Below are 288,031 nucleotides of genomic sequence, written 5' to 3'. Positions count from 1 at the left end.
ACCGGCGAACTCGATGGCCGGCATTCCTGTCGAGCGCAACAGTCGCTGAGGCCGACGGAAGTGAATCCTCCGGCGCGGCGCGGTGGCTGATGTAACATCGTGGAGACCCACTGACACGCATCGGTAATGCTTATCCTGCGAGATGCGGAGAAATGCCTCTTCAATTTACGCGCCGTGACACAAGAGTTAGAAATTGCATTTTCCGAATTCGTGGGACTACTACGAAAATAACGCGACTGAGAGAGAGAGTATCGCGCGTATGTAGAGAAAAATCTTCACTAACGTTTTATTAATTAGAAAAATTAAGGCGTCAGATCGATTCGTCAAGTACGTGAATATTCGCGGTGTCTTCGAGACGCCGAGAGAATATAAAAACAAGTATCTCTTAGTTATTCATTAATTCGATCTTTCCGCCTACCAAGCAATAATAATTTTAATAAGAAACTTTTCAAGAAAATTAACATTGATAAATCTCACAGATTTTTTTACGTCTTCGTCATACGGAGTGTAAATGATTTATGTACTTTCGCAGGTCAGTAATGAACAGTCGCGCGTTCCAAATGGACCCGATCTCCTGACGATATTTTAACAGTCAAAACAAATTTCGACACAGGATTAACCTCGACGAGGAACCGTTCTGCGTATATTGACAAAATTTGTCCTACGCACGAAGCGTTTAAATACCATGCACGTGCGGCGAAATGTGTTATTGGCCTCAAGCGCGCGTGTCGCGGACATCGTCATCATCATCGGCGACGTAACGTTGGGTTATTACGGATCGATAACGGGTTACCGGTTTCGTCGTCTTGTTATATTATACTTTCCCTGCGGTACGGGTTTCCCGCGCAGAGTCGCGCGTCGGCTTAAGTGTGTCACCGGGTCTACCGAGTGCAAATAAAACGCGATCACTTAAAGCACTATATTCTTGCGGAGTAGAGTAAACTGTCACATTGTATCGCGCTGTTATTTGCTAAGCATATGAGTTATGCAATGTGAACAAATCCTTCCTACGATATGGTAGACGTCTGGGGCAACACTTCCCGTACTTTGAGATACGCTTCAAAAAAAGCGATAAAATATAAGATTCATCCAAATAAGATTTCCATCATTTAACTTCCATTGTAATAGCTATTTATTTTCTCGCAAATTATTTATTGGTATTACAAGCGTATCATTTTTTATTTAATTATTTTAGCGCATTCAAAAAAACTATAAATGCATCTTGAAGAAAGCAATGACTCTATTGAGTGTTAAAGATACCGATAAATGTCAAGGCTCGGTTAAAAAGTATTGCTTTCCATGTATCTTTGCATTTTATTGATTTTTGTTCGTAATCACTGAAAACGTGAAAAGTGAAAAATTGGAAAGTGTGTCGACCACACTCTCCCTTTCATAGCCACTTCGCTCGCGCATCATCGAAGACGTCTTCGAAGAAGTGGACGCTTTCGATGTCGCTTAGACGTTGCGTAACATCTACCTACGAACCCGGTTCTAGTTCTCTTTCTCTCTCTCTCTCTCTCTCCTTCTCTTAATAGAAGAAGCAGCCGCGGGGAATTTCGGGTAAATGGGTCGTCGGAGCAGCTCGCGTCCGTTTCGCGGAAACCGGATACACTTCGACAGGCGACCGTTTAGATGCGGCGCGGCGGTTTGTAAGGAATGAAAAAATACGAGTCGGTCGTTTGCGACGTTTGCGTGATCGCGGCAGGGAGAAGGAAATCGCCGAAAAAGGAAGCTTGTTCGCGACGTTCGTTCGTCGTTGTCAGGCGGTATTACGGGGATGATGGGATCGCATTACGATGCGACTTTAGTACAATGTAACTATACATTTTGAGTTACATTTAAAAAAAAAAGCCTTTTTTATTCCAAGCGATCGCAAATATAGGTAACTCATGAATTAAATTTAAAAGAAGAAGTAAACATACATTTATTTTTTATTCAATTTTGAGCAAACTTTAATAAAACTCAAAAAGGTATTTATTGAAAAAAATTGTGGAAAAGAATATTTAATTTCAAATGTTTACTGATGGAAAAATCAGTATTCTTTTTTTCCTCCGCATTTTCAGCTTTTTTTCAAAATTTTCACGAACTTATTTTGAAATTGTTTTGCACATATAGGCGCAAGTACTTTCAATTCCATTCCGAGAAGTGTTAAAATAAAAATGTAAGGTTTCTTCGGGGATAGTAAGTCGACGATTCATTGAAGTGGAGAACTTTTAAGGGCCGGAAATGAGTACGTCGCTGTCACTTTCCAAATACTTTTTACTCTCGACTTGTGCGACTTCGTCTCTCTGCCGTGGGATCGGCGACGTTTCTTTCCATGGACATGGAAGATGCCATGGAAATGAATGGGGATATACAGTATTGTATAACTAGCTGTATGTGTGAGGATGCATGAATGAGTATGTGTATACATGCGGGCAGTCGCCGTATGAAAGAGAGACTGTCGAATCGAGAACAGTTTTGTCGTTTGTAGCGAAGAAGTTGGAAGAATATGATGATTAAATAGAATAGTTACATTTATAGGTGATACATATAATAATAATAAAAAATAATTAATAGTTGAAATGAATAAAGAATGAAAAGCTGTTATGGTTGCAAGTATTTCAAGTTCTCCTAAAAAATATAATCTAGCTGCTTACATCTTTATCTATTTTTTTGTAATTATTTTGCAAGCGGTAAACATGACAAAGACACAGTAAAATGTTTTTACCTTTCATTCGGAGTAAAGCATAGGCATAAGTATAATTAAGTTAGACGTCAAAGGTCGCGAAAAAAAAAAAAGACCATTCTAACGGCAGTTTCCAGGGAAATGAGCTTTTTTCCACGTAAAAAAGTCGCCTGTGCACGTGTTAACTCGCAGATATACGCTGACGCGAGGGGATTAGATGGTGCGACGGGGGGAAAGGACGAAACGGGGTGTCTGTGCTCTCCGTGGTGAAGGCAATCGTCGCGACTGGCTTGGCAGCGTTCACGATCCGTGACGCTCCGTGACTCCGGGATCTAGGCCGATTGTATAATGCGAACGTTTCACTAAAATCGTTAAATAACAGCCTACTTCGGCGATTTGCCTAAGCTCAGAGAGCAAGACTGGTCGACCATCGATCGCGACTGCGTTCCTCACGCTTAGTCATCGGTTATCGGGTCTCTGCTCTCCCCTCCTCTCCTCTCCTCTCCCCGATCGTCAGATAATCGATTTTCGCTTTCGGTACGTCCGTTTACGATCCTCTGGGCCTCGACCTCCGGCGATTCCTCGCGAGCGCAGCGCGAAAGGAGCGATCCGCGGCCTGCATTGCAGTCGATGTTTTTACAATAATCCTTATGAAATATCATACTCTGCGAGGATTCCATCGCAAAGTGAATTATTTAATTATTTTTTAGCAATATTTATTTATTAGGTTGAGAAAAATTTTAAAATAACATGTGAACTAGATTAAATTAATTAAGGATGTTATTATCGTCATATTATTATATAGTTCTGTATTCTATCAATTATCATGCTTTTTGATTAAAGTTATTTTAATTGCATATAATTTATTACTTCAGCGTTTACAGCCAAGAAGGGACTTGGTTTATATATTTTTTTCTTATCTTTACTTATCCATCTACACATTACATTTATTTATGACTAGACGCAACTCGCTATCCTTGTATTACACTTTATCCGACTTATTTAAGCCCCAAAGTTATTTTAATTAGTTTTCTATGAACAAATCGCATATTTCTTTCCGATATACTTCATGTTGAAGGACGACTTCCAGCGACTTTATTTTGACGTAAATGAGGTAAAAGTACATCCGTTACATTTCAGTATTATGACAGGGTGGTAAAGGGGTGACCTTTCAAGGCGATTGTTAATAAAAATCACGAATAATAATGAATTTTTTTAAAATTCAGAATGCATTATCCGATCGTGTACGGCTGAGTCACACATAGTTAACGCGATTTATGTCAGGATAACAGAAATGTAGAGTGCGATAAGATAATTAGCATAGTGTGCCCTTCGACGTCGCCTGAGTAAAATAATCTTACATCACACCATAAAATTGAAACTGTTAACGGTATTTGTGATTACTGACAATAAGTATCAACTAATAATTCTCAGACGTTAACTTAAATTATATTAATTTGTTAAAGATGAATGTATCATGAATAAAACAAATTGGTGACAGTTGTCTCGTTGAGATGTAACGTTCCATACATCTAAAAGATTTATTATCTTCGTCATTTTTTCAACGATTAATGTCTCTTGACCGCAAGAAGTCAAGGCTGTTGAGGGAAATCATTAGGTACATTCATTAAAAGCTTGGAAAAAAAATCGGTTTACAGTTTTTAAACATTTTTTATTTATCTCGATTCTCGAAAATCACGTCGTCTCCGAAATGACTGATTTGCCGAGCGATAGACGAAACGGTAAATCGTGCTCCACAGCGGCGCGGCGCGGCGGCACGTCGGCACGTTGAGCAATTCCGCAATCACGTTTATTGCCGAGCGTTCAAACGCGAGAGCCCGTGCGATCCCGGTCAATATTCATGTTAATCACGGCGAAGTGCACTCAATTAAACATTATCCCTCTCCGCGAAAGGCGGTGATTGGCGAGTGGATACGCGCCCGCGATCGTAAACCTGCAGTGGCTGCTTGAAATACCAATGCGTACAAATTAAAACGCGTGTTGTTTGCGGCTAAGCCTAATTACCATCCTCATATACATAGCGCGCTTGTTTTAATTATACCGCGTTTAGACTGCAATAAGGAGTAGTTAAAAACTTGTGTCTTTCGAAGAAAACACTTTATCGCTTCGTAGCGATAAAGCGAATCAACCGAGACTAGTGAGCACTTCTTTAATTTTTTATAAAAAATATAAAATATATAACTTATTGATATATCTTCATAATATTAGAAACCAAAGATTATTAAATATAATGCAAAAAAATTGTAAACGTGAATTATAACCAAAGTTTGTTTTACATAAGTAACTGAACTGACATCACATTAATCTCTTAAAGATTGCAATTATATTTAGCACTCTCTTGACATTCGATATGAATTATCTTTGTAATTTACTTCGGATTAAAATTATCTCCGTGAACGCGCGCGTCATATCCGTAAAGGTTTTGAACATCATTGACCTCTCGTGCGATGCAGATCGAACAGGAAAGTGTTAGATCGAGCGGTTAAACGATCGCTTCGTCGACGACATCGTTAATCATCTCGACGTCGTCCGATAATGACGCAGCGAGAGGAAACGACGGAGCAGAGAGATTGCGATTATACGCAGACATTTACAACGGTAGGAACACAGTAGTTAAGTATTACTCGGAAGTAAACCGCACCGCCTGGAAGTGAATCAGGATACCGTGGCCGTCTTCCTTTCGCGCGCGGATACTCCGCCGATTCGTAAACCGCAGGATGAATCAACGATAATCACCCACGCCCGACTTTCCTGGGGACGAAACGTGCAGACAGATTCTCGCAGGATGTGACGGGTGTCTCTATTTATAATCGTCGACCGTCACATATCCTCCCCGCGCGAAACCTTATAGAACTATTTCGTAGATCTCCCGAGTATCTTCTTGGAAATCTCTGTCATATCATTCAGCGACATTAGCTATTTTATATATTCTTTTGTCGGTGTTGACAACGCGGATAAACAAGCTATTAACTTTGCATGCGAGTCAATGACCTTTTAATTGACTTTATGAAATATTATCAGAGATGCGACTATAGATCGCAAATTAAAATCCGGAATAAGATGTAATATGTAGTTTATACGTTTCCAGTTTAATATTTTTCTGAAATCTAAGTTGCGCGTGGTTACGGGTTGAAATTTTACAACAAGCATAAGTGTCTCATATAAACTTTTAACATATCAAAATTTTTGACAATTTTTAATTTAGGAAAACATTTATATATTTTTTTTAAATTTGATTTTTATCACTCCATCTTTTATATTATCTACGTGCAAAATCAACAATTTATTGATGTAGGAATAAAGAGTTGCCAAAATCATATTAATTAATATATTTTATGTTATATTTCTCATTTGATACTAATTTGTTAATTGATACTAATTATATTTATTAATAAAGAAATTAATGAGATATAATTTAGGTAACTTTCAATTTAGGTAACTTTCTCCTAAAAAAGTCTCAGTTACCGGTATATTTTCGAAAGCTTTTATAGAAGAAATTCACACCAATTGCAACCGGTAAGGAAATATGTCAGATTAATATTTCCGGATAAGATATTGACGCGTCGGAACTATAACGACCGCACTTCCTCGATGTTGCATGAATTCCGCCAGGAAGTAGTTCACGCGACATTTTGCAACAGGATAAGTAAACGGAGAAGGGGAGAGAGAGGAATAGGATCCCTGTGTATTTCCGATTACTTTGGCTAGCAGTCGGAAAAAGGCAAGAAAAGAAAAACGAAATGCGCAAGTATAGGGAACGTTACGCAATGTGGCCGTCGAGAGTGCGGTCGTGCGGCCGCAATCGCTCCTAAACTCCTAAGCGCTTCGCTTGACGGCGCGGCGCGAGGTTCGAAAGTAAGTGCCCCCATCGAGACAATGCCTCACGAAAATGGGGCAGAGTAATTAAGCCGTTATATAACTGGAGTTCGTGAGCCGGCGGTGTGTCGCGGCGTGTGGTGCAGCACGACGTCGGTAAATAGGGTGCATGATGACTCGCCGCATCATTACTTCTTCCCGGGAAAGATGGCGAACGATAGACGATGCGCGTGCTGACGATCTTTCTCCTAAACGGATCGTCGCAGATAAATGCGATCACAATCTTCAGCCGGAGAAAGACAGTTTTTCTATGAATTTTTGGCAGTTAAAAATCTTAACATATAGTCTACATAAACGTTTACTGTTTAATTAATCTGACACTCTGAAATTTGGTATTATTTAATATTAAAAGGCAAAGCTGTTCGAAAACGCGTTAACAAAAAGAAGAATACGGAACAGCAGCTGGAATTAATTAATTGGTATATTAATGATTTAATACTTACATAATTTTGCTAACGGGAAAAATTGATCTTTATTGTAATAGATCATTATCAGATCATTATCAAAGTTATGTAAATATTTATTTATGTATTGATTTATCTCTTAAGCAAACTATAGCTTCTCGTTTGTCTTTTTTTTCTTGTTATAATTTTTATTTTAATGTATCTAAAAGTGATATATAAAGTAAGACGTAGTAAAGATATCTTAAAATAATGTTTTAAAAATGTCACAAATTAGGACATAAATTATCTTAAAAATGTCTTTTTGACAACTTTACAAGACATTAGTTCTTTGAAATATCTTTGATAAAAAAATAACAGTTATTTTATTTACTCGAAAGTAAATGGTAGATGCGTGCTGACTGATTATTCAGATTTAAGTTTGTATTTGGATAAACCTTGTTGATTTCTAAACGTAAACTGCGCCTCGGTGACATCATTCTTATCGTTTGTATAATACAAACGACCTTTGCTGTCGTGTATGCGTACATTTTGCACATTATTATTACAGCACCGTTAACGTAACCGGTTCCACGGCACGATTATGTTCGATTTATCCGGCATGCGGCTTCTGAAATATGTTCTCTCGTTTCTAGAGGAGATATCCGATGGATAGACAGTCGAGAGATCTGCACACACCGGATCTCGATATCTACAATCTCGCGAATCGCTCGATCGCGTTCTCCCTATCTCTCTTTTTCCCATTCTCACCAATGTTCAATGTCATACAATCGAACGAACATCGATATCTAGAGCAATAATTTCATAGAGTTTCATTACTCGCTTTAGGACGAAATGTCTTTGCTGCAATAATATGACTTAATTAATTAGAATCTAACTCGCAGGGATAATTAATTTGCACAATTATTTGGGCTTAGCGAATACACGGGTGGTACAATAAACGTTTGACGAAAGTTGAAGCAAGGTACAATCTAATTAAAAAATAGTAAGAAGATTAAGAATAAGAACTGGACTTATATACGTGTTCGATGTATAGCTAGAATAGCAAAAGCTCATTTTTTATTTATATTTCCAAAGAAAAAATAAAACTTGCAACAGATATTAATTGTGTTAATATTAATAAAAATGTAATAACAAAAATTAAATAAAATAATTTATAAAATTAATGAAACTGCTCGGTACATGTAGTTGCTTTATGAGCTCTTCTTCTCGCAAAATTATCAGTATGGATATGTTATATACGAGTTTTGATTTCTTTAGATTTTTTATTTTATTTTTCATTTTTTTGTATCAGTTATCAAGTTAATTTCTCAAAGATTTTTCAATCTCTGTTGTTTATGAAGCGCAGGAATGAGACATTTCATATTTGGCGGTGAAAATACATAACTAATCGCACGATTACCCTTTCCTCTTTCCCTACATTCTCGCGACGAAACAACGAATTCCTTTTGCTCTCGCGGGTCCGGCGCGGTAGCGCCCGACACATCCACCGCGATAGTCGCTCGAGCCAAACCAGCTGAGAAACCTATTACGCCACTGTCTGTTTACACTGGAAGTCGACTATACGCACGACCACGAAATGTTTTTCCACTTCGGCCGAGAATGCAAAGAGAGACTCGTTTGTACCCGCGGCGCAGTGGTCGGTCGGCCTTTGGGGAGAAATTGCCGAAGAAACCGCGGGTTGCGGTCGATCCTCGATGGTCTACGGTGTAATTGTGCGATTGAAGTTTTTACAGACAATTCTTACATTTGCGCAACTTTGTTATTTTTACAAATTTTTTTTCGATTTTTTCTAATCTTGTATTTAACGGTATGGATTTTGTTTAGTGAATGATGATTTAATAAATTAACGTGTTCCTTTGCCGATGCAACGATATTTTTGAATTGTTTTTGTAAAAATATTTAAAAATAATTTTTTTATCATTTCATAATAATCATAGAATTATTAAAAATTAATGGTTTAATTTTTCGTCGGACAATGTCAAACAGATTTATCGAACCTCTCATTAAGTCTTAATCACATAATCTTTCTCGACTGAATGAAATGGAATGATATTGAAATGAAGAAATGTTATCAAAATAACGACTAAGTAAGAGCGTGATTATGAGAAATGATTATGAGAAGCATTAGTAACGAAAGGTGTGATAGATGTTATAACATAGATTCGTAAATAAGAAAATAAGCAAAAGAATCGAGACATCATAAACATTAAATTGTGACACGAATATTAATGCCTCTAGTTTGCCATAATAGTTGCGTATTGCATCATTTCCTGCTTGAGCATTCTATCTACGAATATATTAATCTATCATATACAAATTTTTCTCTTCTTTCATTTTTTATTTTCACACAACAAACACATAATTCATTAAAAAGAATTGCCATATTTAATCATAAGTTTGAGGAATATTTATAGTAATCTACGCAACGGGACGAGATATTGCGTTTAGTGTTAAATACGGCGATTTCAATTTTAATCGACATTGACACTAATCCATAACATATTGCTGTATCTATGATATGCATAGTTACATACTTTAATTGAAATAAAACGTTGTACACAGCCGCGAAACGACGATTAGACGTGACACCTACATTAATCAAATAAAAGTGCAGCGTCGGACAATTGCATTTTGGGCCAAAGGCGATGGTAAACCGAGTCGCAAAATAAGAGTATCTTGACGTGGATATATAGGCGGGGTAGAATTTTGAGATGCGACGCAATCTCTAGGATGATAGGATACAGTCGTGAAGCGGGATCGTATCTCTGGTCGGTCGGTCGGTCGGTCGGTCGGTCGGATGGGCGCCGGAGGTGGCATCGTAGTAGTAATAGTAGTAGTAGTACCACGATGGATGGTGCGGCTGTTTGCGAGTCGCCGGTGCCTGCTCGACGGCGGTGCTTGTGCCACTTTCACTTGGTTACATAACCAAGGTACGTTCGTGCGCGCGAGCGAGCGAGGGGAACTGGGTAAATGGGAGAACCACACGATTCTGCGCCGCCTGCACCACCGCGCCGTGGTGGAGAGGACGTCTCGACGGAGTAATAGTATCATGATTTTAGTAGGGATGCTTAAATTTAACAGGGTATCGGTACTTTCACCCGTCCGTCGACGAAAATACCTCCGGTATTTTCGATACTCTCGACGGATTATTTCCGAAAGTAACACACCGGAGCTTATGTAGACGTCATTCGTTGTAAAGAGAAAACAAGTTTATTTCACGATAAATTAATTATAGAATCAATGAAACCAATTAATATATGTCTTAAGATTATATGTAGAAAGAGAATATTACAGTATTATATCATTTATACAAGATGACGGTTAATGTAAAATTATTAATCGATGATATTTTCTTCTGCGTTATCTTTGAAACATCTGAAGTATAATTAATGTAATGAAGAGATGTTATTTCAACGATGTTATTCAACGATGTTTGATGTTATTCAACACGATCTTAGTCCTAATCTGTATATTTAATTTTGATGCGATAATACCGTGGACTTAGAACGCCTCGGGAATTCGCAAAAGGCTCGCCGGCACGAGTCTGCGTTTCTTACGGCCTCGTCGTGCACCGGCTGCAAAGTCCATCGGTGGCCCACGGCTTTTCTGGGTAATGAATGCGTTGATATATTGGCAATGAGGCGTGAATGGAGGGAGCGGGGAGATTGTCGATTCGATTACGGAGAAATTTTCTTCGAGGTCGGTTTCCCTTTTGGCAGTCACGAAGTTCATTCGCGTGTTTATTTGTTGACTTAATCGCGATTTATCAGGAAGCTATATGTCCGATAGCTGATGAAGCTTTGAGTTATAAGTAATGAACGAATTATGAGCTGATTAATTTATCTCAGAAAATAATGAATTCTATTCAAGTTTATCGGGGTTTATCAAGGGTACAAGCAAGATCATGATAATGCAAACTTGAACGCTAATGATAATATTCAACATGTGAGTTCAAGCTTTAGTTTCCAATATAAAAACTGCGATATCGTTATAATGTAATGATACGGTGTGTATCAGATAGAGATCGCCACATATTTAGCGGTAAACATACGGTGTGATGCAGCCTACGTATAAAGAAGAGATAGGCCGCGAGAAGCGAATTGCATAACTGCTCGAAGAAAATATGGACTTTACTTATTCGAATGTGGACGTTAGAGCGAACGAATCACGTACATTATCCAGAGCTTGGAGAATTAAACCTACGATGAAATCGCGCGCAATTCCTTAGCGCAAATTATAATAAACAGCTATCTATTTTTTTTTTCGAATGCATACATGTGCGTCGCTGCAGCGTTCCCTTTATGGCAATTATGTTCCAGTCAAGATTTATAGTCGTCCTCTTGCGATCTGGCTCTAATGGTGTCTACGCGAGCAAGGTTTAAGAGTGCCTCCAATCACGATCATTAAAGATTTATGTCCTCTCTTTCCTTTCAACGGAGCCACTGAGCGCTAATAATAATGCACGATTACGCCGCAATTGCATTATTATTGCGTTCGTGCGCTTTTGCTGCGTCCGTGTGCGACGTATACATGTATCGATCGACTTTTGCATAAGTGAATTAACTTCGGAGAAAAGCGTCTCGGAGTCAACAAATCGGAGCATGCACACTGTCGGATGTTAGACAGCGTCATAATGCGAAGTAACTATATAATTGGCGATAATTTAAGCGCGGTCTTTCAGGTGAGAAGCGAACGTGCACTTAGTTGTGTTCTTCGCTCAAAGTTGAGTATTCAAATGCGTTGCGTGTTTAACTTCTTTCACTTCAAATCGTGTCGACAGCGTCTAAAAGTCATAAAATTATAATCACAGTTTTTATGAACAATTGTCAATTTTTTCTATATAAATAATATTCAGTAAATTCAGAGAATCAAAGAAAATTCAATAAATAACCATGAAATTACGAAGAATAATCTTCAGATTTTTACTTTTCTTTTTTGTTTACATTGGACTGCTGTAAAAAACGAAGATAATTATTATCAAATTTACGAAGGTATCGCATATAAATAAAGATAAGCAAATAAAAATTCCATAGGCTGTGGGATTTGAGTTTAATCCGCGCGTACTCTCGAGGGTTGCTTTCCTCCGGGTCACCATCTTTTCCGATGTGCGTAAAACATGCGCGGCGCGGAGCAACAGGTGGGAGCGTAGTCCGGCAAGGCGCGGGTCCACGCAGCGGAGGACGATTCGTCCTCCGCACTTTGGAAGGAAGCGCCTTCCACGAATGCGGCGCGCGAACAGCTGCGGCGCGGCGCGGTGCGGTGATCGCGCGGAGCGGATCCTTTCCAACAACCCCTCCAGAAAAGCGACAAGAGAGGCAGGCGAGGTGGATGCGATGACCCAAATACGGACCAGTGAAAGTGGCACACTGGTCAGGCATGGTCTGCGCCGCCACCGTCGTGTTCACCCACACACGCGTGTACACGCGTACGCGGGCGCCTTCCTCGCCACCGCTGTCGCCGCCGCCGCGCCGCCGCCGCCGCCGCCGCGCCGATACGTGCCTACGTGCGCGTACACGCGCGCGTGTTACGTGTGTGCATATGTTTTCGTACCTGCGTACCTTAGGCGAGTTAGTTCTCTCCCCGGCTGGCACCGCGCGGCGCGGCGCGGCGCGGAGCGGAGCGGAGCGACGTTGATGAGGTGAAGGCAAAGTAGGCGCGCAGCTACCGACTGATTACTAATTAGAAATTATGGAAATGCATTGCACGCTCGCTCACGCGTGCTCTTCCATTGGCTCGCCCGCCTTTCTTTCGTTTCCCTGTCGAGCACGACTCTTTACTTCGTGTTTTCATATCTTCCTCTTATTTTTCTTTCTTCTACCTTATCTTTTTCTTGTTCTTATCTTTTCCTCTTTGCCACTCTTCTTTTTTCTATATATTTTTTTTCCTTCTCTTTTTCTGTAAAATAATTTTTTCGTTACTTGCTTTCTTCTTGTTTTTCTTTTTTTTCCATCTCTTTTTTTAAATGTATGTATACTAAACTAACATACCATACCCACAATCCTTTGACTACGCCGACACTAATAAGCAATAAATGTTACAATGAACAATCTGTGAACTGTTCTGTCATATGTGTGCTAATGAAAAAAACATTCCTCCTTCTGCGTCACGTTTTTCCTCGTCACTCGGTCGCCGTGCGTGCTAGGTTTCTTCTAATTTCCAACGTTCGCAGCATACGCAGCTTCACTTTCGTGCGTGTAGCTTCAAGCAGCTTCGGATATCGGTGACGATTGACTTGTCGCAAGGGTTTCACTTGCTGAGGGTGACTTAATTGGAAATACTTGAATGGTATCCCTTGATCGACCCTCGAAATGCCTAGGTGATCGCGAGTAAATTTAGCGCGCGAGCGACAATTTCAGCTCGTCCAGGGTTTGTTGTCGTATGCTCAGTTCTTTTCGAGCTTCTAGCTGTACACAGATTGTTTTCTCTATCCCAGATGCAAGTATAAAAATACTTCCCGCAGAAGATTCACTCTCAATTTTCTATGATGATTTATATGAAGTGTGTTTATATAAAATATTTATGTAATTAGCAATATAGCTCATAAATCCATTCTTAATTTTTAATATTTTTCTTATATAATATTGCTAATACTAAGTTATAAAATATCATACGTAACTTCAACTTCTGGAGATCGTTCGTTTTATGAAAGCAAAATTCGGAGAACAGTTTCAACTTCTTCCTCATATTCCGCTTGTCAATTTTTATTTTTTTTCTTTTTCAGTAACACATTCGGTATCACATTTATTAAAACCAAAATTTCCTTATTTTACGATCTTGATTAGTCTTGAAAAACTAATATAAATATTATTAAATGCTCTTGAAAAATAATATTATTCCTTTTTACTTCTGTGTCCAAACTTTTTTCATAATTATTGACGATTTTTAAACACTTATTTTAAAATCACCAAAAGTTATTACAACGACCTTGATCGCATAATTCGGCGATCAAACGTCTTCTGGTGAAAGGAAAATAATTAACAGCAACGGTAACATTATCTCGGTTTTTGTTCTGCATATTCTATGAAAGTCCGCAAAATCTATGACTCACAATAGAGGAAGATCTAAAAGATCTCTAATAAGACTTGGCAAAACCACTTTGTAAGAATGCCAATTATAAGAGCCGTAATACGGGTGGCCAAGTCAAAGCATAAGATTTCTCGATTAATCGAGCCTTAATTTCAACTCTAATATCTCAATATTTCAATTAAGACAAAAATCTTTTTGAATTAATCAAAGAATCAGTTATTTAAGTTATAATCGACGAGTTAATTAGAATGAAAAGTTAGTAAATATTACTTTATGTATGTATTGTATTTTAACTTTTGTAATTCTACCAACAATTATGTCTTCTTTTTACATCCGCGTTTCAACAAGCTGATCATCAATCAAAGGCGGTTCTGAAGCATTGTCACCGTATCGTATAATGATCTCAAAGGCACGACCCACTTTGGTCACGCTGGTCCGTCTGATCATCGTCGATCCATCCGATTCGTCCATGATCGTGGACTCGTGATTCACGAAATCCGCGTTTGCCGGCAGCCGGAACTTGCGGGACGCTTTTGTGCCTCGCCGGGACGATCAAGGACGAGAAAGTGAATTATAGCTGGCTCATTTACTCTCTCGCGCACTCGCCGATCGGCCGATGAAAGGGCTAACGCGCGGCTCTCTCGTTGTGTGTTCGGCCTGTTTTAAAAACTAGTCATTCAGGCTCTGCACGACCGGCCATTGTCGTTTGGAGAGATCGTATCACGTCGTAATCGACGCTCACCACAAGAACGACGCAAAGATCGTTAGAAATTTTTTTATAAAGCTACCGACCTGTAAAATCTCATTCTATTCAGTTATTCACTTATACGTATCCAGGAATCATGATGGGAAATAATATTTTCAGCAATAATGAACTAAATCTAAGGGAAGAGCAGGATAATAATATGGAGAAATTGGTAAATTGAGACTGATTACTAATCAGTGATTAGCAAATGCTGGACGTTGTATAATTTTAGTATACGTATAATATATCTAATTTTTTTAATTTATAAAATTTAAAAATTTAACTTTAAAAATAAAAATTAACATTTTTTTAATTTAAAAATTTTTAATGCTAGGATTAAAAAATTCCAAATTTTAAGACTTTGTAATTTTAGAATTTAAATTTTAAATTTAGAAACTCTTAAATTATAGTTTAAAAAATTTTGTATGTTAAAAACTAGTCATTTCTAAAAAAGTTGGAAAATAAATTTAAAAATTACAAAATTAAATTTTTTGTATTTTAAGTTTCAAAAAAATTTAAAACTTTATATATAAAACATTTAAATTTTAATCATCTTTTAAAAACAAAATTTCCAAAACAAATTTTTATTATCTTTACGCTGTAACTTCTAATATATGTATAGCGCGCGTCTGTGGTGTTTCGATAATTCTTAAAATCTGCATGTCTTTAATAAATTATAATAATGTTGTATAGAATTATCTCTTCCCTATGTTAACATTATATCATGAGAAAATGTTATCTGAACTTAACAAATTTTGTTCGGCGGGAGTTTCTACCTAATTGAAATCAGTTCTGAATCCTGGTTATCTACGAGCACACGCGTAAGAAATAATGTATGAGCATGAATGATCTATGGGCGTATAATTACTCGGTGGTTTGGCTTACAGGTGAGGCATGTCTTCGTTGACAGAGCCGTAACAAAAAGGAATGATAGCCGTGTATATACGAGCCGGAACGAGGCTTCGGATCAAAGTCAGCGGCACCCTCGAATCTAGTTCTAGTACGACTATGAATAGACGACGAGGTCTTTTGGCCCAAGCGCGCGTGGCTCGTATCCCAATTAAACGACCATGCGATCACCTTACAATTAGCGCTTAGCGCAAATTATATTTTCCCGTCGATTCGTCATTCCGTTCTGAGACGAAAAGTTTAAAAAGATTAATTCGATTTATAGTAAACAATGGCAATGGAATTTATGGCAAACAAACATTTCAGAATTAAAATTTGGGATTAATAGTAAATTTTTATTACTAATAAATCTACATTGTATACAGAATAAGTTTCTAAATGATAAATTAATAATGCTACTTTATAAAAAAAATTGGAGATCGCATTTCTCGTTGAATGACATTGATTAATTGAAAGAATCGCGTCGTCAGCCCTATAGCATCATCATTCAGTTATCTTATTTTCTTACTTACTATTATCTTTATCTTATCGTTTTGTGTATTTCTCTGGAGCCAAAATAAACGATGCAGGTGAGAATTTGATATTTTTAATCGTGTAAATTATTGAAAAATTATTATCAAAGTGGAGGTCAATCGACTCAGTGAGTTTCGAGGAAATTTAATATCGATGTACGAGTCAATTTACACAACGCTATTTGATGTATGATTTCTCTGATCTCTGACAACTAATAATCTTCTAGCTATTAGTAGTAAAAGAAAATATTGAACCCCGTGTTACATAGTGTTCGATACCTATCTTTTTACAGTTTTTCGTGTTTTTATGCATTTTATAATTGGTTTGTAATATATTTGATATCTTTATGCTTCTGAGACATATATATATATGTATCTATATATGAATATGTAATTATTATGCATTAACAATAAATTATAAACAAAAGATCAGTCAAAATTAGCACTTTTTTTTTAAATTTATGTTGAAAAAAAAAATAGGTAATAAACATGTCTTTTGAAAATTTTTATATTAATGTATATATATGTACATATACATAAGATCATTGTTTTCAAATATGTACTCTTTGAAATTTTAAAATAGCAGATCTATACATATATAAGATCTATTTACTTCCATTTTCTGTCGCCAATTAATTTAAAACTAAAAAAATCGAAAAAATTGTTAATAGTATCGACAATATTAAAAGTTATTCTAAATCATCATTAGTCCTTTAAATGAAAAATTTGCATTATTGTGCATCATATAGATGAATAATATTTCATCGTTCAAAACTTTAAAACGAGAGGACTTAATAGTAAAGGTAGTCTTATGTAAAAGAATTCACTAATCTTTGGTGTATTTATTTATTTAGCTAACGCTGTATTTATATAAGATATAAATAAATACACCGAATATCTTATATTTGGTTTATATGTATTCATAAATACATAAAGAATGATATTTATAAATATACCGAAAATCAGTGAATTTTTCGAAAACTACCTTATCATGACATATATCGTGTCAGAGTGATAAAAAGAAGATAGGTACTGGCGCCACACATATATGTATGTACAATAGCATCGGGCTAAGTTATCTGAAATAAGGATAACAAAGTGAAAAAGACGATAATTATAAAATTAATTTATTGTCAGAGAAAGGGATAACGGTTAATAACCTTTAATCGGTTTTCTATCATATAATAATAATTTATATGCCAATTTTCCTAAATAATAATATCAGATATAAATCAAAACTCAAATATATGTAAATTCAATTATTCTTAAAATCACAAAAAATTTATCGGGAAAAAAATACATTGATATTCCGGCATTAAATATTAAGCTATATATTTATACGGCTTACGTATATATATATATATATATATATATATATATATATATATATATAGTTATCATTTTTTTTATAATCTTTAATATATTCAGGAAATTATCGCAACGTGCAATGTGATATAATCGCAATCGAGTTAATCAAAGCTAATATGAAAGGTTACACATTCGCAACAATGAAAATAAGAAGCAGTTATTACATATTTATTTTAAGAATAATAATTTAACATTTCTGAAAGAACAGTAAATGGTGATTAATGTTCGCACGTGATATAAGAATTCAGTTTATTAGGAGAGATAATTATGATATATTTCTCGACAGATTAATGCTTTGATACGTCTGGCTAGTTAGAATCTTAAACTTATGCATGTTATGCCTAGTTTCATTAAAATTATTTTTTATTTATTTTATCAGTTTTGTTCGAATCTTCAAACAAGTTGGTTACAATACCAAAATCTACACTACTATAAAGATTGTATTTACATCTGGCATGTCACTCTGCATCGCGGCGACACCAATATTTCTTCCAGTTTCCGCATGGAAACTGTGGGCATGTTCTCATTCAAACTTTCGTCTACGTCACCACCTATCTCCACATGTTCCTCAGATCCAAATCGGATCCCTACGGAGCGACGCGGCCGCCGGCCGGCATCAAGGGCTAAAAATTTTCTCGGCTTCTATTATTAGGGCGAGTGCCCTCAATACTGGCATCTATATTCGGCGCGCGTACAGGTGCACGTGTGTGCGTATACGTGCATCCATCGTCTGCGCCTACGTATAGGGCGTGTAGGGGCCCGTCAGAAGGAACGAACGGTCAACATGATGGCCTAGGCCACCATAGAGGATTATCACGGATCCTCTCGACCATCAGGAAAGCGAAACTGACGATCGGGCTGTCGTTATATTTAGAGAGAATCGAGTTTGTAGTCGTTTAACCGGAACGGAAATCCCTGCGGTTCCAATTGGTCTCTTGCAGTTTCTTCCCACATTTTGCGCGTCTGTTGCAACAAATGGAGGCTCTCTCTCTCTTTTCTTTTAAAGTACCAGCGGTACATTTGAGATTTCTCGGATAAAGTGGATAATTATGATTTTTCAACAATAAAATCAATCGTTATAGCTTTGCAATAATTTTCTGAATTGAATCAATGTAATATTATCTTAAGATGTTGTGGGAAATAGTTGTGTGTAAAATTGGTTCTGAAAGGCTATGAAAGGGAATCAACTCTCGATGATGTACTTCAGGAATTGAGTGGCATTTGTTTGCAACGGAAGTTTCGTTTCCAAGTCTGCGGTCAGTGCAGCTTCCTTCGCTCTTGTCTTCTCGTCTCGCTCTTCTCTCGACGTGCGTATTCTATGTCGTTTCTGGCTATTGTCGGGTTCTTTTGTCGCCGTTAACGATGGCAGTAAGTCGTCGTTTATAATCGAAAGTCCCCTGGATGAATAAAAACGAGTTATATTGAATGGTAATGATTACCTTGATATCGACCTTTCATAAAGGAACAAAATTATCACTTTTATTATATTTTATTTTTAGAAGCATGCTTGTGTTTTTTTCTTTTGACGTTTATTTTTGTACATTGTTCAATCTTTGTGCAGAACAATAAATAGAAATTTCAGAAAAGGTCTTGAAATGTCGTGCATGCAAGATTTTATGAAACATTTATGTAAATATATATCTTCTTTCTATTTTTATTCTAACTCTACGAAACGATTAAAGCGGATCATCCCGTGAGCCATCTTTTCATGATAAAAAAGAGTCGACATCGGTCGGAATCCCGTTCTCGATCTGCGGTCGATGTGTTTTCCTCTATGGCATCATTTCGATACATTATAGTTCGAGCATGCGTGCAATTACGCAGCGGCATTTTGTTTCCGGTGATGTTGTCATCGTGATTCTTACTTCGTAGAAGGGAAAAATATGATATATTCACATAGGGCTGTTAAAAATTTGTAATACTGACAATGGCCTCTCCTGCATTTTGTTCCTTTTTTCCAGGATTTAATCATGACTACAAATAACTACTTGTATATTAGGGACTGATTCTTTTTTAAATATCTCGAGAAACAAGTGGTCAACAAGTGGGAATACCGCAATTTCGATTTACGTCAGCAACTGCAACGCGATTGGCACTTTTATGCTTGTGCAGCACGAAACTTGCAATTAGCAGATACGACTTACGATCGTATTGCAGGGTGGGGTGAAATTACTCGCCACCGGATTCCCGTGCAGGCCGTGCAACGATATCTTCGAACTGGCGAACCGTATAATAAGGACACGACGATTAATTTAGAAGTGCGGTCAATTAATTTAGCATCGGGATAGGTCCAAGCGCTTCCTAATTATCGCTGTTGACGGATCGAAAACGTGACGTGACGTGACATGTATACCGGCGAATTGCATCTTGCAGACAGATACGTGCATCCATTGTTCGCATTAAGTGACGCATTACCCTACGGCCATACTCGCGTCCGATTCAAGACGCCGTTGCGTCTTTCGTTGTATTCTCTTCGTTACGGCAGCTTTCCTAGTGTTTCTGCTAATAACGTTCAATCAACTTTATTATTACGTTCATTAGTAACTTCGTGTTATTATCTTCATTATCGCAACTGCCTCAATCAATTTCTCCGACCGGTCACTTTTACTGCCACCTTTTATTGCCTAAATTCTCGAAGACGCTTACGAGACGTCGCACGTGTCACCGTTATATCTCCGTCGAAAGATATTCGTTCAAACGTTCGCTATGTTTACTTGCTTAGCTTTTCGAAGTTATACATTGCGATAACGAATGAATTATTGCAGAGAGTACTATACAAGATAAAAATTGAAGCTTGTGTCTTGAAAGAGTAGGGGTAACGATATATAACCATCAAGAAAGAAACGATTAAAAAAAAAATCAATAAGGAAGAAAGAATTTGCATATTATTCATATATAATTTATTATAAGGATAAATAATTATAATGATATATTGCAAAGTATACTGGGCATTTTTCCCGACGTGATACATTATGTAATCGCTCGTTGTCGATATAATCAGAGGTATAATTACACGTGTATCGGCATAGGTTTGCTGAAAATTCTCGGTACACTCGAAAACAGGAAAACGGATATTATCCAGGTATCGCAGGCATCCCTAATCGCGCTCGTTAGCGCGGCGCGGCGCGGCACGGATGGAATAGGACCGAATCCGTGGCGGCCGGCGATAGCCGGAGCATGGCGCGGCGCGGCGCGGTAGCGGTCCGGCCGGTCCGGCTTTCTCGAGAAGTGCACCTTGGCACACTTACCGGCGCAACCCCACGCCGCGCCGCGCCACGCCGTACACGGCTCCGCGGCGATTCACCTACTCGTTCCCGCTTGCGCGTTCCTCCTCGGAGCTACGTCTTCTCTCGTCTTCGCCGGGCTTTCCGCCCTGTCTCTCCTTTGTCTTCCGCGTCTCTTTTCTGATATCTCTTGTTTACGGAGCGCGCGGTAATCGGCGAACAACAACAGTTCCGTGTTCTGGTAGCGAAACTTATTATCATAGCAACGCAACGGTTGCGATAATTATACAAATTCTAAAGTTAAAAAATTGTTTTGTGTTTAATCTATTTTTAAATATACTTTTAAAATGGAAAATATTTAAATTTTAATAAATATTATTGAAAGACAAGCCGGTTACTATAGTATAGTAGCAGAGATTCATTAATTTGCTTTCATATTATTTCTTATAGGAAGATACATTATATTAATTTTTTGCGTTAATACTTTTTTTCAATATAACTTTTCAATTATTCAGAACGCCGCTGACGCAGAGAAAAATAATGCTATAAGATATACTCTCACACCACTTTTTTTTAAACATGGGGGCATTAATAATCTCACTTATGATGAATTATTCCCAAAACTCTTTAGTGTCGGGATTACTCCTAATAAATTATCTTCCTTCTTATTTTTCCTTATTCTTCCTCGATAACGGTGATGCCGACTTGGTGAATGGTGCACGGAGAAAATTTTATAGTAAATATTACTATGGTGTCGCACTAGCTGCGGACCATCGAGGAATTTTAAGTTAAATTACTATGTTTATGGTAAAAATTACGTTATTTAATCGTTTTTAAAACAATAATTATAGTATTTTAACTTGAAATTCCTCGATGGTCCGCAGCTAGTGCGACACCATAGTAATATTTACTATAAAATTTTCTCCGTGTGTAAATCGATCTTGGCTCTCGCTCCACGCAGATCCGTTCGCGCATACACTTTCATGACTCGCATGTGTACGTGCGCTAGGCTTGTATGTTACACGTACTCGCACATACAGAGAGACGCACACGGACACGCGCACGCACGCACGCACGCACGCACGCATGACCGTACACATACGCGTACATCGGCCGCTTCACTTTCACGCTCTACGCCTGATTCCAGCTCACTCTCGTCTTCTAACGTTCGACGAATACACGCGCGTTCGTTCGCGCGTGTACACGTGGCTTGCGTGTGTACGTGCCTATACGTGCACGCGATGGGCTCCGCACAAATTGACCTCACTCTCGCGCGTCGCTCGGCTGCTGCTGGCTCCGAGAATCGTTCGGTTACATAACGGCGGAGGCAGAAGTGCACGCTTCTCCTTCGCTCGCGCGAGCTTCTTACTTTTCCTGGCTTCGCCTCGCTTCGCTTAAACGCGACGCACCGTGCGCGCGCGGTGACGAATCTTCTCAACTTCAGAAATTTTACGTTCCTTTTTTTTGAAAAAGTGATATTTAAAAATCTATAAATGATGCTTGATGAATAGCTAACATAGGTACTATATATAGTTCATTCTTTACATTCTAGAATTAATTGTAACAAAATTTACAATGTTAAATAAAAATTTAGATGTATTCCGAACCTTTTCTTGCTATTAAAATCCGATATCAGAAAATAATCCATTTATAAACAAAGGGACATTATAAAAGCTTTGATTGAGCTTATTGTTAGAATGTTTTCATTTACGCGAATTAATCTCATATTTAAGAAGAAAATATTTATCTGTCATTTCGTCACTGTATCTCATCTTATACTTGGAAATGAAGAACTATATGCATAGCCATATTTATATTTGCGGTCCAGCAGCACTAAATCTTGTGTACTTAAAGTCGAAGGTAGTTTCATTATTATTCAGTTATCTCAGTTTCACGAAAATTAGTTAAATGGTATTTGCTTATGAATAATTAACCTCCTATTAGATTTACAAACAAATTTATATACATGTACTATGTTCCGAAAATTATAGTGAGAGTTTCGACGACATGAAAGTGAAATGTTATCATTACTATTCAGTTATTTCAATTTTATGAAAATTAATTAAATGGTGTATTTCTTCATGAATAATTAACCCTCCTATTAGATCTACAAACAAATTTATACATGTAATGTTCTGTAAATCGTAAGAGGTTCTATGATATAAAATAGAAATGTTATCCACACACACAATTAGAGACGCATAAGTTCTTCAAAAGTAAATTATTATACTATAAAATGTATAATATTATAAGACGTATATAAAATGGAAATTTCATCATATCATTAATGACATTTTAAGTATGTTCGTTATTCACATTTCGCAGAAGTGAGATATATCCATAATGAATATATCCGCTGCAATTGTGATAATTCCGCATGAGAAAGCAAAAGTGAAGGTGAAAGAGTATGAAAGAGGAAAGCCCCAATGACGTTTTAACGATTCCTTAATTACTCTCTTTGAACATACATAAATCTATTCGTATCGATGAGATTAATTCAACGAAACGTCATGCAAGTGGAACGTTGATTAATTCGATAATCCTGTACGTCCACTATAGAAATCCCCGCAAAGCCTATGTGATCAGTCAACAAAGGGACATGCGTACATCCTATCTTATCGCATTTCACTGGCTATAACATAGAGATACTGCGAAGTTTGCGAATAAAAATGATGAAAAACTGCGCGGGACCTGCAGAAATTCTGATGAACCGATCAAGTTTATCGTATTTTAGAGATGTCTGGCATACACGTATGTGTGTACGTAAACACGATTCTTTGAGATAAATTCTTTTCTTTCTTTACAACAGAGACGATTTATCAGATATGAATCAATAATATAGAAATTAACATACCTTTTCGCACACATTTATTTTTCATATTTTTTTCTTAAAGGTAAAAAGTTACTTTCTGCAACTCATCGACATAAATTACAATGCTGTTTCTTTTATTCAAACTGAGAGATCCCAGTATGATCATACCCAAATTCAATTATTGCGATCCGTGATTAATTGTAGCGTAAAATAAAGTGCGGTACGCGACATGCGCCGCTCAGTCTCTTTCTTCACATTATCTTTCTCTGGCTCGACATGGATCACTGAGTCACTCGTGTCGCGCAAAAAGAAACTGGTGCGAAAAAGCGTGATACACGCTGATGCGGATCGTCACGGTGCCCCGCGCCGCTCTTCGTCGGGCCCGACGAGAGAGTGAAAGAGAGAGGTATATGGGGCTCGCGGAGAGAGAGAGAGAGAGAACGAGAGCGAAAGAGAGGTCCGGTGCGGCGAGCTTAATCTAGTGAAAGTACAGTCAACGCGGTCGCGGCTATTTTATCAGAGTCCACTTCTTTTTTCTACGGTGTCGCATTGTACGCAATGGCACCGCGTTTTGGCCGCTTAGTTTGACTATTTCCATGATCCCGCGCGATCGGGGCCGGCTAGAGCGGTCGTGGTTTCACCGAGTTTCACCGTTCTGCCGTGGCGACTTTTGGGCCTCGAAGCTTATCATTATGCAACGATTGGCCAACGTATAAATGAATTAGGTAATCCCCGTTCAACGAAATCTCAATCGAATTGGATTGTGTTTTTATCATCTCGTGGATTCAACGATCGACTCACGGATTATTTTTTTTTTCTGGATCTGTGTTACATCCGTCAATCTGTCAGACATGTTCAGGATGCATCCATATGGTTTGAAGAATTTTGGGTAAATGCCAGATTCTTGAAACGATGAGATCTAACTTAATTACAGTTAGCATACAGTTAAATATTTAAGCAGGCAAGAATATTTTAATTAGAGACATTTTTTAATTTTTAATTTCTAACATAATCCATTTTTTATATTTTATTACAATTTTAATGCTTAATATTTTATTATTATATTGATTTATATTACAAATATTACAATAATTAATACGTATAGGTATATTTGGAATCGATATATATTATATAGTTGACAAATGAATCATCGTCACGAGTATTCTCTCTATCGATGAGTGTCGAGGAATTGTTTTCTACCTGGGGGACACCTAGCGAGGGGGTAATCGCTACCGATAAGCAAGACACCGCGCAACGAATTAATATCAAATAAATTTTGTCATTTTCATGATAGGACGCAGAGCTTTCGCTGAGAGAGAGAGGGGCTTCTCTTTGTTTTCTCTTAGTCACGCAGATCGCAAAGTCGGGAGTACTGCACATACGATAAGTACTCGGCTATCGTATAGGAATCACTGATAATCGTCTGAGCACCGCTTAAAAATAGCCTTGTGGCGCGGCGGCATTTATGTGCCGCCGGAGTTCATTCATGAGCTACCGCGTGACACGTGCGCGACAACGACGCACATATCTACGTACGTTCGCGCGAGCGATACAAGTCGTTCGATAAATAAAAGTAATTCTACATTTTGAACAGACACTCTGACATAACAAAAAGATTGGCCAGGTGCCCAAAAAAAGGAAATAAATTCTGAACTTGTCAAGAAATTAAAAAAAAATTTGTTAAATTCTTGGTTTATCCCAAATTTTTTTTTTTAGAAACGAACAAAGATACCGTGATAAAAATCGACAGCATTTCTATATTTATTGCAATATGTATGTTTGTTATATATTATAGAGTTATGAAAAAATACTCTAAAAATAAAAATTCGAATTTGTGGAAATTATAAGATATTTTAGGTTAAAATGAATTAAAAACATAATAATTAAAACGACTATAGTATATTTATACAAATATTTTAAGAGAGAAAAATACTTTCATTATGGCTGCATCATATCGTTGTGGACTTTGGTATATCTTCAGCTAATATAAAATCTCTTTCTTAGGTTTGAGATTAAATTTTCCATTATATGTGGTAGGATGAAGGAAGTGAATTCGTGGAAATACAATATTTACGTCGAATGTTGGGAAATTTCCCGATTATCTGAGAAAAAAAAATTTCTAACAGAAAACCACAGACTATGACACTATGATATCAGTAGCTTCGATTGTGTGTTAATTGAATAATAATCCGGTAATTCCGTAAATTAAGATAACCATTTAGCGCGATGCGACTTTTCAGGCATTTTAATATAATACGGGAGATACAACATCCATTCGAGTTCATCGATACGACACTCAAGCGAAATCAGACCAGTCGATATTTACTTTAAAAAATAAGGAGTCAGCAAATCTGTGTGTAGCACAATGCGACGTCAGCTTTCAATATTGTCGCGACTCATGTAAAATGCGTGTACGTGCGGCCGTTTAAACGAAAATGCGGTCGATAATCGCGCAACGTTCGATGCCGCTTTTCTGATTTGCAGCTCGTGGTCGCAGTTTCCGCCATTAGTCACAGGGACGATTTTGTGGTTAAGAATCTCCGCGAATACTGCATCATAATTGTTCGTTTCGTTACAACACGCGCGCGCGTCCCGTAGATTGCGCGAAACCTCTCCACTTATTAATACTTACGGTTTCGCGACAGGCGATCTATCGTTTTTCGCTATAACGTTTCGTATATCGCAGGTTTTTATTACAACAATATTACGGATTCATGCTCTGTATAAAATTAAAACTTAGCGGCACGTGCAGCATTATCAACCATTAATCTTTTTTTCTTCGGTATACATGCTAGAATTAAATCAATGTACAAATTGAATATTCACTATTGCGTAAATTTTTGTTAAATGCCGGCAAAATTGATATAATTACTGCAATATCCTCGCATATAATACTTATGTAATTTATCTTTGTAAAATAGTTTTGTGAAAAAATTTTATTCTGAAAAACTATATTATGGCAGCTTAAATTCAAAATTTAGTCATTATGCATTTTGTTTTTTTGACGTTAAATAGCAAAAAGTTGATGCTGTGTAGATTAGTAATGGTAATAACTTATAGGCGGGAAATAAGTTATATACACCTCGCGGGAGATCATTTATATCCCCAAAGATCGCGCATATTTATTCTTCGATTAAAGGACGAACGGTCGTCCCGCTTCCTATCATTGACTTTTCCCGTGAATAATCGCTGTCGTCGTTATCGCTGGCCGAAAGTGCAGTAAACTGTCGCGACGCGGTTTTCACGGAAAAGGAATGACTCGTACATCGGTGCTAATCTGCCGTCGGGACGGTTTTAAATGTGTTTGTTCAGCTATCGTTGCGTCGCGCGCAACAGGTGAACAACTACCGGCGCACCGTCGCTCTTGAGAAGTCAGTGTACTCCGCGACGAAAGGATACGATAAGGATAATCATTTTATAAAGATATAAATCGACGTATGCATTTTCCACATCCGCTCGTGCAGCGTGATATTCAGATGCGCCAGGTTCTCGCGTGCATGCATAAAGGATGACGGGGAAACTTAGCTCGAATTGCATCTCGCGATTGTCCCAATATCCTTTCTGCATGATAGTAACGTAGCTGTAAAATTTCTAATTAATTCTGCATAACAAGAATAAAAAAACCTTCTATTTTTTATTTAAGTACGTATCTGTGTGATTGTGTGTAAGAATAAAGCAAGAATTGCTTAAAATGGAAATTAATTATTTGTTAACAATCATGCTGACTTAATTACATCAAAATTTTTAATAATTTTAATGATTTATAATTTTGATATCAAAATGTTTATAATGCTTTGTGTACGTTCTACACTAAAGATCATTTTAAATAAGAACACTTGTCCCTCTATTAACTTGATAACACTCTTCGAGTTAATATGACACAGATATATGTGATGACAAGACACTTAAAAAAATGTTCGTTAAAATGAAGAAACAAGTAGGATGTGAAATATGATTATCACAACAGACAACTAACAGAAACAACTTCTCAAGTTCGTAAAACACATATTTTATCGGATGACACGAGTAGGAATCGAATGCTTCAATATGCTCAGTTACTATGAATCGATAGTCATCGTGGCCGCGACGCATTACCATCCGAATTACGATTAATGGCCAGATGCGACATCGATAGCGACATGAACCGCAATGGAATCAATTGCGAGTCGGTACGTTAACCATGTTTCGAATACATATTCGATATCTCCGACCATTATCTCCGCAGCAATCGTATTATATTTGCGTTTTCAATTATTCACGCACGTGTGTTTTTTTCTAATTATGCGCACACGTGTACGCGAAGTCGTCACGCCAGTGTTGAATGTGAACAAATCCTTTCCTAACGCTCTATCTCGCGAGGTAGTAGTGTGACTGATCAGACGCGCGACAATTATGCGAGATGTATCGCAGCTTAATTATACAAAATGCAATGAGACGGACATGTTGCGTATCGAAATCGAAGTCGTTGATTGAGACAACATTCGAAGTAACGCGAAGTCGCGGAACCATTCATAAATATATGGTAATTATCCGAATAACTCTATACCAGGCAATTATTTATTATCTCAACGTGACGCATGCTATGACACTGAAAACTGATATCAGTTAAATATATTATACGTTAAAATGGTATACGACCCATATATACAACGTCTTTTGTATTTAATCTACGAGTTTTTTTCAACAATGTATTCTCTATAAATATTTAGATTCGATTCTTTATAAACTCAAAAAGTCAGGACGTCAATAATTTGTAATTATATATATATATATATATATATATATATATATATATATATATATATATAAACTGTTGAATATATATAAAGAGGCTTTGTTTAACTAATTGTAAGATTTTGAACTCACGTGAATTCAAGCACATTTTGTTCTTCTAAATTCTTTATATTCTAGACTTAATTATCAAGATTTTTCGTATAATTATGGAAGATTTGTTGTTAAACTATTACGACAAATAATAATGTAGCTTTCTACAACATTTTTTCTATTGCTTCGAATAGATGTCTTTCGTACGAGACATGATATAGCCATTAGGATACACAACTCTGGTCTTATGGCAGTGATGTCATCGACAGATCCGCGATTTCGCGACGGCGAAAGATCTCGTCAAGTAATTATCGTTAGAGGCGATGGCTGAATTACGGACACGATAGAAGAGACACGTGGGCCAGTACGTGGGTCGTTCGACACCGCCGGTGTCGGTGCACGTTTGCTCCATCGCGCGATCAATTCGTACACGCTAGACTCTCGGACACGATATTATCAGCGAAAAGATTCGACCATCCGTGATAACGTACGATGTGATATCAAAAGTAAGGCGAAATTCCTACACACGTGTCTTATCATGCCTCGCGTCGAACTGTAACGATACATTTCTTTCTTAGATATCTCTTTATCGCGAGTTTATTCTGACATTCATTGAAACGTGTGTCAAGTGTATACGGTTATTTGTTTCAATTATATTTTCTAATTGCAATGTTATCGTATCGGGCCATCAACAACTATTTTCTATTAAATAGATTACGTTCAACACCGCGCTTTAGTTCTACCTGTAAAGCTGTATGTAAGCTAGAGGGATTAAGTCCTTTAAAATAATTTACTCATCTTCTAAGCAACTTTTTTCTTATTAGAAAGGAAACATGCAAGAAGGGTAGTATTCCCACATGGTCCCATTGGTCTTCTTTTCTTGAAGCACTATAAGTTGTGTAATGGAAAGTTTCTTTCAAAAAAAAGGAGAGAAAGAAAGAAAAAGAGAAAGAAGGATCTGATAGTTTTACGAAAGCAAAAATCAATAATTTAAACGTAGATTCTTGAAATATGGAAAGATGTTTTACATTAAATTTAAGATGATTCAAGGTCATTAGAATAAGAATCGAAGAGAAAAAGATGAATAATTCTCTGCATTACTTATGTATTTAATAAATATTCGCTCACTGAAAAACTCAGTGATTCACATAAATATAAATCAATCGTATAGAATTAAGCTGTTTTTCAGTGGTCGTGTCTGCTTTGGGCGCGACGACTTTTTAATCGATATCGCGCGCCGCGCCGATGCGCGCTCACAATCAGATGACGCGGCGGGCGGCAGAGAGCCATAATCGCAAAAGTCGTTATCGGTATACGCTGTCCGAGAAACGCGACAGGTGATCAACGTCGCTGTCCGGTCATCAACGACGTCGCGAGTCAACGACCTCGCTGCACCTACAGCTCTTAATTCGATGAGTCACTTTCGGCACATGCAGTTCCTTTCTTTATCAAGCTGACGCTATACACGGCCCGAGAAACGCGCTATCAACTTTCTGTATTGTGACACCTCGTATTTCCGCGCGCGTGTGCTTATCCGCGCCGAGGATCGACTTTAGATCCTTTAAAGCGTTAATATTTCTTATAGGGAGACTCTGGGTAACGATTTCTCTTAATTTTCTAATCCACGGAAATAGCAAAGAGGTTAAACGGTAAATCTCCCTTGATATAAAAAATAGTTAACATTAACATTAACATATCTTAAAATGAATAGGAGAGGTCGTAGAAGTTATTTGATATTTAATAAAAGAAAAACTTTTTTAATGGTGGTACGTTATAGGCTATTCAAGCTATGAATATGTTATAATAAGCAGGCAATATATATCTTTATTTTATCACTTGCATATATCTCAGTTTTATAAGACCTTGGGAACTTTTGAATACTTAGGATGAAAAAATGCTAGATATAGTTAATCGGAATCGTTAAAAAGAATTTGTTACATCATACCGTTGCTATTATATGTGTTCTTTTTATAGCATTATTATGTTATTTTATTTTCAATTTTATTATAGAACCAATTTGCGCGTGCTTCTTGGGTATCATCGCATATGATTAAGCTACGAATAAATTTCCGAACCGGATATTTGACTGTGCAGATCTAAGCTGTGATAGTTCCTCTTATTTCTAGTTCCAACTTTCCAGCACGTGCTAACAGGCACGTGTAACTCCTCGGCATATTAAACCCGGCTGCGAGATACAGCTGCGACTGTTGGGTGATATTGTATTTTTCAATCGTTCGTTTATTACGCTGGCTGAAATTGCCATGTGTCATGCCGGTTTTTCACAAAATCTAAAGAAACTTAAATAGCGCGAAGTTGAGCGGATTTCTAGTTATTTGTTGATCACTATCATGTCACATAAATGTGAATCTTCGAAGGGTGAAGATTTATCCTCTGAAAAAGGCGAAAGCACAAGTAAATCCGCGGAAGCCAGAGAATAGCAAAAACTGTAAGCCAAACAAGAAGCCGTGATGAAAATGAGCATAGCACCGGAAAAGCAATATGGCGCAAGAAAGACGATGTAAAAAAATCAGAGTGAGAAGGAGGTTCGATGAGAGAAAAGAACGTACGCAACGGAGAAAGAAAGATAGAGAATGAGAGAGAAAGGGAGAGGAGGAGGCCTCGAGTGAAAGGAAGAAGGAGAGAGTGCGAGAGAACGGTGCGCAATGTGAGCTATGTGCGTACACGTAATGCAGTTCGCGATGCAACATTGCGCGACCTTGCGGGCCATGCGCGTCCGCACGCGCGAATAACGGCCCAAGCAGGCCAGGCGTATATATGTGTACGTGCGTTGGACGCGTGTACAAAAGCGCGTATACGCGTGAGTTCAGCATGTCGCTTGTAGCCCAATAGGAATCCGTTGGAAATCACGCTCATGATGTATCCACGCGTATTCATGACTGCGTTTTATGTAATTAAATCTCGTCCCTGTAGTTAGTATCGTCCCGCGTTAATTCACTTGCATTGCAGCAGTTAGGATTCTTTAGTCTCCTCATAAATACCTGATACTTGTAAACAAAAAACAAAGGTTTGTTTAGGCTGTTGTAGGCTCTTTATGTAATAATATATCTCCAAAAAATGAACTCATAATTCGTCAAAGACATGTTTTTACAATTAATTAATTGGTATTTACTTATTTATTGACTTATTTAAGATATATTATATCGTAGAATTTAATGTTGCTATATATTTTTACATTAATCTAAGAAAAAAATAAAGGATTGTGAAAATGGATATTTTCTCACTTAGATATGTTAATGTATTTCAAATATACGAATTATTTACTAAAATAAATCAGAAGAAGCAGATAAATATTGCTAGTCAACGTACGATTAAATCTACGCAATTTCCGCGCGATGATTAATTCACTGCAGAATATCTCCGTCAATGAATATTCTGCCTATATTTGGTAAATCATGCAACCGAGGTGATTATTGCAGTTCAACTCACGCGATCAAAAATGTCAGTATGCTAATTTTCAAATTATTGAATTATATTATCAAAATCTGTCGAATTTGATACTTACTTTTTTTTCTTATAACTGTATAGTGATATATTATATTTATATTTTAATATTTTTATTATTTATTTTTTTATATTATTTTATTTTATGAAATTTGTTAAAAAAATGAATAAATCTTTTTCTCCGTTTCTCTCCTTACTTTTTGTGATTATTTGATATATTACGCATTTTTGCGTCGCTGTTTATTTTTTTCTTTTTTGTACGTCACATCTCTTATGCATCATATATGCGCACCATTGGTAATATTTTTGCAGCTACAGCTTAATGAGTAAGTCTTTGGCGATAGTGGTAATCTGTATGATATTCGGTACGTAGAGCGGGAGGTTAACAAGTGATAGGGCGTTTGTGTTCGTTTTCTCGAATTTTTATATGCAGGATACACGATACCGCCATATTGTCAACTTCTTCTAACAAGTAGAGATCGATATATTCAATTTTATTCTAATTTTTTTTATAGCAATGCTTTTTATTTGATTATATAAAGTATATAAAAATAATCAATAAAAAGGGAAAAAGTGTGTGATATTTTTATTAAATATTTGAATGTGCTAAAATTTATCATTTGTATTAAAAGCAGCTGAATTATGTTTATCCACACGTGTTACAAACATAACGTAACGATTAAATAAATGTTGGAAGTAGCTGCTTATATGATTTTTGTATGATAACAATATGTGTGCATAATTGCGAATCTTGTTTTTTTGATGCTAATCTTATTTGATAAATAGCAATTAGCTCTTTGATGCTTATTATTGCTGCCATCGATTTTATCACAATAATTCATTTTTTTACACTATGTATATTATTTTATTTTTATTTATAATTTTAAAAATAAATTTTACATATCGAAAATAAAAATTTAATATAACAATTGAAGGATCAATTACTTATATCTGTGCGATTTAAAGTGATCTGACTATTGAATATTTCTGTGTTACATCATTTCGATATTCGAGAACAAGAACGAGATTTTCTTTGATAACCTTCCGAACTTCAACTCATGCCGCCTTGTCCGGGGACGATAAATTTACGATCTACATGTACGTTTATGGAGATATCGCGATCCTGTTCTCGAGAACGAGAAAAATTATCGCGTATCTTTCGGACCTCGTATATCATATATCGAGCAGCGTAAATAATAAATAAAGGCCGAGAAGAGCGGTCGAAGAAGTTACCCGGAGTCTTAATTATTATAGCGATAAGCTCATGCATATTGATGATGATGAAGGAACACATTAGGCGCTTTTATCGTTCCTCGTATAATATTTTTCGTTTAAGAGTGAAGGGAATTTTTCAATTAGATGGAAATACTTCTTTCTGTATGTTAGTAAATATTTTAGAAATGTAATGTGTACTTGACAAACAACATAAACATAAAGGTATTATACTATTATAAATATGAAAAATATACGATAATTGCAAATAAAAATTGGATTTACATCAGAATCATGCGATGCATTATAACAATAAATTTTAACACATAGTTTTGATGGTTTTTTAAATAATTATTGCGATATTGTAGTAAAATAATATAAAAATATAATATTAAAAATAATTCAATTCAATTAATTTTTATCAATATATAAATATGTAGCTATCCTAAGTATATATCAAACCTATCAGAAATATATTTTCTTATTATGATATGATATAACCTAATGCTTATGCGTGAATTTTTTATACAAAATATTTTTTACATAGATATGAATGTTTATTGACGTCATAATAATGATGTCATCTTGAAAAAAGGAAATGATATCATACTTGCTTCTCGAATTTTTGTAAAAGAAATGTGTACGAAAAAAACGAATAAGAATAACGATTTATTGAAATAACCGATGCATTTATGTTAACAATTCAATTCGTGGGCGAAATGTAATTTATTTATTTATAGACAATCAAACTGCACATTAATCATTATATAAAAAAAAACTTGTTAATTAAGAAAACATTAATAGACTGTTGCATTTGTGATTTTATCGCGCTTAGTCACATTGTGACAGATAATGTTCATAACTTGTATAAATTCTCAGGCATTTCTGGGTTACCATTTTCGATACGTGTGCAAGTTTGTCGAGGTCGTGACAATATCGTGCTGCAAATTGGCAGCAATGCATTAAATAGAAGTGATCGTACGTGCGAGGAAATTGACTCTGTGGTATATACCCGCGCGGACGAAGTACAAAGTTGCAGTCTCGATCTAAGAAGTTTATGATTGAAGTTTAGATATCGTTTTCGGTTTTTTTTTCCGAGACAACGCGCAATATATAATTATCATCATGACGTCAATGACCATTTATGTCTACGAGATATACATTGCATGAAAAATTTACGCACAAGTGCGAGATCGACGTATCAAGTTATGACTGGAAAAATATATTTTTAATGTAGGATGGATTCATATTTTTACATCGATAAGAATTAATTAGAAGTTGTTTTCAATGTGTTATATAATATCGCAATGTGAAATTACAAAAATCCAGAAGTGTTTGATATATGTTTCTATTATCAATATGCATACCGTTATCTATTATTTATGCATACCACTATCTTATGTCGTTTGTCAGTTTACGCACCGGTTATATTTTTTTATCTGCCAATCAATATTTTCTAATACAAGATTTGGATATGCAGACATGCAGAGCATTGACTCAAATTATTTGATTCAAATAAGTAAATTTTATTAAGTAAATAAAATATCGCCTGAAAGCAGTTTGGGTCGTACGACGCATATGTGATCGCATCACTTATGATAAATGCGCGCACGCGAGTTCTTATCATCTTTATTCCTCTGTCGAGAGATATCTTTCTCATTCATCCCTATATTGACGTAGATCTCCGTCTTTTTCTCATGCGAACGAGTCTAATCCGGCGGCCACTGCGCAGTAATTAAAATTCATGCCACAGATTCGTGATAGGAAAAATCGTACGTCGACCCGTGATTTGCAGAGGAGTCCTTGATATGCTGTCATTTACAAACGTATCGTCAGCGCGGATAAAATTCTTGGAAAATTTTTTCGAATGATATTACGTATTATGCGTAGGATTAATACTGTCATTTACAAACGTATCATCAGCGCGGATAAAATTCTTGAAAAATTTTTTCGAATGATATTGCGCATTACGCGTAGAATTAACCGAATAAGATTTATAAACGAAGTTTAAAAGTTAAAAGTTATATATCTTTGTATACAAAATGAAAAAATTGACGAATTTACAAATGATTAAAACCGTTGAATCGCTTGAAATACTCGATGTGAAAAATTTATAGCATATAAAGATAATTTTTCAATAACTGATTGTTGATTATCGATTTTATGAGCTCGAGAAACGTAGCGGCAATTAATAAATAGATGTAAAGTGTATCGTGTTATGCTTAAGCGGTTTAATAGTGGTAAAAGGAATATATTGGTTGATCTAGCTAGGGAAATGAAAGCATATGAGTAAGGGTGACGGAAGGCCATCGAGCAATTTACTGCTTCGCGGCTCAAATAAATGTTTCAACGATCGTAAATTGCGGCACGTAGAAGCTAGAGGAAGAAAATACCAAATGAAAGTGTAAAAGTAAGACAATGATTGGCCAGTAGCAAAAAAAACCTACAATCAACGAATATCCTATCGTTACATATCATTGCGATGATTTTATTTAATCTGATCTGTGTAACTGTGGTTTTTATCTGATGTTTGTCGAAGAAAATATTTTGTGTTTATTAACTTTGTTACGTGTATTGTTAATCCAACTTTCATCTGTCACAGCTACTTATATGTTTTCTTTACATAAGATAAAATAACTTAAATTAATTTGGGAATATCTATATTTAAGTAAGAGTGAGTATTTAGTTTGAATAGGCGACAAAGACAATATTAAGTCTTTTTCAGTAGGATGAGTTTCGATTCTGTATCTATGCAGCTTTACTGAACTTATATATATGCGCAATGTCGAAAAGCTTTCGGATATCTTTTTACTCGCATAATTTGGAATTCTGTCAATGCTCTTATATTTTTTAACTCCAACTAAGAAAAAGAATGCAAAAAGGCAATTATTATATGAGGCAATTGAAAATGACATCGAGATATCGACATTTTATAATTTTGGCTATATATTTTATATCTTTATATATATATATATATATATATATATATATATATTATACTTATATTAAAATATTATTGAATTATAGTTTAGTATAATATTATAATAGTTTGATATTACTATCAAACTGTACTACAGTAACATTAGAATCAATACCGGAATTTTCAAATCTGTCAAATATCCGGAAGGTACTTTTATAGCTAATTATCAATACTTTTAAAAGATAGCAGATAGCATCAGGTCTTAACTATTCTTTGAAATTCGTGAAAGTGTCGATTAGTCTCAAACGCTCCAAGTAGAAAGGGCGTGTGGATCGTGACATGGTCGTGATCAGCGCGAGTGACCCTTATCTGGGAGTTAAATAAAGCTCCGAGCAGCCGCGAGAACGGGAAGAACCGTGTCGGAGCGATCGCGAAGGTTGCTCGTCCGTCCTACCAACGCTCGCGCGAAGCCGTCGCGCCGAGCCACGCTGCTCTCCTACGCGCCTCGCTCCCTCGTATCTAACGCTGACCCACTTCTCAAACCGCCGCGGAGAACCGCGGGGACCCGGGGAAAGGATGAGCCGAAACTATTCTTCGTTCTAGCGCGAGCAACCTCCTCGTCGCGCCGTTAACGATCGTGAAGCCGCACGAGTAGTAGATAAAAGAAGAGTTTACATCCCCGAAAAAGTTTACTCTTGTCTCGAGCTCTCTTGGAAACCCTATATACAGATTTAAATTTGAGCGGTCTTTATCATAAGCAGGATCTTGATACGAGGCTTCATTCTTAAGGACACTTCGGATTTATTATTAGAGAGATTATGTTAAATTGAAGTTTCGCTTAAAAAAAGGTCATTTCCAAAAGAATTTTGTAGATGAGAGAAACTTCAAAGAACTTTTCTGTACATTGTACGCGGGATTGCCATCTTGTCTTATGGAAGGGTCAGCTTTACTGCGTTTGCAACTCGTTTTAAAGGAGTAACAATACTCCTGTTTCAGCAAATTTCCGAAGTGACAATGACGGATCAGCGATTAAAATCGAGATTATTTGCTTTCGACGACCCTGTTAACGTTCCCTAACGAAAGCTTCGGACAATGTCCTTCTGCTCGTTATACTTTTATCTTTCGAGAACGATGATAGAACTGTTTGCCGATCAGACAAGACAAGACAAATAAAGCAGGACGAAATCGACGCCGGCTCGAGGTCGACGATGAATGTTTTTAAATCGTACTCGTTGCTTGAATACATTTAACCGCTGATCCTGGCAATTTTTGATTGTATTAAGAGATTTTAACGCACTTGTTATCACACACACAGTTAACGTGAATTACTTTCTTAGCAGAAATATTTGAAATCATTTAAGATTTAAAATCATTTTATAAACATTTATTTTAAGTTAATTTTATTTAAGGCGAAACGTCAGGAAAATTTTTGCTTGCTGAATTGAACTGAATTGGTTGATTTATTGATGTCGCTTTGTGTGAAATAAATTACTTCAATTTTGCAAAACGAGGAGAGCTTTCCTGAGGTAGACGCACGCCAGTGCAATGTGTCGTGACTTCATCTTGCCCGATTTACAAAACACCAGTTACCATCACGTACCTATTACTGTTCATGCGTGATAAAAGCGACAAAACACCTGACATTATTGGCACATGTGTCGGTGTGGCTCCTTCTTTGAGCTTGATGGTTACATTGTGTAACGTGCCTTTTCCTTTCCTGCCAACGATACGGAGTAATATTTAGCGTGATGTAATATAGGCAGAATTTTGTATGACACTCCCTTTGTGACTTCAACCTTTTTCAACCTGGCTATTTGTGACGTACGTGCTTTGACGTTCACGTTTAAAGAAAACTCACTCGAATCAGAACACTTAATGAATCGATGTTAATAAGAAAAAAAAATTATCTCTTATACTATCTCTCTAACATATACGCTTACGTGCGATGATTAGATTTCTTGTGCAACAGAAAACGTCGATTTCGTAGCCTTAAATCGATCGCTGAAAGCGCGATAATAAAGCGAAAAATATGATTATAGTAAACGTCACTGACGATATTATTTGCGAGAGAAAACCTCGCTGTTCGTCGGTATGATTTTTCATTGAAACCAATGCGCGACCGGAAGCTCTCATTGGAGAGTCGCTGTTGCTACAAGCGGCCGCTATGAGGCATGCATTAGCATTCCCCCGAGACTTCGACGGCGTAGAAGGCGTACGCACACGCGTGTGCGTATACACGCCTAGATACACATGTGCGAAGTACCTATGCTAGCACACGTGGATGAGAGTGGCGCGAACTGAATGTACGACGTCACTTGAACCTTGATCCCTTAGTACTGGTTTCATCGCATGCATAAAACTTGTACACGTGTAAAACTGGAGAATGCCGGTTCTTTTACGGTCCACCGAAAGTCGATTTCGTCTATCCAAATATCTTTTCCGTGAAATATCGTGAGTACCTAATTTTTTGTTGTCACTTTCGTGTTCGTGAAATTGAAATCTACAAGCAAGAGCAGTGTTTCAGGCCATAAATCTGAAATGTTCTAATTTGCAATACCACTTTATCATTAAATAGTCATAAGAATATATGACATATGTAGACTGGTAATTAATATACTGATGTATGATTCTGAAATTATACTATTTGACAACTAATTAGTGTTAAATGGAATTAATTACGTCTGTAAATAATATTTATATGAAAAATATGTATGAAAAATTTTTTATTATATCGTAAGATTATAGTTTTGAAGATATCAATTAGAATATCTGTAATGTGCACGCACGTATGTGTTGTGTTATTCCCGATGTATACAATTAATTTGAATATAACCATTCGGACTTTTTATTTTATTCGAAGAACAATACGCGGCTGAGTTTAAGCAGCATAGATACAATCGTATAAGTTCTTACGCTGTTGAGTATACAAATCGGTGAAACTGAGAGTAAAAGGTAACGAAGCCACGCCGTTTCTGCGGCTCTGAGAGAGGAAGACAGGGATGATCTAGGCCACTGAAAAAGGAAAGTGGCCGGCTACCGCGTCTGCCAGTGGGTAGAACTACTCCGGCGTTCATTATGCAATAATTATTATGATCGCGCCGCTGCCACCGTCGTCGTCGTCGTCGCCACTCGTCGTCGTCATTATCGCGAGTCAATTGTAGACCCGGCGCGTATCGCTACTATCGTAACCCGACCTATCCTTTTGATTATAAATAATTGCGCGTGGAGCTCGCGATCGCGCGAGCGAGCGAGCGAGCAGGCGCGTGATTAACGCCAATGCTGCAAATCTCGGCAACGGTAATAACAGACCGGCCTCTTTCGGATTTTCTTTCCTCCTCTACTTCCGCGCGACTCAATCTCAGTGTCCACACGAATCTACAATTATTCGCTGCGAATAGTTTATTGACGCTTAGGGACTCCGGAGCGAGAACGTGAACCATTGCGGGTGCAACTTCAGATATGACGTGCGATTTCTTTACCTTCGACTATTAATACTTTGTGTACGGCGAGCACACGAATCCACAACTTTCTTTATCAAATTACATTAATCCCAGATAATTTTAATTTATGGTTTTAAATATATTTAATACATATATATAATAAAAAAAAACATACTTATTGCTTTCGATTTCGACTTGAATTTCCAAGCAGCAATAAAAGTGCTAAGAACTCGAATCTAACTTGAAGGCTGATATTTATACAAAGAAATTAAAAAAAGAATAAATTGCTTTACTTTTCTCGGTTTTTCATTGCCATTATAATTTTTTACTTCAAAATTGTTTATTTTTTGTTATTCTTTATTAAGTAACAATCAGTACCGGTTCTCTTCTGTTTCACATCGATAAGAATTGATTGATACAAACGGAGTTTACTAAACTTGAAATTACGCAAAATTGTTATTGTATCATCTTTGGCATTGTTTCTGAAACGTTCAAATAATATCATTCAAATTTATAAACTGACAAATGTATTGATGAGAGATCACTTTAATACATATAATACATACATAATTCATACATACAAATTTTTATCGCAATATAATCATGTATGAATTATACGTAGTTCTATCCTAACGAGAAGCGCATGGAGTATATATGTAGGTATATAAATCTAGAACAATCGTAAGTTCGTAGAACTAATCAGTATCTCTTTAAACAATCGATATTGTTTACCCGCGTGATTTTGATATTATATGAAGAGAGAGAAGCATAATGCAATTCGATGTCCTCGCCGCGCGAATCGTCGAGTACAAGCTAATCGCATAAGACCGAGAAAATGGAACGACTGCTATTTGCTGACGAGTAGCAGGGCTAAGGAAAAAAAGTGGCACGGCCATTCTACAGGCTCGAACGTACAGGAACAAAGCGACGGGCCTCGTGCCATCGCCGTGACTTGACATAAACGCTCGAGGAAGATCTGGCAGGCTCCAAGGATGAGACTCTCTCGTCCTCGCATGTGGAATCCAGGAAGGAATAGGCCTACGTCGCTCGAGACGTTCATTAACGATTCTATTAAAATATATTTTACGTTCGTCCGCATACAGTCGGATATTATATGCAATCGTTTTTGTCGTTTCAGCCTCGTTCAGGAATCATTAACATGCTAGACATTTATATGTTTTTTTTCCATATATCTGTATTTTTTAAAAGCAGATGTGTTTTTTTATATATTAATATATATAATATATATGAAATATAATATATTAATATTGATAATCGTTTTTGTTATTTCATATATAAAAATTTACATTATTTATCATATTTTTAATTATAAAATTTTTTACAGAGATACTTTAATTAGCATCTTGTAAACGATAATTTGTTTGTATAATCGACAAAAATTCCATGTTTTTTTTTAGAACGGCACGAAGAAAATTGATAACCTTGTCATTCGTTGATCGACAGTTCGATGAACCATGAAAGAATATTTGACTGTCGCTCTTGAATAGAAAACTGTCGACTCGACGGGATTAAGCTTTTTTGATTTATAATCACATTGAATTGCGAAAGCAGGATATAAAGTAATTTTTTTTTTCAAATTTTCTACTAATGTTTCTCGTGCAAAATTTTTTTTTAAACGGACAATTACGAATATATAAAAAGAAGAAAATTGCAACTGTGCATTATCATAGGTGTTATTACGCAAACGTCCGTAATAATTTAAAAATAATGCGATCGGTTTATGCCCAGAACAGATTTCGCGAAAAGTACTATAGTTACTGTGTGAAATCGTACTCTTGGTATTTATTTTCCATAAGCCATGCGGCGCAGTGAATGCAATTTGCTCCTTGTCATTAGGTAAAGTGCCATGCGGTGCAAATGGCAACGTACGGCTAGTCTGTATGTAAAAAGTATAAAAATCTCCTTTTCGATTTCCTGTCCTGTTTGTATATTAAATTTGTATTCCGTGACTCACCGAAAGATAACGTTACGTACACAAAACATTTTTTCGTACATTTTTAAGTCATGCATAAGCTGGCGTATATGTATGTAGAGATGTATGAATCTTCAAATTCATTCAATTTCATCACTTGTCCAAAAAAAACCTTGAGAAGAAAAATCGCACTCGTCCTCGCGCGACGAACTTCACATTCCTTTTTTTTTTCGAAATGTAAAGTACCACAATGCGAGCGGAGGGAAAGGTGAAAGGATGAGAAACACACGAACACTCGAAAATGTGCGGTACAGCGCTTAATTGAAACAGCGTCAGCGACAGCGAGTCGATTACGCGAGTCGTGACTTTGCGAAAGTAAGAACGCGGCAGGCCGTTACGGTACAATTGCTTTAATTCTCTAATTAATTAAAGTGTTCGCGCGGCAGTGGCCGAGCCGCATATATTCATGCACGCATCCGGCATTGCCTCGGAACATTTGAATACAGTTGGGTACATCAAATTCTTATTTTATATCACAGAGATTTTAGCTTTTCTCTGATATTTCGGAATTATCTATTCAATTTAATCGTCATTAATTCACAATAGTTAGGCAATAAGTCGACTGATTTCCCCGAACTGTAGACGTTCTTTCTTCTTTTAATTGAATAATTAAGCTCTTTCAACACATTATATTTCACGGTATGCCGCGTTTTATATTATTATTCGAATTTTAATTCCCCCTAATTATAGATTCTGCTTTCTCTCAATGTATATTGAGGATACAAATCATCGCGAGTGATGAGGTAATTCTCCTTCTTTTAAGAAATTTTACAGATTTTTTCTACGTTTTAATGGAATCTATTTTAAGAAGATTGACAAAATTTGACGTACATCTCTTTCAAACATTTAGCGCTGCGATCCGTAGAACAAGATAGTTGGAGAATAATGAAGTGCGATCTCTCTCTCTCTCTCTCTCTCTTCCTCTCTCTGTCTTTCCCTTTCTATTCCTTTCGCTCTCTCACCTAGTGAAGCGTGTTACGCACGATCGGTATCGTCGCAAATTATGCATTTACGACGCGTATAGCTAAACGACATTGAACCGCGACCCGTGTCTTAGCGGCCCCACTTTTACTGACCCCATCTCATCAATGATTTCGCAGTATCCCGTAGCGAAAATACGTTGGTTCTCTTACGTGGTTCTTCTTCACACAGTTGCTAGTAATTTATATTGCAACGCGATTCGTGCGCGTACGTGCGTCTCGTAAGATACGCGCGAGATAATGATTACTTTTATAAATAACAACGTGATAATTCGATATAAGGTAGCCAAACGGTGAAAGTGTTTATGAAAGGCCAAAAGGTCGCATTTTCCGATCGACAAAAAAATTCAAATGATCGACGCGCGAGTGAACAGTCGTTCGATGCCGGTCACGCCAAAAAATTTACTTGTTTTTATTTGTGGCGAGAATGTTAAATAGATAGATGATAGGTTAGATACATAAAGAATTTAAATATTATCCGTATTTTTACCTGCTCGCGCGCGCGCGCAGAATATCAAATGTACACGCTTAAGAAATTTGTTTAGCATGCATGTGCTCGAGATGGTCGGTGCTGTAATTAACTCTCTGCACTCGTAAAGATCTTTACCACTTACACACGATATAGTTATTGGTTATAGTATAAAGATTAATTATGCGAAAGCGATTCTAACTTTGCGTGATTAAACTAACATAATAAATGAAGCTAAACGTTCGTTTTCACTTTCTATAGTTAAAACATCGCCGTCTGACGAACGCACGCCGTAATTCCTGCAACTGCAAAAGCAGCTATAAAATAATATTTTTTTAATAAGGAGATTCTCTTTCCGCATGTTTGGAGCATCTAAATGTATATTTAGATTATTCCGCAATATCGAATAGTCTACTAACTGCAACGACGTTACAAGATATCGTTGTAATCGTCGGGACGTTCGAATGACAAATGGATGCATATCCCAGCGTATTACGAAACGTGTGAGAAAAGCGCGTGCAAAGTAACACGGAATACACGGTGCGAGAGAAAGGTACTCGAAGAATGCCATTAGCATTTGGGATGACCGTGTGCGTGCAGACGCAGCACCGTACGAGTAGCGTCATACAATAATTGAACCATGACCCGCGCGAACGACCCTTCTCTCTCTCTCTCGCTTCCTATCCGCAGAGTACATCAGCTGATCGCGCGATTTAGTCTACTTCTGATTTAATCGTATCTATCAAAAGTTTTTACAGCTAATAGCTACATTGTACGGAGTATGGAAAATGTTATAGAAATTTTTCTAGAAGTGTAGTGGATATATGTCAAAATAGACCGTCAGTCTAATCGTTAGGAAGCTCTAAGAAAACAATGATAAACGGCTTAGTAAAGTTGACTTAATAGCTAAAATAACTTCGCCTTCGCCGCGAGGTGTCTATTCTTCGAATGTCCGTATATATCTCTCCAAAAACTGGCGCCCGACCGATGAAAGGAAAATGAAAATAGGTAATTACGAGCCCGTATTTCACGCACGGTGCGGTGACCGATAAAGTTTCCACACACGAGGCGACGAATACAGTATACGAATGCGTATATACTCGTTGCACCGTCAGCGCGGCTCGGCGTGGCTCGGCTCGGCTCGGCTCGGCGCGGCGCGATCGCGTGTGCATACGCGAAAGTTCTGTCGAAACGGCGCCTTAGTCATCGTCCCTTTCCGGAGGATATAGGTATATATTCGATAATACTAATCCGCGCTCTCTCGTGTAGCCGCGGCTTTTGCTTTCTTGCAGCGCAGTGACCTGATTCCTTGCGTGCAACAGTAAGAGCGTTTCCAGAGACAGGAGAAGGAGGAGGAGAAGGAGAAGGGAGATGGAAAGAGAGAGTGGCGCGGCTAGAGAGGAAGCGAGAGAGAGAGAGAGAGAAAGAGAGAGAGGCAGAGAAAAGACGAGAGAGAACGCTCGCGCGCCTCGTGACACGTAATACCCGTCACAGTAATAGTAGTACGATGTTATAGCACCGCTAATGTCATTCATTTGTGATTTAATGAGAGGAGTCGAGAGACCGCGATCGTCCGACTGCGAGAGGACGCCGACTGCGCACCGTCGACAGTCGTATCGAGGAATAGTGCACGGCGTATTTTAGGATTTTTCGATCGGTTTAAAAGAAATGCATGCTCTTCGATCGTAAAAGCGATTCGTCTTATTCGCGCAGCCAGCGCATTGAACAGTGGGCCAAAATTACAAAACCTAGCTGGACAAAAGTGGAAATTTTGTTAAAATAAATGTTCACAAACGTTCCAAAATAGAAAATAAATACAACGCCAGATTTAAAAAAGATGACGTCTTATAATTGCATACACGTCTAAGAAAAGTAAAATTCTATTATTTCTGATTTTTAATCGTATATTTAAATTTAATTCTTCTTCGCTTTAGAATACAACAAATCATAAGAGAAATTTTATTCCTTGAAGATATAACTTTTCTGTTTGTTTTGTTCTTTTCTTTTATTTTCAAAATTTAATTGAACGCTCGGCTCGTCTTGCTAGTTAATGAAAGAGTAAGTCGTCATCAATTGCAAGTCAAATCAAATCATGTAATCTTATAATTAAATATAAAAATTATTCCTGTCATGAATACAAAAGAAATACATTTATCATTTTTCTTTCCAGATCCAACAAAAATATGGGTCTTTTACAGTGATATAAGCATGTGATATTTTCTTGTAAATCATTTTCTAAATACCTGTGAAAAATAAAATAAAATGTTGTTATTTTAAAAATGTTATATGCATGAAACAGGCACTTCACGGCATCTATTTTTAAATAATAAGAATGGCCAACGAGAATAATGTGCTGTTAAGATTATGGTTGCATCTCGTATAGCAGATTTTTCATATAAGTATTTCTAAGTTTCATAATCTAAAAATTTAATAATTAAAAATCGGCAATGTTTGGCTTAGTACAGCGACGTTATCAACAAATTATTACAAGATTTGTTAATACAGCTAAAAGATATACCTTTCTCCATTTATTTCATTTAAAGTTTTACTGCGCTCCTCAATATCAACGGAATATTTCTTTGTTATTCCATTATTGTTACTGTGCTGTCAGAGCAATGATTTAATGTTTTGCGGAATGGTATTTAAGGTCTGTTCGGGCAATTGTTGTAATGCAACTTTACGCACGAATGTTTCTTAGAAAGCGAATTATTTACTGTCGCTCTTTTAAAAAACGAAATAATTTATTTCAAGAAATACTAATCTTAAAAAAAAAAGAAACACTTGTCCCGTTGGATTATCATTTTAGGTTACTATATGACGTAGAAAATGTCGTTATCTCGATTCTCCAGTTGGATATTCCCGATAGATAGATAAAAATTTTCCAGGTTCCCTCTCTCTCTCTCGAAAAAAAAAAAAAAAAAAAAAAAATTTTTTTAAACACATTTTGTTAACAATTCTGGCTAAACTAAGAATGAGTGTCATCATTAGTCCAATCACGACTAATATCTCCGCTTTATGTAGGTTATCTCGGTTATGTTAGTTACGCCCGGCTCTTAGAATTTAGGTTGGCCATATGGTGTACGGAATCGTCGCGTTTCTTTCTTGGCTTGGTTATTAATATCGCGCTGTCGTGCCCGCGCGGATCGCCCTGCCGATCGAACCGATCACTCGATATGCATATCGCTTTTTAAAATTATGCATCAGGTATATCCTTATCCGACGATCATCATGGGTCTGTTTTCTATTGCTGAACTAGCTCAGAGTTTATCTTTTTTACTCCACATTGGAAGGAAAATTCTGAATTAGAGTGCAGCAATAGAAAACAGATCCTATGTATATCTTTAAGGATAGCTTTTGAGATATTCCTTTGACGGACCTTTTCTTTCATAAAATATTTGGTGCAAGAATGAGAGGTTTATAAACTTCGCATTGAGAAGTAAAAAAGTGGTGATTGAGATAAAAATTTCCAAATTTTTTTTCACGAAAATAAATGTAACATTTTCTATTAGTCAGATTAATGACAAGTTATTATTAGTCTGGTCGTGAAAACACATGTAATTGAAAGGCGCATAACAAATTATGAATTTGTCGCATTTTTTCAATGAGTCCTTTCCATTTCCTGTTTTATGCTGACGCGTTCCCACGCGTGCGGATCGAAGTTTTACGGTGATGACACGCCGAATGATCGTACCCTCATCAATTCACAGAGAGCTGCACAAGTCACGCTAGATTTATGCGGCGTTAACTAGGCGCTGCGTGGCATAATCCACTCATGAGAACACTCTCGTTAACCTTTTTATACTGTTACAGCGCGATTTGCGTATCTTCGGAATGTTCTCGTACTGATTATCCAGATTGCGCAGCAGCTAGCTGTAATTGTAGTCTGCTTAATTATGTTTAATTAAGGACACTGGATTTTCTCATCTCTCGGCGTACCTATTTGATACACGCAGATCCGCTCAAACTAAATATAGTCTTAAAAAATATTTGTTGAAACAAATTTTACAATATAAATGAAACAGATATGCGTGAATATTCTACAAGAATTTTAATAAAATATTAAATTTAAAATTGTATTTTAGATTACTGGAAAGTTTATATAAATATTTATGCGAAAGTATATATGAGCATATTTTGTTACAAAAATATAGCCTTTTTATATATTTTTTTAAATATTTTTAGCGCACATATATACGCACTCCTGTTTCGAAAGAAGCTACCGAAAACACAATTTTATAATATAAAAAATTAGCTTCTTTATTACGTCGAGCATTATCTCCTAGATTGCCGCGAGTATGTATGCGTATCACAAGACTGGATTGTGACGCATTACGGGCGTAAGATTACGAACGCGGAAGTGGCCTTCATTGACTTTTAGGCAGCGCCCGTACCATTTTACCGTTGTCCCGAAGAGTAAACGACCGTATAAAGAAACTGGTGTGTGGCCTTTAGAGTGGCTGCGGCGGTCCATCGAGAACGAGTGGGTGATGCGCGTTTGGAAGCGGCCGCGACGAAAATAAATCCTCCGACTTCCTCGCGTAAATGCACATCGTGCGTGCACGCGTGCTGTCACGCGCGCGTGTCCGTTCGTGGGACGAGTTCGGCTGCACGTTCGAATTTCATACGCGCCGATCGACCGACCCGGTCCTCAGGTCTTCACTTCTCTTCTCGTGGGAAGTGAATGCGTCATTATTCACGCGTATGCATAATTCACTATAAATATATGCGCTTATGACGGACCATCGTTCTCGTCGTCCGGATGTTATGCCGCGTCGAATACGCGAACGTACCTATATCGTACACTTTTATCTTGAATTATTAAAAATTCTTCTTAATTTGGTATTTTATTTTTGAAATCGATGAAAAATAGCCTGAAATTATTCACAACAATATCCATGGAGCAGACATATTAAACATCGCCAAATGTCAGAATAATAAATTTTTAAATTCGCATTGATCTACATAAATTGAAGAGTTTTAAATTCGCTTTTGTTTTATTTTTTATGAATTTTATTTATTTTATTAATGTTTATTTTCCTAATACACGTGCCCTTCCTTTGTTTTTCTTTATAATACTTATATTTTAGAAAGTATTACACGTGTTTATTATAGAGAGAAACAACCAATAAATTAAAACGAAATCAAGTTTTCGAATTATAAATATCATTTCCGTGTGCTGGATTATTTATAAATGTTCGTAAATAAATCGTGTATAATCTAACAGGAACTAAAACGTAACATGAAAGCGGACAAAGGAGGAATTTTTATTGCCCCTCAAATTTAGGTTTGATTTCACCTGATTCGCAGCAGGTGAAAAAGAGAGTGAAAGAGAAAGAGAGAGAGAGACGCTTTCAGGCGCGTCCCTGATGCGTCGTACGCGTCTAATATAGCGATGCAGGCGTGGAATATAGGTCGCACGCTAGAACGCTCTTTTATATACTTGCCAGTCCGACACTCGAAGATCGTGGCGAGGATATACGCGTACCCACGCGCCGGTACATTATACAAGCACACGCATTACGCATCCCAAGTTCGACACGAGTCTTATCATGCCTGCCGAATTAAAATAACAGTTGAGTTATCGTCGAAATGCATCCATATATAGAAAATTTGACTTGAAGATGAGAATTCGACAAAGTATAGTTTCGTATCGGATTCCTGAATAAGTAAGTTGTAATAAATATAAGATTTTATATAAATTCAACTAGATATATACATATATATATAATTTCTTGTATCTCAATTTTTATTTTGCAATTGACGATAATTACGTAATTTTTTTTTGTAATTATATACAATACAATCCTTAATTTTTAATTAAAATTAAGATTACAATAATACATTAAAGAATTACCGAAAATACTTTAATTTAAAATCTATTTTTATATCTTGACGTTCAACTCTTAAGAGGAGATTTTTAACACATGTTTGAAGCTATGGTTGTTGCCCGGACAATACCGATCGGAATGTACGTTTTACGTGACAATATAACGTTATAAAAGATTGCCGGAGTCTATCGATCGATGACGATCGATTCGCGCAGGATACGAGGCGGTCTTTCTCGTCTCTCTCGCTGATTTTCATTCCCGCGGAGTTCCGCACGTACGACTACGAGCCGTTACGGCCGGCATAACAATGCATGACGTAACTCTGGGGTCGAATCCTCCTTACCTCCTCCGTGCAACGATGTTACAGGAAAGTGAAACTCTCGCAAACCAGGTCACACCCACATCGTGTTCGCCGGCGCTGAGTCGCGCCGATCGACGGCGGACCCTTTTTAACTCCGGGTTAGATGCTTTTCCATCTAACTCGTGAAATTATACAGCAATCGAAAAGGATGAAAAGAATTTTTTGTGCGCGAGCGTTAATTAATTCTTAATAAATACTTTTAATTAAAATCAGTCGGAAAAAATAAGATAAATGACATTCTTAATTCTCAACGTTTTATTATAACATAATGTTAACATCCCATTACAATTAAATTCTTTCCTATATTTTTCTCTATTATAGTACTTGTATAATTCACATATTTAAGCAGTTATTAACAATGTGTCATACACATTATTTTATTCGAATACGACAATCAAATAAGACATTATTTTGAAATCTTAATTTTACTTACACTAATATTTTATTTTAAAACGCTGCTGGACAGTAGGTATGTGTTTGAAAACAACAGACTAGAGGCGCCAGAAAGATCTATAAATTTAAACATTTACTATGCTTCGAGTTACAATTGTATATACATTTCTATGAAACTGCAGTCCACGAAATTTCACTTTCCGTGATTCAACTAATTTTTAATTCCTTGCTTGTCGTTTTTACAAAAATTTGACATTTTTAATATATAGAATAGTTAATATATCTCGATCTTTTGTATATATAGGTTCTATCTATTACAAGAGCACCATTTTTTCGAAAATTTGGTTAAATGCTGACTTCTTTTCTCTTTTTTTTTCTATTCTTGTTTTCTTTTCTTTGGTTTTATAATCTTTTAGGTATCATGCATGGTATAAATACATAAGGTGAAGTATTGCGCATAATGGCGGCTGAAACCGGTTGAAGGAGCTATAATCAAAAACCAATCAAATTTTTGCCATGCGGCCATCCACTGTGCATATCCATGGGAATACTTCATCTTATATATTTACACCATGGTAGTATCACGTAGGTTTATTTTAGATTGTCCTGTATATACGTGATGTCTTAATAGTTGATAATAAACGATGTTTGATTATCCGTGAATATTAATAGCTGAAGTTAATAGATCATATACATGCTGTCATAAATACCAGCAATTACGATGATGCGAGGCGATTAATTCGGTGACCGTTTCCGCTGCACACACACACGATTATCTCGCGAGTCTGGCTCGAGATGCGAAAACACCGGCTCAATGTCACCAGCTGTATTAGCGTCAAAGTTTCGCTAAGTTTCGGGGGATGCGCGAACGATTTTAGCGGATCAAGTGCGAGTTCGTGTTCGCGTTGCATACAACAGCTTCGCGACGCCGCGCCGCGTCGCTCGCGGAACGCATGTTCGCTCGCGCGTTTGTGTGCGTGCAAAAAGAGAGAATCGGGCGCGGGCGCGCGTGGGTGCGGGGCGGTCTTGGCAGAGTTGGCCCTAACCCATATAACGTCGCAGCCAGAATAGAGACCAGGCGGTCGAGCGAATAGGAGGATAGGAACGCAGGTAACTCTATAAACATGGCCGGGAAAACGGAGTATCGAGTTGCTGGCGGCGCGCCTTTAACGGGCCACTTTTTTCGTGCTCACCTTCGACGATGATAAGTAACGAATGGACGAAATATTCGTTTGGCTTTTTCTTTTTTTCACTTTTTTCTTTTTTTTTTTATTATTACAATGACTTTAAACTTTAAAGTGACCGATCCTAAGCTTAATTTTAAATACATTTTATACGGCTTTACAAATTGTTAATTTGTAAATATCTTAATAGTATCCGGTATCTTTATAAGAACGGTTAAAAAAAAAACTATCGCGAGTTTCAACGTCTATCTTAATTTAGCCGTGAGTTTACTAAGTATTTTATCACGAATGCTATTTTCTTTGTATCTTTATTTCCAATCGTAACGGAAATCTGTTCGCTATTTCCCTCAAAATGCGACATCTGTGAAAGATAAACTGAGATGACACCGGTACTTAATTTCTACGGACAGAAGCGAATGATAATGTTAGTGTAAATTAGCAACTGATGCTGCCTCTCTCATAATTCGAACTGGCGCTACGCCACCGAAGGTAGAACAAAAAGCCAGGATGATAATAGGAGTGCAGCTAAGAACATCCGGCACGAATAGAATCTTTCATATTACATTACTGCTTTACTATATATGTAAGTTTGTGTGGTGCAGAGATATGTCAAAGAATGTGATTAGAATTAATAGATTTATTCCAATTAATTATTACAATAATTACGTTTGCTATAATATATATTAAATAGATATATATATATATATATAAACGCTATCTGTAACAAAGTAAGGTGTAGGTAAAAAAATAAATACGATTTGTGCTAACAACTGTGATAAATTAGACAAAATTGTAACATGAAAAGGTGGCATTATAATGATCGCCTTGGAAAATATAGACGGAAGCTCATCTTGCTGCGTCAGCATGAGGAATTAAGCGAAGTCGATAATACTGATAAAGCGCTGATAATAAGTACTAGTGGCAGATATTATATCACACGCGCAAGGGAGTTAGTTTTGTTCTTGTCTTATATTTTGTTTAAGATGAAAGAAAGATTAGCAAACAAACAATCGTATACATAATATTGTACTATTCGATAAATAAAATTTAAATTAAATGGACTTCGATGCGTTAAAATATGAAACACAAAACGAATCTTTTTCTCTTTCTCTCAGGTAATTTGTCTTTTTTAAATTTTGACATTTCCTGGTTAATAAATTTTATCGGACACAAAGTTGTAATTCATTGGTTAGCAATGTCGAAATGCTCGCATAATCGACTGTCTCGGTGATATCAGAAGTTGTTGCTCAATTTGTATAGGCATGCTCGAAAAGTATAGACATACCGTGCAAGAATGCTGGCATAGCTTGCATCTAAAACTGGAATCGTCGGCGACACGTGCACGCAGACACCTCGGCGTCAAAACTTGGCGCATTATGTCAGAAATTTAACGCGGCAAACAAAACAGGCGCTACTATAGAAATCGTTGGACATCGGAAAATGTTGTAGGTAAAGCGTGTTTAATCCATTTGATACCGTTTCGAGACTGCGAGATAATCTATATTTATAAGTACACAATAGCATAAGATGATATGTATCTGCAATACGAGGAGTTTTCGAATTTAAATTATAATTTAAATCACACGCCTAAATCATGAGGCATACGCCACAGAAGCTGTCTATCTATCACGTTGTGCTCTGGAATGTATATTGATTTTGAACCAATCGGAGCCGTTAGCATGTAATATTCGGAGAAGTAACAAACACGAGTGAAGCAGAAGTTCATCCAAACGTAAAATAATGTAGAATTATTATAAAATTTTTACCAGTGGAGGACTAGAACCTTCGAAAATTTACAAAATCCTAAAAATATAGTATGGCAAAGAAACATTGTCGGACATAAGCATGCATACAATGTATAAACGGAGTATAAAGGTCTTTGAAGAAGAGCAAGAATGTCGAGAACAAATCATATTCCCAGCGGAGAATATTGATAACGAGAAAGAATGCTGACACCAAGTTGATACGCTTATTCACATATGCCCTAAATCGTGATGGTCGGCGCATTATTGTGCGGGATATTATTTTATAAATATCAGTATTGGTAAACAAATGTTCTAAAATCAACTGTATCAGATGATATGTGTATTTATCAGATTCCATGGATGTCAATATAAATAAATTGAAGTGGATTGTTGTTCCCTATTCAGCATTTTTAGACTTTTATCCCTTTGGACTTTAGACCCTTGACAGAATTTTTAAGAGGAAAAAAACTTTATCTAAAAAGTTATCGAATTTCTATTTGAGAATAGATGCATCTATTTTCTAGAAAGTCTATTAAAAGACTTTCTTACGGAAGCTATGGCGCCAATACATGGCAAAGAAATCGGATTAGATTGAAGAATGCCATAATCTATGTCGGTGACTACCTTTCGTTTTTTCTGTAATTTTCAAATTATAATTTAAATTTGAATACTTCTCGACCTTCTCGTGTCTTTAAACCCTAAATGTTTACATTTCGCAAATATTTCTCTTTAAAATGATAGACACTTACAAAATTAATGTTACGCAGGTTATTTCAATGATTGTGAAAAAATTATTACAAGATATTGAAAGACTTATCTATCTTATTAATCAAACATGTGTCTTTGACGGAAATATGCATGTTTGCGATATTAAAAAAGTAACTTACGACTGGTTCAGCACAAGTTTATAGAGGGGATTAGATTGCTCGGAATTGTCTAGGTACAGATATACATTTAGTATTCTTGCCGGATAAAGATAAAATTAATTCCACTAAATGCGTGCCTAATCCATAAAGAATGTTATTACGGAGCAGTGTTCACTTACAGTCGCGTTACACGATTACCTGCCATTCACCTGCCAGCGCATTCTCATAAATTTAAAAATTGTCCTAAAATTCTAGAAAATTAATTAATATTAGTTTATGTATTGATATCAAAGTTCTTCCAAATATAAGTTGATATTTCTTCTTAAATATCTCAAATCTGTGAAAATATTACGCTGTTATACTGATATACTTTGTTTATCGGCGATTTAACGTAGTAATGAATCATTTAAATGGTATTACACACTTGATAAGATCAAGTTGGCAAAATGCTTCTCGATCTCAGGATGATAGCTGTCTAGATTTTGAAAATTAACAGAGATATGATACGAGCTGACTGACCTCAGCAAAAAAGAACTGCCATTTTATTCGTAATTGAAATATCTTTATAAAAAATAATTTTAATTAAATTTATGTTGACTGTCAGGTAATGTGTGTCTTATGAAAAATATACTTCTCTTTGCGTTGCCATCTGCTGTTTTCGACGTTTAAGTCGTTTTAAAATCCTGTGCTACGTCTTCTTGGCAATATACGTTCTTTTGCATCAATGTCAATTCCAATTCTTCGGAAGTATTCCGTCTTGACATTTCATTTTTATTCTTCGCGTACTCGTGCAGTCTGCCCCGGGCAATGTTGTCGCGTGCATACATACAACACAATTCTCTGCATTGTATCACGTAGAAATGCGATAAATTGTCCACGATCATCAAACCAAGCCGCGAGTTCACGCGAGGCCGTGCACGATTAAGGCACAACAAATCCCGAGAGATTTATTCCCTAGAAATAATTCTCGATAGCAAAACTGAAAAGCGAGTATCGAGTTGCTTGATGGTGTATATGCATATATATTTAATATATCAATATATCTTATTGTAAGTTTTTATTGATTTACTTTTATGAAGTTTTACTTTTTCATTCATTACTGTCTCATTTTTATCTTTAATACGATGAAGTGGAAAATGCATATATTATATAAATATAAAACTGATACGATGCCCCGAACGTTTGTCCTATGTCTATACAATCAGTACTTGAAGCGTCATTTAAAAAGCAGCATTTTATTCCAACAAATTTAGAGGTTCTTCATTCAATTTCCGTATTAGTTTAATCATTAAATTAAATTACTTCTCAATTAATACAGACGAAGTATTATAAATATTAGACATCACCGATTTTGCATCGCGACGTGAAAAACTCGTTTCGTCAATTATGCCACGCGGGCGATGCGTTTCCTTATGCGTCTCGTGCGCATCGTTTGCGTGCGTACGATTCGAGATGCGGGCACGTGCGCCCGCGCGTATACATACACGCGTGGAACGCTGTATCCTGTTCCGCGGGGCTCGCTACAACGCGCGTCACGCTCGTCACAATGGTGCTAATCTATTTAATCTGACTAACAACAAACTTATCTCGTGACTCACTCGCCGCGATGGATTCGCGCGCCATTGCTCCGATCGCTTGCCATACGTCCACTCTGTGTGTACGTTAGGTGCGAATGCCGATGGATTTTTCCGGCAGATCAATGACTGGTTATACGGACTCGTGGAAATATCCCTTCGACGGGACTCGCTCTTTGCCTTGACCGCATACATGACGCCGTTAATCTCAGGTCAGAACGTTATCAGTGATAACGAGCGCGAGTTCGTTTCCTTATCTCGTGATACTTTTGAAGTTTAAATCTTATACTTTTTTTTATACCTGAACAAGTTGATTTTATAATGCGATTTTCCCCATTTTTGACATTAATTTATGACAAAATTTTTTCCCTAAGCGCAGCGTTATTTTAAGTAAATATCTTCTTCATTCTTGAATCTTACAATGTGTAAAAACGGACTGGCAAAAAATTTGAAGGTATATGGAAGTATAAAGTAATGATAGCGTGTATGTGTTTAAGGAATCCTTCAAAGACGAAACGTGACACTTAATGATCTACGATGGAGAATGAAATTGATGTTTACATTTGTGTATCGCACGATAAATAAATGTAATGTATTTGTACTTTGTAACATATAGCGTAGAGCACGATAAGTCGACAGTAACGGAAAAGTTCTGCATATAGTTCTTTAAATTCCGGGATTACATCGCGAGAACGTTATCAGTCGTGGAAAAGCAGCTTTATGCATCAAAGTCTTAAGTACGTCATATAAGGAATTAAATTCACGAGCGGGAGGAAGACACGGGGGGGGGGAAGTGCGGGGAGGCGAGGCGACGCGTAGAGATAAGGGAAGAAACAGAGGCAGGCGCGTTACGTATATACGTTTCATATCAAAATATATTTGTGCATAGACAAGAAGACAACCGTGACAGGTAATTTTATACCCTAACGTCATACGTCAGTCATACACCCAAGGCACATGTGCGTAACGTCTCTCTCGCATTCACACTAGTTGCATGCGGTCGTACGTTTTCCCTCGCAAATAATTAAATCGCTCGCAAGTAACGTGCGCGCATGCACGTTAACGATATGCGCGACCGCACGGTGCACACCGGCTGCTGACATGTTGTCGCTGGCATCGGATTTTTGCGTTACGAGCTGACATCGCGAAGATGAAACCTGCTTAATGCGACTGAGCGCTTGTATCGACCATTCACGTATGATTCCTCCGACTCTTCCGCTCGAATATCTCGGTTTCACTCTCGTCGCTAATAAAATAAAATATGCAATTACAACAATTCGTCTCTCCTGACGCATTCGCGCACGCGATGTCACATATACACGTGTACGCACGTTATACGGGCTTACACACGCACGCATGTATACAATCCGCTCGATTCCCCAGTCTTTCCGGCGGTTTCTCTCTCTCTCTCTCTCTCTCTCTCTCTCTCATGCTCTCTTTCTCTCTCCCTCTTTCTCTCCCTCTCTTTCTCTCTCTGATTCTCTTCTAACAAAATATATTAGCTTTTTATGTACATACATCTCAAATATAATAATAATAAAATTAATTAGAACTATAATACAAGAGCGTGGATAAAGTGCTCGGCTGTGTTGGCTTGGCCATGCTTCGTCGAATACAACGAGTACGGGCAGCGAATACGTATCGAGAGAAGATGGATGTCTCATTGATGCACGATTGTTGATGCGAGCCACGTTGATATAGATCACCGTGTTTCGATATGACTCTTTTTTTTAGGTACTTGGTAATTGGAGAGTGATAACCTAAGTTCATTAATTTAACATTATCTAAGAACCGAATCCTAAATACAGCGCCGTGTATACGTGTCTTTCGCGTTGGAGATGCGTTAGGTGTACGTGTGTCCGTGTATCGTTTACGTGTAGTACGAAACATAATATACAACTAAAGTGAGGATTCTCTCGCGTGAATCGCATCGAGATACGATTTGTTCGTAATGTTCGGGGCTTGCCTACGCGTCGCGATCTTTCGTGCTCACCGACGGGGACTCGACGGCCTCGAAATCGATGGATCACCCAGTCTTACTTATTTAGTCCATGAGTGCTAAGAGGGAAGAAGACATTATTAAGTAAGTAAGGAAGTAAGGTACCAAGAAGAAATAACGCAAATGACGAAAAAAAGATGAAAGAGAAAAATTGGACTGTCTTTTTCGCATCCTTCGTCGGATTCTCGACATTATCTCGGGAGATCGCGACACGATGGCTTGCTTGCGGATCACGCGATTGATTCCTCACGTCATTTATTGTTTTTATTTATCGACGTTCGCGTCCCTTTCGCGTTTTTTTTCAGCGTCCAAACGGCACTCTCCGGAGCAAAGGGCTGCTCGTGTACCGCGGGCAGTTGCACTTCTCTTTCAACGAAATGTGAAGTTCTTACGTGAACCACGCCGACGTTTCTCGGTCGTCGTAAGCTCGCGTAGAGTAGCTTGCTCTTCTCGCTCGCCCTCCTACGCGATTCGTCGACTCCCTCCTTCTTCCTCCCACGCTCGCGCCTTCACGGCGCTCTCGACGCAACGACGACGACGCACGCACGCATGCACGTGCGTTTGCCTTGCGCGCCGCTCCGAGCGGCGAGCCGAGTGAAATATAAAGGACGACGTAGAAGCCGAAAGGAGGAGGAAAATGAGAGATAGAAAAAGATGAGAATGAGCAAGCGAGAGGGAGACGGGGAGAACGAAAGACGGCTTCTCCTCGGAGATGTACATACGCGATGTTGCGGGGAGACGCGGGAGGAAGCGGAAGACGCGACTAACTTCGTCTCACAATCGGAGCGGCTTGATAGCCCAGGGACGCGAGTCAACGACAATGTCGTCGGAAGACGGTGTCATCTCGAATTGCGCGGCAATGTCTGTACTGCACTGCTGCTGCTGCTGCTGCTGCTGCTGCTACATGGGTCCACACGCGTGCTGCTGGAACTGGTCGAGATGCCTGGAGATCTCGCGGTGCAGTTGCTCAGGTACGACGCCGACGTTGATGCCGGTGTTGAAGAGCGACCTGAGCACGTTGAGCTCCTCGTTGAGGAGCTCGATCTTTTTCTTCAGTTGATCGTTGTCTTTCACCAGCAGCTTGACCTTCTCCTCGGTCTCGCGCGATCGCACCTTCGCCTTCTCGCGGCTCTTCCTCACGGCGATGTTATTCCTCTCCCGCCGTCGTCTGTACTCGTCGCTCGCCTTGTCGATGGCCTTGGTCTGCTTCCTGGCGACGTTCGCGGCGTTGTGATGCTGATGGGCCATTACCGGCCCCTTCATGGGGTTACCCCGTGGCGGTGGCTGATGGACCGGCGCGCCTGGATGACCGGCCGATATCGTGGACGGCGTCAAGGTGGTGAAGGTCTGGCCACCGTTAGCGAACGGGTTGTTCGTCACCGGGCTGTAACCGGCGGGCGGATACTGAGGGCAGTGGCGTCTGTAATCCGTCGGATCCAACGGTTCCTCCTTGATACTGGGCGACTCCGAACTCGAGCTGTTACTGTCGCTGCAACTGTTGCTGCTCTGATGGTAGGTCGCGCCGCTGTGCACCGGCTGCGGCATGTAGGCGAGTGTCGTGCGCGGATAGCCGCCCGTCCTGACGTGCTTCATGGCGCTATTGGTACCGAGCATGTCCAGCAAACCCTCGCCGAACTGGTTGTCATCGATCAGGTTTTGGAGATCCAGCGAAATCTCGGGGGCATTGAGATCGGTAAGCTCGCCGGCGACGGCGCAGTGCTCGGCGTATTGCTGATGCAAGCTCGCCTTGCTGCCGGAGACCTGCTTCACCACCGCGCTGTTCTGCTGCTGCTGATGATTGTGATTGTGGTTGATCTGCAGCGCGGAATTGTTATTGTTCGTCGCGGCGTTATTGTTGTTCTGATTGCTGGTGTTGTTGTTGAGCACCTGGGACTTCTTCAGATCAGCCGTACCCTGGGCCTGTGCCTGATGGGCCGCCGAATCGTACATGACTGGTGACGCCATCGCTCACGCGCACATCACAGATGGGAATCCTTTCGCGACTTCACCGCGACCACCTGTACCAATCCGCGTCCGTTTGTGCGTAGAAACCGTCAATCTGCGCGTTGTCGTTCTCGCCTCGCTCTGTGTGCTTCTATTACTAACTATCTCCCTCTCCTTCGGCCGTCGTAGCGCGTAACTACGTCGTCCAAGACGAGCCGGCAGGAGATGAGGAGAGAGTACTCTTCGGTATCTATCGCCGTCACACCGTCACCGTCATGGATAACAAACGGATCTCGTTTCCTCGAAGGCGCGCGTTGCGGTTTTTGACACTGTTCCAAATACTTACTCAATGGTCCCCCCGGATTATATATTCCGAGATCCCGAGGACGCGACGGTCACACGTTTTTCGTCCAGTGGACGTTATTTCAACTTTCGTCGTCCGCTTCGCGTCAACGCGGCTTACTCACGCCCACGCGCACAGTCGGTTACGTCTCCGTGCGATCTTGGCCCACTCGGAGTACACACGGAAGGAGACCGCTACGTGAAGCTCGGGAGTAAAGGGGAGAACTCGATGCGGCAGCAACAAACCCACTCGAGAGTTGGCGCGCGACTGAGCGCCTCGGCGGCATGTCGCAAGCTTTCAATGTGGCGCGCCTCATTGCGCTTGCGCCCGCGACGTCGCGCTTCCCTCCGCTCATTCCGCTCCGTGCTCTCGCCTCCTCTCGCGAGCGGTCCTCTCGCGGAGGGACCGACCGCGGAGCGTCCACCGCGCTCCTCCTCCCGCCGCGCCGCCGCACCGCCGCGGCGCTCGCTCACGAGTTAGCTGTAGCTCCCTCCCACTTCTCCGGTCCTCCGGTCCCCCGGCTCCTTGTCCTCCTCCGGGCCCCGTTTTCTCTCTCTTTCTCTCTTTCTCACTCTTTCTCACTCTCGCTTTTCCTGTCCGTTATCCGCGCACGCCTCTCTCTCTCTTTCTCTCGCTCCTCTCTGTTTTCCATCCTTTTCCCACATTTCCCTCTCCGTTTCCGACGCATTTCGGCCGTCTTTTTTTCCCCTTCAGTCCCGCGGTTCCCTCGAGCGGCGCGTCTTTTTTTCCTCTCTTTTCTTCGTTTTCTCGCCATCCCTCATGTCCTGACACACTGCGGGTCGGTCCCGTCACGGCTCCGTGCGGCGGAAAAAGTTTTCCGGCGCTTGATTCTCGCGGCGACGCGACGCCGCGCCGCGTGCGTACGATAGGCGGCCTTCCTTTTATTCGCGATGGGTGCGCGGATTTTCCCGCTCGAACAATTAGCTATCGTGGGTCATCAGCTCGTTCATCAGGTCATTTGGGATGTCAGTCGCTGTATGAATTGTCCGAACCGATAATAATCGAATTTAAATTAGACATTAAAATTCCGGATATACGAGACCATCATGTATATCTAATTGCCATTCATGAACTTCCGTTAACTTAAGTTAATATTTTATTTTTTATATTTACTTAATGCAGCCATGCATCACGCGTCGCGAAGTAACGACTTCGGCGTATATGTCACGTGGCGCCTATCACGACGCTCGGTATTTATTTTTGAGAGCACCCTGTTGGCCCACAGGAAAGTGTCATCGTTTACACGATATTGCGCAATCGGCAGTAATCAATTCAAAATCTTCTGCCGTTATACTTGCTCGCTTGTCGAGATTTTTTAGAGATTTTGAGAAATGATTTTCGTTATCGTTACAAGTAGCTTTAATTGCTTAAAATACATCTGAACGAGGTATGCAAATATCCGAGAATTATTGAATGGCAATGATAAAATAAGTTCCTAAAGGATTATATGATTGTGGACTGTTAATAAAGTTTTAATCAAGATTTATGATGAGACAATAACGTGCTCTTCATCATAAATCTTGATTAAAACTTTAACTAACAGTCCAGTGCTTCACTTCAAATTAGATCAGTAAACGATTATTTCGACCATATCTCTCCATTTTCCGGGATTTTATTATTTTAGATTAGAACAAGTTTTATTTCCTTATTTATGTTTTAACGTTCATTAGCTGCTTATCACTCTGCCCGACTCTGCCGTAGCTACAAAACGTTTATCCTCGTTTTCCTAGAACTTTCCATATTTATTTTTAATATTTATCCTCCTTCAGTTTTATTATTAGATCACTAACAGATCAGCATATAATCTGACGAATAATTTGTGCAGAAAGGAGTTCCGGTGGGATTTTCCGCGCGAGATGTGTCGCGATCGAACCCGACGAATAGTTTCGCGTCCTCACGAATAGACGAATCATTGTTGCGTCATGTTTTGATTGTTTATCAACGCAGATTTTTTTATCTTAACATCGTGCGCGCAGCGTAGTTAGGCGTGCGTTGATCTACGTCTACGAACCAGCGCACGCTGACGTATATTAATCGCTCGGATTGTGAACGACGAGTTTCTGCATATCAGTGACTCGCTTGCGTCGATAATCTTGGCGCTATCGAGGCATGGGGAAAAAAAATACCAGAAGCGATTTTTGCGCGCAATTGACACACCGAGATCGCATTAATTAACATCCTCTCGCGGAATCACTAATTAAGCGCTTTACGCGCTCTAATTCATGTTATATATATGTATCATTAAGCGTATTATGTAATGGTGGGTGATGAAACGGAAATAAGAAACCTGTAAACGATAAGTACGTTATCTTCTATCCCCCCTTCCTCTCTTTTCAATTTTTTACATATATTTTGTTCTGTGCCCAATTTCTCCTCTTTCTAAGTGAAAACAATCCTGGTTCTGTATATATCTCTTTTTTGACATAAGGCGTATCAAATTAATTTAATATAATTTAATTTCCGATAAATCATTAATAATTAATTATGAATATAGTACTTTTTGAAAAGTAATGTGCATCACATACTTTGTTACGTATTATATAATTCGTTAATTGTATCTTTCTTGCAAGCTATATAATCTGTTACTGCTAGCATTAAAATATTATAATTTATTCCAATTTATCATTTAAAAAATTTTTTTAAATTTATATAGGATCAAAGAGATCCTATAAAACCTACAAGTTTATAAATATTTTCTATAAATTTATAAATAGATGTTATCTTTTCGCATATCGGAAATTAATTAAATAATAAACGAATTTTAAGTATAATAATATAATAAAACAATATCGCTGTCAAATAAAAAAGCATGTATAAGAATCATTTTCTAAACGCTGGTTAAAGTCAACCAATTTTTTGCTCCTTTGCAGTTTTGCCTCCACAAAGGGAAAGAGAATCGACCAAGTCTCATTTAATTTTAAGATTCTTTTTCGTGAAATTGTAAGAAATCAGCACGAAACGCTTACCGATCGTTCGAAGTTTGTGAAGTCAGCTCGCAAGTCAATCGGCTCGCAAGCGCAACGCCATGCGCCCGCAAATAGGATCGGTCGTGCCATCTGTTAGCACGTCCACGAGGCAACTTCGGTCGGTATACCGCGTATACGCGGGGAGGGGGGGGGACCGACCGACCGCCGCCGGAAAGACTCGAGTCCAGTCGAATTTTCCTCGCCGTGATATTAGCCACAACAAAAAATTCGTGGTGGTCGCGCAAAAAGTTTTTGGCGCTACGTTATATATTTTTCGCTCCCGTTCCTCCTGTGCGGCGCAAAGGGTGCTGGTTCGTCAGCCACGTCGTCGTCTCGTCCAGGATTCGGCGGCCCGTCGACGGCGCGAAGTAAGGAGAGAGAGAGCAAAGCGCGTGCACGCCGTGTTGCGCGAGAGGATCGTCGTCGTCGTCCCTCGCGGCATCTCTCGCGCGTTCGATCCCGCCTGGCCCCCCCCGTGTTTTGCGGATCGTGTGTTGTGTGTGTCGGAGACACCCGTGTGCGCCTCTCTTGACGCGAGACCACCCGACGGACGCGTGCACGCGTTTGGCCATGTTGTGACGACGACGACGACGACGACGACGATCCGGAGTAAACCCGGTACATCCGTCACGGCGCACGGCCGTACGCGCTAATTCGCTCGTCGCCGAGACGATTACGCTCCGCTCCGCTCCGCTTCGCGGGCCGACTCCGCGTTACCGTTGCCTCGCTCTCTCCGTGGCATACTTCGAGGCTTAACCTACAAAGAGTCCCGACTCTCCGCCCGCGCGCTCCCGCGAACTTCGTCCTCTCGTCGAAACTCCGCGTTTATTGTGACGTAATTGGTGTAGGTTCTTTCGCGAGTGTCGCTGTATTTTTTATTTACCTCCGGTAACCCGCGATCTTTTCCTTGATCTTTTTGTTCTTGTTTTATTCTTATTTCATGTTTCCTGATTTCCACTGAATTTATTGCGCGAATGTACGTGAACGTAGGCAGCTTAGGCAGCACCGATTTGTTTTGCTGAGTTGACTGATGTCCCATTTGTAATGTTGCTTGCAGACTGCACAATCACGCAAGAGTTATAGGGCAATTCCAGCATTCACAATGGCGGGAGAGCAACAACAGTTTTTTCTCAAGTGGAATGACTTCCAGTCGAACATGGTGTCGTCGTTCAAACACCTGCGAGATGAGAAAAGCTTCACGGATGTGACATTGGCTTGCGATGGTCAGACTTGCAAAGCGCATAAAATGGTCCTGTCCGCCTGTAGTCCTTACTTCAAATCTTTATTAGAGGTAACCTATTAATAGTGATATTACCATTGCCCGATATTGCTAGTGATCGATAGACTTTGTCTAATTAAACTAATTATATTTTCCTTTTTGACAGGAAAATCCGTCCAAACATCCAATTATAATTCTAAAGGACGTTGCGTACAGCCATCTACAAGCCATTCTAGAATTCATGTATGCAGGTGAGGTAAACGTTTCGCAAGATCAGCTGCCAGCATTTCTCAAAACAGCAGACCGGCTTAAAGTTAAAGGACTGGCTGAAGCTCCCGGTGCCATTAAGAGAGAAGGTTAAAGATACGCACATAAATACGGTATGCTTTAAATTTTTGCTTCTTTAACTCTAGATGAATTTGACAAAATATTCCTTATATAGATATAATTTTCTTATTTCTAAATCTATTACTTTATTGCGACATTCACTTTATAAGTATGTTTGGTGATTTCATCTTTTAATAGGATTATATATATTAGATAAAAGAAAAAGAGATCATTCAATAAATGCAATATTTCTTTAGTAACATTATTGATTTCGGCGTTGCCGCATGAGAGTTCATTGGTCAGTTATTGATTGTGCAAAAATCTATTTATATTCTTGGAGCGAATAATACATATATGCATATGTAACTTTTGATTTACACGCTGCCACGTGCGCGTTGAACGTACATAATAAGAGCTAACAATTTCGATAAATACAATTCCACAATTTATCAACATATCATTTTTTATGCATAGTATAAGAATTGTTTACTTAAAAATGCAAATGGGGCAAAAATGTGAATTTTCCTTTACAGGCATTTGAAAAGTGTGTGGACTGAAAGAACAGTGTAATAATGTAAAGTGATTGAGTAAAACACATACCACACAACATAAACACACGACACAACATACATTATAAATATATAGAGACATATGTATAAAAAAAAAGTTGAAACACTGCGTGTGCACAACTCAGTGTCCTTCGGTTCATGACTTGGATCAACACGCGGTGACGATGTAAAATAATGCCTTTTTCTTATTCTCAGTTAATGTTAACGGTTGTATTGATAGTATGTACACATACATGCAAGTAGAGAAATGATGTTGATGTTTGTCTTGAACCCATTACGCCATATTGTGGCAACAATAACAACAACATTGATTATTTTTTTAAAACGAATCATCGCGAATAAGTGGGTCGCGATAGTTTACAATGCATGCTGACCGGGGCAGTCTTGGTGGATCAAGTTGGAAATGTTGACAACGTCTGTTACAACGCCCGTTTTTTTTTTTAAGCCGATCTACCTGACTCATAGCACTCCCCTATCGATTCTATTTAGTGGATCTATTCACGAAGTAGCGTTTATTTGTTGCGTGTCAGTTATGACGTAACTCATTTGTACATGTCAAAATATGAAAATCTCTTTTTCTACAAATATCTATGCTATTTTCATTATCAATTTTCGCAAGTTATATCAGGGATGTGATTATGGAGATTTCTCTTTAGGAAATCGATCCTACAGGGCATTAACGATCTTGTATCGTACTAAATTACGTGCAAAATGCTAAGTAAATGATAATGATAATTAACGAAAGTATTTCGTTGGACCTCAATCGAAAAGTTCGGCTTCTATCGTGGATAGATTTGCGAAACCCCCGGCAAATCATTTGAAGAATGTCAAATCAGGTTTACTGGAAGTAGTAACGTGCGCGTTTATACATCCTTCTCTTTTGTCAATTTTGCGATATTGGAATACTGCTCTTTTGCATTCATGTGAAATGTAAAAAAAAAAATAGAATGAAAAGGAAGGAAATACGAGATTAGGAAAGAAATTGTAATACCATAATCAATCCCGTACAAGTTACCTCTTCTAGTGATCATGATTTTTACTTAACCAAATACTGCCAGTATTTGTACCGGCGTATTCACAATATTACCGATATAGACCAAATTTATTTATGATAATAATATATTAAGGGTTGAATGTCTTAAATTGAGGGAAGGTTATTGTAATATAAGCGAAGTAAATTTTTGTAAAGTCGGAGCGCACAGTTCCTTTTCCCTCCCGAACAATCAGGACGCTCGGAAAAGTCTAGGAAGAAAGTCAGGAAACATTGTCGAGTCAGGGATACAAAAATTGATTTTACAAACGCCGTGTTTTTCCTCTATAATCAAGTATTTTACTATTATTATAGAGAGAATTCACTGTTTTATTACTTTTAAACTTTACTTTACTACAATACAAGTTTTCGTCAATTGCGTTCATCGTTAGATAAGTCCGCGCTCGTAATTCCTGACTTTGCTGTCTATTGTAATTACATATTAAGAAATTCTCCAGTGTTTCGTGAGTTTTTCCTTGTGAAATTAATCGTCCTTGTGCCTAATATGAATTTATTCCAATTTTCATTTGGATTATATACCGAATTAGCACGAGTGAACTTTTACGGACACTGAATGCCGACTTAGGATCGTATCGACATTACGTATCGATGAGTCATATACCGCAGAATGTTACGAACCCTAGAGCAATCGTTTCCTACCGATTTTGCTTCGGATGTTTCTGTGAATTACACGTGAGACCGACCTGATCGTACTTACGATTGTAAGAATGATCCACCAAAAAGAACTCGTCGTTCGTAAAAATGCTTTGAACTCCACGCGATAAAGTCCAGATCTTGTTATGGAACTTGACTTTGTATCAAAGTAAATGGCTTCCATACAAATTTCAACGATGCCTGATAAGTTCTGATAATTAACGGGACCATTCTCGTGCAAGCGGCATTAAAGCGAAATTTGTGATGTAATAGTTTGCATATATTTGGCATCTTTTCGGAATGAGGGTTCAATTGTTCAAGCTTTTTTCAACATAAGAAGGCTTCATCATCTTTCGCGATCATCCGATAGCAATATCGCGTAATAGGTACCCGATCTTCAGTCTCAGTATATAAAGCAGCGTTAAAAGCGTCGAAATGGATGGGTTTAGTTCCTACAATGATATGTTTACCGGGCATTTGGTGGCTGAATGTGAATAATAATACCATGTACATTTGCTATGCTGTAAATTTGGGATACAATTATTGTAGAATAGAAAATCTCATATAGAAGTGACCGTTCGCGCTAAATTCATGAAATCATTTACGTCATATATGTATCCTTTTTCGTTACTTTCTCGCTTTATCTCCGACTTCCATACATTGCACTTTTCGTATCGACTCCAAGTTCACGACTCCAAATCGATTAGTTTGCACAAGTTAGCCGGATGAATCTCTCTTCCCTCCCTCCCTTCCTTTCTCCGTTATCCCTGCCATTCTAGCTGAAATTCGAAACCCTCCTTATTAATGTTACTTTTGCTATTATATGACTCGATGATGATTATGATATGATGTTGAGATATAAAATAAATTGTGTAAATATGCCATTTTTTGGCATAACTGTCTTTATTGCTCCTTCTTACGTATCCATTCTTACGGATCTCTGTTCCTTGATCTTCCTTAAAACCATTCTAGTGTATTAACTGCTATTACAAACAAACATTGCATATAAAATATTTATCGCAAAATTATGTTCTTCATTGTACGTTATATGTAATTTGTTCCGCATAAAACTGCATAATACATTTGTAATCATATAAGCAGAGTGTGATATAAAGTATAAAAATACGTATATATGTGAATATATATATACATATATGTGATTAATTTATACTTAAAAAAGTTGAATATATACTAAAAAAGTTGAACATTCACATAAGATACTATATGAGGTAGTAGCGATCAGAGCTTGATTTGATCAGTTTTTTTATTTCCTGACTTGCTTCTTCATCATCCCAAACACGTTGAGTGGAAGTAACTTAATTAGTTACTACTTGATGTATCGTCCACCTTGTTTCTGCTTATTTTCCAGGGTAGGCATTTCGTTTTTGTTTACTTTTCAGATGGATCTATGAAAAAAAAAAAAATTAAAAATGTAATGTTAAAAACGATGGATTTAGTAACAATTAGTGTTCCATTCTTACATGGCGGTGTGAAATTAAAGACCGGGTATCTCGGTGCAAAGGGTTCGTTGGCACCATGCACGTAATTTGACTCGTCTTCGTCTTTGATGCTATCCGCTCTTTGCATACATTCTTCGTACGATGGTGGTGCTAGATGGAGATAATAATTTTTTAAAATTTATTCTTTAAAGAATTCTTACAACTGTAGGTCAAATTTCTATGATAAGTCTCACAAAAATTATATTTCAATTTTTTTTATTCTATAACAAAAATATTGAAAATATTTTCTCTTTGGCTCCGAGTTACTGTACTTCTAATTGACACAGTAAAATAAAATCGATATTCAATTACATGGTATACGATAAAGCCGATGTATACAAATATGTATTTTCAAGATTGAATATAAAATTTCGAAAGTAATTATTTACAAAATAACAAAAATACTCACGTATGTCCCACGGGTTAGTCGACGTGCTGGGTTGATTTGGAGAGATAAAACCTATTGTCGCAGGATAGGGCACGTTTGGTGGTGCGTAGTCTGGAGACGCGGGCATCGGCGGTGGTGGATCATAATCGGGTATTATAGGAGCTGTAGGCTGCACGGTTTGCATATAGGATGCAGATGTAATAGTAGATTGTAATGGAATTGTTCCGATTAAGATCGGGTAAACCTTGACGATGCTGCAATGCCTGTCGTAAGAATTGGACCGATTTCTTAAATCACTAACCAATATGATTTTCCATATATTGCGGAACATTTATTGCAAGTAATTACAAAATAATTTTTAAGAATTTTAAGAATTTTAATTGAAAAAGCGAAATATTAACTGATTATAACATATGTACAATTGCATGCATAAATTAAGCATTTTATTTTATTACTATTTGGGTATACATACGCTCCAGAGACGTGAATTGTAACGCGCAAGGAATATTTCTGATCTATTATACTGCAACATTCCAACTGGGATGGCGGTATCGGCGGAACCTGTAATCGTGAGGTAATGTCGGCTTGTTGGCCGAATGGTCCCACACTTTTCTCGGCTTTTACGACCGCCTTATCCGTCTTGGTCGTATTATACGGTGATTTCGCGTGGAATTCTAATGACTTCGTGAACAGAAATTAAAAAGTAAAAATTAAAATTATTATATCGATTGAAATTAATTTGTTACGCTATAGTTACGCGCTTATACCTACCCGTTCCAGTTTAACGCAGATCTTCGTCACATTGACACTGCTAGTATTATATAGGTTGACCATAGTCTCTATCGATTGTCCCGGGACGAACCCCGTCGTCGGTATTCTAATACGTACCTTCATCGAACCCAAGTTGAAACAACAGAAACAACAAAAACTCTCCATCACATCTTCATCTATGCCGACCTAATAAAAGACAAATTATTCGATTTTAATGACGTCGGGCGATATCTTCATTTTGGAGTTCGATGTTATTTTTTCGTAATAGAGAGGCAAAACAAAACATGGATCTTTGCGTAGCGATTTCACTTACACACTGATGACTGCGAGAGTTCAAATCGTAAGATGAGACCACGGTAAACGCAATTTTGCTCTCGTGATCGAATCTCCATGGTCTGTCGATGACGGCCTTCATCGTGTACCGGATGTGACCGTTCGTATGTTCGAAGCTGCATGGTATATTATATGGCAGTGAGAAATTAAAAGAATATCTATGAAACCCCGCTGGCATCTGTACCTCTCCATTGCCTGAAATGCCATGATATCTCGTTTATTTAATAAATCAAGAAGTTCCATCTAATCGATTTCAGCAACTAATAGTTGATCGAGCAATCATATTCAATTATTTTATTGTAATATTCTTTTACAGGTACTTTTTAAATTTTTAGGTAGCTAATCTATTTCTAATAGATTAATATTGTGAGTGTTACCTGCTGCACTTCCCAATAAGTAATAAGTCAGGTTAAAATACTGTTCGCTTGCTCGGAAATGATCAACGCGGGTGTGACTGCGTCCTTGGGAATCCTTGGTAGTCCTTCTTCTCTCCCAGCTAACATTAGCTTCTCCCTTTATTGACAATTTCAGTGCTGCGAACAGAGAAATATCGGTGTCCTTATTTTTATATATTTTTTATTAGTAGTAAAATGTGATATATTGAAAAGTAATGTAATCTATTTCTCTTTTTGTTTTTATTTATTTATCTTCTCACGATTATTATTGAAAGAAATAATATTTGATTATCTATTCTCTTTTTTACATTTAAAAGAAGCAAGATAATTAACAATAAAAATAAAATAGATTTAAATAACTCTAGACAATTTCCGAAAAATGATATATGATTTCGAAATCCTGGAACATATATATTCATATTCTTTTTAAAAGAAAATTTCGGCTGGAGTAAAAGAAAAGTTCTGCTAATTTTTTAAATACTAAATTAGTATACAGACAAGGTATACAGGAAAGGCTTGCGCATTAGTGACAATGCTTTACCTCATACGAAGTTCAATGTCGTTTCAAACGTATCAATAATACTCGCATGTGGTATGGACGCGTGTTGCATAACTAGTTACAGCTGATGCGTAAAAATAGTCGCGAAAAAAACAGTAGAGCTCGAAACGGCGTTTCGCATATTATTGCTCCAAAGTTACGTCGTTCTTTTTCGGCGATCCAACAGATCGCAGCCACGCGAAAATCGTCTTCCGATAAATTATTTTTAGGTTGTTTACAACTTTGGAAATGTATATTGCAAAATGCACGTTCAAGTAGGTATACTTAATTAAGGCATCTAAAAACGCGTAGGTGTGAGGATTAAATTTTATAAACTTGTTATATATATATAAATACTGATATATATACATACATATATTCACGAACGGTATAACAGAAAGTATTCTATATATGTATACTTTCTGTTACCGTTCGTGAATATATGTATGTATATATATCAGTATTTGTAACAGAAAGTATTTGAAAAATATTTTCCAGCATATACTCCAATATTATTATTCGTCACGTAATGTACGATGCGTTTTGATAATTATATGACTTCGTTCAAAAAGTGCACACGGGACTGAGATAACTTCAGTGAATCTTTGTTTGCTTACTATCAGGACGTCGTTCTCTGATAACACGAATCAATAATTGAGCTGTCTATCTAACTGACATTTCTTTCATTCGCATCGGTTTCATTCATTCAGTTTAGTTAATTTATTTTTATAAAGTGGTTGGACAGAAGAGAAATTTCATAATGTTGTCAATAATATTGAAGCACAGGTCAGAAAGCGTGAACATTCGATGTGTCACGTTTCGTCCATGTGGTCTCGGCGTTTGTTTCCGATTTCCGAGTGATGTCATACCGAGTTTGATAAAGACGTTTTTATGGCTGACGGGTCCTGCATAGGAATTTTACAGGGACAATTAGCACATTCGTGCGACCAACGAAAGAGAACATCATCTCCGATAGTTTATTTCTTTTGTTATAAAAATAAAAAATACCGGGGTGGCATATTTGTCGTCAAATCGGTAGCAAATATATCGACATAGAAACTATTTCTACGAATACACGTGATATTTAATTAACTACATCTTATTGCTATAACTGCATTGTAATTTAGAAATTTCTGCATTTGTCACTTTTCGTTACGATTAGTAATTTTCATTTATTGTCAGAATAATTTGATTCGTTTATTTCTATTCTTTTTGTTTACCAAATTGCAAGATTTCGAGCCTTTTAAATCTGTTGATGTCATGACACTAATTAATATTTGTCTTTATTACTTTATTTAATGATCTTCAATCGAACTCGTCGGTTTCTGCGGTTTTCTTCTATCCGGAATCAATATTCAGAAGAAGTAATTCGTTCATCACGAGCGATTTAAATTTCTCCGTGTGCTTGCGCCTTCTTTTCACGGCCCTGGTTTCTCGCACTGACACGCATTTTTACGCACGTGTACATACGCGCACATATACTTGGGGAACGCGCTTGCTGGCGCCCGACGTTCTTTCTTGTCGCGGCGTCGCTGGCATCTGGCATCATCGGCGCGGCGGCGCGATCGCTCGATACTGCGAGCTGCGAGCCGCGTCTGTCAGCACTGCCAGCGATGCCAGCCACGTGCCGGACGCTTATTTACCTCGGATTGTCTTCTCCCTGGCTAGGTCGACGATGACGTCGCCGGTGACGATATCGCCGGGCGCGTAAGTAGCGCCCGGCCGGTCGAACTCGATGCGAAAAGTCCTGAGCGACGGCATTCGTGGAATGTGATGAGAGCTCGGCTTTGTATCAAGCAGGATCGAGGTCGGGCGATCGACGCGATCCGAAGTGGGTAACACGACTGGATACAACCGGTCCGACGGGACGTCCGTCGACCGCGAATCCTCTCACGACTTTGGTATCGCGTGGTCTGACTCGCTAGACGCTAGGCCGACGACGCCAACAGGCGTCGAGAGTCGTGGGCGGTTGGTTCGTATCAGCACCCCACTGTGAACGTCATCGGGGTGCGTGCAATGTATCCCTTATGATAGTTCGGTGGTGGTGGGAGTCTTCTTCTCCCTGGGTCTTCGTCGTAAGGAGGAAATGTGCGGACGAGAGATTGATGACGTTATTAGAAATTAGAGGACAATCGTTCATCATTGGAATAATGAGGAGCACAAATAGTATATCGTGATATTATTTTAATGATCGAAGAAAGTAGCTCTCTGACGAGTGAAAGAATATTCTATGTATAAAAGAAAACATTGCCTCTACGAATTTGAAGAAAGGGTAATTTGTATTCGAATGATTGGACGAGAGATAAACAAGATGTATATTCTGAGTCTACTGTGAGAAATTTTGATAGACTTTAACCGCAATTTTTATATTTATTTAATATTGAAACACGCGATGAAATTTCTTCTAAACAGCTGAGTCATTTAATAGTTCACTCCACGCGTAAGAAATTAGTTTCTAAATTATTAAAAGCATGAGTCACATTATTCAGAGCGTAACTTTGCACATTACATTTGTGACGTCGCTAGATAAAAATATAATTCTTCGAAATGACGACGGGGGATTGCGAGAAACCAATTAGGTACTGTTGCATGATGTGTAACAATATACGTCATTGTTCTTTTTTTACATCATAGTTTTATCGTTATCGTTTTGTCATAATAATACGAGAAGATTATCAATCGTCGAAAACTGTCTAAATCAGATTGTCAATAAACTGTTATGACAACGGATAATTGAACCACAGGACTGAGACTAATTTAATGCATTACGCGCATTCGCGCCCGCTCCCATTGGGAGCGCATTGCTGCCGCGAGTGATGTATTTTTAATCCTTGTCGGACCGCCATGAGAACGCGCTACTTTCAAATGAGGTATTTTCGTCATCCGTCAGACCTACTAAATGGTCAATCGATGTTACGTGGGATTGCATCGCGTGTTGAACATTTCTATGCGAGTTTATTAAGCCACGATTGCGGACTGTGCCGCAATTGCTGTGCAATGGCTCTGCGATTGCTCGTTTTCGGCGATTGATTGTCAAATAAGGGTAAGTGATTAGCGCGATATATCGTCAGGTAATGAATTCTTCTATACGCGTAACGCGAATTACTCCAACACAAGATTAACGTGCATCAATAAATGTCTCGTTGAATTCGCATTGTATAAAGCATTCGCTATCTGGTGGCCTCTGACACAACTATTAAGTTTTCATACTCGTATGATACTATGCTGACGGTGCTAAGTTATACAGCGTAAAATCGATTTCTTCTTAGAACCGTACCACTTCTTATACGATATATACAGAAATATTGTACGTTCTCTACGAAAAATAAAAATTGAAAAATTATGAGAATTTTTTTCAGTCTGCAGTTTTTATTTTTCAGAATGTTTTTTTTCTTGATTACAAATCAACAAATCACGGTTTAAATTAGAAATAATTAAAAACGATAGTAATCATTTTTGATTCGATGTTGTCAACTTAGACGACTTTCCTATTTCTCAGGAGGATCTGCAAGTATTGATAATACATGCCGATAGAAATCATATAAGACTTAATTAGTATAATCATCTTACAATTAGTTACCTTACTTGAAATATTTGAAGACTGGATATTTAGGTGCAAAGGGTTCGTTAACACCATGCACGTATATAGAGTCCTTCGGATCTCTGATGCAAGACACTCTGTGCGACAAGGATTCTTCATATGATGGAGGAGCTATATATAAAAAAATCTAATCTGTATCTACCTTGACAAGTTCTTTGGTTTGGATCAAAGTCTCGTAATAATTTTCGCAAACGAAGAATTAGATTTTGAAATTTTAATAGTGGTGTGCGCGTAAGATAATTTTATGATTACGATTCAAATGTGTAAAGAAATATTTCTTAAATTATTCTAAAACAGAACAGTATTCTCAATAAAATAAAATATAGAAATGTTTTATGTTTACAAATTATTTAAAAAGGAAAAAACAAATATTACTATATGATAAAGATTGTTCGGTGGAATCTGTCAATTGAGTATTTTACGTACCATCAACAAAATCGTTCAGCGATGGTGTACTTGGAGAAGGTACAATATTAGATTCTGGAGTCACGTCTTCTCTCTTCGATGTAGATGGAAATACATCTGAAGAAGATGAAGCTGCAGGCGCCGATGGTATAAACCGCAGCGGTATTGTTCCAATTAAAATCGGATACTCTTTGACGATCTTACGATACCTTTATAGTGAAAAGAATTGATGCAAAGTCATCCTATTGTTACTGAATGATCATCAAGCGCGTAAAATATTATCGTATAAAGTTACAATATATTTAGTTTATTACTGAGCTTTGGAGAGATATGTACGTACATTTTTTTACTATGAAGGACGATACGGAGGATATATTTTAGATCAATTATATCGCAAAATTGCAGGTCCGAAGGTGGTATCGGTGGAATAAATAAACGTAATGCGATAGCGTGTTTATCGAATGGTGTTATTTTTTGCACAGTTGCCACAGTTGCTTTATCCTTCTTTTTCTTACCAAAGGGCGCATCCGCGCGGAACTCAAGGGACTTTATAAGAAGAAATTAAAATTTGATAATTATTGTAGGATAGAATAAAAATTATATTTTGGTCAATCTATTGATTCAGATATCTTCGGCGAAAATAAAGATTGGAGCGTAGGTTAAGCGTAAAGGAAAAGATTGACAGAGACGTTTATCTTTTAAAATGCTTCTTTTACGTTCAGCAGTTTCAATTTATGCTTCAAAGAAGTTTCATTTATGTTTCTGTCACTCTCCTCTTATATTCGATTTGCGCTCCGATCTTTATTTTCCAGAGTAATAGATATTATATATTTACATAAATTATTTACAAACCTACTTGCTGTAATTTAACGCAGATTTTCTGTAATTCGGTAATAGTGGCGTTATGTCTTAAATCGAGGATTGCCTCAATCCATTGTCCCGGTACGAATCCTGTCATCGGTAATTTAATATGCACATTTATCGAACCATCGCTGACGCAGCAGAGGCAAGAGAAAGATTGGTTTACTTCATCATCTACGCCGATCTAATATAAATAATGCATTATTAATTTTCAATACAATTGTTTGAATGAGACTATAAAATAGCTATTTTTTTGTATATTCTGGTTTCCGAATATGAAGGTAATAAAATCATAATATGAATTTAAAATATCGATTTTACTCACACATTGTTCACGACGAATGTTTAGGTCGTAAATTGTAATTACGGTGTATGCAGCTTTACATTCGTGATTGAATCGCCATGATCTAACAATGACCGCCTTTATCGTATATCTGATATGACCAACATGGTGTTCGAAGCTGCATGGTAAATCGCAGGGTAATTGGATACAAAAAGGATATCTACTCAATCCTGCAGGAATATGCAATTTTCCATCGTCTGAAATTAATAAAAACTGATATGTATAGCCTCTAAATATAATTTTATGTAACACGTGCATGGAAAGTGGCCCATTACGCACGCTACGCGTGCGTGATAGACCACTTTCCACGCACTTGCAACATAAAATAGGGTGTGTGCAAGCCGTGCGTAAAGATGAAAATTCCCGGGTGCGGTGACCGCACTCGCCTTCGGCTCGTGCATCAACTCCGCACCCGTGAATTTTCATCTTACAGCACTTGTTACACAAATAACTATATCCTTTCTACGTGGATTATAGCAAAATGTATCTATCTTAGCCATTTTACACTTAAATGAATATGCTTTAGGACTCTAATTTGTGTTACTCTAATTTCCATTAATTTATATATTTATAATAAATATATTTATTTGTATTGTTACACCTTATTCACGGCACATTTATATTACGCGAATTCACGATTGCGGTGCACCCACGAATAAGAAATATTTATTTTTAAAAGAAAGTAATCAAGCATTAGCGCAAGTATATAATATATCCTTATATTATATTATACTATAATAATATAATAACATATTTTAATGAACTTTTTGATTGTCGTAATATATGATTTTTTAATAGACGATACCTTCCGATTTTTCCAACAGTGAAATGGTCAATTTAAAATACTTTTCATTTGCCCTATAAGTAGTAGTGGTAGTTGTAGAATTTCCATTACTATCTGTCGAACTCGATTCCTCATCCCAACTGACGTTAGCCTCTCCCTTAGCCGATAATTTTAGTTCTGCAACAGCAAAGATTAATGATCATTTTAAAGTTTTACGTACTAAATGAAGAATTAAGAAAGCCATACTCTTTGTAATATAAAAAATATATGTATAATAGATACAGGTAGTTATAATACGTCAATTGGAATCATTTGAATATATGTAATTTGTTTGCAATTTATTTCCAATATGATGGACTTTATATAAATCTTGCTGTTAGTTCAAGCATATTCAAATATTTACGTTTAAACTATGTATTTTAAAAATGTAGACTGTGTAAAGGGTTTAAAAATGCATGGTAATAATGTTATTATTATTATTATTATGTCGTACATATAAACGATATCAGAAAAAGATATTTCACATTTTAAAAGTTATCACAAGAATGATCTCATCACTCTGGATGAGTTATTAAATCATTCTATTCCAAGACTGATATATTCTGCAAACATATTCATTACATTGTTATCACTGATAATCCGTGAGTTGATAATCTCTACATCCGTTCAGATAGCATAAGTCTTCAAATACAAATTGCGGTATTTCTAAAGTTTCGAATTTGGATTCATGTAAATTGTGTTACAATCGGCAAAAGCTGAAAGTGCCACACGTACACGGCACGCACTTAATTGTGTGCGGCTCCGAAGCCATTATTCCACATGTTACCGAGACTGGTTTCTAGCACGTACAGATATAATCTGTATAGATACTTGTTCTGGGAAGGACAGAACTCTTCAAAAGTTTTCAGCCTTTTAACTTAACCGCAAGTAGTCGGATGTTTTCGCGTTTACTTTTAGAGTATAAAATTTTGGATCATATTGTCGCGAGACAACTACCTTTTTTCTCGTATAAAAACATTTTATGTATAATTTATCTTGAAATTGGAGAAAAAAAGAAAAATAGAAAAGTACACCTGATGCAAAACGACTCTATTGTGATTTCATACATGGAGCATTGTTATTGGCATGTGTAAATTTTGCGATGACTTTATTCGATCGATATATCTTTAAAAAAATTAATTAAATGATTTACCTTCGGCAAGTTTTTCCTTTGCCAGATCGATAATAACGAAGCCGCTGACACATTCGCCGGGTATGTAAACAGCATCCGCGCGATCAAATTGAATGCGAAAAATGTTCAACGATGGCATTTTTCTGTCGCACTAATGCACTTGTCAGTCGGGATCTCATCACCCCGTCATCGAGTTGACGACGTTGACGTTACGCATGATGACTACACTTGACCGATGTACGAACTTAAAAACGTCAAGAGATTTCATATCGACGTTCCCCACCAGGAGAATAAAATTATATCTTTGATATAAAAATTATATCTTCAAGTTACATGATCAGTTGATATCATTTTCTCCAAAATATCACATTTCCGAATATCTCTTTTGATGTGACTACTTAATATAATTTTTATCAAACTCATTTTTAAATAAATGGAGCAGATATAAAAATAAGGAAACGCCAAATTTTATATGGAATCTAACGATTTATTATATCGTTTAGGAATCGAGTATCACAGAGATTGAAGCTCGATCATAGCTGAGATACGAGCTACAAGAAACTGCGCACCATAACCACGCATTGAATTATATAACATACTGGAATGAGCCTTTCCTATAGCAAGTTACAGATAGCTTACTGTCACAGGCTAAAACAGGATAGTTTGGTCATCGAAAATGTCTACTTTATGTAGCAAATTCTTTACATTCATATAGCAAAATTATGGAGAAGCATCATTCGCCAATTAGGAACAAAAATAAAAGTCTCTAAAATATATAAATATTCTTTTTTTTCCGTCATTTCAGTTTTATTATTCAGTGACTTTAGAATCCGTTCGTTTTCTGCCAACATGAAACGTAAAATAACTATATAGCTTTTCACTTTAGCAATTCGTCAGATGATTATTAATTTCAATAATAAGAAGACATAACATCATTTTGTTCATATTCATCCATACCTTTTTGCAAAAACTAATTACTTAAAAGAATCGAACTATTTTCATTGTATCGTTCGATTATTTAGCACAAATAAATATTTTAAAGACTTCACTATCGAGAGAAAGGGGAATATTTCAATTTGTTCAATTAATCATATGTAGTACGTTTTATGACTCTCTTTATGTAAGTATATTAAATAAACAATTGGAAAGCATTTGGTTGTCTTAATCGATACGAATGAGTAAATAATTTACGATTTGTAGATTCTTTTAAAATTGCATTTAAAATTATTAGTTCTTCAATTGCGATAAGCTCGAAACGGCTTGAGTAATACGGAAGTATCATGGTAAATATCAAACATGGAATATAGTATTATCGCTCTATATAATTCTGATATCATAATATTGTACGAGATAAGCTTTCTAAAAGATTTTGAGTTATAATGATTTTTAGTTACAAGTTTTATTTTATAAATATTTACAAACTATATAAGAAAGAAAATGTTTATTGCTTGAATGGTGAATATCTTTGCATGGTACTTTCATTGGATGTGTCTGCTATCTGGCGGTCTCTGACGCTACTAGCTTTTCATAAACTCGAATGATACTTGAATCAAATGAAGAAGACAATATGTTTCTAAGTAACATTAATAATTTTTTTAATTTTAACTTTACTTATTTAAGTTGTTTCACATAAATTATACTTTTCTTTTCAACAAATTAAAACAAAGCAACGTTGTTAGAATATTTTTCCTAATTTTTTTTTAATATATTAAATTTTTATATGTTATTTTCTAAATATATAAATTTAGCGAAATTTGCACAGTGAAGAAATTATAATATTTGTTTTATTTTCTTTCTTCTATTTTATGTGACTAATTATTTTATACATATAACAAATATAATAATAATATTAAATTTTTGTAAAGTCGGAGCGCACAGTTCCTTTTCCCTCCCGAACAATCAGGACGCTCGGAAAAGTCTAGGAAGAAAGTCAGGAAACATTGTCGAGTCAGAGATAAAACAATTGATTTTACAAACACCGTGTTTTTCCTCTATAATCAAGTATTTTACTATTATTATAGAGAATTCACTGTTTTATTACTTTTAAACTTTACTTTACTACAAAAATCGATTTCTTCTTAGAACCGTACCACTTCTCATACGATATATACAGAAATACGTTCTCTACGAAAAATAAAAATTGATAAATTATGAGAATTTTTTTCAGTTTTTGCAGTTTTTATTTTTCAGAATGTTTCTTTTTCTCGATTACAAATCAACGGTTTAAATAAGAAATAATTAAAAACGATAGTAATCATTTTTTATTCGATGTTTTCAGCTTAGACGACCTTCCATTCTCAGGAGGATCTGCAAGTAAAGTATTGATAAATACATGCCGATAGAAATTATATAAGACTTAATTAGTATAATTACCTTAGTCATCTTACTCGAAATATTTGAAGACTGGATATTTAGGTGCAAAGGGTTCGTTAACACCATGCACGTATATAGAGTCCTTCGGATCTCTGATGCAAGACACTCTGTGCGACAAGGATTCTTCATATGATGGAGGAACTATGTATAAAAGAATTTAATCTGTATCTACCTTGACAAGTTCTTAGGTTTGGATCAAAGTCGCGAAATAATTTTCGCGAACGAAGAATTAGATTTTGAAATTTTAATAGTGGTGTGCGCGTAAGATAATCTTATGATTACGATTCAAATGTGTAAAGAAATATTTCTTAAATTATTCTAAAACAGAACAGTTTATTCTCAATAAAATAAAATATAGAAATGTTTTATGTTTACAAATTATTTAAAAAGGAAAAAACAATATTACTATATGATATTACTATATTACTATATGATAAAGATTGTTCAGTGGAATCTGTCAATTGAGTATTTTACGTACCATCAACAAAATCGTTCAGCGATGGTGTACTTGGAGAAGGTACAATATTAGATTCTGGAGTCACGTCTTCTCTCTTCGATGTAGATGGAAATACATCTGAAGAAGATGAAGCTGCAGGCGCCGGTATAAACCGCAGCGGTATTGTTCCAATTAAAATCGGATACTCTTTGACGATCTTATAGTACCTTATAGTGAAAAAAATTGATATAAAGTCATCCTATTGTTACTGAATGATCATCAAGCGCGTAAAATATTATCGTATAAAATAAAGTTACAATATATTTAGTCTATTACTGAGCTTTGGAGATAAATGTACGTACCAGTTTTTACTATGAAGGACGATACGGAGGATATATTTTAGATCAATTATATCGCAGAATTGTAGGTCCGAAGGTGGTATCGGTGGAATAAATAAACGTAATGCGATAGTGTGTTTATCGAGGTGTTTATCGAATGGTGTTATTTTTTGCACAGTTGCCACAGTTACTTTATCCTTCTTTTTCTTATCAAAGGGCGCATCCGCGCGGAACGAGGCGCGGAACTCAAGGGACTTTATAAGAAGAAATTAAAATTTGATAATTATTGTAGGATAGAATAAAATTTATATTTTGGCCAATCTATTGATTGAGATATCTTTGGCGAAAATAAAGATTGGAGCGTAGGTTGAGCGTAAAGGAAAAGAATGACAGAGACGTTTTTCTTTTAAAATGCTTCTTTTACGTTCAGCAGTTTCAATTTATGCTTCAAAGAAGTTTCATTTATGTTTCTGTCACTCTCCTTTTATATTCGATTTGCGCTTCGATCTTTATTTTCCAGAGTAATATTATATATTTACATAAATTATTTACAAACCTACTTGCTGTAATTTAACGCAGATTTTCTGCAATTCGTTAATAGTGGCGTTATGTTTTAAATCGAGGATTGCCTCAATCCATTGTCCGGGGACGAATCCTGTCATCGGTAATTTAATATGCACATTTATCAAACCATCGCTGACGCAGCAGAGGCAGCAAGAGAAAGATTGGTTTACTTCATCGTCTATGCCGATCTAATATAAATAATCCATTATTAATTTTCAATACAATTGTTTGAATGAGACTATAAAATAGCTATTTTGTATATTCTGGTTTCCGAATATGAAGATAATAAAATCATAATATGAATTTAAAATATCGATTTTACTCACACATTGTTCACGACGAATGTTTAGGTCGTAAATTGTAATTACGGTGTATGCAGCTTTACATTCGTGATTGAATCGCCATGATCTAACAATGACCGCCTTTATCGTGTATCTGACATGACCAACATGGTGTTCAAAGCTGCATGGTAAATCGCAGGGTAATTGGATACAAAAAGGATATCTACTCAATCCTGCAGGAATATGCAGTTTTCCATCGTCTGAAATTAATAAAAGCTGATATGTATAGCCTCTAAATATAATTTATCTTTTCTACGTGGATTATAGCAAAATGTATCTATCTTAGCCATTTTACACTTAAATGAATATGCTTTAGGACTCTAATTTGTGTTACTCTAATTTCCATTAAAGAAATATTTATTTTTCAAAGAAAATAATCAAGCATTAGCGCAAGTATGTAATATATTCTTATATTATATTATACTATAATAATATAATAACATATTTTAATGAACTTTTTGATTGTCATGATATATGATTTTTTAATAGACGATACCTTCCGATTTTTCTAACAGTGAAATGGTCAATTCAAAATATTTTTCATTTGCCCTATAAGTCCAAGTGGTAGTTGTAGAATTTCCATTACAATCTGTCGAACTCGATTCCTCATCCCAACTGACGTTAGCCTCTCCCTTAGCCGATAATTTTAGTTCTGCAACAGCAAAGATTAATGATCATTTTAAAGTTTTACGTACTAAATGAAGAATTAAGAAAGCCATACTTTTTGTAATATAAAAAATATATGTATAATAGATACAAATAGTTATAATACGTCAATTGGAATCATTTGAATATATGTAATTTGTTTGCAATTTATTTCCAATATGATGGACTTTATATAAATCTTGCTGTTAGTTCAAGCATATTCATATATTTACGTTTAAACTATGTATTTTAAAAATGTAGACTGTAAAGGTTTCATGAAATTTTGATTATTTCCTATTATTATATAATTATAAATTATATAATTTAAAAAATGCATGGTAATAATGTTATTATTATTATTATTATTATGTCGTACATATAAACGATATCAGAAAAAGATATTTCACATTTTAAAAGTTATCACAAGAATGATCTCATCACTCTGGATGAGTAATTAAATCATCCTATTCCAAGATTGATATATTCTGCAAACATATTCATTACATTGTTATCACTGATAATCCGTGAGTTGATAATCTCTACATCCGTTCAGATAGCATAAGTCTTCAAATACAAATTGCGGTATTTCTAAAGTTTCGAATTTGGATTCATGTAAATTGTGTTACAATCGGCAAAAGCTGAAAATGCTACACGTACACGGCACGCACTTAATTGTGTGCGGCTCCGAAGCCATTCATTTCACATGTTACCGAGACTGGTTTCTGGCACGTATACAGATATAATCTGTATAGATACTTGTTCTGGGAAGGACAGAACTCTTCAAAAGTTTTCGCGTTTACTTAGAGTATAAAATTTTGGATCATATTGTCGCGAGACAACTACCTTTTTTTTCGTATAAAAACATTTTTATGTAAATTTATCTTGAAATTGGAGAAAAAAGAAAAATAGAAAAGTGCACCTGATGCAAAACAATTCTATTGTGATTTCGTGGAGCATGGATATTTGCAAATTTTGCGATGACTTTATTTGATCGATATATCTTTAAAAAAACTAATTAAATAATTTACCTTCGGCAAGTTTTTCCTTTGCCAGATCGATAATAACGAAGCCGCTGACACATTCGCCGGGTATGTAAACAGCATCCGCGCGATCAAATTCAATGCGAAAAATTTTCAACGACGGCATCTTTCTGTCGCACTAATGCACTTGTCAGTCTCATCACCCCGTCATCGAGTTGACGACGTTGACGTTACGCATGATGACTACACATGACCGATGTACGAACTTAAAAACGTCAAGAGATTTCATATCGACGTTCCCCACCAGGAGAATAAAATTATCTTTGATATAAAAATTATGTCTTCAAGTTACATGATCAGTTGATATCATTTTCTCCAAAATATCACATTTCCGAATATCTCTTTTGATGTGATTACTTAATATAATTTTTATCAAACTCATTTTTAAATAAATGGAGCAGATATAAAAATAAGGAAACGCCAAATTTTATATGGAATCTAACGGTTTATTATATCGTTTAGGAATCGAGTATCACAGAGATTGAAGCTCGATCATAGCCGAGATACGAGCTACAAGAATCTGCGCACCATAACCACGCATTGAAATATATAACATACTGGATTGAGCCTTTCCTATAGCAAGTTACAGATAGCTTACTGTCACAGGCTAAAACAGGATAGTTTGGTCATCGAAAATGTCTACTTTATGTAGCAAATTCTTTACATTCACATAGCAAAATTATGGAGAAGCATCATTCGCCAAATAGGAACAAAAATAAAAGTCTCTAAAATATATATAAATATTCTTTTTTTTTCCGTCATTTCAGTTTTATTATTCAGTGACTTTAGAATCCGTTCGTTTTCTGCCAACATGAAACGTAAAATAACTATATAGCTTTTCACTTTAGCAATTCGTCAGATGATTATTAATTTTGATAATAAGAAGACATAACATCATTTTGTTCATATGCATCCATACCTTTTTGCAAAAACTAATCACTCAAAAGAATCCAACTATTTTCATTGTATCGTTCGATTATTTAGCACAAATAAATATTTTAATGACATCACTACTTCACTATCGAGAGAAAGAGAAATATTTCAATTTGTTCAATTAAGCATACGTAGTACGTTTTATGACTCTCTTTATGTAAGTATATTAAATAAACAATTGGAAAGCATTTGGTTGTCTTAATCGATACGAATGAGTAAATAATTTACGATTTATAGATTCTTTTAAAATTGCATTTAAAATTACTAGTTCTTCAATTGCGATAAGCTCGAATGGGCTTGAGTAATACGGAAGTATCATGGTAAATATCAAACATGGAATATATAGTATTATCGCTCTATATATTTCTGATTATAATATTGTACGAGATAAGCTTTCTAAAAGATTTTGAGTTATAATGATTTTTAGTTACAAGTTTTATTTTATAAATATTTACAAACTATATAAGAAAGAAAATGTTTATTGCTCGAATGGTGAATATCTTTGCATGGTACTTTCATTGGATGTGTCTGCTATCTGGCGGTCTCTGACGCTACTAGCTTTTCATAAACTCGAATGATACTTGAATCAAATGAAAAAGACAATATATTTCTAAGTAACATTAATATATTTTTTAATTTTAACTCTACTTATTTAAGTGTTGTTTTACATAAATTATACTTTTCTTTTTAACAAATTAAAACAAAGCAACGTTGTTAGAATATTTTTTCTAATCTTTTTTTTAATTGATTAAATTTTTATATGTTATTTTCTAAATATATGAATTTAGCGAAATTTGCACAGTGAAGAAATTTGTGAAGAAAATATTTGTTTTATTTTCTTTTTTCTATTTTATGTGACTAATTATTTTATACATATAACAAATAATACTGTAGATACGATTTTGGTTTCTGCGAGATTTATTGTTCCGTCGAGAATATTTGACAAGTTAGACTTAAAATATTATTCTTTGCTACAATTAGAAGCTTTGTCGGAAACTGACGTATCTATAGATATACCAAATGATGTTAATCGTCGATGTGTCGAAGTTACAAACTGACGAGAAGGTCAAATCAAATTCCTCCACGCGAAGCCTCTAAAGTGCCTTACTGATTAAAGGGCGAGCTATACTCGGTAAACGGGTTTGGACCAACGTCAGAGGCAAATATTAGATTCCGCAACGTGTGCCTGCATATACCCAAACGTCTACCTGTTGGACACTGCTGTATCAGACTTGCAATGCCTCCGTAGGATCCTTCGACGTAAACACAAACGCAATTTCGTTTGATAGATTGTTTCGATGCTATCGACAGGGAATACTACGTATAGACGGGGAAAAGAGTTAGCTACGGACTCGAAGACTGGCATGGTATGTTTCAATTTTTCATTTCGATATTTAATCGCGTGTATAAGTAGCAAAATTTATTACCACGTAAAAAATTAGATAGGTACATAAATAATTACAAAGATATATAATGTGTAATTATTGACTTATTATATAACTTATAAATTAAAAATGCTACAGAAAACATTTCTAAAGTGTATATATTTGCTAAAATAGAAGAAAGATACGAGATAGCTTCGCGATCGTAATTTTAATAAAAGATATTATTACAAGTAAAATTGGTGATATATCTTGTACCATTCGTTATAATATTTCACTGTTATATAACGATAACTACTAATAAAAAATATGATATTTCGAACTCGCTAAGATTCGATGAAATTTATATTTCACGACGTATAATTCAATGCCCAGTGAATGCGATGAAAATTATAACGTCTGGCGAATGTGAACTATTGAAAGAGCACGTGCGGAGAGCGTAACAAAGCCCCCAGGATCGTAATGATGCGGGAGGGGTGGTCCGCGGGCGATGCGAAGCGGGCGCGAGGGTGGCTTCTACATTGCAACCCCTCAGTAGCACGCCGGCCATCGCCGAGGTGGCATCTCGAGGCATCGACGCTTCATTCTTCTCACGACGTCAAATTCGGTCGGATATACAACAAACGTTCCTACCTGTTAGGGATTCGAAGTTTTCCTCAATCACAGAGGAATGTCCATCTCGCCGCTAAAGTCGTTTCAGGCATCACGGCATCACCGTTCGACGACTCGGCGCAGCTAGACAACGCGTGACGGCACTCTTTGTGACAACGACGATCAACAGGTTAATCCCTAGTTGGCTAACTGGCGTAACGGCTTCGGCCAATAATCTCGTATACCCGTGCGTCGTATACTTGTTTACTTTATGTCGTCGACACACCGCGTGTTGTATCTCCTATCATTAATTCGAATAGACACGGTAGGCTGCGTCTAGATGAATATCGTTCGTGCTGTGCGACGTGTGGAAAATGGCTTTCGATGACTGAGCGATATTTCGTTGATCCACATTTTTTATCGCGATAGTATTTTCTGATAACTTCTCGCAGCAAGTGAGTAACTGCCATTTAATTGAAATGAAAAATGCTTTTAAACGTTTGTTTGACATATCGTTTTTCTCGATCGTTTTTTAGAAATGAGCTTATTATCTCATCACTGTTGAATTATTAATATTGTTTGATAAGTTTGTTTTGACTTCAGTAGCGCACAGTGAGAGAGGGAAAGAGGGTGAGCGTAATAATTGAAAGTGCTTTATGCTTTTTTCTATTTTATTTGGATCGATGTACGCGTTCCGCAAACACTCGATCGTGAACTTGACATAGGTGCGTTTTAACCCCGCGGTTATAGGTCACGCGCTATGTCACAGTGGCATCGTTCTTCATCGTTCCATTTTAATCAGCCATCGATTCAATATATAAGAGAAAGTGACTTTTCGTTTAATTAATTCTGTTCAAGTTAAATTGTAATTAACGTAAGAGAAGCTGAAATTTTTGGGACGTACAAATAGATTAAAATGAGAATTTTTCAAATAAGTATATATACTAAAGCTCTTCTTTGTTTTATTCTTTAATTTTGATTCTTGTAAAAAGCTACTGGTTATAGAACTTCATATATATGTTATACATGTACATATAAAACTTTTATTATGATAATTATACAATTTAATTAAACGCGCTTTTTTGACTAAAATTTAACGCAAGTTCTTAACGAAATCCTATTTTCATGCTTGACAGTCGGGAAGATTCGTATACAAAGCGATAATCGAAACCAAACAACCTTGTCCCGCAACAGCTTGTCATCAAAATCGAAACCGTCACAAGATCCGCTGAAATGAGAAGAGTGGCTGTAGTCGATTACAGGACGATTTACAGGCGTAGCCTCAAAACTAACGATTGTCGTTTCGGTGACGTGAGAATGACGGAGCTGCGGGGCATCTCCCGATAAACAGTCGGCACATTGAATCGAGATAACGCGATCCGGGAGGCAGGTAAATTCATCAGAGACCCAGTAGCGGAGATGGCAACCAACAGTCCCGGACAATCGATCCATCTCAAATCCCCGAGGAGTCCGCGGCAGCTGCCGGCGCTTCCTCGCCTCCAGCAGCAGGTGCCGATCGCCGAACAGCGGAGCCCGACTCAGGGTCAATCGCTGGCCAAGTCACCCGGTACGCCGCTGGTCTTCGAGTTCCCGCCCGAGTACTGCCCGGAGACACCCAACACGACCTTCGACTTCGACGAGTTTGGGCGCGCCGACGAGCACGAGCAGCAGCGCGGCTCCAGGAGTCCCAATTGCTACTCCCGCGCCACGCCGGGCCTACCGCGGAGTCCCAGGAGTCCCAAGACTCCCAACAGCGAGATACTGCACTCGCCCAGCCGCAAGTCGCCCATCTTACAGTTCTGCGATCCGCGCAAGACTTTGAGGCAGGCCGCGAGCTATCCGGCATCGAGGACCTCGTCATTGATGACCGATCGCAGTAGATCGGTCAACTCGTCATGCGGTTACCCGTCGTCCGACAGCGCGAGAAGCCCGCTTTTCGATCCCTCGCGAAGGAATTCCATTGGTCTGGTGACCCTGAACAGTCCTATGTCGCCCACGATTGTAACTCCGACGTCGCTCAACGCGACCAGTCCGCAAGCGAGTCGAAACTCGGAACTCAGTCAAGTAAGTGCCAGCAGAGAGATCGCGGGCTACGAGAGTGGTAGCCCGGGCATGACTCCTTCTCTGGAAAGTCACCCCGGTATGCAGGAAAAAACCGGCGAAGGAACCGGCGGCGATAGGTCGAGAAACGCAAAAACAGGTGGGCACATCAACAAGAGCCAAGGATGCCTGGACGAGATTGGCCGAGGTCACTGCGAGGGATCAAACGGCCGCTCGAAACACAGAAAGGGCGAAAAGAACATGTCCCGACGATCCACCAGCGATCTGACAGATATGGCTGATGCCGAGACTGAGATCACTCTGCTATCCAGCCCTAGAAGAAGAGGCTCGATGAAGGGCGGTCTCGGTGAGTATTTTCTCTTCTTCACGAACCACTTCTTTCTTCATTTACAACGGGATCTTCTATCTATATACTCCTCCATCTCCTAAGGCAATAAACGACGATCGATGTTTTCAAGAAACGTTTGTTTTTTTGACGAGGGTCGGTTGATTGAAAATGCTATTGTGTAGTCAAGCGTGTTAAATTAAACATACAAAATGTATTTCGAACTTCGTAATTCTGCAATAGTTTAATGCCTTTACATTAAAATTTCCAAGCTTGTTAATAACTCTCCATCGTTTTCCTCTTAACGATTAAAACTTCTTTGGCTATTATATTACTTCTATAATTTCAAAAATTGATTATTACTTTATTATAATTAAAGTTCCTTTCGTTATTAATTTTGTATTTTTAATTGTTAATATTTATATTTACAAGCGAATATTACAGCGTGTTATGATAATATAAAATATTTGAATAAACGCAATTTTTTTTAACATCAATATAAATTATTTTGCGATCGGATTCGTAATATCACGGCTGTAGAAGATATTTTCTGCACAAAATATCGCGGGCATTAAAGGTTTCTTCCGTTATAGCGAGCGATTTGGAATTTGGATGCGGGTCGATTTGGATGAAAATGAGAAATACGGTGACAGACCGTATGGCACGTGAATAACCCCGGGCACGTGCACACGCGCCGTTGATAATTGGCCTCCATGGAAACGAAATTTGGGATTTTGCCCCGGCGAAATTTGTGGCCTACGAGTCATTTGCTCTTTTAATCCGACCGAGTGCTCTTCTATCGATGAAAATCCATAACGCGCGTTAATATGGACATAATGACGGTTTTGTAATTTACGCGCTTAGCGCACCCGTAATTTACGTGCGCGCACACACATACGCGCGCAAGAGGCTCCGATAATTGCTTTTCGACATGAATCTGCGGCGCTGTCGGATCGTCATCATGCAAAGGCGACGAATGAAACTGGCCCACCCTCTTTGGCGTCATCCATTTCGACACTCTCTTTTCTCAGACCCTCTCTGAATTTTTCTGGTCCTTAGGTTACTCTCTGAGTATTTTTATCTTTTTCACCTGCTAAAGTTCCTTTTACTGCGTTTTTTTGCTTTTCTCTGCCTTTCTGGATCTTCCTATTCCCAGATGATGCCGGATAGAAGAAGCGGGATATACTCTTGAGACTTAATCCTCTGATCTCCTCTTCAATCATTGGTCATTCGACTTTCATTAGGAGGGTGGGAATATGATCGGGAGGCACTCGTGTGAAATTGTAAATAACAGTATATATACAGATTTACAGTCCCTTGCGTCATAACTGTAAATATTATTTAAATACCGATTGATTTATGTTCCTATATGTATCACTTTATTCATTTCGGTTATCAGAAAGAAAATTAGATTTGGGTTGGATTGATCGGGCTACGATGAAATTGTATACATTCTCGAGCTCGTTTAGAAACATAGTTATAAAGAGAATTAAAAGAGCTTTAATATGACGTATCACTCCATGCCTATTGCCATTTAAGATTTTTAAAAGGGTAGTTACCGTAATCAAGAGGATAAAGTAGCACGATTAAATTTATCATAATCATACATCTCTCTTAATAAAAATAAAACTGACGTGTTTCGGCATATTTTGCATGAATTAGTTGGTTACAAAAACTAAACAAAACGAGGTAAAAAGTTTTTGTTGAGGTTTACCATGTGTATATATATATATATATATATATATATATATATATATATGATATGTATATAGTATATCCATTTCTTCATGGCAACCAAAATGAAAAAAGAATATATATATTCACCCCTTACGATCAATTCATAAAGAAACGCTATTCTCATATTTTCCTCATCAAAAATTTATTCTCGCGAGCGTTTGCGAATTACGAGTCGTGAAAGTTTAACGGGCACAACACGATGATGAGTTTCTTCAAATGCCATCCGACAATATATCCGCGTATTCGTATTCGCGTACGCTGAGTTTCTATATATAGTTATATATATAGAGAGACGGTATAGCGCATCGCGGTGCAGTTTACCTTTGACTATCTCGCTTAAACATTGCGCGTTGCGCGTTTTCACTGGACTGAGATATCACGATGCTCTTGTGCGTGAGTGTGTTGCAGCTTATTTGGCGTCGAGACGCGGCTCCCGCGATAGCCAGTGCTCCAACGCGTCCAATGTTACCAATGAAGATGTGGGGCCATTGAATTTCAGCAACCATCCGAGGGGCCGGCAACGAAGAACTTCGAATTTTCTCGAGCTGCCAGGTGAGTACATTTACAATTATTATATTTATGGCTGCATCCCGATATTTACTATCAGCCAGCTGTCAGTACTGACAGTGAATATCGGAATGCAGCCTGCGTAGCTGCATAATTCAAAATTTGAAAAACAATTCATCCGAATTTCGAAAATTCAAAAGATAAAGCAACGATCATGATGAGTTATAAGTAATGCAGTCCAAAAGAGAAAGATTTGAACATGGTATTTATGATATTATAATTATATGGTACGGTAAATATTGAAGTATATGGAAGTTACGTTGCGTTACATAGTTATATACAGTATACATTATATTATATACCTCTTATAGGTAAATAACTTGACCTTTCTTACTCATTATTACAATTGCTACATTGAAATCTGTTTTTAACTTAACCTTTCCATTATGATATTAATTGAATATAATTATTTAACATTTAACATTATATAACAATAAATTTGCTTTGATCTATAATTTTTAAGAAAGCAAAAGAGAGAATGAGAAGGAGAGAGAAAGAGAAGGCATCGCTTTACGTACAAAATTTACTGTCAGACATAATATAGAAATTCTAGAGCTACGAGAAAGTTGTCTGCTAATTAGTTTTCTTACGTGGCAAAAAATTACATAAGACAATTTAAAAGGTAAAGGTTTACTTTGCAAAGAAACTTTGCTGTTATTTTCCTTAATTATGATAACAATATCTCTCTGTCTTGCGTAATCTTCTTCAGTATCTTTAATATCATGTTTTCTTCTTAGCAAAATTTAAGATGCTTTCTATTTTATAGTAAACAGAAAAAATCTCGAAAGCTCATATTTTTAATACAAGAAATACAATTCTTTATACGTATACATCTTTCTACTTATTATATATACACAGAAAACTTCCATGAATTTCTTTATGCGATTTATTTCATTTTTTTTTTGTTATATGGAAGCTATTTTCGCGATTTTCTACAGCTCGCGATAGTTTTTGGGAGTTACTTCATTTGGCATACTTTTTGCGTGTATATACGTATAAAGCGTTATCGGAAGTGCGCTGACGTCGATAGTTACGTTTGGCCTGGTTAAAACTTCGAATGTGCATAGTCGCTTGTCGGGGCAAGGTCGGCAACAGCGAGATAAAATGTTGTTCTGCGGGTTGTTATGCTGATGGAACAAAGTTTGTTTTGCGACAAACGTGTGCGTCAATAATAAGCCCGTGTAGAAAAATTGCAGAACTCCGAATACTAAGGGCATTGAGTACGAGTGCGACGATGTACGACCGTCGCTCAATGTAAATCCAATCAAGTTTGATGTTTAATGTTATTTTCAAAAATACAAAAGACAAATTCATTCGCACGGATAATTAATTGCAATATTTTAGTTTACGTATATACACGTATACAGCAGATTTAGAGTCCGTGGGAGCCTGTGCGCGCGGATTTCTAACTAGCTCAACCTTCATATTTAAAGCGACTAAATTGATTTCGTTCAATATGAGATTGACAATAGCTTTCATGTTTGAAATCCAAATACGTAGAGTAATCTGCAGCATCAATCATGGCTGGATATTTGTTTAGCACGTCGATTAACGACATTTCTGTTGGTACATTTACGCATAATTGCGACGTATAAACAGTTCGAAACATTTGCAGGCATAACTATAACATATATAAATGTAACTAATAAAATTATAATAATATTCATACATTAGGTCAATTTAATGTGTTATATTATTTTCAGTGCTTGGATAAATTTGTATTCCTTGGACATTATTACTTTTTACATTTTTAAGGATATTTTATATTATTAATACATTTTATTCGGATTTGATTGTCCATTTGAACATGATAGCTGTCGCGAGATAATAAAATCGTTTATAGCTGTTGATAAGCTGATTGGACACTTGGGTTGCTAAAAATGATGCTTTAATCTATTCGCGAGCGAATAGCTTGACGTATCGATTGGAATACATTACTTATTTTTCAATGACTGCATGCTAATAAATTTGCTGTCAATATTTTAGATTAAACGCACTAGTCAATTATATATATAAAAATAAACAATTTCGTAACTCGCCAGTGATGAATAACAATGTATTTCAATTTTTTCGACTTAACTGGCAAACGGGTTGAAACGTCGTGATTGTACGAAACCCGTTTGCCAGTTAAGTCGAAAAAATTGAAATACATTGTTATATATATTTTACAAAAATATCGTGTAGATATATTAAATTTTACACGGAAATGAATTTGATTTGAAATAAATTTTTAAACTTCTGACTTTTATTTTTATTTACGATAATAATACACGATGGATCTATATTCCTGAAATTTTATATTCCCGTTCACTTGTTTTCAATTGTGCGGATTCAAGGAGAGAGACAGAAAAAGAAAAAGAGAGCGCGCCATCACCCTTGACATACTACCCCTATTCGTCTGTATCATTTTGCATCCCGAATGGGGCGCAACGTAACAGTGCGACGTGACGGATAATTAATACGATATTTATTCTCGTTTACGCGTTTTATCGCTTTATTATTGTCCCCCGCGCGTTCATATCATAAAACTTAAAGTAATCTTTATGGTCGCTAATCCTTGATGCGCTTAATGAAGATACTAAAATTCTGAAGCTTCACGCTACATTTCGTAAATGTAAACATAGTGCATGTTATGCTCTCCGTTCCAACAGCGGCTAAGTAAAGCAATTACGTATTAATGAACGTGTGCACGTGAGACGTGTGAAACGTTGTGAGCCTACCGCATATGCGGCAGACTCACGTCATAATAAGTTGATATAAAGGGATTGTCTCGTAGCTGTCGTGGAATTAGTCTCCAAAGGTGGCCTACTTCCGAGGCTAATCCTCTTGGAGAATGGAGAGATTCATTTATGCGAATGGTCGGGCTTTTTCTCGCGAGGGCGAGTGCGACGGAAAAGCGCGCGTCGTGCGTTTCCACTCTTACAATTAGAAAACGACGACGGGACGCGTAATCTGAAAGTCTAAAGTTCATTTTCCGTGGCAAAAGTTGTGTACCCCGCGTTGCACTCGCCCCGTCCGCGATGCTTTAATTAATCGCTCACCGCATTCGAAGTTTAAGGCAGTAATATTGAGTTTAATATACGTGAGCGAAGTGCGAAATTAATTTCGCTTGGTTAAATCCCTCGTCGCAACTCCGTGAATTGTGACGTGTTACGAATAAATGTTCAAATCGCGCTAATATTACTTTCTTCGGATTGCACGCGATTAATCGTTTTAATTCGTCACTAAATAACGATTTATCTCACTATTTATCTACCTTGGTAGCTACCGGTGTCTTTTAATGTCCGCGTGCTCCTTCAATTAATATAAATCATTATCGCACTTATCAATTTAACAGTCGCGAGTGATTAAAAGTTTTTTAAATTGTTGAAAGTAATTTAATTTATTGAGTTTTATCCCCGGAGTTTTATACGCCTGCAGTTATCGCCGATGATCCTTTTCAACTAGATAATATATGCCATCCATCCTGGTGTAATTTGGAAACTGCATGAAATTGTCAGATTATCTAGGTATCCAAAACAGCTATATTAACTTGAAATTAATTACCTCCTTGCTGTCTTTGTTTAGCAAACATTTTGTTCCATGTTGTAACAATATTGTACTGTAAGTTATAATAGAATGAGACAAATTGGTGACATTAGTGACAAAATAATAAAAATAAAAATCTTCTTTCAATATTTATCGGGAAGATTACTCAGAATTTTCATTTATTTATAGTATCATTCTTGTTTTTAATAAAACATGCTTGTGAATCTTAAGGGAGACTTATTTGAGTACAAAGTTTGAAGATTTAATATTTAAAAGACATAAAGATTCAAAGAATCGGCTGTCTTGTGCGTATGACAGATTCTAATATTTTCTGAAATATTGAGATCTCCTATATAATATTATTCCGATAATTCGTGTAGACTTAGGAGATTTTTAAAATCAATTCAAGAACGTAAAAACTCCGCGCGTGAAACTTCCAAAAATCAGGGACACACGCATTCTTCAGGAAATAGGGCATTTTTCCATATTGCAAAAAATTCTTTCAACAACGAGGACAACGTATAATCAAATAAAATATCTTAAGAAGATTGGTCGTTCCTTCGTGAGAATCTTTGAGAGAATTTTTTTCTATCCTTTGTCGCTTAATTCCTTACCTTCGAGACCCGTTCTATTATTCAATGTTTTTCACGAACCCTCTTCTTCGGATTAAATTTCTACGAAACAAAAGTTTGGTAGCGTAAATATAATATGCGAAACCCTGACCGTTAAAATGTGATTAAATTGGTAAATTGTTATTGATTTTATCACTGATTTATTCGAAACTTTTAAAGATTTACCAGAACTGTTGCAGAAATTCAGTATATAATACAAAAACGTGTCTCAAAACGTTTTATTCCATTTATATTTCATATTTGATTTCTCTGCATGTAGTTTTTATCTTGTTTACATATTATAGGTATAAATATTAATAATGCGACATACACATATTTTAATCTCAATAACAGAGAATGTATAGCGTGATGTTTAATCTCAATTTTGCTAATTATATGATTAATTTATATTTGAGCACGCGTAACCTGTAGACTTCTTGTCATAGATATAATGTGTACAGTTCATTCCGGCAAAAAGTCTATAGTACTTTCAAACAAGCTAACTTTTAGTAATGCCGTTGATGTAATTAGATCCGCCAGCGGAGGCTCGGAACTTCTTGAGTGTTTCGTTGATTATAATTAAATTAATGGTTGAAGTGCTTCGATACATACAAATGTGGCATGCGATTTTCACAGATATAAAGTTGCTGAGCAAAATCTGCAAAGATAAGTATGGAAATTATATCACGGCGCAATTGTAAACATGAAGTCGTTGTTATGATGAAACTTCCTGAAATAAAAGTACCTACTTATATTTCGGCGAGCAGAACAGCGTATATGCTTGAAAATAAATATAACAGATCGCATATACAATGCATTTTGTTATAAACATAGTAATTTAAAATAAAAGCTGTTTAAGGAAATTAAGTTATTTGCTTGCAAAAGATATTCTTCCAAATCATTTTGATATATTTTTAAGTAATTTTTTGTTGTATTAAAAATCATAAAGTAAAATATATTCTTTATAAGTTGCAAAATTTGTAAATCTATTATTTGCATTGTTGTATAATTTTAAATTTTAAAAAATAATACGAGTTATCAGCTTTTTTAATACGAATTTTTTTGTCGTACAGATTAGTATGATTAGAGCAGTCTCTTAAATTTTTTAAATATTATGTCGGATGAATGTCGAGAATTCCAGGCATTATAGTTTGAGTTTCATGAGTGCGATATTATTAGAAGCTTGAACAGCTTGGATGGTAAACGAACCAAAATACCTCCTCAGAATAATTTTATCCAGTTGAAACGACGGGCATGAATTTAAATTAATCCGAAAATAATATGTTATGATCGAACATGCACACACGTAAGTTTTAAATAACAGAAACATTTAATTTAAAGAAAATAATATATATGTATTGCATTGTCCGGCTTAATCGCGTGATCTCGGCCCAATGTTTTAAGAAAGTAGATGCAAATTTCATACGAAACAACCATTGATTCAATATATCTGTTTTTTGGTTAACGAAAATATCGAAAATATCTTGACATGCTGCCAATAGCGCGAAATAAATCGAGCAAGCAGCCTCCGTTGTGAAAGTGCAAGCAGATTTTAAGTCGGTGGTTTTCCATGAGCAGGGTAACCCAGTTGCGCTTATTAATATTAATCGCTTTGTTCTTGTCACTTTTATACCGCGCAGAAAAAAGCATAAACGAGAATGCATAAGGTCGGGAGTAACAGAACGGATAACTTGCGTGGTCCGTAAAGATAACAAACGGTTCCGTAAATCATTCCGTTAAAAATCGCTAATGACCGACGTCGCTTGCGCCAGGTCGGTTCTTCCGGCTCGTGATACCATTCATTCGGAAAGCCGTACAAGTCGGAAACGAATCTACCAAGCTCGTTTTCGGTCATAAACGCGCGGCCGTTTAATTATACCTGTGAAGCTGGGCCGGCCGCCGATCGATTCTTCCTCGTGAGTATATTTACTTGACCCAGCGGTTGGTCTTGACAAAGGGATGAGATCTCGAGCCCTGAGAAATGCGTCTCGATTAGTTCATTCGGTTGTATAATTCAAAGAACTCTTTAAATTGGAATCGAATTTTTCGATGAAACGCTAATTGCCTCGAAGAAAAAAGTAATACGTGCTTCAGTTGCAAATGTAACTTGCGAAATATCTTTGATGAAAGCTTGGAGATTTTTGTGAATTAAACTTTAGATATGCGAGAGCAAAATTTTAGCCTCCGTGTAACATCGAGTGATCTTCAACTGACAAACTTTTTTTCAAACAGAATTTTAATTTGGAAGGCATTTTCAGAGATATCTAAAATATAGTACGTTGAAAAGTTACAAAAAAGTTATAATGCGAGATTTAATATTTCAAGTCGTAACTAGATTTTTTGTTAAAAATAAATTTACGTTCGGCTGAGGATAGCGAATATATGTCCATGGCGCTTTTGCGTACCTCGCAATTAATTTTGTATTCTCGCATATACGTATTGTTAGTAATACGTCGTACAATTTAATATGGACTTGTTAGCGATGTGTTCCGAAAACTGTCATATGTTTCATGTCCAAGAACTCAATAATTACGCGCTTTGTTAATTATGCATTTTGTTTATTTGGGGAAAGGTATCGATCGGTATATATAATTTGCAAAATTGTTTGTTTGTAGTCGGGATTTAGGGTAGCTCATTATAACAGATAACTGATTATGCATATAATCACACGTTACACATTTGTTACAACATTTGTTGATATTTGCGCGACGATTCATGGTCGAGTGTCGTCGCGACAATTTTTCTTGGGTTGAAGAAGCCACAGCAACAATTTTCTCCGTCGTTTAATCATCCGTTTAATCATCCGTCGACACTTTTGGATGACAAATTACGGTGAGTGGTCGCTCACTCCAGCTGACCCCCTTCGTCTTCGTTATTCAAGTGAAATAGCAGTCCTTGGAAGGAAATGGACTCGGGAAACGGCATCTCATTTGTATGTCTGTCTCTTCCGTTTCTTGACTTTCTCTCTATTCTCAGTATTACTCGTATTACTGCTGCCGTTTGCACGTTTACGTATTAATACTCTGTTGTGTCAGTCACGTATTATACAGAAAAACGAATTACGCGAAGAGCCTTCAAACGAATCATTGAATGATTTGCTAATAATTAATATCTTTTCGAGGAAAAGCTACCTTTCCCGCGTTTGGCCAGTAATTGTGCGATAACGACAGCACTCGAGTTGCATACTAAAATTATTGCTGTGCAATATACAGCTCGACGTTGAATTGATGTCGCTCGGTAATGGAATTGAATATTTAACTGGGCGATATTGGTTTAGCTATACCATCGGTTGTCGTTTATCTAGCCGTGTTATAGCGGCGTAATAACGTCGTACAAAAGTCGGCGCTGTCACGTGCACCGGCAAAGTGTTCGCCTTAGCTAAGTGATTACATTGCATTGCATTGACAAGCTCGTGGTGTGGAATAGAACGGAAAGGTACGTTTTCTGCTAAGTGCCGGATTTTACAACAGTTACATCTGCTACCGTCTGCTACACGCGACGCAGATTAGCTGTCAACGTGTATCAATTTATAGGTCAATCAGCGTTGATTGTAATTCTACCAGAAGCCGTTTGTCATGCAAGGACCAAACCTCGCTGTATATGCTTTTGATTATTCGCTAGTAATCACTCTTAAACATCGATAAAATTACCATTATCGGCATATCACGAACATCATTCGCGATTATTCTTCGTACAAGACGCGTATTCGTACAAGATGTGACAAAAACAAAGAGATTTATAGTTATATTATTAAAAATATCCATAAATATTAAATATAGACATGTATTAATTATTTTTTCTTTATGAGGAGTTCGATATACATATCATATCTTGAGCTTGAAATAATTTGAATTTGTCTCTGCGGTATTATTAAGTACTCTGAACGTAATTATTAATGTATCAAGCGTCATTACACTCATTACTAACAATAGTTCAACATATTTTCTCTTTTATATATACGTTTTATATTGTAAATAATATTGTTAAAAATTCTCTTAATTAATTTCTTTTTCTATTGTGTTACAGTGCCGAATCACATACGACCTCGTGTGCACAGTTTACCGGAAAAGGCGTACAATCCTCGGGAAAGCGATGACTTGTATAGACTCAGGACGTTCAGCATCACTCACAAGGGTGTCGTAAATCGAGGTGATTCCATCATTTCCAAACGCAGCAGAAGCAACACGTCCGTCAACAGTAGCAGGTGAGTCGCCAGACCGAGATTCATCAGGATGTCAATAAGCACGGAATAAATTAACATTAGCCTTTAAATTATACTTTACTCGTTTGCTCCCCTCACGCTGTGCGCTGCTCCCTCTAAGCTCCACACAGAGCTGGATATTTATGCAGCTCGAAATATGAGAACATATAACATGCGATAGACGACTGGATCCTACGGTAAGCCGTAGGAAGATATTGCCGGAAAATATATTAGTGTTTGAAATGTATCGTATACTATCTACATGAGTATGTGCTACGTTATTTCGTGAAAGTCTTATTAGAGATATGTTTATCGAAGATGCACGTAGATTTAGATCTGCGCTAGATAACTATGATTTATGTGTTGAAGATTTTTAGTTTAGTTTTAAAGAAATTTTTGAAAAAGTTAGACTTGATTAAAGATGATAATATCTCTTATATCTCATCTCTTAAAGATGATGATATCTTTTAACATGTTCTTTCACGACGCAGTTATTAATACTGTATCTATTTTGTAAGAATTATATAATCAGCTTATCAATATATCTCGCGTAGTTAAAAAAAAAAAAAAAAAATATATATATATATATATATATATATATATATATACAAGAATTTTTATAGACTTCTGAAGTTTTATTCTATATTTAACTAGATCTCTACTAACTATTATTGTCTCAAGATAAATTAGTTTACATAAGCTGGATTTAGACATAAATATTTTGATAATGTAGATAAACATTATCAAACATATATTGTTGAAAAAGTTTATACAAACTATTTTAACATTTTATAAAGATAATATTATTTTAGCATTTTTGATCGCGTTTTATATTTTACGATTACGGTATAATATCCCGGCGAATATTCTTGGCAAAAAATGGACATGTATATTTAAATTTGTCGCACACATGTTCCATTACTTTGGATGTAGGAAAGTCAAATATTGACATTAAAAACAGAGCACTTCTTCTCGTTTCCACGTCAATATTGATTTTGGAAGCTGGACGAAGCGAAGAATGTCTCGTATGCTTTTCTGAGCGTGGAAAAAGAAAAGAAATCAACGACAGGGAGAGGAAGATATGTTGATAAAGAGAAGCTTCAAAGCGTGGAGGGTATTGATGTGACATAATAATGATAAGACATAATAATCTCAAATACGTGATACCATCTTCGACAAAATATTTTATTCCAAATACTTTTTCCCGCATTTTCCGACTTCGTCTCTCTCACTCTCTTTTCCCTTCTCTTTGTTTGAATCTACCAATTTGGGGAAGCACGCAAGCGAAACGAAGTTGAAGGAAAATTCTTTGCGTTGAGGTATTGGGGGAGTTTAATTCTGCAAGATCTTGTTAGGCAGGCCTAATTTCTTCTTTTTTTTTTGCCAAAAGGAGGCGAATCAAAGTTTCCTCATGTCTTTTAATATTATAGTAACAGTATACAACCTACTTTACTTTTAGTTTACTTTAATCATTGCAACATTATTTTATTTTCGTAATTATATTGTAATTCTTTTATTTTTGAAACCGCAGAATGTTAATTATATCAATACTTATTAACGAAAAGTTTCTGTGTTAATATTAATTTATTACTCTGATATAAATTTTAAAAATAGTTTTATAATGAAGTATCAATTTACGCGTTTCCGCCATAAATCATATGCATCGCTATAAGAATTTTAACGAACTTAACTTGCGAAGTAGAATAAATAAACATATTGCTGCTTCTGCGATAAACTTTTTATTCGATTTAACTTCAATCACTCCACTTAAAGTGCGCATATCAATTTGCTTCTTATTTCCCGAGTATCATTACCGACGTTTCTCATAATAAATCTCCGGCACTCAAATTTTAATGTCTCCCCATTTAGTAAATGAAACGAAGCGAGCTGCGAGTTCAAGAGCGGACCGCTCTACCAAGTTACGCGAAAATTACACGTAAAGTCCAGTCTCCCGCTAGATTATTTTTATTTACGAATCGCATTGGCAACGGAATAACTCTCATAAATAAGCTGCAACTAAAAAGGTCGCAAACTCGCTTCTATGAATTGGGAAAACCTTTTTATGCGTGCCGGGCACTGTGACAATATAAATATGTCACTCGGGAATTTAGAATCTCGAAGACCGTAGTTTTTTCTCATAAGACACATTGGATGCTTAAAATATGTAGGATGTGATCCCTCCTAGGAGATATCTCTCGAGTTAACTTTCCCCTATCACGTGTCTTTTATCACTTAAAGTTGACCTTGTTTGTGAAATAAAGCAATTAAAAGAATGATAGTAACAGTGACCAGGATAAATTTTCTATTACATTCGTTATAATGACGAATTAATAATAAATTTTGTAATAATATAACTTTAATGTCTTTTAAGTAATATACAATTAAAAGTGTTGAGCCTATTTGTCATATTGTTGAAGAATAGAAATTTTACTTAACTGGTTATAAGTCATTTGCACATATAAAATTTCGCCTGAAATTTTTACATCGGTTATATTTACACCGGCGTTTCGGGCATGAATGTACGCGATTCATCATATCGGTTACACGAATATAGAGAGTTGGTCGATAGATAACATACGGTATTGATGACGAAGTAAAGTTGCTAAAAGCTGCTGCCGAGAAAAGCGAAGTGTATTGATTTATATATGTAGATACTTTTACTTCTCGACTGGCAGCATCAGTTTTATATCATTTTATATATTGATGTGCATGCAGAAAAAAGATCTAACGTGATAAATGGTATCACCATAGAATAGTCTTCCAAAAACTCTAGAGAAGGATTATATTTAAGAATTTATATTATATATTTTTTTATCACAAAAAATTAGCGTAAACAAATTTCCTAAATCATATTTTAAAAATTTATGATAAGAAACACGATTGTGGTTCACTATTCCAGAATTTTAGCTGCCCTTGCTGATATCACGTACATTTCTTATTGGAGGATAGAAATCTAGATTTTCAGTTACGGAATCCAGCATTCCAATAAAGTTACGCTAAATAATGTGGCGTAAATATCCGAAAGAAATGTAATCCGCCCTCGATTCCCACGATAAGAGAAACGTGCACATTGGGGCGGATATTTATTTTACAGCAACATTTCGGCACGCCGATAAGGCTACAAGTAAAGTGCGATAACGGTTCTTCGATAAATGGCTTTTACAAGGATAAGGTTAGTGAGCGTTATTGTTCTATTTGCAATTAGCGAAATTCTTACTTAACTCTCGTGTTTCTTCTCGGATCGATAAATTTTTAACGAAATCAATTTTTAACGAAAGCTTCAAAGCTATTGGATATTCTGGAAAAATCGATCTCATCTTCATTGGATGTTTCTTTAATTGATGTATCTTGTCTCTATTACGTACCCGCCTAACAATCTTGTTCAGCTATGATGTATTGTGATGGATTGACTATAATATGTGCATGCATTCGAGAACAGGTGATAGATATCTTGTCATCGGATTTCCTTCGAGGTTCAAAGTATACAAAATTATCTCGCAATGTTTTATTTGTGTGTTTTATTATGCTGTGAATAAATGATTGTAGATATTGGAAAAAAATGCAATATATTCAGAAAAAGAAGTATTTTTTGAGTATATATTCACTATTTAGATACAACCTTGGATTACGAAATCTGTGGAAGCTAGCTTACGACGAAATTAGCTAAGATATCCCAGGCGTGAAGATCTATTCTTACAGAGAATATACTATACGCATTAACTTAAGGCAAGTGTCGAGCTTCTCAAATGACATCTCTCGTTTCTGTCATCCAAATATTTGGTCACGTAAAAGATGACCTCTCGCGTGGAATAAGGCGAGTCACGGACGATTCACTTTCTATTTCTTTCCATCACGCAGGACTTCTGAACGGATATTGGAAGATTGTATGTGCCTCGATGATGTATGTGACCTGCTTTTGCGAGGATTCCCGTAAGCGATTCATCTCGGTTAAATCTGCGTCACGCTTTTATGATTGAGTGTATTAAGAAAGAGAGAAGATAGATTTGATTCAAGTTATATATGTGTGTGTGTACATATATTTATATATGATATATTTAAATATATATTCATATGTATGTATATATACATATATATACATATATATTGGAGAATCTTTTTTGTAGGCATTTCCTGTAATAACTTGCATTTGACGACTCATGTTTCATAAGTTATGGTATAAATTGAATAAATATATGTCGAGAAGGCTAAAAAATTCTTTATTAATATTAAATATTTAAAGCAATAATTTTTAGCTGGAATAACCATGTAGACCAATATATAATCATAGATTCATGAAGTTAAAAATCACGTGTAAAATATTCATCTATGCGATAAATATTAAATGATCGAAGAGACGTCACTTTTCTTGCAGTTTGTATGGACTTTTAAGATGATATATGATATATTAATCGCGAAAAACGCGGAATTCACTCACAGGACATAGAAGCAAATGTTTCCTGCGGATCATTCGATTCGTGCTCCGCAATTGCAGAAGCGCCCCGTGAAATCCCATATCTTCACAAGTATATGTTTGCTCTATTTGCCTGAGCGACAGGATATTGAAATTCCCTGTTCGTCGTGTCAAGATCTCAATCCCCCTCCCCCCCCTCCCAGTTCAATGCGAGGCAGTTACTTGTTGTGAATTCTGAAGACGTTACGTTACGTTGAACTTATTGTTTGCGCAGCTCTAAAACTTTCACCATCGCTTATTGTACATCCCGCAGAGCACTGAAAGCTTTTTTTTTTTTTAATCTTAGAGGGTGTCCCTGCGGACTTACCCGGCGGCTTTTCTTTATCGCTCGCCCTCGTTCGCCGTGCTACCATCGATATCCGTTTTTCTCTTAAATCGTATTTCCTTTGGTCAACACGGTACTTCCTCCTGCTGTCGAACCGTAGGCGCAGCTGTGCCTAAGCTGGTTTAGTATTGTACGATGAGAGGGAGAAGTGATATGAGAATTATGATACTCTAGTTATTCTGTACATGAGGTAAAAGTTGTTAGCGATGATTTTCTTCTGGAATTTTTTCAACATTAGCATTGCTGGCTGATGTTACAAGACGCTTTATTGCATTTATGGCAAAATGTTACCGGTAGAATTCTCACGCCGTGTGCATTTCAATTTCCATGTGTATTAATTTAAAGATTTAAATATGTTTGATTATTTTCTTCTTATAACAATATGGTACTCGACGAATGTCATCATTTCTCTAATTTTTTTGCTATTAGTCTTGAATTACATACTGATGCATGATGAAACGATTAATTCAAGTTTAAAGATCATTTTTCAAATTTGCGCAAATGCTAAGTTCATATTTTTTACGTTAATTAATTAATTTACGTCAAGTTATTTATTTAAAACGTATGCACATACATATTTTAGAGACAAATTTCACGACTATACGCACTGAAATAATTGGAGCAATTTATGCCTTGTCTTTGATTTATGCCTTATACGAATGGTTGGAGAGTTACTTTTAAATTCTGTAATTAAAATGAGAAAAAGGTTAACGAACAAACGCGGTGCATCATTGCCTTACAAATTTTATTGTACAAAGATAAACGAGTGAGGTGCCGAGACACGACCGTGATCGATCTGCGTACTCGAGTATAGAGAGCGGCGGTGGGCCGGTTAGGGAAAATTCTCGGAAGAAGAAGGGAAGGTGCGCGGGTTTGCTACTTGGCGGCGAACCGCATCGATTGGATAAGGGCCAGAGATTTGCGAGCGTTCCTTCGCGCGCACGTTTTCAATTTCTTCCGCTCCATCCGTCTCTTCTGACTCGTCGTATTTCTTCTCGTCGTATCATCGCATAGCGCGACTGCGTGCATGCGGCGCGGTCACGTTATTTCGGTGCGCAATCCCGTCGGGTGGACGCCTTGACCCGTCAGTTCGACTTTCTCATCCCCGCATGATCATCGACCCTGATTCCCGAGGTCGAATTGGAGAACAGCACCCGGAATTTCGTCGTTAATCTTCCACTGAGGCTCACCATTGCGAATAATCCGCCGTTTTTGGTATGCGAATATTCCTTGCCGCAGGAGAAATTGGATGAATCAAGCGACGTCAAAACGATACGTTTACTTTTTGCCCGAGAATGAATCCTTGAACACACGACGAATCAAATCGAGCCGAATTCCGTTACATTTTTTTTCCCGTTTGTCGATGTCTTTTTTTTTAATTAGAGGGATTCACATTACTTTAATGGCACTAATCGCTGTACTCGACCGACTCCTCGTACTCCATCGATTGTTGAGATCTGGTAGAGGAGGCAGTGACGGATTTAACTGAGGTCGACGACTCCATGACTGATTTTGTCTGGACGCTCTGCACAGATTTCGATGTCGAGACGGATTTCGTCGCCGATGTTACGTTCATCGATTGCTCGACGAGGCTGCTGCTCGAGTCGTTTACTGAAAGAACATATTACTCTTGTAGATTGGATTTTGCGAACTTCAAAGAGATTCTTAAATAATTCGTGTTGGAGAGAGGTCGATTTTGTTTATTACACGGAGAGAATTTTTAGTTATATTTTACCCTTAAATTCACTACAAACTTGGGACAACTTGGCAAATGGCAACCAAGGAATTTTTAAAATATACAAACGACATTTTACAAACAACGTGATAAAAATTACCAAGCAGATTGGTAAATTTTGAAAAATCATTGAAATTTCCTAGATATATTTTAGTAAAATTAATAAAAACGTATTTTATGTTTTAATGTAATAGATATTAATATTTTTTATTATGGTGGATATTAATCAGAATAGCTCGCATAAAATTCTTGGTGGTACATGTTGTCCCGCAACTACCATGATTTCAGGGTAAATTTTAAGAGAAAATTCTCTCCGTGTACATACTATATTTAGCACATTGCAATTAACGCATTTAATTAATCTCGATTAAAGTTAATAATTTAGTTAATATTATGTTGAAATGAAAACAGAATATAACCTGTTATGAATTTCAAATAATAATGGGAATTTCTAGAAATAAATGTGTAAACATTAGTTAAATAAACGTATCATACTAGATGTGGCTGGTAAATTAGTGGGTAACTAATGTTGTGTTGTAAATAGCTACCAATAATTGACCATATATTGAGCCAACCAATAATTTGACGTATTATGAATAACTATTACAATACAACAACGCTAAAACAATGCGGTAGATTCTATTCAGAAATTATTTAGACAAAAATAAGATACGTAATTTTACTATAGAGTATATATTTGTGTATGGCAAAGAGAAAGCTACATTGATTACCCGAGATTACGATTTTCCTCATCTTTATGCATAAACTTAAAATTGCATGTATGTACAGAAAAAAATAATGTTACATTAGCAAAAGCAACTAATTGAAAATAATCTTGTTAATTAATAACAATATTAATGAAACACGTCATGCTCTTATTTTAACCCAATAGTTTCCTATTTTTTTTGCGTAAACGGTCATCACAGGAGGTGCTCTTTAAAAGACTCTAATTAAAAGTCACTATTATTAATTGCATATTGTTGATTGTTCTACAATTTATTAGTATTTGAGATCATTATATGTATAGATTTAGTTAATATTTCCTAAAAAAGTAAGGAGAAATAAAAAAAAACAGGTTTAAATTCTTTATTAGTAAAGAACTTGTAACTGAGATTTATTTTTTCGCTACTATGGTGTAAATTACCCCAAGTACATATTCCCGGGTTAGTAAAATGTTATTTGTGTTTCATTAATACTGTTATTGAATTAACAAGATTATTTTTAATTAGATTACTGTTAATGCCATTAATACAACGTTACTTTTCTTCTGTGAATTAGATGCAATTGTGAATTAGAAAATCCGTTCGATTCGACAGTACAAAATCATTAATTTCAATTCTACGAAAGTTAAACTATGTTAAGTACGAAGCGCACAGAAGATATTTCAAATTGAAAGTGCATAAGAGTGCAAACTGGATGAGAAGTAATTGAGCGCAGCTGTAACAATTTGAATAAGACACTTCAAGGCAAATGCACAAACTCCAGTCCGTCGAAATTACCTTTGGCAACTTCCATGACGGTGCTTTCGATGCCTTTGATCGGGCTCACAGGGACAATGACGCGAATCACCCGAGATCGAAATTGCGAGTGGTGAGAACGTAAGCTCGGAGCTTCGAGTTATTCTAAACTGGTAGCACAATGTGGCGGAGAGGGAAAGTCTATGATCACGTGGCGAGAGCTGAAGCAGCAGGGGAAACGTGAAAAATTACGATGCAAAATATTCGTGGAATCTCGGCCGGTGGTGGTGTGAAATGCAGATGCGATGCTGAGTCAATGCTCTTCGTTTTGTGACGACGATGCGCCGCGGATGGTCGCTCACTTACAGCACGTCAGAGTTTTCAGAAATAATAATCGCGAAATGGAATTCGTCGTCCAAAGCGATAACATATAATAAGAATACGTAATCGAAGAAAAATAAAGAGATACGTCTAACTCGATCTGCTGAACTTTTTGTCGCCATTATTTTGCATAATTAATTCCACATAATTGCTATCCGCACGTGAAATTGCACGTGAATTCTTGTCAAAACAATTCGCGATAGCCTCTATCTATCTTACTGGATAATTATGAATAATCTATAAGATGTACAAATGAAAATGTATTTTAAATGACAATTCTTATTAGCGTGTTTATTTTGATTCGTAATGTATTCTCTGTATTTTCATTTTCTGCTGTACCATTCTAACATATATATTATGCATATCGACATTACTGCTACTAATAGAATACGGGATAGCTGTACGTCGGCGTTTGCGACCGTTCGAAATGTGAATCACGCTAATGTGCACGCAGTTTTATTCATTCCTCATTTCTCTTTTATAAGTCATTCACCCTGATCCATATTTATTCGAGTATCTTATAAACTATGCAGTTTCCCGCTTTTTCTTTCTTTGCACAATTCTCCAACGCGATTTTTTATAATTAACGTAATCGTCGAATAAAACAAATAAATGAACAGTTTTCCAGTAAAACATTAAAACGGGTTTTTGAATGATAATAAATTTTATACAATATACACGATAATTAATGAATAATAAAATATTTCACATTTTATGATATGGGTATAGTAACTTGTATATAGGATAATTCTAGAGGAGGATTTTTATACAACACAAAAAGCTTTAAAATTCTTTTGTTAGATTAATATAAATTCTCGAATCTTTTTATGAAAATTTATACGCATAGCACTTGAAATACTTTTGCGATAATAGTATATCTTGATAATATAATATAAATAATATTTTATATGTCAAAAATAAGAAAAAGATAGATAATGTGTTGTAGCAACAATATATTGTCAGCCAGATATCAGAAACGGAGAATTCCTAAATTCAGCTGTTCAATACTGCAATTTGAAGCCAACAAACCTCAGTCTATTTTTGTACGGCCCAGGATTTGCTTGCTCCCTCGTGAAATCGTCAATACACAGTCCCCGTCCTGTTGCTAGGAGTCGTTGTATTGTTACGGAAATATCGTGGGGAACATTTTGTGTAAAAGTAATCAACCAATAAATAAGGAACATGAGAAAGGTTACGCTTGTCCCATAATAGGAAATCTCACACAAGAAATTGGGTAGATTTCTATAGAAGGCCGACGTGTTGCGTCGTAGGAAATTCTTGTCGAAATTGGGATCAAGCTCGGGGTAGAATATTACGCAAATGATCTCGTATTTTTCTCTCTAATATATTTAATGAAGTACGTAAATTATTGTTATCTTAGGAAATTATTAAACATTAAACAATAGATATTTTCTAATGTGTGTGTGTAAGAGAGATGGAGCATTTTGTATTTAGCAGCGACAATTTAGTACTATCTAATAATTTTTAATCACGTTTTTAGAATTGACATATTTATTTTATAATATAAATTTTGTATGTGTTTAAAACAATTTAAAGAGACACGTTTTTAAATAAAATTAATTAATTTGCCTTATTCGCGTTAATTTTGCAACAAAAGTTGAAAAGTTTTAAACTTTAACGTTCCCAATAGATTTCTATTCTCCTTCTATAACAGATTTTAATATATTTTTTCAAATAAAAGATAGAAGACCTTTAAAATAGCGTATAAGCACACGCTATAAATGCTAGTATCACATATATAATGTATGCAAGAATCACTTCGATAAACAAACGCACACTTGCCGCTGCGTTGTTACGCTTTTCGCAAAAGGAAAGCTCGCGGATAAGCCATGCTGCTGCATTGAATAATGGCAAAATGTTACGGCGTCGTCGGTCGACAGAATGGAAGGCAGCGTGCTAAACGGCCATTACTGTGGCAAATCCACGGGAATTAAACTGCGCCCGCGGAGTTTGCGGATCTAATGCTTTCGCAGCCGTGAGATGTTCTATTCACACGGTGGCGGTTTCGGTGCGCTTAAAATTTAACGGCATGCAGATATCGTGCAACGAGTGGTTTTCCGAAAAATTATCTATAAACATCACCAAGACGATGACAAAGCTGCTTTTCTTCTTCACAGTTTTATCCGCGTGCTTTTATCGGCTGCGAAGAAAATACCTGTCGCATATTTCGACGGACTTATAAACACTCTCGACGAAGTTCGCTCCAAGTTCTCGGCGAATGATGTTTCATTCAAGAAAGTCTTTCTTTTTGCAAAAACGACGCATTATTATGTCTCGAGGAAAAGTGTCAAGTTCAGTTTCTAACAAAGAGAGTTTCTTTTTTAATTTTTAATCCGCAAAAGAGAAATATGCGATTATGATAAATTTACACTTTGCGAAGTTTTTATTTTGTGATAAACTTGACTTCTTGAAGAAGCAGAATAATTTTTAATATTTATCTTAAAGAATAGTTCGTTTGGCGATAACTGAATTTTTTCGAATGAAATCTTATTGTTCGCGCGAAATGTACGTTTTATCGAATGAGAGTGAGAATCGTTTCTCAAACCGGAGACTGATTCATACCGCGTGTTCGCAGCTTCCTCGGCACCGGTGAATCAATAGTCGGACTCGCGTCTTCTTTTTTCTTGTTCGGGAAAACTTGGATATTTGCCCAGTAATTATTTCTATTACCAATTTTCTATTTCTAACGAATTATTATGAGAGTTTTCATTGAATTCTGTGAGATGGCTTCCTGAAATAATAGTCATCATCCATTTAAGATTTAATAATCAGCCTTCTACTTTCCCAAGAAAGAATGATTCAGCGTCGCGTTTTTCGTTGATTTTCTCATCACGTCTGACGATTGTCATTGATGACTCAGATAGATCCTGAGATTCTAACTTAGTGAATCCGTTGTGGATTTCGTCCAAAAGAACGCTACGACGCAGACGACGAGTTTCGAGGTCGTTCGTGGTTGGCTAATGTCGACAAATATAATTATTCAAGCCATTATTTTTTGACGCGTGAAGATTTAACTGTGAATTTTCTCTCGAAATTTGCAAGTGATTATGATAAATTGTTCAACTTATCTCGCCATAGCAATGTGTTATCTTACAATTTAGCACTGTAAATAGATAAATACAGACTTATTTGTATTGTAAAAAAATGTAATTAGTATTGAAAAATTGTAATATAAACTCTAAGCTAATGTATTCTTAAAACTGTTTCCAAGGAAAGACAAACCTAATTTTTTTTCAAGGACTGTATTATTAAAGGTCAGAAATTCTGTAACATCCTCCAGACACTGTTTTCTAATTTCCATATTTATTAATTTCAATATTTCCGTTATTCTGTTGTAGCTTCAGACAAAATTTTTCAAGAAAAGCACATCAATATTTTGTAACTTCTTCGATGCGCAAAGATAATTAAAGATATTTTAATTCGCTCTTATATACCACTTTGTTTTATATTATTTTATACAATCTTTTTGATTCGTGAACATCACCAACTTCACAACGAGGCGAGTAACATCGCTAGTGCGCCTCTCAAAATAGTTACGACATTGTTGGTGCTCGTTGTAAGCTCTGTTTTATTGCAACGGCTGGCTTGCTCGTTGTATACGTATGTGCGAAATGTGCAAGCGGAGAGAGAAATATTTTTAACTGAAAAAGCGTTAAAAGACATTTTTATTATAGTCGCTTCCACGGAAAATTCTTCTACTCGTCCAAATCGTTTATTATTAACCTGCCTTTCGTGTCGAAATCGTTCATCAATCCTTCGTTTGAATGCCAGGGAATTCCTTTTTATATTTTTTCAAAGAACTTTATAGCTTTAGCTGAATAAAAAAGGAAATTTAATAATTCAAACTTAATTATTCCGTAATAATTTATGTACAAATATGTTTGAAGCATATTTTTTTTAAATGCAACCCGAATAATTTATTTACATATTTATTTTACGAATATTTGCAGTTTATATCTTTATCTCGAGCATACTTTTTTATCAAAAAGATACCATGGTACAAAAGATCTGTCTCCAATGAAAAATTCAAAATTTTATATAATTCAGCTTTTAATCAAGTTGATTTTTTTTTAATTGAGAAAATAAAGCTAAAATCCTGATTATCTGAGAACTTAGTTACTTTAACAATCAATTTGTCAGAAAAAATTTTTTATCAAATTTAAAAATCTTGTGAAATACTCCAAATAAAATTTATTTACGTAAATAGGATTTTTCTTTAACCAGAATTAATAAAATTTAAGAAATTTTTTTACCAACTGCTCCTTCCGTTCCATTTCTAAGCTTAAAATATCGCACAGATTTTCCGTTCTTGCCGATGCGATTCCACGCCTCTCCAAATAGACGAGGTAAATATTTGTGCTTGTTTTCTTCTTTTCCTTCGTTCTCTTTCTCTTTCTCTCCCTTCCTCCCTCCCTCTCTCTCTCTCTCTCTCTCTCTCAACATGTTCCAGCACACATATCTTCTACATGAGTGCCAAGCATAGCATGCAGCTACCATGGCAAATTGTTCTTGGCTGAAATACGGGTTTATACTCGAAAACTCTTAATGCAAGCCGCGGTTCAAAGGTTATGCAGTGCATGGAGTGCATCGAGAGCGCGGCCAATGCCGTTAATAGAAGTCATAATTAATTTGACGCCTACGGCAACTACTGAAAGCCATACTCGTTTCTTGAATGAGAAAACAGCCCGATAATACGGCGCTGGTTGTTTTAAGGACGTATATCAAACGGCGAGGATCTTTTACATAATTAATTACTTCCTACTTGCTTAATAATGTGTCATCAAGCATTTCTTTGTTCCTTAGACAGATGAAAATTAATAGTATTACACAAAACAACAATGAGCAGAAATTTTTCACCGTTGGTTCGTATTAAGGATAATGTATCAAAAGAAGTTAATCCGACACGCGTAGAGAGCGCACAATCAATTTGTAATCCGAGCATGAACATTTCCGCGTTATGATGGAATTCTCAAAGGTACGCTCCTCTTTTTTTCGCCAGAGAAAATGGAAACGTTGAAACAATGTTCTTTACCATCTACATCTTGAAATACGCATAACGCGTTTCCGTAAATGCCTTATTATTTTTGTTGAACGTGTAACATGCGCTGCGCTCGCCGTGAGAATACAATTTTTTAAATAATTTGTTATCGCGCGCGAACGCGCGAATCACGTATCATGCACTTTGCGTCGTCGGGCGGAAGAACTCGAAGACCGTTCGATAAAAAAAAATGGATCTATCGTTTGATATTTTGAAAAGCTTTTGCCGTTACATTTTGTCCAGCGCCGTGCCGAAAAAAAATTCGCAGCTTTTGTCCCGTGCGTGTATTTTCGATACACAAGTCGTTCGTGACATGAAAGTTCGGCTCGTGCTTGCTTTTTGACGTGGAACGACCTGTAACCTTCCGAGACCGTGGATTTCGACAACCGCACGACCCCTTCCGGGTCACGGACGTTAGCGATCGTATGACCCATTCGGCCCAGGGGGTTCCATAGTAATAACCTTTTTAGATCATACCATTGTTACGGAACAGCGAGCTTAGCTGGGAAATGCCGTTGTATACTAAATCGCGTGCCCCTTTAGTTACAGCATTAAGTTTCGCTACCAATGATAAATTATTGCTCGAATGTTGTTCAGATTTGTATGTACGCGATCTATGATTGTAACAACATGTAGCGAATTCTGCAGAAAGCAATTATTTCAAAATTAATAGAAAATTTTAACGAAGTTTAGAATGCGCTCACAAACTTTATTCCTAATAGTTTTTATTTAAATTTATTTTGAAGAGTTTAATTTCTGCTTTTTATCGTATTACGCATTCCAATATCCAAATATTATTTCTATTACAACGTGAAAAATAAAATTCGATAATCCTACTAATTGAAAGCATAAATCACAACTGAAACAATTAAATACCGTGTAAATTTGTATTTTGTGTCAGAATAGTATTCGATAGAAATCAGCGTGAGCAAAAAATTCGCATCAACTTATTTTGTAGGCGAAATGGACGTCTCATTCAATGATTTTTAATTGAATTTCAAGGCCGGTCGAATTTAATTTGAGAATTTCAATCATTTTTACTTACTTTCAACGTCACTCAATAAATCTGACATTTTTGTTTGGTGGCTTCGCTAATAGAAAAATGAATTCTTTTGTTTTGCATCGGAGTCCAGGAGACAATCGCCATTGTAACTATTCGTTGTTTCGCGTAGCGAAATGGATTCATCGAAATGAAATACACTCGGGAAATCATGGTAGATTTTATTTTACGGTCGTCTCGTGCGTGATGAAATCGTTACTTCTGATTGTATTGGAATTAAGAGTAAATATTCATGTAACCCGGTTGTATAATTAATTATGAATGCATCTTGCTTTTATTTATTCGCATTTAAAAATACTTCATTCAATCTAGAACGATTTCTGTATTTAATATATTTTATAATTTATTAAAAAAAACTTATAATCAGTAACACTATTAAATTTTATCTCGTGGCGTTTACATTATATAATCTGATAACGTAACATTTTTTTTCTTCGCAATATGCGCATATATTCAAAAATTACAGCGACAGAGTAACGAAGCATATCTGCAAGACAAAAGTTTAATTTTTCCTTTTGATTGATTTGGTTTTCATTTGTCCCGTGACAAGGGAATTGAGGATATTTAGCATACTCGGTGGTTTTAAAATATAATTGTAGGAAATGTTGATGCCGCAGCTGTGGTAAACGATCCCGTCGACATGCTGCCTGCGAGATTTGATTTCCGTCAATTATCCAACGTTTCGTATCATTATTCTTGATGTTATTAGATATTCCAAGTTTTTTCGTGGGATCCAGTCACGATCTTCGTTAATGCCACGATGGGAATGTATTGTAAAAATGTCGGGAAAAGCATCGCTTTCATGTTTCACCGAAGCGATATTAGACTTTGATTTAATGTGAATTTGCGAATAATTGAAATATATATCGTTCTTTGTTAAATTTGCGAAACTCTCTTTTATAACAAGAGGCACGTTATCCTTCACAAAGAATAAATAATAAATTACAAAGCAATTTTCAAAACGTTATTGCGAAAGTAGGTTTTATTCTAATTTCAGCGTTTTAATATATCAATTTCCGAGGAACTACATTTCCTTCTTTAATTAATTTGTTACAAAGAGATAGAGTGTCAGCTGTGCCCTTGAAAAGATATATATTGCAAAGATATTGGAGGATGCATTGAAGATGTCTAGAAAGACGATTGTTTTCACATTTCGCTGAAATAACATTTAAACATTTCCTTTTTAACATATTCTTTTTATTACTGAAACAGATTGTCTTTCGACATAATCTAACGAGTCATTTAGGGGAAGTTTTATTCCGTTCGTGAAAAGAATGAAGCAACAACATGAAGCGAATAATGAATATTTAAAGCAGACGATTTTGAAATTATGCAATAAAAATTAATTTTAATTTTAAAGCTTAATTTTAATTCGTGATTATATCTATTTATATTAAGTATATCTTATCTGAAGATTTCGTGATATTTTTTTACAAATAGCGTGTCATATGATCCTATGGTAAGATCATTAAAGAGAATCACGATAAGAGAGGGCGACTTTGAGATATTACACAATATCCATTTGCTCGGAATAAGATCTGTGACGAATAAAAGGTACGTAGGGAGCTTGTCTCGTTAGCTTCTGAAGATGTGGTGGATATCTTTCGATCTGGTCTACATGTAAATCGCGTAATTGGATATCGCAGAAAATAAAGCGGGGAACACATCTTCTTGGAAATCATTTGCACAAATCTCGAGATTTGTTATTTTTATATCATATTTCCAAGTAGAATATAATCTTTCACTTTGAAAAATTTTATTAAAAGTATTTTCATTTGTTGCATCGATCTAACTTGAAATATCTATATTTTGTTACATATATCTTGTATAAAAAAAAACGGAATTTTTTTATTATTGCTCACAGAGAGTAATTGAATTGATCACATTGTTCACGATGTTTTGCGTATTGCAGAGAAACCCAGTAATTTCAAAGCTATGCACGTTTATTACTATATAGATATGTATCGCAGCAAGATGCAATTTCGATGTAAATATATATGTCGAGTGTTGCACAGCAATTAATTAAACAAATATTTGCAAATACTTCAATACTTGTGCAGAATTTTTACTCAAATATATTTTCGAAAATATATAGCGTACAGTAAAATACACAATTGTACATATCAGATTCTAAGAACGTAATAAACAATGATTGTCTATTTGCTTGTCAATATTACTCATCTTATTGTTAGTTGAATCTAACAAAGGATACATTTCTGCGAGTCTTCAAATAAATGATTTAACGAAGGGCAAGATATCGCTAGTCTTTCTAACGATAACTAACATATTTGATTTTGTACTTTCATATTTATTTTTGTACTTTCTTTATAGACAAGCGCATACGTACAATACTAACGAAAATAGTCCAGCGTGGAAACTCTGATACATTTGCTCCGCTTTATTTTTGTACCTTTGCCTGATTTTAAACGTAACGGTAGCTATCGTGCAGAACGGAATACACATGTGCGCAACGTTAACGAGCAAGCGATTTAACGATAACCAAGCCCACGGTTTTCTACATTTCGTTTTACTCTGCTATGTGGAGTAATGGTGATTAATGACAGTGATTGCATAATCGATAAGCGATACACACTTATAAAATATATCGCAGTGTTATCGCGATTATATATTAAATATATTCAATTTTCTACACGTACAGGCACACACAATGCCGCGTTAAAATTTTAGTCTGATTCAAACAACTGTGTATCATTACTGTACGAATATTATGGTTGACATTCGTAATCTGCAAACTTATCAAAGTTAAGCTGGTTCAGCTTGTCGACCATTATGGGACGCCGAAATCCAGCGGATTGATATTGTACACGGGCAGGCGGGTGAAACACGATAATTATTACAGCGTGCCAAAACCCGGTAGCTCACTCGAAGTTGAGGTATTGTTCGCACAATGACGTTACATGCATCCTGTGTACGTAAACGCAATAACGCACGTCGATGGCTTACGCCAACTGTATTTATCGTACGACTGGTCAAACCGACGTTATGCCAAACGTATTATATTACAGCCTCTAATAACGAAAGCCAATACGTTTTATATACAAGGTGTCTCATAATTCGCGGATTATTTCTCCTAAACAATTAAACTAAATCAAAAAATTTTAAAATAATTTTTGCAATAATTAATGAAATAATAATTAATAAAGATTCGCGAATAAGCGTGTTTTCACGCGATTCAGCGACAAGAAACAGCCCGTTACGCATTATTTGTGATTGCTAGACGTATTCTCCTCCCAATGCCTCATTCGCCTCGCGCGAATAGCAACCGTAATTGTCGTGTGATGCTGTATCTTTTCGTCAAATCACACAGATGCATGCTAATTCACTGATTTTTATTATCTCATTAATTATTACAAAAATCGCAAAATAATACAGGCCTTTTCGATTCAGTTTAACCCGTTCTAATTATCTACGAGAGGTGATCCGCGAATTTTGAGATACTCTGTATATATATATATATATATATATATATATATATATGTATATTCTGTATATATATATTATATATCCAATATTTCTCACTTTGTTATTTCAATGTATCACAATTTTGAAGATAAGAGTCGCGAGAAATTTTTGTATGTCTTCAAGTCAGTTTTGAAAAAGACATAGCGTCTTTCAGAAATAAGATTGTTGCGGCAGCTCCTGTCCCACGTTGTTGATTAGATGAGGTTCTGTCATCATCATGGTACGCTTTCGTCGTCTGAAGCTGTCGTCGAGGCAAATGCAATTTCGCCGGAGCTCCAAGAACCTTGAAGACTACCGGAGAATGGATATAAAGAATAACACGATGATCCTTAAAATTTTCGGAAAAGGAATTTATTCTTTCCTCTCTAATTTATATATAAAATCGCGATATTCAATCGAGTATTCTTATGACAGATGGATACGATCTACAACTGCAATTTGCATACTGTATATGTTCGTGTTGTAACAAACATTAATGAATACACGTAGAGACGTGTATAAATATTCTGAGAAGGAAACATTTAATAAGTATAAATATTTAACATATTTACGTATATATATATATATATACACACAAAAGAATACAATTATAGATTTGCAAAAAAAATTTGCTGATAAATTTATATAAGACGTAAAGGAAAGATATGTAATAAAGATATAAAAATACGAACATGCATTTTACATGTTCTCGACAAAATACAAAAACAGGCAACAGGAAAATAATTTTGCATAATTTAAATAACATGACAAGTAGTATATGTTGAGGGGATGAAAGATTGCCGGAATGGCTATATATATATAAGCACTATATTTCTCAAAAAATGGTTTATTGATGAACAGAGTTTCAAGTGACAAAATTAATAGCATTGCAATTTATGAATATTTACGATATAGAATATGAATGAATTTTTCGTATATTAAATGCAAAAATAAATATTAATTACAAGAGCAATATTTTCTGCAATTTTCCACACTCACAACTTTTCTATATCAGTATTAAATATATCGCAATTTTCAATACTTTGTTCTTTCTGCTTGCAGAAACAGCAACGTGTCGGGCGAGAGATCGCCATTTGAAGGTTCTTGTTGCAGCGGGCAAGGCGCTAGCAGCGAGAGCGACGGCGAGGAAAGTATTTCAAAGTACAGGGTTGTCTTGCTGGGAGATTCCGGAGTGGGAAAGACCGCTTTGGTCTCGCAATTCATGACGAGCGAGTATATCAACACGTACGACGCTAGTCTAGGTAAGTCTGTGCACCCTCGCACGACCAACAATGCCGCGATATATCCTTTAACAAAACGTGTGGGAACTAAGATTAGTTTCCATTAAAAGGATTGATTATTCCACATCTTTGGTATGGAATTCTACATTACGACACTTGTCATAATTCCATACGCAGTGTGTCACAGAAGTACGGCTACGGATTGAAATAATTTTAAAGGGTTCTTCTTTTTTCTCTTGTCTTTTGCTAGTCTTCTAATTTTTTGCTTTCTTTTCCTTGGTTGATTTTTTCCTTTTTAATTTTGTTTACTAGTTACTGAGGAAAATTGGGCAGGGAATGTAGAAGCACTCTATATATATATTTTTTTTTTCTTTTTTCTAAAGAAAGAAAATTTATTCAGAAGTTCCACTTTTCGCCGATAACAATGTTACTTGATAGATCCTATTCTCTCTTGATGTTCACCGATCTGTATTTATGCTCTTTGTATGCAGAGCTTTGTTGCGCGATAATATTAGCGATCAAATGAGACTTGCCATTTAATTAAATTTCTCTGAATTAATTAATTAACTTTTAATTAAAAGTTACGCGTTTACACAAAGGCATATGGCGTAACCAACGATTCTCGCTCGTGAATTTCGTAAAGTGCAGATACGCCTATTTCTCTAAAGGAGAATTAATAATAAAACGGAATGTGTGTATGTGGGGAGAAAAATCCATTTTATTCGTTTTACATTTTTGCCGGTCACGCGGCTTTGAAACGTAGGTGCACTTCATGAAGAGGACGATTCTGTATCTCCGCGCAATTGCGGCCGGCGGCGCGGCGCACGTTGCAATGCTCCCTGCAATCGTTTCGAGCACGAGCTAGGGTTTTACAAGCGCGCTGCCCGAGTACATATATTTGTTCTTTTATGTGATCGCAGACGGTTACACACGTGCACGAACGCCACGTGCAAGAACGTACAGCATGCGATGTACCGAGAGGAAAGTTTGCGATTCGGTTTGCGAGGATATATTCTTTTCGTATCCAACCTTTTCTCACACCCCACCGTGATATACATTACTTAAGAATCCTACGTTATATTATACAAATCACTGTTGAGTTTTCTTTGTAAATTATTTAATTTATGTATTTATATATTTTTCTTCTTCATTCAGAGCTAATTTATTAAAAATGAACGTTTCTTTAATTCAATTTTAACACAAAATATAATATATTATACATATAACATATAAAATATGTATATGCAAGGTATTTCAAAACATGTAAGCGTAATTTCAAGCTTGAATTGGGGGCACAAAAATAATAAATTTTGTATAAACGTTACAGTTTCGTATTTCAATAAATCTCGTTATAAGCTGAGGTTTTCATTCAGCTGTTTATTATCAATATCTCGTATATGATCTTACTAACCTTAGTAACTGTTTGTAAATATTTCAATGTTACGTTAACTTAGTTTGAAACGAGACGTATCGAAATACAAAACTACCTGTAGCTCGGAAATAAATTTAAACAGGACAAATGTTTAGAGAAACTGAAATTATGTCCGCATGTTTTGAAATATTCTGGTATATGTAGGTATAATAGACTTCTCTGCTTGTCTCTTATGTTTGAAACTTTTAACAAAAACATCAGATTTAATGTCTACTTCTTTACAATTTATTTTAAAATACTAAATACTAAAAAAAAATGTTGTAATTAAAAGAAGATAGATTAATCCTCTTAATTTATCAGAAAACATTTTTTCCAAGATGAAAAATTAGCTTTAATTCAAAATTAGCTCTTTAATTCAACGTTTACTTAGCAGAAATCGCGTGTTCAGTTGCATTCACTATTGCATTCACTATTTCGTCTAAAGTAAATTTACACAACCTCTTCTGCCAAACACAGCGTTTTCTCTCTTATGTTCATCTATCTTCTATTCTACGCTCGAAATACCTCAAATATTCTGTCATAAATGAATTCAATTCACAATGCCACTTGGGAGGGAAAAAGGGAAGAAAAAATGACAGGCAGTGATGGATATACTTTCTCGAGGTAAAGAGGATGTTATAAAGGGGGAAACAGAATATACTAACATATGTATACTATATACCAAAATGGCCAAAAATTTGTCAGAATCTGACTTTTATGATTATATGACGAACATCCCAACGAAAGGACTTTAATGTAAAAAACAAATGCAAGCGTTATAATATATAGCGCGAAGTTTCAATTCGGTTTTTAGCAAAGTAAAAATCAATGAATCAGAATATTATTGTGAAACTGCAACAGCGAATTTTTTCGTAGCGTTTTTATTGCGGCGTCACAGAACACTGGTTTTTAACATTTATTTATTTTGCAACCCGTTCATATATACACATAGCTGTTCTGTTATTTTTATCATTCCGCATGTGCCATAGTTTTTAATTTATTTATTAATTAAGGTCACGTAAATAAAAAGCGCATCAGCCACTCAAAAATCATTTCTATTTATGGACGGAAATATTTATTAATTTTTTTCACATAGTTTTGGCTTGTGTTTTGCGAAATCGACACCTATTATTAAAAATTATTTTATATATTACAGATAGAAGTTGGTAACAAATTCTAAAATACAACTTTAATATGTCTTAATCATATTTCTTATACAAAAATTTTTAATGTTGTAATATATTAATTTTGGGTTTTATATATATTAGCAATATTTCTTTTAATTGATTATTTTAAAGAGGATATATTTTTTCATATATCGCGTTTGATCAACAGATGAGTTTTTAATTATTCAGGGATGTGCAAGTATTTCGAAATACTCGATACGTTAATGCTGCTTGATTAATACAAGAGCCTATTATGTTTCGGACTACGCGAATAATTCGTTGATTTAGATCTCTCAGAAGTGACGAACGCGCGCATTTGTAAATGTAAGAGTATAGTTTGATATCGTTACTAATGTCCAAACTTGTGCACGACAAATTACAGAGTTTGTACATTGTATTAGCCACTGAGTTAACTTAACATTTCTCCTTAAAATTTAGCTTGCTAGTTCAAGTTTATATTCAATTACATCATGCTCTCTGTGCATAGATATGTGATGTACGTTCTCTTTTTCCTTTTTGAATATTTGTAGTTAGGTAATTATTTTAGAAAATTTTTATATCGAAAACGAGACTGTGTGTGTGTGTTGTAACCTTAGAATATATTGAAAAATTAGATAAGATTTGATGGATAAAAAGTAATTTTAAAAGTAATCAGATAATTTTAACTGAATAAGAAAAGTATTTGAACATCAATATTAATTACTATTATTGATTAATGAAGCATATCTAATTTAGAGATATCGAATTAGCTTAACATTAACTCACGAGTATTTGCATTACAAAACAAGCATGTATTACCGTACGATGAATAATAATGTACTCTTAAATACATATTTATGCACATGCTCGACGATTGAGAGTGAGTGTGTAATGTTTATAGATGGAGTACTTACAGGCCGTAAATACTTACGAGTTTAACAATATTCAACAACATTTAGCACAGACTTTCGCCTTTGTATTGCAGACGACGAGTTCGGCGAGAAAACCGTTTCCATTTTGTTAGATAGCGAGGAATCAGAAATGATCTTCATTGACCATCCACATGTGGAAATGAGCGTAAGTATTGAATTTCCTGGAATATTGTACAGACAATAATGATTAGTGATTATGTTATATATGAATTTATTAAATTAAGTTACGTAATTAAGTTATGTAATAAAGTGCAGGACCTGTGATACACGCATAATGCATGAATTTAGCGAGCTTTGTGTAGCTTATAAGGGTCCTATACGCCATTGTATTTCTCACAATTTTAATTTTGAATAAACATTGGTTACCGGTATATTAAACTATATCTATGGTCTTAATAGTTTAATGGCTATTTTAGACATTCCCCTCGTGTAACATAAAATATTTTTATCGGATCGGTAAGTTGTATAGTTCGTCTGATATGATAAATTTGTTTATAAATGCGAATGTAGAAAGACATTTGAAGATTTTTATCATGTAAATGCTAATTTTGAGCATGTTTTATTATTTGCATTTCCTCCATTTCTTTTTTTTTTAATTATCAATTTTATTTGTGCACTATTTTATATATAAACTGACAATATTAAATTAAGTATGTATGTACGTGGAAAAATATAATTGCAAAGTAATTTTTGTTTTAGATTCCTTTTCTTAGTATTAGTCTCAAACTTAAAATTTATCACATACAGATTTTTTAAATAATTTTCGTTATAATATAATTTCAATATTATTCCTTTAATTCACAATTAAATTTAGGATTAGATATGTAATATCTCTGCGTCATTATCATACTCATCTGTGTGCAAATCAAAGCTGCTATAATTATGTACATTGGTGAAAGCCATTTTGCTGTTCGCGACAGGATATTTTAATTATTCCTTGTATTATCGCGACAATGTAATTGTTACCCGATAATTACAATGTGTCTAAATATCGCTGGAAGCTATCACGAAGAATTCAGAAAAACGGAAAGGATGGAGAATAATATAAAATATGCTACAGTCCTGTACTTTATTCAAAGAAACTCATAGAAGAAATTGCAAGCAATTTGAGACAAAAGAAGTGCTCGTTAATTGCTTTCAAAGAGCAATTTAGTGTTGTTAATTTCTGATCTGTTGATGACCGATGCAATTGAATATGAAATTATTAACGAACTTTGATAATTTACATTCAAAGTATACGTGAGATAAAACTTCCCCAAAAATTATGTTTCTATTCATGAGTTATAATTTCCATGTATATACATATATTAAGTGATTAAAATGATGTTGAAGAATCATCGTTCCCTTTACATAGCGTTATATCAAGTTGTTAAAACTTTTTTAAAGAAATTTATTTTTAATATATTTTTATTATATTGCTACTTTTTTACATCATAATGCTATCAATAAATATACTTCTATAAAGCTAACTATAAGCGCACGTCTATAAATACGTATCAATATTCAGTTTTAAACGGGATTAGCTTTATCGCGAAGTTTGCAGTCATAGAAGTGAGTAAAATCCATTTTGAAAGATCCTTCGACATCCAGTTTACGTTAAATCGACTTTCTTAATCTGAAATCTGAACCGCTCGGCACTCACGGGATTTGTTGAACTACTTGACTAGGTCTGCTCAGCGTGCGATAATGCGAATTTCGTGTACCAAGCCGTAGAAGCAGTCGACGAGAATTGTAACTTAATATCGCATTTATAAAATTTGCTAAGTCACTTGTATTCGCACAATTTGCTATTTTTGCAAAGAATACGCACGATACGAATATTGTCAATATAGCAATATTGAGAAGAACATTCGAAGATAGTTTTTAATAGCTAATTAAATTGTCGAAACGTTACCTACTATGGGAATTATAAATGACGTGCGAGAGTTTTAGATTACTTTAAAGTTCTTCCCCACAATTCACTGAACAGAATTTATCGTCGTTACTTTATGTGTGTAATCAACAATCGCAATACTATTAAACTTATGTAAATTCTTCCACACTTAAAGCACTTTATAGCATCGAGTTTGTTCTCCTGCCTACGAAGTCTGTAGTTGCAACTCATCGCACTATTTCTCGATTACGGAGTTTTATTCGGTCAAAGTTTTAACTCAGTCAGACTTTAAAGCCTCATACATCTTCTCGCTTTTTCATTCTTTCCTTGTCAAGAACTGGTGAATGTATTGTCAAAGTTATAATGATATTCATTTTCTTCAATATAATCGCAAATGTGTTCCAAATTATCTTACATCATGCGAACGACTAATCTAACTGACAACTTTTATTATTCGTGACGCTAATATTCGATTATCAGTAATTCTTCTCTAGAAAAAGAACGTACAAAGAAAAAGAGAGTGTAATTTTTATTATTTGTGACGCAGCTAGTATTTGATTATCAGAAATTCTCTAAGAAAATAATGTAAAAATAAAAAGAGAACACATTATAAATATATTTTATTCGTAAGTTTATAAAAGAAAATTACGAATAAAATTCTCCTTGTATTTATAAGCATTTAATATCAATCTATATAATTTTACGTTATTAAGTGCGAATAGAAAAACTTTTGGGAAATTCTTCAGGTTGAAAACTCTTTGTCGACGTACGAGCCACATGCCTGCATCGTGGTTTATTCAATCGTTTCACGTACAAGCTTTCAAGTGGCTGAAGAGATACTAAACTACTTGTGGCAAGAACATTACACTCAGGAGCATACGGTCATCGTCGTTGGCAACAAGTCTGACCTCGCTAGAAGCCGGATAATTTCGGCAAATGGTAAAACGATATTATGAACAACAAAATAGCAGATAATATATGTAATTTATGCTGTTTCTATTTACTCTCCTATTTTTCACAATTTTTTGTCTACAGAATAAAAATTAAAAGTTTAATGTCCATTAAATAACTTTTATACTTTAATAATTGCGCAAAAGCTGAAAGTTATTTGTAATTAAAAATAATGCAAGTCGTTTTTTACTGCATTAATGCTAAATTTGTCCAATTAGATTTAGATCTTGAAGAAATATTTTAAAATCGACCGAATATAATTGAATATTCGGTCAATCTTGTTAGTATTTTGCAGTGCGATTTCGACTAATTTGAAATTGCAATCGTTGTTAAAGAGGGAAAGCATTTGGCCACGTCGCGCGAGTGCAAGTTCATCGAAACGTCTAGTGGGCTTAAGCACAATGTGGATGAGCTTCTGGTCGGCGTTCTGAAGCAAATCCGCCTGAGAGAGAGCCGCGAAAAGAAGCTTCGACGCCAGGGTAGCAAGAGCAAACTGAAAGAAGAGCACAATAGCAAAACCGTCTTGATCACTGCCAGAGACATTCTTAACAAGATATGCCTGAACAACAACAAGAGCAAGAGCTGCGAAAACCTGCACAAACTGTGAAATGTGTCGCATTAATGGAAAGAAAAGGGGATGGCGGTGAAGAAATACGCGGGAGATCCCTTTTACACTCGAGAATCAATTCCCGACCGTACGGAAACATGACGGTAATCAAGATCGAGAAGCTAAGGGCGCTTTGCCGCGAGGGTTTTGCATGACATTTTCATTTTTTTCTCATCCACGCGGATGTTACGGAGTCGCGCTAGCTCGCGGCTGAGACCTTTTTAACAGGGTCGTAACGATTTTACGATTCGCGCACTGATTACGCGTGTCGGCGTTCCTCTAAGGAGTGCGTTGTTACTACCTACGTATCTCATGTTCACCGCTTGTCATCCTGCGCGGACTTTTGTTCCCGTAGCAGCTCTGACATTACGCGATGTAGGTATCTCTATCATGCGGTAACGGAGCGTCAATCCGAACCGGTTTAAAATATTCGCAAGGTTTCGCTCTGGACGCTATTAATTTAAAAAATCTTTTTTAAGGCACACGTTTAAAACGTTTGCGAGGCTCGGAGTGTTGTTAATTATAAAATTTTTTTAAACAGGCATTAAAGCGAGATAATGAATGCAAAAGAATAAAAAAATGTTCATTATATATCTTTTTTTTTTCATTTTTTACATTACACGGAGGAGATTAAATTTAATAATATCAAGCAATTTTTATGTTACTGCATTCATCAAGGAATATCATATTTTTAATACTAAGAATTTATTTAATTACTGATATATTTAAAAAAATAATATTTATGTAATATTAAGAAAATTGTTGGAATAATATTGTATTATTATTATTTTATATTTTTTTATAATAAAATAATTCGATTTCTTTAGCAATAAACAAGCACAAGGTAGAATATTGACTATTCGATTACATTAGAGTCAATTTCTTTTCTCGTATTTAATATTACTTTCTGTAGTAGACAAGTCTATGTTTGTGTTTACCGAGAGAGAGTTAGTAAATTACAAATTAAAGTCTAAACCTCCGTAATGCCCGATCAACGTACTCCTTGAGAACGTGCCTTTGGAAAAAGGCCGCAGGTGGGTATACCTGATTAAAGGATTAAAAAGGTTCTCACGAACGGTTTAACCTTCGCCGTCATCCGATGTTTCTTCATCGTTTCCTCTTTTTACTCATTCAGCCGACAGTCCAGGAGATAGGCAAGAACGGATTAAGCACAAAATGAGTGCCGATCATCAATATATCGTTATCGTGATTACAAATACAAGATGCAACATGCATGCGTGTGTGTGTGTGTGTGTGTGTGTGTGTGTGTGTATTAGCGCGTGTATGTATGTATGGTATGTATGTGCACGCGATCTTGAAATTAGAATTTAAGATTAACGATCTTAGACGGAATCTCTTTCGTTCACAAGCGCGAGACGAATAGCGGCGCAAGTAAATTTGGCGCGCCGTCAGTCTGCAATGCAGCGATTTGATTATTTATTAGAGCCTAATGAGTCGCACGTGCGCTCGGTCCCACGCGTTACTCTCTACGATGCTTACCGCGCGGTGCTCCGATAATTGCGTTTCGCGAATAAAGCCGGCTTTGAACGACGTGATCCGCTGACTAAATATTTCTCAATATTCCAAAACAAAGCTTACTCTAGCTACAGCGCAGAACTGGTGAAATGATGAAAACTATTAATGCTCGACAAAATTGCTTTATTTCTAGAAAAAAATGTTAATTCAGTTTGATTTAGACAGTATGATTAATTAACCGAATTTTTTAACCACCAGTTATGCAGATCCCAATTTTGTTATTAAATTATCCCGTTTTATAAATGCAAAATAATTTGTAAGATATTCACGTAATAATATTATTGTGTGTATACGAGTAAAACATACAGAATATATACTTAAAATATTAATTAGCACGAACGTTTATCAAGTCGAGTATACTGAAATTCGTATTTAGTAAATATTTGACAAACAAACGTATCATAATTAATGGCGTCAACGATCACCAGTATTCACGCAATTCTCTTGAGATATCTGCACGCGCGTTAATAGATAGAGAAATAAAATTCGAGTTTAAATAACGGTAAACAATTTAAGAACTATTTTATCTATTACTTCTAGCCAACTTAATCCTTAAATGTCTAATTCGACAATGTCGTTTACTGTTATTTGTACACGAATACTTCAATCATTAAGTCGAATTTGCATGAGCTTTATAATATTTGACTTAAAGTATAAAGTTGTATTAGCGTTTTATAAAAAGAGGTAACAAATATTTATAAACGTATCCACAATTTCTACGTAAAAGTACTATTGTCCGTCGTAATTGATCAATTAAGTCTGAAGGGATGAGGAGATAAAGTAAAAATCGCTTTTCGTTGTTGATAGCAATATTACGCGATTGTACGATATTTGATAACTTATTCAGCTAAATTATGTATAAGTCATATATATTATATGTATATATACATATACATATATAGATATATATAATATATATAATTTATTATATATAAAAAATACTCACTGGACGCAGGATTCGTCCGATATATCGCGACGCTGGTCGTCTTTCTACTTTATAAATTGTAACCTATCGTACGTGATACATGTCTCGTAGAGAATAAAATACTGTTCGTTGTGTGATGGAACAATGTTAAAGGTCACACTTTCGCCGTATTATCTTCTAATTTACTGCTGTTACCTAAATTTTCATTCTCTGCCTGGATATACATTATAAATACGACTATGACCTAGATACGAACAGCTAACCGGAGTTCGTTAACGGAAGTTGTATCATTGTTCATGTAACAAATCTAAATTCCTTACAGTTTGTTATTACACTAACTTTAGTTAGTATATGCGATAGTCTTCGATTAGCATAAAGAAACCAAAATTTAAAAATTGATTAGGAAATATTTTTCAGGAAAAATATTTCAAAATTATCTTTTTTACATTACTATGCAACTTTATGTGCGACGTTTCTTCTACTCAATATATTTAAAGGAAAACTGAAGAAAAAAGTTTATATTACTTTTTATGTTATTTTTATATAATTTAATTATAATTGTTTTTATTAATACAATTAGGCAGTTATTTGTAATTAATTAGTTTTTATATTGCTTTTGAATAAGAGAAATATCACTATCAGACAACAATATTAAATGTCTACTTGATTCCTGTAAAACATGCACATCTTCTATTGATTTATCTAACAAATATGTTTATTTATCTAACATTTATCGATCATTAATAACAACTAACTTTATTAATATTTAAAGATATATAAGAAGTATCTTTATTATAATAAAATGAGAGTAAAGTCTTTATTGTCTTTAGGATTCTAAAGAATTGGTTCCTTCAATAGGATAAGTGCAGCAGCAAATAAGACTTTGTCTCACCGTTTCGAGTTTGAAAAATGTGACAACACATTTTTCTCGAGACATTTTACTATTATGATTCGCTATATAAATGCTATAACTTCCAACCTGCAAAGAAATTCCACTTTAATTAATAAATGTTATAGGTACATATTTGTTTTAGATTTATATATGTAAATAATATAAATTATGTAATATATGTTTTACATGTTTATATATGTAAATTGTTTTAGTATAACCTTTTAACAGAGATTTGAATGTCTACACTCTAAAAGTCTCTTGTTGAGTATAATTAAACATTGGAAAATTTATCTATTGGATTTCTTGTCATATATATATAAATTTGTGGTTTGGAATGTTTCGTTAATAAAGTAATATCGGTCTCGGTTATTGACGTAATATCAATCCGATATCGCTTTTTATCTTCCTCAAGATAAATGCGTATTTTGACGTATAATTCCTATCGTTCGCCACGCTTGTTAATGGAAAACAATGCGTTCAAGTAGACGCGGCCTAAGGAATGTGTAAAGACATATGTCAGAGACTTAAGTGTCTCTGACAAACACTTAAATATATACATATATAAACGTCACAATTATCACCAGCGGATATATTATTTCGAGATAAGCGTATATCTACAACTGCGTAGCGATAACGTTATGCGTATCGAAGAGACGCAGTGTGAAATGGTATTACACACATATCGATCTACCTGGCTAGACTCCTATCAAGAGTCACGTTTCACGTTTGGAGTACGTTCAGAAGAAATTACAGTATAGGCGGATATATATATGTAACGAAATGCACTTTAAACTTCAGGTTTAGATGTTCTCTCTATCGCGTACGTTCTTTTTTTCTCGATTACTGTGGTCCTAGGGTCGTACATGTCGACTGATAATGATAATGAATGTGCATTTGTGATTGTCTATGTGAGAAACGGGTATAGTTATTAGTTTGCATAGATAGTTTTTGAAATTTTGAGAACTATGAACTATTATATTTAACTAAGAATAAATAATTTTTAAAAATATTAAATTCTTTTCCAGCCTTTAACCCGGAAATAGTCACCTGGGATGATTTTTACATCCCAGCAGCGAGAAAATGAAGCTCAACACGATAGTTTTCTTTGATCGAGAATTCATATCTATTTTTTTAATTTCTTCTTACTTTTTAGAGAAAATATTAAGTAAATATATATACATGTATATATATATATATATATATATATATATATATATATATAATGATCTCAAATACTAATAAATTGCAGAACAATCAACAATATGTAATTAATAACAGTGATTTGTAATTAAGGTGTAAAAGACACTCTATCAAGTGATTACGCGTTTGCGCAAAAAAAACTAGATGATTATTTCCGGGTTAAAGCACATTTCCTTTACTTTTCCTTTATATTTATCAAAATTGAATCGATTTTCGCAGAAAATTATTCAATTATTTTTTAATACAGTATATGAGATATTTGGTCTAAGTAAGTTTAATTCAAATTTCCATTTACTTACAAGATTTTATTGCATTTATAAGATAGTTTTTTAAAGAATGGATTAATCTTACGAATGGAAAACCACCTGTATAGTACAATACGTTAACGTGCACTGAGAGAGGGAAACTCGATTCCAATGATTTATGTATCGATGCAAAGGCAAAGGACGGTTTCCAGAGTTTTCAGTTATATTTTAACACATAATATGCAATCTTGCAAAATGTATCAATCTCTTATTCTCAAAGAAAGCTATGCAAGTGAAACAGACTAACAATATAAGTCGATTAATATAAGTCGATAATATCGAAGTATATAGGTATATCATTTGTTACTTCACGAAATTATTATTATAACTGTAAACGTACCTCACAACGTCATGAATATCCCTGCCAAAGCTGGCCTATTTTTATAAATATGTATAGATATATATATCCCTACTCTATCTTTGTCATAATCTTGTCTATCATCTATGGTGCCGATTTTTACTATATAAGAGAATATTTCTATTAGAAAACTTCGAATATGTGCCGTATATTACATTTTTGTAATATACCGATAAGTGCAGATATTCCTGAATGTGGTATTTGTTAATTTCTGAAGACATGGTTGTTAATTATGCTAAATAAGCGATAATTTATATGACAATTTCGACAAACCTCAAGATCGTACGATTATTATAATATAATCGTTTTCTGTTCTTCTTTATATATAAACATGAAAACTATTTTCTGAATATTCCTGAACTGTAGTATTTAATACACGGTCGTATAATTTTGTAGAAACTGTGCTTTTCTGTTGCAGTTGTTTTTATTATCTCTCCAAAAAATCCACACAAGATTTATGAAAAGAATATTATAGTCCTTATTGCAAAGTTTCCTGCGAACCCTCGCGCGTCCATACGTACGACAATCAAATTATTTTTCTATCGTTCGCGCTACATTATGTATCTGTAATTATTATAGATTTAAATGTTTATGTCGAAATAAAAGCGATATGCAAGATATAGCTCTGGTTTTCTTTAAAATTTAATTTAGGTCTCGCGCTATTCTTTAAATCGTATACATATTCTACCGTTGTCATATTATATTTTATAAGTCGATTATAATGTATAACTATATATATACTCTTTTGTATAAAATATTAAAATAGATGTAAAAGATAAAAACCTATACATATTTATTCAATACTTATCGTGTTACATGGGAAATTATCTAGAAATTATTATTTAAAAATAATTATTAGAAATACTATTATACTAGAGAATTATTGAAAATATTACTAATATTATTAGAACTATTAGAAATTCTAATAATAAAATTATTTATAGAAATACTATTTAAAGAAAAAAAAGTTTTTTAACAATATATACGCATTTTTAAGCATTTCAAGATTATTATCTCTTAAAATATGCAATATTTTGGTACATTAACGAAAAATAATTATGTTTTATTACACGTGTAAATCGCTACACGATACTGCCCTCTGCTATATTGATCCGCGGTTCGCCTATCACGAAGCCGGTAAAACAGAATGGCTTCTGTCAAAATGGCCGAGTGTTCGTGGAAGGTTAAATTCTGATCGCCGCGAAATATCATCCGCGTGTGCGAATCGATCATTTAAAGGCCGCGAATAACGCGCGGGCCCATTTTCCCAAGGGCATGTTGTCACCCGGTATACGCACCTTATCCAAAAAGGACCTCGAAGCCGCGGGCAAAGATGAGAGAGTGAGTATTCCTCATCGTCGCATCGGTGTATGTACATACAATACATCAAAGAATACGCAGCGTTCGAAAATGACGTCACGCTTGGCGGGAAACCTGACATATGTTTGAACTGTTGTTTCGCAGGAGGCGCTATTGGAACACGACAGTGATCTCGAGGAGATGTTGTTTAGGTAAGATAGATAAATCTTTTCTGCTACAATTAATCGGCTACAGTTAACTAAAAAAAATTTCTGTAAAAATATTGCAAGCGCCAATTTTTGGAAAAAGTTTTACAGAGATTAATATAAAAACATTGTGTTTGATAAAATACCGAAATAATAAAAATTGTTATGACACTTTGACATTTGATATATGAACTAGTTTTACATTTTAATATAAATTATCAGTTTACATATCTACAAAAGTAGATATGTATAGTTTACTTTATTCGACTCTTGCTATATTTTTCCGGAAATTCTCAACAAATGCATTGACGTGAAACATGTAATTACAGCCAACCCAGCACGTCCAGTGGAAATGAAAATGTTGATCACAAAATGGATAGGTGAGTGGTGATAAATTTTTTACATTTTAAGAATTTGTGTATTAAAGTAATATTAATGTATCAAAGACACAACATGTATTTTAATTTAAAACTTTCGGGCGGTTGTTATGTATAATGTAATTTTAATCACATTTTATTTATTTATAAATTACTTTATTTATGATTTATACAAGTGTTTATTATAATTTATTTTATATTACATTTTTTTCAACTAATATTATTCTATTATTCAAATATTATTATATTTGTAGCTAAAATGCAATTTCGTTGAATTAGAGTAAATTAATAAAATTAATCAAGTAGGATGATAATTGACTTGTCTATAGAACTATAGAAGTCAATTTATGGCCAAATACGAACGTGATTGAATTGTCGATAACGCTAAGGTCTTCCTAAATTATTGGTCATAAATATTCATTTAGTAAGGTCGAAACCGGTTTCAATCACGTCAACAGAGGAATATTTTGTATGCACAAGGAACCAAACCAGAAATGGAAAAATGTAGTCACCATTATACATGCATCTACGCTTAAGTTTATACTGGCCTTGAATTGAACTTTACATTTGTTGAATTAGTTTAACTATTTGGTAGGATATTATATGTATAAATTGTCGCGTGCGGAATTATCGATGCAAGTAATTGATATTGGTTTAAACGTCTGTATTTAAAGCGTCAAGCTGCAGATTCAGGAGGTGCAGGATGTGATGCGGGATAATGTCCAAAAAGTAATGGACCGCGGCGAGAGGCTGGAGGATTTACAGGAGGCGAGCGATCGTTTGAACATGGCCGGAAATGAGTTTAGAGAAACCGCAAAGAGAGCGCAACGGAGAGCGTGGCTGCAAAACGTGAAATCGAGGTTCATTATTATCAGCATCACCGTGACCATCGTACTTTTCATTGTTGGTAAGAAATCGCACTGCGCATTTATATAAGACCTGATAACAGCACGATAAAACAGAACAAGTTATGTAATGTCCTACGTCTTATCTCTTCTCATACTTCTAAAGCTTCTTGTACTTTGCAATTTGCACATGGTTTTGCTCATTCATGTTTTGCCCTTTGGTTTTTCTTTTCTTCATGACATTTGTTAGCATAAGATAGTACAATATAAATGTTAATGATTACTAATTAGAATAACTGATGATTTGTGGCTCGAAAACGAACGAGTATTTTTATAAAATAGATTGTAAATTTTTGAAGATAATTTATGAGATGTTTGCTTCTCACAAATGTGAATCCTAGATTTCTAAAACTATATTTTGTAATTTTAATTTTATAATATGACTTTTTATAATGCGATTTTTCATCACAGTTTTAAAAATTTCTATTAATTAAAAAAATTTATTTTATTTATTTTTAAGTAAAAAATTTTATTTTTTATTTTATCTCGTTCCATTTCGTACTATTTACTCGTTCCATTTAGTACTATTCCATTTTTTTACTACGACATATATTTGACACAACTCCATTTAAATTTAAATAACGCTGTTACTTATGTATTTAAACCAAGGTCTTGAAGTGTTAGTGTCAAATTAACGTAAAATTAATCAGTTTTTGGAGTGTTATCTAGTTAGATTAGCGCGTGTCGGTTTCAGTTCTGGACATCATGGTACTTTACCTGGTTCTAAGATAGCAAGCATGATGTTCCGAGTCTCGATCATTCAAATTAAGGTACATGATCTTTCACATTTTCCTTGAACGCTGCGCAGTAATGTTTATGTTCAAAAACCACAATAGCCGCGGGTTTTGGAAGTCATTAAAATTTATGTTTATTGTACTGCTCAGTATTCTTCTGCACTTTGCAATTTTTTTACGCGTATTTATTAAATCTTCCTGTTTTCACTCGCTTCTTTTTACTTACACATTTTCTGCGTTGATAGCTGTATTTCCATCACATAATCATCATTAATATATTTACGATGCAAAAAACAACGGCAATATCTTTTTCTTTCTTTTCAGTATCCATCATTGTGAAATACACCTGACTGAGAGACTACCAATATACATGTTGCACATGTTGTACATTGAGACCTTCTTTTCACGAACCAATTATAAGTATTGTAGTTATATAAGTTTTTCTGTATAAATATATCTCTTCTATTATTTTTGTGTAAACATGTGTCGTTTCTGTACATTTTGTCACCATAAAACTTGTACTACTGCCTATGTTTATCTTATGCAAACAAATGATTAAAATTAAGATGATGATATGTTGCTCACAAGTTTATTCTTTGTGTCAGTAATTTTGAATTAAAATGTATATATATAATTTTTAACATTCTTATTAGATTTTTATAGATATAATAAAATTATGTCTTCTGTCTTATTTGCTTTTCTTTTTTGCTTAACACAAGTGTTTTCTTTTAATACAAATTCTTAATGCGTAACATAATTTTGTGTATATTTCTCAGCATTAATAGGTTAATTGTACAATCTGATCAATATCGAATTGTAATGGAAATTGTAGAATAATGTAAGTGTCGGTAATCTTTCCATATTGTATTTATCGAGAAACAAACAGGCATACTTCACGTACGCGTAATTATACTGCGTCGATAAGTTCCAGCAAGCTTGTATATTTTTTTTATTTGTATGATTTATTATAATGTAATAATTTTACATACACATTTTATAATACACAAAGCAGAGCTTATACATGCTTAAATATTCACGTGTATTACGTAAATAAGATTAATATCTACCTTATGGCTTGCGTTTTTATACAAAGAAATAATACATATATATAATCGTGAATGTAATGACGTAAATGTAATGACGTGTTCGTACGTGTCTTTCACTCACTGCTTTCTATCAGTTGAAATAAAGCGCAGTAACTTTTCCAGAATTCACGTTGTTTGAGATAACAGTTATAATATTGCGCATGAGTTATTTTTTATTTATACTTTATGTAATTTTTATATACTCTTAATATTAATAAATTTTTATCAAATTATCAAAAATTTAATACCAAATATTTATTCTTTCCTTATTTATTTATCTTTTTGAAGAAAAAAAAGTGGTATAGAATTCAAGGTTTAATACGTATCTTTCTAAAATCAAATTTTATAATCAAACTTTTTGTATTAATTAACATCATTTTGTATTAAAATAGGATGTCGAATAAATATGGATATATTAATATAAAGAAAAATACTTCACTCGGAATTAAAAGCTTACAATTTCGCAACGGAAAGCGATCATTTTATAGAGCAATTTTATACGTGACAAGCTTTATATAGTGTGACCTATAAATTGCGATAGGCGTGCGAGACGACCTATGGTCCGTTGAAAATAACTGATTTGCTCATCGTGATCATTGTTTACGCTAAATGAATCGCAGTGCCGAGCATTCTCCTGTCATATCAGCAATACGATACGCACGTTTTAATTAATCATCTTCCTCTGAATTTATCGAAGAGTACTCAGCCGTCAAATTTTGTATTAAACGAGAACAAAATGTTTTCAGTGTTCCTGATCTACCATTCATTATTTTTTTCTTTTTTCTTTTATCGTGCCTAGATATATTTTATCAGTAATTAAAGATACATTTATTGAATATCTTAATGTTGCCGATTGATGCTGATCAGCAAAATATATTAAATATATTATCAATTATTAGTTTACTATGCGTAAAATTCCTATTTTTTTTCTTTTAAGCTGTATAGAAAGAATAGATAAACAATTTTATGTTACTTTGATCCTGTGACATGTCATAACAGTACATTCCTGTTATTAAAATGTGAGTAATTAAAAAAATTATTCATTTTATTAGAATTATTTGAAGAGAATTCAAAGTGTAACCATACATTGTAAGATCGAATCTACTGCAATTATAAATTTATCCTCCTTTTTGGAGCACGCGCCTTCTCTGAGTCAACTTTGCCGAGACTGCCGAGAGCTTTTGCGCATGTGTTGTCCATTGCAGCGTGTAATATCAGCTTTATCACTCCCACCGCTTCAAAGTAGCTCCACAGGATGGCTGGTGGATTCACGATGACTACGTTTAGGTCTGTCCACATGTTGGACGTGGGGGATACACGGATAGTGCAATATATGCCGGAGTCGTCCTTCAATTCCGTTTCAGTCATACGGCAACGTTTGCGTTTATCAGTTCTCAACCGGTTTACACAGTATATTTACGACCGGCGTTTGTGACTAACGCGACTAACCGGTGATTGCCGACGCCATTTCTGGGTCGCACGCTCGATCAATTATTCCAAGTTCTAGGACGAGGAAACGTACGGAAAATGATAACAACAGATCTCCACCCGGTCGTTATCACAGCGCTGAGCCTGCTGCTCGGTGGCTTTCTCCTCACTGGAATAAGTCGTCGGCACTTCCTCTACGTGCTCTATAAGACGTTGCCAAGAGATATTTTGTGAGTATCAATAAATGTGAGAAAATGCGTGTGGGTGTATGTGTGTGTGAGCGGAAGGAAATAGGTTCAAATGTTCTTCTTAGCAGATAAACCTGAGTTAACGTTAAACGAACCTGAATATGTCGCTGTCGTATCTCTTTAAATGCAGTTTAAAATAGAGAGCAAATTAGAAAAAAAGTAAACCTGCGGAAATGTATTTTATATTTCCGTAATCTAATTATTTTTATCATTTATTTTATATTATACAAAAATTTGTTCTATGTTAAATCTGATTTAATAAAGTGTAAAGTGGCGATTATTATTAAGCTTTGTTGCTCCAAGATGTTCGTTACAGTTATATGATTGAATACAACTGAAAAATTGCAAATACATTTGTTTTCTAGTATATAATATATATCGTTCTATTTACATATTTATTAATACACATAAATTTAACTTTTTGACATAGTAATTGTTGCAACGTATTTAATAGGCAGTAAATGAAATATTAGCGGAAAAAGCTCCGAATATATTTTATCGCGTATAGCAGTATATTTAAAGCTTGTAGTAATAGAAGCACTTTCGTGCTTCATGTTATGTTATGGATTAATAATTTGCGTTCAATGCCCGAGTTGCATGATTGACCGTCGCATTCGCTTCAATGCTTCGTTTGCCGTTGGAATGCACTGCGCGTGATGGCTGATAAAGTCTACAAGAACTCTCGATGCATCTTTCTTTTATTACATTGTGACTTCCTATTGATATAATTATCTTGTTGCCATAATTTAATTTATTTTAAATTTTGTTGTTAATGTTTTAATTATTTGTCAGATTAACTTTCCATTTTTATATTTTTAGACAACATGTTCGACCTTTGTCACAGGCTTTTATTTCATAAACACTCGTTTGCGCTTGTTCTGCTCCATTACCCTACTATATGATTTTAATCACCGGGATACATTGTAATTATTATTTTATTATTCTTTTTCATTACTCTTTCCTTTTTCATTACCTAATTATGTATATATTACCTAATTATGTAATATCCTCTATTCTATGTTTACATTATATCGTTAATTGCTGTAGAAGACTAACTAAAGTCGAAACATACAATGTTTTTCATCTTATTTTTGTAAATAATTGTCTTTTAAATTTGTATTTTAAACTAACACTTTTTAAAAAGTTATCAAACTTATATAGAACTTCTAAAAAATTATATAAAGAATCCTAAAAAAAATTTTTTTTAGGATTATTAGTGTTACAACTATTAGTTGAACTATTATTGACATTTTACATATACTAAAGAAAAGAGAAATAAGATCTAAATTACTTAAAGTGTTTATAATTGCTTGCTTTCACACATTACACACACACATTGGTTCTCTTACTGCGCTTACTTCATTTGCAGTTAAAGCTAAATAGCGCGCGCAAAGCGCGCGTCTGTATGTTAAAAAAGTACATTTTTTATTTTTAATACCAAGAAAACTTTTAATTTCAGGATATCTAAACAATATAATATATAGTTTTATATGCAATAATAATAAATTAATGTAATATTTCTCATTTTTATATAGTATTTCAATAATATTCCTTTAAAACAGCACGATTACAATTTTGAAACATTATCTGTATCAAAAGAAATAGATCTTTTATTTTTAGATAATATAGATAAGATAATGATATAGCGAGTACTGTAATGATATAACGAGGATTTTTGCGCAGCATATATAATGTATATTAATAAATCTTATTTTTTGTTTCTGTAAATGCTACTTACAATTAGATTACGTAGAATTTAAGTAGAGGTTAATTTCAATATATCTTTCTTGTATAATTTTTTGATTATTCTTATTGTTTTATAATCTTTCGTTATAAAATCTATTCATATGTGCTTTATATTTTGCTAGCCTTATCTTTAGCGACTTAATCTTCCATGTTGTATACAAAGTTCAAGATATCTATTAAGGGGGCTTTCTAGGTCTATTTTGTTGAAAAATTCGATTTTCTAAAAACATCATTTTCGTGTACTATATATATGTAGAATTAGTGTACAAACTTTTCGTTTTTCGATCTGGTTGACATGATATCTCGAGTTAGAAACGTCTGAAACAAAAAATTCAAACGGGATATTAAAATATAAGTAAGTGGCTATAGTTGGTACTAGAATTAAACATTTTGGGTAAAAAGAAACAAAATGGCGGACTTTTTTAGTTGCAAAAAAAGGGTCGAGATATTCAAAAGTCCGCCATTTTGTTTCTTTTTACCCAAAATGTTTAATTCTAGTACCGACTATAGCCACTTACTTATATTTTAATATCCCGTTTGAATTTTTTGTTTCAGACGTTTCTAACTCGAGATATCATGTCAACCAGATTTCTATGGAGTACCCTTACAGTCGTCATTTTGTCGCCATAAATAAGAAAAACAAAAAAAAAATTTTTTTTTATGTATTTCAATATATGTGAGAAAATATATAAAAGTTTCGAGATATTTCAATACATTTTACTATGACAAAAAAATTCTTGAAAATATGTGCAATAGACCTAGAAAGCCCCCTTAAGTCAAAACACTTGAAAGAGTATATCGAATTTTAATACATTTATGACAGAAGTAGTTATTCACATGTGTAAGATTGCGTGTAATAATAGTCACTATATTAAGATTCAATATACTCAAACTTCATATTCAATAAAATTTTGTTGTATAAATCAAAACATATAGTTGCATTAATTTCAAACAGTTATATAATCTTTACTATACAGTGACATTATTAATCGGGAAATGTTTTCCTTCAACAACAATAACTGATCTTTATATACGTTTTTCATACATGGACTTTGCGTCTCTCAAATCAGAAAGATATTAGTGTATATGTATGTGTGTATGTATATGTATGTGTGTAGTATGTGTGTGTGAAACATATAAAAAGATTACAATAAAATAAGATATAATATTAATAGTATTATGCTGTTTTTCTTGTTTTTCTTAAATTACTTTTTGCAAGAATAAGTGGACGAAATTTTAATAGCGATAATTATTGTGTACACAATATGCATATGGAATAACCAGTCTCAAGTTGCTTTGGTCTAAATGATGTATATTTTATTTATTACGTCAGTCGGGCAAAATACTACGTGTCAACTAGTGCAAAGATCGCATTATGAGAGCCATGCGCGCATATACGCATTTTATATCTAACGATATTGAAAGCTATCAAGATTTACAAAGCATCAACGCTCTCGTGTTGGAAGAAATAAATAATTTCTGTTTATCGCTCTGTTCAAATTGTAAACATACTGAATACACAGAGAGATTATTTTTATCACCTTTTGCTTCATTATGTTGGGTATTTTTTTCCTGATTGTGATTTTTGATCGATATTTTATTGATGGTATTAATAATAAAAATTGAAATAATTGTTATCATTAAATGTCATATTTTGCAATTACAAATTTATTATATGTATATTTTTTATCATTTGTGTTAATATTTGAGATTATATTTAAATGTACAATAAATATACTTTTCTAGTTATAGATAAAATTATTTATTGACATATTTGTGATTGCGAAGTAAATAGAATGTCCGTTTAACGTTACTATAATGATAAGCTGATTTAATTACGAAATTTGTTGGGTGACTATCATGCATAAATTGATATATTTCGTTGGAATTTATTTAATTAAAGTACAGGAATCATCTATATCATATTTATGTCAATAGAACTTTCTTTCTGTACATGTCACATTAGTTACATAAATAAAGAGAGTATGTAGGAGAGGAGAAAAAACAATAAACACAGTAAGGATTCAAAGTTTATGCGAGGAGACCAGAATCAATATATTATACGTATTCTGTTTAAGAAATCTAAAAATAATTTGTTAGTACTTTTTCTTCAATTTTTCCTCGAAAAATAAAGTCATTTATCATCATTAATCATTATTGTTCAATTTATTTGATATATGCTGTAAGTACATATGCTATATGAGGATCGCGCACTCATAAAGCTTTCAAGATATATAGGAGTATGTACATCGATAAACATATTCTCAAATATGGTAGATATATTACATTATATCTATACGTAACTTAACTTTTTATTTATTTTTTATTAATTTATCGGGCTCGTAATTTGAGCAGTGAATTACAATGTTCGTTTCTTATGCAATTTTCGCAATTCGAAGAATAAATTTTGTTATATAATAACACAATATATCTACTACAATTTCCAATAAGTATCGCGCCTAATACGCGCGGACCGACCGTGACTCATTTACGCGACGCAACGAGTTGCGAGTATAATTAATTACGTAGCATATAATTTACTTTCGATAATAAGAGGTCACAATTTAAATTAATCAAATTAAATTAATCTTGTAAATGTAAAAAATTTACTGTATTATTTAATGGTATTTAACAATTTATATTGCTTTACATTTTTTTCATCAATATTGTATCTTTGTGTGAAAGTAATATTCAATAAACTACAGGATTAATTACACATAATCACATTAAATTGGGAGATACAGTCGTATTTATAGATGCTTTACGCAAAAATCACGACGGCAAAATTACTTTTTTGATATTTTGCCAGGTGTTAGACGAGTGACAATAGAGCAGTTGCGTGACATATATCACGCGTGTCGTGTGACGATATTAACCAATTGCTAGCTAGAGAAAAAGGCATTACGTGAGGGGACCAAGAGCGAAGAATGTATTATCAATTTAAAAAACATGTGACACTAGTTATTGTAACTCAAAATCTCCTTTTCTATTTTAATTTTATAGTGCGAAAAAATGTATGATGAGTTCTATACAATTTATCCTTCTCTTGATAAATCTACTTTAGTTTCTTTTTTTAAAATGTGTCTAAAATAGAAATTTTTTAAATGATTATTTTAATTGTTTATTTTATTGTTCAATCATTTGGTTTTAATTGTGCATTTTACGTTACTTAATCTTATTTAGAATTGCAATTAAAGAAAGAAGAATGAGATAATACTAAATTCATTTATCATAAAAATAATTTTATATAACAATAACAAATAAGATGTTTGCATATTAATTTTAAGTTTTTGATATTATTTGATAGAATTTGATTAATATATTTTTCTTGATTAAAAGAAGAAAGGGTACTATTGATAAATATATAAAACGATAAATATATGTATATTAAACATGTAAATTAATAATCAGCCGAATTAAATAAATAGTTTTTGATAAATTACATGAATAATTTAGGTTAATTTTTGAATTTTCTTTTGTGTGCAGGGGTGCTTTTCGATTTTTTAAAGTTAACTTACTTCTTTGGTGGTGGGAGAAACGTGAATATACCGTTGCAAAAGTTTTCTCAAAATATGCAGCAGCTCATCCGAATAAAGTCGCTTACATTTTCGAGGACACAGAATGGACGTATGAACAGGTAATATCTGACTCATAGACCGCTTGTATTCGTACATTTGCACCGCACCGTACATTTAGCACTTGCGTCGGTGATTGTAAAGACGAGTAGAATTAATTAACTGATGACATGTTATTACAACCGCTGTACGTATAGGTTTGAACTTTAAATAAATTATTTAAAGTTCCTTGGAAAAAGATATTATTAAGACAATGTTCATGAAATTATTAAATTAATCAAATTTTAAGCGCAAAAATATTAGTTTACAAGTACTTCGAATATATCTTTTTCAATTAACGATGTATTATATAAGAAATAAGAACGCAATTAAAAAATACTATAATTTAGTAATAAAGAATTAATAGAAAAAGCTAATCAAACTCTTGATTATTTAGTTTTGAATTATATGCGTCTATAATAATTTTTTTACAAATATGCATAAATAACACACAGTTGGAGCACTACAGCAATCGCGTGGGACGTTACTTTCGCACCAGGCCATTTTCTCATTTTGATAGTATAGCTGTCTTTATGGAAAATCGTCCTGAATACATCGCTACCTGGTTGGGTCTTAGCAAAGCTGGTTTCGTAGCGGCTTTAATTAACACAAATCTTCGACGTGATGTACTTCTGCACAGCATTAACGCTGCTGGTTGCAAAGCTGTCATTTTCGGATCGGAACTTAAGGATGGTGAGTTCTTTGCTTTGAATTGTAAAAAGGTATTTGTAATTTAAAGAATTAATAGAAAATTAAAAGCCAATTAATGTAAAAATGTCAGTAACATGGCATTTATAAGCATATCATTATTGTTAAATTTGATGTTTTATAAATATATTATTACTGTTAAAAATTATCATAAAATTCTCATTTTTTCACAATTATAATTCACAAATTAAAAAAAATATATAGACGACTGATATAGACGACTTTCTTGCTAATTATAGAACATATATAGAACGCTTATATACATATTACATTCTAACGTCAATATCTATGTTAATCATATGATTATACTACTAAGTTAACCGTAACTGGATTTTCTCTGGCAAATATACTTTCTAAGTGCACTTTCTATGTTATGAGTGGAAATATCTCTAAACTCGTTTGCATTGCACATATTATTAAAGCGTATCGTGTGCAGCGATCCGTGACATTAAGGATAAAATACCCGACATTGAGCTTTATCAATGGTCCGAGTTGGCGGACACGCCGATTTTGGAAGGTGCAATCAATATAAATACGGAAATCAGCAGTATTGACCCTGGGTCTCTCTTCGTTCAACTTGACCATGTTAATTCCCGAGACAAATTGATTTATATCTATACATCTGGGACGACGGGAATGCCAAAGGCTGCTGTTATCAATAATTTAAGGTGAGGTTTCATGGATTGATTAGCTATATACAAAAAATCATTAGGATATTAAGTGTACGAACTTATCGACGAACATACTACGTGTGTGTGCGTGTGTGTGTATATATATATATATATAATTTAAATATAAGATTTTTTTATCTTATGCATGTATAAGACCATACTGATAAAGAAACTAGTAATGTCTTTTAGATCAACGATTGGTGTTTTTATAGAATTAAATTTTTAATTTGTGCTTCACTTATTAAAACTATATATTTATATGTTATTATTTATTATAAGTAACAATAAGAAATTAATAGTATAAAATTAGTAGTTTGGTCTTTGTCTTATTTTTTTGTTTGTATGCTTCTTTATGTATAGCCACGTCTCGATGGTCGAAGCTCATCTAGCTGCGTGTCTACTTTAATAAACTCTAATAAACTTTAATCACAGACACTACGTTAATAAACTTCAATTAGAATTATCGCCAAGCTAAGAATAAATATCTTAAATACTACGTTGATAAATTCTGCTTAAAATTTTCACTAATTGTAAGTATTGAGGCTTAAATAGGAAAAAATGTATTTACTTATTATCATATTGTTAATAATATATAAGCTGATTTGTGAAAATTTTACATTTATTTTCTAGTGTTATTAAAAGTTAGTCCATAACGTTAACATAAAATATTTTTCTGCATTTATTTGTATACGTATTGTTTCAAATTGAAAAATAAAAATCATTAATAACTTGTGTATACTATTTTTGCGTTTCCAGGTACATGTTAATGACATGTGGCGTGAACTCGATGCTTAATCTACACTCGGATGATCGAATTTACAATCCTCTACCTCTTTATCACACCGCAGGTGGTATACTTGGAGCTGGCCAAGCACTCATGGGAGGCGTCACTGTCGTACTTCGTAGAAAATTTAGCGCGACCAAGTATTGGTCGGATTGCATTCATTACGAATGTACTGTAAGATCACTCTATTTTTTAATATAATTTTATAGTTCTCTAATTTTATCATTTTTTTGGAGAGATTTTATAATTAATTGTTACAAAGAATTTTGATTTAGATAATGCTGACAAAATAAAATCGACTAATATCGACTAATCAAGCATTCACATCGTGCAAACTTCTTTAAAACAGTAATTTTTGTCAAACAAATAATTTATCAATCGTTCCAAAAGAGCAAACGCGTTCCAGAGTTCGAAAAGAATAATTGTAAATTGCCACAAATTATTATTAACTAAAAATACTATTTTTTGTTATATTTTAAAGTTCATTTTTATTTACTTACTTTTTAAATCTAATACCAAAAGTTTCCAAACAACTGATTGATTATATAATTTATCTTTAATAAGAATTTTTTAGTGTTAGGTACAGTATTTAATTTTTAATTAATAATATAATACCTGATAAATCTGTTTTTCTATTTTATATTGAAAGAAATTGATGACACTGTTCTATAAAAAAGTCGGGAATTCCAGGATTTCTCAGTACCTCGACATTTCATATCTTTAATAATGCTTTTTAATATTTCTTGCGTTTACAAAGATATATGTTAAAAATCTTGTTTAATGAAACTAGACAAAATCGTGTCATAAGAACTTTATACTCTATTACATTCCTGTAATAAGAAAGGATGTAAACAAAGGATATATTCCTGGAAAATCTTATATATGTTCTGAGATTTTATCAAGAAATTATTAAAAATATCCTTCCTAAATTTATTTATATTTCACTAGTTCTGCAAACAATTTTTTTTATAAATATTACAAGAACTAAATGTGTAGAATTTACTATTCATGTAAATTTAAAATAATTGTTCTTTTCCATTACTATTTCTAAAGCTGAATTAAAAGTTGTTTAAATCATCAATTTTTTGAAATCCGATGGCACTACAAATTGTATCCAAATTAAAAAATAATTACTGCTGTATTTTTTTATTACTACAGAAATCATCCTTTTTTTTATTAAATAGGATATTTATAGATCCTTGTATTGATTACTTACAATCAATACTTACAATCGGTTTATACAGATAAAGCCATTAAATGCAACAATATATTATTAGTATTAAATGTGCAATATTTTATATTTATATGCTATTAATTTATGTTGAGTTATAAGAATGTGAAATATGTTAATTTTTACATTATAGTAAATTTTGAAACTATTAAGTTTCGAATATTCAACTTTAATAATAAAAATTGTATTTTCATTTTAGGTAGCGCAATATATTGGCGAGATCTGCCGTTTTCTGCTTACAGTCCCACCAAGCGAGTGCGATACGACGCATAAAGTACGACTAATGTTTGGAAATGGTCTGAGGCCGCAAATTTGGGAATCTTTTGTCAAGAGATTTGGTGTGAAGCAAATAGGCGAGTTTTATGGAGCCACTGAAGGAAACTCAAATCTCGGTAACTTATCTGTTTAATTAGATTAATCTCAGAAAAATTTTGTTCCATAATCTTAAATCCATAATCTTAAATATGATACATTTTGGGCACAAATAATAATTATTTTTCTTCTGCGTAAATAATAAATTTATCTTTGTAGAAACGATGTGTTAAAGTTTCGTTTAATAAATAAGTAATTATTTACAATAATTAGCAATAACTGTTGACTTAATATTTTATAATTGTCAAGTGTATAGTTATTTTTAGAAATATTTGTATAATTTACAGTCAATATTGACAATAAAATCGGTGCTGTTGGTTTCATACCGAGATATGCTAGTAATTTGTATCCAGTTGCATTGTTAAAAATTGATGAAGAGACAGGAGAGTTATTGAGGGGGTCAGATGGATTCTGCATACCATGTAAACCTGGTATGTATCACTAAAATTTTATGTTACAAAAAATACGATAAAGAATTTAATATTTTAGGAAAAAAATTTTCCTCTCACGTTAATGCAACGGATTTAGTTTTATTTGTTATCAGTATATCAGAGTACAAGAAGATTTTCTATCGTGTCTTTTTCCATAATTTTTTAAAGAAATTGTATGCTATAATAATATCTCTAATATAATGAGATATTATTATGGCATACAATTTCATTAGTTCCAATTTATTATTAATAAACTTATGTTATTAAAAATAATAAATTCACAATAACATTCAGCAGTTAAATACATGTATATTTCAGTCAAATATATATCTACTATATTCTTTTTCTAATACTTTTAACACAATTGTATTATTTTTATATTATTTGTTTAGGTGAGCCTGGCGTTTTTGTAGGTAAAATTAATCCAAAGAAAGTGGTAAACGACTTCAGCGGATACGCGGATAAAAAGGCTTCAGAGCAAAAGATTATACATGATGTCTTCAAGAAGGGCGATCGCGTTTTCAATTCTGGTCAGTGTTAATATAAAACATAGCGCAATCTATTCACATGATTCATCAAGGATAATTATATATAATTTAATTGAATTTTCCGAACAGGTGATATTTTAGTTATGGATGAACTCGGATACTTTTACTTCAAGGACAGAACTGGCGATACATTTAGGCACGTAGGATACTCTTAATACAAAAAATTAACATCATACAATCAGATCTATTTAAAAATTATTACTATAAATATTTTAGAATGTAATATTAGTAAATAAATAAAAATTTGATTAATTACATTATGTCGCTCTTGAAATTGAAACATTAGGTGGCGAGGTGAAAATGTTGCTACCTCGGAAGTAGAAGCCGTCATAAGCAACGTGATAGGCCTCAAGGATGCAACTGTATTTGGTGTCGAGGTAAATAACATTTAAATCTATTACTCACTCATAAAATAATCAGTTTTGATTGAGAAAAAAAAAGAAATATATATAATAAAGCATAGTCTCAATTCATATTGAATAAACAATTGTTTCAGAGTTTTAAAGAAAATGTTATTGATAAACATTTCTTATTATTCATAATTATGCGTTTGCAGGTGCCCGGAAACGAGGGTAAGGCAGGAATGGTGGCTATATACGATCCAGAAAATTCCTTGGACTTGAAGGGATTGGTCGGAAAATTGAAGAAAGTTTTGCCGAACTACGCCATACCTCGTTTTATTCGTATTCTGTCAGAATTGCCCATGACTGGTAAAGGAACCTATTTAAACCCACTTTATATTGGATTGTATTTAATAATTTGTATTTAATAACACAACTTATTTTGTATACAGGAACGTTTAAATTGCAAAAGAAGGATCTCCAACAAGATGCTTTTGACATTAAAAAGGCAAGTTTCGTCCTATTTATTCTAATTCTTTAAAATAGAAGTGATAGTTATAAGAATAATTATTTTTACAGGTTAAAGATCCAATTTACTTCCTCAACAATGATACCTACATGAGAATGACTGATGAACACTACAATAATATCATCAAAGAAAAAATTCGATTATAATTCTTTTTCGCGGCACACTTTTTCGCGGAAAAACATCCTTTAATTTTAAGATAAAATGGGAAATTTGAACTTAGAATAAAATGTTTTTTACGATATTAAGTTTCCAGTGTTAGTTAAACTATATTTAGTGATTACTATTTTGTGAACCAATAAACTATCAGGCATGTCTTTTTTCGCAAACGTGTGTGTGCGGAAGCACATGTTGTTTCAAAGAAGAAATGACATGAGGTATTTTCCATTAGGACATTTATATCATGACTGATACTTTATAATTTTTGAGTTACTTTGTATATTAGAATAATGACAATGTGACGAATATATACTCCAGTGTAAATTGCAAAATAGCATAATAGATAATTCACTCAATTAGTAAAAAGATAAGAGAGAGAAAGAAAAAATATTTTTTTTACAGTTATACTTTACATAGTTATACTTTTTCATAGATTGTACTCCTTACTTTATGTTATTTAAGTTTAGAAAGAAATAATTAAGACAAAAAAGAACAGTGTCCAAGAAAAAACAAGAATAACATCTTGTTCATTAGATTTTATCGTTAATTAATTGAAGATAAGCTTTAAATTAAAAAACATCGAAAATTTGCACAAACGCAACGGTTGATATCTTGCTTTCTTTCTGTAGATAAAAATCTGTAATTGTAATGTCAACATGACGTAATTATAATATCTACATAAGTTAACTATAATGTTGACATAAGTTGTATATTAGTCGACTCGCGTTAAGTTAAATTCTGTTAACTTAAATTTTTTATATTTAAAAAGATCCATATAATTGTAAATTATGTCACTTAATCAATATTGCATTACATCACGAATTAAAATTTGCCTGCAAATGATAGCGGAATTTGTATGTTTTCTTATGCGTTTACATTTCTTTACAGAGTTATAATATCTAAAAAATATTATGGTAATTATACAATTAATTGTAGACTCTCGGTTTTGTGCGCAATCTATATCTGTCTTGTGTGTAATTCTCATTATATAAGTAATATTCATGTGTTCCCATTTAAGATAATTTAACATAAAATTTATTACTTACACGTTGTTATTCTTGTACTATTAACAAATGACAATATATTTTTCAGTCCCTGTGAATATATATGTATACATATTCAGAGATAACATTTCACACACACAGAATTGTTGATGTCTATTTTTGAAAATGTACGATTGTTACATGAATAAAAAATGTTATCATGACAAAAACATGTTTATCACAACAGTTTTACGTTTTTTCCTTTACATAAATGATTATTTCCAAATAAAGACAAGAAAGACATAATACAATATAATATCACAAGTAATTTCAATAAAACTAAAAGTATGGTTTTTAATTAAAATATAAATTAAGTATTAATTTATATCTTTATATCTTATAGAAATATAATAATAACATAATAAAAAGAATAATTAGTTATCTTTACTATAGATAGATCTTCTATACCACATTTTTGCTGACATTGCTAAATTACCAATAATTATTGGCCGATTAGCTTAAAGAGATAAAACATACTGAGTTCATGTTAACAACTTTATAACTGTATTTGAGAGTTATGGAAGTATATATTGCAGAAAAATGTGTGTTTAGTTCTTTATAATTATTATTGTTATTAAAATTATAATTATTGTAATGAAGCGTAGAATCTTTTAACGAAACCTGGTTAAATTAAAAAAGACAGTTTGCGTAATTGTACGACGTTATAACCATAAATAAATAAAGCATAAATAAGGTAATCTTATCGTGCTTTGACATGTGCTATTTAGATTATGTAGCATGTTTAAAAATCCTCAGAACGTTTTATCAGATAACTAAATTTTTCCATTGTGAAAGATAAATTAGTATTCTATCAGAAGCATTTTTGGTTACCTTTATTTGTTATTAAACCCTTCAATTGTGTTTTAATATATTAATGAAATAAAATATTAAATATTTTATTTCATAGGATTAATATATGTAAGGGTTAATATAAGTATAAGAAATATAATAAACGTATCTCTTTAAATTAATTCGTTAAATAATATTAATTTTTAAGAGGTCTGGAATTATAAAGCTTAATTGACAGTGTGTTATTTCTCAGAGAAATAATTACGGTGAAATAAATAAAAATTTGTATATATGTTTCTTAATATATTACTTTTTGTTCACCCGATATATTGTCTGCTTGGTTTGTGCGCAGTCTCTTGATCAGTGATACTCATTGTGATCACTTTTGCATTACTTTTAATGTGATATATGTCCATAATCAAGAGTATATTTTATAACAATGTTAACTTTTAATTATGCTATGATTATTACATAAGTAAAGAATTTTATTAATTTTCTCAAGTATCTTACATTGTTTGTTAAACAATTTCCAATAAAAAATATAACCGAAAGAATAAGTCTGTTTCAAAGAGAGCATGGCATCTTATCAAGTTAATATATAAATTATGTTATATATTTTTTTAATAATATATAAAATATAATAAAATGAAGTAAGGAAAGAAAATATATAATTTTCTTATTTATATTTTTATACAATATTTTTATATTGTTTATCATAAAATTTTCTTCAATCCAATTTCGTTTGCGTTACAAATGGAAATATAATTATTAATTCTAAATTACTGTGATTATTGTATTGTGTACAGCTGATGTATCAACTTACTATTTCTGTTTGAGAACCTTCATATGAAAACCTTGCTGTTGAAGTTCCTCATGCTCCCTCCGTAGTCACAGTTCGCAGTTGCTCCAATGTCGTAGACCGATGCTGTCTGTCGACATCGCCGTCGTGGAACAAATACCTATATAGTGTCAAGAAGATATTAGCGATACATTGCATTCAACGTTACGGTACTGTTATTACATTATAATAAAATTATCTATTATAACAGTAATTATTATCGACAGTGGAATTTGCCCGACGTATTGATGTAGAAATAACAGCTGACATACGAATACCGAGCTATTTGCGCGCATATGCGAAAATAAAAGTTATAAATTTCAACTCATTGAATTTTTATTTCTTTCTTAGAACGTTTTATTTTGTTTTTGCTCGCGGTTTTAAAGTGTGATTAATATCTTATTAACGTTATTACGCGCTAAAATATCATATTGAAAATGAAAGAAACCTTCAAAATCTTTTATCAGGTAATTAAATCTTCTCTTATGCGAGCGACATAATTAGTTTTTTATCAGAAGAGCCGTGCTTAATTCATCGTTGCGTATAGGTTACTTGCTTTCGTATATAAGCGAGCGAATTATTGTTAAGTAAAATGTGAATTATGTTTAAAATTTGACAAAACTGAGAAATTTATAGTTATTTATTACAACGTGTATATAAATTACAAGTCATTTATTAAATTTTGTAATAGTATCATAGCAGTTTTAACTATATATGGGGTACGAACGAAATCAAGTGAGAACAATTTTCGTGTCAAAATAAATCGAAATTGTATAACTTTTTTCGTACTTTTTGTTTTCGAAATAAACGACCTCAAAAATCCATCAACCACAAGCGTATACCCGACCATGCCTCCACGGATCTTGCGCTATAAACTGCCACTCCCGTTCGTGTTTATATGTTTGCGGACATCGGTAATATCACGATCTGCTTCCTATCAGTCTTATTATTTTGCTTAGCTATCAGTTTCTGCCAAGTTTGGGGTGAAATAAACGAGCTACTTTCAGAGAGAGTATTTGCTCCACTTTTTGTAGTATTCGTCTATTAGAGTGCCGATAAAGCAAGAATCATATCAGTATATACTCCTTTGCTATCTTTCCATCGCAAAAACTTGGCAAAAACCGATAGGTAAGGAAGATTCTGAACCTCTGGACTGATAGAAAACGAATCATGTCGATGTCCACAAACACGAACAGAAATAATAATCCATAGCAAAATCCATTTGTTGAAACTTAGTCAAGTACACGTGCACCTGATAGACCCCCAAAAATGTTTATTTCAAAAACAAAACTTTGAAAAAAAAAAATTATTCTACAATTTTGATTTTACTTTGACACGAGGAATTACTTTGTTCTCGCTTGTACTACAGAAGAATCCTGTATATTACAATAAAAATTACACTATTGTAAGATATGTTGTATTCTGTAGGAAAATTAAGCACAATAATAAATAATAAAATATTCTTTTGCGGCCTATATAAATTAATTGCAATAATAAATAAAAAAATATTTTAAAATTTGCGTAAATTCTGAGAATTACTTTTGATAGTATAACAAATAAAAAAATTTTTTTTAAATTAGTTTTACAGTTTTAGGTTCACGGCCAACAATGGGAGATAAATTCCAATTCTCTATAGATCGTGGGGGTACTTTCACTGATATATACGCTAGATGCCCTGGAGGGAAAATCCGAGTTATGAAATTACTATCGGTAGATCCTAGTAATTATAACGATGCGCCGACAGAAGGCATCCGTAGAATATTAGCAGAGGTATGTTAGAAATAATTAAATATTATAAAAAGATAATTTTACAATTTTTATATCATTTAGATCGTATTAATAAAAAAATATTATAATTTTTTTATCTACAACAATGGATTGCAGTCAGTAGTTGACAAGTATGTAATTTGTAAAAGCTGAAGCTAGTAAAACTGTAAATTAAATAAATTGTATAAAAGTTGCGTGAAGAAATTTGTAAGCAAAAATAAAGATAAGATAATATTAAATTGTATTATACAGGATAGCGTAATCCAATATTTTGTACAAAATATCTTATAAAATTCTTGAAATTATTTCTAACATATTTTATATATTATAAAATGTTTATTAATTTTAGGAAACTGACGTTAAAATGAATGGCACAATTGACACTTCGAATATAGAATGGATCAGAATGGGAACAACAGTCGCCACTAATGCGTTATTGGAAAGAAAGGGCGCGAAAATGGCGCTTTTAATAAATGATGGTTTCATGGATCTTCTGTACATCGGTAATCAGTCTCGGCCAAATATTTTCGATTTGGTTCGTATAGTTGAATTCAACAAATACTTATGTTCGAAGCGTATATCGCTTTACCGTAAAGTATATAGCGAAGAAATTTATAAGCGTATTAAATTTATCATTCGAATTATCTTTTGCTAAATATTTACAGGAGATAGCGATGCCGCAGGTTTTGTACAAATATGTAATAGGAGTAAAATGCAGGGTAATTCCTGCTCTGCCGGAAAGTTGTCGTATGGAAAACCAGTCGTGGCGAAGGGTAAAAGGTTCCACCGGCGAGGATCTGTTCGTTATTCAAGAACTTGATCAGGCACAATTGAAGGAAGATTTGAAAACACTTCGTAATTTGGAAATAGATAGTCTCGCTGTCGTTCTGGCACATAGCTATACGTTAGTAAAAATGCATCTGTTTGAATAAAAATTTTTTAATTATTTTCTAGTACATTCTGTTTATAATTTGTTTTAATTTCAATCAGACACTTATTTTAATTCTGCTCTTATATTTTTACGACATAGTTATGCAGCTGACGAGATCAGAATTGGCGAATTAGCGCGAGAAGCAGGTTTCTCACAAGTGTCTCTTTCACACGAGGTAATGCCAATGACAAGAATGGTTCCTAGAGGCTTTACAGCGTGTGCAGATGCTTATTTGACGCCACACATTAAAAATTATCTACAGGTAATGTTATCTTTATAATTGTACATATATATATATAATTTGGATTACTTTATAATTACTTATACAAAGTCATTTTCTCTCTCTCTCTCTCTCTCTCTCTCTCTAAAATAATAATTAAAATATATATATTTAAGATACGAGTTTCTATTTCTAAACTATAATAAATAATTTTGTAGACTTTCTCTTCGGGATTTAAAGACAACTTGAAAGATGTAAACGTATTATTCATGCAGAGTGATGGCGGATTAACACCTATGAATTCGTAAGTCTATTTTTGGAAGTCATTTTTAAGGATTTTTCTTATTACTCTATAAAATTAAACAATTTTTTTGTTTTGTTGGCATATTAAAGTTTTAATGGATCACGTGCTATACTTTCTGGACCAGCTGGTGGCGTCGTTGGGTACGCGATGACGACTTATGGAAAGGAGACTGATCTACCAGTAATCGGATTCGACATGGGCGGCACATCTACTGATGTAAGTCGATACGGAGGAAGTTATGAGCACGTTTACGAGAGCACTACGGCAGGCGTCGCTATACAAGCTCCGCAGGTATCTCTTTTTTTTAAACATAAATATTATTATAATAATGTTTAAAATACATATTGAAATCTTGGTCCTTCCTAAAAAATATTACACTGCGTTTTCTCGTGAAGAGTGGTATTTTGCTGAAATAAAAAATTGGGTTGAAGTTGGATGTCAATACAGTTGCGGCGGGAGGTGGGTCGATGCTTTTCTTCAGGTCCGGTCTTTTCGAAGTCGGACCTGAGAGCGCGGGGGCCCATCCAGGACCGGCGTGTTACAAAAAAGGCGGTCCACTGACCGTAACGGACGCCAATCTCGCACTGGGTCGCTTACTGCCCGAATACTTCCCCCAAATTTTTGGGCCCGAGGAAAACGAGCCGCTCGACGTATCTCGTACGTTGAGTATGTTCACAAAACTTACCTACGAGGTAATCTCCTTTACACATTACACAAAAATATATCTTTATAAAAATATATCTACATTTTAAATCTCATATTTTGTGAAAGAATGAACTTTTCTAAACTTGAGAAAAGATTTATTGTGTATTACTTTGGACATACAAAATAACCGTATATCTTACAGATCAATGAATTTTTAAAGAAGGATGAAGCAATGTCGATCGATGAAGTGGCAATGGGGTTTATCAGAGTCGCGAATGAGACCATGTGCCGACCGATTCGCGCTCTGACTCAGGTACAGTTAAATCGAGCTAATTTTTTAGTCGACGTTCGTTTCTAGCTTCTGCTGTAACGCAACTGCATTATTATTAACACGCATAACGCACTGTGATTGTTCTTAAATCAGCTTCAGTTTTCTTCTTGAGACAGGCAAAGGGCTACGATACTTCGCGTCACGTCCTGGCATGTTTCGGCGGTGCCGGAGGACAACATGCCTGTGCAATCGCTCGATCGTTGGGCATAAGTACGGTTTTTGTCCACAAGTATGCCGGCATTTTGTCAGCTTACGGAATGGCATTGGCAGATGTTGTTGAAGAGGCACAAGAACCAAGCGCCGAAACTTACAATCGCGGTGATTTATGATAACAGAGAATTCTCTTTCTCTCTCATTAATTATCTCTTGCGCGTTCCTTCATATTGATATTCTTTCCGCATTTTTACAGAAAACTTCGCCCGCTTGGATGATCGTTTGGACGCGATGGAAGCTAAAGTCAGAAGTAGACTTCGCGCACAAGGATTTGCTGATTCTCAAATAAAGACGGAACCATTTCTACACTTACGTTATGACGGCACTGATTGCGCTTTAATGTGCACCCCTGCAAAAGAAAATTTAGCGAGCACCACAACTAGACACGGAGATTTTCTCACTACTTTTCTAGATAGGTAAGCGTTTGATTGGAAAGCAGTTCTCTTTTTAATTACTTAAATTAACAAACTTTTTAAAAATTATAATTAGGTATAAGACAGAATTTGGCTTTACGATACCAGACCGCAAGATTTTAGTCGATGATGTAAGAGTTCGAGGAAGTGGAAAAACTGAAATTCCTGAGGATCCTACATTACCTCCTTCACAAGCTTCGCCAAAAGCTGAAAAAGTTAGATAAAGAATGCAGATAATATGTTAAATAGTTATTAAACTATTTTTTTGCATCCAAATCAAATTTAATTTTTGAAACTTAATATTGAACTTTATTATCAATCAAAGATAGTTCAGAAATTTTGAAAATATGAATTTTCTAGACCACTATGGTGTACTTCGAAGGTGGCTATCAGGAAACAGAAGTCTATCAGTTACCTTTGTTATCTCCTGGAGATATTTTACGTGGTCCCGCCATTATTATGGATAGTTTGAGCACATTATTAGTGGAACCAGACTGTACTGCGGAAATCACTTGTCGCGGTGATGTGAAAATCACGATTGGGCAAGGTCGACGAACGAAAGTCACCACTGATCTCGATAGTATTCAGCTCAGTATCTTTTCGCATCGTTTTATGAGCATTGCTGAACAAATGGGTCGGTACGTACGTCAGTAAATAATTTTAACGTTTTAAATACAATTATTTTTACAGTGCTTTTAAAGATGATAATATATACATTCTCAACTTTTGGCAGGGTACTTCAACGAACTTCGATCTCCACTAACATTAAAGAGCGATTGGACTTTTCGTGCGCAATTTTTGGCCCTGACGGCGGTCTTGTTTCAAACGCACCTCATATCCCGGTGCATCTGGGTGCGATGCAAGAAACCGTGCAATACCAGATGAAAGCATTTAATGGAAAGTTCACGCCGGGAGACGTCATTCTCGCTAATCATCCATTAGCAGGCGGTTCCCATCTTCCAGATTTGACAGTCATCACGCCAGTATTTTACAGGTTTGTGCATTCCCCGCGTTCTATATGAAAACAAATTTTAATGGACAGAAACGTTACACGAATCTTATTATAGACACGATGCTTTAACGAAAGGAGAAACATTGCTAATATTTTGAAGATAAATATTTTAATTTTCTCTCTTATTTATTAAACAATTAGTAAGTATTTTGACAAAAATTTTGTATGTATCATAGAGATGTGCCTGCACCGGTATTCTTCGTGGCCAGTCGTGGTCATCATGCTGATATCGGTGGTATCACGCCGGGCTCTATGCCACCTCATTCAACGAGCCTGAGTCAAGTACGAGAGAACATAGTTTCGTTTTGGATTTTAAAAGAATTGTGTGCGTAAAAGTTGTATTTTTTTTTATAGGAAGGCGCCGTCTTTAAAAGTTTTCTGCTAGTACATAAGGGAGTATTCAGAGAAAAAGAACTAACGGATGCTTTGATGGCCCCAGGCAAAATACCGGGAAGTTCGGGGACCAGAAATCTCTCGAACAACATCAGTGACCTCAAAGCTCAGATCGCAGCGAATCAAAAAGTAATTTTTGATCATTTATTTAAATTCAATCAAATTTACATAAGTTAAATATGCATAAAATATGATTACTTTTCTGTAAGGGTTTTCAACTGGTAAACGAACTAATTGATATATACAGTCTCGAGGTAGTTCAAGCATATATGGATTATATTCAACGCAATGCCGAAGTTGCCGTTCGAGAAATGTTAAGATCGATAGGTACGAGAATTAAAATGCGAAGAGGGAAAGAAACCGAAATCGATGCCGTTGATTACCTTGATAACGGTAGTCCCATTAAGTTACATGTAAATCTCGATATCAACAAGGGTGAAGCGGTTTTCGATTTTAGGTATATGCTTTTAATTGATATTTGCTAGTATTTATGATAATCGTAATTTTGCTATTTAATTTTATCAAAGACTGGTCTTATCTATTATTGCTATACATTTCTCAACACAATATATAACATTTCTTTGTTCTCTAAATAATAATCTTTAAAAAATACGATATAGTATTTTGCTACTTTTCTCATTGCTTTTTGAAAAATTCTATGCTATAATAATTTTATATGACGTATTATAAATTGTAGTAATTTACAAGATATTTGAAGACAAAATCTAAATTTGCAGTGGAACAGGTTGTGAAGTATGGGGTAACTGCAACGCGCCGCGTGCCATAACTTTGTCTGCGGTAATTTATTGTTTGAGATGTATGGTGGGCCGTGACATACCATTAAATCAGGTACTGTCCTCTTGGATTTTCTTAGGGAAATCTAACAGTAGAATTGTCAGAATTGATCTCATTCCATTTCTGTAGGGTTGTTTGAAGCCTGTGAAAATAATTATCCCTGAGGGATCGTTACTCGATCCCTCGGATGATGCGGCGGTGGTGGGTGGCAACGTCTTGACATCTCAGCGTATTGTTGATGTAATCTTAGCAGCTTTCGAAATTTGCGCGGCGTCACAGGGTTGTATGAACAACGTAACTCTCGGCACTGAGGAATGGGGTTACTATGAGACAGTTGCCGGTGGCAGTGGAGCAGTAAGAAAAAGAGACTATAAATCTCAGATATATATTCGAGTCTTGAAATGAGTTTTAATTAATGAGTTATTTAAATAATTAAGAAAATAACGAGCTATCTAAAATAATTAATTGAGAAAAAATATTTTTTTAAATTTTATAGAATTAGAAGATATAGAAATAATAATTATTATCTTTCTGTACCAAAGTTAATGTATATAAGATAAAAAAAAATATAACATCTTCTGTCTTATTTTATTAGCTTGGCAATATATATGGTAGATATTTCTTTAGCAAACATATTTGTGTTCCTCAGGGACCGACATGGCACGGCAGAAGTGCCGTTCACACGCACATGACCAACACGAGAATCACAGATCCAGAAATACTCGAGCTTCGCTATCCAATTATACTTAACCGCTTCTCTATTCGACCTGGAAGTGGTGGTAATGGAGCTTATATCGGTGGCGACGGTGCTGTGCGTGAAATGATATTTAGGTGATTAAACTTCGTTAAATCCCAAATTTCTATACATACTATGGACTATAGCTATTTGTATTGCAATTTTTCTTTTATTAAAAATTTATGTTATAAATAAAAAACAACTGTGTGCAAAAAATACTTCTACTTAAAAGTCTTTTTAAATATTTGTTCGCAGAGCTCCGATGACCTTATCTGTATTAACCGAGCGGAGAGTATATCATCCACCTGGATATAATGGTGGTGAGGATGGAGCATGTGGCTTAAATATTTTGGTGCGGGCTGATGGCAGACGGATCAATTTAGGCCCGAAGACTGCCGTTCCAGTTTATGCGGGGGTAAGCAATTTTAAATAATATCTTTGGCAAAAACAATATATCTCACAGACTTTATTAAAAAAGCAATATGCTCCAAAGTATTATAACAAGTTATAACAATTCATTATTTTACCATAATATAACATTAATTAAATTTATGCACCCTACAGTTTGAACTATATTAATTATAATACATATTAGAGCAAGTAAATTTTATAATTAAATAAAAGAGGTAATAAATCAAAATCTTATCAAATTTGATCTTAATACAAACTATGGATGCTTTACATAAAAATAAAACAATACTTAATTTTCGTAGAAAATGATTTGTATCAATTAATAAATAATGAATTGATATCTGTTTCTTCTGGAGAAAAAAAAAATAAAATTTAACAAATGCGTAATTAAATTTAAAGGATAGCAGAGTGGCGAAGAAATGGTTTTTATAGTTTATGTTAGCTCGTAAAACTGTATCTCGGTAAAATAAGATCTGTTGTGTGCCACACTATGTTCATAGTGTGCGCGCAGCAAGAGGTAAAATAATTTCTTTTGCAGCGAACGTATGAGTATTATTAGATAGTAGGAAAAGGTCGCATGTGGACATATAAAATTCTTAAAAACGGAAAAATTTTGATGTATCATTTTTTATCAAAACGAATGCATGAAGAAACTTTTTTCAAAACTATGCAATTCTATAAGTTCGATGTAATCTGAGAGATTTATAGAGTTTTATTTCAATAATATTATAGTCAAAAATTAAAAAAAATTATTTAGAAATAGATATGTCTCAAAGAGAGAAAGACAGTACATTTTTAAACATTTTATAAAAGTTTAATAATATTTTATGTTTAACATAATATTTAACATTTGACTCGTGCTTTTACATATGTATATCCTATCTAAAAAAAAGGCATGTTAAATCGATACTCGCATTTCTCGTGTTATAAATTATAAGTTATAAATACTCATAAAATGCTATAAATGCTCTTTTAGCTGAAAATCTTCTTTTGTCAAACTTTTCTATTGTTTGTATTTAAAAAAATGGAGTTTTGTACATTTGGAAAAAATACATTTAGTTTTTATAATGTCTATTTTCTCAAACAAAATAAAAAAAACTTAAGACAGGTCAAGTAAAGATAAAAAATAATAAAAAGAAAAAGCGATAGAAATTACACGAAACTACACTGTGCATATCAACTAACACCGAGTTTCCCAAAATTTCTTTTTGCATTTATCGGAGTGTGAGAGTTTACGGCGGATGTGTATCCATTTCCGAATATTTCAGTAGCAGTTAGCGCCAAGAGCATAACGCTTACCATATACAGGTGTATACCGGGTTATATACCGGGATTTGCTAACTCTTTTGCCTTTCATTAGTGTATTATATATTATACTTGTCTTTGCAATTTACTCCTCAGTCTTTTTATTTAATCTGCCCTGCAATAAATTAAATAATTATGAAGAACATTTTTACTTTTCGTTGTAACTAAACAATATTTACATAAAAATTCTTTTAATAATTATCTTACCTTTAAAATGATAAATCCGTTTTATAATCAAGTAGTAAATATAAACATAATTTATTGTTCACATACATATCTAATAATTTTTTAAGACTCTTTATATATATAAATGTGACTGACGTTTTTTGCTTTTTTTGTGATTTGTGCTATAAATCTCGATTAATATGCGATTTGATTTTATGCCAAGGGTAAATGCAATTTTCCAAAAATTTTGATGACGTTATTTTGCGGCACGGTATTGCTTCAGAGTTTCGATGGAATAGTTTGCAGTGGTTTGGTCAAAAGTTGCACTGTGTACATAGCCGCACCCACATGCAAAAACTCGTAGCAGCGTAACGTGACTGCTTCTCGGTCCTGGTTATCTCTTCCCGCTGCATTTAATAATTATAAACTCGTAATTTAATAATAATAAATTCAACAGTCGTCGGTTCTCTGAAATATTGTATATGTCTTTATACCCGTCAAACCATATTAAATATTAAAGCGCGCGCGGTAAACAATTATGACGGAGTATATCTTTATTTGTAATAGCATTTAATATACAACAGTAATACAAATTATAAAATAGACAGCAGCAATTATATTATTTATACATTTTATGTAACACACACATTTTATGTAACACACCCGTTTTATCTCAAATATATATAATGGAATTATAAAACTATAAAATGTGCCAATTTAAAGAAAATTAGGTACTTAAAAATTGTATTAATTAAAAGAAGAACGTAATCTTTTAAAACATAAATTGCCTCTTAGCTTATTTTGGTATTACCAATATGATGATATTTTCATTTTAATAACATGCAATTATTGTTATTACGAAAGTTTAGCTAACAATTTCTCATCAAGTTTCGATTTCTTCACAGGATAAGTTCATTATGGAAACTCCTGGTGGTGGTGGTTATGGTTCCGTTTACGAAGAGAAGCAAGAAATTGAGAAATCTTCAATCTGTTCAAAAACTTATGATTCTCAACTTTTAAAAACAAGATCTGCATCAAAATACAAAGATTCAAAATCTAACAGCAGTCTGCATAGTTTTACAGAACGCGGAAGTGTATTTGAGTACCGTATGGCCCAGGAATCGGTTTAATAAAACTCACAATTATTGACATAAACGCGACGAATTTTAGTATAGAAAACGTATATCGGAAAAAACGAATAAGTTGCAATAGTAGATTTACGCTTCAATGCATAAATTTTCATTAGTAACATTATCTGTTTTAAATCAAATCACATTTGTTCAAAATTATATCTTGTTGTTAGTTATATCATTGCAAAATTGTTAAGAAATGTTATTTATTGTTATATTTTATTGTGTTAATAATATTTATATTAATATGCGTTTATAAGTATATACATATGTATATACATTTTAATAAAGATGTTGCCAAATTCTAATTTTGTATATCACTATATTTATATTTCTAATCTTTTTAGTACTTCTCGTGCAAAATCCCGGCTCCTATTTTAGTTTTTGCCATTCAATTGGTCCCATCACTTCCAAGTCGATTGATTCGCATTCTCGAGAAATCGTCAATTCCTAGAGAAATCGAATTTCTCTTTGCTATGGTTAATTTCCTCAATTTGCCAATCCGTTCGATTTGCAGGTGCAAGATGGCTGCCGTTTCATTTCCGGCAGGAGTAATTATTGACCGAAATGTCACTATGCTGACCTACATAGCAGTGGAATTATGATTGCATTTCCATAAAACGTTGTCCAAGATATTCTAACACGTTGTTAACGAAAGATTTTCCTTTCGTAAGTTTTCATGTGAAATATGATAATAGAAATATGCGAAATATCTGAAATACGTTTGTATTATTCTTGTAAAATTATTTATATGTTTTAGGCAAATAAATATAAATATTAAATTTTATCAAACAAAAATATATTACAATTAAATATAGAGAAATGTCATCTTTAGGGTGCGTGTCCACCTGCGAGTAAGAACTCTCGAGAGCAAAAAGAGAGAAAGAGAAAGAGACTCTCGAGAGTATCTCTCTCTCTCTCTTTCTTTTTGCTCTCGAGAGTTCTTACTCTCAGGTGGAGACGCACCATTAGTCAGACTGGATCTTGATAGCCTACAAATATATTAAAATATATTTCATGAAATTTTCAACATATTTGTAATTATACTATGTTTTATTATATTTTATTAATTGTAAATGGTTCACAACGATACGCACGGGATAGCACAATATACAATTTAAAAAATTAATAATTGTATTAATTATATGCAACACATTTTTAAAACAAGATTCGTTGCTCTGTCAAAGCTTTTCAATTTTTAAGAAAAAAATTAATAAAAGTAAAACAATATAAATTAATTTTAGTTCTTACAAAAAATTTAATTAGACTTTTATATAAAATAAGTATAAAGGGAACTTATATCTAACCATACAAATTTTTAACTGTTTTATAAGCTCAAGTTTTTTATTACCTTCTATTTTCAAAATTGTAAAATAAAAAACAGCATCAAAGCTCAAATACCGGTATTTAAGTGACTTGTAAAGCTTCACCTGCAATTTAAACAACATGAATGAGCTTCTGATGTCATTGATACGTACGTAACGAGGAAAATCTCGCTTTTTCAGAGATAGTGAATTTTCTTTGAACGTTTGCGAAAATTGCTGCTGCTGTTGCTGCTCTGGGAGAGCAGCTACAGCTGATGAATGCTTTGAAATTCCAACTCGAGAGTCAATCCCCATTTTATTGATGCTGTAGAGAAACTTTCCTGTGTCACCTTTTGCACATGTTTTTTATTTTGTTTTTCTTTCATATGCGTGGAGAGAATTTTTTCTTAAATTTATAATTGCGAATGAAAGCAAAGGAGCTTTCAATTTTATTGTTTTATTTGTAGAGAATTGTATCACCCGCGGCGCATCTTTATTCTATGCAAAGTACAAAACTTTATCGCATTATCATTTGTACAATGTACATTTATGCAAATTATCTTATTAAGAAATAAAGATAAGAATTTAAGATTAAGAAATTGGAGCATTAATTTATAATGATTTTTATGAATAATATAATAAAGATTACATTTATGCGTTAATCAATTTTTCAGTTAAATTTATATATATATATATATATAACATTAGTAAGATTTTATGACTAGACATACTTATGTTCTTAATTTAAGCGTAAATATATCGAGAGAGTAGCACCGTAAACTGTGTCGTAATTAAATCCACATAATTTAAACATTTCTAATGTATTATAGAACTATAGCTATATAGAAGATATACGAAACGTGTTACAAAATTAATAAATAAGAAAACATAATTTATGCACTTAAACCTTTGATTCAGTTGTATTTTAGTTGAATGATACTTCTCGCAATATACTTGCATCTCAAATTTTACTCAATGGCGAGGAAATAATGGCGAATAAAACTGAAAGGACGCGTTCCTCGATAAAAGTATCCTTTTCACGATAATATATATCATACTGGTTCGGGAGGGGGAGGGGGAGCGATTACTCCCGCCACCAAATAAAAGCGAGCCAGAACGCAGAAGATAGTGTCGCTCGTAAAAAAAAGGGCGAGACCTGTATCCGCGACGAGAGTCACTATCGATCGACATTTCGCTATACGGGATGAAAATCGAAGTAGATACTTCGAGGAGAGACAAAAGTGCGCGGTACACAAAAATTTCCGAATAAGTTTTACGGTGCATGAGGTTCTTACGAAGATCGCGCTACCGGAAATCGGCACTATTCTCGAGAGGAGTCTCATCTCATCGAGATTTCGCAATTTGAAACTCTTACAGCACATCGCGTTCTTTATGGATGCAAGAGTTTCTTCTTGACTTCCAGTTTCTTGCCAGCGGATTAGGATAATGTTTTCTTCTCCACTCTGTGCTGTTCGGCGATCGTATAAAGCTATAATACTGGATGCGCGGTATTATTGGAACGCGATTTTTATTTTGCAGTTTTATCACTCTAACAGAAATTACGATGCGTGAAGTTTAATGTTTTGAATACGGTCATAATAAAAGATGAATAATGTCTATGTTGAAAAAAGATGCATTGTTTAAAATATTTGAAAATTGCAAAAAGTATCCAAATTTCATAAACGCGAATAGCTTAGTGTAGGTACAAAATTAATTTTAAGAGTTTGAGAATTTGTGGATGTATCAATGTTCCTAGAATTAAAAAATAACAATTCTGTTTTGTTATAGAAATTGCTGCAAATTCAATATATTCCAAAATTGTAACTATAATTTATTCGATTTGCAAAAAGAAGACGCATAATTTCATAACTGTACATAATATAAATGTCAAAAGTTTAGGAATTGTATTTACACTTATATACAATTTAATTTTCGTGGATATTTTGCGATATGTCTAATTACGCTGCTACATAGCCGGACATAAAATATCGAAAAGTTTCGTCACGTAGAGCGTTATGTGGAGGCGTCGCAACTATACAACTCATCAGAGCGCATTGAGCAGGACATGACATGAGATGCAGAGCGGAAGTGTTTTCTCTGTTTAAAACAGTCCTGACGGTTGAACATCACGTTTTGGACATTCAGAAAATTACATGCGCGTACGCAGTTTGATATATATGAATTACACGATGAAAGCGTGAAAAAGCATATGAAAAGGTAATATATCTAACAAAAAGATGGCATTAAAAAATGCGGCGACTTGCATAAAGGATCATCGGCGATGAATCAGCGCATTCGCGATTCTCAGCAAGTAGGTACACAAGCAGAAATTTATCCAGTGTTTTATGCTATGATCAACTCACAGTAACCGTAATGATTAATTCAATGATTAATAGAGGAGTATCTGTCTAGTATGAAAATAATTATTTACAATGCCATTTAAATGTCGCTTTAATACAGTCATGCACTTTTAATATCCATCAATTTCATTTTAAACTTTTTGTGCACAAACAATTTTTTTAATTCACGAAATTAGACAAATTTAATGGAATTAGATATAAATTTTCAGTAACTGCACTTTTAGATCAGTTTAGCCTATGTTCAGAAAAAATTCGGTTCAAATTTGCCAAGGAGAATCCATCTAAAATTGAAACCGGAACTTCTGTGATATCCTGTATGCACGCTGCATACAAAGGGTAGCACATCGAAGGGCGACGTTGCTTCATGAATACGGTTGTAGTCACGCGCGCGTTCTTGTAGAAGTTATGCGAGGAATATACGCACCGACGATAGCTGTCCCGGTTCCATCTCCGGCATAAATCACCGGCAACAGCTCACACAAAAACGCGGAAGAACCATGTGTAGTCGTTTTGCCGCCTTCGCATTCGATTTTCGTGACTCAGCTCTATCCTCTTTTGCGTAACGGTGTTGTCTCCAACAACAGTGATAATGCGTTGAAAGTGCTTCTAAGGCTCTGTTGTCGTTAAATATATTATTCGCATCTCGTACACACTTGCAGAGTCATTTTTATCCCTAATTTTTAAATATATAGAGATAAATAATTTTTATCTTTTTCTCTCTCTCTCTCTCTCTCTCTCTCTCTTTTCATCGTGCTATTTTTAATGAGTCTCCATTAGTGTTAAAGTACAATCATAATTACGACAGTGGACAATAATTCCAAAATACCCTTATAACATACGTATATAAATTTAAGTTATAGATACTAATCTATTAAAATGTATCTTTTGTTATTTTATTTTGAGAATTTTATATTTCTCAATGCATTTAGCTTACTTTAAATAAAAACTCGATTTTACGTTCAATTTTAACTAAAGTATACAGTTTTAAAGAATACATACTAGTCTCTATTCGTATCTTTATTCATGCTATTAGTGAAAATTATGCGTAGCTGACGTCTACACAAAAATTGGCGTAGCAAGACTTGCGGAAACTAGGGCAGTGTTATGAATGTTACTGTAATATGCGTCAGGATAAATGTAACAACGATACAAAAATCGACCAGGAAGCACAGCTCGCAAAAGCATTGTTGCGCGGATGACTTCCACACGGTCCGCTTTTTTCTTCGTTTTGCTCCTTTTTTCTTCATTTTCCGGCTATTCGACAAAGTGTCTCCGGTATAGTTTTATTTTTGCGAGGTTTTGCAGTTTTTCGATCTGCTTTACTTTCAACTAATCACATCGCAAGTCCGTTTTCACAAAAAAGCAAGAATTATAGAGGATGCAGGAAAATATAACAACACACTCATTGTCAGTGGGACAGAAATATTTGGAAAATATGTTGATATTTTTTATACTTCTTTACAATCCCAGTTAATCTTCGCTATTGCTGCACAAACACTAAATGTGTATGGGCTCTCTTTTTAAACAAGTCTACAATTAATTAAGGAATGAAAAATAATTTTATCGATTTATATATTACGATATAGATATCTATATTGTACGATATATCTATGAAAGAAACTGTTGAAAACAGTATCATATACAAAATGATTCCCATATATATGAAGGATGGAAACAAATGAGAGATGTGTGATTTTCATTTGAATCTCTATTGAAAGTTAATGCGCAATCGTTATTATTATAAGGAGGTTAAAGTTTTAATACGTGTTGTACAAGTGGATTTATGGATTTCCGAGAACGTCTTCCAACATGAAATTTCCTTGGACATTAATGAAAAATCTGAAGTTATCTAGGTGGAATTTTGTACAAAATGATTGTGAACAGAACTGGCAATTCACTTTGAGAAAATTAGTGTTTAATTTGTCGGGATACAACAAATACGGGCTCTACACACACGACATCATCTATTATGACGATCCCGTCGTACGCGAAGCACTGCGTCGAATACCAGAAGAGGTACTGGATGCCAGAAATTTCAGGTATAATGAATTTAATGTAGATCCCAATAATAATCCACTAATAAAAGCAGTCTAGTAATAAAAGCAAAAGTTATCAATATTTATAGATAACTATATAAAACAAAGAAAATATACAAAGAACATAATGAGCATATTTTTATATGTGTTATAAATACACAAGAAAATAGAAAAAAGAAAAAGTTCTCTAATTTTCTCTAATATTTAATAAAGTAACTACATTGCAATCAGATATGATTTTACCTTAATAAATGAGATTTAATTGAAAAGACTCTGTCAACTTTAAATTAATATTTGTGTTTTCAAGTTAACTGATGTAAAAGATTTGCTGAGCACAGCATGGTGTTTCGCAGTTACACATAGATTCTTTATAATTTATAATGCATATGTAATTATGTGCCGGTCGGACGGGAATGACGTCGGACGCAGCGCATCGCATTACGCTTCAAAGAACTTAAGACGCCTCTTTCATTAAGTGCTAAATTCGCTTAACGAGGTTTCTTAATTTGAGACTTGGTTAGCATTCGCGATAGCGTTCTACGAGCAACTTACGCGATGGGGTCGCCCTACTTCCGGCATTCGCGTTTTTCTATGGCCGGTCTCGGAAATTTTCACCGTCTGCAAATTAACGCGAGAGATTCCTGTACTCGTTTTTACGTTTACAAACCCCGAGAATATTCTGCGACTACGCATCAGTTGATTTTCCCGTTATGCCACTCAGGCGCTTCTCGAACGAAGGCACGTAACAGTTTTGCATGCTTTGCAGGCACATACGCGCTATACAACTGAGTTTCCTGAAGATATATCTACCCAGGGAGAAATGGGTCACGTACGAGCAGGATATAGAGTATCGATACCTCGGTCCGTATATGGAGGAGATCCAAACTGAGCAAGCTGAGATAAACGAATTTGATTACCACAATTACAGAGATAGTGATTGACCAGCTGGTGAAGTGAAATAAGGGAAGGTTTCTATAATCCTCTCGATATATACATATATTATTGAATTAAATGTTAAAATGCTGTTATAAGTCAATTTCATGTGATAGAAATCTGTTAATAATAATTAAGTAAAAAAATGTAATATTCTATATTATTAAAAAAAGAATAAAATTCTAAAGAATAAAAATATCTTAAAAAAAGTCATTATTTAAATAATATGTTGATGTATAGATGCAAGTTTCCCAAATAATATTAGAAATAAAATATCCTATTAAATAAATAAGAGATTAACGTATAGATTGAAATGTTTTATTTTATTGGTATGCCAAAATTTATTCATATATTTCTTCCTTTCATTTGCGTTTTTATTTTGTTACTTGCAAATTTGACTTCAATTATCACTTTAGGTCCAAAGGTGGTTAGCAGTTGAAAGTTGTTGTTTCAACCTGCAAGTATAGTGTTAGTTGTTAGAAGTGAAACTTCGAGATTCACGAACTAAACATCAGATGTGAGAGGTCAACCGGTTGACTGATTCTCAAACACCGAGCGTTAACTATTCTGTGATAGCTTGTTTACGTTGCGGTGTATTTTATCTCGCGGTTTTTAGAAAAATAGAACTCTGTCAGTGAATATCAATGTGATACAAGTATAATCATTTATTACATGTATCGTACTTTAAAGTTGAATAAACTAAATTTTTTACTTTTATATATCTTTAAATCAGTTTAAATGCAATTAATATATAAATAATAATATTTATATATGCAATATGCAATAAATTTTATCTAATATACATTACGTAATTATAATAAATAAGTACCATTTTGTCTTTAATTGGTTCAGATTTTACAATCGTAAATTTAGAATAAGAATTGTTATCGCAATAGTTGAAAGCGAAATAGATGTTTTTTCAATGAAAAAAGCTATAACATTGAGAGTCCTTTAATTTGATCGATGTCGAAAACATATCTGAATGCAATATGCAATTTATAGCCCGACAAATTTATAGCGCATCACATTTCCTCCATTTGCATGCGCATGTTACATCGAGAAACGCATAATTCACGGATTTGTTTACGCGAAATTTACGACGAATGGAAAGAAAAACCTAACTTTGCTTTGCATAGCATAATAAATCGACGTATATCGTCATTGCATTGATTTCCGCACTTTTGGACTTCCCGTTTTTTCAAATCAGAAAATTGTTGTTTCACATAAAGCAGTAAACGATGTACTTTCAATCTGACAAACTCATTTCCAATAAAGTTTTAATTATTTATGTTGTTCATTTTTAGCACATACATATTCTTATTTTCGTTATATTTTATTCGTTATATTTTATTGTCTTACATCTTTTTTACATGTACATTTAGAATCTTTTATTTCAATTTTAATGACATCTTTTCTAATCAGTTTGAAACACGCTCTAGATATTCTCTTTATAGATTTTGCGGTTTTTATTAATTATTTACATCACCGATATAATTTTTTGTTAATAATATATGTTCTTTGAGGACTTTGCTCAGAATATAAATAAGTCTACCTTACCCGTTCGATCTTTCTTTCACAGGAAATATCTTCTCGAGGCATGTCGATCTTCTCGCAGCGAACTTTTCTTATTTCTGGTCGACAGAAGTTTCGCAATTTTCCATAATTTTTTTTCCCTTGCAAGGGGGCGAAGACATCCTGATATCCGAGTCCATTTTAACGTTCGATCGGGTGTTGGCGAATAACTGTTCCAGCGCGGCAGCGCGAGCGTCTAGGTCTGCGTTTAGGGTTTCCCGTGAGGAAAGAGTTAATTGCAGTAACGCACGACTAGCGTCGACTTTACGAGTTAAAGCGAGTCGTAAAAAGTTCGTCGCCGTGGTTCCCGCACTCTTATCCCGAGTTACCCAATACTTGGTAGTTCGCGTTCTGAATTCTTTATGATTTCGCGAGTCTCGCGGAAATGCCCCACGAATGAAAACGCGAAAACGCGTTTACGTTTGTCGCCGATAGGAGTATAGTATTCACGGTGCATCTCTTCTCGTGAATGGTCTTGCATAAATTCAAAAGCTACATCAGTGTGTATGCCGTCACAATTCTTTTACTTCGCACTTCAGATTACGAGCAATTCAACGAATAAAATCAATTTGTTGCCATCTGATTTTTACGATTCAACTATATTTATTAATAGTATATTATACATATCACTCTCTCTCTCTCTTTCTCTCTCTCTCTCTCTCTCTCTTTCTCTCTCTCTCTCTTTCAGGTTTACCATCGACGTTGTCTGTTGCTCCATCTGAGCTTGCCAAAAATGTGCTAGAGGCATTGGACGTTCCGAACTCGTCATGCCATATTCTCAGCGTTAGAGCTGTTAAGAAAGCGCAGTTAGCGACTTCCACTGTTGCTGCATCTTCTAGCTCAGTCGTTGTTACCTTGACTTCGAGTGCCGTGCGCGATATGGTTATTTCAAAAAGCGGGCAAAGGGTGTTCTCAAATGTAAAGACGTATGCGGTGGTAACTCAGATTGTTACATTTATGTAAACGAGTTGTTATCCAGGAGCACTTACGACATGTTACTTCGAGCTAAGAGTGTTGCTAAAGAGAGGTCGTACAAGTATGTCTGGGTAAGAAATGGTCAAATATCAAGGTCTTCTGATGGTCAACCTGTAATTCATATCGACTCCGACACTGATCTAGCTAAGCTTATCTGACTGATCCGACCTGCTCGTCCCTTGTTCTTTGATCGTTCGGCTTAATCAATATGTAATTCTTCTCGGATACGTCTTGCTGAATTCAACGCTTATTCCTCTCGTGGACATATTGACTTGCTTGCACGTGAAATTCGATAACATTGTTTCTGGTATAGAACTTCTTGTGCTTTTATTCCTTACTTTTAGTTCGTAAATTGCGCTGCGCCTCAGTTCTTAGTTTTATAAACACTATTTTGTTCTCTTTAGAAATACTGCTCTCTGAGAGAGAGAGAGAGAGAGAGAGAGAGAGAGAGAGAGAGAGAGAGAGAGAGAGAGAGAGAGAGAGAGAGAGAGAGAGAGAGAGAGAGAGAGGAGAGAGAGAGAGACGAGAGAGAGAGAGAGAGAGAGAGAGAGAGAGAGAGAGAGAGAGAGAGAGAGAGAGAGAGAGAGAGAGAGAGAGAGAGAGAGAGAGAGAGAGAGAGAGAGAGAGAGAGAGAGAGAGAGAGTATTCGCTTATTCAGTCAGAAACAACGCGGAACAATGTTAATTCTCTGGTCCCTTGGACACTTAACACGCGCCACGCTTTCAACGACCGGAACTTCACTAAGGCGTCTCTGAGAGCGTCGGCGTTCATTCGATAACTCGATAGCTGTAACGACGACGCTTCGGATAATCGCGCTGACAACGTTCGCTTCAATTGCGTTCGCTTCATTTGATTTGCCTCTTTGTCCGGCTTGCGTCAAGCGCGAGGCGTGTCAAATTAAGGCGGCTATCGATCCTCTCAAATATTTCGGCTAAGTAACTTTAGTCTCTTGAAGGTAGAAACTGTAGAAAGATATCCAATGGAAAAGAGACTTATTGTAGTGGATGCCTTAATACTATAGTAAGATTGTTACAGTTGTACATCTTCTTTTAAGAGAAATAAGAACCATAAATTAAAAGGGGAAGGACAAATAATATTAGTACAATATTATATATATATAAATAATGATTTATCTTACTAATTAATATATAAAATTGAATATATAAAACATACATAATAAGAAAATAATAAGAAAATATACAATATAATAGAAACATATTGTTTGGTATAGGATTGATAGGATTGGTATAGGATGTGATAGGAGAGAGATATCCTATTATCCTTTTCTTATTTTTTAACAAAAAATCTTTTGATTAATTTTAATTTTGTTTTTTTTTTCAAATGCAATTGAAAAAAAGATTGCGCAAAAATTTACAATTGGAATTAAATTTCAGGTTGCAATAATAATGCGTGCAAAATAAGATACTTTGTATATGATAAATTTTTCATCTTGTCTTTTGGTCAAGTAACATCATCGAGTTTCTGCTATTATGAAGAAACTTCGACTTTCTTTCAGCATAAGGTAATAGTCGTTCATTTTAAGCTTGTTCATGAAGTTCAGACCTGTCTCATCAAACTTTCACTAAGAAACTGCTTCTCTAGACACGGATGTAAAACTGTAGAGGTACCAGCAAATTATGTTGATTATATAATAGAACACGTATTGTCTTTAAAATATTTTCTCGAACAAGATCAGCATCTATCAATAACATGCATATATTTTACACAGATTATTCTCAGATTCTTTGGTTTTTAAAAACACTTTTGTAAGTAATTGCAGTAAAATGGTGAAGCTATAAATATAAAAGTTTTGTCAGTTTTTTATTATTTTTATGTAACTGAAGACCAACTTTTCCGGAATGGTAGTTAACGTTTGTATAAAGCAATGTATCTTATCTGAGATGAAATACATTTTTATGCGTTGGAATTATGAAATATCTGATTAGAGTTCCCGTCTGACGTGAGAAGGAATACTGTATATGTTTTTCCACCAACGAAAATGACTGCTTAGGGAATTGCGCGACTGAGGGAGCATTTTAATTTTATCTACGTTGAAGAGAAGGGATCTGAACATTATCCAGCCGCGTTCTTCTAAGTAAAAATATGCCTCGCTTATTTATTTCGAATTGTTTTATATCACTCTTGTTAAACCCCAGTAGAAACATAACGCAAAGAGCGGATTATAATCCGAGATAATTTAATAATTCATAAAATTGTGCAGACAAAAAAATATGAACAACAGAAAAAATTCTAATGTTAATTAATAAAGTTTGATTAATAATAAATAAAACTATTCTAATTTAACAAAATAATGAAATGTATTCAAAATTATTAACTACTCTGTTACTTTATAAAAATTTATTGTCATATATATAAAACAAATTGAAATATAAGTACATTATTTTCTCCTCATTTTTATACAGAAAATTAGATCTGAAGATTTTATTTTGTTTTCAATAAGTAGTTTAATTTAACAATTGCTTTTTCTGATAGCAAACTTTTTTCATATTCTAATTAATCTCTCGTGTGGTGACTTTATAAGTCTACGTCGACAGAGATGAATAGCGCTGTCCGTGAGAATATGCGACAGCCATTTTATTGCAAAACGCATCCAAGTTGCGGCCCCGGAACCAACTCGCTCAGAGGAACTGGTGCTCGAATTACTTTCAGTATCCACATGATAAAATATACGCTTTCTCGATGCTCCTGTTGGCGTTCGTGACGACAAAGTTTCGCAGACAGCAGAGCATTTAATTTGAATAAATAGGACTAAGAGGATAAAAGCTCTCGCAGGCGCGACGGTAAGGACGAGCAAATAAACCAATGAACTTCATAGAGAAATTCGTCATCTTCGCAAAATTGCGAGTATCAATCGCGAGTAAAAATTACTATTACTTCGTGCGTTCCGCGATGATATGGAATCTAATTATCGGCATTAACATTTAGCCGGTGGCGTAAATATTGCAAAGCAATGTCATTGTCGTTTAATACCGCAACCACTACCCGCAGCTATCGCGCGCTTTCATTTCTCGTCAATGCGGAAATGAAATTCGCGTTTCAATCGAATTATACGAATGACGCGTTACGAAATCGCTCATTCGTTGGCGCCGCTTTGTGTATCAAACCATCAAAATTATTACGTCTAATAAGTCATTAGAGTGAGTGATTTATGAAAGCGTTGTGTAGTATTTATGAAATTATGTATTAAAAATTGCGAATTCTACCAATAATTCGCACTCAATTGCACATCGCTTTATTTACAATTTATATCTGAGTTTCACACTCAAATAATATTTTTATAACTTGTCGATACACCTGAGATATATTACTACTTTTCCAAAAAAGATATATTAAATTATTTTTTCTTTTGTCCGTTCTTTAATTAAATTTAAATAAAAAATATTTTTATTTTTATCATTGTAACAGATATGACAATTACAACTATAAGAATATGAAAAGATTATATTTGCAACAAAAAGACGTTTTGAATCATATATTATAAAATACGCAATTACTTGAGGTTTCTTGAGCGTTAAGTTTCGAACACTTCAGCAACTAACAGATCAGTTTCATAGGTTCGAGTAGTCGAACGACTTTTGATAACAATACAACACGTCTATGATTGGAAACGTCGCAGTTAGCTTGATGAACTTTGGTATCCGCAACGAGACCAAAGACGAAGTTTTGACACATACTATAACGTGATCTGAAACTTTGAGGTAGATATTGATTGAATGTATAAAATCACATATAGCACTCGTAATAATAGGCACAAATGTTTATCGTTGATGTCTTAAATGTACACACAAATGTATCTTGCATTTTGCAGAACTTTTAAGTAAACTCTTAAAATATGATGCATTATTTATCAATATATACTGACACATGCGAGATGCAATAAAGTTGACTTTTATTCTGTCCCGTAGGGAACCATACGCAGCGAAAGATTATAATGCCAGATTATTTTTTATCCGCTGCAGTTCTACACATAACACTGCATGCTTTTAAACTCAAGCGCATGTAGCAACGAATATTGTTCCGCGCTATGTGTAAAGTAATGTTTTCCAACGACGTTCTTTAGTTGCCGAGTTTTAGAGTAACCTTTTAGTGTCACAAAAAATCGCGCTCATACGCAGTAACACTAAACATGTAGTCGAAATGGATGATTCCGAATATGATGCCGACATTTTGTCTTTTATTCTTTTTACTATATTTTGAGTTCAAAAGCTTTCCAAATATCCGAAGTGTTATTTTTTTAAGAAATTTATTTTATTAATATAGTTATTGGGCATTCAGTAAATACTCTGTAATGTAAAAATAAAAATGGAAAACAATTTATTGGCTTTATTAGAACATGGAATTTATTGGGTTTTTATTCTACCGTTTTCATCAAACTCTATAACTTGATACTAAGTATATAAGAAATATACATACACATATTAAAAAAAACATATTTCTTATATTTTTGATAAATTATAGGCATATTTATTTTTTGCATAATTCATATGACTTTTATTTTAAAGTATTATATTTTAAATTTTAATTAGTCTTTTCACAGGCTTATCAACTGAACAATATAGGTAGTCAGAGCTAGATGGATAGCTATACCTGAATGGCTCTTGGTGCGTGAGAGCTCCTTTGTTCTAGATAAGATGAAAGGACATCTCATTCGACAAATAGCCATTACATTAGAAATGATGATCGTAATTGCCTAATAGAAAGAATAATTTGAGAACTTTCGTGAATTATTTAAGGTCTGTAATTATGTAAATAGAGAATGGAATGTTTTACCAATATGAGACAACTAAGTTTTTATAGAATTATTAAAAATTGTTAGTATATAATTTTAAAAATTATCAAAACATTAATAAAAATGTAAAAAGTCTGATTAATCTTCGGTATTTAGAACGTTAAAAAAAATGCATTTTTAACAATTAAATAATAATTGTTGTTTGAGAATTATTATTGTACAAATAAATAATAAAAATAACTCTTAGTCTCTTGACATAAATTTTTATTGTTTTTGTGTATTTTTTTCTTTTTCCACTTTTGATTTGATGGTCCTAAAATTTTTCAGGGAAACTTTGATTGAAGCAGAACAAACTTTCTCAACAACTTTCTTGCGCGTTTGCAAGCTGTTCAAATTCCATTGTCAATTTAGCGTGTGTTCGCCAATAAATCGCCAAGGCGAACGTAGGTATCTTAAGGCATTGCAAGACAGATGGGAATCTAAAACGATGCCATTGTTCGCACGACGTGCTGTCCAAGTCATGTCTGTGCTTTGTCGAAAAGCAATGGGTTGTCAAACTTTATCAAGGACTGCACGCTCTCAAAATGTAAGCTTCTTTCAGCTATTAAATACTATAAAGATATAATAGACACAAATTCAGTATGATTGCAGAAGTTTTATTGTATCTAACTTGCTTAAACTATCAATCTAATAAAATCTGCTTGTTGCTTTGTAAAATCTGAGAAATATTATATTATATATTACGTAATACTGTCTGTATAAAAAAAGAGATTGAAAGAATTAATGTAAGTTAAAAAAACAATATTACACGTATATACTTTAGTTTAAAGTAAAGTAGTTTAACTATAATAATAAATTAGGCATATTTGATATCGTCATGGTGAAAGAATCTTCGAGATACGCGAACGAATCTTTTCTTCCCCGTAGTAAGAATAAGATTGATAAACGAACAACTTCTTCTCGAAGTCAAGAAAGTCGAGCATCGATCGCATGATCGTTCTTCATACACGATGATTTGCAAAGCGTAAAGGTATTTGGAACGGTAAAATTTCGCTCCGTTTCCTGGCAAACTTTCAGTAATCCTTGAGTTGATTATGAAGTCGGTAATTGGATAGCCGATGGATCCTGCGCTAAGTAATAAAGTTCTAGTATATTGGGAATCACATACGTTGAACAAAATCCATTCACACACGGATGGAATATGCATAAATGATCTTTCAACAGATTCGACGATGTTCAGATAGTCGGGTTAATTATGGTTATTAGCACACGAAACGCTTTGGATTTTAATATTCTGAGATACCGTATATATGTAGAAATGTAGAAATTATATTTCGGAATTAACAGTAATTTTTGATGCATAATCGTCGTTGTATTATAATTTTGATAGAAAAATTAGAAATTAAAATTGTTATTTGCAGTAAGAAAAAAAGTAATTTACAGTTGTTATTAATTTCATAATATATAATAAAGTTTGAATGTATAGTTTATAACATTAAATTAACGTAATTTTAATTAAAAGTATATATGTAGTTTAAATAATTATATAATTTTACACTGAATAATAATTTTCCAAATATTAAATTATTATGTATTATAAATAAACCAATTAATTATTGTAATATTAATAATTAATATTTATAAACATTTATTCCTTCTATACACTTAAATAAAATTTAATAAATGTCAGAACTGACGGATGGAATTAAGAGTTACATTTTTTAAATTTTTGTTGCAGTAGTAATCAACCTTTTTATGGCCATTAAATGTTGAGACAAAAATAGATTAATGTTCTATTGTTATTCTCTCATCGCTGATTAACGTAAATTATTCTCTATCTATCTATCTATCTAAACAATAAATGTCAATGCAAAATTATGTCACGAGATAATGCCTTCCATACAATTCTTGCATAACCTTTTGAAATCGCATCAACATACAATTTATAATTATGATGCAATCAGTGTGCCGTGTTAAACGTGATTAGCTTACTCCTAAATATCTGCTGATATCAAACATAATATGTCTACGCATTGAAAATACTTATATGCACGGTAGCATAAACAGGGAAGGGGACGAAGTTTATTTGCAACATGTTGGTTTCCGGTTTCCGTCGGGTAAATTCTCGCTACAAAAAATATTTTATATTAAACATTTTTCTCGGAGTTCATTATATAGGAGAGTGCCAGACGTGTTTTATTAAAGTCCAGGAGGTCTGAAATTCAAGAACATACAGAACTGCGTATCTGCAAATTCTCGCCGGCGCGGAAAGATTTTAATTAAATGCAATTTTTGTAGGAATATTTGAAGTTTCCTGTCGTAGAAGGTCCGTCGCGAGCATATGCCACTTCAAATTAACTCCGTCCATATAGTCAGATGAGTTTTTACAAGGCTGATAACAAACAATGGCGCGCGCTATGGGATTTCGCTTATCGTTTATATTGTTAGGCCAAATACGCTTTTTGCGCGAGTTGCCTTTTTGCGTATATTAAAACACGGCCTGATTTGGTTTCATCAGATTGAAATTGGAAATTAATGCGCTTCACGTGATAATAGCGTCGCTTTTTGAGACCAGTTGCATTCACATCAGTCAGCTCTCGCAGCTATAAATTGCATCGTCCTTCCGTGTGTCTACTATAATTTTAACTATCAATTGTAAAAAAGTCGGTCATTTTTTATCTAATACTAATTAACTTAATTTCAAAACAATTAATCTTAAGCAATTAATTGTACACTTCATCAATCAAACATGATTTCATTATAGAATACACACGTACGTAGTAATGAAACGCTTAGTCATATAATTGCATAAAGGATTAAATGAATGCCTAACTGAAGATAACCAAAGAGACAGTGATGAAGTGCAGTTCATCACCGGCTATAAACCAAATTTCGCGAACTTAATATAATAGCAGTGGCCCTCATGTCGGTACGAATATTGATCCCAATTCAAGTGTGTTGTAAACTTAATTCAAAGCGTAATAGAAGAGACATTGTCGCAGATTTTCGGGTAACTTGTAACTTGCCCGTAATCTCTATTTAGATGCGCATGTAAGCTTCTCAACCTCTCTATTCTCGTGTGCTATAGCACACGAGACGTACAGATTAAAGATCCCAATAAGATGTTTATCTCAAGATGTGCTTACGTTGAACGAGGTACATGCATTTAAGAGAAACTCTTAAGTATTTCGAAGTTTGTAGTCCGAATTGCATCCACGTGCAGAGTAACTGGTTGTAAGTACTATATAGATAAACTTCAAGAGTTGCTAGTTTGTTTCGACTTTCTCGAAACTTTGCAGTTAGCTGGACTAATCAATTTAACACTGAGGATCGCCTCTTTCATCGCGTATTCTTGATTGCGGAGATCAATCATTTTGAAAGTAATGCGTCTTTTACGAATGTTTGCGCGGATTTAAAAATTAAAGTTGATTTTTCTAGGTCTTATTTCTCCTCCTGGAAGAAACGCGAGAGAATTTTCAGGGGCACGATAAAAAAGAGATTTGTTTTCGCGTGCCTGCCAGTTTCCACGAGATGAAATTTTAATTTCCCGCAATAAAGCTGAGAATTTATTTCCAATAAAGCCGTAACTTTATTTGCCATAAAGCCGTAATTTTCCACGTTGCAATTGGCCCTAGATACCGTTGCATTATTAAAGCATAATTTATATGTCTTTCTTACGATTCCATAAAAGCACGCAATATTGTAACATAAAGTATATAAACTCAAATCGGTGGTTTATTTTAGGGTTTACGACTCTATTTCATATGATATATATGTTTGCGCATTTAAAAAGTTGTTATCAACTTGTATTCTTTTTATATTTTATATTTGTATCTTTATTTTCGCAATTTCTATAATATTAAAATAAAATAAAAATAAAAAGCGCACATTTCATGATAATATCAACATTGTGACATAAAATCGCATTATGTGCATTTTTTCTTTTAAATTAAAAATATTATCTGCTGGTCGGTTATGCTCGTTTTGCTGTACCGTAATATTGAATTTAAATTGAATATTCAAATAATAAAAAGATGAGATAAAAACTACGAAAACATTATTATATCATTCAATCTTTATAATTTTGCAAATTTTCAACGTTAACATATTTCGTGTGTGTAAGTGACTGTAAATGTAAGTAAATTTGCACGTTTCCGATTCGTACTCTATTCATTTCTTCATCTTTTGATTTCAGTTACAAAATATCTTCGTTAAGGATTTATCTTCCGCAGGATGGTGTATTTGCATTTATATGGGTTTGACTCTAAAAAGATAATATTTTTAAATTGTCAAATCGATATGCCGTTAAGCTTCGAGGCTTCATAAATATTAAATTCAGCCAGATTTAAACTGCATAATCTGCTGTTAATTAATAATCGCGTTAAATGATTATTTTTCTACTTCAAAAAATTCAAAATTGAGAATATATATTGTCCGTTGGTTGGTCATGGCCCCTGTGGTGTAACTTTTTCACAATTTTTGTAGCATAAAAACGGACGAAAAATATTTATTTTATTGTAGACAATAAAATCTAATTGTTCAGTTCTTTAATCTAATCTCTTCTATAAAAAAATATGAATTGTAAATAGAATTGTATAATTAATGCTTTTTTATATTTTTTTTCTTCTATAGCCATGTCTAATTGCATTATAAACAACTTCTATTTAAAAGGACGAATCTTCCTTAATTTGGTGATTTCCTTTAATTTTAGCATTCTGTATCAAAGAGTCCTCGTATCTTCTTATAAATTATCCGTCGCGGTAGTCACAGGTGCGACAAGAAGACCTCGGCAATTTCTCCGCGAAGGATACCGGCGACGCAAGCGTGTCGTTGTAACATGTCGCAGGTCTTCTCGCGCATCTGAGGATGTTACGTAGATCTACATGCATATAAGACGTTGCCATTAAATCACGAATATTTGCATATCATGGGCAAAGGGAGCGGAGGAGGAGGCAAATTCGAGGGAAGAGAAACGATCCCCCGTTGGTATCAGCGCGCTGTCGAAACCGTGTTACACGCGTGATGTACCGTACGGTGTTTCCAAGCGAGACTATTATGTCGCTCCTCTCTCTCTCTCTCTTTCTCTCACAAGCCGAGCTTTATACCACGAAACTTCCTGTATGTCGACCCCGGACTAAGTTAGAGAAACTCTGAAAAACATATTTGTCGGTATAATTTAATGTCGGTGTTAAGATAAGAAGATTAAGTTGTTGCGCAAGAAACTTCGCGAGGGTGCGACGACTTTTTAGTGCAGCGGATAATTTAAAACCGGGTTTGTTATTCGCATAAGCAAAAGCGGAGCGTGCAAACATCGTACCAATGCAATGGAACGTTGCAACACGCTCTAACGAATTCCGCTTAATAGGCTTTGCGCTTTCACAGTAATTTCGATTGCGTTTTATTTCAATGTACCGAATACTATAGGATTCGCGTAGTCCATATACATACATATATGTATATCGCCAACGTAATAATCGCCACGTACATAGAAAACACTCGTACAAAAACTGAAGTGATAAACTTTTTTTACATTGTAACATTTTTTACATTGTTATTCCTATTTAAAATATTTGTCACAGAGGTTTAAGCTTTGATTTTAAGCTTCAACCAGTTTTTTTCATAACGTGTTACGTAAGGACAAATTCAATCGTGATCTAACCATTCAAGTCTCGATACGTTTAGAATATTCAATTAAATTGCAAACATTTTCCGCGATAATCTTTGTAATTATCTTTATAATTACTTTTGTCAGTAACATTTAACTTTTCACTCGTGTTTCCGTGTTGCATATCCGCTAAAATTTTCCACTGCTTGACAGAATGGCTTGGCTTAAACCGTGATCTCTCGTAGTTGAAAATTCTCGGTACACTTCTGAAAATGGCCGTGGCACGTTTATGAGATCGAGTAACCGTTCCAGTGCTACAGCAAATGCAGTCCGGGTTACCTACCCTCGAGGGTAGTAGCTACCAAAGGTGGAGGATACGTACGAACACGAGTGTAACAGGTGCATACAAACGTGTAGCAAAAAAGACAGAAGCAAAACTGCCTCTTATTTGGCGAGTTATTTAAATGAAAATAACTTAAGCGATTGCAACACTGTAATCCGCTTTAGAATCTCAGCTGACTAGAAGACAGGCCACAATACAGGAAAATCCGTAGAACAGAGGGCCCATTTTCTCGAAATGGAAATGAAAGGATTATGCTTAGTTCAACCCCGGGGAATCTTCGAAGCGACATCTTCAGCGACCGTGTCGTTAATGCTACGCTACGTTATTATATCGAGAATCGTGATACCTCATGTTCTCATGTTGCACGTGTTCATGTGTTTTACGTTTCTTCGCACAGGATAGACTTTCTCGGTCATCGGAGTTTGAGATAAAATCCGAAGAATAATATTTATAATTCTCTTATATAAGATCCAATAAAAAATATAACAATAATGTACATGTATTATATATAATATAAAAGAATTATACAATATAATAGATTATATATAATACAACATACATATCTTTATTGTTTAAAGCGACCGAGTTTTATTGAAATTTTATCTTGAATACTAAAGACACCGTTTATCTTATTATAAGAATTGCAATTGTGTTGACATTTTGCTTTAAAATGTCAAAATGTCAACATTATTAGCATCTAAATAAGTGACAGAATTACAAATATATTATATCTCCATAAAACTCACAAAGGAAATAATTACGAAAATGATTAGGTTAACAGTGACTTTTCACGCTTTCATTTATTACGAGCGGGAAGCCAACTGGCCGGATGCAATAGAAAGGAAAGTGCTAAATAGACCGATGGTGACATAGCTGTAGTAAAAGGTTACTACAGGAGGAAAGGTCCGACCGAAAGGAAACTCAGCTTCCCGGTCTGATTCCGCCTCCTGGTTTTTTATTTGACAAACCCAGCTATAGGTGGCCCATCGTTAGCGCTTCTCACAGCGCGTCTCCTGCGAGACTTTGCTGTCGCAGGAGAATTAAAGCCACTTGAGCGTCTGGTCAGACCGTTTATTTGCTGCATTGATTCCTCGTTCGCGTGTCATCTCTTCAGCACAGTAATTTTTTTACTTTTGTTTAGTGGCATACAAGGACAATCGAAGTTATTTTCACTATTATCTTGTCAGTTAATTAAATTATGCTTCTTATAATTGGACACGGACTTTATCAACCTAATTTAAATTTAATTTTCTCATCTGTCTGTGCAATTCGTTGCTCTTTCATTATTAATTATTTGTTAAAAATAATGATATGTGCTTTATGAGCTGTGTTTCTACTGCAAATCAAACGAGGGAATTTACAAGTATAGAAAGAGAAAATTATTATGGAAATCTGTCCAATACAGATAATTTGTAAACTATCTGATTGTTTGTTTAATCTCCTGCAATATAATTACACGCAAACGGCATGCAGTTTGCAATTTATTTTAAAGATTTGTGAAATAACAGAAAACATACAACTTATATGTATATATTATTTTTATAACATAAAACGTTATATTAATTCATAAGGCAAAAATAAAATTATCCAGGAAACAAAATTTTTCATCTAGAAAAAATTAATTATATTATATAACATGTAAAACATGTTATATACATTAGAAAAATCATAAAAATTTCCAAATGAACTAATTAGAAAAATAATCCTCAATTTCTCTTTTATCATCATACAGCAGGAAGCTTCGCAACCCATACTTTCATATTTCAAAGCGTCAGAAATTCTACACCAGTCTCGTCGGCGACATTAACCTTGTTATGATCATTACGTCGTTGTTCGTAATCCTTAAGTTTTAGATGCGAGCAGGAAACCAACGGGCATCTGGCTGCGGCGCATTGCCCGTTTAAACTCGGTTAATTAATTTTCTTGGGAATTCCATCGTTTATAATGGCGCGCTGCTGGAATTCATTGTCCCGTCTTTCGCTCGCCGATATTCCGGTGCAATACGAATTCTCTACCATCGGTGATCGATTAAGCATATTGTCATGAAACAGGAATGGCACAGAGCATTACGATCGCGAGCGCAATGTTCGCATTAGAGGAATTCGTTTGCGATTGTGACATTAAGGTGAATTAAACTAGGTTTACTGCCAGTTCGGATTTCTCTAATGGAATTGTCGTCCATTTACAATGTGTATGGCCGACATTACTTATCATTTGCAGCAAAATGTCGACTTTGATGACCGAGCATCTGATGATGGACGATGGACTAACCACTTCTTTATAGCTTGTAAATATCTGTGTTTCAAGTTTCTGTGTGTAGTAGTACAGAATCTATAAATATTGTTATTCACTGTATAATCAATACGCGCGATAAAATAAAATGGAATATTTATATTTTCACACTGGCACATAGAATATTTATACAAATTTAGATTGCTAAATACTAAATTCAATAGATATTACACTTTACTGATAACAAACAAATATTAGCATAAATTTATGCACAATTTTAATTTCTACAAATTACTTGATGAATCACTGTAAGAATATTATAATAGAGAGATTTTGTGGATATATATATAATTAAAAAAAGATATTTACGAATATATGCATGGCGAAAAATATTATTTTAACCATGAGGAAATTTTTAGAGATGATTACGTGTGCGTCAATACCTCGATATCGATTTGGCAGCTATCCGTTGCTTTCGGATCGATTTGGTACGGTTAAAAATATTCTTTCCATACCATCAAGAAAAGAAATATTCTTTCCATAAATCGAGGTAAGAAATTTGTTCACTTCACTGAACCAATTCATGAAATTTCTAAGCTCGGCATTGATGTGACCATATGGGAAAGTTACGGTTGAAGAATGAGGCTTAGAGAGATGCCATCGGAAAACGACGCCACAGAGGAAGATTAGATACAGAGCTATAGTATTCAACGCACAGTAGCGAAAACATGGCGACAACATAAAAGAAATCAATTAGTCTTTTGCCAATTTATGTTCGGGCGCGCAATAAACGCGCCGAACGAATCGCCGAATCCGTTCCGCGAGAACGCGAGATCAGTACGAATAGCTTCGTTCAGCCCGTCAACTATGAGACGACCGGGGTTTCAGTGGAACGCGGACTCGATCGCTTGTTAGGAACTTGAGTGGAAGGCCCAAAAGACAGCAATTGAAGTTGCCTTTTAGTTTCCACGCTCTTGACTGATAGAGAATCAAATAGACCTAATAGATACTTGGATGTCTACAAGGTAGATGTAATCAATAACTGTGTGAATACACGTAGATGGCTTGGTGGTTACGACAATATCTCTCGAGAACGTGCATTTACGAGCTGTACTATCTAAAACTAAAATACCATGTTCGTGAATAATCGTAAATAATCGAATGTACCCGATCTATTGCATCAAAACAATTATCAAAATTTTTGGATATTATTTTATATTCAAGACATTTTGCGAGAACGGTAAAAGTATTAATTAAATGTTGGAAAAGAAGAAATACAAAAAGAGTATTCTTGAAAACAAGTACGCGATTTAATTATAAATCTAGAATTTCAACCATCTCTTTACGATATGTTACATCGGCGAGCAAATAAAAGTGCAATTGTTAAAAACGGTATCGCAGAACATTGAGTTTTACGTACATACATTTACCGTGTGCACGTCAGTTAAAATGGAAGTTAACGCGTGTTCAAACAGTATCAGCCCTCCGGGTCAACGTCGCGGCGATTGATTTGGGCGGCTACGGCCGCGCAAACAATTGGATTCTATTTGCCCGGATCATTTATTATGTCGATCTTTTGTTCATTTTTCAGCGTATTTCAACGTACCCTGCTTACATATAGGTATTATCGTATATTGTTCGCGAAACATGGAATGTGAACTATATGAGGTGTACCATTCAATACGCATGCTATGCGTTTATCATGGCGTTCCACGAACGTACTGTGAGGGAAGATAATAAAATCCATGGAATATAAATGCATATTGATTTTTTCTTGCATCAATTATGATCTTCGTAAATTATTTATATAACATCAACTGAAAAATTAATGCTCTCAAGTAGCAACAATCATATTGTTTTGATTTTATATTTCGAGATAATTCTGCTAAATGATCTTATCACAGAGTTTACTTCATAATTAAGGATTTCATACACAGTGGAATATCAATCGATAATTCATATCTTTGATTCTAGATTAAAAGTGAACTAATATTTCTTGTAATATAAAGTCTCGTTTTCGAAACTTTAGAGTTATCACCACGCAGCGCCTTTTTGAGTAAATTCTAACATTTTCCTTGTTTATATACACCAGTAGCAAGAATCCTTGTAGCATGCATAGATAAGATTTCCCAGTAACCACTTTGCCGGCGAAATCGACGTCGATCGCGTTTATGGCGCGGCAGACAATTTTATGAAGTGTCGGTGACAACGACGGATGGTGAATGGTTTGCCGAGTTTTGAGTGTGTGGATGCCTTTTAAGTGCGACGCCGCGGCCGGTCCACACATGCCGTTGTATCATGCATATTGCACTCTAGAGCCGCGTGCGGTAGGGGAAAGCGAATGAAAAATGCACTCCTTCCACGAGTAACGTATCACCATCGCGTTGCCGGTACGACCATCTTTTTCAATGTCTGCATTTTTCAAAGATTCTGATGTTACTGTCCGCGAGACTTACGACCGGACAGCGGAAGTTTCTCTTGAAAGTCATCGAGCAGGTCGTTGTTCGCACGCTTCTGTACCGAAGTTAGTAAACCATGCTGGTGCACTCCAATAGCCTGTATATTGCATTATACATACAGGTGGAAAAAAGAAGAAGAAGGTAATACAATTTTGCGAAGAAAAAGTTTCCTGGAATAAGCTAAAAATTGCTTATTAAAAGAAGGAATTCCTTGATTTCCGATTAAAGTGTATTAGTTAAAAATCTAACAAATCTAAAATGATTTGTTTTATTTTGCTTACGTATGCAAACTTTACATTTAAGAGAATTAAATAAATATAATTTGTACATACATTATCGATTTTCTTCGTTTACATTACAGATCTTACTGCCTATTCTGTGTTTCTCTCTTCGAATCGTTTATATCACTATATCGCAACAAGGCGATTAAGTACATAACTGCTTACGTCAGGAAACGACCGTAAGCAAGTTTGCGCTTTGATATCTGAATATAGTCAGTAAATTAATAAATAACTGCCGAGGTTAGTTTAGGCTGGTATTTAGAATAGGAAACTATGGTAGAGTTAATGACGAAATAAGTATACTGCAGTATGATACAGGCAACAATCGCTGCAAAAGTGAGTGGTATATATAAGTATTCGATATATACATCGAACAACTAATTAATGCGATTTATTTAGTCATTTTGTAAAAGGTATACTTTTTGATTGATTATCGATGCAGCAAAGCACAAATCAAAACTATCATATATGTATATCGGATATTAAAATATACGTATTACATACTTAGATAAATTCTCTTTAAATAAATTTTATTTCTCTTAGGCCTGATTGCACCAACGTCGCATAAAAATGTAAAGAGAGAGAGAGAGAGGGGGGAAGAGAGAGAATAATTTCAAAGCAAAAAAAAAGATCTTTTAAACGTGAGCGTAGTATAAGAATTTTTCCACGTAGTATAACGCTATAATTTCACAATATTTATGCAAAACATAATGTAACTGCGTAGTTCGCAAGCATAGTACACTTTCTCGGTACACTCATCAATGAGTTAACCCACGCAGATAGGCTGCATGCACCAGAGCACATAATGAAAATCGTAACAAGTATGAAGACGCTTTGATCTTATTACTGCCTTTGTCTTCTGTCGTTTGAAGTGGCTAAAATGAAAGTGCTGATTACGACAGCACTCGAGATAGCTCTGATACAATGAAATAAATTTAAACTATCAAATAGTAATTTCAAATGAATGATATGTATTAGAAGTTTGATTTAGAAAAAAGTTACTTTTTATTATTAACGCGAAAAAAATATAAATAAAAAAAACAATGTAATTGGTAAATTAAAAGCAATTATAATTCTATGTATCGTAATTTTTATATTAATAATCAACTTTTGGTAAGTAAAATGTTTCATAAAATGTTTTATTTAATATAATATAAAAATAATACATATCTCTCCCTGAATGTATCTCCCTTTAAACTATATTCAATTCAAATATAAACATATGATATAATATGGCTAAAGGGCATGCTCACTAGATAATTGCGTGTAATGGTTCACTGCTGTGGGTGGCAGTAACAGTGTGCATTATTTTGATAGTTAATCGTCGAGCATTGTGAAAAATAGCGTGGTCTACGCGACAACCCTACGTCCTATCGTGTGAAATATAATCTCTCATGTTGACATCGCGGTAAACGCGAATGAGTGAATGCGAAATTATTAAAATAACGGAAAAAGTCGCGTGCGCGCTTTACCGTTCACGTTGCTGTGTAATTCATCCCGACGCTTACTTTCGCCGTTGTCGCAGGAAATTAAAATAATGCATTATGCATATGAGCTGTTAAGGCTGTCCATCAGCGGTTGACATCCGAAACGTATTCCTGATTTTCTCCGAAATTACGCCCATTTAATTCTGCGTTCACATTCAAAATAATACGAAAGCAAATTATGAAAATACACTTTTTGCGGAACGGCAAAATTATTGGATACGCGGTCGATTCAGAGCTTATTACGCGCGAAAGCTACAAAGAGTTTCTCCTATAAAGCATTTAACTTCCTTGTTAGGTTAGGTCCTTGTTAATCTGAGGTTTAAAGGATTCATTCAATCAACGAGTGACTTGATTGTGATCCAATTTGCTTATCTGCCCATCACCGATTTTTTGTTGTGCTTGTAATTTTTTTCTGGAAACATTTTAATTATTTGCATGACAATACCTAATTATTAAATTCCAATCGATTGAAGGAAAGATATTAAATTCTTAACAAAGTTCTCTATCTCGATTATATTTATTCAATTATTTTTCTTTGTACGCAGATATTTTGTATTGATTACATTAGCGTAATCAAATTATCTTGTCTAAAATTAAATTCTTTTGTCTGAAATCAAACTTTTTATTATAGGCTGGTTTCACCATCTCTGATTAACTGTAACCTTCGATTAAAGTCACTCTTCGTCTCTTTAAAAAAAAAAAAACAGAAAGAGATGAAGAGTGAGTTTAATCGAAGGTTACAGTTAATCGACGTTAATGAAACTGGGCCTATAATAATTAAGTTATTTAATATAGTTAACTAAACTATAAATTTTTAATTTTAAACTTATTTTTCTTTTTCTTCTTCTTGAAAAAATATATATTTTTAAACTTTTACTTTTTTTAATTTGCTTTTGTTATATGTGTACTAAGATCCTATTATATATAATGTATAATCTGCCCGCATGAATACATTCAGATGAATCATTCGATAAGATGACACGTGCTTCTAGAATTGCTATGCTAAAGTCGCTTCTTATCGATCTCTTCAATGATATTCCCTTCGTTAGTCCCCTTAAATCGTTTCAAACCACCGAGCTCGCCGGTTCCGATTGTCGAGCTTGAACATCTCAATTACGCTGACTTAACGGAGGGCGATAAATCCGTCGTTTAACCAGCGAAGCTCCATGGCCGTCGTGTCGAAGTAGATCACTCTCTTTTTCTTTCTCTCTCACTTACTCACTCACTCTCCATGGTTTGTGGGTTCATGGAAACCGCATCACACGCGAAACTACGTTTCTACTTCATTTCTCGGTTGTCGGCAGTTGTTTCACGGTGACGATTGGCTCCGGCCACCTAGCCAGCCGAATTGCGGCCAGGTTCGGCACACACCAATACATAAAATACAACGCAATCTGTCCTGCTGTCGATACGATTCCACGTGCACATACTTGCACGGCACGTGTACGTGCCAGATTTTAGCCGGCCGCACGCGGAAGGTTCGCAGATTTCGATGTAACGTCATCAGGCAAACAGGAAAATAAGCGATATACGACTCAATCGAGATAAACAGGTCAGATTAGTTGTTAACTACTGTTACAGCGAATATATGCCGGTACACATTAAAGCGATGGATTGAGAGAGACACGTCGAGGAACAGGTGGGATCGCGTTTAAAGTTGACAGTATCGTCTATTAGTCTATTAGGAGCAAAAAGGCACAACGATCGACCGTTACTCTTTTCACTAACATAAGAAAATTAAATTGTTTGCCTTATATTTGTATTAAAAAAAGATAGAGAAGGAGAGAAAAAGAGAGAATTTTCTTTTATATTAAAAAAAAATCTATTATTAGATCATACATATATGTGTATAATATTACCTTTTAATCGATATCATTTAATCCGTTATTGTGTAAAATATTTCGCATCTAATGCACATTTATCTTTAATTGCGCCGAATCGATACTGACAATGACTGACAATGAGAGAACGAATATCTTCGTGTAAAATGACAAAATCTGCAAGCAGTACTAAATTTTCATTAGGTATCTGCTGTCGTGTAAGACACAGTGTTCTGATTCGGCGTGGAAAGCCTGGCATAAAACACGGTTCAGTCTCTTCACCGGCACTGACTAGATGGCCCAGATTCTTAGTCTACGTCTGTTGTACGACGAAGTGAGGTACGGCCGGCTTTTTTCTCTCTTTCTGTTTATTTCGCACGACTGCACGAGTAGGCAAAGCCGCGTACTGGTTGACGCAGCGATAAATCCAACGGCCGAGGCGATATGTTTTCTTCGTTGCACCGGCACATTAAGTACATACGCCGTGGTGAAATGAATTTTTTACGGCGTTCGAGTGTGCCGAATCGCTGGGTACGATCATCGGAGATGGATGCGCGGTATCCGTAGATTGCACATAATGTTATGAATATTGATACGACCGGAAGATAAACGCACGTTCGATAATAACGCCGAGAACTAAAGTCGTATTACGCAGTCGCCGCGTGGGATGTCCTGTGTATGCTTAATGAATGTGCATTGTGTTCAGGCCACTTTGCACTGTACGCACAGTGTCGCCGATCTGTTTCGGAAGTGACGTGATAAAGTGCATTTTACGAGCGTCGTTACCGCAAGAATTATTACGTATTGTAAACTATTAAATTCCGTAGCTACGTGCAATAACTTACGGTGATCTCGGACCGTAGGTCATTGAACATACCTAACGAAAATCACAAGACTGAAAGTATCTATTTCTCAATTAATTTTTTTTTTTTGAAAGATAATACATGTGTAAAAGTGCAATATTAAGAAAATCCCGTTAAATGTAGAAATAACACGCGTTATACCAGTACATTTGGCAAATGCATTGCCTACTCGCGTACTCCAGCGATTTGCATAAGAGACGTATGTGTATTTTGCTTTGCGGAATCGTCGTCGGTCGATTTAATATTTCACACCGGAGGAAAATGTATTCTCGGTCCTCCATTTTATTTATTTCGTCTTGGCTTATCGTCCCGACGTTCAGATTTTTCGTCGCTCTCGACAAAACGGAATTTCACGACTACGTATTTATTTGATTTAATATCACTTCAAGATATAGCAAGTTTTGAATTAATAAAACCATCATATAAAAGTGTGTTTTATTTTTCATTTTCATGTAACATGCAATGTGTTACATACGCGAAATTTTCCGATCCACGTAATGCTGGCGAAAATACATTGTCTGCATTAATTTATGATAACATTTAAGATCGGATAAGTCTTTGATTCTCAGTGAACACCGAATCAAATAAACGATTCACACGTTGAACACGTGACTTAAAATAAGCGTCAATTTCACGCTTAGTATAAGATTGAATTGCATCGTTAATTGGATTATTAATTTATATGCGCATAAGTCAGTAGTGCAGGTGATATGACCTGCACGTAATGCGAACTAATAGATTTGAGTACTTAATTGACCAAACAATATGTGCGCGCTACTAAACAGCATATTACAATAATATCATAACGCAAGATACAGTGATACATACGTACATTGGAAAGTATATATGTGTATATGAATAGGTTGGTAGTTCTATATATTTTTAACTCTTTCTGCTTCCGGGAAGCAAATGGCATTTCCGATGTTAACGACCCTTCGCGTGTTTCTCGCTTATAAATTAAATAAGACCCTTCAAGTAAGACCGTTCACGCTTATTGCATCGCAAAGTGAGTTGGGAATAAAAGGTTCCCCGCTTATTCTCGTTGTTTTCAAATCGAGCAGGATCTCCAAACTGAAGGAGATCCCATCCGGATTCTACTACCCTTTCCATTCGTTTCGTCGGTGTCAGATCCTTCCGACGACCAATAACGAGGATTTCGTGGGAGCTCTGCGACAACGACGACCGACGACGACGACGACGACTGGTGAGGGAAAAGTGCTCCGAAAAAGGAAGTCTCGTGAGACTTTATCAACATCGAAGAGCCACGCAGCAGCGAACCGTGCGACATGTCTTTTTACGATGACGCGATAACGCATTTTGCTGCCGTTCTTCGCGAAAGGCCGCGAAGAAAGATAGAGTGGTACGACGAGCTTCTTCCATTCCGGGCTGGGTAATAGAACGAATGCTCTCGTCGCGTAATAAATAAGAAAAAAAGGAGGGGGACAGGAAGCCGATATGTCTGCTTCCGCTTACATATCCGTTTTGCGCGAGCGGAGCTTCGCTGCGAAACGTCAATGCTTCCTCGATCAGGCTGAATTGCAAGTGATATCGGACGTTCGTTTTAATATTGCGAACAACTCATTTATCGAAAAGTTTGTATAAAACCTCGTACAGAATTCTGCTTATAACACTGTATTATAAACGCTCTGTTTCTCATGTTTTGATTGCTCTATTGGTAAATAGATAATATTATTGATAATTATTAGGATTATTGATAAACAGTTTATATCACTGTCGCATAAGTGACATAATTTCATAGAGTACAAATGTAAATGGTTACCTATAACAGTGTCTATAACAATATATGTTATAATAAAGAATCGCTTTATACACAATTATAACTATTATTATATTAGGTACATAAACAAATTTGCGCTCATGCTTTTAACACTATTTCCGGGATGTGAGAATTCAATGTTTCACTGCATTGCAAAGTTTCCATATCCACTTTGTACTCATATACAACATAATCACGAAGCTTTTACATTACAGTCAGCTATGTTGTAATAACTCTGACAAATTAGCGAATATTATGCAAGGTGATATTACGATAGTAGATGTACGCAGGATTATTTATTAAACGTTATAACCAAGATACGTGCGCCATTAGGTGTTTAATAATGTATGGTACTTGAAGTATAAATTCTCAATAAAATCACATTAGTTGCGTAACTATTAATTCTCAGACGCATACCGGTGGAAATAAATTTCAATGACGTGAGAGCGCGGTAGTTAGCATCCCTTATGCACCGTTTATCAAAGATGCTCTGCAGTTTAGGTGGCTAATATGATTACATATATGTAACACGCTGTTAGAATAATTATAAATGATGCGAGAGGCGCGAGAAGAGCGCCTAATTGTAGAAAATAATGACTGCGATGTAAAAAGTTTCTCATTTTTTTTATGTCCACCGGTAATGACCAAGAAAGCTGATACGTTGTATCTTATGCGTACCTTTATAAAATATGATCTCATCGAGTGGACACAAGTAAAACTCGTCTCCATCGTTTCGCGTCGTCTACTTCCGACGAATCAAATAATAAATCTTGACGTCGGCGTAAGAGTTCGTTTTCCCAAGTGACGCGTCCACGTCCCCGAGAATCGGGCGCATTTATTGGAAATTTTTCACTTATTGACGTATAGCCGGCAGTCAATTATATCGTTCTCATCGGCAATCTAAGCCGTCTGTTACGCCGTCGAAAAATATTCTTATTGAGTGAGAAAATATTCTTATTGACGCGAGACTAATTTCTGAAGAAATCTGCATACAAAATAGTATTTAGTAAGATTATTTATAAAGAAATTTATAATTATAAGATTATTATCTTTATATTATAAAGAACAATTTATTATGGAAACAAACTTTAAAGGTGTCCGTGACAAATGTGTCCGTGTACAGATGTAATTTTTTGTAAAACTAAATTGTTTTTATTTTTTTCCTTTTAGTTTTATTTTATTCTCGCGTTAAATATATATTCAAATATATAACAAATAAAGATTGTCGCCAGATTTCAAGACCAGAATATATAAGCCATTAGAGACAATCCTTATATATGTATCACATAAAGTAATCTCAGCAATATTTTATGTAAGAAGATTAAATCCCTTTAAACCTCTTCCATTAGGATCGTATATTTCTATACCATCACCTCGAACTATATTGGTCGACGACGTGCAAGTCGACCTCCGCGTGAGTAAAGAGAGAAATTTGGACCGCAATATACTCCGAGATTCACCTAGGTGACTTATTTCCTTCGCGTGAGCATAAATAAAATTTGTTCCTTGTCTTTTTCGGCACAATTGCTGCTACAAAATATGCACGCATATTGTTTTTCACGAGAAGGTAAATATTTCTCACGTAAATATTCCATTTTGTATGACAGTGAAAAATATTAACTTCATTTTAACACGTTTTTTTGCCGTTTTTTTGTTCTTGCCGTATTCTTTTGTTTATCAACTTTTTCTGTTGAGAGATCTTTAAATATACAAAACGTTAATGGTGAAGTCAATTTTATCAATTGCAGCTCGAAATTTCATCATTTATATGTGAATGAAGTCGTTCCATTACTAATAAAATATAATTTACGCTTCGTTTATTATGAGAGAGGGCTGGTATATTCGTGCCTTTGAATATTTCTTTCGTCATAATAATACACTCCGCCCAGCAATTGTAAAGTTCTGGAGAATAATGGCGTAAGCGAGTTTCTTTTAGCGCTTTCAGTATTGTTTTCGTAGCAGTGCGCACCGCGTCAGCATTTCTGAAAGGACGACGTTTCAGCAATTGTCTCACCCTTGGATAAAAGTGGAAATCGGTTGCTGATAGTTTAAAAAGAACTATCCACTTAATACTTTTACTAAGATATTAAAGATGATTAACTCATTTAAGAGAAATAAATAATAAATAACTAAACTCAAATTTTACTTGTTACAAAATTCTTTTTCAGAATTTTATTAGAATTGACAAAACAAGTTTTTTATATATATGGAAAGTATGTCTATTAGAATGTATGTCTTGTTTATTACAATATAAATATTCTCTCTCTCTCTCTCTCTCTCTCTCTCTCTCTCTCTCTCTCTCTCTCTCTCTCTCTCTCTCTCTCTCTCTCTCTCTCTCTCTCTCTCTCTCTCTCTCTCTCTCACGCTCTCTCACGCTCTCTCTCGCTCTCTCACGCTCTCTCTCGCTCTCTCTCGCTCTCTCTCGCTCTCTCTCGCTCTCTCTCTCTCTCTCTCTCTCTCTCTCATCTTCTCTGTCTAGCTAATGATTTTCTATATTATGTGTTTTATCAGGTATTATTATTACGTATGGTACTATCATTATGTATAATATGATATCATTAAATTATTTTATATATTTCAATTTACTTTACTTATTGCTCAATACTTTGAATAAGGAATGAGCTTAGTTGGAAGTCATTCTGTAACAATTAATCTTCATTTTCTGGATAATAGGAGTTCTTTACTACCACTTTCGGGAATCAAGGCGGATATCCACAATTTAATTGGATGTAAAGTGTGATTGACTGCGTCATTTGTCTTTAACACCTTCGCTGTTCGTCACTTGGATCAAACTCATTATGTGCTCCATTCGTGACGAATGAATAATAATTGAATAATATTGAACTAAAAGCAAACAAAATAGGTAAAACAATATTTATGCAAATTTAATACAAAATAAAATAGAATTATAAAAAAATTGTTTACAACTATTTTTCAGGTTTTCACGTGAACGGAATGAGTATGAGAATCGTACATAGAATATAATATTTCAAACTCATTATGTTTAATTCCGTTCGATTTCCTTTCGATCTAATGAAAAATTAATTAATTCGATGAAAATCCTTATATATATCAACGTGGAAATTGGCAAAATTTCCGATGTGCACGAACAAAGGTAAAGTGATGTTGAGAGTTTCTTTTGATCGTGAAAGCATTGTCCAAGCCGGATTCCTTCCTGCAGTTGGTACGATAAAAGCGCATTACTGTGAAGTACTTCGGCATCTGATGTTCGAAATTAGATTGAACGAAATAAAAATCAACAAAATGAGCTTGAAAAGATTGGATTTTGTTGCATCACAAAATATTGCAAAACGTATTAATCTTCTGATAAACTTAAAATAAAATAACGGTTATTGGACTCGATAATCGATAATAAAGCATTTGTACGTTATTAATTCAAATATTGATTGGTTTATATTGTTTTGTATAAATTGAAAAGTAAATAAAGCATATTGTTGAAACAATTTATAGCCGAATTTTTTGTCTGAGCGATTTAATCTACTAGTTAATTATCGAATCACTGATTGTAGAAAATTAATGGATTATTTAATAAACTATTACATAATATTTTAATTGTTTGAAGGTAATAAAAAGCCACTTGATATTTAAAATCTTATTAATAAAATTTGTTAATTATATATTAACGGAAATTTATTGTGTAATTTGTTAATATACGTTTAATATTTAATATAACATAAAAAAAAATAATTTTTAAATAATAATAAAAATTTTAAGAATACGTAAGAAGAAATCTTGTTAGAGTTAATGCAACAAAAAATTAAAAATTAATATAACTATGAATTTTAAAGTCCTTTGTGATTGTAATGGAGCTTCCGGAAATTCGTAGACGGTCAGTATGGCTATAATTGTACGTTGCAATAACGTCGAGCGCAATAAATCACATTCTTCTGGCACTTGCGTGGCTTAATTAATTTGTAACGAGTTCGCACAAGTTACACATTGATAAAGCCGGCGTATTAATCATCGTTGAACTGTTGTGGAGGCTTCTCTTTTCACATCGTTCTCATTTTCTTTCAAGTTAATCATCTTGCTACTTCTTCGCGCAACTCATAATGATAAACGCGTAACGTTGGAAAGTTTTTAAAACATCTGCCCGTACACAGAACACTTTACCGCTAGATTAATTATCATTTTAAATAAAACTTTTAATATAATGTCTAATAATTGTTAGAGAAAGACTGTTCGTAACTTTTTTATAATATCTCTTCTTATATATACAGTTTACTTACGTTTGTAATATCATTTTTACGAATCCATGGATTGGATCAATGCATTGTCTCGATATTAAAATAAAAAAATCACTCACCGGCCGATGCGCAACAGCGGAGTTGTAAGTCGTAACCCTGCGCTGATCTGTAACGTAGAAATATTTTTACATTAAAAAGCAATGTTCAAGATAATCGATACTTGACGTAAATAATTATTATCGCGCCCGTTAAAATTTTAAAACGTCATTTTAATATCTGATTTTAAAATGCTATTTGCAAGAAACGATCGCGGCTGCATATTTCCGCATTAACTCGATCGCATAATTTAATCCACAAAAAATCATGCAATATAATACGACCGTGCGAATAAGAGCCATTCTACAATACGTCGCAAACGCAACGTCGCCAGTCGCGAAGGATGACAATTGCTAGTTAAAAAGCGCTATTTTCGGTTGCCGATTGTCAGTCGCCAGAAAGTTAAAAGTTCGCCAACTCTCTTTTGACAACCACGCAACTGACAAGCGTAACCGGAAATAACACTTTTCAATTAGCCATTTGTCTTCTTTCGCGACTGATAACGGAGGACGGAGCGTTAATCGGCGTATTGTAGAATGGGGGGGGGGGGCCTAAGATTCTATATAAAAGAGACGCGACGTTTGCGACGTAATATCTCTTCTCGCCGGAGATCGAACTCCGACATTGCGAAATTGCGCCGGAGTTAAACCTCGAAAGTGGCGGAATTCGTTACAGGACAGCAAAATAATAAACAAATAGTAATTACTCACCCCACGGTCGCTCCGCCGTCGCCCGATGCCTCCCAGGCCCCCACCTCCTCTCCTCGAACTGTTACCGCATCTCTGTCGGCGCACTCACTCACTCCGCTCACTCGTTCGCTGGACCCGTTCACGCGTAAAAATATCGTCATTTCTGATCGCGCGCTTAGTTCGACACCTTGCACGGTACTCCCGGTATTAATCTCGCGGCGCGTACTTACTTAATTACACGGCGACGGAAGAATTACGTCGGATAAGCTACGAACGAAGGTATACGATCCGCTCGACGCCGCGACGCCCGGCCCGCGCCCGCGCCCGTCGGCTCGTGACGTCCGCGGGTAGACGCGACGAGTGAGCGTAACGTGGCGGAGAAAATTTTGTAAATCGCGCGGCCAACTTCACTCGACAGGAGCAACCGCGTCGGAACCGTCACGCGTCGCGAGGACGCTACCATAGACATATACATATAGATGGGTAACACTATGGCGAAGGGTGTGTAAAGCTGGCGCTAGACTATGCGCGATTCGTGGTTCGTGATTCGCAGTTCGCCATTCGCGCCGATTCGCCAGCGGAGCGGGTTTTTGACAAAACGGAATTCATCTAATTGATTTTGTCAAAAAACCGCTCCGCTGGCGAATCGCGCATAGTCTAGCGCCAGCTTATGACCCGGTATTCATAGTCGAATCTTATATTTAAGATCGTCTTAAGTAAGATGTTATGAACAATCACAGAGCCGTGTATCAGCATCTTAAGATATTACTTAAGACGATCTTGAAATAAAATCCGATTATGAATACCGGCCGTAGTCAGATCTTATTTCAAGATCGTCTTAAATAATAATCTTAAGATGCTAATACGGCTTTGTGATTGGTTAATGACATCTTAAGATTGTATTTAAGACGGTCTTAAATATATTAAGAACCGACTATGGACACATGATGGATGCTACACGCTTGCCGCTTGTGAGGCGATTTTTGTTAACTGCAATTAAATCATCGATTTATGAACACTGTGTCTATCCCTCTCGATCACCACATATCAGAACATTATATTAAATGCGAAATTAAACGTACGACGTTAATAGAGACTATGATTGCTAATTAAACATGTCGCGGTGTCTATCGGTTTAGGGTGCGCCCGTATTTTTTATCCGTGTTCCGAAAACGACGGCAATTTCATTCTGAAGCCGCTCGTCCAAAAGAATGTAATCGAAAATCAATATTAACGAATGTGATATATATCTCGGTATCCGTATAAATTCCGCGAAGCACATTTGAGAGCATTCGAGAGCAGTAAAACAGGGCACACACACTCTTTTCGTAGAACGTAACAGTAAGGTTTCGACCAATTGTGTTGTTCCATTTTTACTTCTACGGTTACAGATGACCGAATCAAGCAATGCAATTGGTCGAAACCTTACTGTTACGGTCTACGTAAAGTGTGTGCCCTGCTTAATTCCAGAACGAGGCTACGGTTTCTCGGAAACATGAGTAGGGAGGATGGAATGGGGATAGGGTTACTATAAAGCGGGGTCTACAATGCGAGTCGCAAGTCGTGAGTCGCAAGAATTGACCAATTACACGCGATTAGTCTCCTCAAATTTGATTGTGATTGGTCCATTTCCTACGACTCACGACCCACGACTCGCATTATATAGATCCCGCATAATTGTAAATACACTGAACCGAGCGCGCACCGTGCCCCGTGCGGCGTGCCTATTGGCCTACCCCTACTCCGTCCCCACCACTCATGTCGAGAATGCCGAGTAGCCGCGCGTGTCGCGTAGGCCTTCGTTTGCGCTGCACGGTGCTCGATTCTTGAATTTATTCATAAGAGAAACGTATGCGCGCAAATTCTGTTTTTGCAGAAACATTTCAAACATTGTAAGTTGATTGGTTAAAAGCCATGCGATAGCCACTCGACTTGTACTTTTCTGTAAGAGCAGAATTTACGCATACGTTTCTCTTGCGCATGAATTCAAGAATCAAGCCCCAGGAACTAGTGCAATTAGTTAGAATGAAACAAATATATTTTCTTTCATTCTAACTTATTGCACTAGTTCAAAAGTGCAGCGAAAACGATCAGGCCTATTATATTACTTCTCTCGGATCACAGCGTGGAATAATACACATATCGCCGAGCTCCGACGGTTCAGATTACCGAAAACTGTGATATATCGAATGTGTATGTAATACATATGTGCTTCGCGGAATTTATAGATTTATACCGGATGCCGAGGTATGTCGCATTCGGTAATATTGACTTTCGATTACATTCGAACGATCGGTCTCGCTTTTCTCAACCGTCGTGTCGCGCGGCTTCAGAGTGAAATTACCATCGTTTTCGGAACGCGGATAAAGAGTACGAGCGGACCCTAAAACGAGTGACGCCGATGTGTTTAATTACCGTAGCTAATTAGCGAGCACAGTCTCTTAACATCATACGTTTAACTTCGTATTTGATCGTGTTTCGATATTTGGCGATATTTGGTGATCGTGCAGGATAGACACAGTGTTCATAAATCGATGATTTAATTGCAGTTAACCAATCGCGTCACAAGCAGCAAGTGCAGCGTTCTCATGACGGTTGGCTCCTGGCGAGTGAAGTTGGCCGCGCGATTTACGAACTTCTCTCCGCGTCCGCAATGTTATGCTCACTTGTCGCGTTTACCTGCGCGGGACATCATGGGCCGCGTTGCTTCGTTTGTCGTAGCTTCTCCGACGTAATTCTTTCGTCGCCGTGTAATTAAGTACGCGCCGCGTCGCGAGATTAATACCGGGAGTGCCGCGCAAAGTGTCGAAAATAGCGGGCGATCGTAAGTGACGATATTTTCACGCGTGAACGAATCAAATGAACGAGCGAGTGAGTGCGCCGACGGAGATGCGACAACGGTGGAGGCCCGAGGAGAGGAGGAGGAGGCCTGGGAGGCATCGGGCGACGGCGGAGCGACCGTGGGGTGAGTAATTGTTATTTGTTTATTATTTTGCTGTCCTGTGGCGGATTCCGCACTCTCGAGGTTTACCTCCGGCGCAATTTCGCAATTTCGGAGTTCGATCTCCGGTATATGCGAGACGAGATATTACGTAGCGAACGTCACGTCTCTGTTACTCGCGCGGTTAATATTATACTTGCACGATTTTTCGCGGATTAATTATGCAAACGAGTTAACGCGAAAATATGCAGTCGCGAGATCGTTTCTTGCATTAACCAATTAAAATCAGACATCTGTTAAATTGACGTCTTAAAAATTTAAGGGGTGCGATAATTATTTATTTTAAGTATCGATTATCTTGGGACACTGCGCGTTAATGTGAAAATATTTCTATGTTACAGATCACCGCAGGGTTACAACTTTATAACTCCGCCGTTGCGCATCGGCCGGTGAGTTATTTTTCTTATTTCAATATGGATTGTTTTTATAATTTGTGTAAATAAAAGTGAGGATAGGCTGACACGGTTTGCTCGTTGTGCCTAGTCGGTCTGCCTTCACTTCATCTCTATCACTCATGTTGCCAAGAATCCGCGGCTCCATTGCCCATGTATCTTGTGATAGACTTCATTTTATACCGCACGACCGTCATAAAGCATGCAAATATCCTGGGAATATCTGCACCTCGGTTCGTATCGATCTTGTCGGATGAGCGTAATTATTATAGGTGGGTACATTAGGCTCGAAAAATGATAAGATATTCGAACGTTCTCGACTAGAGCGGTAATCACGGCGAAAGCAGGCACGCCACGTAATGCTTTGGAAGCATATTAAATATATTTCAAGCATCTTCAAGCGGAATAATGGGGAGTAGTCGTTACGGTGTGACAAGGCGCTTTTGCCTTGAAAGCGCCTAAAAAGCAAGAAAATGAAATTTATTCTCGTTTTATGCTTGAAACGCTAAACACACTTCCGTATAGCCTAACTTCGTCCCTCTATTATTAAAAGGAAGTACAGTAAATCATTCTTCCCTCGTGTGCTTTAGATAGATAAGAAAAGCTTTATTAAAGGATTTTACAGTTTACGAAGTATTTTTTTTAGTGAAATAAAATGCTCTTGTAATTGTTTCTTTTCACTCTATAATAGACATATAATATAAATTACTTTTTACATATACAATAATTTCCTCTAGCAACAAAATTTGTTACGCTTTATTCACTGATAATTCAAAGCTCATTTTGATATTATATATCGATTATTATTAATCTATATTATTCTATAATAATGACTGTTATTAATCTATATTATTTTATAATAATGATTGGAAGAAATCTTTAGACGGTTTAAGAATGCCTGATCAATTCCCTCGAGGCACGCAATAAAGCGATGTCTTGCGATCAAGATGCAGTTCGAGGATCTCGGGCTGAGAGGTTTCAATTGTGTCACGGATGCATTCCGTTCGACACAACGTGCCGAGTACAGCCTAGCACGTAGACCGGATATGTACCGAGTCCGCGAAGTTCTGTTACCTCGGAAGATTAGATTTGCGCCCTTTCTCGAAGGAGTCGCGGAATCTTGTTATACGTGAGAATATTCACGTGTTGTATTCCTCGCGCGTCTCGATATGATCCTGAAAATTATTTCAATTATGTAACAGCGAAATTGTCCGGAATTTAGTAGGCAGGCAGAATGAGCTCGCAAACTTTTAAGCATTAGACAAGAAATTGAATTGGCGACTTTACACGTTTTCGTGAGAACAATATTAATTTGAGAACATTTGAGAAAATTTAGACTGCTTTTTTTGGAAAGTAAATAGGTCTGTAATATCGTCCTCTTTTAAATTTAGTAAAAATAAAAAAGATCGAATAAAGAGATGATAAAATATAGTATAAGAAGTTACATCAGTAACAATCATTAATGTATATGTCTTTGACGTATATACACACATATTGTGTACTATATATTTTTTAATTGGCTCGATCCAATAACACGAGACCTATCGATATTTTAGCAATTTATCGCGAGTAGCAGGATCAGAGACTTCGAAGTCTCTGCTTTAGAAGTTTTACCATCGTTCTCCTTTCACGATTAAGCTTGATATGCTATTAGTTTTCTTCTAGTGCGAATGCTTCACGTGGCTATCAGTTAATTAGTGACAAGCGAAAATAGTTACCAAAGTCTCGTCGCATTTGAGTGAGCATAACAATTTATCAGGGAAATATGAATTCGAAGTTACATTTATTCTATTTCTTTCAATTTAAAACTTTATAAATTTTCGCGTGTGTGTGGATGTAAAGAATATTACTTTTTAAATATACATATAATAACAATAATGTTAATAATTGTTCCTCAGTCTTTCGTATAATAAATTCCAATCATTAAATTATGTTTGAATGTTGATCCAAAATTGTCTGCGCGTGACAATACAAACACATAAAACGAGTTTATGTATCGAAAAAATAACAAGTGTACCTACAGCAATCGTTAAATATATTTTAATTGTCAGCGCATATGAGTTTCATACAATCAAATAACCATACTTAATAATAAATTGTATACACATATCAAGTCATTAACTGAATTTTAATACAATTAGTATTTACACCTCCATCGCAGAATTTCTTGATATATTAGTTAATATACATATTAACGCGCGTTTAAAATTTATTTTATGACAATGTAATTTATTGTAATAGATGGTACAAGGATTTAAAGGTAGTATTTTACCTCTGTAATCTGAAATCTGTCGAAAATTTATTGCTAATTATCGTGTTGTTTAATTATAGAAGTCATACATGAAAGGTATACAGAATTAAAAGTTGTAAGCAAGACGGGGATAATGCTTTCGGAAAAAGCAAAAAGCAAACAGATTTTTTGCAGTTAATTAATTGTATTATTAAACTCGCAAACTGGATAACGTCTAACGCGAATAGTCACGTTTCGCATAAGTCATATGTCGAATCCACGAGTGATGAGCAAAACAAACTATAAGTTTTTCAGTTCGAATAAGATGACGGAGCACTAAACTTCAAGAATGTTTACTAGTGATTCTTAAACTTTGTCTGAATACTTACGCTGATGAGGTTGCGAGCGGTATTCTAAGGAGTTCTAAAGAGAAACGTGCTTGTTTTTTTTTTATACATGTAATCCGCCGTTCTGTGTCTTAACTCAGCTAACCTTTATCAAAATACTTCTTGTATTTTAATAATTAAAAGTCTAATATAATAACAGCTTATTATCTTAGGAATTATAAAGTTATCCATGTTCTGTGTTTTAACTTAGCTAACATTAACTAATGCTTATCTAAGTATTTCTTGTATTTCAATAATTAAGAAATAATATTTAATAACAACCTAATATCTTGAAAAAATATATAAAATTATTCATAAAGAATAAGAAACAAAATTCGTATTGATTAGCTTTCAATATTTTGTGTTTATAATATTTGGATCTACATATCGGAATATCCATGCGTGAGACACGGCTATGTATTAGCAGCCTTAAAATATTAAATATGGTTTCGCGCCACCGAAGTTGGCCGGTGTCTCGATAACTGGCCAACGATATTAGGGCGGGGTCGAGATGCACTTTCTACAGCTTATGGTAACGTAAAGTTTGACCGGACGTAAATTATCAGAGCGCTCGACAGAGTCTGCGGCTGGTCCAAGTATAATAGGAAGCATAGGCGTTTAGAGCGCATTTAATTTCTAAACACGAGTGCAACTTTACAATCTATATTATTGACACAACATAGCAAATCAGATATTAAACGCTATATGCGCTGTACCTAAAAAATTGCATGTAAAATTAAATAAAAAATGAAAAAATATTTTAATAAAAGTTAAAGAAAGAATTTTACATAAATTAATATAATCGATATATTTCTCATGTTAACGAAATAAAAATGAGGTGCATAAATGTTTTCCTTCTAATTAATAAGTGGAAAAATTTTTCATATCACGTACTTATTTTCAATTTTTTACGGCACGGTATTTCAGTATCAATAATGCTCGTGTTCGCAAAAGAGAGATAATAAGTTACAGAAATGTCTGAGGTTTCTCTGTTTCGTCACAGTATTATTACATAAATTCGGAGAGAATTAGAGAGTTCACGGTTGAAAAAATACAGTTGTAATAAACCACAGAATTCTCGTGCAAATTCCATCACATTTTCTCGAGCAAGTACCGCGTGAAAATATGTAAAAAAAGAACAAGTAATTTCGCGTATATAGTGTGAAAAATTGCATTCGATTAACAATAGTATGTGGTCAGATAAGCTTCTCTTGCAGAGAGACTCTTTTACTTTAATACTCTCTTTTTCTTTTTGTCTTTAACGCCTTTGTGATCTCGGAAAATGGAACCGAAAATAGTCTGTATTATAATTGTCAATTTCAAAAGGCTATAACGTGTACAGCTCTTCGCTGTTTCCCACAGATCAATGCTTTTACGAACGTTTCTATACAAGAGAGACTTCAATTCGTTTGCGAGCTTCTATTCACGAAGTTTCAAATAAAATCCTGTTTCGGTGCATCGCGTCCGTAAGCAAACTTTACCAACTATTCTGCGGAACTTTCAAACATTTCCATCAATAAATTCGCGCAAATCACAGACATAAGACACGACAAAGGGGAGGGACAGAGCGACCGAAAATAGAAAACGAAGGGCAATTCCGTAGTAGATATTCTCGATTGACGATCGAGAACGTGCACTGGAAATGCAGCTCTGCGCGTATACGGGGAGGAGTTATCATTATTGCAGTTCTTGATACTATTGCGAACGTTTCATCGAACTTATATAAATACAATTACTCGAAGTTCCGCCCTTAAGGTTTCCGGGGCTGAATCAGGACTATCTCGATAATCTTCACAAAGGTGCACTTACCGATCGCGATATCTTATACGCGTCGCGTTCGGCATAGATGCGGAGCATCACATACGCAATTTTCCCTTTATGCATACCATATATTTACCGTGTACATTTTCCTTCTTTTACGTGCATCTCCTCGACGATATCTATATATTTTTACAAAATTGTCAGCGAATCGGGTCGGGAGAAAATTGCCTAGTCAAAAATAGATTCTTCACGCGAGTAGTTTTCTCGACGGTATAAAATTTCTCCCGTTCGCGGAAACCGGAATTCATTCTGCGTTGTTTATATAAGTCTTTAATCACCTTCGAGGCGTCTTTTTTTCCTCTTTTGCACCTCGTACGTTCGCTACATTCGGAGACACTCGTTCGCCCGCTGTACGTGCACCTATAACTCGCAATGCGGGTGAGCTTTCAACGAGGCCGCCCGGTTGAAACGTACGGAATTTTATTGCTCGTTTGCGCGGGAGTGATTAACGGACCGAAACAACTTCCCCTGCTAAATGTTTTTATTATATCGAATTCACGTCTCTCGCTTTCTTTCTCTCGCAATTCGCCGATGGATCCTGTTACTTCAGAGGTCACGTGTGCTCAAGGCGGCCCCGTCTCGTATCCTCAAATTGCACCGTATCCTCAATGCCTTTGATTTATCGTCGATGAACGTGAGTTTTAAAATTTGTAATCAGTTTCTCATCACGTAAAGACTTTGAAGGTGATTAATTATCAGTCATTAATTCTGACTATTATTTCGTGTAATAACGATGATTTAGAAATAATGATAATGATTAAAATAATTTATTCTCATAAACTTAAATTTAATTCTTTTGACAAATAAAAATTCCAGTAATTACGTCAGTTTAATTTAACTGATGTAATTACATCACAGTTAAATTAAGTATGTCTCTTATATTAGCAAGTTGGACTCGATATGTGCCTGTATGCACGCGCATATAGTGCTGTAAATTACAACAATGAACACAGAGATTTGTAAATGGGCTTGGAGGTTTTCAGGCGACAGATGCTCACGACTTGCGGTTAGAAGTTCTCAAAGTACAATACTATTATTCGGACAACCCCGTACAATGTAATTTCGGTAACAGTGGCTAGGCAGTAGATTAGCAACTCTGCAACTACTAGATCTCTATCGAAGCAGTTACCACGTAAATGACATAATTCCACGTGTAAATTGGTCGAAATCGCTAATCACTTTCGTGACTTGTATAATTATGCAATTCTCAATATTGTAATTTTTATTGAGTATACTTCATCACTCGCATTATATTTAATATTTAAAATAATATTTAACCAATATCACTATATCAATAAGTATAATAAAAATAAGAAATAAATTGTTTTTTGTTGACTTTGATGATACAACGAACGTCCTATCAGTATATCAATTCTGCGCGGCGATATTGTGAGAATATTTAGTAATGAATGTACTAGATCTAACTACATTAGGTACCTTGTGACATCGCGTAAATATACACGCGTATATCCGGCAGCATTAATCAGCGTGAAATTAGACATCGGTGCCAGATAGTGTAACACACTGCGTGGGCAGCTTCGATAAAATATCGACCATTAGCCGGCTATTATCTTAGTCGTATAGCCAGGATTCGCGCGGTGGTGTTAATCCCGCGTTAATAAAGATTACTGATAATGTCAATCCAGAAATATTACGGAAATTTGGAGAACACAGCATATCTCGCAATTGTCACTCTCGAAACGCAATCGTACTCATTCTTGCATTAATCTGCATCCTATATTACGCACATGTGTGCTCTCTCAGAATTGTAATAATAGGATAATATTTTAAAAGAGCAAATGGTTTAGAACTTTCTTGTCGCGTTTGATATTTTTGGTTTTCGCGTAATTTATTATTTAATACATATTAAAGATGTTACTGCATATCACGTGCAATGCACTAATTTCATAAAAAAATATGACGCTGAAAAATATTGACATAATCTTGAATATTTATAAAGGGTAAAAAAAAACTTTATTCCATGTAAAAAGTTTCGCGAGATATGCGCAAACAAGCAAATTTTTGTTAACGAGTAAACAATTTTTCTTTTGTGCATATCTATGTTATAATATTTAAATTTTCTGACAAGTGTATCTGATTCAAAAGAAGAGAAACTGACTTTTAATTTAATTTTTTCTTTCCACTAAAAGATAAAAGTATAAAAAAGGTTAACCTTCATGTATCTTTATTATGTATTTATATCTTCATTATATATTACAATTCTGTGTTTGTCCTTTTTATGTACTTATAACGAGACTTATAATTAGTTTAACAGAGAATAATAAACTGATCTTTTTTCTTTTCTCTTTTTCTCTCTCTCTCTCTCCATCATCTCATGGTTCTACAATATGGCTGTTTTTTTTATTCTTTGCGGCAAAGCGCGGTGGTCATTTCGGGCCGACAGTCTCGCTCGTATCCCAGTCGATTGTTCTCAATTTTATCAGTCCTCGATATGCGACGGGGATGTGAAGATCAGAGAGAAAGGGAAAGCTCGGAAAAATTGGAAGCAAGGAACGAGAAAGAGAGGTGAAACTGCGATCGAGATAAAAAATAAAAGCGTAATTTTCGTACCCGGGGGTGCGCTCGATTCAGTCTGGGTTTTAGCAATCCCCGCATCCTTATAGGTGCAAAAGAGAGAAATGCGCGCGAGTGAGTAGTAGAGGCTACGTTCGTCTGTGTTTGTAATTCTCTGAGCGTACGTGTGTGTACACAGGGTGTCCGAAAATCGATCATTCTAATTACAGATCTCTTGGCCAATTTGGAATCGATCCTTTCGTAACGAACCTGTTGAGAAATATCGACATTTGCCGACAACTTTTTAATTTAAGTGAACAAATTTAAACTTCATCGAAGTAAAATCCAAGCTCGAAACTAACTACGGCACACCATTTCGTTATCCGTTTGCCTGAAGATTACGTTGCAGAAAATCTTGTTATCCCTAATTACTCGAAAACTACTGGTCGACATTCTCGTCCGATTTATAATTGAGAAATCTATGATTAAATAAACTGGAGTTTCGGGGACACCCGATATTTGCTTGTCGATGTGTTTGACTGTGCCGGCGATTACCGCGTTTACCAGAGTTCCGGGGATAGTGGGTCCCCAGCGGATTTGGGGATAGATGCCGCGAGGAACGGCGAAGGAGTTGCCTTTCTGCCGAGGGCCTTCGGGCAATGAGGATAGATGATGCGGTCCAGCCTAACTCGTCTTGTGTGCCCAAGGAATACGGCACACCGGTCTTCTTCGTTACTCTTAGCCGAAGGCCCTTTAACCGTGTACGTGCCGACTTCGCGGTCAATTAAAAATTGCAGAGCGTTGCGCGCGGAACAAATGCTCCTGATTATTTCTTATGCTAATGAACCGTGGCGCGTCGTGCTCAGCGCGCGATGGTACGTGACTGCGACGCTGTGAAACTGCAATGCACTGACATAATGTCGACGATGTTACCTTTTCTTTTAGGGCGCGTCGCCTGAAGCAGGGTTCTAAGGCGCCCTATAGCGCCTTCGAAACGAGCTAGCGTCGCAGTAGGTAATGCTAATTAGCTGCATTTGCTTATCTGTGCGATTTAAATAATAAACCTTGTCAACTAAAAGTATTTTCGGTAGTTCCTTCAAGATGTCTTCAGTTACATAACATTTATTTCTGGTTTAAAATCATTATTAATATATAAATTGTTCTTTAAATGAGATTTACATTTATATTAAAATAAGATTAAGCTCTTTTAACGCGTATTAAGTCTTTTCTTGGGAGGAATGTTTGGCGAGCGGCAGGTGCATTCAGCGCTTATTCTCATTATGCTGCTGCCAACTTCCGTAAAAAGTACGATGAACTTTGACACTTTATCGAACATTATCGTGGTCGTTTGAGCAGTCGCTTCAGCGAACGATTATGCCAATATCGTGTTCGAAGCTTCCCGCGGTGCTTTCATCTAAGGAAAAATGAATTTGCTATTAATTCAAGAGTCTATAAAGGAGAGAAAATGTGAAAAATCTGCAATCCCACGTTGTATAGCAAATGCGATGATATTTTATTTAAACGCGCGCGACAATGAAGCAAAATGAATTTTAACATATTGTTATTTGTAGCTGAAAAACATCGCAGTTGGTAATCGCATGTCTGTTATCGATCATTCATAAGTCTCGCAAACAAGTTACCTGTCGCGGCTGTCGACGTTTATGAAAATATGAAAATGAAACGATGTTTTTATTATCACAATTTACGCGAATAAACAGCCGCGGAATGGCATGCTAATTTATACTTCAGATTTACTATGCATTAAAAACTAAACATATAATAATAAGGAACACTTGAAAGAAGAAAATTAATTTCATATATTAAATAACATATATTTCTGCAGAGCAAATAATATAATGAAAAGTAAATCAAAGGGTTAATAACCAAAGTTGGGTTTGGATCAAAATAGCAAAGATGGACGATTATAAACATGAACGAGAGTACCAAGTATTTTTCCTTTGACATATACCAATAAGAGATGTATATTTAAATATACATCAACGAAATATACGTTTGTACATACGTAGTTTGCACATACGTGTTTTTTTATTTGATCCGGATCCAGTTTAAAATAAAATATTTTTAATTGTTTATTGTGACAAATCCTCCAACGGTTTTTGATCATTGTTATCATTTTAGCGAGTTAATTAATTTTCTCGTCGTCGTATCACGTATTTAGTTTTCTCTTTTATTTTTGCTTCTCAACGAAGTGCGTCCAAAGAGAGTGCAAACACGTACGGGATGAATGATGAGCGTCCCCGAGGGAAGAGGAAGAAAGACTAATTCACGCGATAATTATGGGGCTGGAAAATATGAGTGGAAAATGGTGCGACATAAAGATCCTTAATAGCGTCTCCGCAACCGTGGAGCACAGAGACACGGGATGGTGTATCGCCGCGGTAGCTGATAATTACGATAAAGCTTAATATTCCGCTGCAGGATGTGCGGGTCCATGGCGGTTAATCCGCGCAGAAAACAGTCTGAGGACGTTATCGCGTATTTATGAAAAATTTCGCCTTAACGCGTCGGCGAATTTTAACATAAAATGCGGGATTATTTTGTTTAATTTGATATTTTCGAGTTTATTATCGCGCGATCTTTCCGTGTCATATCATGCGAATTATTATCATTTTTGATTTTGTGAAGTACTTTCGCAATATCATTGAAAATATTTATTCAATGTGTGTGACATATTATTTTATAATTTAATTACATTTTGTTTTGGCAGTTATTTTATCTTCTGTCACGTCGTACGATGTTGAAAATGAATCGTTACAATAGCTTTATTATTTGGATCATTTAATGCATAATATTTTATAACATTATCATTTATTTTATATAATGTTATTAACTTATTTATTCTCGCAATTTTGTTAAAGGTTACTTATAACGACTTTTCGGTAACTTTATGAGATAAGTAAAATGTATGATCAACGTTTTAAAGCCCCTTTCTATATCAAAGCGCGTTCAGAATACATAAACCCTGCGGGGCGAAAGGTCGACTGAAAGGAAGCATAGATATATGGTATGTATATCGTAAAGTGATTAATGATCGAAATAATAGTTAGAGTTTAACAAGGTTACCGGGTGATCAAGGTGGGGCCTCGAAGCAAATTAATCCTGAGTAGTAACCCCATTGATGTTCCAAAAGTTTGATTAATTGTCACCAGTTATGAGGCAACAATGGTTTCTCTTGTCCGTTTGGCCATATTTCATATTTCATGAAGCAGCATGGTTAAGTCAACTGCATATTCTGCTCTAATTCTGAATTATTATGGAGAAGTCAGATTAAATATTAGCGTAAACATTTTACAAAGTATTTACAATTTGTTATTCTTTTCCTTTCTTATGACTTCTCTTTTTTGTTTCTAAGTTTTTCTAATTTTATATTTTTCTGTTTTCTTTCTATTTACGTCAAAAGCAACGTGGGATCTATTTAGGAATAAAGCCACGTGGGATTGATACTATTTTCCAAACGCTTTACACCTATTAATCGAGCCATTTATTAATTACGTGTGAACTAACCCATCATGGAAATTACGTTACCGAAATTTACTATAATTAATGATTACTGAAGAGAAAGCAGAAATTAGTTTCTCAGTTTGCAGCTATAGATAGTTCTCAATCTACGTAATTGCATTTTCTGAAATTTATACTGACACAATAAATTTGTTATGAAATGAGGACGAGGTTTGTTTATCGAAAATAGATAGAAAACCGCCAGCATTTAGAGACTTAATTAATTTTGGGTAGTAACATTACGCGTGTCTTTCGAGCTTCGCGTTAAAACAAAAGGTGCGCGATTGGATGAAGATGAACAAGTCGGATTTGCGTTTCAGAAAAATCGACAAGGCAAGGAATTATCGTTGACGTTCTAATTCACGCGTAGCAAAGTTAAATAATGAATACAAATTTTTCGACTTTATGTCTCGTCGCTCCTTTAACGGTCGCCAAAACGCATGCTTTTGTCGTTTTCGTCCCCACGAGCAAAAAAGGATGTTCCGCCGTTAATCCGAGCGATCTCGCGACACGATGCGAGTGGCATACCAATTTCATGTTAACAAAGAAATGCCTCACATGCTCGCAGATTTACAGCTATTCACGCCCACGCTCTTCGAGGCGACGTTTTCAATTTATTTACCCGCCGTGGTAGCCCCTTTATTTAACGAATTAAGTTGCCAGTCATAAAAATTGTGCATAATGTTCGTAATAAATAACCTCAGATTTGTTGTTTAATTTTCCTACGATTTATTCTTTTTTATGTAGTGCTTAATCGAATGCATATAGAACAACTATATGTGTATTTGACGACAATTTAAATTAAATATATTATAATATTAATTGAGAAAAGTTATTAATTAATTTCTGCGTTGTTTATGTATTATTTTGTATGTTTTATAATGTAAAATAGGTTTTGCTCTTAATTTTGTTTAACACCGTAAGCCCCTAAATTAAACACAATTAAATCCGAATTATCATCATCTTAATAATAATCAAATATATGAATTTAATGTTTACTAGGTGATAATAACTTCTAATTACGTAATTAGTTAATATATATTTGCAATAAGCGTGGTTCGATTCTGTACTGCATGCACAGCACATTAATAATAGTACCTATCGCATTTGTGTGAATTAAATTGGAACGTCTCTCCATCGCCAATATACATTTGTATATTGGCGTAATTGGTGTAATCTCAGCGTAAAATAGAATTTGGGACACTGGCAATTACGATTTGAAATGCTTGAGTGTCTCTAATTGTAAACAGCAAGCGCATGACGCGGCGGTATAACAAGCAAATGTGCAATCAAAACTACACCTCAAAATGTATTCGGACTATGACATAGTGACTCTGGTCAGCAACACGCGTAGCAACATTGCAAATAATTATTCAAATGTATTCATTAAGCTTATTTCATGCTTATTTCATGTAATTTTACCTCATCAAGTTCTTTATTTATTTATGTAGGTTCTTTATCTTAATAAATTTTCCAAGTTATTTTTGTACTAATAAATATCATCGAAAGATGCAGCGAAATGTTCGTTGCTTCCACCGAAATTGACCGACTTCCTCCACAGCGGTGTTTAGTTTCACGCTCCCCCGCGATTACATTATTAGTTAAACGCGGGAAACGCACGTTCCGCGTACTAATGCGTATTAACGCGTATTAATGCGCATCTCCGATGAGTCTCCGACCATTGTGAAGATAAAGTAACGGCGATACATTATTTACCAATTTACGAAAAGATAATAAAATTCGTCTCGATTAAATAACAACGAATTTTTTAAAGTGGTAATAACGTAATCGAAGAAATGAAATTAATTTTGTAATGCTGTAGGTATATTGGTGAGTTATTATATAAATTCCACAATTTCCACAGTAAGCAGAATTATTTTCAGAGTCGATGATATGGTTTCAACCAAATGTTACACCAATAAAAACAGTTTATATTTGAGACAGGTATAGGTATTCCAACCTAAATAATGCATATTCATAGCTGCGAGATTTAAAAAACAGCGGGAGAAGCATCATACATGCATGCAATGTTAAAAAATATAGGATAATTTATCTTTTGGAAAATTTATAGATATCAAAATCCAACATCGATTCGCTAGCTCGATATAAAAATTAATAAGCGCGCAATAATGATGTGACACAAAGATCTAGAGCACTTGTCTATCGGTATACGATCCGGAAGGGTTGGCTGCGCGCTATTCGAGACCCGGTAGCGGAAATATCCGCGATATCTCTTCCAATGCGCAATTGTAATTGACGTCGCTGTTTGCGATATGTCAGCGCGCGAATATATAACTATTATAGGCGTAAAGTGCCATGTATAATGCACCAGGAAGTTCTGATGCGCGTTACCTAGCTGCTCTAACATCGTGATTCGAGTCTTAATGGATCCCGTGCCATTCGTAGTGCTATCTGCGCGTAACAGTATCTGCATTGTTAGATCCGCTCAGCCGCGAGTGACTCGATTACCCGGATTGTCGCGACCGGGGTGAGAAGAGGGTTGAGACGGGACCGGGATCCTTGAATTAATCAAGAGTGTGCAACTCCCGGCGCGGTTCGGCGTCTTTTGGGGCAGAAACGCGATCTCCTTGCAAACGGAAATCCGCATGACGATACTTTCTCAAGTGCGTGGGGAATTGATACAACTGTCGCCGAGCTCGTGAACTAGCTCTCCTTCGCGTATCGGTGATTCGAGATGTTGCGTGACAAGAAATGTGTCGGAATAAATTAAAACGCGGTGTACCTAAAACTTGAATTAAAATGTAGGCAATAAATAAGAAACAGACGAATATTACAGGAAATACCGAAAGGGGGTAAATATTGTGGCAATGAAAGCTTACTCAGAAAGCTATTATTTTTTTTCTTTCGGATGTTGAGGTTCTCGTGGATATAGAGCCACTGATGAGCCACATTTGAAAAGTCTCAATATGATTGACGCGCTGCAAGTTATAACGTGACGTAAATTATATACCAACACGATATTCACGATCAAATACTACGAATGTACTAGTCCATTACGTACACTAGGTATTTCGTAAGTTTACGTTTCCCCAATAACTAACAGACAAACGTGGACGGTCTGTCCCAGACGCGCGAATAATTAGTTGCGTGAAATCCGCGAGAGCGTGATTAACTAATTAATTGGTGAAATCACATGGGCGATTATAGGAAACATTTCGACGATGCTCATTTCGATGGCTGTTCGGTAAAATTAAATTTGTCAAACGGAACGATCGAACCTGTCAAGTTAAATGATAGAAATATTTCTATCTATGGAAAGGTAAATAGAGTATAATGGAATCGGCTTTCTCTTTATTAAAATTCGAAAAAATAAGTCCGGACGACGTATCACCAATATATACGGCACATGTTTCGCAAATCATTTTTAATTCAAGAATTAGCAATAAAAAATATAATAAAAATATTATTTCTGAAGTTACATGTAAATTATAGAAAATGTATATGCGTTATTTTTTACATATGTAATAATAATAATGAATATAATACTAAAGTATAAAAAATATATAAAGGAAATATAATTAACCGTGACTCTCTCATTTATATAATTTTGAAATTAAAATTTAAGTTAATGATGCTACTTTAAATTTAAAATAGGAATGTTACTTTTTTTTGATAGAAATGCTAAGATATAAAATATAGCTACATATAATATATTATAATATAATATAAAACATAATATAAAAGTTTGTAATGTAATACATTTTATTTTAATAATATAATCCTTTTTAATATTACGTTTTTAATTAAAAACCACCATAAAAATGATAATAAATGACGCGTTGCTGTGGTCCGATTACTTTAAAATTTAAATTATAAATGCAGTTCACCAAATTATTATTTTACAGTTTTTAAGAACTATACCATGCTTACGTTTTTAATTAAGAACATATTTGTTAATTTAAATACTGCATTTTGCAGGTGCAAAATATTAAGCTGTTATTATATACGCGGTCATGTATAATGTAATAATATTATATTTAATAATACGATAATGTGTGTTATAGTATAACACAAATGTAAACGTGATGATGATTCTGTAATAATAATATTATACATGACAGGGGGAAGTACGCCGCAATGTGTTACGTAGTAGTCTAGATAATTGATCTCCATGATAAATAATTGCGGGAATCCTATAAACTTGTAACTGGTTGCAATTACCAGTAAATGCTGGCATTATTGAGTTCGATCCCTATTCAATATGCATTGGAGATTCATGCTACTGTCTGAACGGATTTCAACATTAATTATTTATGTTTGTTATTTCCACTGACCATTCGTGTAACGAGTATAATGTCATTTCCGTTATTTTATTTTTCCCAATTTGCATGCAGCTTCTATAACGCCTCTTAATATGCATGACAGTTGTAATAAAAATTTAATTTCTAAAAAAATTTAATTTAATTTAAGTTTTAAAGAAAAGTAAAAAATGTTACCATATTTTTTATATTAACATATGTTTAATTTACTACAAATTAAAATACCTCTCTCTCATTATTTTAATTTAACTTAGAAAAACATTAAATATATGTTAGTAATATCGGATATCGTTAGTAATATTGCAATATATTATTTTTTACTAGTGCTTTTCTCCGTCATGTGGCGATTCAATAAGTCATCTCTTGCCATCCGCTATCGCAAATGCAATTTTCCGATGTAGAGGATTTCCACGGGAAAGTTATGAGTGTCGCAATTGGATATCCTGTCCTCTTAGAGTATTTTTTCTGTGGGAACTAAGAGGATACGACGGGTCAGTGCCGCGATCGAACTGGATAATCGGAAAGGCAACGATTCTATTTCATGTGGCCAACACATGTCATCCGATGTGTACATACGTACATCTTGACCGAACCATACATAGATTCGATTCTCGCAGAGCCAATTCCATTACGATAATCTGCGAGAGACCGCGGATTTGATAAGAAAAAGAATAAGGTGTATGTAATGAGGACTGTGAAAGCATTAGATAGTGAAAGTATTAACTTTTTAATTTAAAAATATAACAAAAAATTATGACCAAAATTTGATTGTGATAGGGTATTATTTATTACAATTACAATGTCCATTTTTAATAATCCAATTATTTAGGAATTTTATAAATTTATTAATAACTATTATTCTTTATTAATATTGCAAGAGTTTTATTACTTTTATTTTTAATAAATAATTTGAGTTATTTTTTTAATTTATCATTTTTTGCTTATTTTTTATTATTATATTTTATATTTATAGCTATTAATTTCATCCTCGGAGAACACTGCGGGTTACTTTATACGATATAATTACTTTGTTCGTTTCTATATCTATACCCTACTCTTTTCCTACTACTTTCTTTAGTCGACTTAATTAAATGCGCAAGAAAAGATCTAGCTGTCTCCTTTTGCAGACATTGTTAGAAGATAGCTATAATGACCAACTCAACTTTGAATAAAAAATTAGACTATATTAAGGCAGTCTTTACATTTGTCACGTTAAAGAAAATCTTAAAGAGAAAATGTTTGTTTTCTTGAACGGCATTTTGTAAATTGCACAGCGGTTAATTTAATCCTTGTCACTTATAAGCGAATTGTCACGATAAACCCCACATTGCTTTTTATTAACTTCCAATGCACGCGCATTAATTGCTCTGTCCCGTCCGTCGGTGGCCGAGAAAGGAACGTTCGACGGATCGATCGGTGGAATTAATGCGTTTTCGAGAGCCCGTCAGCGCGTATTTACATTTTATTAAAACCACCAGCCGTCGATGTCCAGATATAAATCTCAATCCAAAGCGGTATTGCGAATTCCGCGGTCTCTGTGGCCGTCGGACTTGGAAGTGCGCGCGATGATGCAGATGCGCTCGATCCACAGCTATCCGCAGACACCGGTTACGTCGTTAAGACGAAACTGCATTCCGCTATCGCGCTATATACAGCCGCCATCGTCCTTCCTTTTGAGATCATCTCTGCTTCCTGAATCCTTCCGGCGGTGTATCCGCGCGCGAACGGACCTGTTTTTTTATAACTACGCGAGTATAGGTGTTCATCTTAATTACGGCAGATTACCTGAAAAATTGATGATCTCGACTTATCGCGTCGCTTTTTGAATTTTCTGGAAAGATTAGGAATTAATTTTAATATGTAGTTTTGATATTACTGCTCGCTCGATGGTATATCAATTATCACTCTATGTATCAATATCCATTCCACAACTTTGATAGTAATACGAATGAAAATAATAATGTGGGTTATATCAATAACAACGCAAAGCAACTAGAAACAGCTAAATTTAACAGGATATTGATTCTAATTATTCGATACCGGATACTATATGCTTCATAACTCCGTTATCTCTGTAAAAATATAAACGATATTTGACCTGAGTAATTGAGATGTACTATAAACATCTCTATTATTCTACGTAAAAAACGTTCTCTGACGTTTAGCTTTAATAACTCAATTATATTAACACAATTGTTAAAAAAAAGTTTACATGTAAAAAGATGTTTACTATTTATACTTTTGTTAAATACATGCTAACTGATTTTTTAAATAGATATTTACAACGTATACAACTATAGTCAATATAGATTTGACAAGATTTATCGAAAGAAAAATATTATTTCTCAGAAAATATCATTATTTTCGAGATTTAGAATTTTATAAGCAATTATATGGAGTTTCTCGTAGAGCTAGAGGCTAGATTTTGTATCGTGCCGCGATTCTTTTCACACTGGCTTTACGTTGCATCATGATAAGGACGGTGTTGACAATCTGTCTCTTCACTGCTGAATTGTACGTTATATGTCCTTTAGTGTGAATTGCATTTTCTTGACTTTCGAGAGAACTTGCGTCAAGATTCTTTTTCAGATTGTAGAGAGATTCTTTTTGAGAGTGGAAGAAGATCGTCGATTTGCTGCACTCGATTTGAAATTTATTTTCAACATTGAAAAATCATTCAATGTAATCAGTTTATTCTTTATATATTAAATAAATCGATAACTTTGTCTCATCTTTTTCTCATATTTATATTATCCTCACGTATGTATATAAACTTGAGTGTATATACATACCATAAAATAAGAGATACATAACAGACTCTTTCGCAATAAAAAATCTTGCATGATCTTTACTTTTCTCTTATTGAATAATTTTGGAAACGAGAGATATTACTATGTTAAAAGCTTGTATTCGCGCATAGAACTCTGCGGAAAACGCGAGAAGAATATAAATCACCGCATTAGAATTATTTTTGACTTTAACGCCGATATCTTTTCTCACTCGTGCAAGGAGCTATCCGTTTTCGATCAGTCGCCGCAGGATTGTTCTCTTTATTTAAAGGCAGCTAACACGAAAGGAACGGGAAACCGTGGTTTTAGGGAGTAAGTATTTGCACGGAGCATTAGCCTTAAATCCTTAATCGACAGCCCCATTAAGGCTTGGAAGTTTAAGGCACGGAATGTGCATGTCGGTGCATTAATCCCGCGGAAACGCATTTTTCAATGTTCGGCCATTAATTTATTTAGCCGCAAAGTGCTGGCGCATGACTATGCTAATGCTCATTAATATGCATTAACAGTTGATCCCGCCTTTCTCTTCCAATAATTCCCAATTCAGATTCCGTATTTGACCTGATGACGATAATTCAATTACTTCATGCACGTATTAAAAATAATAACAGCCGAACGGCTTACACTCATTTGTAATATGATGATGTTGATATACATATACAGAAATGTCAAACTGACACATTAAAAAGTATCTCAATCTACAAAGTACTCTTTGCTTATAGAAATAGCTCAGAATTAATAATGCAGCAAATTACACAAATTGAAACCAATATTATTCTAATTTTATTTTTTTCTGTCTCGTGTAATTATAAATCTTACAGATGTAAATGTAGAAAAAGTCGTAATGATAATTCGTGCATACAGTTTCTAGAGTCGGAGTTACAGCTCGGTACTAAACTAAATTTCGAGCTTTTCACACCGATGTGATATTCACCGTTAAATATTTCTCGACATTATGTAAATTTTTTCTGCTCTCTCAGTGCCGCGTCTTTTATAAACGTTATAATTAAATTATCGTTCTACTCGCGCGCTCCTGCACGAAATAAGTCTCCACGCCTTCTGCAGCGGCTGTTAACGCTTTTACGCTCTCTATGAAATACGGTGGATACGCCGGTAGGTGACGGCTAATGGCCGTATATTGTTTTCCGGAAGCATGCAATTTTTCACACACACAAGCGCGCTTCGTGAATCGTCCTTGACAGTCTAAGTTAAATTGAAAGATCCATTTATAATTTGAACATTTAAAATACAGATTGCTCAATAGATACGTTTCGACGCGATATTCTAAAGTCTAAAGTACTTTAACAGCCATGCAATTGGCATAATTAAAAGTTTGTTAGGAGCCGTCCGGTTTTAAATGATTGATTATTATTGGCAATCAAACTTTCGATGCATCACGCAACATTAAACACATTATCCGGGATTGCCGTATATATAACGGCCATTAAAATGTGACTATTAATGAAACATTAGCAAGAGACGCGTCATTGAACTCGCGGTGCTCGATGAACAAAATAATTGGTTCGATCGCGTCTGAAATTGCGGAGCCATTAACGTGTTATTTATGCCTCTCTGCGAGACACATCGGAAAATACGTCTTCTTCGAAAGGTAATGGCCTTGTCGGGTCAAACCTACACAAGGAGAGCGCGGGAACGCAATTTTCCAATAGGCCGTTCAAAACGAGCGCGTTCTAGAGGTGTCTTTAGTGCGCCATATGTCAGTCCGTTAGACGGCGAGGCGTCATGAAATCGTGATCTTCCAATGAGCGTAAATTCGTCCCCAGGCAATGAAGATATCGGGACGAGCGACAAATGCACTTCCAATGAAGTTTTACGTTCTCTCGACGAAACGAATTTACTATCCGCTCCGTCGTAGACGAAGTCGCCAAGGAAGCGTAGAAAAGAATTCAGCGAAGAATTTGTCACAATGCTGCTCTCTCTCACACACATGCAGTTTTATATATTACTTAAAACAAAATGCACGCACACCGGCAAGAACAAATTTTTCTCGGTTGTATTAAAGTATAGTTTTTAAATCTACTTTTTTGCGAATTTTGCGTATACTCCCACTGGGCTATCTCATCTCGTTAAAATTCTTGAGGACTTTAACTAAAGTAATTTTAATGAAAAGAATGTAAAAATCAATGTTATAAAAATATACTCAGATTAATATAAAATATCCAAATTATAAAAAAGAGAGGCTTTGTAGCGTAAAACTTTTTGCTCTGCCGATATAATTGAAAAGTTTGTGGCAACTTATAATGAGATCACTCCGCACATGTTTCAAATAGCATTTAAATGTAGGCTTTTAATGCCTCTCGAGGGCCGTTGCGAGAAATTTATCTCGTAGTTTTCTTTTAAAAAAGAAAAAAACTTTAACTCTCGAACGTTTTAGGATTTAAAGTTGCTAATGCGATTAGAAGTTAAACGATATTTCGGGCTTGAGCTTATTCAATAAAATCGTACAATCAATTGCGTTTCCCTTAAAAATTTTATTGGTCACAATATTAATTTTATTATTGCATAAAATTCGTAATGCGAACGACAGTGTAGAATAACTGCAACATCATCGTCTGAATATCGAAATATATTCGCGGAAGATAGTAGTTCTTCGTTTCAATGTAGAGACACGAAAGAAAGCAAAATTTATTTTACGACCGTGCTACCTCCAGACAAAGATTCATTTGCTGGCTCAAACGAGAAGAAGATTCACATATATACGTTTTCAGACACTCAGCATGGAATAAGGAAGACGGGTTTCTTTAATTAGAGTTTAATTAATTTTTCTTTCTCTTGATAATTTATCTATTATCGACGTTCGTACAAATTAAAATTTATTCTTTTAATATCAATATATTAAATAAAGATAAATTCAAATTTAGAAGTGAATGTGGGTTAATGTTCTATGAATATTTACATTATACATATGAGCAGTTTTTCTGGTTCTATTTTGAAGTAATAATAATAGTTTGAGTGCTCTCGTTTCCAGTTGATATTTAGGTGCAGGATATACGCGTATCTGTAATATATAAAGCTATATTTATTGCAACGTCTCGTATTTCTATGCGTGCATACTATATTGTACATATAGACGTAATATAGGAAGTCCATTCCCGCGATTCCTCCGACAGTGTACGAATACTACGCCGGTATCCTCCTCCTTCGGGAAAGCTCCGGGAATGCTTATTTTACAGCGAGGCGTCATAAAGACACGATCCACCAATGAGCATAAAACTCTCGACTTCGGTGCCGTAACCCGTCTGACAATAAATACAGATGGAGCAGAAAGCTGCGCCTTACCGTCCTCTTTTTTCCAGCCAGCCATGAGACTTCTGCAGTAATTCGCGAACTTCGTCACTGCCCGCATATCACTAGAATTTTTCTTGGTTCTTTTGGACTCCGTCGCAGTTACTTTATTCCGATTATCGTATCCTCTTGAGGAATCGTGAAGACATTCAAGGAAAAAGTGTCGCCATTGGAGCGGTTGCTCTTGCGACAATGCGATTTTTTAGTTCTTTTTAACCTGTAATAGTATTAGAATTCTTATTAATTTGCATTCATGTGACCATAATCATGTATAATAATTATACTTATAAGAAATACTAACTATGTAAACAGTATAAGTTAGAATTAGTTTACTAGGAGAATACAACAGATTTAGACAAACAAAGTAAATTATTATAGAAAATAAAATAAAGATAAAACCAAATTAAATTTACTACGATGAGAGAATCAGACGTTTATCTGTTTCCATCTCTAGTAAATGATTAACTAATTTACCAGGCGACAGAATTTTTATTTTTTTGTGTAGATAACAAAACACTTACGCATGCACTTCTGAATTAATAAGTAATATTAATATAAATCAGTAATTAAATATTATATACTAAATTTTTCGCCCGCGCTTATCCTTTAATTAATATTTCTTATTCTATCACAATAAAACAAGAAATTATATAAAGTTATATTTATTTATGCGTTTAAAAATTTTATCACACATTAATTGAAAAGAAAACTTTGAACGTAACCTGGGTAATGTTTCTGCCTCGATGTCTTCTCATGTTTCTCTAGTAAGCTTCGTATAAGTTTAATCCGACCTAGACCCGCCTGACCTCTTCCAGATTTCCTCTTCAAACTCGGCGCAGGAGCAGTAAGATTAAATTTCGACGAGGCAAAGATAAATTCTCTGACTGCGGGTATCCATAATAACAGCAATGTGATCTAATAATCAGATTTTATACATATACGTAATTTGAGAGACAAATCCATAGTCAATTTATTCAATATTTCGATTTGTGATATGCTTATACGTAGCTTTAAGAAAAAAAAAACGATAAAAGCAGCTGTTGTTTTTCTGGGACATTGTTAGAAAAAGAAGAAAAATCGTACATACATGTCATAATATCTTATATTAATTTACAAAGAAAATGAATTTAATCACACTGTTTCATTCATATGAGAAATAAAATAATAATAGTGATTATGGCCGAAACAATATAAGCTTAAAACAAACACCATTACTGGACGGCCAGAGAATAGCCTTAAATTATATCAGCGGGAATCGACGAGGAGTGCGTTTGGAGTTCACCGGCTAAGAAATGTATTACGAAGGAAAGAAGTCGTAAAGGAAGCGAAAGAGGCTCGTTTTCTGCAGAACCGTTCTCACTTTACGCAGGCACTATTTAATCCTAGATAATATAGGTACTTTTTGCGGTGGAATTCTTTCTACCACAAAGTGTATAATGCTGTGAAATTGGCCCATTCTGGTGCCGACGTTTATACCGCTAGGAATTTTACTTTGATGCTCTTAAAGATGCATTGAGTATTGCTGGCCTCGGTACAAAAAACACATAACAATGTTTAATGTATCATATTTAGTCGTTTCGCGCGTGATATTACAAGATGGTTCTATTAAGTTAATTCTGAATTAAAAAGTATCTTTAAAACTAACTGAAAGATTGTGTAATTAATTCCGCGTACAAATGAATATTTATTCAGTACAGCAACTTTTTAAGTTATTTTACATATTGTACATGAAACGATAAGTGTTTTTTTTTCACCAACAGAATTGAATATTAAATTATATTTTTACTTTCTTATTTTTATAGAAGAATTTTGTCTCGATAATAACGGTAAGCTATTATATTTTTCAACATAAATTTATTCTTCTTATAATAACTTGCCTCGTAGAACGTCAGTACACTTCATTAAAGGGAAATTAAATGCTCACCTCTGGAGCAGCGAGAAGCGAAAAAAGATCTACGACATATAAGTCTTCTTCTTCTCGAAAGCTCTCTTATTCTTTGCTTTAATGTCGGAAAGATATCGACACGGCAAACAAGTATTTGAGGATGATTCCGGTATAGCGGAATTTAATGAACTAAAACATAAGAGTTTCTTTGCAAAAAAACGTCATAAATTAACTACCACGATGCGATAAAATAGAACTGTACATATCTGATTTTTTTTTATGAATGCAGATTATAACTTTTATCCTTTACATTTTATTTTGATTTTGCGTGTTAAACGAATTTTTCATAAACACAGTTTGTTAGATACTCTCCCTATCCAAAGGGAAGTAATGAAAAAGCATTTGCAAAGTAATCGTGTATTGTGTAAATTTTTGCTCACGTATTTCTTACTGATTCTTAATTTCCACTAGTGTCGAACAGTAGTCTTTCCATTTATCGCCGACAAGCGAAAATTTAATCAGAACTGGGACGAACGTAGCACTAATTATTCTATTTTCCGTTAGTTATTCCGAGTTGTGTAATCCAGATTACTTCTAGAGATATCATTAATTTCAACTTCGGTAAGCCATTCGATAAGCGCGCACCATCGTTGCAACTTTGGTATAAAATGTCGAGTGCAATCCGATTTAACGATTAAACAAAAATATGCCTCAGTGCATTGATATTAGACATATTTAACAATTTTATATTACATAAAGCATTAGTCCATTTTCCGAAAATCTCTGTCGTGATTTTATTGTTCCATCTATATTGCAGAGAAAAGAATTTATTAATTTTTTGTGATTTGTTAAAAATCATTATTTTTTAATTTAATTTTTAAAAACAAGCAAAATTTATTTTTTTTAACGATTTTGTAACTTTTACAGACGCAATTTAAAATTCAAATACTAGTTTAACACAAATCACAAATGACATTTTATTATTTGTGAGATTCTTTTTGATTTATAGCAGGGTACATAGAGTATTTTATTTTTTTGTATACCTTGGACGAGAAAATCTGGCCATAACATTTTAAATGTAAGAAACCTATTTGAATTTTACGACTTAAAACTCATAACACATTGCGCCGCACTAGAGATGAACGTAGCCACTTCTCTGCTGACGAATACACGTATTTATATGTACCACCGGTAGCAACTCTTCTGTACGGTAAAAATATTTAGTTAACGTTGACAAACAGTTGGTGAAACGGATGCACAACAAAAGTCCGCTTTTGTACAGTCTTGGGTAAAAGGTATAAAATATATTTTTAGTGAATTTTGACATATACGCATATACATCTAAAATTTATTGTCTACTTTTACTTTAAACGCTGTCTAATTTGATATATATATTTCAATTTATTTCAATTTATTTAAAATTTTCAAACTGAGTTATCCATAATAAAGAAATATGTTAAATAATAAAACATTAAAAATTAAGTTTTTTTTTTTAATTTCTGAAACTAGAGAATGTTAAAAGCGTAGTACACACACATTCTTAAACTACTACTAAATTATGTCTATAATAAATACTTAAATATAATTGATGTTAAGGTATTTAAAAAGTGGCCTATGTTTCGCTTCTTTAACAGAAATGATTGTCCTGTTCGTCACAATTTATTCGAGATATTTCACACTTTTGGTCGTGGCTGTATTTGCCCAAAAACGCAATGCCGAAAAATTGTTGTATCCATACTGTGAAACGCTGCTTCCTGCCGCGTATCGAAACTTTTCGTCGTTATGCACGCTCAATGTCACCGCGGCGATAAATTGTGCCTCGAGTGTGCCGCAAAGGTATAGAGCGAGCGTTGTAACTCACGCGCCATTTCTCCGCGACGATTCGACCGGCGACATACCACACAGTCGGATCTAGTTCATGAATAGTTTTATATTTATCATGAATAAATTCATGAGGGGGGGACTGCACGCGCGTTTGTTACCGGGAAGCGCCGAGAAATCAAAATCCTATCGGTTTTATCATCTCGATTGATATATATGTGATATGTATATACATAAATCGGATTTTTACTTTAATATAGTATAATGTATATTACGAATCACACGTATGGAACGTAAGATATAAGCGTTTGTAATGTAAATCTCTTATAATAAAAATTGAATACTTCTCTAGTAGTATAGAATTCTGAAGTGTAGTAAGCTGAAAGTTTAAAATTATACAGATCAATTATTATTAAACACACGTATATATTCTGTTTTATTTTAATAAAAAGAAAATAGAAACAGATATATTATATAATAATACAAAACTAACTTATTCCTGATGGTTTAATTTGTTTAAAAAATATTATTGTAGCAAATGCATGATTGTTTTATATTTGCGGAATAAATATTCCGTAAATGATCGTAAATATAAGTATATTTATGAATTATACTTTGTATTTACGTAAGTTCAACATTATTATACACATAGCAGGCGCACATAAATAAATTGCAAACGTTATTACAGAATAGGAAATTGAGCGTTATTCTGTTTTAGGGACGTATGCATATATTGATTTATGAGCGTAAAATTGCCATATTTCTATTATTAAAATCTGTATGTTATAAATGTCAACGAGAATCTGTAAAAAAATAGAAAGAAAATAATTTTGAATTACTCAGTTTTGCTCTACATTTATGTACTATAATATTTTATATAAACAGTGGAAAGTTGCAGTCACCATTGATCCCTCTGTGTGTGCAGTTTCTCGCATCATTTGTCTTCATTATTTGCGTCTACTTGCCCGCCGTTTTATTTCGTCGTAAAGTCTCTCTCGGAAAAATCGTGGCAACATTCGTGAAAATTACTCCATTACATAGGAAACAAGACAATTCAGATACTGTCCTGTTTACTCTTTTACACACGGAAAAAAAGGCTTGGTTGAATTTATCAAGTTTTTCTTGGTTAGATATATGTATATTGGTAGCTATATATAACCATTGACTTGGTTGCCGTAACCACGTACAATTGGTTAGTTGGACAATTCAAACTTGGTAGGAACTATTGGTGCTTATAACCAATGCGATTGGTTGTGGTAACCAAGAAACTGGTATTCCGATTGGTCACCCAGTATAAGATATTATATAAAATGAAAAATAATCAGAAGACATTGAAACAACCAATTTGTAAAAAATTTTATTTTGATTTTTTGTTGAATGTATTTAATCGAAACAGTGTTACAATAATTAAATAGGTGATTCCGCACAAAGGAAATGAACTCTGAAAGTATTATTACTGTGAGATTCCGAACAGAATGTAATAACGCATCACACCGAGAAAGAGGGCAAAAATTTGAATAAAAGGCAATCGGATGCACATGATATTGTAGAAACGAGAATCAAAATAAACTTAACAATTTTTTTTGAAATTATAAAGACATGTTTTTAAATTATGAAGATATAATATATACTAGAGAAAAATGTTAAAATAAAACTTTATTTTTATTTTTTTGTTGTGATACATAACAAAATGTAAAGTACAGAAAAAATTGTAATATAAAGCTGCGGGTGAAGTTTTGTAACGGTAGAGAAAAATTATTCTTGGTTCTTATAAATTATGACACGGAATAAATACATCTAGCTTTCCTCGAATTGAGTTTTTAAGATTAATTATAAGAGAAAACGAAACAAACGTAGAACTTGCATTTTACATTAAAGATTTAAAAGTTGGAGTGAAAAAGAGTCGATAGAAAGAAGAACTCGCAGATTGTACAAAACACGATCGTATCTCAATTATTGTGAACACGTAGATAACAACGGTTTTCGAGAACAAATAACACAAAAGGCGAATCCTTTCTTATTGATTTTCTCTCGCTCGAAGTTGACTTACCTTAAAAGCTTGCTAAAAGCCTCGTAATACATCTCGTTCGAATTAGGTGGAGAAAATTAGGGCAGAAAATAGGCAGTTTATTTTAAAAGTACTATATTTATAATCCGTCTCATGTGTATCTTCTTAGTATTTGTATTGTAGAGAGTTTATATACAAATGTGTACACTCTGTATATTCTACACGTTAAACGTTAACATGTGATCTGTACATATCGGATACTCGATTAGGTAGGTTGATTGACCTCTTTCAAAACTGCGTCGTGAATATAGTTCTCTCGATCATCATAAACACGCTCTTGATCAATTTAATTGACTAATTTAATTAGCGATCTGGTCGTGGGTATAAAAGTCTGCGCACGCATGGTCGCATTTTTTGGTTTCTTTTGATATATGTCAACAACTTTTTGACACAATATACAGCAATAACAGAACAACAGAAATAAAAGGGGGATTTGAGAAAGTACTGAATGTAAAATCCATTTATTTTATTACGAAAAGCTTAAAATATCACGTCAAAATAAATTATGCTTTATATATGCTTCATAATACAACTTATTATTATTCATTTATATCATACACTCTTCAGCTCAACAGCTAAATTATAAATTAGTAGACAGAGAAGCAGCACATATAACATTGCTTTTACATTTACAAGGAATTAACCACATACGGAGAATTAATAGCAGCCAGTCCAGCTGGAAAGCCACTAGTGATCTAATGGTTTGCACATAGAGCTTATAAAGCGGAAACTGGTGCAGCCGTCGCGTGCATGCTCGTACTATCATGCTTGGGTGGTTATCAGACCGCGTATGATTTCAGACGTCCCCGGCGGCATTCGTAAAATAGACGCAAGGCCACCGTTTGTCCGATATTCAACTCACACGCCCTGGGTCGCTGATGAAAATAAGTAGCGCGTTTGTGGACCGTGAACAGCTGCGCGTGTCAGCCGATCGGAGATACAAATTTGACACGATCGGGTGCGCGCGGGTACATGCATATTTATACGCAAATAAGTAAAATAGGTACGTGAATGTGTGAAATAAGTGTGTATGTGTGTATATTACGAATTATAAATGCACTTCTTGAACTACCTGCTGACCGAGCGCGCGCAAACTCACGTTTCCGTAGAAATCACCACATGTAAAAATAGTTTGCCTGATATTATCGTCGTGCGCGCATCTGCACATCATCGCGATCCTCTCTCGACGTCAATCGATGCCAGTCGCATTCCGCGGGATATCGTTAAACGATACTGAGAATTAAGACTCTGACTTTACATCTCTACTTGGAGTCGCACTTCAGTCGGCACATTTTGGATTAAATGCGGAACATGAACACATGCCTTTGTTAGAACATGACGCGTTTTACTTTCCACGTTAATCTTGGTTTGATCCAGCTGCGACGGATTCGTAGGAAGAATTATTGGAAGCGTCTCCCGGCACGTTACACGCAGCGTTGCTAAAGAAGAAGTATCGTTTCACGAAGTATACAGTACTACGTGATGGAAATACGTTGGATATTAAAGAAACACAATGTTCTATGAATCTCCAGTGGCTTTATTAAGCGCACGCTTTGAATTTCTTCCTCGAATTTGTACTGACATCGATAATTCGCAAGACCAGCTGATGTCTAGCTGATAAAAATAATTAGTCGTTTCTGACGCACGGGGAGACTCCACAAACCACTTTATTCACGTCTTTCTTTGCGACTAAGCGGGGAAGACCGCAGGCCATCGTGGAGGTTTGTTCTTCTCATCGGTTCACGAGTGATTAATAGCCCTCGATTCCCGCCTCTGTTCCCAGGCGGTGCTACGTGTAAGAACGAATGAAGTTCCGTTCCCGATATGTTACGTTCCATTAAGCCCGCGAGATTTCGCAGAAATCAATAATCGGTATCGATAAAACGCGTTTTCTTACCTTACGCTGCTTTATTATAGATTCAAAATTATTCGAACAATCGAACGAAACTTTGCCACAATATGATAAAATTATCCTATAGCAGAAATTATATTATAATAAAAATAAAAGTAACAGTGGTCCAGAAAATTTTAAGAGACTTGGGTTTAATATCTAAGAGAAATGTTCGAAACAAAAAAATACTCGCTTTATTCTATAAACCACGTACATTTTTTTTCCTTGCAAAATTAATTATCCTGACGCGGGCGTAATATTACCTCACATTGCAATTTTAAGAGATATAATATTAAACCAAAGTCGTTATGTATACATTTCTAAAAGAAAAATTATGAGAAAATATTACAATAATCTATTAATGCAAATATGTAAATATAAATACTATTAAATGTACTTTATTTCAAGTGCAAGTTCAAAAGCAAAAGAATCCTTTCATCTTTTCCCGGAATCGACAGCGCGTTTTTCTTCTTTTCATCGTTTTTTTTTTATATATATCGCGAATGCTCACAGACTCGATTTAATCGTGCTTAAGTACTAACGCGAAGTTTAAGCTACGGTCCAGATTTTTTCTCTTTCTTTTATTCCGGCTCACAATTTATTTATCGCATAGATAACGTAAAAGGCAGCGATTGTTTATGAGACAAAAATGTGCTTCTCGATTGCTCGGTTTCAGTTGCTTCCGTCAGAAATTTATTCGCGCGATACCATTAACAGACCGTCGCACTTACCTGGTCCGCTCGACTAACTCGACAATATCTCTTTTTACTTTTTACCTCCGTTAGGAAACGCTCCAACTGTAAACGGATACAGTTGTCACTGCTTATGTGGATCACACTCATACTAACGACAACGTACCGCATACACGGCTATATACATGATTGATGTACACTCTTTTATCGTTTTAATGACGATGCGACTAACATCAAGTCTGCGCTCGAGAAAATTCACGTTTTTCTTCGAGAAAAAAAAAACGTGGTGACTCGCACGTGAGGTCAAAGCGTGTGCGCGTCACACTGTGTAGAAAAAACCAACAGCAGTGACGCGAAAATCAGCCGTGGTGTGGTTCAAACTGTAAAGCAAACACTAGAAAGGTATAGAAGCTCCGATCTCCTGGTCCAGCGATCTCTCCGTCATGTCGATTGATCTGACAACGCATCGGAGAATGCCGAGGGACGATCTAGCACCGTCGAGAGAGCTCTGAGTACCGACCGTTCTTCTCGAAGGACGACCGAATCTCCTCGTGGCTCGATTAGGCCAGGTGCGATACATGGGATCCATGCTGCATCGCTCGAAGGCACTCCAAGCGATCGACGATCGCCGCAACGGTAGATGCGTGTGCGAGAGACACCCGCAGTGCTGCCAGGAGAGAGACGGAGTCCTGCACCTGAACACAGGTACCCTAAAGCCCTCCGGTGGTCGTAGAATCGGCAAGTCGTGCAGCTTCAAGGCCGCATTTGCTCGCCACGGTTTCGAAATCAGCGAATCGCCCGCCGTCGTCCAACCGGTGCGATTTATCGAGCGCGGCGTGGGAATTGAACCGTCGAGTCGAGACTCGGCGTTGATATTGATTGAATTGCAACCAGACGCGTCACTGATTGTTGTCGATCCTTCCAATTTGGTTGATTCGCCAGCGAGTTCCTCGACACGTCTCTCTCCAGTCGGATGGACATGAGTCGATGTATCATCGATCTCGGACTGCTGGTCGACACTCGACAATTCGCGATCACAGAAGTTATTGACCATAAGCAATTTCTCGCCCGATTTCTCGCGATCGGGCGCGTCGCGACACGTGGATCAGGAAGAGGAGTTTGCTTCTACGGTGGAACTGGTCGAGGCGTCGTCGTCGAGGGAACTCTGCGTAGCGACAGTCACCTTGTTCCCACTGTCGCTGCAAGTCGCCGCCGGATAATTTTGACGGGGATGGCGTCTCTTGTAGGGCTCCCAATCCCCAGGACCCCGGCGTCAGTGCGTCGCGATCACGTCCGGGGCGCTTTTTGTGCTCTCTATGCTGAACGGCCGTCTCTGGTCCACCTCGATCACCGCCTCCGCCCGATACCTCGGATCCAGCGTCGGCTGAGGCTGTCGTTTAGTAGGCGTATTGCCGGAGGAGTGTTGCGACGTGCTGGACGTGGTATTGTTGGAGCCGTGGCCGGATCCATACATGGAACTACCGTATCTCTCGCCGGAACCCAAGGTGGCTTGCCGTATGAACTTAGGCGACTGTCGATAGACTCCGCTAGGATCTCTGCTGGGCTTGGGACTTTGGAATCTCTGGTAGGACGGGTAGTCCAACTGTTCTGGATACTGGGCAGTGTGCGGCATGGGCAGTGGGTAACTGGACTCGGTCGTCGACCAGCCGGGTGGCGCCGGTATGGGATTATGCTTCGGACAGATACCCATACTGCCGTCCCGTCCGCGGGACGCCGGACTACAGCCGGAGCATTGAGAGATGCTCTGTTGCTGCGAGCTCTGTTGCGACGATTGCGAGCTCGGCTGCGAGGACTGGGCGCTCTGATGAGACTGTTGCGGGCTCTGTTGCGACTGCTGACGATGAAGATGATGATGATGGTGATGATGAAAATTGGTCCCGTTATGAGAGCTGGGAGCGCGCACGCCAAAGGTCGTGAAACCTTGAGGCACCCCCGCGTCTGATATCCGTGGTTCAAAAAGACTTTCTCGGGTTTGGCAGCAGTTGTCACGCATCTCCGGCTCCTCGCTGGACTCCTGCAGACGTTCCTGCGTAGCGTTACTCACGTTATTGCTCTGGTGAATGTCGGTGATATCGCCCGTGTTATAAGTCATCTCGAGAACAAGGTCCTTGGTGTACTCCTGAAGTATCATAGTGGTGGGTGGCATCAATTCCTTGCTGGGCAAAACTTCTAAACTGGGCGATTCGCTGCCATGATCATGTAGATCTGTTGTGGAAACCGAAATTGGACACGGTGTCGATTTTCGACCCATTTCGTCTAAACGATTCTCTCTAGATTGCCTTATGTGCTCCTATAAGAAAGTGAAAAGACGAAGCATGCATATAGTAATATGAGTATAAAATTTAATCTGTATATAAAGTTTATTAGTAATTTATTTAAAATATTATTTCATTAATACGCTTAAGAAAAAAGCAATTTACAAAAATTGGCTTGGCTCATAACAATACAAACGCTTCAACTTTGATATAATGTATGAAACTAAATTATTTTATTTTTGCTTGAGGTTTTTTAAAAGTTGGAAATTTCTACTTTAAAATACTTTTTTGGAAAATATAATTTTTTTGCCACTCATTCGAAGTGCTCTTTCAATTTTGTTAAAAAATACATACATAATACATAAATAAACTTTCAAGCCCATGATTTGTGTACACAAATTAAAATTTAATAACAAACGTTTCATATTATTTTAATTCAATATGTTATAATACGAGTTGAACAATATACATATAACAAATGGCAGAGTACACTGTGATAATATAGGACAGAATTTTGAACGTTTATATTGGCATAATTATTATTTGAGAAAATGCAACCACTATATGTGTAAATATGTTATATGTGTACATATGCTGAAATATTATCCTGCCTTTCTACGCGACCTAATTAAATAAATGCAACAGTATTTAATAGCTTGTTATAAAATAAGAGACCTGATTTTGTCATTAAGAAGATTAAGTCTGGTTTTAAATATTGAATGCAAAGAAGACGCAGTTATAAAAAACGACAAAATTGAATTTTTACATTTCTTCGTGCGGACGTAAAGAAACGTCGAGATAAATACTTTCATCACTTCTTGATTCCGATGAGAAATAAAGACACCACATCGTCAAAGCAATGTCATGTCATCGAGGATCTATAAATTTTGCGGGCACACTGAAATATTGCGCGATCATAAAAAGAAAATGCTCTTGTCTTGCCGCTATAAAAGACGTATTGTCGATTTTTAATAAAACCTGCAACCAAGTCTCAATCATAATCAATAATTTTATATAAATAATACGAGATGTATTTACGAAGAAGAACATCCGCGGAACAACTTTTATAAAATATTTTCTGAAATGTAGAAGAAAACCTTCGCGTAGGTATTTCCGTAGAGACTTTATTTTCTGATTTCTCGTTTAGTGAAGGTATGATAGGGCAAAGAAAGAGAGAGAGAGAGAGAGAGAGAGAGAGCGCTCGCAATTCGCGTTGGGAAAATAAAATTCACTCACCTGGATAATGCGGTGATCGCGGATGAGCTTCCGAACGCAGTTGAAGACGAAGGCAAAGCTCATGCCAAACATAATTAGAGAGAAAACGACGAGGATTATGACGATGTGCTGCGAATCGATCAACCGTAAGTTCTTCTTCTGCAAATAAGGAAATTGAGCGTGCCTTCAATATCCCTGATCGTTGCTTATTATGTTAATTTAATGTTAGATAGAAAACTGGTATTATACAAAGCGTAAACGTTTTGAAATATAAAAGATTTTAAATTAATTTAATTTCAATTAATATAGCAACTTGTACCATATATTCGCTTGTATAATGAGTTGTCTCTGTATATTTTAGGTAAAAATAATTAAACATTAATTAGAAAAATAGCTTTTTCCTGGCTTCCAATTTGTAGGACTACAACCTCTTATACGTCATGCGTTTAATTTTAATTTGATGCTACACAGACAACAAATTTATTGCAATTACATTATTTGTAAATGCGCATTTATAACAATGAGTTTGATATTGCACCGGTGCATTGAATAATTGTCGATATTTTATAATTCGCAACGTGCGGTTGCACATTCAAATCAGATAAAATATCGGAAGATGAAAGGGCAGTGTTAATTATCATTTTGTTCGGGTTGGAGCTTTTCTATCTGGGCTTACAGACGCAAGCTCCTCCCGACAATAGCGTCTCAAGATTCGCGCGGATTCGTCGGTGCACCTCGACATCGTACCACGACATACACCCTCTTGTCACCGTCGTTCTACCCCGTTTTCAACATTTATCGGTGACAGAGGTGTCGCGCTAAATGCCTTCGTGAAATTTCAGGAGAGCGTTACACATTACGCAGGAAGGGTTCAAGCGCAAAGGAGAAACTTGCGAAACATCGCGGCGCGGCGCATAGAATGCATGAAGCAAGTAGAATCGACGCGATCCATCTTCGTCCCTGTCTCTCCGCACTCCTGTCTCTTGCGTGCCGTCCTTTGTCTCTCGTAGAATGGCAACACCGCCGCGGATTTTGCCTGTTTGCTCCTCGTTTACTTAAGTGGTTGCAGCCTGAGAGTAACTCGTTGAAACGCTACTTTATATCACGTTTGTTGTAGTTTAAGCATAAAGTGTTTGCTACTACAGCACATTTGCAATGGACAAAGTGATTTCGCTTGATAAAGAGCGAAATAATCGTTATTTTAATAATTTTTCAACAAGAATTCTTTCATATTAATGTGAAATTTGTCTTGAAAAGATACATTCTACAAGATTAGCTATAACTATTTTTCCATTTAGATCTTTTCGGTCAGCATTTTGTATAATGTCTTATTATATGCCTCTATTTCAAACTTCCAGAATTTATATTCTTTGCATTCAATCGATTCCCGCGTTCTACGAACGTATTTCTCAAAATTAAATCGCTTCGATAACATAGCAACTTTGCCTCGCACAAAACGTTGCAAATTTGCATACTTGCGCAAGTAGTAACCGTAATTAAATTATCAAGTATACTCTAGATCGTGAACAAGACTTCAGCTAGATATAAGATGGATTAAGATCATGATCTTTGTAATCGCTCGTACGATTATCATGTGAATTTATTTGCTCAAAGAAGAATTTTCCAATTTTTTTCTGCGGAGTATATGCGTGTATCTTAATTTTTCCCTCTCTGTACTAATTAAATAACTATTGCTTTGAAAATAATTTGCTCAAAATCCGAAGATAAGTAGTTTTGGAAATTTGATGTAAAAAACGTATCTTTAATTTGTTTAACAATTATATAAAAATATTATAGATAATGCAAACTATCTATCGTAGGAAGTGCATTCGGTAAGTTCATGCTGACCGGGAAACTTTGCATGCGGAAAGTCCTGCGAGTGTGCATTACGCGACACATTGTAAGCGAGTCACGTTATATATTCAATGCTTATACAGTAATAACTAATTTCCGCAGACCGGTCTTGCGCGCTACTGACACAGAGTAACGTTTGGCCACATTATTGCTACTCGCGGATCCAGCTTGGAATGCACTGTTAAACTATAGAGTAATTTATATCGACGTCACATGTTGTCCGTGTTCGCTTACATGCTAGTTCAAAGAGATGCCGTTTCCCTTTTCTTCCGTCCGCGTATATTTCTCTGTGTCCCGGTGGTCGCGCTATAATTTCCCAGCGTTTATCTCTCGTGCACTACCCAAGGTGAATTCGTTGCTCCGACAGCGAGAACATGTCCACCTAAATCCAGAATGCTTAACGCGACGGAAAATCAGTTTCTACGAGCGATAGAATAAGTGCGATGTAAAATTGAAATATATTATTTTCGGGATACCTGTTTGTATTAATATGTATTTGATACATAAGTGTTTCTCAATATTTTCTTTTATACATTAATGTAAGCACATACAATTATTTATTAAAATTTACGTCTCTCTCCATCTTAATTCTACATTACTCGCATAGTTTTGTAACGTAATTACAAAATCGCAAGTTGTCGAATAGATTTTACTGCCGCGGAGCAATTATTATAGGATCGCGCGGATATTAAATCCCCCTTTTCGTCAGATATGCCGGAAGAAATGCTATTATAACGCCCATCTTGGAATTTTTCGGCGTTATTTCTGAGTCGTTTTCATATCTTCCTTTTTTCTTTCTTTTTCACACATATATGCACTCTCTCTCCCCCCCCCTTTCTCTCTCTCTCTCTTGAAGGAAGAATTAAGCTGTAAAGCCGTGATGCTGTTCCGTATGCGAGCGTACGAGTAAGCGGCCGAGGGAGAAACACGGGAAGAGAGATTGCACAAGTGGATGCTTCCTTCTGCTTCCGTGAGTCAGAGTGGTTTATTGTTATGCTCATACGCCCGGAATCATTGCACGTTTTCGTGAATGCGCCGGTTTAAACGCCACTGTTGCATTGGAGAGCTCACTGCTACGCGCAACTGACACCTTTCGTCGGCTTTACCGGCGGGAAACTGTACGATAAACGACGCGGATCGCAAAGTTTAGATGTTACTTTCGACCGCCACATGATTGCACGAATATGTGGATAATTAATGAGGAATTTGAGAATGCCTTTAACTTCGTGAAACTTTGTAAGTAATAAAATTGTGAACTTTCTTAATTGTATATAGCGTACCATTATAAATTAAATAAATAATTTTATTTTTATTATTTTATTTATTTGTTATTTATAGTATATACAATTTAGAATATCGGAACACTTCGATATTAACAACGACAATTTTTTTTTAATTTGGAGCCTATTCTTTTCTTAGAAAGCTTTCTTGCACGTTATTTGTAAAATAGGAACAGAATTTATTTAGTCAGAATTGTCTTACGAAATAAAATACAAAATCTGACGATCAATCGCGAAAGATATTTGTGTGTTATTTGTATATTGTTTACTATTAAACGTGATTCGCGAAAAACATTCCCAAAAACACGTTATTTTCTACCCACATTTTGTTCCATTATGTAATCGATATTGGCCATCGTACAAAAGTGCATAAAACGACTGTCCAGATTTATGGTGATTGGTATCGATACAGTCCGAGTTTGAGCGAATTCGAAATATGTTTCATTTTAGCCCGCGATTCCCAATCTGGCAAATTCACTAGCATGATATACCATTTTTGCAAATGTCAGTGTGTGCCAGATTTTTAAAAAACTCAACGTGATACGCGACACATTGCCATTCTATTATAATAGAATATTCCACCTTGCATAATTCCTTATTGCGAATATTAATATAGCGTGGTGCAAAAATTTGTATAAAGTGACCAATCAGTTTATCGACGGGCTTTCGCGTGTTTTCACGGAGGAAAATTTGTACTATTTCAGCAATAGAAATTCTTGACCACGTCGTCCGCGAACGAGCGCGTAGTACGAGCGCGTAGTACGAGCTCGTACCGGAGAGATGACGGTACGGGAGCAATTTTAAATATTTCCGCTATTTATGACATCGTATTCGATGTCCGTAAATGCCAGCATTCACTTTGTAAATTCCGGTCGCAGGATGTTGCTTTTAATTATTAACATATGAATTAACAACTTTCACAAAAAGTTTATTACGTATATTCGAAATAGCAAAAGATTTTACGTAACCCTCGCACTTTATTTCTAACTAAAACATAAATATCTGACAATATTGACAATAGCAATCAGTATATGCTTAGAAAATAGATTGTTTAAAAGTTGCGATATTTGATTAAAATCATAAAAATGACGATAAAGCATCGCGTTTTATTCTACAAAGTAGCCCTCCGGCAGGATACAGAACTATTCCATATAACACATCGCACGGGGTGTAAATTAGATCTACTATATTTGAGTTAGTAGAAGCGTGCTATTCATTAAGGTATTTCACGCAGCTCGGACACACCGCTCGGTCGGAACAGTGTTTAAGGTCAACAACTATCGTACATTCACACACATCACTCGTGTATCCCCACGTCGAGACCGTCGAAGTTCTACGTGATATCGACTACTTGCCATACTCTGTATAGACACAGTCTAACTAGGAATCCAGTTCCTATCTAAACACAAATCCCGCGTCGGATGCGCGACCTTCTTGTTTCGCCGTTTCTGCGAAGTCGCGTTTCTTTCCAAGTGACAAGCAATTTCTGAAAATGTAAGGTCACGCACGATAAAATTTACGTTTTCCCATCCACATAGGCTCCCGAGTCAACCCGTTGAAAGAGGCATTTTTACAGGATTGTTCACGCACGTAGTTCAGTCCACTCGTACTTCAATCGCAAGTGAAGTACGTCTGTTTTATGCTGCCCTCACGTCAGACAGTGAAACGAATTAATATCCGAATTTAAAGCCGGAGGCATTTAATTAATGTCATCTCATACAGCTCGACATAGTAAAGTTTTATATATATAATAACGTTTGATACAAAATTCGAGCATTTTACCAGAAATTTCAAGCTTTTACGCTTTTTTCCATCCCTGTATTTTGCGCTTCAATAATTGTCAATGAAAAAATGTAAAAGATTGTAAATTGGAAAGATGTAGACCGATCGAGATCTATTTAGTTTCGTTCAACCGGCACAAACTTCAAATCTCCTTATCTCGAGACAACCATTTTACTTCACGATTTTACTTTAAGTTTATTATGTCTCGCCTTTGCATGGCTTCTTTCTAACAGTATTAGAAATATTTTTCACCAAGCTGCAGTATAAATATGCTCCACGCACACCAATACCGCAGCTGGGAAAGAAGAAAACAAAATAGTAACGGAACGGAAAGTTTCTGCAAGACAGAAATAATTAGTCGCTACCGGGATTACCGAGAAAAAGGTTTGAGAACCTCTCATTAGCAAGAGAGAAGAAAACACTCTGTGCAAGCGTGAGCACCTTGTTGCCTTTCCAATGCACTTCCTGTTTATTTCCCCATTGCCTTCTCCCGTTCGATAGCAAGCTCGCTAAAGAGGCTACTCATTAGAGAACATTTCCTTTAGTCTGTCTGTTGTTAATACATTAAAGCACCAGATCCGAACGACCGAGAGATAGATCCGCACGAGGCACGAGAATTGTAACGTTCTTTCAAGCTCATTGTATCCTTTTTTAATAAAAAATAAATAAATAAACCCAATAATTGAAATAGAATTACTGATATCTACATATTACTTCTGATATTTATTACTGATATTTATTTACTTCTTGCATTTTCACTTTTTTATATACAGTAATAAATACGACACTGGAAAAAAATTTGGTTACATAAATTGGAAATCTGGTAGATTCAACCGGAAAGATACGAACTAGATACTTATAGTTAAGTTTATAAAACATTCTGGCTATAAAATATTGAAATAATCAGAATTAAATTATGATAACCAAAAATTCTGATTTGTATGAGTCGAATATATTTTTGTATACGTCTTGAGGGTATAACCAAAACATTTTTCTCAGTGAAGTAAATCAACACTAAATATTTTGTTTTAACTTCAAACATTAATGTTGCCTAATATTACAATCATTTATAAAAATACTGTATGAGTTCCCCTATAATGAAAAAAGTTCATATAATACGTTCTGAACACATGATATCTTCCTACTGTTTCCGCGCCGTACACTGACATTGATTCTAGTACTTCTGAGACTCTGAAATATGATCATTCTCTTCTGAACTCTCGTATCATTTTTCCTACCAAGACACGGGTTTTCTTTTTACGATTTACGCTGCATGCCCCTGCACGACGCGTACTTTCAGCTATTACGATGCTGCCGCGCGATAAAGGGAACGAATCTCCCTTCCGCTGCATATCGGTATAAAATTGTATGGAATCCACGCTTTCTCGTATACCGCGCGGGCGTATAGGTCGTGATTTTGTCGCGTTTCGTCCGTATGAGCAATTTCGCGGTCGAGTTCTCTCGCGCGGACGACAGCGTTATCGTGGCTGTACTCCGTCTTTGGTTTACTGTCATCCAACGGCGTAGCTCCGAACGGTTTATCGGAAACGATACCCGAACTGATAACCTAAACGAATCCATAATTATGCGATTTTCGGTTTACTTATTTATTTATTGAAATTATATGTAGATAAAATACATAAAAATATTTTTATGTTGTTTTATTTTCAAATAAATAATTTTATATTAAAAAGATAATTAAATTATTTGTATTAAATAAATAAATCCTTAAAATAAACTTTAAAAATCCTACTTTATTTTATGTTATTTTTGGATATATAATATATTATTCTCGTGCTTGAATTAATATGCAGAGTCTCATCTCTCTCCTTTCGGGAATATTCCATATATAATATTCTTAGACAGCTCTTTAAAAGATTCACGAAGGAGCTGAACAGGTATAAAGTTGGATTCATTTTGCACACAAGCCCTCAGCCAGAAAAAGCATTTATATTGCTTCGATCCTCGACAGTTTAGCTTAGTAATCTTACAGGCAATAGAATATATTATACTATTTGAATATTGTAACGTCTTGCGTATACATAGCATAATGTAAAAGTTTGGCAAAGAATAAATAAATTGGTAAATCCATCTATACCGCAAAAGTTTAACCAAAGCTCTCGCGAATCCTAAAACTCAGCGAATAGATATCATATCTAAGTTTTTGCAGCGCGCGAAAAACTGGAATTAATGATAAAAGTAAAATTAAAAATATGCGCAACGTGAAACGTAATATAAAGATTTTAAATATCGTGAAATAATCAATGACCGCATTGAATCATGTTCGAATGGATCACGTTACTCTTTTGCAGACACATCTGCTGGTGGATAGGATATTACAAATTATTAAAAAAATGTGTAACTAGCCGTATGAAAGTGCCGGTGGTTGGGGAAGGTTCGGATGAGAATGCACAGACAGGGTGGCATTTTTGACTATTACAGTCTTTAATTTAATTAATCGCCGTTTTGTGCACGGCTAATTAAATTATGGCGTGATGGCGTGTAACGCTGTGAAATGCAAGAATCTATTTTAATTTTGTCGTGATCTCGTTTTTGCGCACCCTGCAGTTTTTGAAGTTCAGAAGATTCCACATTGTGCAATTGTCGGTAGTATTGCTTAGAGGTATATCGCAATTATAATTATTGTGAGTAAAATTAGACCCGTTCATTCGCGTAGCATTTTCATTCAATTGCAGAATAATTTACGAGCTATATATTTTCGAAATTACATTGCTATGGTACCAAGCATCTTCTCACAGAGCGTCGCGCGATGTAATTACGTAGAAAGAGAAATAGCTTTCCTTTAGCGAGGAAAACTTATTTGTAACTTGAGTCGAACAAAATTTCCAGACCGACAAAAGTATCGTTTTCGACATTTGTGAGTATTACGAACTGCCGAATCATTTTCGTAATATGAATGCTAGTTAGTAGTTATAAATAACGATACAAGTGTCATTAGATGCAAAATGTTTAAACGAAGTTATTCATATTTTACAGATAACATTTCTATTCTTTATCGTTTATCAAATCAATAGCAAACTCTCCGATGCACTGATAAAGGGTTTCAAAATACATGCGTTTACCTGATGTATAATTTTAAAGTTTAAACTTCCTCTTTTGATGAGAAAGCAGTCGGTAGCGATGCGAAATGCACAAAACGTTTGGTACGAAGAATCTCAAAGTATCTATTTTTTATGCCGGCATTAAAACAATCCTGGAACGAAGTTGCATCCGTTAGTGGAAGAATCGGAATCGGCATGAAGAAATGAGATTTAATTCAGGTCCGTTTCACGGGCGCTGATCTTTTTCAAGTATTTTTACGAGGATGCACTCATTTACCAGCGATGTGAAATGCAATATTAGCGCAAAGGTAGGAATATTATGACTTGGAATCCTTTTCTGCAAAGATTCTATCTTACACTCAACAAAAAATTAAATGAGGGAACAATAATATAATTATAATTACTTTAAATAAGAGATTCAGGCCAATTATTTCAAATTCTGAAATAATATCAAACATTTTAAATTTTAATTAAATTTTTTACAGAAATGCACTATAAAATACGAACATATAACAAAGTTTGTATTATAATTAACTTTAGCGCAATTAAAAAAGAGCCAAAATTCAATATGAGAATATATTCATGTTGTGTAATTATATTAGTCTGTACAGTACAATTTGTTTGTACTGTAGTAAAAAAACAATTTACTTACAAAAATAAAGTTTTCTCTAAATATTCTTATAGCAACTATTCTATTAGGCTTAATAAAAAGTCAATATATTTTTTCTGTATATGGCAGTGTTTCAATAATTAATCATTGCCAAATGAATTCAATATGATGTGTCATGCTTATCATCGATTTATTCATTGGAGTGACACATTTGAACGTACGTGTCGACGGAGTAAACAGACACCTCTCCATCGCGATAAATTCGCCACTATGTTGCGACTGACAAGTGAATGAGAACGTTTATTTTCGACTAACAGGGCGGCAAAACGCGTATTGTTCGTAGTCACAGTAGAAGATATTAATAGTCGTTGACCATTTAGTTACAATCGTTTGCGCGAATTGAAGTTTTCTACAGCGTCAAATACGGCGCATGAACAAGTGTGTGTGTGTTTAAAATAGTTAAATCATTGAAAATCGTCCAAACCAGAAACACCAAAGAGCTTAATGAATCAATAGATAATAATAATAATAATAATAATAATAATAATAATAATAATAATAATAATAATAATAATAATAATAATAATAAGTAAAAAACTTATTAATTTTTAAATAATAATATTATGCTATATATAAATATCAAATAAGTATTATGTTCATTATTTTAAATATAAAGAAATATTTTTTCTAGCTATACAAGGATTACAAATTTTTTAATTGTATTATGGAACTATTATTTTTACGATTAATCTGTTGTTTTGATGTATTAATTAAATGTTCTTGTAATTTCCATGGAGTTGTGAAAACGAAAATAATACATAAACAATTTTTCATTTGCCCGTATGCATAAAAATCAAATGCATTTAAAATTGCTGTTGATAGCGCATTTCCAGAGGGTATTGAAAATAATACATTTATTAAATTAAAATTGTTTGAAACAAGAATTTTATATAGGAAATATTTTCTCGTTGTGCGCAAATAGCAATTACGCTTTTTAGAGAGCAATAACTGTTCGATTTATTAGTTATTTATAATGTCAACTGTAATGGACAATCATAGATTTTTTATTAATATCACATCGTTTTCACATCAGTTTAATAATACACAAAATATTTTTGCAATTTTAAATAACTAAGTAAGATCAACATATAATCTATAACATATATTTATACATATATATTTATATACATGCATAGGGTAAACTCGGGTAAGTTGGTCATACAGAAAAGATGTTCCCCATGTTCATTCGATGTTTCATGGCGAGCTAGATTGAAAGAACGTATAGGTTGGCCATTTTTCCTGTATGGCCAATGGCCAATACCCGAGTTTACCCAACCAAGCTACTTTCTAGACTAAATATCATAACGTAATAATAATATTAATAATTATGTATATTATTACGTCTCGACGACAGAATTTTCTAAAATCGTTATTCTGAATGTCATCACCTATACGATTTGTTTAGTTTGTACGTCGCTTCCATACTCTGCGCGACTCAAACTCTGCATTCAGTCCGAAATGATTGAGATAAAAATACGAAATAACATTGACGGAGTCGCGTGCGGCAATATCAGGAGAACATTATTATTCGCCGTTAGATTAATATCCCGTCGGTGGCATCGTACCGTCGTTTCGTCGTTGCCTTGTTCTGGTAGTCTGCCAAAAGCGCGTAGTATTGTACGTCCCGGAACCGGAAACACCCACCCGTATAACCGTCGGGGCGCACATCCGAATATCACTGTGAGAGAGAGAGCGCCCTTGGAATTGCGCAGCTTCGAGATCGGGACTCTCGCGAAATCCGGGCTGAAGTGGGCCGCGCCCGTTGCAAAACTTTATCCGAATAAATTAATTAGCCCGGTGTTACAGGCAGGGACGAGAGCGATGGAGACGGGACGTTTTGCAGAGTTGAAAGGCGATTAAGTCACAGAGACGATCTCGTGGCGTCGTGCATGCCGGACTCGTGGTTTGACACTAACAAATAAGGGACTGTAAATCTCAACGATCAACTACGCTATTCCACGAGGCAGCTTAACGTCAGAGCCTATACGCGAAATTATTCATATTATAAACATTGAATACAAGTCTTCATTATATCGGCGATAAATATTTAAGCAGTATAAATTTTACAGTATCCTTCATTATTGTAATTTTAGAGAAATTATGTATAAATTGTGGAATAAATGTCAAACGATAATCAGAGTTTCCTGATATAATTTACGTGCTCTTTTAACTTTTAACTAACAAGATAATTAATATTCCTCTTAATAGTTTCAATTTTATTAACGTGGTGGCAAATGAAATTACTTTAAAGTTACCGTTGAATCGATATGTCACGAGTGTCGAACATCATTTTATCGCTTTTTCTCTTTGAATTAGAACGGAGATACGAAGTATAAAAGATCGTAGAATGATTACGTCTCATCAACGCCTCGCCACAAGGTTTCATATCCTGAAACCCCAAGCGATGTGAAATGAGCTTTCCGAAAGCCGTAGATAATCCCAACTAAAAGACTACAAAGTTCTCGAGACCAAGTACTCTTAACGTTCATCGTTAGATCATGAACTGCTCACCGTGTTCTAAAAGAGACTGCCATTTGAAGGTAATCATGCCTTTCACAATATCTCTTCATAGGCTCTCTCGAGAATGAAGTTACGGTGCTTTAAAAAGCTTCCTTTTCACATCAAATGCAAGTCAAAATGGTAAATTTAGAAACGTTGTATTAATGTAATTATAATCGGATTAATTGTTAATAACATTATTTTTTTTAAATCAGATGTTTTAATGACTTAACAAATAGCAATTAATAGTGCCGAAATAAAAATACAATGGCAGTAGCATTTAACAATAATACAATGTAAAAGTCGTTCAGGAAGCAAAGAGAGAATAGAACCATGCGAAAAGCGGCCTATAAAACTGATTTTGCTCTCAATTAGAAGAAGCAAATTGCCGCGCCAGATTACGAGTTCTGAGATGTCTTGTTCGCCAAGCCAGTTAAACTAGAGGGGGCCATAAAACTTTTCTCGAATAAATTAATTAACCTAGGAGATCAGGAGTAAGTAAAGTGGAAGCTCGGAGGGCAATTAAGACGACGCGACGTATCGTTCTTGCTGCACTGTAATATTGGGTACACCTTCGCGGTACAGAACGAGAATATACGCGAATAGTTTTAGCGAACTAACAAAAGATGTTACCAGATCGTGGCAAATAGAAACGTTATTAGAAAGTGCAAAATAACCCCCAACATCGTGATTACGTACTTAAATTCTTTCAGCTACATTCTCAACAGTAATAATATTAACACTTGAAACACAGCTTCTCCGCCGTAAAATTTATCCTTGGTAGTTAATGTTATATTTTCAGGTAGTTAATATTATTTATGTTAATATTTTCGGGAGTTCGTAACTCTTAATTTGAGATGTGAGAAATACCATAAGTTACCTCTATAACTCGCAGTCTAAATTAATCTCATTTAATGACACTTTGCGAGCCTGCGCGGTTTCGTGCGATTTAACTTCCGCAGTTTACATTTTACGAGAAGGTGAAAAATCTGTGGAGAAGAGAGGAGGGCATGCGAACAGTATGCATCGCAGGATGCGACCCGGGGTGGACGCGCCGGAAATGGTCGAAATCCGGAAATTGGACAGCGCTTCGTTAGGTCATTGAACGGGTGTATTGAATTTGACAAAGCTAAAACTCACGTTGCACTTCGTTTCGTCTTCATCCCACTTGAAGCGGCAATTAATCTTGTCGTTGCACTCCAATTCCGCAGCGATGCACGTCGTGTCCTCGCAATCATACTCGTCTTCCTTGCAGACTGCAAAACAAAAAAAAACATCGCGAATATCGATTATTATTGAATATTGAAAAAGTATTGATTGTACAGAAGTATAGAATGTATCAAGTTTCCAATATTCTCTTTTATTTATATAGATTTATTGTTCGATTAATTATATCCGTGCGCGCGTTAAACATCAAATTTTCATTATATCTAAAATAAGTTTAATTTAATAAATCTAAATTTGTTTAATTTAATTATATTTAAAATTTTCACTATACATATAATACAATAATCGTAGAGCTGCCATCACATATATAATGTATAACATTAATATGCGTGAGATATGTAAAATTCTCAGTAAATTTATAACGAGCTTAAATACTTCTACCGAAACGTCCTTCCGTGAAATAACCGTGATAGTCGACTTTTAATTCGCATGAGAAAATTGTAGCCTAAGGTCTTAGCCTTCGACAGCGATGTGTTGGAGCGTAGTCGCGAGCAAGATATTAGTTCCGCGTTGGCGGCAGGTGTGGAAAGCCGGAAATTCTTCTCATGCCATACTAGAACCTGTGTGAATTCCGCACACGTAACTGCGATTCTGCGGGCCACCTCATTTAACATTCAGACAAGTGCGCTGCTATTAATTTGAAATTTGATTCCTTTACCCAACGATTATCCCCAACTTCTCGCTAAGCGTAAGATGCTTATTGAATGAGGCATACATATAATTATAGACTAAAATGCGAAAATGTAAGCCTTTGTGTAATCCTTTGTAATAATCCAATTTGTCTTACCCTTTTAGAAATTTGTCGACTAACGCATAAAGCACTTTATACCATTTTTTAAAAGCGACAACTTATTTTAAAGGCGTAAGTTAAAATTTAAAAAAATGTTATTAAAATACGTAGAACGTATCGATTTTAATTCATATCTTATATATCTTCGTATCTTCGTATCGTGTTTTAAAATTTTATTTGTACTGTTTTAAAAATGGAAAACTTATTGCCAATTATTATTGACAACAACAAAAATAGAGCTATATATAAAATATTATTAAGCGAGTATGTCATCTGTGGGAATTAACAGTGCGGCTTGTTAACTCGAAACAGAAGTTGGCGCGACAACTGCGCTGTTGACCGTTCAATTCGGAAGATAGTAAAATAAAAATCCATACGGTATATGAGTTGGATACATATATGGAAAAAAAATTTTGTGAAATTGTAGCAGATATTTCTGGAGTGCCATGTGGAAAATTTCCATGTTATCGTAACCACAACAATACCGCGTTTGCGTAGTTTGAACTACCAAAAGCAAATTGACGTTATGCTATCTCACTGTTAAAAACTGTTAGAAATATTGGTCAATGTAAAACGTGTTTCAAGAACACTGACCTTAATTTCGGAATTATTGGAAAATTTTAGAACCAATTTTTTTTCCAAAAAAACAAATTTTGTTTTTTTATTAATAAAAATATTTATCTTTTTTATTCCAATAAAATTTGTTTTTTATAACTTGTATCCTCTTATTATATAAAAAATATTTAAATATTTACTTTATAACATATTTTATTTGTTCTGTATATAACTAATAACTACTGTTGAAACAATTAATTAGCTACTCATTAATTTATAATATTGTATTATTATAAAATTATTTATGCATACCAATGATTTTCTATGAGACCAGTTAATTGGCAATTAGTTAGAGGATATTATCTTTTATAGTAATAAATAATTATAAAGCATAATGTAAATCTATATTTTATTAACTTTATTAAACCTAATTTTTATTTATATATTACTCATAGATGATATACAGCTCATTTTGTCGCAATTTATTATTTAAAATTTAAATTTTGTCTGTAAAATTATGTTGTGCTGAATTAAATGATGCATGTAAAATGTTACATATATATATTAACACAATCTATCAAATGAAACTGTTTACGATAGTTATAGAAGTGTGCGGTAGATGTTAGATACGTAACATCATGAATCGATTATTGTGCTGTTTTGTCATAATTTCGAGTTTTAACCGTATATCTATACTTTACTATCCAATAATAAAGAATAGCACCTTAATCCGTTATGTGCATTTTATGACGACGTTAACGCCGAGCTTTAATGACACGTACTTTTAATGACATTTTTCTATATTTACGGTTTGTTTCAAGTTTATCATTCCAAGAACGCACTTGGCTGGAAATATATTTATTATTATATTCGTCCAAACTCACCTTTCTCACCGCTCGCGGTATTCTTTTCTCTGACGGCGGTTATCACCGCCTCGAAACTGCTGTTGATAGCCTTCGGCTCTGCATAGAACCTCAAATGGGCGATATTGGTCGAAACAACGACGGTATCGGCGATACTGCCACAGAATTGGTTTTTTCTTGAAGGTATGTCCGTTTGGTCTTCAAATATCTCTACAAAGTTGGCCTCGCATTCGTTTGGCTGCTGCAGACTGAAAGGGTCTAGAACCAGCTGGATCTGAAAATTGTACATGTTTTTATTTTCTTAAATGCGCACACATTGCAAAGATTCCTGAGACACAATTAAGCGATATATTGATTTGCTATCGCGTAGAGTTCATTATCTATATTAAAACTATGCAGTCGCACGCGCAGAGTGTGAGAAGTAATTATAGAATACTTGAACGTAATAATATAGCGGGCTCGATTGCGACATTGCTGAAACTTTTTGAGAACATCATGGCTTGTAAGAATTACGCGTATGATACGTGAGCTCTTTGCCACCTCGGATTTATTCCGTATTCGAGAAAAATGAACAACTTTATACATAGTTTGGAAGATATATTAGCTTCATTAACAATTTTAATAATAAAGTTTCGGAAACTAAAAGATTCTTCTATGTTGAAGCAGATGCCGTTATCAGCCGCTATGTAAATTTTGTAACGGATGTGTATATCGCAGACAAAGTATTTGCATAAAACCACTCCGTTATTTCCGCGCTGCGACGGCAAAGAGCTATTGTAAATCATTCAGAAACGTGTTACTTTGAACGAAAACGGCGTTTGAAATCACGTTGCTGCAGTCCAATAACAAACATTCGTATCGATTGAACGTAGTAAAGTAGCACTTGGATCAAATAAGGATCGTTATATGACGTTATATGACGGTAAAGAAATATTAGGAAACACGTTTTATATGTTCTAACTCATTGATATTAAATTTTCGACAATGATATGATATATGTCGGAAATTCAGTGATATATAATATATAGAAAATGAAATGCTTTTTTACCTTCCATCCCACCTTCACTTGAATGATCCACATGCAATCCAACGGGAATCCCTCTTTCTCGGCCTGAGTCTTTCTGTCTTCGACGTCGCTGCTGTGAATTATCACCTGCGTACCCGTCACGTTAAATATGCACGGTTCTGGTTCCGGTAATACGCCCGCTGTGAATCACACCTATTACAGTTCTATACTTTCCCTAGGCTCGCATATCAACGCTCATATATTTAAAACTTGCATTTGTCTCTATCGTTTTACTAGTATTATAATATTTAAATTCAACAATAAGGATTTGTTTAATATTATTAATTAAATTATCTTATTAATATATGACTTTTATAATATTCTATATATTTTAATACTTTACAATACTTTATATTTTTACGGATTATATATATGAAAAACAATATTTTCGTGTACAAGATAAACGTAAAAGCGTAAAAAGTCCATTTTGATTTCATGTTTTTATGTCGACTTAAGATGTTTAAACAGTTTCTCATTCATAAATAAAGAATAAAAATTATACTAGTCTACGCGTATAACATGCTTTTACCACGCGCCGGTTTATAAGTGATATGAATCGCGCGCATGCCCGACTAGTAGATGCGAACAGTTATGGTACGACGCCTTAATCCCTTCTGTGTGATTATGATTAGGCATAACTGATAATATCTCCGCACAGAAAATTGTAATAATACAAAACTATAAATCTATTGAGAAGTTAAAATTTTGGAGATTCTGTCAGACAAGTAATAATTTTCTGATGGATATACATATATAAATAAACAGGGGAGAGGAAAGAGATAATATAGTTATAATAGTTATATATAAAATCAGTCAATAAACCGTCTAAAAATCATTGTACATTAAAACCAATGTGAAAATGTATAAAACGTTATATCGTTGATACATCATTCATTTAGCACGAATGCGAAATAAATGTTACACCATATATCTGATTTTATGAGAAAATACATTCTTATGGTTTAAATCATTCATCATTTTCTCCTTTTCTAATAGCATTTAGAAATACATAAAACATAGGAAATAAAGCATTTTTGACTATGTATTTCATTAATTTTTCTTTAATTAAAAATCGAACATTTATTAACAAGAACACATCCTGACAATATTGTACAAACACAATACTAGATAATTTAATATTAGACATTAATATTAAAACTTCAACGAATGAGTTAATCAACCACGCGGCGAGATAAAAATTTCAATGTTTGATCTTGTTGGTCGCAATCGTTTCTACCATCCGCTTTATACATCGATCTAAGGTTAAAGCCAAAGTCACCGTGGTAGTGCTCCGACCGAGTATTCATAGTCCTTCCTTCGTCCTCCTACCAGTTGACTATGAATTAATTTTGACCTCGGTTGCGGTTGCACGGCGTTCGCTGCCGTGGGCCATCTATTTCTCTCGTGTCTCGTAATTTTCCGAACAAGGATATACAGCAAAGATCGTCGATTATTCGTCGATCGGAGATATGAATTACTAATTATGCTCGTCACGTTATCTCCATTTTCTTTAAGTTTAGCACGTCTTGTTATAATACGGAGAGAAATTACATTCGCTCAGTACGTAGTTTAATTAATTAAGAATGTAATTAAAAACCGTTATAGCTGTATATAATAATAGTACATATTAACTTGAAAATGACATCTTTTTGTCTCGTACTGTCCTTTTTTTTTTACATGTGCTATTAAGTATTGTTCTTCTGTTTTTTTAAGTCATTTTTTTCCTCATTATTTCTAGACTCTTACTTTTACGCTTATCATGCATGAACACGATGTAGTCTGCATGGATAAGAGGATTCAGTTATGCTTTGATACCGTGTCGATTAAGTCATTATGAATCATTAGATTAACAGACAACAAATTAGTTTCAATTGTCATTGTGTCGAGCCAATTATTTCAGCAACAAGTTCTCTCTCGCCGAGTACGTGAGAATCATGCGAACAAGCGTGAGAAGCGGAAGAGCTAGGGCGAGATGTCGTGTTTGTTATTGATCGCTTTGACTAATCCATGGTTACGCGCCCAAAGGATATATCTTACATTAAGGAGAAGATTCGGCCAGTAGTATATCAGAGTTAAAGAGAACCCACAAGACAAATTTCTGGCACATCCAGAAAAAGAAAACTGGGATAGTACCATAAAAATTGAGATTCCAGAAAATTGTGTGAATAATCAATTTTTCTTGAAAAATAGTGTTGATTTTTTTAAATGCTACAGATAAACGTAAAATAAATTGGACATTTATTAAAATAGCTTTTTTTTTTAACAATGCCGCGACATTTTATTACTTGTTTGTTTGTTCATGCTTTATTCAAAAATTTCGAAATTATTATTTTGCGCCCAATATTACATTTCAAGCGAAATTAGAGTTTAGAAAGAAACATTGAAAAGTTTAGAAAGAGAGATCCTGCGCAATAAAAGATTTTGTAACTTGGAGACTTACGATAGGTCGGCCTCGGTATCGTGTTCCACACAGCCTTGAATCCCTTGCCCTCGATATTCTCGTCGCTATGGAATTGCAGCCAGAGGTATCGCGTCTTCGACGTGATCTCGGGGGGAAAATTCGTGCCGCAGAACTTGCCGAGGAGATTAGAGTAACCGTACTGACCGTCACGTACCTCGAGGTAATCGAAACCGCAATCCGGGCTGTCTTCGAGCTTGAACTCGTCCCGAAAGTCAAGCTTCAGTAACATACCTTTGTCAGCTGAAATGAGAGAAGCCAGACGGGTGCCGTTAGCGAGTGCACCATAAAGAGGGATACGAGGGGAGAGAGAAGACAAACCTTATGAAATGTCTAGCGTGATGATAGAGAGCGCGAGAGATGCAAGATATGCCGAATATTTAGACTTTTAGACTAGCGAATGTAAACTTTACTCCCTCGTTGGACAGCATTGTTTAGTGGGGCGCTCCTTTTACACAAATGCTTGTTAAGCTTCTGAGCCATATATCATATATATATATATATATATATATATATATATATATATATATATATATATGCAATATATATGTTACTTATAATATATGAAAGGTAATATTATTTACATTGATAGAAATTAAAATCGCTACCTTTTATCATAAGCAAATTAAAGGAAATAATGTTTTTACTAGTGATTATTAGTTATTGATCTTAGTCAATCAATAATTACTGGTAATAAATTAACGATAAAGTGAAAAAGTTTAGGTTGACAGAAAAAAATAGTTTTAATTTTGATGGACTAATAATAAAATTACGTGAATGTATGCAGTATACTCGGAATAACATAGCTCTGTAATTTTAAAATGTTTGACGCGTACGGTGATTGAAATTGCGCAGCGGGAGCAAGCAAATCCATTTTACTGACTAATTTAAAATGATAATGACTGTAATGATAAATATATATAATACTTTAACTACAATTTCGGTTAACCAATAACCGCGATTAATATATGGATGCCGCGATATTTCGCAACTCAATGAGTCAATAATTATGCAATCTGATATCTGTAACACCGCGCGAACATATACCTATGCTCACGTATCACATTATCCTACATGATTTATAATATTATTATGCGTAATGATTAGAGTTATAACGTTTCAATTATACTGGTTCTTTAGCTCTTCTTCAAAAACATAAATAGTACGGTAGTACGTGGAATGTATTTTTATCTCTGCTCCTACAAAATTCGCAACGCGAATATCTTTTATGATCAAACGGATTACTCGACAAATATTCCAATGTCGTTAGCTCCGGAAGTCAGAGTCTGGCTCGGGGCCAAATTGTTCCTCAGGAACTGTGACACGAAGCTACATTGTTTTCTTGTTGGTCACCACGTTTGCGCTGCCGTGGTAGCGCTTACAAAGCATTTTTTTCGTGTAATATAATACTTGCGTCAAAAGGGACGTCAGTAACACAGTTTCTGGAACACTGTAGCGATAAATAAACAGAGTCTTTGGAAGAGACACAAAATAATTTATCGCGTTAAACAAGTATATCTCTGATTATTTTTTAAAATAGTTTCTTTCTTAATTTATACGCATACTTCATTATTTATTAAATAATAGTTTAACAAATAATAGTTTTACCAGTTATCACCGGCGGCGTATGCGCCACGGCAAGAAGACATAGTACTCAGAAAGTCGTGGGGGGGGGGGGGGCGCGATACGTGTCGCCGTTATTTTCGTTAAAATCCTACCTACGCGATGCGATCTATAATGAGGCTGTAGGGATGCAAATGCGGCTTCACTTTCCCTGCACGTACGAAACTTATCTGAGAATTATTCAGGCGAGACCGATCGTTAGGATACGCTCTATCTTCCGGCTCTAGTTAGATACCCCGGTTTCCCGTTGCACATTCGTGTGTTTGTCGGCACAATCGTGTGTGTCGTCAGTATGTATATATGGACCACCAGCTCATTTGACTATGCGCATTTAGACATCACCCTGGGCAACCACAGAATCATCCTATTATCCAAGTAACATGCCCTTATACGTGTCTACACGTTATTGAAACCACGATTGCTGAAAGTTTATTGCGTTCACGCGTATGTGCAGAAGTGACAAATTTTTTCCTTCAAATTGAACTATAATTCTGTTTATACCTCTAATTATTAATATTCTTATTTATGACAAAAATACATATTTACGTATAAAATCTTTTGCAATCTGACATTGTTTTTTGAATCACAAACTTTGTCCGATTTTTTGATGATTTAATTGTGCCGCAAGCAACTCACCAGTATGATGAAGGAAACGTTGACTCTCAACCGCAACGATTGCCGATATATTTACCCTTGGATATAAATAGGTCTCAATGCGTTCCCAAAAATAGTCCGTCTATTCTAGACGTCAAGAACGGCGTATACGGTTACAGAGTTCTTTTACCGAATTTAAATAAAATAAGGTATAATATCTTTAATGACACAAAAATATCATTTGTTGAACTGCGAAAACGATTTCAGCATGTCGCTTGATAATGATTCAATTCGCTCGAAAATCTAATTTAGAAATTGGTTTGCACAAGTATGTTTGACTTTGCCAAACAATTTTCAGTAGAATTGCATATATTCAAAGAATTCTCGGAAAAAAATGTTGCACCAAACTTATCAGATACGTCATCAGAATAAATAGCTCATTACGAATTATGTAATTGAATCATTATTAGATCAGAATATGTACAATTCATTTCATGAATATTTTTAACAAGGACGAATATTTTTGTAAAATTATAGCTACATGATAAGGAAAAAGAATAATAAAATGTTAAAAATGTATAAATGTATATTTCAGAGCAGATAAATGTTTGTTAATTTCTTAATGCAAGCTTAAAGAAACCTTTAGAAATGTTCAGAAGCATGTTAGAATAGAATGCAGAATTAGCATTCGCCTGATAACTGTTCTTTTTCATTGTACCATTGAAGAACGCGTAATTACAGCATCAAACTTTTCCTATGAATGAAAATTTGGCCAGCTCCTCTCAAAAGCCCACGCATCGCATGACTATTCGCCAAGAACGAGCGCGTAATAATAATAATTCCACTTTCCCGTGTAAAACGCGATTTTGTGGAGAAAAATCGCTATGTTGAGGTCGTGATGGAAATATAGCGTCGATTACGGATGCCGCAAAAATCGCCGCACGTCTTTGCAACCGGATGTTCTCGCTTACGCGCGCTGCATTCGAATGACGACTCGATAGGTCCTTCTCCTGGACTTCCTTTGGCAAGGACGTGCACTCGAAACCAGCGAGAACGAAGAGAAAAACGGAGATGTATAGACCGTGAGCAGAACTCTCGGACCAAAAAATTCGATAAACTTACCCCGAGATCTTGTTCACTATTGCAAGAAAATGTGCTTTGACTGTAATGTTTATTTATCATGAAGAAAATGTGATGGAATTATGGTTTTGGTGTGTTGCGAAGACTGAATAATGTATAGCGGTATGTATTCGCCTTTCAATATTAATTTAAAAAGTCTTAATAATGCGGTGTGTCTCTATACATATATTAAATTTTATTTATCCAGCCTATATATAGATATAAAATAAATTTTTCCTGCCCGTTTTAGTAACATAGAGTGTTCCAGAGTATCACAAAGCACTTTAAATCTTTCACATTTTTTTTCTAGTGTGCATTTGATTGGACGCTATTTTCTCGAGAAACAAGCAGTATTGCTCTGAGGTTTTCTTATTATCTTAAATTCACTCTCTTAGATTATTTTCATTGTTTTTTTTTTTTTTTTTTTAACAATGAAAACGCCAAGCAATCAGAACATCGATGATAACAAGATTAAACGACCATTCGACGATACGCAGCAAGAAATCTTTTTTACAACACAACGTTCGATAGTTCATCCCTCCTGTTTCCGCCATTACGTCGTCGGGCTGGGACATCGTTACGTCGACATAAGCCGTAACCCGCTGAATTTCATTTTGCTTGATAATATCTGGTCCGAGCTCACCCGTCGGCGCGGCACAGCGCGAAGTCTCATATCGTGAAGTCACTCCAGTGACTCGAGCGTTTCCGCGAAGACGGAACAATTTCTGTCACGGAAGAAGCCCCTCAGTCCCGCCGGTGAAAGCCTGACGCCACAGCCGCAACACACATATCCACTTCACGCTGCCGCAGTTAGGTGCTATAGCGTATCTGCGCCGAGTGTTTCAATTTGTGTGTGGGTGCGTATCTTTGTGCTCATATAAGATCTCGAGAGCCGCAGTTTATCTCCACCACCGAATTACCATTTTACCGTGACTGTCGTGACTGTGGGTTTCTCTTGATAATGAGCGGCACTTTCCTTCTTCTCTTTCTCTCTTTGGTAAAGCCATCGAATTTTCCGTGGCGTCTTAATGGGTAACCCTCGGAATGCCAAAGGACGACCTCGCAATGCGCGCACCGCAATTAATGCCAAGAAAATTGGATAGCATTGACCCGGGGAAATATCGCAAGGCGATTGCATTGGTTTCACGTGCGTCGTTAAAAAAAAAGCATGTAATTGCGGCGAGCATAATTTTTCCTGCAATTTGTGTAATTGGATGATTTGGTGGTATGATTTTACGTGAACGATATAGAAATGCATGATAAAAGTAGCTAATATAAATTGAGGAAAAATATACAGATCACAACTGAAAATAATTAAAGAGAACTATTTCAAACCTACCAATGCGAATCTAATAGTTCCGATATTACGAACATTCCTCTTTTTTAAATTCAGTTAAATAAACAAATTAAAATATTTCAATAGAATTTAATAGCTATTTGTTTATTAAAAAAATACAACCGAAGCATCGCAGAGGCGAATATCGCTGCTGCGCCCGCGCCGTGGCGATTCTCTCTCTGTGAGGCACGCAATAAAGCAAATAAATAGTTTTAGATTTAAAATAAAATACAGCATCGTAAAAAAAAATAGAGAGTGGCTCTCTTCGAACGTTCCTTTTTTTCCTAGCGGTAGCTAGGGTACGTGGTCCTCGTAGTAACGATCGACGCCTAGTGGTAGTCTCCCTTCGGGAGGCTATCGAATTTTCCATAGAGCTTCGTCGAATAAGGGTGAGTCTCGGCATGGTTGCCGGAAGTTGCACGAGCTTAACCGCTCTGTTCCAGAAACTCCTGGAAAATGGTGCATCCCCATACCACGTTTCCTCGTCTGGACTGGATGTTTATTGCCAGTATGCTGCTGTGTGAGATAATGCACGCGGATTTTTCGCCAATGGAAGGTTTAGGGGTGAGCAGCGAAAGGCGAGAGAAAAAAGGAATGTTGGATGCATCATATATTCGGATTTTATGAGACAGAACTAATGTCGTAGATGACTAATCTGACGCAATCCTCATCGATGCTGTATTAAATGGGAATAAAACAACTGTTTCAACCAAATAACGTCTAGGAACGAAATATCTCAAATTTAATATACGTGCTTTATATAATTTTATTTTTAGAATCAATTTTTAATTTAGAACTAGTTTTTTTTATAATAACAATTTGGTTAGATAAGAAATTGTTTCTTGATATCTCTGAAGTTTTATATCAAATTAAGTCTTAAATTAAATTGAAAACTTTTTTAATTATATGAAAGTGAAATAAAAAAAATGCCGTCGTTATATATCTAAAAAGATTAGAAAGAGCAGATTTTTCACGTTAATTTTTTTATAACCTTTGATGAATTATATGAGAAATTGAAATTTAAATATAAATGTTTTTTACATATGATATTGTCACGCATATCGATTTTTCTTTGTTGAAAAGTGCAATGTAGAGGGTACTCGATCTATTCACTTGGGGTTATAAATCGTTAATACGAAAATTTTTTTCACCATGAAAAATCAAATTGTGAAAAAAAATATAGATTGCTTTTATGGTTTACGAGATAAAACTAATACCAAAGCTTTGTAAGCTTTCACAAAATGATGAAGCTCCTCAAGATTTATGAGAAATATTGCATTCTCTGTTATTTCATAATTTACAAGGTATGAAATATTCACACAACTCATACACACGACTTAGTTTAGTATTCTCAGTCAATCAATAACTCACACGAGCATTGTTACTGCGCTCGGAAGCTTTATACAAATATATACATATATTACATTTTGTACAGTACTAAAATAAAGTTACAAAAAAGAATTTAATTAATAATTCACATTTTTTGCCCGTTTTTCTAAGTTTTGCATATTAGACATTTAAAAAGTTTCTATCTATGTATATTAAATGCTAAATAAAATTAATAGGAAAGAAAAACAAGAAGATAGAACGAATATTAAAGTTAAATATACAAATCTCAAAAAATGGAGTGTCTGTGCCTCTTTCTTTAAGAAGGTTCTCTTAAGAGTGGATTTCAATTAATTGAGTCTGACAAAAGAAATAATTTACAATATCTTTGCGAAGTAGTAGCAATTTCTTTCTATTCTTTTCTTTTAAAATGACTTTTTATGTGTTATTTTATGTTATAGGCCATTTCTTTTTATAATTTTTTAACAAAATAAATAATGTCGCGAGTTTTATACATAATTTTCCATTGTACTAATTTGGAAATATTTTACATGCATGTAAAAAGTACCAGATCTTAATCAATTAATATCCAAGAAATAGCTGAGCTCTTGATAAGCAATGGATTGTTGCAAAATTCTTCGATATCATTTTAGAAATGTAGTTCATGTAATAATTGTGAAATGCAACAATTACCTACATTCACGTCGAGACAATACTGACAAGACAGTCGTTAGACACGACAATTCTCAAGTCGTATTTATAAAATTGCGGTTATTTATTTCCACAATCACGTTATTCCCGGTATTTCACGGGAGATACACCTTATCTCGATGATGCGGTTTACTATATCACAACTATCGATGATTTCGAACCAGATCGTGGTTGAACACGGACCAACGCGCGGTTGAACACCGTTCATCCACCGCGATCACACACACACACACACACACACACACACACACACACACACACACACACACACACACACACGACTGTGCGCTAACGTACGTTCGCGTTCCTGCGTGATATCCGTTCTCGCAGTGATTCATAGAGGTCGAAGCGCGAGGCGACGCGTCACGTTGATCGGTCAGCAAGTACAATGGCCAAACGGTACGGTGGTGTCCAGAGGGTTGGATGAGGAACGAGGGAATGATCGGTTTTCGAGAAGAAACTAACTAGCCCGCAGCTAGAGCAAATCCCGTTCTCTCTGTTTGCCAACGATCTCCGATAGATACGAACCAAGGTGAAACGCGTCTATCGGCACGATGGATTCGTAGTTGGGACAAACTTTAGTTTAATTGCTTTTTCCACCAAGATTATTCTAGATGGTTTCTCTTGTGCTTCTGGCCGCTATCAAAAGATCGAAAGTTTACATAAGCTGTGATGTGTACTCCTTTAACAATTTCATTGCTTGAGTGTATCGAAGGCTTGTTTTATCCGCGAGAACCTTGGCGGGAAATATCAAGTGTATATTTTTAGCTTAAAAAATTGTATATATGTATGTGCACACCTCTTATAAAATTTATCAGATTTGTTACAATTTATCAGAAAGATCCGAGTAGTTTATCCGTAAAACCATTATTTGTACGTAGGATTTCTTATGCTCGAAGACTTTTGACTTAACCGCGGATTAAATTTAGCTACCGTGAATTCTAGGAACTTCGTTTAAAGTTTAACTCCGCTTAACACCGGGCTTTACCTATCTTAATCGCTATTCGCTATCTACATTTAAATTCTCGATTTTAAACCCCGCTTTGCGGAGTTTTACTGAGAAATGTGTCTTGAAAGACAGATTAAATACTGACAATAGATGTTAATAGCAAAAAAATTGAGCCAAGAGCTGTGTAATCATTTAAATAGGTTTACAATATTAACAACTTAAGCAATTATTGCATGTCGACTTCATTTAAAGTTGTTCATTTGTTATATCTAGCGTTCTTTCTCATTATGGTAATAAAATATGACGATATAAAATAAACGATACAGTTTCTTCCATAATTGTGGCTAATTACCCTCAATAATAAATTTAATTACTTTGATTTTTATAACTTTAAAGCCTTCACTCAAAAACCTGCATTTGTCATGCATTTTGCAAAACATTATTTCGTAAAACGCATGTTTCTGAAAAGTCGAATCAATCATTAATCACGCGGCGGTTTTATTCGACGATGATTTTGGCGACGTTAATTGGCGACGGCCAGGAATAGGTAGAACGTTCCTGGGGACGGTCGTTAATGTCGCCCCGTGTTCAAGGACAAGCGCGCACCGCGTGACCGCAATTAATGGCCTCTGATGCAGCGGCACGATGGCACTCCCGGTCTTAGAGTATTTCGCTGTTCAACGAAACACGGAGACGGCAGGCAGCCTCGCCTGGACCTGATTTACGCGCGATCGCATTAAATGGTTCTTTGATGGCCCCTTACCTCCTGAGTGGTTGATAACTTGATTTGCTGCCCCACTTTGGAACTCAGCCACGACTCTTACTACATGGCCTATCCTCCCTCCCTCCCCTCCCCTCCCTCCGACATCATGGAAATGCTTCCTCTACTTCGAGCTCGGAGCGACAATTTTTTTCTCCTCTTAGCTACCGTTCTCCCTATCCCTTATTGTCCCGTCCGTCTCCTGGACGTCTCACGAGTACCGGAATAATCATATTAGTAACAGTGGAGTATGAAAAAATGCATTATGTATAAAGGATTTGCTACCGCTCCGCGTTCGAAACGATACATTCTATTAAAGCCAGAACTTTCTATGTGAAATACTGTATAATAGATAAAAACTGTTAAGTTACTTGTTTATTTCTAAACTATTAAATGCTATATATGTACTAAAATGAGTACGAATTTAACGGCTTTTAGTTGCAATTTTTTACATTAAATGACATCAGCGACTAATAAATTATTTTTGTAAATATAAATGGCATGGCATTTAGTTCATGAAAAAGTGATACACTTGTAACATTTTTACATAAAATGTTAAAACTGTAAATTATATCATAAAAATGTAAATTATTCTGCACATGTTTTTGATGCTCTTATTCAAATCTAAAATTCTATCAACTCAAAATTGTTTTAACTTTAAATTATACTCTTATTACAACTTTTCGATATAGCGAAAATATTATAAACCAAAGTTTATAAGCAAATAACATCTATAACGACTGTGTGCTTTTTGCTAGGCAGTTAATGAGAAACGATGTAAGTTTCTTCCACGAAACGTAGGGAAACTTTTTGCTATGTTTCTTTGCCGGGGAAGTAGAAAAAGTGACAGCCGGATGGAAAAACCGTGCTGTCGTCGACACGGTTTAAATTGGACTTGCGAACAGCGACGACGAATTGGAGGTTACAGGTAACAAGACTGGTGGAAAAGGAGAATAAGAATACGAGAAGGACCAGCGATCGTGAAGAAAGACTCCCGGATGTATAACTGCGAACCAACAGGTTAACTTGGCGTCACGACCGAACTTTCCGATCGATCTTAACGAAGTGTCGCTTGTAACTTCAGTCGTTTACCGCTAACTTCTATGAACTTCGACTGCAATCCGCAGAATGTACGAGCTGGGGCTGCGACGGCGGTCTTGGTGAATCTCAGAAAGCCAAGAAACGGTGAAGAATTGTCTCGATTGAGGCAAAGTTTATTTATGTCAATCTCACGATCGTATTTGCTAGGTCAGAAATTGTCTTTCGATCCGTAAAGATAAGCGGAAATCATTAACTAAAGGCGAGCGTATGCTAGTTTGCAGTTTCTAGGGAACAACAATGCTCTTGAAAATTAACTATTATAATTATAAAATAAATCTGAAGGTAATTAAAATTTTTTCTTTTTATTTTTTTTATAATTCTTTTATTTTGTGTGCCCCAAATTGAAATGAAAACAAGACTCTAATAAAAATAAGAATTTTATTTATTCTTTTTCGCGCAAGACTTCCAACAATGCTAAAAATACATACTCTATTGTTGATGTCTGCGAATGGCTTTCGACGTATATACGCGTGATAGAAATCGGAGCGTCGATTTTCGAAAATCGAACTAACAGCCACTTATGGAAAAATATCCCAAACGAAATTTACATTTATTTCGTCTCTAAATTCCTCTCAAGTGGGGAATCGAGCCTCGCAGATTGGCATCGCAGTGAATCCGTTTAAAACAATAGAACGGCTTTAGCATTCTCTCTCGATGAGATCCAGGCTCCATTATTGCCGATTGAAATTCGCGGCCAGTGTGCACTCGGGATGGGTATCGAGAGGGGAATAAGATGTCGAGGAATTAATTGAAAGAGGGAACCGCGCGCGCGCGCGCGCGTGATTGCTGGTTCTCCATCTCGTTACGACGTGATAACGAGGGCGACTGGGCGCACTTGTTTAACGAACTCCGATCTCTTCTCGGAAGAACAGCACCGGATTCTTCGCTGGTGTACGATTGCGGGAATCATATAACCGTGGGAGATCGCTTCTACCTGGGAAACTATATCCTCGTTCAGTCTTCAACCGACCGTGATCTCATTAACGTGCCCGGTTATCTCGAGCACGCTTAAAAGAGTTCCTCCTCGCGTACTCTATAATGATACGCTCCCACATTATCATACTAGACGGAAGAGCGATCAAAAATGTACTCATCCGTTCCTTCCGCTAGAATTTCAGGGACAGCTTTGGCTTTGGCTCGTTTGCGCGCTGGTAGAGATGCAATATCTCAATATAGAGAGTTAAATCCGGGAGAATGGATCATTCGCTCTACAATGATATCAGTATGCGCGGGCACTCATTTTTAATTCCACGTATTATTATCTAGTCTTACGCGAAAAGTTATAAAAATTTCTGTTTTTTTAAAATCGCAATAACAATTAGAATTTTATTTACGCAAAAATACTTAATAATATATAAATGTAATTATCAGCCATATTTTTGTATATAAAGATATCTAAGAATATTTAATTAAAAAAGATTGTATTGAGATCTTGTGCATGTTTACGAGGTTTATTATTAACAGTTTTACGAGTTCTACTTGCTACAACGAGAAAGATAATTAATGATTCATCTCATATAGAATGACAGGCACTTTTGAATATTGAACAATGGAATACTGGCACACGGTCGTCGTAAATTACATAATAGAATCCCGTATATACAAGTTCGCGTAATTAGGAAATGGGCTTGCTCTAGCGAGTAGACACTTCTGCTGTTGGGGTAGAACTAATGGAAGACCAATATTTACTCATGCCGTGTCATAAGATATTACATGAAAAGGACATCTTCAAAAGCGCCATATAGGGAAACGTAAGAACGTCAAAATATGTCGCGATATTCCGTAGGAAGCGGGCGCCGAGCTCGATATCAAGATACGAATTTGGACATGTTTATACAGAATCGACACCCGTCTTCTGGACTTTCGAATATACATATATGAAACCGACATATTAAATATATAAGAACGTTTTAAGAAACATTAAATATTACAGTTTTTGTTAAAATGTGTAACAAAATTAATATGTGGGTTTTAGAATTTATGGCAATAAACAGATTTAAAATTGACATAAGAAATACAATTTTTTAAATAATATTATTTCATGTATTAGAAAAGATATACATCGTAAAAGAAGTGCACAGCTTTATATCGCATTGAACATATGAACAAAAAATAAAACTTACATATTACTTACAAAATTATCATAAACAACAAATTTGTATGACCAAATAAATCAATAAATTTGTGAGGTAGGGGAAAGTGCTTATTCCCCAGAGTATTTTCTATATATCGCGCTACAGAAGATTCTCCCTTGCTGTGTCTAAAGTTGCGGTTCCAGTGAAAACTTTCGGACAGTTACGGTAATCCCATCTCCACTCTCTGCAAACTCGAAACAATGTTGTCTACAGATTCCAGTCATGCTTAATCCGTAAGTAATAACAGACAATCAAATTAGGAGAATAAGCAATTATCAAGTTCTTGATAATGATCCATTCATTTCTTCTTCATAATCGTTACTACCTAATCTGAATCGACTGAAGTAAAGCAACCTTCGTTAGAAGATAAATCTAACTAAAAATCAAAAGAAAATGGCAGTTGTTGAATATATAACAAGGTATTAAAAATAGATTCTATAACAAAAATGTACAATGTAAAATAAATTTAAAGATGTAATAGTAAATATTGAATCTTTTACAGTAAAAAGAGATATCGTTCTTCAGTGCATTGGTTTAATGTAAACTAATTTCGTTTCTTATATGATGTAATACGTACATCAAGACGTAGCAAATTTTATCGATCTTTCTGATAACTTTCTGATTTTATCGATAATTCTGATTAACTATATCCAAATTTTATTAGTCGCTGGGATTGTTTACACTTAATATGCACTCAATTTGTAGACTCACCTTTATACCATTAATTGCTCTAGTACAGAATTCTTGAAGTAAATAGGTAACCCTTTAAGTGAGTTCAGATTGCAACTCTATAGATATTCTAACGAGCAATCTTTCATCTCGCAAAGTCTCGTGGCTGATGCAACCGACATTAACCGTCAGAGAGTCAGCAGTGCGAGATTCAATGGCAAACGATTTAACTGGGAATGCCTAGAGGCTGTCTACCACTTCAGCTAGTTAAATGATAGGTTTACCGAGGGTTGGGAGAGTACTATGACGTACTCCAACCTCAAGAAGATAATCGGAGGAGCTAGGAATTCTGTTAAGACGTTACTGGACAGTTTGCAAGTTTGATAGTTTCCGCGATATTTGTCATCATTCGGCCACGACCTAACGGGATTTCAGTATTATTTCTGATTCGTTAAATACCAATTTGAAATACGTTACATTCGAAAACTGTTATTTATAATTATTTCCAATTTATAATGGACGTACCAAAACTGTTCGGAAACAATTTGATTTTCACTGAAATACGTTGTTATACATATAAATCTAAAAGCCATGTATTGTTTTATACGCGCTCATTTCGAATTCCGCACAGCTAACGCTTAAATTTGATTTTAAGAAATTATTGTCAAAACGGCGAAATATATATGAAAAAATTTTCAGACAAAACTTTTATAGCTCTTTATAACTGTTTATTTAGGCTTTTTAAAAATCTAATATTTTCCAAAATACACTATCACTTTTTTATATTTGTGAACTTGATGTTTAAAATCAAACATGCACCATGTGCATCCAACGCGTTTGTGGAGCGAGTATTTTCTTACATGTCACTAAAGTGAACAAATGTTAGCATAAAAGACCTATTTCTATCAAAGAAAAGGTGGCAACCCTGGGATGCAGTTCTGTTCCAAAAAAGACTGCATATGAACAAGATCATAGATGTCTTGGGTAGGGAGGGAGGGTGGGACAGCGAAAGGTATATATAAAGCGTTGCTGTGGTCATTTTAGCTGTGTCGTTGCCGTTCTCGTCGGCGGCGATCAGCACCGCTGACGACGACGACAACGAGGTTAATACTAATCCAGCTGGCTTCTCATTGTCAGTACGGCATGTCTTCCCAAAGGAAGTAACCAGTAGAAAAATGTGCGTATAAGAAGCCAAGCACAGAAAGTGTCACGAATAAAAATCCCGTGAATATGATATTCCTAAATTAAGCTTCTATAATATAAAGATCACAAGAGGAGAGATTTTATTAAAGTCCGGCTTTCTGTAACTTTAAATTTTCATTCTAAAAATAGAAGATATAATAATATTGTTTATATTTATAATTTACAGCTTCTTTTTCCTATACATTTTAATTTAATATATTATTAATTCAAACCGGTGATTATAGAGCACTATTAATTGTGTGTGTGTTTGCTTAATCTTTGTATTGGATTAAATAAATAATAAATTATAATTTATTAATTTATATAATTAATTTATAATTATAGTTAGTTTATTAACCATAACTTAATAAATTATAATTGGAAAAGTATTTGAAATTACTAGATATACCTTTTCGTGTGTAAATGTTGGTTGATTTATGTTTGTTTCTTTTTGATTTACTATAACTAAGTATTTTATGTTTTTTTAGTGAAAACTGGATATTTTCTTTCTGGGAAATGGCTACTCAAACAACCATTGATTGAAAAGCCAGTCAGCCGCGTGTATAGCGTGGAATGTTTTACGATATTTACGAACACTATTCCTGTACATGGTGTGCACCATGTTCTGTGGTATTAATGTAAAAAATATTGTTTCGTCAGATAAAATATTTAAAAGGTAAAAAGAGCACGCGTACATGCGTGTGGTGATGGTAGACGTTTATATGAATACGTTTAATCGACTAGCCAGATAGATCTACCTACTATATATTATTTTATCGGCGTATGTTTGAAGAGTGCTGGTACATGTAACATTTCTAATATTATTATAAAATGGTTATCGAATACCAGAACTCCTCTCTCCATCCACGGTTTCATTTCCCGCAATGACTTCATGTTTTCGAACGTACATCGTTTTAGAGTTGTTTGCGGAATAAATATCTGGAGGTAAAAATACAGAATATACAGAACGGCAATATACATACGTAACAGTAAATGTTTTTTTTTTTTAGATTCATCTTTTCTCTCCGAAATCTAGCGTATAAATATAAGTAAGCATCAGGATCAATGTTTTATTTTATTTTATTTTTTATTTTATTTTTTTTGTTGACTTTAATCCGGCATTTCAACTGGAATATGATCGGCATCGATGTTTACATACAGTGACAACGATGTCGTCAGTTTAAGAAATAAATTCGCATAAAACCCGAGCAATCCGGATATTGCATTGAAATTTGAACGTAAAATTGTGACCACACCGCGACTTTAGAATTTTGACATAAATAGCCGCGTATCGAAAATATCAGACACTTATTCAATTATTTGCAAGTAAGATACCAATTAATAAAACCGATAGAAGAGAATGTTTTTCTAAAAAAAAAAAAGAAACAAAGTGACGTACGAGAATGATGTACGTGTAAATTGATTTGTCTCCCACCCTCGATTTTTCGCCTAACGTGGAAATATTGCAGCGATGTGTCTTTCAATCTTGCTGTTGCTTTCGTTTACTGTGGCGGACGCCGATTTACATATCTGTTCAATATCGTCAGACGTAGTCAACACAGCGGCAACCGGAGCAATTGCGACGCTCGATAGTATCTACGATACGTCAAACACGGACATCGGACCGTCGTCGCTCCGATCGATCACCCTGGATTCCGGAACGATGGTAAGTTTGCGTAATCGGAGTTACAGTCCGCCACATCCTCGCGATTCGTGGACCTCCCGGATGGATTTCCACATCAAACTGTCTCGTTTGTACCGCGGGAACGCGACGAGAAATATTCACGGCGAATTATACATTCCGCTTCTAAACCGCGAAAATATCGATGTTCGGTCGTTCGCTCGCTAGATTCAGTCGGACTGGAATTCGAAATGGCGCTTAAGGGTTTGCGCTATGATAAGAGGATCGTATGACGCCTATTACATGAGTGAGCGAACGTCGTGAGTGGGCATCGTTTGCGACAGTCATTGAGATAACGAACCCTTTGTGGTTGGAGTCATTTTACAACATCGTAGGAGAGAGCCACGACTGCCATATTCGCGCAACTGTTGCACTGCTCTCACACGTAATAAAGGATCTTACAAGAAACCACGATTAAAAAAAAAAACAGAGGTTAAAAGTCGGGACAATGCGGAAATTAATATATATTAACAAACGACAAATAATAGTAATTAGGCGATCTTATTCGTCAATATCAGATTTACATTCACAATGTAAATGATAAAAATATGGAACAAAAAAAGAATTACAATAGGGCTATTATACATAATACGAATTTTTTATTTATTAACATGTTTGACTAAAAAATTAGAATACTCTATCTAAAATAGTTATTAGCGCTACAAAATATCTTCGTCTACTAAGAAAATTTTTGACAAAGAATCACTACTTGCATACAAGTACATGCCATATATATTCTCTTTTAAACACTCGATTATGCGAATCTGAATATTATATCAAATGAGGTAACGTATAAGTTTATTTAAGATAAAATTAATTAAAATTTAAAAAATTTAATATACACGCATTTCATTACTGTTAGAAGGTTATGTAAATTACATTGTACTATTCAAGCATATTATAAGACGGGGAAATGTTTGAGTAGGACACGTGGCTTATAGCAGTGGCAAAGATCCTTCTCAAGATTCCGTAGAAGTTTCTTGCTGATAGCCTGCCAAGTGACGACCGCGAATTGCCAGACGATGCGCGGGTCTCCATATATTTTGGAAATTCCAGGAACGTGACTTGAGACACCGTGAAGATATTTTGGTGTCTAGATTAAAGTTTGTCAAGTTGTTTAATTAACTAAAAGATTTAACAATTATGCGACTGTTAACAATTGACACAATGGCAACATGTAACGTTTTGTTGTAAAATGTGAACATAAAAATATCTTAACATGTGGTTCGAAATAAAGTATATAGGAAACTAAACGTAACTAAAAATACGTAACGTAAATAAAAACATGACAAAATTACATAATTATAAACTGAGAAGATATTTTGCATTAAACAGATAATACATATTATTTTTTAAAAGTTAACCTGGATAAATTCTCTCGCAGTCTAACGAATTTGTGTTACGCGTCGCGTAATTTTATATATAATAATTATTACGGGATAATTACCGAAACATTGTTGATTTATAAATAAAATTATGTTTTATTTATGCAGATGCATTCATTTGTGAGCTAAATCATCATTCATGATCTTCAATTTATATACATTATTGTATTAATAAATAATTTATTTAAAATGTTCATGTCCAGTTTTATCTTACAAAACGTAATATTAAAAAAAACGTAAATATTTATTTAAATTATCGGAAATAATATGCAACATTGTAAACAGTTTGCAGGTGTGAAAAGAATTTTACAAAGTAAATTTACTAGCTCTATTATATCTATATTGAAAAAAGAATTTTGCAAATTAAATTAACTTCTACACATATATATTTATATTACTAAAAAGAGTATTTTATATAGATTAAGTTGAGTAACTCTAGACACGTAATTAATAAAATATTTCTTATTGCAGTCAATATGTTACAATTAAATAAAAAAGATCTCATCTTCGGTCGGGCTGAAACTTGGTAGCTTAATAATAATATTTGTGTGAATTTTGTATACTTTTTTTCAACGTAGTAAACTGCGCGCCGATTATTTATCGATCCTGAAAACACAGTCTTTTATTGGAACAGTAAATCCACATATTTAAATCAATAATTGATTTAACTTTTGATGCTAATAAGCATTCTTTTTAAATCACTGTGTGTAGTGTAAAGACGTTATTGTAAAAAATATCAGTCAGAGTTTGAAACTAAACTCCTTACAATCCATGACTGAGTCCAATGTTAGAATTATTGTTTATCGATAAAATTATTAATAATAAATATCGGATAATACAGTGGGAACAGTTCATTAGGATGAAACTTCCTTAATTCCAACCGCATTGACATTGGAGATAATTACGTGACGTAATTTACATAGGAAGCCTTAATATGCTATAGTCACTTCTCCGAGTGCAATCACAGTTATACAATCATCATTATGCAATGACAAACTAGTCCCTTTGCCAAAGTCAATTACAATTTCTTGCTTGTTACATCGAGCTTAGAACGGAGCGATGAAAAGCCGGGTTTAGAAACGTTTCAATGTACGTGTTTAAATGTGTGTGTGTATGTGTGATCATAGAAAAAATTTATTGAGAAATTATTATATATTATATATTATTTAAATACTACGTAAATTATATTTTGCAAATATCCAATTTTATTTTAATATTGACGAGAAGGGTGATTAAATTCATGGATGTTACAATACTTTTAACATATTTTTCATTTTTGAACAACATTTATGATCGTTTCCCGGTTTTGAAAATTAAATTTAAAATAAGTAATTAAATAAAAAATTGCAGGAAAATAAATCTGCCATATTGAAAGAAAATATGCTAAACAATAAATATGTCAGTCCTCGAATGTCACCGATATCTTTAGAGTTTAACACATTTATTGTTTTATTATATTTCTTCTCGTGCAAATGTCATTTTCTCTAGTTTTACGACATTGTGTATGGCGGCATTTGTACTGTGCGCACGTCTGTACTTCACAGTCTGCGAGATTTGGTCGAGGACCACCGTAATCATCACGGTCGCTATTTTAGTACACACGAAGAAGACTCGATAACTTACGAGCGAGGCTCGTCGACCCTGACTTAAATTCAAACAAGAGCCAGCTGCCGCGCATTGCCTAATCCGACGCATCTCGAGGTTCCAAATTAAAAGAGAGATCGACAAATCTCTACGAATTAAATTACTAAGGTTATATATACAATCACGACTCATATTGATTAATTTGATATAATTTTATTTTGATTTATTTTGAGTAAGAGAGTTGTATGTCAAATAATTTTATGTATTAATATTAAAATATTAAATGTTTTTTTCACATATTAGAAATCATTGTCTTCTATAAATTTATACTTAATAAAACAAAAAATATAGATAATTTAGCAATAATAATTAAATGTGTAGTTAAATCATATAATACAAATGATATTTTATTCTATAATTTTTTCTGGATATGGATAAGTCAATCTAATTGATACAATTTGGAAAAAAAAGTAAAGCTTCTCTGAATCCTTTGAATCTTGCACGAGTGAGTAGTTCGAAACGGAGAGACATTTTTCGTCTGAACGACTAGGAGCAGCTTCTACGGTCGTTCGTAGATACATCGATTCGTTATCGAGATATTGCTTTCGTGCAGCCACCGACAAGGAGAGTGGTTGGATTCACGAAGATTTATGATTTCACCGAACGTTCGCCATTTTTTTCTCTTTCTCGACTTTCTACCTACGACCGTCTCGCGTCGCTTCGTTTGAATGTGCCAAGCATAAAATGCGAAATCATTTGTTGTGCATTATTTTCCTTGACGCGAAATATAACGATGCATAATTAACGAATATTGTCGTAACTGACAATAAGTTTTTTCGTTTTATTGGTTGTTCGATTAAATATAATAATTTAAAAGTGTAACAGATAAATACAAAATAAGGGCCCATGCACAATGAGAAGAATAAGGAACAAGGAATTAAATATAGAGAGAAAAGAAAGATCATGTCTTGAAATAAGATGCGATTATGAATTCTCTCTATGTTTAATTCCTTATTCCTTATTCCTCTCATTGTGCATGGACTCTAAAGAGCAAAAATCAATTTTTAATTTTTGACATTGTCATCACATTAATAATATCAGTTACTGACAATTTATAAACCTGATATTATATCTGTTTAAAATTTTTTTTAAGTACAATTTGATAATCCATCAATTAAGTACCTTTGAACCACATCTATCATTAAAAAAACTACTCCGATTAAAATGAAAACCGTGATCGTTGGAATAAAGGTAGTCCATTCTGCGTTTCTTCCGCTTTACAGCTTCGACTCTTTTGTAGGCCAGTCTAGGAAAATTTACTATCTTCTCGCGGTATCCTTAGCCAACGAACCGAACCACCGGGATGTATCAATCACTCGAAGTCTCTCCTACTCCTCCAGAAAGTTCAGTCATGTTCAAGCTACGAAGTTGCATTAAACTTATACATATGAAACGAGAAGCATATAGTATTTCTGCAAAGTTTCTCACGGTATAGAATAAATATGAATGAAGATAGTTTCGGCAGTCATGTTCGCCATTATTCGACAATAATACCGGCATTTTTACAAGGTGCGCCGAAATTCATTGAGCAGATTATTCTAAATAATATTTTTTTATACATTGTAAGATTTATGTTCTTGTTATTATTTGACTTGCATGAGGAAATTATTGTAATTTTTCACAGAAATGTTGAATTTTGGAGAATAAAAGAATCGTATTTGTCGGAACATCTCGATATTTCTCGATAAGCTGGTTTATAGAATTTTCAATACAATTGGATTTACGATATTAAAGTTTATTGTACGCTTCTCAATCCAATTTATGAAAATTACGCAATAATATAGTTGTTTCAATAAAATGGTTTTTGTCTTCTTTTGCGGTGCTTTAAAATAAAGTTATATATTGCATATTGTCTTTACAAATTTTTGATTGTACATAGCAATTGTTTATAACAGTTGTATCAAAAATCATTTTATTAAGAATTTAAAGCTTATATATTTATTCAGATATGTCATTTGTTATAAATTAACGCACAAATATATCTATAAATTTTGTTTTATCAAATATATATATATATATATATATATATATATATATAATATATATATAAATAGATTATCGATGAAAACGAATAAATTAAGATTTTATCAGTGTCATTATATTAAGAAATAAAAAACTTGTAAATTAACTTTAACATTAACAATAAATTTCCGTAAAGAATGCGTGCGGATTGTGATATTATAGCATATTCATATATGGATAATAACCAGATCGTGCATGCTATTATACAATCCATGTTCAAGAGATAAGTTGGGTCTAACGCTCTTTACTTAACCGGAATTTCGCTCGGAAGGAAACGATGTTTGTTCAAAACATTTGCCCCGGGATACCAGAGAATCGTGGATCAAAGGTTTTCCTCGTCCGGAAAGAGTTCGCCATTCCAACACGCTCGCCTTTTTTCCCCGCATTATCAGCGAACGGTGCGCAGCAGTAAAGTGAAATCTGGCTAGCGTGTTCTTGCCGCGAGCAATCTTGTAAAAGTTCTCTCGAAGCTCGCTTGAAAATCGATTTCTCAGAGAGATACGATATGTACGTGTAGAAAATCGATTATTGGTCATTGAACCACCGCCGCGAAAATGATTGTTCCCTCAATATTCCGGTCAGCGATGCGAGACTCGCGGTTTAATACACAAGCTATGATTGCCTGATAAATTATGTATCTTCGATTAATTTGGACTTTGTAGTCGCTTCACAATCAATCACAGACTTTTAACTCATGAATGATATGCAGATATATAGATAGAACCCCCATACTTTTAAGTTATCTTTTTTTAGCTTAAATTTTATTGTTTTTACTATAAGAGAGTGAATTACCTTCCAAAACTCGAACACAATTCACATTATTTGGATAATCAGCGGGATAATTCGGGCTATAAAATTCCCTCTTTGCTGGATCCCCGACTTCAAACTTCTCACATTCGCTCGGGATGTGTCTCATGTGGCGTCGTAGCATGGCGATGTCTTTAGTGGACGTCGTCATCAACGTCGTGTTTTTCAAGTTCTCGCGCGAGAGCGTCTCGAATGATAGTCGTGTCTCGAGTGTTGGCACTATCTGCACACATTGGAAAGTCACATTTGAATTAATATGCGAGGGATCATTACACGACAAAATAATATACAGTATTTAAAATTTATGCAATGACGTTTTGAAAAATTGTGAAACATGTGAAGATGAGCATGAGCAACTTTAACGTGAGAAAATCTCTTCGCGGCATTTGTCGTTGCGTGCGTGTCGCGTTAATTTGAACTGCTCAAGATTGAAAATTTATATGATCAATGGATTATAAGCCTTTAATCCGAGATATTACGCCGTTAATTAAATGGAAGCCTAATTCCACTTTGGCAACTGGCATTGCAATAGCGCTGAATTATAGTTATCGCTCGTATTACGATATTGGAAACGACGCTGAATAATTACGACTATCATGTCATTGTGAGAGATATCGATATTGATGAGAGGTATATCGTGTAGAGGTGCTATTGTTTAATGTCGATGTCTTGCTTAATGTTTAATTTATTCATAAGAGAAAATCTATCGAGATTTTGCAAAGATTTATAAAAAATTGATGCAGATACTTCTGAAAACTTTTAATTCTATTTAATTATCAATAAGATAATTTAAATAATCCATTGTCCCAATCGTGACTCCAATTACAACTCTAGTTTAAGAACTTAACAAATCAGATTATAAGATAAAAGAAGTAAGAATATATACGAAGAAATCTAATTACTAATCTTGAGAACTATTATTCTGAACATTCGGGACATCTGTAGCCTTAATCGTGACTAAATTTTCAAATAATCGTTACTATGCTACGAGATTCGGTACGAATTACGTCATAGGAGCTTCTAGAAATCGACGAGGTCCTCACGAGGTGATAGCCAATCGTCGACGACTGCGAGGACGATGACTCGATGGAAATCCGATTGGACGGATCCGTCTGGCTCGTTTCGTTGCTCCTGGAGGAGATGGACGGGTTATGGCTTGTGATCCTTGCGTTCTCGATGTCATTGCCCCTCGGCGACTGCATCCTCCTCCCGTCCTCGTCCTCTTCGGATCTCTCGACCACCGTTCCTAGGAAACTCGGATCCGAACGAGTTCCGGGGCTCGATCTGTCTACGCTCCAAGAGCTAGTTTCTGGGAGCTTGCCATTCGAGGGTCTAGTCTCCCTCGCGGCATGCTCTAGACTCGAGGACGGCCAGGATCGTGGCAACGAGGATCGACTAGTTTTTCGAGCGCTGTACGTGCTCCATCGCGGATCTTCAGCTTCTCCCGTGGACGCTCCAGTAACTAAAACAGTAATAGTATAATCAAGTGACGTACAATCTGTTTCAGTAGGAATATCTTTATTCAAAGTGTTTCCTCATAATAGTTAAATTAAAAATTTTCGATCGTGTTGTCGCTATATTACAATTTAAATATTTTGGTACAAAATAATGGAATAAATTATTGAAGCTGCAAAATCAGCAATTAAAAGCAATACTAGTATTTCTGGTGTTATTAGTAAAAGCCTTTTAATTAGTTGGAAATGTAGCATTAATTTTTTTATTACAGTTCTTTAGCCAACATAATACAATCCAATTCCAATTAATCGCAGCATTCAGATGTAGTTAAAAAGAGAAAAAGGCGGGTTTTCGTCGAGAACAATCGATTCTCCAATTTTAACGCGATTGAACGGAGTAACGATATATGAGTAGCACGCAGGAAGGCGAGCAACTAAATTGGGTGTTCAAATTCCATCCTTGAAAACGAACGCGATACCTGGCAATTCTCGTACGCGCCTTTTTAACTTTTTGTCGTTTTCTTTTTTAACTTTCAATGCCCGGTTACTAACGTTGAGATTTAACGTTGTCGCTCGCCTGCACGAAACTGCAAGCAACTTAATTTACAATAAAGTGCAGATCCGCTTTGATTTAACGAGTAGAGAAGTACCGGCCTTTGTGTTTCTCTTACAAAAGCTGTGCTTTTTTCTCAAATTAGAGTTATTGTCTATTACTTTTACTACACAGATCGTCGCAGAAATATCTACAGGAATATTATAATAATTTACTTTAAACTTTTCAAACGGTGATTAAATACTTTGATAATTACGTACATATTTTGCTTCAAATGATCTCTTGAAAACAAAGGTTTATATCTGAATAATATTGTCTGATTTTAGAACTTTTGCTATTTCTTTAATGCGAATAACCCACTTAATATAAACGCGAAATGAGATTCAGACGGATGTTTCTTTACTGCTAAATGCAAAGATATAAATTAAATTAATTCATGTAATAGCGGGTAATATCTTGCAGAAGAGGAATACTATTTCATGTATAACATCTCTTTGTCGAATTTATATTGCATCTTGGAGAGCAAGGTGGCTACCTATATGATATTGCATTTTGTGCAATTTTCAGACAAGGGCATCTCAATATAAGACTTTAAAGCGTTCTTTTTTTCCCTTTATGAGGTCGATACAACGTGCTTTCATTCCTCGGGCTAAAACTTGATAACCTCATACGACTGCACTACCATCTCGGTAGCTAAGTCCTGTATTTTACTGGAGAAAGCTCTCGTCGTGTCTAACATCATGAGGGGCTTGCTCACAAATTTTTAAGACGATGCCTTACAGGAGGTTTTCCCTTTATCGTGCGATTTCAAAGTGTGATAAGCTAAGTTTCTGACTGGAGTGCTCTTATATCCTGCACTTCGGTTTCGATACTTTAAAAAGATCTGCTGATGGACGGTATTTTGTCGGTCTCGAGATACTGAGTATAGTCAGTTTAGAATAATTTATGTGCATCTGAGTAGAATTTAATTATTATACTTTTAATACTGTGAAAACATTTTCAATCTATTTAATATTGTCATGTTATCTGAAATATATTATTAAAAGAGTATATACATATAATCTTTTGTAGATAAAATTATTATTATATAAATTTATCTCTTTAGATAGTAATATAAGTTTAATGAAGGAAAGAGCGTGGAATATCATTTCTCATTAATTGTTTTAATTACTTTCGTAAATTTGTTCTTCTCGAATGCACCCGGTATTTATTAAATCAGAGTTTCCGCGCCGATTACTTCCTTACGATTGCCTTGCGGTTCATAAACAACTGGCTTTATGCATTCCGACATTATCGGTTTCTAGACTTAGGGTAAAGGCTCAGCGGTTCTTATCGAGAGTAACCGCGCACAGATAAGGTCAAAATTCATTCGCTCCATTTACCACTTTCCTAAAGACAGAATAGGAACGTAATAACCTTCTTCAGTTACTGTTGTTCAAAGTAGAGTTTGCAGTAAAGCGTGGAATCGGTATAGCTTCAGGTTGAACCCTCTACAAGACTAAAAAGGAAGATTTGTAATTTCTTGAATTTTTAAAGAGAACAAATCTTATACAAATATTTTGATAATTTTAAACCAATCATCTTCAATTAATGATTTTAATTGCTTTATAATTAGATTGATTTAATATTGCATTAATATTATATTTAATATTGCAATTTAATATGTTAAGTGTTTATTATTAAAAAAATTAAACTGCAATTCCAAGATAATTTTATAAAAAAAGATTTGATTCGTCTTTTTGCTTTATGATTGTTGTGCAATTTATCAATAAATAATAACTGCTGATCAATTTCTTATTGAATAGATAAGTGCGTCTCGTTTTTAATCAGATAAACATTTTTTTACGCGCGTTGTGAAAATCGGTTCGACAAATCGGTTATCGAAGTTTATATCCTTGAATTTCGAGAATTTCGTGCGGCGCCGTGTTTCAGAAGCGTCGAGTTTCTAAAAGCAGGAACGACGGCGGAAATCTACATCCACCTGCAGCGAGTAAATCAGATCCTCGCCTGCTAGGTGTCTCGTTCTCTCTCCCGCTCGGCTTTCCGCTATCTGGCTTCCCGTTTCTCGGCAAACAATTTTGTAGTTTCTTGTTTCTCTCCCCTCGCACCATCTTTCTCGCGTTAGTCCCTCTTCGTCTCGTGTACGAGAATATTACAACGTGCCCGTGATAATCTCTTTTTCACTCAAGACATTCATCGCGTTGTTTACATCATCACTTTTTCTTCAAAGAGAGCCCATGTTGCCCATCTCATCTGGAAAATGGCCGCATTATGCGCATCTCGAGTGAAACGAGCGATACTCTTGTGCTCGCGATCGTGACTAGCGGCATAATATTAATGATATACATAATGTAAACTAAAGAAATAGAATTGATAGTGTAAATTTTATTCTTTCCTATATTGTTTATTAATGTTGCCAATTTCGTACGTATGCTTTTACGTATTTTTATGATTTCTCAATATTATGTATTAATTTAAAGTTACTGTACTTGTGAAATAAAATTACAGTATAAATTTAAAAATGACTCCATTCAGGCCGTTTTACGATACTTTAATTTTACGCTGGACCTAAGGTACTTCGAATTTTCCAAGGTGAAAGTAGTAGTTGGAGTAGGGCTCGAAGTTAAAGCGGAAGTTTCTTAGGTGGTTGTTTATTTTATAATGTACAATATCTCGAGCGGTCCCTTCGGAATAGCTTGAGTCTGAATGAACTTTATTTCGCGTGAAATCCATTCGTGAGATTAAACATTTTTGTAGCCTAGCTGGACAATATCCGGCGAGCAAAGGGAATTTAATAAACGTAGCAAAGCGAATGAAATAGAAATAATTGTTAAATACAATCGTTAAATCAACAGACGTAAAAACTGCGCGATTAAAAATTAATCAAATAATAAATAAAACCACTCCACATACGAGTATTTGTTTGAAAAATATCACAAATTCGTGTTCTATCATATCAATTATGTAATGAATTAACAATTGCCCCATTGCCATTAAACAAATATTGATAAACGGTTGCAAATAATCTAAAAAACATTAAAAATGAGAGTATATCTGTGTGTGCACGTAAACGTGGTATTTTGCAATCACATGAAGTTACAATCGTTTTAACTTCAATTCCTATGAGCATAGCAGAATCTAACACAATGCAGAATCTATTTTTTTGCATTGCGGTTCCTAGAAGCAAAATACATAGCACGAGAAAGCATGTCAAAAAAGAAAGAGTTTTCACGTCTGGAATAACTTATATTTGAAGTATTTCAAATGCATATCCAAACCTCATCATAGTAGTTTTCTTAAAATAAAACTGTAAAGCGTGAAAATAACGATTCTGCTTTTAACTTAAGTTATAATCGCAAGATTATATCTTAAATCTGTTATCAAGTATTTCGAAAACGTAACGCAGAGAAAAACTAATTTTAAATTTAATTATAATTTCTAACTCATATGATTCTTGCATTGTAATTGCATTATAAGAAGAGATCAATAAGATAGCGATTATTATAAGATTCAGGTTAAACTACAAGACTCGTGAATTACAAATTTATAGTGTATCACGATATTAAAGGCGTTTGATATACTTATTTCAAATAGAACATGCAATTCTGATAACGTATACATTGCATCTCTCTCGGTTTTAGAATCTGGAAATACGTCGTGCATAAATATTTCAATTTGAAGAAAACACGAAACCAAAATATCGTTGCGCACGTAGCAACATCTTCTGTAAGTATGTAATATTTCTGTCCATCTGCATCTCTCCCCGAGAACGTATGACGTATTTACAGGGTGTGGTTGTGTGTATATTGGCGAATACCATTACTTGTATAACCCTCCTATATACTCGGAATGGAAAACCCACGAAGAATTCCATTTTTCTCATTTCCAGTTACGGATCCCCTTGGATATTGTTTTCACAAAAACGAAAGCCACGACGTGACATCCATGCTTACATCATGGAATCGAAAACGCGATAACGGTAAATACATCATCTTCACGTTTATGGTCAAAAGGCAGAATCCTATAGATCAACTTCCATTTTAAAAGTAAAGAAAACCGTGATATACATTACTTTCGTAGAATCATAGATGTATATGTACATACATGTACAGCGACTGGAAATCGTATGACTGAATTTAAATAACGTTTCGTAAGCCGAAAATGATAGAACAAACAAAAATTTAGAGTAAAGTTTTTATATAGGTAAAGAATGATTTTAATATTTTTTTCGATCGCTCATATACCTACTTATTAATCTTGCTAGAGCTCTATCAGCTGCGCCGCCATCATGAAATATGTATATGTACATACATGGCTTTATCTCGCGAAGGCTGCTCGTAATTTCGCTATATCATCGATCATTTCCCGAGATAATATCTAACTAGTCTTTCTCTCGCGTCTATTAAATCGACTTTCTATTAAAGGGAACCGTCCTTCATCCCGAAGGGGATCGTTGACATAAAATTGTGCTCACACGGTCCGTGCCTCATTGAGCTCATCGACCCCTATTCCTGCCTCACGTTTACCGTAAAACGAGATCACTCGATGCGGGCTCTTTGTCCTATAATAAAGTTAGCGTTTGTTTGTTGTCGACGACCCGAAAAACGCATTGTACGCATTTCCGATTGATTTATTTCCTTTCGGAGAGATTCTTTTCTTTTTGACAAATTCCTTCTATGACAATCCTTTCATAGAAACCCTTTCCGTCTTTTCAATAAAATATAATGTTACGCAAATATTATAATTCTTTTTTCGTTATAATTTTTTTTAATTGCTGCTTTCTCTAATTTTATTCTTTGCTGTCTTACTACAAAATATAGGAAAATTTATCTCAAATAAACAAATTAATAAATTACTTTATGGCATAAAACAGACTTTTTTCCAATTTCTATATAAGAAAAGTTATTAAAGACAAAAATTATTATAATAATACAGTCTGACGGTGATGCTCTTTCCTCCAGATTTATTATGTGACTCCGGAAGTTAGTTGCAATACTTGGAAAGATAGTACGCCATACTATTCCTTTTACTTTTTACCGAGTAGCAAAAAGCATTGTGCCGAGTGGACCATCAAAGAGGTCCATTAGCAAGAAAAAAAGTAAAAAGAAATGGATGACGACATGACAAGATAGGTATAACAAATGCAAACGCATTAGTATGAGATCAGTGCTCATTAAATCAGCATTGTTAAATACATACATATAGTTTATGTGTGCTAGAAAACGTAAATAAAAAGAAACTGTAATATTTTAAGATATTTTAATCGGCATGGCATCTAATTAAAGAAACTTTTGTTTTGCATTTAATTGGTGACATGTGATAAATTATTGAATTATTTATTTTATATGCATTTTCGTAAATTTCTCAACGGGTAGCAAAATTTTTCACTTATGGTTTGTGTCATCACTTTTGATAGTTTACGTCTTCCGCTCGCTGGCATAAACGCCACACATAGGAGTCAGATTTATTGTCACCCTTTCCTCTCTTCCTTATTCTGAAGTTCTAACGATACAAAACACATTTCGCCAACGGTGATTCGCGTTGCAATCGGCTTTAAGATCTTGGCAGAACAACTATGGCAATGGTCATTTTATGCTTCAATCTCGCTGCTTCTGTTGGCAAAGTGCGAGAGCGATATTGCCGTATTTCTACCAACACAAGCTTTTGTACACGTATTTATGATATTGCAGAAAAATAATTGTAAATATAAATGTTACATGTATTGCTCTATATGCGAAATGCAAAATGTCGTTTTTAGATTTGAAGATACTCAAGGTGGTCTCATCTAGCTCTTTCAATTTGCATACAGAGAATCTTCAAAATTACAATTATTTAAAGTTATTAACTTTAAAAAAGAAAAGATTTTACATTTTGTCAAAAACTTAATTTAATTAAATTATTTAAAAACACAAATGCGGATGTAATAATACTAATGCAATATATTTGTAATATATCTATATATGTATCTCTCTAAAAAAATGTTTATATCAAGTTTATAATCAAATTATTTAAATCAACTCAATTTTATTTTACAATCCGGTTACGATCAATCAATACTTCAGCGGCTAGCCGGTTCTCACGAAGTTACAAAAGTAATATCGACCAGGATTTATATGGTGCCATGTAATAAGAATAACGTCGGTTCTTCGGAACAGCGATATTTCCTTGCGGACGATATTTTCTCCCGCGATATTTTCGTTGAGCGTCGAACACGATTCCTCGTCCAATCCCAATTCCCCGAGCTTCGCTTCTTTTATCAACGCAATGCGCCGCTAGCGTACTGACCCAGGTCGGTCAGTCTCTCTGACCGGTTCGCGAACGGGTGTCTCTAAATCACTTACTGAATAAATCTTTCCTGAGTTCATGGCCAGTACGCGACATGTTGAAAGCAACGGTGCAGCAACGGTGCGAATTTATGACTAGGTGATATACATCCCGCTATCTCGGCTTCAACAAGAGATTCATCCATACGCCGCATACTTTTTACAATCTTCCGCATTTTAAATAAATTTATATTTTTAACATAAGGGATATATCGCGGTCTGATTTTGAAGAAGGTTTCAACTGCACGAAGTATTATTTGGAATTCTAATATTTTATTAAGAATATTTTATATATTTTATTAAGAATTTATTACTAATATTTTATTAAGAAATTTTTCTTGAGCTCAGGAGAACGTGAACATTATTATTCCATTATTTATTTTCCAGCCGTGACGAATAAGAAAAGTGCACTCAAATCGCCGCATATTTTTACCTTGTCGCAATAATGATTGAACGTCCATTACCTGGTAAACTCAGTAAAGCCCGGAGAACCGTCAATAATGCACGACATGCTTACGTCGTTTACGAAACTTGAAATTTTGCAGAAATTTCAATAAATTTCTGAAAGAATCTCGGTTACAAAAAATGATTAGATTACATTACTATGTTGCAACGCGATTGAAAGTAATCGAAAATATATATTGACAACACTCTTTCGCAAATACACACATGTATAATAGAAACAAATCAGGTAATATTTGTATCAACAGTCATTATTTTTCCTCATAGTTTTCTATTTGTGTTAACCACGTATTCAATCTTCTCTTCTTTTTGGTTACAAAATACGAATTTCTGATGCATTTCCATATTTTGTGCTCATAGTTTCTCACTGATATATGTGAGAACATAAAAATAATATAATAAAAAAGTAGTTACTGAGATAATGTGCACGTGTAACTAAAAAAAAGTTATATTTATTACTCGAGTATTTTTGGAATATTATATAGAGAAATGTCCATTAAAGATACAGCTTACAGCTACCATTATTTTGAAACTTTGGCCAGTATTCACGGAGCATTATTTTCTCATGTAATCGTACGTTTGTGAGACCGTTGAATGTTTTTAATAACCGGCCGAAATAACATGTAGAGAGGGCGAATTAGCGAGAATACGCGTTCCCAATTTTTTTCAGTTTTATACTCCCGTATTTTTCTCGTCTGGAAAAGATGGCGCACGAGGATTCGTGAAATCGGAAATCGGTATCAAGAACAACCGAGTGGGAGGACATTTCCGTTAAAACTACGGGCTCGAAGCCAGTATCCGCCGTAAGATAGAAACGCAACCTTCGATCTTTTTTCGGTCTGCTTCATTCGAGCATCCGGAGTCTCAGTTATAGTGTCTTTCACGGTACTCTATCGATCTCTTTTGCAAAGCAAAAATTTTTGCTGTCACTCGTACGGACTGCAGTCGTTTGTGAAAGATCGTAATATTAAATATATCAAAATATAATTGATATTTACCTCGCTGTTTATTTGAGATACAAAACACACAAGCAAAGAGAGACTTTATAGAACAGTTTTCATTTAACGTTTTTCGCTGTAAGATGATATCGGAAATAAATTTTTTATGATATCTTTTTAATAAATGCAACAGATATTTTTTCTTGCATATACATCGAATAATGCGTGATATTATGTAATAAAACATTAGATAAAATTTGTGAAATTGTGCGAGTGTTTTAACAGAAATAACTGTAATAAATTAAAACTGTTCTATTGTATTATTCTTATTTTCCATGTATAAAATGTCTTCTTTTCTCTTAAAATTTATTAATATAGAAAAATATGTTTGGAATGTTTAGTCAGACTTTTTCAATATTAATGAAAATTAAAATATTCTATGTTATAATATAATCCATACATTATTTCATGTCTTTCGCTTCAAATTTTTCATATTCTAGAAACGTATCATACATGAATAATCATGAATCAGACGATCTTATTCCTACCTATCGATTCATTTTTTTTCAACCTCAACTTTGTATATGACGATACAAAGAAAATTAAATCTTAAATTTATAGCACATTTTTTTTTCTTTGTGTCTCATACAATAGAGAGATTTTTCTTGTTTCACATAACATTCTTCTCTTGTTTTCAAATACGTGGAGCGCGTCATTAGTTCCAAAGCCAACAGATACCGATCGATAATTTTAGTTCCAGTTTCAATCTCGTAACTCGTTTGCGAAATATAAATTATTGTTTGCCGTTCTTCTTCTTCCGCACGAACGCCGGAGTATTTCAGGAATCTGTTAGAGAAGAATTATGGCCGCTTTTCTACGGCACGGCGAACGCGTTGACTGCCACTCAATTGAAGACAAAAACATCCAGTGAAAAACGAGGGCATCACTCCCGAATATTTTTATGGATCCGTCCTCAACTTCGCGAACTACAAGGCATGTCGCTTTAATTTCTTTTCCTAGAGTGGGCGACTTTTAGATGCTTCAAGGAGCATGAGAAATTTACTGCCAAATACCGTGCAATAACTTACTACAAGAATTTTATTATTAAATCTTGAACGTTATAAATACTATTTTTGTTTATAACTAAGAAAAAAGATAATTTTTATAACAAAATTTGCTCTATAAAAAGTGAAACTTTGATGAACAAAATGTAATATAAGATTTTAATTAATTATTATAATAAAATAATTACAATTGATAAACATATAAATATACATACAATATATATGTATAATATTTAAACATATAAATATATAACGTATAAATGATCATCAAATTAATTACATATTCTTTCGATAAATGCAAATTTGAAATGCAAATGTACATAAATCCCTAATAATATGTGTGACTATAATTTAATACATTATACGAAAACGTTCTTCTGATAAATTATTCTTTCGTAAGAAATAAAACAACAAGCGTGCGACCCATATATTGTAATAATCCATAGATTAGTTTTCACGCGTTGATTATGCATCAGTAATCTTATCTGCAGTTTTGCCTTATCTCAAGACGAAGGAAGTAGATGGAGAGACTGTACACAAGGGAGAAAGAAACTTTTCAAGTGGCCGAAAGTTTTCGCACATGAGGAAGTGTAAATGCGACAAAATCCTCGCACCAACGGGGCGGAACATATAACACGAATATGTGAATTTACCACTCTCTACTGAAGTCTGCGAAACACTTTAAACTTACAACGAAGAAAGACTCGTACAATTCACGTCGTGTTTTATGTTACATTCTAGGTGCATTGCCTTCAATCGAGTTTTCGCAGTTAAACATTGCGTTTACACTCTTCTACTCCTCTCCCCTCTGACGTACTCTTTCTTACCATCCAATCTCTTCTTGGCTTTCTAAACCGCAGTTTTTCTTATGGAGCAGATAAAGATTCTACGTTGCTTGTTCAGCAAGGTTTTTTTAATTTTGCCTTTTTTATTGTGTGTGTGAGTATATTTCAACTAAAAAATTATTATCTTTTCAGAAATCGTTCTTTGAGATTGTTTTATCATAAAGAATGTGACAAAATTTAACATAATTACGCGAAAAATATTTTATATGCATTTAAATAAATCAAACACAGTATATTTTATAAGAGAAATGAAAATTATAAATTATTGTTTTGTTATAATCCTTATATGTAAATAATAATAACTTCTTTAACGATGATTAAATACTGCAATAATGCTCCATTTTATTTGTGGTATTGTATCGCACAATATTAAAATATCAACGTCATTTTCAAATTTTTCGATCATAAAGAAAACGTGTGTATAATACGAATCGAATCGAACGGCATCATAATGCGTTCGATTAACAAATATAGTTGCAATTAAAACCTTATTCGTCAACAGTGTGGCAAAAATTTGTAATTTGTAACATCGTTTGTAATTTGAAATTTTGTTTTTTGCGCTAATTTGCGAGATTTCCGAGTAATGAGTGGATTATAAAGCTTTTACCGCACCTTTTTTCACGTTATTCTTCGTCATAATAATAAAATAAGCATCGCGTGCAATTAATGTCGGGAGTGCCGTGCAAAGTGCTATACAATTATCTTATTAGTGAATAATATACGCGATCTTAATTGACGGTATTTTAGGGAGTATTAATAGTATTATACATTGTAGTGTAGTAAACAGATCTAAGAGAAGTCTAGAAAAAAAACACAATGACAAAGCAATATAATAAGAAAATTATTAATCTTTTTATAATGCGTAAAATACACTTGTAATTGTGAAAATAATTAATTAATTCTATGTTTAATTACACTTTTATAGTTATCTCTCATTCCAATTATATCCATTTTTATTTAATAAAAATAAAACGTAAAACGCTCCCATATCAAGTTTTTATTAAATTTTATGTGTAAGCTGAAATAAAAAGATGCTTTTAAATGCATGAAACATTGTTGATAAATGCATGATAATTCATTAGTTAATTACTTTGTCGTAGCAATTACTAATTTTTATCGCGAAAAAGGCACTCCTTGAAGATCACAACACTGCTCGTGAAGTGAGCAGTTCATATGTCTATAATTATATCCATTCCTCGTGTAAGAAAATAGTAATTAAGTTAATGTAGTAGCTTTTAAACTAATTATACATTATTGTATTTTTGTCACGAAATATCACCGAGTTCATGTTCTAATTACATTTCATTCTTATACGCACCATAATGTGTTCGTGTACATTTAATGAAATCTTATTCTAAAATTTATTCTTGCGTTGATTATATTTTTCTTTCCCAAGTCGGAAACTAAAATTGATTCTTTGTAAATCTTCTCCTTACTCTGCGTTTTATTCTACAAGATCTTTATGCTTTATCCGTAAGCCTTACGTGGAAAGTTTATTCGCGAGGGGATTGCCTCAGAAACTCAGAACAAGTGCAACGGCCATTTCGAATGTCGTAAATGTGGGAACTCGAGTGTAATCGAGAAATTCTGGGAATTGCAATTCCGGAACTTATCGGCGACAAAAAAGTAGGGGGGCCGATGCGCACTAATCAGATATGTCCCGCGTCGAAATTACATCCTACTGTCGCCCGGGGGAAATTTCTTTCCCGCTAGGTAGAGTGTGTAAACCCCGCGCGCGCGCGCGAGATCCCGAGAGAAGCACTTGAGAACTTAAAGTATTCCCGTCGCATACAGAGAAAGTTTACTGCATCCCGGCTGGCGCGACAGATGCATACCTACGCGGCGGCAAGTTTCTTGGCGCGCGAGCCATAGACAAAACTGCGAGCGTTTCGCAGTTAACAATGCGGTTACCTTTGTGATACCGTCTCGCGTTTTTGTTGCTATAAAGCATTATTTTACCGCGCCAGGTATGGGCGGTACGCGTGGTTTTACTAATTCATCGTCGTTACGGTGGCCGCTTCTTACGCGACGATATTAATCAACGTCTTACGCTTAATGAAGCGGACTACGCCGCGCTTTTAAGATAATTAATACATCCCGTGATTGTTTCTTATACATCACGCAGAAACCGCCCGGCTATATGCTTGCAGATATATGCTTGCAGTCAAGGTGAATTCGTCATCGAATCCCTCGGCCAGTTTAAAAATTTTTATTCGAGTTTATATATTGAAAAATTTTTAATATAACTTGTCAAAACATATAAAATAAATATAAATTACAAAAATTAATTATAAGATACGAGATGGTATCATGTGATATTCAGACAATACGAACGCTAATAAAATATCCTTCAATATTTTATATAGCATCTTGAGTCAGACATGTTAAGTTCTTCAGTTTAGTTTCGCAGTAGATAGTGTAAACCTAAGCTATTGCGAAAGTAGTTTCACGGGATACAATATATAGTACATCACAAGTGTAATATTCGAGTTTGAAATGGAGTTTCTTGTCTTATTGTGTCCTAGATATTATTATATCTTTCGGCCTTTTATTATTGTAGCTACTGTAAGAAATTAAAACGGAGTATAATTTATGAAACAATCCATTATATGCTATTTTCTTCCTTATTATTATTTTTATAATTAAAAAATATTACTCACACCTAATTGTATACAAAGTATTTTTCACGTATTCTTTTAAACTAAACAATATCTCGTTTTCGTAACACAAAACTTTTTTTAATGTATTGTATAGAGAAGTGATTAAAATTAAGGTAAAGAAATTACGATACGTTTGAATAAAAGCTTTGTAAAAGAAGAGCAAAAACACCTTACAATAGGAATTGAATAAATTTAATCGAATGGAGATTATTTTAGGAGTGAATTTAATTGTATGTTCGCAAAGTTGATTTGCGAATTAGTAGCGCGAAAACGCATCTTTTTTTCTTTTTCTACCCTCGTTGATCCAAAATAAGCGCATTGTACCTGCATAATGCCATAATGTGAATGGTTCTTTTAACGGAATGAGTTTAATCCGGATTCTCTCAACTGATAGAAGCAATCTGCATAGATTCGCAAAAGTGCATATTTAATGAAGAAAAAAGCCGGCATTTGACTGAGCAATTAGAGCTGGTGGCTCTTTTGAAGAAAAAAGAGTATCTCGTTGTAGGTTATACTTATATGTTGGAAACTGTAAATACATTTGACTGAAATTATGATTTAATAATACTTTCCTTGATGTGTGACTGATAGTGAGCATTAACAAAAGTGAAATTTATGCCTCGTTATTTCGCGCTTCGAAACACTTGTCTGAAAAAAAAATTATAACAAAAATAATAAAAATCATCTATAAAGATTAAAGTGTTTAAACTGTTTATATATAAGACTTTATATAATATTTAATTATATATTATATAAATAATACGTAATAATATAATGCAATTCCTCATATGTAATAAAAGCTATATTTCCTTTATACCAACGTTTTTCTTTCACAGTATCCCATTTGGTAGATTTAACATTAGCGTGAAATTTTATAACAATATCATCCATCTCATATCTCATCAAATATGTATTCAAGCATTAAGGTTTCTACACTGAAGCTAATTCTTTCTTATTCCGAGCTCGACTCGCTAGATAGTCGCGTTAGTTATGCCATGCACTTCGCGTCGATAGCTCTGTCCAAGATACATATCGTCCGTTAAAATTCCTGCGATACCAACCACACGCAGTCCCGAAAATTTATAGGAAGGAATTTCAAGTCAACATACAACTGTGATAAAATGACATGAAACGACCCATGCAACGTAGCGTTGTCATATCATCGAGGCAAATTTTATATGGGTTTTACAATATATAATACATCCTGCCTCCTCTCCTAAGTCTATTTCGATGGAATGAATTTTTTATGCATTATTATCGTTATGACATTGTTCAGATACTTCATCGGGATTGCATCGTATTTTACGCAGATGACACAAACATTCACGATACAATTTCTGTCAATTATTTACAGTTAAATTATTGAATCTATAAAATATGTAAAAAAAAATGTAAAAAAACAGTGCATAAAAAGCACATCTTAGATTGATAGAATTTTGATTTAAAATACGATCGACAGATCGAGTAGAACCATACGCAAATCAATTATCTAAATGGTGGGTTGAAAGTGTATTGCCGTTGAATTTTAAAACGTTGGAAAAATTGGCAAATCTTTATACATTGCTGTGCACTTGCAACTGACGCCTGCCGTCGCGAACGCGCGTTTGCAATTACGTCAATTGCATGTGTCACTGTTTGCTTATCAGAATTATGGTAATGCCGCATGCGGCCGGTTGCGGCCGTGTTTTGGGTAGGTCGCGATTATTTAGCATCAGATACGTTTTGCGGCCGTGCCAAATGTACTAATACAACTAATGCGCCGCAGCAAGTACGATCATTAGGGAAAGCTCGTTCGCAGCGCGGCAAAAAGATCCTTGCACTGTCGCTTTTTTTCGCGAAACGTTACGTCAACCATCCTTGACGGGCAAAACGATAC

At 35.0% G+C, this 288,031-nt stretch overlaps 11 protein-coding genes and 1 long non-coding RNA gene across 24 annotated transcripts in view; 6 read left to right on the top strand and 6 right to left on the bottom strand.

Annotated features, from left to right (window-relative positions):
• Positions 1 to 55,673: 55,673 nt before the first annotated feature.
• Positions 55,674 to 59,621, bottom strand: LOC139808798 (CCAAT/enhancer-binding protein). The gene has a single exon (XM_071771209.1). The coding sequence runs from the start codon at positions 58,778 to 58,780 to the stop codon at positions 57,716 to 57,718; it is 1,065 nt and encodes a 354-aa protein (XP_071627310.1). The 5' UTR covers positions 58,781 to 59,621; the 3' UTR covers positions 55,674 to 57,715.
• A 2,648-nt stretch (positions 59,622 to 62,269) lies between these two features.
• On the top strand, positions 62,270 to 79,694 carry Lolal (lola like). Of its 5 annotated transcripts, none has more exons than XM_071782873.1 (4): positions 62,270 to 62,457; positions 63,147 to 63,380; positions 63,475 to 63,688; positions 79,256 to 79,694. In XM_071782873.1, the coding sequence occupies exons 2-3, from the start codon at positions 63,192 to 63,194 to the stop codon at positions 63,667 to 63,669; spliced, it is 384 nt and encodes a 127-aa protein (XP_071638974.1). In that variant the 5' UTR covers positions 62,270 to 62,457; positions 63,147 to 63,191; the 3' UTR covers positions 63,670 to 63,688; positions 79,256 to 79,694. The 5 variants fall into 5 exon arrangements, with proteins under 5 accessions (XP_071638974.1, XP_071638888.1, XP_071639059.1 ...); XM_071782787.1 differs by lacking the exon at positions 79,256 to 79,694 and adding an exon at positions 64,169 to 66,772; XM_071782958.1 differs by lacking the exons at positions 62,270 to 62,457; positions 79,256 to 79,694 and adding exons at positions 62,505 to 62,707; positions 64,169 to 66,772.
• LOC139815387 (arrestin domain-containing protein 17-like) lies at positions 66,757 to 71,902 on the bottom strand. Its single transcript, XM_071782337.1, has 8 exons — positions 71,456 to 71,902; positions 69,257 to 69,412; positions 68,860 to 69,074; positions 68,547 to 68,732; positions 68,248 to 68,456; positions 67,797 to 68,038; positions 67,370 to 67,498; positions 66,757 to 67,294 (listed from the first exon to the last, which is right to left on the bottom strand). Exons 1-8 carry the CDS (start codon positions 71,571 to 71,573, stop codon positions 67,278 to 67,280), a joined length of 1,272 nt encoding a protein of 423 aa, XP_071638438.1. The 5' UTR covers positions 71,574 to 71,902; the 3' UTR covers positions 66,757 to 67,277.
• On the bottom strand, positions 72,873 to 77,510 carry LOC139815568 (arrestin domain-containing protein 17-like). 2 transcript variants are annotated; one of them, XM_071782675.1, is made up of 8 exons: positions 76,999 to 77,510; positions 75,828 to 75,983; positions 75,005 to 75,219; positions 74,675 to 74,863; positions 74,159 to 74,364; positions 73,840 to 74,027; positions 73,393 to 73,524; positions 72,873 to 73,317 (listed from the first exon to the last, which is right to left on the bottom strand). In XM_071782675.1, the coding sequence occupies exons 1-7, from the start codon at positions 77,114 to 77,116 to the stop codon at positions 73,394 to 73,396; spliced, it is 1,203 nt and encodes a 400-aa protein (XP_071638776.1). In that variant the 5' UTR covers positions 77,117 to 77,510; the 3' UTR covers positions 72,873 to 73,317; position 73,393. The 2 variants fall into 2 exon arrangements, with proteins under 2 accessions (XP_071638776.1, XP_071638711.1); XM_071782610.1 differs by having other exon boundaries at positions 72,879 to 73,317; positions 73,398 to 73,524.
• LOC139815452 (arrestin domain-containing protein 2-like) lies at positions 77,720 to 83,207 on the bottom strand. 2 transcript variants are annotated; one of them, XM_071782413.1, is made up of 8 exons: positions 82,703 to 83,207; positions 81,526 to 81,681; positions 81,015 to 81,229; positions 80,685 to 80,876; positions 80,149 to 80,378; positions 79,829 to 80,013; positions 79,351 to 79,491; positions 77,720 to 79,284 (listed from the first exon to the last, which is right to left on the bottom strand). In XM_071782413.1, exons 1-7 carry the CDS (start codon positions 82,818 to 82,820, stop codon positions 79,361 to 79,363), a joined length of 1,227 nt encoding a protein of 408 aa, XP_071638514.1. In that variant the 5' UTR covers positions 82,821 to 83,207; the 3' UTR covers positions 77,720 to 79,284; positions 79,351 to 79,360. The 2 variants fall into 2 exon arrangements, with proteins under 2 accessions (XP_071638514.1, XP_071638594.1); XM_071782493.1 differs by lacking the exon at positions 77,720 to 79,284 and having other exon boundaries at positions 79,354 to 79,491; positions 81,057 to 81,229.
• A 2,026-nt stretch (positions 83,208 to 85,233) lies between these two features.
• LOC139817631 (uncharacterized) lies at positions 85,234 to 130,596 on the top strand. Of its 2 annotated transcripts, none has more exons than XM_071785872.1 (8): positions 85,234 to 85,810; positions 86,757 to 88,027; positions 90,152 to 90,295; positions 98,476 to 98,653; positions 117,663 to 117,862; positions 121,362 to 121,474; positions 123,949 to 124,141; positions 124,489 to 130,596. In XM_071785872.1, exons 2-8 carry the CDS (start codon positions 87,040 to 87,042, stop codon positions 124,758 to 124,760), a joined length of 2,088 nt encoding a protein of 695 aa, XP_071641973.1. In that variant the 5' UTR covers positions 85,234 to 85,810; positions 86,757 to 87,039; the 3' UTR covers positions 124,761 to 130,596. The 2 variants fall into 2 exon arrangements, with proteins under 2 accessions (XP_071641973.1, XP_071641981.1); XM_071785880.1 differs by having other exon boundaries at positions 85,235 to 85,810; positions 121,383 to 121,474.
• Positions 104,175 to 107,212, bottom strand: LOC139809868 (uncharacterized). The gene is made up of 2 exons (XR_011731199.1): positions 106,681 to 107,212; positions 104,175 to 105,057 (listed from the first exon to the last, which is right to left on the bottom strand). It is a non-coding gene; the product is annotated as an uncharacterized lncRNA (long non-coding RNA).
• A 516-nt stretch (positions 130,597 to 131,112) lies between the features above and the next one.
• On the top strand, positions 131,113 to 134,070 carry LOC139808060 (vesicle-associated membrane protein 3). Of its 3 annotated transcripts, none has more exons than XM_071769683.1 (6): positions 131,113 to 131,317; positions 131,441 to 131,487; positions 131,811 to 131,861; positions 132,533 to 132,765; positions 133,442 to 133,533; positions 133,822 to 134,070. In XM_071769683.1, exons 1-6 carry the CDS (start codon positions 131,252 to 131,254, stop codon positions 133,834 to 133,836), a joined length of 504 nt encoding a protein of 167 aa, XP_071625784.1. In that variant the 5' UTR covers positions 131,113 to 131,251; the 3' UTR covers positions 133,837 to 134,070. The 3 variants fall into 3 exon arrangements, with proteins under 3 accessions (XP_071625784.1, XP_071625791.1, XP_071625799.1); XM_071769690.1 differs by having other exon boundaries at positions 131,115 to 131,317; positions 133,458 to 133,533; XM_071769698.1 differs by lacking the exon at positions 133,442 to 133,533 and having other exon boundaries at positions 131,115 to 131,317.
• A 1,894-nt stretch (positions 134,071 to 135,964) lies between these two features.
• On the top strand, positions 135,965 to 148,602 carry Fatp3 (Fatty acid transport protein 3). The gene is made up of 13 exons (XM_071769671.1): positions 135,965 to 136,240; positions 141,491 to 141,641; positions 142,074 to 142,311; positions 142,763 to 142,994; positions 143,754 to 143,955; positions 145,212 to 145,404; positions 145,672 to 145,815; positions 146,208 to 146,345; positions 146,433 to 146,499; positions 146,650 to 146,740; positions 146,920 to 147,073; positions 147,157 to 147,212; positions 147,284 to 148,602. Exons 1-13 carry the CDS (start codon positions 136,110 to 136,112, stop codon positions 147,377 to 147,379), a joined length of 1,893 nt encoding a protein of 630 aa, XP_071625772.1. The 5' UTR covers positions 135,965 to 136,109; the 3' UTR covers positions 147,380 to 148,602.
• Positions 148,603 to 150,163: 1,561 nt separating this feature from the next.
• LOC139817596 (5-oxoprolinase) lies at positions 150,164 to 161,138 on the top strand. The gene is made up of 22 exons (XM_071785827.1): positions 150,164 to 150,229; positions 151,648 to 151,829; positions 152,176 to 152,361; positions 152,492 to 152,730; positions 152,857 to 153,019; positions 153,196 to 153,281; positions 153,371 to 153,572; positions 153,713 to 153,973; positions 154,129 to 154,239; positions 154,374 to 154,575; positions 154,667 to 154,886; positions 154,960 to 155,098; positions 155,244 to 155,521; positions 155,617 to 155,877; positions 156,072 to 156,177; positions 156,250 to 156,417; positions 156,498 to 156,745; positions 157,026 to 157,137; positions 157,213 to 157,437; positions 157,733 to 157,914; positions 158,075 to 158,234; positions 160,606 to 161,138. The coding sequence occupies exons 2-22, from the start codon at positions 151,668 to 151,670 to the stop codon at positions 160,828 to 160,830; spliced, it is 3,936 nt and encodes a 1,311-aa protein (XP_071641928.1). The 5' UTR covers positions 150,164 to 150,229; positions 151,648 to 151,667; the 3' UTR covers positions 160,831 to 161,138.
• A 4,976-nt stretch (positions 161,139 to 166,114) lies between these two features.
• On the top strand, positions 166,115 to 167,488 carry LOC139815262 (cytochrome b-c1 complex subunit 7). The gene is made up of 2 exons (XM_071782090.1): positions 166,115 to 166,533; positions 167,297 to 167,488. Exons 1-2 carry the CDS (start codon positions 166,304 to 166,306, stop codon positions 167,469 to 167,471), a joined length of 405 nt encoding a protein of 134 aa, XP_071638191.1. The 5' UTR covers positions 166,115 to 166,303; the 3' UTR covers positions 167,472 to 167,488.
• A 59,202-nt stretch (positions 167,489 to 226,690) lies between these two features.
• Neto (Neuropilin and tolloid-like) overlaps positions 226,691 to 288,031 on the bottom strand; it is a 109,145-nt gene continuing 47,804 nt past the window's right edge. For 3 of the 4 annotated variants that reach the window (XM_071785840.1, XM_071785845.1, XM_071785853.1), the window contains exons 3-10: positions 272,864 to 273,318; positions 271,842 to 272,079; positions 250,795 to 251,055; positions 248,337 to 248,494; positions 247,310 to 247,562; positions 244,994 to 245,109; positions 232,728 to 232,865; positions 226,691 to 231,526 (exon numbers count right to left, since the gene is read on the bottom strand). In XM_071785840.1, the coding sequence (XP_071641941.1) occupies positions 230,489 to 231,526; positions 232,728 to 232,865; positions 244,994 to 245,109; positions 247,310 to 247,562; positions 248,337 to 248,494; positions 250,795 to 251,055; positions 271,842 to 272,079; positions 272,864 to 273,318 (2,657 nt within the window). In that variant the 3' untranslated portion in view covers positions 226,691 to 230,488. The remainder of the gene's footprint in view (positions 231,527 to 232,727; positions 232,866 to 244,993; positions 245,110 to 247,309; positions 247,563 to 248,336; positions 248,495 to 250,794; positions 251,056 to 271,841; positions 272,080 to 272,863; positions 273,319 to 288,031) is intronic. The other variant, XM_071785861.1, reaches the window with a different exon arrangement.

This window comes from Temnothorax longispinosus, chromosome 1 (genome assembly GCF_030848805.1).
Source record: "Temnothorax longispinosus isolate EJ_2023e chromosome 1, Tlon_JGU_v1, whole genome shotgun sequence".
NCBI classification, from domain to species: domain Eukaryota; kingdom Metazoa; phylum Arthropoda; class Insecta; order Hymenoptera; family Formicidae; genus Temnothorax; species Temnothorax longispinosus.
This window is presented reverse-complemented; position numbering and strand designations above follow the sequence as displayed.

Bases quoted from the DNA above. Each gene is read 5' to 3' on its own strand.
- LOC139808798 (XM_071771209.1), bottom strand. From the start codon at position 58,780: ATGGCGTCACCAGTCATGTACGATTCGGCGGCCCATCAGGCACAGGCC.
- Lolal (XM_071782873.1), top strand. From the start codon at position 63,192: ATGGCGGGAGAGCAACAACAGTTTTTTCTCAAGTGGAATGACTTCCAG. The intron at 63,381-63,474 runs GTAACCTATTAA...CCTTTTTGACAG, and splicing joins ACTTCAAATCTTTATTAGAG to GAAAATCCGTCCAAACATCC.
- LOC139815387 (XM_071782337.1), bottom strand. From the start codon at position 71,573: ATGCCGTCGCTCAGGACTTTTCGCATCGAGTTCGACCGGCCGGGCGCT. The intron at 69,075-69,256 runs GTAACACTCACA...ATGGCATTTCAG, and splicing joins CTTATTGGGAAGTGCAGCAG to GCAATGGAGAGGTACAGATG. The intron at 68,457-68,546 runs GTAGGTATAAGC...CTGTTCACGAAG, and splicing joins TCTGCGTTAAACTGGAACGG to TCATTAGAATTCCACGCGAA.
- LOC139815568 (XM_071782610.1), bottom strand. From the start codon at position 77,116: ATGCCATCGTTGAACATTTTTCGCATTCAATTTGATCGCGCGGATGCT. The intron at 74,864-75,004 runs GTGAGTAAAATC...TATTTATATTAG, and splicing joins ACATTCGTCGTGAACAATGT to ATCGGCGTAGATGATGAAGT. The intron at 73,525-73,839 runs GTACGTAAAATA...TTTTATATATAG, and splicing joins GCTGAACGATTTTGTTGATG to CTCCTCCATCATATGAAGAA.
- LOC139815452 (XM_071782413.1), bottom strand. From the start codon at position 82,820: ATGCCGTCGTTGAAAATTTTTCGCATTGAATTTGATCGCGCGGATGCT. The intron at 80,379-80,684 runs GTAGGTTTGTAA...CTTCTTATAAAG, and splicing joins TCTGCGTTAAATTACAGCAA to TCCCTTGAGTTCCGCGCCTC. The intron at 80,014-80,148 runs GTACGTACATTT...TTTCACTATAAG, and splicing joins GTCCTTCATAGTAAAAACTG to GTACTATAAGATCGTCAAAG.
- LOC139817631 (XM_071785872.1), top strand. From the start codon at position 87,040: ATGGCAACCAACAGTCCCGGACAATCGATCCATCTCAAATCCCCGAGG. The intron at 88,028-90,151 runs GTGAGTATTTTC...AGTGTGTTGCAG, and splicing joins CTCGATGAAGGGCGGTCTCG to CTTATTTGGCGTCGAGACGC. The intron at 117,863-121,361 runs GTAAGTCTGTGC...CATTTAGCACAG, and splicing joins CACGTACGACGCTAGTCTAG to ACTTTCGCCTTTGTATTGCA.
- LOC139808060 (XM_071769683.1), top strand. From the start codon at position 131,252: ATGTTGTCACCCGGTATACGCACCTTATCCAAAAAGGACCTCGAAGCC. The intron at 131,318-131,440 runs GTGAGTATTCCT...GTTGTTTCGCAG, and splicing joins CCGCGGGCAAAGATGAGAGA to GAGGCGCTATTGGAACACGA. The intron at 131,488-131,810 runs GTAAGATAGATA...ATGTAATTACAG, and splicing joins CTCGAGGAGATGTTGTTTAG to CCAACCCAGCACGTCCAGTG.
- Fatp3 (XM_071769671.1), top strand. From the start codon at position 136,110: ATGATAACAACAGATCTCCACCCGGTCGTTATCACAGCGCTGAGCCTG. The intron at 146,500-146,649 runs GCACGTAGGATA...TTGAAACATTAG, and splicing joins AGAACTGGCGATACATTTAG to GTGGCGAGGTGAAAATGTTG. The intron at 147,074-147,156 runs GTAAAGGAACCT...TTTTGTATACAG, and splicing joins GTCAGAATTGCCCATGACTG to GAACGTTTAAATTGCAAAAG.
- LOC139817596 (XM_071785827.1), top strand. From the start codon at position 151,668: ATGGGAGATAAATTCCAATTCTCTATAGATCGTGGGGGTACTTTCACT. The intron at 156,746-157,025 runs GTATATGCTTTT...CTAAATTTGCAG, and splicing joins GAAGCGGTTTTCGATTTTAG to TGGAACAGGTTGTGAAGTAT. The intron at 157,438-157,732 runs GTAAGAAAAAGA...TGTGTTCCTCAG, and splicing joins TTGCCGGTGGCAGTGGAGCA to GGACCGACATGGCACGGCAG.
- LOC139815262 (XM_071782090.1), top strand. From the start codon at position 166,304: ATGAAATTTCCTTGGACATTAATGAAAAATCTGAAGTTATCTAGGTGG. The intron at 166,534-167,296 runs GTATAATGAATT...CATGCTTTGCAG, and splicing joins CTGGATGCCAGAAATTTCAG to GCACATACGCGCTATACAAC.